The sequence below is a fragment of the Mercenaria mercenaria genome, chromosome 2 (assembly GCF_021730395.1).
Source record: "Mercenaria mercenaria strain notata chromosome 2, MADL_Memer_1, whole genome shotgun sequence".
NCBI lineage: Eukaryota > Metazoa > Mollusca > Bivalvia > Venerida > Veneridae > Mercenaria > Mercenaria mercenaria.
The window spans coordinates 108,274,980-108,518,772 of record NC_069362.1 but is presented as its reverse complement, the minus strand read 5'-3'; the positions used below and the strand labels follow the sequence as shown (position 1 = coordinate 108,518,772).

General features: G+C 35.2%; 9 protein-coding genes across 19 annotated transcripts; 5 read left to right on the top strand and 4 right to left on the bottom strand.

The window, feature by feature from the left end:
• Positions 1-3,911: 3,911 nt before the first annotated feature.
• LOC123562446 (general vesicular transport factor p115-like) lies at positions 3,912-42,681 on the top strand. Of its 2 annotated transcripts, XM_053537495.1 has the most exons (22): positions 3,915-4,007; positions 9,157-9,243; positions 9,572-9,710; positions 10,011-10,114; positions 11,053-11,211; positions 11,683-11,803; positions 13,171-13,361; positions 13,760-13,900; positions 14,303-14,391; positions 15,540-15,554; positions 17,931-18,085; positions 18,820-19,025; positions 20,953-21,063; positions 21,534-21,655; positions 22,291-22,472; positions 22,928-23,043; positions 23,309-23,447; positions 24,278-24,387; positions 27,554-27,772; positions 28,156-28,305; positions 32,832-32,993; positions 41,033-42,681. In XM_053537495.1, the coding sequence occupies exons 1-22, from the start codon at positions 3,924-3,926 to the stop codon at positions 41,090-41,092; spliced, it is 2,862 nt and encodes a 953-aa protein (XP_053393470.1). In that variant the 5' UTR covers positions 3,915-3,923; the 3' UTR covers positions 41,093-42,681. The 2 variants fall into 2 exon arrangements, with proteins under 2 accessions (XP_053393471.1, XP_053393470.1); XM_053537496.1 differs by lacking the exon at positions 15,540-15,554 and having other exon boundaries at positions 3,912-4,007.
• A 3,773-nt stretch (positions 42,682-46,454) lies between these two features.
• Positions 46,455-80,258, bottom strand: LOC123562444 (DNA-directed primase/polymerase protein-like). Of its 3 annotated transcripts, none has more exons than XM_053537493.1 (16): positions 80,190-80,258; positions 64,891-65,145; positions 64,099-64,182; positions 63,644-63,722; positions 62,533-62,633; positions 60,442-60,488; positions 59,955-60,046; positions 59,650-59,723; positions 59,251-59,324; positions 57,950-58,237; positions 56,966-57,128; positions 55,805-55,902; positions 54,825-55,026; positions 51,577-51,659; positions 50,675-50,812; positions 46,455-50,317 (listed from the first exon to the last, which is right to left on the bottom strand). In XM_053537493.1, the coding sequence occupies exons 2-16, from the start codon at positions 64,947-64,949 to the stop codon at positions 50,223-50,225; spliced, it is 1,677 nt and encodes a 558-aa protein (XP_053393468.1). In that variant the 5' UTR covers positions 64,950-65,145; positions 80,190-80,258; the 3' UTR covers positions 46,455-50,222. The 3 variants fall into 3 exon arrangements, with proteins under 3 accessions (XP_053393468.1, XP_053393467.1, XP_053393469.1); XM_053537492.1 differs by lacking the exon at positions 80,190-80,258 and adding an exon at positions 70,864-71,221; XM_053537494.1 differs by lacking the exon at positions 80,190-80,258 and adding an exon at positions 70,864-71,227 and having other exon boundaries at positions 50,311-50,439.
• Positions 80,259-89,192: 8,934 nt separating this feature from the next.
• LOC123564862 (outer mitochondrial transmembrane helix translocase-like) lies at positions 89,193-107,495 on the top strand. Its single transcript, XM_053537491.1, has 10 exons — positions 89,193-89,692; positions 91,347-91,388; positions 92,923-93,100; positions 95,267-95,335; positions 95,781-95,869; positions 96,577-96,619; positions 97,514-97,710; positions 103,358-103,408; positions 103,808-103,956; positions 104,856-107,495. Exons 1-10 carry the CDS (start codon positions 89,387-89,389, stop codon positions 104,974-104,976), a joined length of 1,245 nt encoding a protein of 414 aa, XP_053393466.1. The 5' UTR covers positions 89,193-89,386; the 3' UTR covers positions 104,977-107,495.
• Positions 107,496-118,281: 10,786 nt separating this feature from the next.
• Positions 118,282-129,171, bottom strand: LOC128549921 (FK506-binding protein 5-like). Its single transcript, XM_053527706.1, has 3 exons — positions 128,785-129,171; positions 125,734-125,885; positions 118,282-121,645 (listed from the first exon to the last, which is right to left on the bottom strand). The coding sequence occupies exons 1-3, from the start codon at positions 129,169-129,171 to the stop codon at positions 119,065-119,067; spliced, it is 3,120 nt and encodes a 1,039-aa protein (XP_053383681.1). The 3' UTR covers positions 118,282-119,064.
• Positions 129,172-139,216: 10,045 nt separating this feature from the next.
• LOC123564861 (glucose-induced degradation protein 4 homolog) lies at positions 139,217-150,084 on the bottom strand. The gene is made up of 5 exons (XM_045358750.2): positions 149,869-150,084; positions 147,373-147,540; positions 146,871-146,969; positions 146,079-146,209; positions 139,217-143,324 (listed from the first exon to the last, which is right to left on the bottom strand). Exons 1-5 carry the CDS (start codon positions 150,007-150,009, stop codon positions 143,261-143,263), a joined length of 603 nt encoding a protein of 200 aa, XP_045214685.1. The 5' UTR covers positions 150,010-150,084; the 3' UTR covers positions 139,217-143,260.
• Positions 150,085-150,118: 34 nt separating this feature from the next.
• On the top strand, positions 150,119-166,247 carry LOC123564860 (ATP synthase mitochondrial F1 complex assembly factor 2-like). Its single transcript, XM_045358749.2, has 8 exons — positions 150,119-150,273; positions 158,147-158,191; positions 158,466-158,611; positions 159,540-159,637; positions 160,198-160,278; positions 161,189-161,304; positions 163,367-163,482; positions 166,080-166,247. The coding sequence occupies exons 1-8, from the start codon at positions 150,135-150,137 to the stop codon at positions 166,227-166,229; spliced, it is 891 nt and encodes a 296-aa protein (XP_045214684.2). The 5' UTR covers positions 150,119-150,134; the 3' UTR covers positions 166,230-166,247.
• Positions 166,248-167,627: 1,380 nt separating this feature from the next.
• On the bottom strand, positions 167,628-180,991 carry LOC123564859 (dynein regulatory complex subunit 3-like). The gene is made up of 11 exons (XM_053537490.1): positions 180,855-180,991; positions 178,476-178,648; positions 177,930-178,046; positions 177,419-177,585; positions 176,960-177,106; positions 175,988-176,107; positions 174,476-174,586; positions 173,787-173,963; positions 172,735-172,866; positions 171,997-172,191; positions 167,628-169,412 (listed from the first exon to the last, which is right to left on the bottom strand). Exons 2-11 carry the CDS (start codon positions 178,633-178,635, stop codon positions 169,161-169,163), a joined length of 1,578 nt encoding a protein of 525 aa, XP_053393465.1. The 5' UTR covers positions 178,636-178,648; positions 180,855-180,991; the 3' UTR covers positions 167,628-169,160.
• Positions 180,992-181,066: 75 nt separating this feature from the next.
• LOC123564858 (target of Myb1 membrane trafficking protein-like) lies at positions 181,067-223,979 on the top strand. 7 transcript variants are annotated; one of them, XM_045358744.2, is made up of 16 exons: positions 181,067-181,215; positions 196,805-196,889; positions 197,862-197,946; positions 198,911-199,057; positions 201,683-201,817; positions 203,094-203,156; positions 207,733-207,945; positions 208,343-208,421; positions 210,378-210,526; positions 211,783-211,903; positions 212,255-212,333; positions 212,884-212,968; positions 213,660-213,683; positions 215,551-215,571; positions 217,228-217,330; positions 218,378-218,400. In XM_045358744.2, the coding sequence occupies exons 1-16, from the start codon at positions 181,158-181,160 to the stop codon at positions 218,383-218,385; spliced, it is 1,455 nt and encodes a 484-aa protein (XP_045214679.2). In that variant the 5' UTR covers positions 181,067-181,157; the 3' UTR covers positions 218,386-218,400. The 7 variants fall into 7 exon arrangements, with proteins under 7 accessions (XP_045214679.2, XP_045214681.2, XP_045214675.2 ...); XM_045358740.2 differs by lacking the exon at positions 218,378-218,400 and adding an exon at positions 222,664-223,979 and having other exon boundaries at positions 181,068-181,215; XM_045358742.2 differs by lacking the exons at positions 213,660-213,683; positions 218,378-218,400 and adding an exon at positions 222,664-223,979 and having other exon boundaries at positions 181,068-181,215.
• A 7,780-nt stretch (positions 223,980-231,759) lies between these two features.
• Positions 231,760-237,729, top strand: LOC123564857 (brain protein I3-like). 2 transcript variants are annotated; one of them, XM_045358739.2, is made up of 4 exons: positions 231,760-231,877; positions 233,032-233,071; positions 234,687-234,835; positions 236,671-237,729. In XM_045358739.2, the coding sequence occupies exons 2-4, from the start codon at positions 233,041-233,043 to the stop codon at positions 236,797-236,799; spliced, it is 309 nt and encodes a 102-aa protein (XP_045214674.1). In that variant the 5' UTR covers positions 231,760-231,877; positions 233,032-233,040; the 3' UTR covers positions 236,800-237,729. The 2 variants fall into 2 exon arrangements, with proteins under 2 accessions (XP_045214674.1, XP_045214673.1); XM_045358738.2 differs by having other exon boundaries at positions 231,802-231,955.
• Positions 237,730-243,793: the final 6,064 nt, after the last annotated feature.

Here is a 243,793-nt window from a genome sequence, read left to right as displayed (position 1 = left end):
AAAAGAAATTCAATAAAAGTATACTTTGAGGAAAAAGTGGCGGTGGACCAAAGTTTAAGGACTTCTGGCATACAGTCAAACCTTTCCTGTCAAAGAAATCTATAGATAAAAACAGCTGTGATAAAATTATAAAGGAAAATGACACACTTATATCAGATCAATCAAAAGTATGTGAATCATTTAATGATTTCTGTGTAAACATCGCAAAAATATTGGTATACTGTCGAACTCAGATATAGACCAAAACCATAGAAGCATTCAAGAAATACATGAAAACATCCCCAACCCTGTCAACTTTAATTTCAACGAAGTGAAAACCAGAGAAAATCGAAAAACATTTAAAATCTATCGACCCAAAAAAAGCTATTGGGTATGACACAATACCACGTAAAATATTTAAGTGCTCAGCAAATGTAATTTCAAAACCGGCCATCAGTATTGTAACATAATAAACTCAATGATAATAACAAATAATTTCCCATTTTTTTTTTAAAGATGACCCGTTTACTCTAAAACTACTGCCCTGTTAGTATACATCCCACAATGTCAAAAGTTTTTGAAAAGGTTATAAATGAACAGTTAAGTGAACATTTCGAACAAATTTTTCATGATTTTCTTAACGCTTTTCGAAGAAATTATGGTTGCCAGACAACACTTTTACGTCTTGTGGAGGTCTGGAAGGAGGCTTTTGATAGAAATGAGTATGCAGCAGCCCTGATGGATCTGTCCAAGGCCTTCGACTGTCTCCCACATGACCTCATAATAACAAAACTAGAAGCATATGGCCTTTCACAAGATGCATGCTCTCTAATAAACAGCTACCTTAAAAATAGGAAACAAAGGGTAAAAATTGGTCAAAATTATAGCGGAGGTAGGTTACCTTCATATTTGTATGTGCGCATGTCCAACTGGAAGCTAACGTGACGATTTACGACGGCGTTTACGACAAACTAAATGTGTCTGTATATTCATTCTTCTGAAAATTAATCATGAACCTGTCTTCGATCTGATGCTTTATGGTTTGATAATGCAGAAATTATGAATAAATTGCCGCAGAAACGCTTCAAAACAATGTTGCCTTAAAATGACGTCATGGACGTCATGACGTTACGTGTCAGTTACCGCGCAAAATTAATAGCTTTTATCTTGAAAGTACGTAATTCTGTGCATTTTCTTTACTTTAACTATTTTCAAATAACCATTATTTGCTGAAATATTTTTTATGAGTCTTTTGCTCTGAATAATAATCAATATTTTGCTTCTTTTATGTAGATATGTTGAAATGTTATGCGGAATGTAAGAAAATGGATGATGATAAGCAATGTTATTTGGAATATAGTTAGGTGAAAGGTTACTTGTTACGGCCATTTTCAAATAAAAAATCTAGCGGTTTGATTTCTAATACCTATTTTTCAGGTTCCGTTGATAAATTGTACTTATGTACTAAAACTAAGATCTAAAATTGTTGCAATTTCAGTAGAAAATTGTGGTATCTTGAATTAAATTGATGTTACCATGGAAACGAAGCCCGTGACCTATGTATCTAAATGTAAAATTTATAAGCGTTGACACTGGTCTATTTAAGAAACACAGCTTCGGCTTTTTATTTTCATTTCAACAATATCCATGAGAATAAACGCAGCATGCTGAACGATTTTTCCATGAAAAATTCCAGACGAGGGGTACTGCTGTAAGTATTCTAAGCTGTGAAATTTGTTTGAATAAATGCAAATAACACTAAAATATAACTTACGTTAGAAATAATATGTTTTAAAGCTACATCAAGTAGAAAGATAATCTTATTCAATACTTTTTATAAAAAATTAGGACAAAAAGCAAGATATAAGCTATTTGAACATCTCTGTTGCCATGGTTACTTTAAACTTTAAGAAAAATAGGGTACCATGTAAAGTGCTTAGTATTTTGCTAATAATATTACCCAAATATTCCATGTTGGTCATTAACAGAATGGCACTGAGGCCGTCGAAAACCCCTATTTTTATACATAGTTGTTTAAAAATGAGAGAAAATGCGTTGCCACGGAAACACGAGCCCCGCGACATATACATTTTAAGCATATATTAGAAAGCTAACGTGCATATTAGTAAAATTATCAATTATGCAGACTTCTACGGATATCGATGAAACTAAAATACACTGAAAAGTGTTAAATATCCGTATTTTCCTTCTTCTTTCAATATGAAATACCTTTGGAGGGTCATGTTCTTCAAACCTGGATAAACATTTAACTTGAAGGGACAGAGACAAACGAAATTGAGATTGTAGCAGTTAAAACTTCATATTACACGAAATACAAAAGAATGCTGCGGTTCAACTAACTTGAATTTACCCTTGTAACAAGGTAACCTACCTCCTTAAGAAAAAACAACCCAAAATAAAGATTCTTGTTTCTTGCATACCAGACGGGGATTTCCGGTATTTTTACCGGTGCTGGAAAAGTCCATCTTACACCCCAGGGTGTAAGATGGCTCTCGTGCTTTAAATGACGTATTACGAACTACATATATGTAGAAGATTTATGTAGTTATTTATACTTTATTTCGAAAAACGGAATAAAAACCCAATACCTTGACAGTTCCTCTTTTTCCTGATAGTATATTTCTCAATTCAAAACACGTTATTTTATCAAAAATTCATAACGTTACGCTGCAATTGATAAAACAAAACCGGAACTAAACATTGTTATATGTCTTTGAAACGTCATGACGTATTTCCTGTTTACGGACGTTGGTTTCCCGCGCTTTGTTTAAATACGCTGCTATAAGAAATAGTTCTAAAAAGAAAGCCGTTTGACTGACTTTATTTTTATTATTATATCTTGATATCGGTATGCAAGAAAAAGATTCTGTCACTGGTTATAGGTGCATATGGAAATATCCGGCTCTCTGGTAACTGTTTAGGCGGTAACTCGGTAGGAACCTCGTTACCGCCTAAACAGTTACCCTCGAGGCCGGAAATTCCCATATGCACCTATAACCAGTGAAAGAATCTTATAATCTTGTATCACAGGCGCTTGAAGCTCTATCAATAAATGGCTGTGACTAAATACAGAGTTGGTGCACCTGTGATATATTACAGACTCCGGTATATACCGGATTAACTAAATTTGAAAGAAAATATCTTAAATGTATATATTTTGTAACCATGGTGATACTAACCCTAACCTCTAGTCAGTATATTATGCATTTGATACTCTAAATGCGTGCGGACATGCAAAAAAATGAGTAATTTTGCCGTGTGCTCCAATGGATAATAATTCCGCGCAGGCGCAGAACGGCTGCACCAACTCTGCAATGAGAAACATTCTCAATTAAATATATGCATTACCATATCCCACCCACCTAATATACTATGATAGAGCTTCAAGCACCTGGGGCTCTACGAGGACTCGAAATCATTATAGACAATCCTCAAGGCTCTGTTGTAGTTTCACTGAATTATCTGTATTAGTTTTACAAAAGATTTTTATATATTAGTAATTTGCATGCAAAGTTTAAAAATTTGCTTAAAGTCCGAGTATTACATTTAGTTGATTAGCGGCTTTCTGGTACATTTTTTTTATCTGGTGGTCGAAATTTAGGCTGTAATCTAAATCAATTCCTAGTAGCTTTACTGATTCTTCACAGATAGGCCTAATATTATTACTTCCATTGCTGATAGTTGATAATTTAGCATGTACAAAAGATTTAAAGTTTTATAGTACTACTTTGTCGCCACTGTTCAATAGAGCTCTGTGAAAATTTGACAGCATTTGGATTTAAATAATAGTACTCTTTTAAATATTTTCTTCTTTAACTGTATTTAAAGTGATTACACTAACACAAGACAGGGGTATATTGGTGTTTTTGGGAAGTCTTTGGGTAAAAAAAAAGACCTTCCGGCATATTGCCACGTCGCTGCGCATGCGTTACAGATCCAAAATGGATTACTTCCGTAAATATTTGGGCACACAGCCTGGAGAAGGGCAGCCCACTGGCGCGGAGACGGTAGGTTTTGTGACAATAAAAGGACGAAAACAATATTCATTCACGATATTCCATATTTGAATAAATTTTGAAGTCATATGCGATGATACTTAGGTCAAAATCCGAAGCCGGTTGCAAGTGAGATGTTTACGTGTACGTAAACGGTGGGTGGGGTAGGGAATATTGTTATTTTTAGCTCGACTATCGAAGAATAAGTAGAGCTATCCTACTCACCACGGCGTCGGCGTCGGCGTCACACCTTGGTTAAGTTTTTCGTACCAGTCCACATTTTGACAAAGTCTTTTGAGATAAAGCTTTGAAACTTTCAACACTTGTTTACCATCATCATGGCCAGTTATAGGCAAGAGCACATAACTCCATCAAGGATTTTGGCTGAATTATGGCCCCTTTTGACTTAGAAATCATGGTTAAATTTTTCGTACCAGTTCATATTTTGACAAAGTCTTTTAAGATAAAGCTTTGAAACTTTCAACACTTGTTTACCATCACCATAGCCAGTTATAGGCAAGGGTACATAACTCCATCAGGAATTTTGGCTGAATTATGGCCCCTTTCAACTTAGAAATCTTGGTTAAGTTTTTCGTACCAGTTCATATTTAGACAAAGTCTTTTGAGATAAAGCTTTGAAACTTTCAACACTTGTTTACCATCACCATGGCCAGTTATAGGCAAGAGTACGTAACTCCATCAGGGATTTTGGCTGAATTATGGCCCCTTTCGACTTAGAAATCTTGGTTAAGTTTTTCGTACCAGTTCATATTTAGACAAAGTCTTTTGAGATAAAGCTTTGAAACTTTCAACACTTGTTTACCATCACCATGTCCAGTTATACGCAAGAGCACATAACTCCATCAAGGATTTTGGCTGAATTATGGCCCTTTTTGACTTAGAAATCTGGGTTAATATTTCGTACCAGTTCATATTTTGACAAAGTCTTTTGAGAAAAAGCTTTGAAACTTTCAACACCTGTTTACCATCACCATGTCCAGTTATACGCAAGAGCACATAACTCCATCAAAGATTTTGGCTGAATTATGGCCCCTTTTGACTTAGAAATCTTGGTTAATTTTTACGTACCAGTTCATATTTTTTGTGAAGTGTTTGACATATGGCTTTTAAACTTTTATCACTTGTTTAGTATAATAGTTTCTATCTGTAGGAAAGAGAACATAACTCTGTAATCTATTTTGGCTGAGTTATGGCCCTTTTTGGACTTTGAAATTGGTTCTGTTTACATACAAGTCCATGTTTTGTCAAAACTATTTGACATATGGCTTTTAAACTTTGAACACTTGTTTATCATTATGATTTCCATCTGTAGGCAAGAGTACATAACTATTTTGGCTGAATTATGGCCCTTTTTGGACTTTGAAATTGGCTCATATATTGCCATTTAGTGCAAGACTTATCGAAATCAAAGTAATACAGGAACATTGTTTGTCTAATCTATTTATTTCTTTTGTCTGAATATCCGTGGAAATATTTTGACCCCATTCTTCAATCAGTTCTTCGAATAGTCGAGCGCGCTGTCATCAGACAGCTCTTGTTGTGATTTCTTGAAAGTCTTATCGTCAATAACAGTACTGGCATGTAAAATTTCCGCCTACAAGCCCGTAGTTTATTATTCTGTCACTCAACACAATCATGAATATTATCAGTGAACTTGGTAAAATGGCAAACAAATGTTTTAACTGTGTCTAGATGGGAAGTGTCTATCGGCACGACCGTCGTGCCAGTTATTTTTCTTATCCGCTTGACGGTCGTGCCGATTAGTATTCCTATCCGCACGACTGGTGTTTCGGTAGCATTTCTAATTTTGGCGTAAGGTATATCTCAGTTAAAAATACTAGCTGCAATAGCATCACATTCATTGTTTTAGATATCATATTCATATCAATAGACTTTGACTGGATATTAAAACAACCATTATTAGTAAAAATAATTAAATAAATCATCCATTGCAAATAAATCAAAAGAATGCGAAGAACACATATTCTTGCATAATTGATCATAGTTAGCATGCCTTTATTTTACTTGTCATATTATGTTTTTAATTCAGTAAATTGTGCGTAAGTGATTCAACATAATGCGGGTAGGTGCATGCTAAAATTATACTTTATGGAGATCTGAAAAGGCTTTTAAAAATTGTTTCCGGTAACATGCTTAAAAAATTAGGGTAGGTAAATCTAGATTGGATATTTTTAAGTGAGACTTTTCGGAAATTATTTTTGTGTCAAAAATGAATACAAATAAGGGGGTTATATCTTTAGAGTGTCAGTACATGGATTTCTAACATCACTGACCATGTTTAAAGCATAAAAATGGTAGCTTTGCAACTTTTTGTTAGAAAGTTGAAAAAAAAATCTCCAAGGAAAAAAGGGAAAACCTCAAAAAAGATTAATTAAATTTCACATATGTATACATTATGTTTAGTTGTATCAGTAACAAAAATAATCGATATGACTTTCCAGTTATGTCAACAGATCGTTGTGCGAATAACGAAAATAATTGGCATGACCGTTGTGCAAATAACGAACATAATCAACACGACGGTCGTGTGGATAAGGAAAATTATCGGCACGACCGTCATGCGGATAGCCTCAGCTGTCTAGATGAACAGCATTTGGAAATCTACCAAGCATTCTACACTTAAGGTAACCAGATGCAAGCCTGTCCCCAATGCTATGAAAACTGTAACATGTGTAATGAATTGATTTGCATTATCATATTTTTCACCAGAGTCATGAAACCATAAAGAGTAGGTGGGCTCGGTTGTGTTCACTGCTTTTGCCCAGTACACCTAGCTAAAAAAATTCAGCTCAGAGATGTTTATATGTTGTTGTGAATCTCTGAGCTGGAATGAATCCCATACTGAAACCTAACCAGGAATCGTGCCAGAAGTCTGTCCCGCTGTATTTTCATCAAATGAAATACAATGGACTCACCTTTCAATTTAAAATATTTCGAATCCATTTTTCTTTTGATCTGGCATAAAATAACCCATGCAACATAATTTTAACACAAGTTATACACATAAGTTTCAAATTGGTACCCCTGTCTGCAATATTTTGTCCGCCATTGCAGTTGTCACCTGATAGAGTACTCTTCATTTTGAAAACCAATAGGCAGTATAGAATCGTTATTTAATGACCTTTTCTGAGAACTTAAACATGTTAAACATTCTAAAGTATGTTTTTAATAATTTTATCGAAAATGGTTATGTTTATGATTAAATTCAATTATAAAATAGGTATAATTTTGATCTTGATTTTCAAAAATAACCATGTGCTCTGAACTGTTGTATGACTTCATCAGCTTCTCATGGGAGACTGTGCGAGATGCTGCGGTTTGATACTGGTTAGTTAACCAAATGGGGTTTCGCCATCACTTTATTGATGCGACCATCAGAAAATAAAAATATGGTAGCCAGAACTACAGTACACCAATTTCTCCCAATGTGTTGTTGTTTCAGTTGTGCTAGTTGCATGCAAATCAATTTCATTCACAAGTGGGACATGCCAAATAGCCTAATCAAATGTTATGTGACATGGGTCGTGCTGTCAGTTGCCAATGGCGCCAAAATCTAACGTTAATTAATACGTTGGTTCAGTTGGCAAAAGACATTTTTTTCAATGACATCAAGGATCATCCTACATCGTCACTGTAAAGTCGGCCACTTTGCCTAATATTATCGCCACCGGGCGAAATCTGAATCCCATAGTTTTTCACACTGTTGTTATCTGTTTACTTAAATGTAAACAGCATAATACAATAGATGTAGATTATCAATAATCCATGGTTAACTCTGTCTACTCGCCTGTGAAACTTCAACCAATCATAGCGTTAATAGTGTTTCCAGCAGACTCTAAAAGGGGCATGGTGCTTCCCTTGAAAAAGGGCACTTTTAACGTGCGGTTTGGCATTGAAAGAGCATTCGTCCAAGTATGCTTGAAGGCATCATTTTACATACTAATTTCACATTGCATTTGAGAATCTTTCATATCTCATGGTAGATATTTTCTATTATTCTTTAGATAATGCTTACCATGTTGTGAAAGAACTCTCGTTTCTTTTGTTCAAAGATGACACTGATGATTCATACTTTCAAACATTCTTATTCTGTTACTCTCATGAAGTGTTGGCTTGCATTTTCTGAGACAAGTAACAGCTGATAATTAATAAGCAAGAAGTTTTATTGAACAACTGTCAATGAGCAAGTTTATTTTGTCAATCATCACCTTCACAATTGATTTACGTTAAGAGCATAGGCAGTTCGTCAAATCTACATGTAATCAATGACTTTTGACATATATCGCTGATTAAATCCATTGTTCTTCGTTGTTAGTAAGATTTAAGATGACAAATCCACATGGAAAGTTTTATTTTTCTAGTGTTTTGGGCATGCGAAAAAACGAAAGTAGAATGCGACGTAAAAAGTACATGCTGTGAAATTTGCTAGATTAGATCATCTGCCTAGTCCTGTGATTTGGCAAAGGGTGTCAAAAACCTGACAGAAATTCAACCTTTGGAGAAAACAGCATGATTCGAAAGAAATTTATTGTCTGAGACCAAAATAGGCCTGTAAACGGCCTATTTCTGAAGCTACAGGCTTCAAATTTGGACCGCACACATATTTTTGTGTTCTGAATTGAAATTTGACATTATTTTTTACCTATTACCTACTTTCACATTTCTCAAGCTACAGCCTTCAAATTTGAAGCACATGCATAGTTCTGTTACCAAAATGAACTTTGACCTTGAAATTGATCTAGTGACCTACTTTCACATTTCTCAAGCCACAGCTTTCAAAATTGGACCACATACACATTGTTTTGTACCGAAATGAAATTTGACCTTGATTTTGACCTTGAGGTAGTCTTGAAATTTGGAACATTAAAAAATGGCTCAGTGGATGGCATCAAGATCACTCTGTAATCTCTTGTTAGGTTAATAAGTTTAAGGTCAAGGTCAGATTAAACCAGAATGGTAGAAATTTTGTTTACAGTGAGCATATAATTTCTGTTCCTTGTGCAATTACTGAATGCATCAAGGGGGGCATTTCGTGTTCGACGAGCTCTTGTCTCATTCTGTGACTTTGATGTATGTTATAAAGACATATGAGCTTAGAGTAGTTGTATTTTAAATCCAGGTTGAGAGACTTGTTGATAGGGCATCTTCATCCACACTCCTTGAAGATCGTAGAGATGCTGTCAGGGCCATCAAGGCATTGTCACGGGTAAGGGTTGATCATAATCTTCTCATTTTAAATGTTTTTGAATTGTCATTTTGTTTTGTAATAAGCTTGTATGCTGTGAAATCTTAAAGAAGTATTCATTCAGACAACCTTACTTGATGTTTGCTAGTGAGAAAATGGGAGATACTGAACTAGCCTCATTTATAAGACCATATTTTTTTCCCAGGAAAATGAAGAGAATACTTTTTCGAAGTTCCCTTTTTGTCTGTCAGTCTAAATCGGTTTTCAGCTGTTAATTTAACAAGCAGCAGAAATATTGCCCAGTTTCAAGTAAGAAGCAGCTGGTAAGAAGTACTTTCCTTTTTGACAGAAATTCAGGCTTGAAGTTGGAACACAGGCGATGGAGACACTCCTTCATGTGTTGGAAACAGACAGGTCAGACTCTGAGATAACAGGATATGCATTGGATGCACTTTGTAATGTCATGTCTAATGAACCTACAGATGATGGTAAGATAATATGCTCTGCTTCTTGTACACATAGCCTGTTTCAGAATGTCTAGGAATTTTTTGTGTTTAAACTTTTCAAGCATTAATGAGTGAAATGCATGTATGGATGATCAATTAAAGACAATTTCTGACAGTAATATAAAGAGGATCAATTTGCTATATGCAGAATATGTCCTTTTCAGAACAGTGATATATGTCACAGGGCTTGACAGCAGATTACATACTTATTTCACATGTACGAAGATACTACAAAAGCTTGTTGCAGATTTATATTTTGATAAGTATTTTGTTGACTTACAGAGGAGGAAGTACATGACTATGGACCAGATGATCTTGGTGCACAGTTCACAGAAATCTTTATAAAGAAACCTGATAATGTTGGACTTCTACTCTCTTTGTTAGAGGTGATATATAATTTTTTTGTAAAAAAAAAAAAGATCTGATTCATGTAGTGTTTCTTTGTTGAAGAACTTGATGGTCTCCATTTGCAGTGAACATATTTTTATGCCCCCGCCATCTACTGTTGCGGGAGGCATATAGTGATTATCCTGTCCGTTTGTTCGTCCATCCATCCGTCCATTTGAGGTTAACCAAATGGGACTGTTTCGTCTAGCATCAATACCCCTTACTAGAATGACTTGGTACTAATGCAGATGTAACCTGTGACCATTCCTCATCTTCAGACATCACCTGACCTCAGTTTGACCTTGAACTTGACCTCGTTTTGGACTTGGGTTGCTTTGTATCGATAAGGATGCCACCGGGGGCATCAAGCGTTTATTGAACGCAGCTTCTTGTTTGATGTTGATTTTTGAATATTGACTAAAAGGATGGTTTGCGATTGAAGAATAGATGTAAAAAATCCGCGATATGAACTGATGTTTTTTTTGTAACTGTCATTTTAAAATAAAAATGTCATCTCTAAGTCTAACAAGATCTTTATTACAGTCAGACTTTGTTTGCTTGAACTTGGGTATTTCGAACATCACCCTTCACTCAAACTCATCATAAGGTCCAGGCAAAATTCCTAAATAATGTACGTTGCTCAATGGCCTGAACTGCTGATAACTCTAACAAATATTTTCTGGTCCCATTGTGTGCAAGTGAACAAAGTGCCAAAGTATATTCAAATAATTTCTAATACAAGTTTACAACATCCTGAAACTTGACAAAATAATTTAACAAATTGATTGAAATCATGAAGAGAAGAAAAAACCTATAAAGAAACTGATGTTAGATCTTCATGGCAATTATTGATAGCATGCTCTTTTATATAATGGAAAGGGTTTGTTTGATTCATCGTTCAAATTTAAGATTTTATAACCCTTTGTTTCTTTATTAGGAATATGATTTCCATGTGAGATGGCCTACTGTGAAGTTGATCACTGTATTATTGACAAACAAATGTAAAGATCTGCAAGAGTGTATACTGGTACATCCTATGGGCGTTTCAAAGTTGATGGACCTGCTCTCTGATAGTAGAGAAATTGTTAGGAATGATGTAAGTGTTGTATACAGTTTGCTGGGTAGAGAAATATACTTGTGGTTTAACACACAATCTTTGGCTGTTTCTCAAAGATTACTGACAAAATAAGAGAAAAAGGTAATAGTTTCATTTAAATTATCTTTACTGGGTGTGTTTGCCATATTAATTTAAATATTTAATATAAGAATGCTTTCTTATGTTTTTTGCAGTGATAAGAGCCCAGTGCAAAATGTCAAGGTAATGCACAATGATATGCAATATGCACATTTTAAGACAAAATTTTGTGCAGTCTTGAAAAAAAACCGTAAGGTTTACTGCTTTGTAGAAATAATTTAAACCTTCAAAACTTTTGTTATTTATGATGCTATTTGAATGAAATTATTTGACATCTTTTAGAACTGCTTAGATGTCTTTCGGAATTTCATTTGTGACACATACACCTTGATTAAAAAGATGAATTGATATTAATGCCTTGTTTGATTTTAGGCTCTGTTACTGTTAAACCAGTTGACAAAGAGTAATGCCAATATACAGAAGATTGTGGCATTTGAAAACGCCTTTGAAAGACTTCTTGACATTATTCATGAAGAAGGTGGAATAGATGGAGGTAAGATATTTTATTTTAAAAGTAATGCTATTTCTCAGTATCTTGATGGGGCCTCCGTGGCCGAGGAGTTAAGGTCGCAGACATTGAATCACTTGCCCCTCACCAATGTGAGCCTTACTTGGGGCATTGAATTCTTCATGTGAAGAAACCATCTAGCTGGCTTACAGAAGGTCAGTGGTTCTACCCAGGTGTCCGTCCATGATGAAATAAGGCACGGAGGGCACCTTGGATCTTCCTCCACTGTCAAAGCTGCAAAGTCGCCATATGACTTATACTTGTGTTTGTGTGACGTTAAACCCAACAAAACAAACAAACATCTTGATAGTGAATGTTAGACTTTAAAAATACTTTGTTATCAGCATCACTGATGTTGTTGTACCACCTGACAACAAAGTTCTAAGGGGGGTATATTGGTTTCAGGTTGTCTGTCTGTCCATCTGTCCGTCTGTCTGTCTGTAGACACAGTCTTGTGAGCACCAACTCTCCTCATCCCCTTGACACAATTTAATGAAACTTCACAAAAGTGATCAATAACAACAGTAGTTGTGCATGATGCATGTTAGGTTTTTTTAGAAAATTTTTTGCAGAGTTATGGGAATTTTGTTACTATACTATATACATAGACACAATTTTGTGCGCACCAGCTCTCCTCATCCCCTTGACACAATTTAATGAAACTTCACACAAGTGTTCAGTAACAACAGTAGTTGTGCATGGTGCATGTTAGGTTCTTTCAGAAAAAAAATGCAGAGTTACGGGACTTTGATTTTTGTTACTATACTATATACATACAGTCTGCATATGCAACTTGTGCGCGCATAATCTTCTGAACCCATGCATACAATTTAATGAAACTTCACACAAGTGAACAGTAGTAACCCTAGTTGTGCATGGTGCATGTTAGGTTCTTTCAGAAAAAAACTCTGCACAGTTATGGGACTTTGTTTTTTGTTAATATACTATATACATACAGTCTGCATATGCAATCTTGTGCGCACCTAATCTCCCGAACCCTTGCACACAATTTATGTAACTTCACACAAGTGATCAGTACCAACCCTACTTGTGCATGGTGCATGTTACGTTCTTTTAAATAAATATTCTGCAGAGTTATGGGACTTTGTTTTTTGTTACTATACTATATACATGGAGTCTTTATACTTACAGTCCACATAATTATGCAGTCTTATGTGTGTCAAATTGCAATGGACTGTCAGTGCATGTGGTGGGGTGGGGGGGGGGGGTGTACATTCATCACCTTCAGTGATAGCTTTGGTTTAAAATGATAAAACTAGAGTTTGTTTGAACCTTCACAGCACTGATTTTAACACTTGTTATTGATACAGAGGTTTCTACTTCCTTTCCAGGAATAGTCGTTGAAGACTGTTTACTCCTGTTGTTAAACCTACTGAAGAATAATTCCTCAAATCAAAACTTCTTCCGAGAGGGCAGTCATGTTAAATATTTGACACCATTCTTTGACCTTGATCAAGATCAACAAAGGTCACAGGTTGGCTGGTCTGCGCAGAAAGTTACAAACATACATCTTGTATTACAGGTACAGTACTGTTTCTAGTCTCTATATTTCTATTGCAGTTTTTGTTGATATGACCTTTAATGCGAAAACATCTATACTTACGTATGCTTCACAAAACAAATTTAGGACCGAAAACTGTGACAGGGAATATGCTAAGATATCTTCAGCACACTTGCAGCTCCTAAGTACATGTATAGAGAAATTATTCAGTAGTTTTTTAGTAGTCCTTAAATCATTTAAAAGGCTTTAGTTGAATGATGACCTTAACTTAAGAAATTGTGCATGATGTATTCACAGAATGCTCTATGCAAGTGCACACGTTATGTCAGCTTTTAAATATCTTGACAGATTTAATACACAAATGACATATACTTAGAAAAGAAGGACACCGAAAATAGAAACTTGTTTAAAATTTGCAGCTTGTGAGATCACTGGTATCTCCTAGTAACCCACAACAGTTAACCAGTAACTGTCAGAAGACGATGTATACATGTGGTTTGGTGCAGCAGTTATGTACAATATTGATGGCCAGTGGTGTACCTGCAGATGTTCTTACAGAGGTAAGTCAATATAATCAACACATACTCCATACTGTTTTATCACTCAAGTCACAAAAGTTCATAAACACATTGCATATAATTATGACTGTGACATACAACATGTTTTATTACATTTCCTTAGTAACTTTCCATACAAGGTAAAAATCCCACTTTTCTAAGAATCTTGTACAACCACTGACACTTAAGGCAGTATCACATTCCAACTTGGTGGTTGTTATAAGAACTACTGACATGAATTATCAAAATTCAAATTTACAAAATATTTCAAAAAATATTCTATCTCAGTGAACAAGTAGAGTCCAGTATAAGCGTAAATTATTATCTGGAACTGTGCTGTTCAGAGTGTCTGGCTATTTCAGATATTGCTAGTTTCAATTCTTGAATTAGTATTTATGATTTTAGACCATTAACACAGTGGCTGAAGTTATTCGAGGAAATCTTCAGAACCAGGAGTACTTTGCCTCGGTTATGGCTCCATCAAACCCACCCAGGTATGTTTTGAATTCCTTATAGTTCTGTTTTATTTTAGAATGTGCAAAGTAGATACTTGAAATTTAATTTCATATTCTTAGTCACAGAATAATATTGTCAAACATTTAGTGTGGTTCTAGAGCCACTTCATTGATGTTTCAGTGAATCCTTTTATTGAATGTAAAAGAAAAAGGTTTATCTTGGGGGAAGAAATGAAGAATTCTTGCTTATAGAATGTTAGAGGTTCTACCCAGATGCCTGAAACAATGTACCTGGGGTCTTTCTCCATCATCAAAAGCTATAAAAGTCACCATATGACCTAATTGTTAGCTCTAGCTATTCTAATTGTGGCGTCGATGTCATCTTTGGTTAAAGTTTTGCATGCAAGTACATATAATGACTGTCATTTAAAGGCATATAGCTTTGAAACTTATTTCTTCTTTTTCTAGGTCAATTACCAGCCTCACTGGGTAAAATCCTGGTTAAAGTTTTGTATGCAAGAACATATAGCTAACACTTAAAGGCATATAGCTCTGTTACTTATTTTTTCTTTTCTAGGTCAATTACCAACCTCACTGGGTCAAGTCCTATAACTTTGACATGTATTTTGGGCAAATAATGCCTCCTTTTGGACTTAGAAAATCCTGGTTAAAGTTTTACATGCAAATTACTATCTCCAAATCAAATGCAGATATTGAACTGAAACTTTACTTTATCTTCATGGTTATAAAACTAGGTTATAGCATCAAGAGCCATAACTCTGACATGCGTTTTGGCCGAATTATGTCCCCTGTGAACTTAAAGCTTCTGGTTAAAGTTTTGCATGCAAGTTACTATCTCCAAACCTAATGCAGATACTGGATTGAAACTCTATAGATATTCTAACATTAAGGGTAATATTCCTGCTTCTGGGACAACAATTCGAATAGTCGAGCATTTTTGCTGTCTTACAGACAGCTCTTGTTGTTGTTGTGATCCTAAACCCAACAAAAACAGAGAGGATTCAGTTTCATTTGAATTTGCATTGATACTTGCTTATGTGAACCAACTGATGAAAATACGTTATACAATGTATGTTTTTCTGCAGTAGAGTTGATTTGTAGAAAACTAAGTGTTGTAGAATTTTTCTCTAGAAATTTATATAATTATGTTAGAAATTATTTTAAAGCTACCCAAGTCTGATGTATGTATGCTTATTTCATTGGAGTGGGAATCGTGTTATTAGTCATAAATTGTTGAATTAATTTGTATATTTATCATTGGGTTGTCTGCTTGTTTGTTCAATTTGAGTTGAATTACTTTTGATTCTGTTCCGTTACAAAGCTCAGTTTCTTTGACATAGACATTTTTGTTTAGATATCACTCAAATAATTATAGTTATCCTCTGTTACTACACATATTACAAATATATAGATTTCTTTGTTCAGTTAAGTTATACGTCTAGCATAAGAGAAAATGAAAATAATGTATAGTTTTGGTAAAATTGTGCAAGTTCACTGCTTTCAAATTTGTTTGAGACATTGATGATAAGGTAACATTATTTACCTCTGTACCTACATAACCTGACTGAGAGATATTTATTTTTCATTGGTTATATTTGATACATGATATAAGAAATATGTACACAGGTTGATGTTGTATTAAAAGTTTTATATTAGTTAAAACTATTGTATCATGGGTGGGTGTTTATTACAAGGCAGTTTTGGAACTAATATGTATTGAAATAACACCATCATGGGAATGTACATGTTACATAATTGTACCCCCCGACAACAAAGTTGTAAGGGGGGGTATACTGGTTTCAGGTTGTCTGTCTGTCTGTCTGTCCGTCTGTCTGTCTGTCCGTCTGTCCGTAGACGCAATCTTGTGCGCACCATCTCTCCTTATCCCCTTGACAGAATTTAATGAAACTTCACACAAGTGATCAGTACCAACAGTAGTTGTGCATGGGGCATGTTAGGTTCTTTTAGAAAAAAAATTTGCAGAGTTATGGGACTTTGTTTTTTTGTTACTATACTATATACATAGGCACAATCTTGTGCGCACCATCTCTCCTCATCCCCTTGACACAATTTAATGAAACTTCACACAAGTGATCAGTATCAACAGTAGTTGTGCATGGGGCATGTTAGGTTCTTTTAGAAAAAGAATTTGCAGAGTTATGGGACTTTGTTTTTTTGTTACTATACTATATACATAGACACAATCTTGTGACGCAATCTTGTGCGCACCATCTCTCCTGATCCCCTTGACAGAATTTAATGAAACTTCACACAAGTGATCAATACCAACAGTAGTTGTGCATGGGGCATGTTAGGTTCTTTTAGAAAATAAATTTGCACAGTTATGGGACTTCGTTTTTTTGTTACTATACTATATACATAGACACAATCTTGTGCGCACCATCTCTCCTCATCCCCTTGACACAATTTAGTGAAACTTCACACAAGTGATCAGTATCAACAGTAGTTGTGCATGGGGCATGTTAGGTTCTTTCAGAAAAAGAAAAATTGCAGAGTTATGGGACTTTGTTTTTTTGTTACTATACTATATACATAGACACAATCTTGTGCGCACCATCTCTCCTCATCCCCTTGACACAATTTAATGAAACTTCACACAAGTGATCAGTAACAACAGTAGTTATGCATGGGGCATGTTAGGTTCTTTCAGCGACAAAAATTGCAGAGTTATGGGACTCTGTTTCTTGTTAACATACTATGTACATACAGTCTGCATATGCAATCTTGTGCGTGCCTAATCTACCAAACCCTTACACACAATTTTATGAAACTTCACACAAGTGATCAGTACCAACCCTAGTTGTGCATGGTGCATGTTACATTCTTTTAGATAAATATTCTGCATAGTTATGGGACTTTGTATGTATACAGTTTAGTAACAAAAAACAGTCTATATACATACAGTCCACATAATTATGCAATCTTGTGTGCGTCAAATTGCAATGTACTGTGTCAGTGCATGCGGGGGGTACATTCATCACCTTTAGTGATAGCTCTAGTTTTAATTGTTTCATTAAATTGAGTAGTTTATGCATCAACTGATTTAAATTCTTGTGACTGGACAGAAAAATACCTTATCAAGCTAACAAATAATGATGAATTCAAGTATGATAGAATAAGTGAAAACATATTGAGGAATTTATGTAACGTTTGAATTTGTTAGAAAATACAAACTAATGTAGATTAACACCAGATTGATCCTGTGACGATTTGAGTTCACATGTCTTCTGTTCTTAGATTCTGTTCATGAACTGACAAGAATTATAGGATAGTATATGTCAGCTATGTCTTTTGGTGCATTAATGTTAATTTGGAATACTTTGACATCACTTAATGAAATTCAGCCAATCTGTTTCAGACCATGATGTCACTTAATGAAATTCAGCCTGATATTTGTTTCAGACCATGATGTCTTTTAATGAAATTCAGCCTGATACCTTTGTCTGAGACCATGATATCACTTACTGAAATTCAGCCTGATATCTATTTCAGACCATGGTATCACTTACTGAAATTCAGACATTTATCTGTTTCAGACCAGCTATTGTTGTGCTTCTTATGTCCATGGTGAATGAGAAACAACCTTTTACACTCCGATGTGCAGTCCTTTACTGTTTCCAGTCATTTCTGTATAAAAATGAAGTTGGCCAGTCACAGATTGTTCAGACTTTATTACCTACTTCTGCTGATGGTATGTAAAACTTTCTTGTTATTTATAAGTGACACAAGAATAGAATTAGTTGCAGCTTACAGGCTCTGAAAAATATTCTTTTTTATTTTTTTTTTCAGAAATAGTAGTTTAAGTATGTAAATTAGGCCTGTTTTTGTCTAAATTACCATGTTTGAAAGTCCTGGCAGTTTTAAGAATCCTCCCATTTGGCAAATGCCAAAGAAAGTTCTGAGATTTACTTCCACAGAATATAATGTTTATTTTCTAGCACTTGTACATAAAAAGCAATGTAGGTGCTTTCTTACAGTGAACTTTCCAAATTGACTCCTATCAGATGCTCAACTTCCCTTGTCACTTGTCTCTAACTTAATTAGTAACTTTAGTTCTCTTTATTTTGAATATGATGATCAGTTGATTATTCTGTATTAAATGCATTGAGGTTTACACTGTTTATGAAAAAAAAAACCTATGTAAGTATAGACACAGGAGGATTACACTGAATATGGAAAAAACATTGTGTACTGTTGCCATTTGATAGCAAGCTTTACAGATTTTTTTTTGGTATTTGGTATAATTGATTAAACTCACGGCATGTATTGAAAATTTTAACAGTTACTCTAAAAAGTACATGAATGTTATTACAGATTGTGCCACAAAAAAGGTAACTTCATAATTCATATCAAGTTTTATAAAGAAAAAGCACATGGTTTCATTAACTGGTTTTTTTGTTCATATCTATTCTTGTCTGTTTACAGTGAACACAATATCAGCAGGACAGCTATTGTGTGGGGGATTATTCAGTACAGACTCCCTGTCAAACTGGTTTGCTGCAGTTGCCATGTTAAATGCCATATCGGACAATGCAACACAGAAAGAACAGTTATTACGTGTACAACTAGCCACTAGTCTCGGCAATCCACCTGTCTCACTGTTACAACAGTGTTGTAATATAGTTGCTCAGGTACTCATTACAAAGTTGTTTGAATCTGTATAGCCTATTTTCCACAAATTATTAGATATTTTCAAACTTTCCAATAAAATGACTGAAAAATTGTTGAAAAAGACCTTAAACCTGAACACACACACACAATAAAATGAAGTGATTCTTGACTCCGAAAATTTCCTGTTTTCATCTTTGTGTTCGAAAGTACACTAATGCTTGTAATTCATTTAATAAATGATGACAAAATGTAAAAATATATACACGTGTACATGTAAGATGTGGATTTAAATAAATGATTTTTAGCTCACCTGTCACATAGTGACAAGGTGAGCTTTTGTGATCACGCAGCGTCCGTCGTCCGTGCGTCCGTCCGTAAACTTTTGCTTGTGACCACTCTAGAGGTCACATTTTTTGTGGGATCTTTATGAAAGTTGGTCAGAATGTTCACCTTGATGATATCTAGGTCAAGTTCGAAACTGGGTCACGTGCCATCAAAAACTAGGTCAGTAGGTCTAAAATTAGAAAAACCTTGTGACCTCTCTAGAGGCCATATATTTCACACGATCTTCATGAAAATTGGTCAGAATGTTCACCTTGATGATATCTAGGTCCAGTTCGAAACTGGGTCAGGTGCCTTCAAAAACTAGGTCAGTAGGTCTAAAAATAGAAAAACCTTGTGACCTCTCTAGAGGCCATATATTTCTCAAGATCTTCATGAAAACTGGTCAGAACGTTCATCTTGATGATATCTAGGTCAAGTTCGAAACTGGGTCACGTGCCTTCAAAAACTAGGTCAGTAGGTCAAATAATAGAAAAACCTTGTGACCTCTCTAGAGGCCATATATGTCATGAGATCTTCATGAAAATTGGTCAGAATGTTCACCTTGATGATATCTAGGTCAAGTTCGAAAGTGAGTCACGTGCCATCAAAAACTAGGTCAGTAGGTCAAATAATAGAAAAACCTTGTGACCTCTCTAGAGGCCATATTTTTCATGGGATGTGTATGAAAGTTGGTCTGAATGTTCATCTTGATGATATCTAGGTCAAGTTCGAAAGTGGGTCACGTGCCTTCAAAAACTAGGTCAGTAGTTCAAATAATAGAAAAACCTTGTGACCTCTCTAAAGGCCATATTTCTCATGGGATCTGTATGGAAGTTGGTCTGAATGTTCATCTTGATGATATCTAGGTCAAGTTCGAAACAGGGTCATATGCGGTCAAAAACTAGGTCAGTAGGTCAAATAATAGAAAAACCTTGTGACCTCTCTAGAGGCCATACTTGTGAATGCATCTCCATAAAAATTGGTCAGAATGTTCATCTTGATGATATCTAGGTCAAGTTCAAAAGTGGGTCACATGCCGTCAAAAAGTAGGTCAGTAGGTCAAATAATGAAAAAACGTTGTGACCTCTCTAGAGACCATATTTTTCAATGGATCTTCATGAAAATTTATCTGAATGTTCACCTTGATGATATCTAGGTCAGTTTCGAAACTGGGTCACGTGCGGTCAAAAACTAGGCCAGTAGGTATAAAAATAGAAAAACCTTGTGACCTCTCTAGAGGCCATACTTTTCATGAGATCTTCATGAAAATTAGTGAGAATGTTCACCTTGATGATATCTAGGTAAAGTTCAAAACAGGGTCACGACCTTCGAAAACTAGGTCAATAGGTCAAATAATAGAAAAACCTTGTGACCTCTAGAGACCATATTTTTCAATGGATCTTCATGAAAATTGGTCAGAATTTTTATCTTGATAAATCTAGGTCAAGTTCAAAACTGGGTCACATGAGCTCAAAAACTAGGTCACTATGTCAAATAATAGAAAAAACGACGTCATACTCAAAACTGGGTCATGTGGGAAGAGGTGAGCGATTCAGGACCATCATGGTGCTCTTGTTTCAGTAAGTAAGGAGAAAATGTAAAGTATTATGTCTATTTGAACAGGGTGGTCGTGTACAGACTCGGCTAGGTATCCTGATGTTGCTGGCAACCTGGATGGCAGATTGTACAACGGCTGTCGCACATTTTCTCTTCAACACTGCAAATGTTCCTTATGTATCCTTTACACACTTCACTTTCATATATATATATATATATGTGTACCTGGCTTTACTAACATTCTTAAAGTAGCTCAGTATGTAGAGTAAAGCTGTTAAGTTAGATCCTAGGAAGAGGTCTGTTTTTGTTGTAAAATGCAAAGACTGTTAACATTTAAGATAGTTGTATTTTGTTTAAATATGTCAAGACATTCCATTTAATTATTACTTTAAGCAGTGTAACCTGAAAAGCTGAGTAAAAATGGCGGAATCTTTAGTGAAAGTGTGGCAAGATTCATTCTTTACGCCACTGAAGTGTTAACATGATGTGTGTTATTGTGTAATTGTTGCAATTTACATAGAATTATGTCCTTTTTCAATATATATAGATTTGGTCAGTTGGAGAACTAAATAAAACTTTTGCTGAAACAAACAGAATAATACTGATGTTAGACGTTACCATGGAAACAGTCCTTAACAATATTGTAGCTGATCTCGCAGGTGTCTTCATCAGATGGAGATGAAAATGAACAGAATGTTCAGGGTTTATGTGCCTTCCTTCTCGGTATATGTTTACTGTGTAATGATGACCAGAATGAAACATTCACAACGTAAGTCAGATGTTAAAACCTCTTATATTTCAGAAATAATTCACAGTATTATAGCATAGTTTCAGGGGAGGAGAACTTAAAGGAAATTTAAAGGTTCTTTATTCTGAGTCTATAGTTGTGTAAAACATTGGCTGTGTAATTATGCTTGATGTGTAATGGCTTGTGTTGAAGTTGACTGATTGTGACACTCTTCAACGAATAATTTAGAGACTAAGATAATGGACTTTTGTTTTACTAATCTATATTCGTGTCACATATTTCTTTGTAAATTTGATTCATAAGATAAAAATTTCATCAACTGTAAGTCGGATGAAATAAATATCCAGCCTACTTGAATAAACGGATAAAAGGTATAAACTGAAATGAAAAGTCTTTCAGTCTGTTTTGTGATGATGTTCTTAGTTGATTATAACAAAGTCATTCATACAATATCTTTAATTTGAAAATTAAAACATTTGCAGGAAAGTGAGTTTGTTCCTAAATGAAATCCTACTTTTAGTTATAGCTGAGTTTGGAAACCAGTGTTTAAATGTCAGCATGTGATTTAGTTTGATTTAGACTGAACTCAGAAATGTTGTAACTCAGAAAAAAATATTGTGCCCAGTCCAAGCAGAGAAACATTGTTATATTTTCAGTACATCATTGTGGCAGATCATTGAGAAGAGGATTGGTCTGGAGGCATTTACAGACAAACTCACACAGGTCACCAAGTCTGAGAGTTACACACGAGCCATGAAGAAACCTCACATAAACTATAAACAAGCCAATGAAGTTGTCTTTGACTATGAGTTTTGTAGATTGTTTAAAAGTGTAGAACGTAAGTTTTCATTGTTTTGTTTTGTTTGAACTTGTTTTAAATTTCCTGATTTTTTTAAAAAATGTTTGAAGAGTATTTATTCATTTGCATTAAAACATTCAGTTTGATCAATTTGTACTTTATACTACCTGTCATTAGAACATAAAACAATTTGTTTCATGAACAATGAAGAAGTCATTTAGATATTAAATTTTGAGATCAAGGTATCTCTGATAAATACATGCACAAGACTTTGATAATACAGGTCCTTTAAAATGATGGCTGCAGGGGCTTTATCTCAAATTTATGGTTTTGCATCTTATGTTTATTCACGTAGGCTTCATTACACAAAGTTGTTGTTCATATCTTATGTCTTTGTCTTATCTATGTGCTAATCTGTAATACTGAACTGGAGGAAAAAGCATTACTGTTGTTTTCTGCTGTTGTTATAAAGTTTTCTTTATGAATATTTTCAGATGATATTTTGAAAGCTTTATCATCAAATAACAGAGAAGAAAGCAAAAAGCAGCTAGCCAATTTAAAAGAACATGAAAGTATTGTAACACAGTATAAAGATTTAATCCAAGAACAGGTTGGTTTATATCTTATATTTAACTGTACATGAAGAAATATGCACTCGTTCTTTTGCTTAATGATATTGTGTTCCTATAGTCTGCAGTATGTCTACTGTAGAACTCTGGCATATTTTTTATACAAATCTTAGCATAAAACTGTTGCAACTGGGTATCAATATTATGAAGACGCAATGTAATAGCCTGTAAATATGAGTCCGCTTCATGTCCAAATCATTTTTGTTGTGTTTCTGTATTGCTTAGTAACTGTTTCTACAACTTCAGGATGGAAGGTTACGAGAAGCACAGGGTCAGTTAGAGAATATTCAAAGTGAATATAACAAAGCTAGAAAACAGATAGAAGATTATGCTCAACAAATACAACAGCTTAAAGACCAGAATGCTCTATTAAAAGCTACTAAAGGTACAGTCTCATAGACTTTTGTGTTGATACTCTGTAATTTTAGTATTTTGAAATATAAAAATATTTATTATGTGGCACAAGGGGCCCGAATGACGGAACAGGTGAGGTCTCAGGTTACTTGCAACATTTCCTTGTGGTTTTCAGCCCTGCTAGGGTCAGTTAATGAGGAAGCACTCCAACTGGCTGGCAGAACGTTGGCCCTAGAGGGGCAGCTGGGGTTTTCACCCATTGTTTTCAAAAAAATGTTGGGACAGTTGCCACTGTAACAGTGTGGCTTAATTATAATAGTAAAACAAAACAAACAAGTATATATTTTTTCACAACCAACCTAGCTAGTTAAGAACAAGGGACTGTAAATTGAGAGCTCGCAAGTTTGATCCCAAGGTGAGGTGAATGTTTTCTGTGACACTTTTATTACTGAAGACAATAATTTTGTCTGAAAACATTTGTCCTGTACCTCTGTTTCATGTAGAGAAGTGATGAAATGACAATCATTATGTTACCCCACTTCTTTCGAAAAACATTTGTGTTGTACTTGGCATGTTGCCAGCAAGTTGTTCCCTGACCCTTAAAGTTTCACATTATGTGGTCAAGAACATCGATGAAAATGTCCCCATATTGTCATTAAGTTACAGAGGTAGTCATTTTCAATCATTACCAGATTCATCATTTTAGGTAACTTATTTATACATTGTATGTTATATAGTAATAAAAAAAAGAAAAGGTCATCTTTTATATTAAGAACCCTTAAAAAAAAAAGACATGAGTGGGGAAATTATTAACGCTGTTTTTAGCGGACATGTGGTAAAAGTAGATTTTTCTGTTTTCAGGTTCTAAATCCTCCGATAGTGATAAAGAAGAGGAAGTTAGGAGTTTAAATGATAGATTACAAAGTCTTAGTTTACAGTTAACAGAAAAACAATCACATATAGATAAATTAGTAAGTATCCTCCAAAACTAGATTGTAACATGATTTAGACAAGAGAGATTTCTTTGCAAGACGTAGTCTGGAAAATTGATTCAAGATATGTCTTACATCAATTAAATGCATTCGCAAACAAATCTTATTTAAATCCTGTCATAGTACAGTCAGATCTATGTCAGTTTTCCCGGCAGAGGTAATTACCATTGTTGTAAACGATTGAAGTCAGTACAACAGATATTTAATTTTGATCAATAAAAATCGATCATACTTAAATTTAGATCAGAAATTATATTGGCTTTCTGAGAGAATTTTTAAACGAAAATTGGTTGCCAGAATGTCTGCTTGTGATGTCAAACTGCCATTTTTCATGAACATTTATCCTAATTTATTAGCTCACCTGTCACAAAGTGACAAGGTGAGCTTTTGTGACCGCGCGGTGTCCGTCGTCCGTGCGTGCGTGCGTCCGTAAACTTTTGCTTGTGACCACTCTAGAGGTCACATTTTTCATGGGATCTTTATGAAAGTTGGTCAGATTGTTCATCTTGATAATAATTAGGTCAGATTCGAAACTGGGTCACGTGCCGTCAAAAACTAGGTCAGTAGGTCTAAAAATAGAAAAACCTTGTGACCTCTCTAGAGGCCATATATTTCACCAGATCTTCATGAAAATTGGTCAGAATGTTCACCTTGATGATATCTAGGCCAAGTTCGAAACTGGGTCACGTGCCGTCAAAAACTAGGTCAGTAGGTCTAAAAATAGAAAAACCTTGTGACCTCTCTAGAGGCCATATATTTCACAAGATCTTCATGAAAATTGGTCTGAATGTTCACCTTGATAATATCTAGGTCAAGTTCGAAACTGGGTCACGTGCCATCAAAAACTAGTTCAGTAGGTCAAATAATAGAAAAACGTTGTGACCTCTCTAGAGGCCATATTTTTCATGGGATCTGTATGAAAGTTGGTCAGAATGTTCATCTTGATGATATCTAGGTCAAGTTCGAAACAGGGTCATGTGCGGTCAAAAACTAGGTCAGTAGGTCTTAAAATAGAAAAACCTTGTGACCTCTCTAGAGACCATACTTGTGAATGGATCTCCATAAAAATTGGTCAGAATGTTCACCTTGATATCTAGGTCAAGTTTGAAACTGGGCCACGTGCCTTAAAAAACTAGGTCAGTAGGTCAAATGATAAAAAAACCTTGTGACCTCTCTAGAGGCCATACTTTTCATGGGATCTGTATGAAAGTTGGTCTGAATGTTCATCTTGATGATATCTAGGTCAGTTTTGAAACTGGGTCAACTGCGGTCAAAAACTAGGTCAGTAGGTCTAAAAATAGAAAAACCTTGTGACCTCTCTAGAGGCCATATATTTCACAAGATCTTCATGAAAATTGGTCTGAATGTTCACCTTGATAATATCTAGGTCAAGTTCGAAACTGGGTCACATGCCATCAAAAACTAGGTCAGTAAGTCAAATAATAGAAAAACGTTGTGACCTCTCTAGAGGCCATATTTTTCATGGGATCTGTATGAAAGTTGGTCAGAATGTTCATCTTGATGATATCTAGGTCAAGTTCGAAACAGGGTCATGTGCGGTCAAAAACTAGGTCAGTAGGTCTTAAAATAGAAAAACCTTGTGACCTCTCTAGAGGCCATATATTTCATGAGATCTTCATGAAAATTGGTCAGAATGTTCACCTTGATGATATCTAGGTCAAGTTCGAAAGTGGGTCACGTGCGTACAAAAACTAGGTCATTAGGTCAAATAATAGAAAAACCTTGTGACCTGTCTAGAGGCCATATTTTTGATGGGATCTGTATGAAAATTGGTCTGAATGTTCATCTTGATGATATCTAGGTCAGATTTGAAAGTGGGTCACGTGCCATCAAAAACTAGGTCAGTAGGTCAAATAATAGAAAAACCTTGTGATTTCTCTAAAGGCCATATTTTTCATGGGATCTGTATGAAAATTGGTCTAAATGTTCACCTTGATGATATCTAGGTCAAGTTCGAAAGTGGGTCGCGTGCGGTCAAAAACTAGGTCAGTAGGTCAAATAATAGAAAGACCTTGTGACCTCTCTAGAGGCCATATTTTTCATGGGATCTGTATGAAAATTGGTCTGAATGTTCATCTTGATGATATCTAGGTCAAATTTGAAAGTGGGTCACGTGCCGTCAAAAACTAGGTCAGTAGGTCAAATAATAGAAAAACCTTGTGACCTCTCTAAAGGCCATATTTTTCATGGGATCTGTATGAAAATTGGTCTGAATGTTCATCTTGATGATATCTAGGTCAAATTCGAAACAGGGTCATGTGCGGTCAAAAACTAGGTCATTAGGTCTAAAAATAGAAAAACCTTGTGACCTCTCTAGAGACCATACTTGTGAATGGATCTCCATAAAAATTGGTCAGAATGTTCACCTTGATGATATCTAGGTCAAGTTTGAAACTGGGCCACGTGCCTTAAAAAACTAGGTCAGTAGGTCAAATGATAAAAAAACCTTGTGACCTCTCTAGAGGCCATACTTTTCATGGGATCTGTATGAAAGTTGGTCTGAATGTTCATCTTGATGATATCTAGGTCAGTTTTGAAACTGGGTCAACTGCGGTCAAAAACTAGGTCAGTAGGTCTAAAGTTATTAAAATCTTTTGACATCTCTAGAGACCATATTTTTCAATGGATCTTCATGAAAATTGGTCAGAATTTTTATCTTGATAATATCTAGGTCAAGTTCGAAACTGGGTCACATGAGCTCAAAAACTAGGTCACTATGTCAAATAATAGAAAAAACGACGTCATACTCAAAACTGGGTCATGTGGAAAGAGGTGAGCGATTCAGGACCATCATGGTCCTCTTGTTTTAATAGGTAAAGCTTCATATCTGATACTGTCAAATGATGTCAAACTGTCCTTGCATCATCACAATTTGTCAATCATATTCTTTAAACTGGAGATTTAGGCGATTTCGTGAAAGTGTTGCAGTATCAAAATAAATTTTGGATAACTGGAATATGTTCTATTATTTTTGACTAATAAAAAATTGGGGGCTGTGGTTTTAGACAGGTGGCTGGGATGAGAATCGGAACACTTACTTTTCTGTTGCCTAAGTGATAGTTTTAACTATGTAAGTGTTGTTTTATTGACAGAATGGTTAACTTCTTTTTCTTGTTTATCACAGAAAACAGATTTATCTGTAGCGGAGGCGAGGGTTGTTGCCCAGGACCTGGGAGAGGAGGATAAAGAAAATAATCCTAGTGAAACGGCAGTGTTACAACAAACTGTGAATAGATTAAATACTGATTTACATGAACTGCGTGTTGAAGTGTCTAGTAAAGACGCAGAAATTCATAGACTTAATTCAGAGTGTAGTCAGTTACAAACTCAATTACAACAAGTGGTAAGTAAACATTGAACTATCTTTTGGCAGGTTTAATGACCATGATTAACTTCTTTCCCAGAAAATAGAATTATAAATACATCGAGGCCATGTTTAAAGGTGATTTTTACAGGCTAAATTTATATACACTTTTATTGAAAGTTACTTTGTATAGAAATACTTCCAGAGCCTCAAAGCATGGTCAATAGTAACATCAAGCAAATTTTGTTTTCACCAGAATCCTTATGAAAAATAATAAGACTGTTTCTGAATGAAATGTACTTATTCCTTATAAAGAAAATTAACTGAAATGAGTTAAATGTTACTGTAAAATTATTCTTAAAAACCTGAAGAAATGTATAACTGGCACATATCTGAAGTGATCTGTTCTGTATTTTTCACAGCAATCAATACCAAATACCAGTCAAGAATCAGATGCCAAAGCAGCCTCACTCTCCGAGGAAGTTACAAAACTTATGGACGAGAGAAATACATTACAAGACAGGGTTAAAAAGGCAAATGAAGAAAATTTAAACCTTATTGACAAAGTTCATGTAAGTTAGCTGGTTTCTATATTGTAACTAAGTATTTTTTTATGTTAACCAAATTTAGAAATCTTTATCTTTTGTTATATTGTTGTGACAACTTGTTATGTTTCTTGAGTGTGGAGGCTGCAAGATCCTGGCAGGTAGACCATTCTTCTGGGTGATGTTACAAAAACACCAACTGACACTGAATACTTCAAGGTTAAATAAGTGCCTTATTAAATTGTGCAAAAAATTTGTTTCATATTCAGCAAAGTGAACAACCCACTTAACTCATTCTGCCCTAAAGCGTTATCTCCACTTCTGCCCTGCTGATATTTATCTTTCAGCCACCTAGCAGGCTGATAAGCCAATCTACCCTGAATACCGAGAGATGTTTAGAGAGATAACATTGATTTCGTAGTTTTTTGCTTCGGATATTGTTGTTAATTAGTGACATATGACATCAAATATGTGCTAATAAGTATGGAATTTGCACTCTGTAAGTAAATTGAAGTAGCTACGCAACAAAGTTAATTTCATGCAGCTTTGTAGTACAGTCATTTCAACAGACTGTTGAATTAAAGACACAAAATAAATGACCGTATTCTCTCATCAGATATTGTTTTGGCTAAACAACATTTATAAAATGCTAAATTTTATCATGCACATATTTAAACAACAAATATGAACAATTCTTAAAAATAATTTTATAAATACATATTATTGTCATTTTCTAACACTGGTTTTACTCATTTATACGCATACAGGCAATCAAAACGCATAAAAAAAGTTATTTCTCATAAAAAATAGCGTATGTGTTTAGTATGAAGATGTAATAAAATGAATATCTAAGCTATTTTAGACAGAAACTATTGTGCTGAAAATGAGATTATTTTGGGCTAATTTTCAGAAAACATGTACATGTACTTTATGAAAATTTGAATTTTGAAACAATTTTGTGGAGTTTCTAAAGTATCACAAACTAGCTGTCGAAATAATTGAGTTATTATTAACACTTTATTCTATAGATCAAGAGACAGTCTCGAAGTTTAACAACACAATAAATAGATGAATAAATAAATAAATAAATAAATAAACAAATAGACAGATACCAACGAAGATGTTTTTACTTTTTTATACGCACATGAGCATTGTTATATCGCATACGTAAGAATCAAAGATCTGGTGTGCATGAGTTGAAGATAGTTTAAGCTTACATGTAAAAGAAAATATTTTAGTTCTTTTCTTTTCAATGATATAATCCACAATTCTACCAGTTTTGTTCAGGCAGTGTTGTGTGCGTTCACGGTCACGACGCAAAGATGTGACAATATTCACGCGGTATGAAAGTGTAAAATAATTCTAATGAATTTTTTGTTTTGCGTTTCGGTATGATACTTACACGTAATTTTTGTGCGGTAATTAGGTACGTCTGTCTTTACTGAAGTGTATTTTTATAGCAGTACCCGATCATTTATAATTCAATTTTTTTCCGCACTCAAATGTTTAGAACCGTACTTATAAAGAATATACTCAACGCCCTTTATAGCTCCATAGCTATGTTTTTAGCTCACCTGTCACAAAGTGACAAGGTGAGCTTTTGTGATCGCGCGGTGTCCGTCGTCCGTCCGTGTGTGCGTCCGTAAACTTTTGCTTGTGACCACTCTAGAGGTCACATTTTTCATGGGATCTTTATGAAAGTTGTTCAGAATGTTCATCTTGATGATATCTAGGTCAAGTTCGAAACTGGGTCACGTGCCTTCAAAAACTAGGTCAGTAGGTTTAAAAATAGAAAAACCTTGTGACCTCGCTAGAGGCCATATATTTCACAAGATCTTCATGAAAATTGGTCAGAATAATCACCTTGATGATATCTAGGTCAAGTTTGAAACTGGGTCACGTGCCGTCAAAAACTAGGTCAGTAGGTCTAAAAATAGAAAAACCTTCTGACCTCTATAGAGGTCATATATTTCACAATATCTTCATGAAAATTGGTCAGAACATTTACCTTGATGTTATCTAGGTCAGGTTCGAAACTGGGTCACGTGCCATCAAAAACTAGGTGAGTAGGTCAAATAATAGAAAAACCTTGTGACTTCTCTAAAGGCCATATTTTTCATGGGATCTGTATGAAAGTTGGTCTGAATGTTCATCTTGATGATATCTAGGTCAAGTTTGAAACTGGGTCACATGTGGTCAAAAACTAGGTCAGTAGGTCTAAAAATAGAAAAACCTTGTGACCTCTCTAGAGGCCATATATTTCCTGAGATCTTCATGAAAATTGGTCAGAATGTTCAACCTGATGATATCTAGATCAGGTTCAAAAGTGGGTCACATGCCTTCAAAAACTAGGTCAGTAGGTCAAATAATAGAAAAACCTTGTGACCTCTCTAGAGGCCATATTTTTCATGGGATCTGTATGAAAGTTGGTCTGAGTGTCCATCTTGATGATATCTAGATCAAGTTCGAAAGTGGGTCACGTGCCATCAAAAACTAGGTCAGTAGGTCAAATAATAGAAAAACCTTGTGACCTTTCTAAAGGCCATATTTTTCATGGGATCTGTATGAAAATTGGTCTGAATGTTCATCTTGATGATATCTAGTTCAGGTTTAACAGGGTCATGTGCAGTCAAAAACTAGGTCAGTAGGTCTAAAAATAGAAAAACCTTGTGACCTCTCTAGAGGCCATACTTGTGAATGGATCTCCATAAAAATTGGTCAGAATGTTCACCTTGCTGATATCTAGATCAGGTTTGAAACTGGGTCACATGCCTTAAAAAACTAGGTCAGTAGGTCAAATAATAAAAAAACCTTGTGACCTCTCTAGAGGCCATACTTTTCATGGGATCTGTATGAAAGTTGGTCTGAATGTTCATCTTGATGATATCTAGGTCAGATTAGAAACTGGGTCAACTGCGGTCAAAAACTAGGTCAGTAGGTCTAAAATTATTAAAATCTTTTGACCTCTCTAGAGGCCATATTTTTCAATGGATCTTCATGAAAATTGATCTGAATGTTCACCTTGATGATAGCTAGGTCAGTTTTGAAACTGGGTCACGTGCGGTAAAAACTAGGCCAGTAGGTATAAAAATAGAAAAACCTTGTGACCTCTCTAGAGGCCATATTTTTCATGAGATCTTCATGAAAATTAGTGAGAATGTTGACCTTGATGATATCTAAGTAAAGTTTAAAACAGGGTCACGTACCTTTGAAAACTAGGTCAATAGGTCAAATAATAGAAAAACCTTGTGACCTCTCTAGAGACCATATTTTTCAATGCATCTTCATGAAAATTGGTCAGAATTTTTATCTTGATAATATCTAGGTCAAGTTCAAAACTGGGTCACATGAGCTCAAAAACTAGGTCACTTTGTCAAATAATAGAAAAAACGATGTCATACTCAAAACTGGGTCATATGAGAAGAGGTGAACGATTCAGGACCATCATGGTCCTCTTGTTATATTTATCTCTGTTAAATTTTGACAGATTTAAATGAAATTCTGGCACAATGTTTTATGATAATTTTATTGTTATAAAACGTAAGAATGATAATAATGAGAATAAACTCAATTAGTCGTAAAAATGTTTGATCCCGCAGATGGCATTATTTGCCGCATAGCGACGAGCGAAAAAGTATATACTTTTGGGTTGCATTATTTCAACTGTCATTTCTCAATGAATATTTGTTGGTATCTATTTATTTATTTATTCATTTTTTTAATGTTTCGATCATATAAAGAATCATCCGTAATTTTCAGGCTTCGAGAAATCAAAAATTATAACTCGAACGACGCTCGCTTTTACAGCTTTTTTCAACGAAAGCATTTATTTTTTTCACAACATCCGGTTTTATTTATGTTTTAAAAATGTTACGCAACAAAAAAATTGATTGGTCCAACTTGTTAGAAAGAACTAAAAGATTTTATTTAAGACCATTGAAATGTGACGACTGAATGCGTCATGCGGAATTCAGGGCTGTTACTGTAAAGACGCATGTACGCGGCGTGCGGTTTCCAGATGTAGATAACAACACCGCCTAGAAGCGGCACGCGGTATTCAGATAACAATTGGTCGACGCATTAATGCGTCGCGCGGGCAGAATGAGTTAATAGACTGAAATTAAATCTTTTTAAGAATATTAAAGAAAATATGAATGTGCATTGCTATCAAATATATGTACATGTTCTTTGAGTATATGATGGGGGCCCGGTGAGGTTAAGATGGCTGACTTTGAATTACTTGCCCCTAACTGATTTGGGTTCAAGCCTCACTTGGGGTTTTGAATACTTCTTGTGAGGAAGGCATCCAGCTTGGTTATGGAAAGTCAGTGGTATTCTACCCCAGGTGCCTGCCAGTGATGATATAATGCAGTTTTACTCAGGTGCGCACCCTTGATGAAATAATGCATGAAGGCGCACCTTGGGCCTTCCTCTACCATCAAAGCTGGAAAGTTAATATATGACCTATAATTGTGACAGTGTGATGTTAAATTAAACAAGAACAAAAGAAAACAGTAGATTAAATGTAACTAAAGATATTCTAATTTTCTCAGAAAATGGAAGAAGAATTGTCTAGAAAAGATGGAGAGAAAGATTCAGTAAAGGAAGAATTGGAAACACTGAAGAAAGAACAAGAAGATTTATTGGTGTTGTTGGCAGACCAAGATACAAAAATTGATAAATATAAACAGAAATTGAAGGAGCTTGGTCAGGAGGTATGTATCACATTGGAGGGAATTAATGGGTAAAGGGTACATAAACTGCATAATACATACATATACATCTACAAGTGGTTATGGCTTATATAAGAAAAAGTGTTAAGGTCTTTAATGAATTTGATCATTCTTCTGTAAATTTAGGTATAATTATGTGTCAAATAACTATATCTATTGTATAATACCTGTATATACTATAATTATAATATATATTAAAGCAAAATGTTAACTTGGTTCTGCTTAGTTTCTGCCATTCACATATGAATAACTCCAGTAATATTCATGTATTTCTTGTATATTTATCATAGGTTGAAGAGGTAAAAATTAATTTATATCTCTAGTTCTCCATTTGTTTTGTTTTTAGCTCACCTGTCACGAAGTGACAAGGTGAGCTATTGTGACCGCTTGATGTCCGTCGTGCGTCAACAATTTGTAAAAAAATCTTCTTCTTGAAAACCACTGGGCAGAATTACACCAAACTTCACAGGAATGATCCTTGATGGCCCCCTTTCAAAATTGTTCAAAGAATTGAATTCCATCGAGAACTCTGGTTGCCATGGCAACCGAAAGGAAAAACTTGAAAAATCTTCTTCTCAAAAACCAGAAGCCCTACAGCTTAGATATTTGGTGTGAAGCATTGCCTAGTGGACCTCTACAAAATTGTTCAAATCATGACCCCGGGGTCAAAATTGACCCCACCCAGGGGTCACTTGATTTTACATAGGAAAATCTTAAAAAATCTTTCTCAAAAAGCAGAAGCCCTAGAGCTTAGAAAATTTGACATGTAGCATTGCCTAGGGACCTCTACTAAAGTTGTTTAAAATCATGACCTCCGGTCAAAATTGACCCCCCCCAGGGGTCACTTGATTTACATATGAAAATCTTCAAAAAATTTCTAAAAATAAACCAGAAGGCCTAGAGCTTAGATATTTGACATGTAGCATTGCCTAGTGGACCTCTACATAATTTGTTTGAACCATGACCCCCAGGGTCAAAATTGACCCCACCCAAGGGGTCACTTGATTTTACATAGGAAAATCTTAAAAAATCTTCTTCTCAAAAACCAGAAGCCCTAGAGCTTAGATATTTGGTGTGAAGCATTGTCTAGTGGACCTCTACCAAGTTTTTTCAAATCATGAACCCGGGATCAAAATTGACCCCACCCCAGGGGTTACTTGATTGTACATAGGAAAATCTTCTTCTCAAAAAACATAAGCCCTGGAGCTTAGATATTTGACATGCAGCATTGCCTAGTGGACCTCTACTAAATTTGTTCAAATCATGACCCCGGGTCAAAATTGACCCCGCCCCCAGGGTCTCTTGATTTTACATATGAAAATCTTCAAAAAAATTCTAAAAATAAACCAGAAGGCTTAGAGCTTAGATATTTCACATGTAGCATGGCCTAGTTGACCTCTACAACATTTGTTTAAATCATGACCCTCAGGGTCAAAATTGACCCCGCCTCAGGGGTCACTTGATTTTACATATGAAAATCTTCAAAAAAAATTTTAAAAATAAACCAGAAGGCCTTGATCTTAGATATTTGACATGTAGCATTTCCTAGTAGACTTCTACAAAATTTATTCAAATCATGACCCCTGGGGTCAAATTGGCTTCGCCCCATGGGGCTACTTGATTGTACATAGAAAAATCTTCAAAAATTTCCAAAAAAAAACCCCAGAAGGCCTAGAGCTTAGATATTTGACATGTAGCATTGCCTAGTGGACCTCTACAAAATTTGTCCAAATCTTGACCCAACCCCAGGGTTACTTGATTGTGCATAGGGAAATCTTCATAAATTTGCTAAAAATAAACCAGAAGGCCTAGATCTTAAAGCTTTAGCTAAGAAATTTGTTCAAGCAAGCAACTCTACTCAGGTGAGCAATATTCTAGTTCCATTTTCCCCCAGAAACCTGCTTTATTGTAATATTCAATACTATATTTATTTGGGATTGAGATATTTGCAACCTTTTTTACTGCCTTCAGAGAAGAGGGAAGTTCTTCTTTTGCTCATGTCTGTCAGTAGACTGTTTGATATTTAGTCAATAACTAGAGAACGTTTGGTCCCATAATAGTCAAACTTCAAAAGACTAAGGTCACTGAACTTGAAGCTGAAAAGTTAACAGCCAGTAACTGCAGAACATTTGCATCTACAGTTGCCAAAATCAATAGGATGATTGTCTGTGGTCAGCAGATGACTTCTTGTTTTGGGGATAATTAGGTCAATAGTCAGGGTCACAACGACCTTTGAGTTGAAAACTGTTTCTGAACATTTAGTGCCTAAAGCTGACTAAACTTGATTGCCTGTAGTAATTAGATGATAAATATCTGTAGGTTACAAACTGAAAATGGTTTATCATCAATGAGAGCTATGGCTGTCAAACTTTAAAGGATGGTTGCCAGAAGTTAATAGATGGCCTCTATTGTTTAGACGTCAAAGTCACAGTTTTTGGTTCCTGGATATCAATAACTGGATAATGCTTGGAAACTTAGATCAGAGGATGATTGCCTGTGGTCAGTTAACAGTCTTTTCTGATTTCTGGGTCATTGGGTCAAGTTCGCACCATACATAAATACCCAGTAACATTCCACAGGCTGTCATCAGGGCATGTGTTTTACAGACAGCTCTTGTTTGCTTTGTGTTCTTGAAGTTAAATAGACAAGTTTATAAGTTTTTCTTAAGTATGCTATTTTTATAGCTTGACTATTCAAAGAACAAGGAGGACTACTGTACTCTTCCCTGCATCAGTATTGCTTTCAGGTTGAAGTTTTATGACACTCCCCTCCCACCCACCCCCACACTACACTCAACCTCTAGATATTTTATATCCTGCCCTCTTAGATTTTTTTCTATCTCATATCCCCTTCCCCTACCTCAACACATACATGTACACACATTCATGTGTACTACCATCTCCATTATTATTTTACATTTCAATGACTTAGATATATCTTATATAAGTTCCTCAGTTTCCCTCAAAAATATACCCCAACACTCCAACCCCTTTCAAAATTTCTTTAAAAAAATTCTAACATATTTCTTATGCTGTTTTTAGCTCACCTGAGCCAAAGGTTCATGGTGAGCTTTTGTGACCGCTCAATGTCCGTTGTGCGGTGAGCGTCGTCAGTCGTCCGTCCGTCAACAATTTCTAACAAAATCTTCTTCTTCAATACCACTGGGCAGAATTACACCAAACTTTATAGGAATGATCCTTGGGTGGCCCCCTTTCAAAATTGTTCAAAGAATTGAATTCCATTTAGAACTCTGGTTGCCATGGCAACCGAAAGGAAAAACTTAAAAACTCTTCTTATCTAAAACCACAGGTCATAGGGCTTTGATATTTGGTATGTAGCATCATCTAGTGGTCCTCTACCAAGATTGTTCAAAATATCCCCTAGGGTCAAATATGGCCTCGCCCTTGGGGTCACATGGTTTACATAGACTTATATAGGGAAACGTTTGAAAATCTTCTTGTCCAAATCCTCAAGGCATAGAGCCTTGATATTTGGCATGTGACATCATCTAATGGTCCTCTATATAGTTTGTTCAAATTATGCCCCTGGGGTGAAAAGAGGTCCTGCCCTGGGGGGTCCCAAGTTTTACATAGACTTATACAGGAAAAAAACTTTTAAAATCTTATTGTCTGAAAGTTCAAGGCCTAGGCCTTTGACATTTGGTATGTAGCATTGCCTAGTGGTCCTCTACCATGGTTATTCAAATTATGCCCCTGGGGTGAAAAGAGGCCCCGCCGGGGTCACTTGTTGTACCCCCCAACAACAAAGTTGTAAGGGGGGGTATACTGGTTTCAGGTTGTCTGTCTGTCCGTCTGTCCGTAGACGCAATCTTGTGCGCTCCATCTCTCCTTATCCCCTTGACAGAATTTAATGAAACTTCACACAAGTGATCAGTACCAACAGTAGTTGTGCATGGGGCATGTTAGGTTCTTTTAGAAAAAAAATTTGCAGAGTTATGGGACTTTGTTTTTTTGTTACTATACTATATACATAGACACAATCTTGTACGCACCATCTCTCCTCATCCCTGTAACACAATTTAATGAAACTTCACACAAGTGATCAGTACCAACAGTAGTTGTGCATGGGGCATGTTAGGTTCTTTTAGAAAAAAAATTTGCAGAGTTATGGGACTTTGTTTTTTTGTTACTATACTATATACATAGACACAATCTTGTGCGCACCATCTCTCCTGATCCCCTTGACACAATTAATGAAACTTCACACAAGTGATCAGTAACAACAGTAGTTGTGCATGGGGCATGTTAGGTTCTTTCAGAAAAAAAATTTGCAGAGTTATGGGACTTTGTTTTTTTGTTACTATACTATATACATAGACACAATCTTGTGCGCACCATCTCTCCTCATCCCCTTGACACAATTTAATGAAACTTCACACAAGTGATTAGTATTAACAGTAGTTGTGCATGGGGCATGTTAGGTTCTTTCAGCGACAAAAATTGCAGAGTTATTGGACTTTGTTTCTTGTTAACATACTATGTACATACAGTCTACATATGCAATCTTGTGCATGCCTAATCTACCAAACCCTTACACACAATTTAATGAAACTTCACACAAGTGATCAGTACCAACCCTAGTTGTGCATGGTGCATGTTACATTCTTTTAGATAAATATTCTGCATAGTTATGGGACTTTGTTTTTTGTTACTTTACTGTATACATACAGTCTATATACATACAGTCCACATAATTATGCAATCTTGTGTGCGTCAAATTGCAATGTACTATGTCAGTGCATGCGGGGGGTACATTCATCACCTTTAGTGATAGCTCTAGTTATGTGAGTTATATAGGAAAAAATACTTCAAAAATTATCTGATCATATTTCCTAGACTGTTTAATTATAATTACCTGATGGCCCAAAGTAGGGATTATTTGACTGTGACCTTGACCTACTGACCTACTTTCTTGTTTTTAGCTCACCTGTCACAAAGTGACAAGGTGAGCTTTTGTGATCGCGCAGCGTCCGTCGTCCGTCCGTCCGTGCGTGCGTCCGTGCGTAAACTCTTGCTTGTGACCACTCTAGAGGTCACATTTTTCATGGGGTCTTTATGAAAATTGGTCAGAATGTTTATCTTGATGATATCTAGGTCAAGTTCGAAACTGGGTCACGTGCGGTCAAAAACTAGGTCAGTAGGTCTAAAAATAGAAAAACCTTGTGACCTCTCTAGAGGCCATATATTTCACAAGATCTTCATGAAAATTGGTCAGAATGTTTATCTTGATGATATCTAGGTCAAGTTCGAAACTTGGTTACGTGCCTTCAAAAACTTGGTCAGTAGGTCAAATAATAGAAAAACCTTGTGACCACTTTAGAGGTCACATTTTTCATGGGGTCTTTATGAAAATTGGTCAGAATGTTCACCTTGATGATATCTAGGTCAAGTTCGAAACTGGGTCACGTGCGGTCAAAAACTAGGTCAGTAGGTCTAAAAATAGAAAAACCTTGTGACCTCTCTAGAGGCCATATATTTCACAAGATCTTCATGAAAATTAGTCAGAATGTTCACCTTGATGATATCTAGGTCAAGTTTGAAACTGGGTTATGTGCCATCAAAAACTAGGTCAGTAGGTCAAATAATAGAAAAACCTTGTGACCACTTTAGAGGTCACATTTTCATGGGGTCTTTATGAAAATTGGTCAGAATGTTCACCTTGATGATATCTAGGTCAAGTTCGAAACTGGGTTACGTGCGGTCAAAAACTGGTCAGTAGGTCTAAAAGTAGAAAAACCTTGTGACCTCTCTAGAGGCCATATATTTCACAAGATCTTCATGAAAATTGGTCAGAATGTTCACCTTGATGATATCTAGGTCAAGTTAGAAACTGGGTCATGTGCCATCAAAAACAAGGCCAGTAAGTCAAATAATAGAAAAACCTTGTGACCTCTCTAAAGGCCATATTTTTCATGGGATCTGTATGAAAGTTGGTCTGAATGTTCATCTTGGTGATATCTAGGTCAAGTTCGAAACTGGGTCACATGCGGTCAAAAACTAGGTCAGTAGGTCTAAAAATAGAAAAACCTTGTGACCTCTTTAGAGGCCATACTTTCAAATGGATCTTCATGAAAATTGGTCAGAATGTTCATCATGATGATATCTAGGTCAAGCTCAAAACTGGGTCACGTGCCATCAAAATGTAGGTCAGTAGGTCAAATAATGAAAAAACCTTGTGACCTCTCTAGAGGCCATATTTTTCATGGGATGTGTATGAAAGTTGGTCTGACTGTTCATCTTGATGATGTATAGGTCAAGTTTGAAACTGGGTCAACTGCGGTCAAAAACTAGGTCAGAAGGTCTAAAATTAGAAAAATCCTTTGACCTCTTTAGAGGCCATATTTTTCAATAGATCTTCATGAAAATTGGTCTGAATGTTCACCTTGATGGTATCTAGGTCTTTTTCAAAACTGGGTCACATGCGGTCAAAAACTAGGCCAGTAGGTATAAAAATAGAAAAACCTTGTGACCTCTCTAGAGGCCATATTTTTCATGAGATCTTCATGAAAATTGGTCAGAATGTTCACCTTGATGATATCTAGGTCAAGTTCAAAACAGGGTCACGTACCTTTGAAAACTAGGTCAATAGGTCAAATAATAGAAAAACCTTGTGATCTCTCTAGAGGCCATATTTTTCAATGGATCTTCATGAAAATTGGTCAGAATTTTTATCTTGATGATATCTAGATCAAATTCAAAACTGGTCCACATGAGCTTAAAAACTAGGTCACTATGTGAAATAATAGAAAAAACGACTTCATACTGAAAACTGGGTCATGTGGGAACAGGTGAGCGATTCAGGACCATCATGGTCCTCTTGTTTAAGATACAGCCTTGAAATTTGGATGACATACACAGTTTTGCACACCAATCTTAGAACTGACTTTCAGTGACTGTGAATATGACCTACTGACCTACTTTCTTAATGTTTTAACATCAGTTTGACATTTGAAATATGTAGCTCATATTACTCAGGTGAGCGATCCAGGGTCATCATGACCCTCTTGTTTACTGCAGTATCTCCCCCTCCCCCCTCCTCCCACAACACACATACAAATACACATCTTTTTCAGTGGTTTGTGTTTCATCATACTGTTTCATAGTATTACACATCACCCAAACACACACTAAATGAAAAAAAACTGTACAATTTTTCAATTGTATTGACAGTTATCTGTTACTTTCACTTTACTCTTCATAAATATTTTCAAATAGTTGAGCGTGTTGTCCATCCATCAGCTCTTGTACTTTGTGCATGCTTTCCTTCATCACTTATAAAGATTTATATTTTGTACTTGGACTTTGTATGAAAGTACATATTTTTCTGTCGAAACTGTTTTTTGCATCTGTTTATTGGGGAATACTGGTTAAAATGTTGTTGCCAATGTATGTGTATTACCCCAGCTTTTCCAGTTCCAGTGTAAATAAAACTCCCACCAGGGTCTCTGTGTAACCAGGATTCAAAATGACATACCATGTTTCAAGACAGTGAAACTGAAAATAATGTTGAAATTTAAAGAAATAAAATCATTTATTTACAAACTGCGTCTTTCAATAGGGGAAGGTTAAAGTAAAAGTTATAAATAAGAATGCAATAAAATATACGACAGGAACTTTACAATTTTACAATTTATGACAGGAACTTAACAGTATGTTGGAAGCAATGCTGGTAATTAAATAAATCTCAAACAGAATATTCAAAACCTACAAAATATGCCAAAACTACAAAATGTGATAAAATGTTTTTTTTCCCCCTTAGGATATCATCAGCTTTGAAATTTCAGTGCATATTTTAATGCATGTTAATATTGTATTTGTTCATCATGGATAGAAAATACTGGTATATATCTTACGCTGTTTCACAATAATGCTAGGAAGTGCTTGCTTATGGCTTATATCATCACAAATGTATTTTATAAAAATTCATTTAGTACTGGTACTGAATTATGTTGCTGTTCTTATTTTCTGTTCAATTTGTTATGTAAAAATATCTGATTTCAGGTTGAGGACGATGATGATGACGATGATTTTGATGATGAAGATGTTGATGACGAAAGTTGAGAATATGATATCCTAGTTGTCATGAAGATTTCCCCTATATTTGAACTGAAGATAACCGAGTCAAAACTGTGATTTATTTTGAATAAACAATGGGTCAAACTGGTGCATAGGATCTGAATCAGAGCTTATTTATTGGACATGGTCCATTGTTGAAATTACACCTTGATTTTTCTAAAACTAGCAATTTTATAATAATTGGTATTACTTCAGAAATTAAAGGTTTTTTCTTTCTAATTTATATATTTCTTAAGTTGCTGAATCAATTGCATTATCATAGTGATTTTATTGATTTGAAATAAATGGGAATTTTATATTATGATACATTTTTGTACACCAAAAATATGGTTAAAGATTGAAATAGTAAAACCAAAGTTGTTTACCATTTGGTTTATTTCGCTACAATTTTCAAAACCACGCAGGATGATCAATGGCAGCTATTAAATCTGATTGTTGTAGTCTAACCATTCCATGTGGTTTCTGTCTTGGCCTCCTCCCCTGTCTTTTAAACCACTGTAAAAACTTAAAATATTGCTTTTAATTGTGTCAGTGTACAATACTGTTAAATGTATGATATGTTATATTAACTTATTTCACCTGGTAGATTAATTATTAGGAAAATGTGAAGCTGTATGAATACTTCAGCTAATTCCTATGACACCGGTGCCAGGTGAACTGGTGTCATAGAGGATGTGATTGTGATAGTGGGATTTGAAATTTTAGGTAACCCAAACCAATTGCAGAAACATCCCCTCCCCTGCTACATTACTGTTGATATAATCACAGTATGATTAGATTCTTATTACAAATGATTACATGATCTGTTAAAGAAATAATCATGATCTGCTAAAAAATAATTTTTATGAATTTTTCCAAATTATGATATACAGTTGAATTTCGGTATCTTGAATTCAAAAGAATCGAGCGTTTCATTTGTCATAGCCGAAATTCAACTCAAAACCTTATTTTGGGCAATCAGTTTTCTTGTTCGAACTTGAAAATGTCTTCGAGATGGTTGAATTTTGAGATTAAAAGTTCAACATACTGAGTTTCAACTGTAATTTATAATATGAAATATAAATATGTATTCCTCTGTTGCAAAATGCTACGGTCGAATTATGAGGTACTCTAATTGCAACATACATTTAAGGTCGTGGATTGATATTAACCCTCGGCAAATGTAGCTCAACCCCCGCACGACTACATTAAAGCCGAAAAATTGAGAAGTCATAAACAAAGAATACCAAATCTGCTGATAATTACATTAAATCATCATTTTGGGAATGCAGTTTTGAAAGATATTCTTGATAATCTTTATTGAGTGAAGCAATTTTAAATGGAATATGTTAATTCAGTTGACTGAATGAATCATGCATGAGCTTTATTTTAGTTGGGAACACTGGTGCCTATTGTCTGCTGAAACAGCCAAACGCTTCATTTTTTGTACCCAGCATTTTGTCTGTATATTGACTGGAATAAAGTTGTATTTATTTTCGTTACCATATTGTAAATTGTATATACAAGTGTCTTGTTGCTGACAAGATTGTTATTATGTATAAACAAATTAAAGATGATAAAAATGAAACGTGGAACCAAAATTCTTCTGTTTTTCTTTTTAATCCATTAATGTGCTCTCAGTTGACAATGGATTTGAATGTGATGGAAGTTTAAATACAGGCAGTTTTCATATTCCCACATAACAGGACATTGTTGGTGGCCCAGTAAATAGTTTGATTGTTCATGCTCCCCCTCCCCTCCCCTCCCCTCCCCACTTTTTGAAGAAGCAGGTGGAATATTTGCACCGGTCTCGGTCCAATAACTGGAGAACCTCTTGACCCAGTACCTGATGGCAAAATTGAACTTCTGAAGTGTCCTAGTGTTCAGTAGGTCAAAGGTCAGGGTAATAGGGGCATGAACCTTGAAAACGGTTTCTGCCCAGTAACTTGAGAAACGTTTGACACAGAATTTTTAAACTTGATAGCATGATTCGGCTTAAAGAGGTAGGTTACCTTGTTACCAGGGTAAATTCAAATTAGTTGAACCGCAGCAATTTTTAGCTCGACTGTTCGAAGAAAAGGGGAGCTATCCTACTCGCCCCGGCGTCTGCGTGAGCGTCACACAAATGTTAAAAGTATGCGTACCACCCCAAATATTTTCAAAGTCCATTGAGATATTGCTTTCATATTTTGCATACTTGTTTACCATCATGACCCCAGTCTGAAAAGGAGAAGGCAACTCTATCAAGCATTTTGACTGAATTATGGCCCCTTTCCAACTTAGAATAAATGTTAAAGTTTGCGTACCACCCCAAATATTTTCAAAGTCCATTGAGATATTGCTTTCATATTTTGCATACTTGTTTACCATCATGACCCCAGTCTGTGAAAAGGAGGAGGCAACTCTATCAAGCATTTTGACTGAATTATGCCCCCTTTTCGACTTAAAATAAGCTGATTGTAATGTTAAAGTTTTACTCATTGCTTATATTATACTATCAAGCACTGAGAATAGTTGAGCGCGCTGTCCACTGACAGCTCTTGTTTGTATTTCGTGTAATATGATGTTTTAACTGCTATAATCTCAATTTCGTTTATCTCTGTCCCTTCAAGTACAATTTTTATCCAGGTTTGAAGAACATGACCCTCCAAAAGTATTTTATATTGAAAGAAGAAGGAAAATACAGATATTTAACACTTTTTAGTGTATTTTAGTTTCATTGATATCCGTAGAAGACTGCATAATTGATAATTTTACTAGGATGCACGTTAGCTTTCTAATATAAACTTAAATGTATATGTCGCGGGGCTCGTGTTTCCATGGTAACGCATTTTCTCTCTCTTTTTTTTTTTTTAAACTACTATGTATAAAAACGGTGTTTTTGACGGCTTCAGTGCCATTTTGTTAATGACCAACAGGGAATATTTGGGTAATACTAAATACCAGGCACTTTACATGGTACCCTGTTTTTCTTAAAGTTTAAAGTAACCATGGCAACAGAGATGCTTAAAATAGCTGATATCTTGCTTTTTGTCGTAATTTCTTATAAAAAAAAAATATTGAATAATATTATCTTTCTCGTTAATAGAGCTTTAAAACATATTATTTCTAACGTAAGTTATATTTTTGTGTTATTTGCATTTATTCAAACAAATTTCACAGCTTAAAATACTTACAGCAGTACCCTTCGTCTGGCATTTTTCGTGGTAAAATCGTTCAGCATGCTGCTATTAATCTCATGGATATTGTTGAAATGAAAATAAAAAGCCGAAGCTGTGTTCCTTAAATAGACCAGTGTCAACGCTTTTGAATTTTACATTTAGATATATAGGTCACGGGCTTCGTTTCCATGGTAACATCAATTCAGTTCAAGAAACCACAATTTTCTACTGAAATTTGAACAATTTTAGAGCTTAGTTTTAGTATATAAGTAACAAATTATCAATGGAAACTGAAAATAGGTATTACAAATCAAACTGCCAGCCTTTGTTTTGAAAATGGCGGTAACAAGTAACCTTTCACCCAACTATATTCCAAATAACATTGGTTACCATCATCCATTTTCTTACATTCCGCAGAACATTTCAATATAACTACATAAAAGAAGCAAAATACTCATAAAAAATTATTTCAGCAAATAATGGCTGTTGTTCAAATAAAGAAAATGCACAGAGTTACATACTTTCAAAATAAAAGCTATTAATTTTGTGCGGTATCCGACAGGTAATGTCATGACGTCATTTTAAAGCAACATTGTTTTTATAATAAGTGTTTCTGCAGCAATTTATTCATTATTTTTGCATTATTAAACCATAGAGCATCAGAGCGGAGAGAGGTTCATGATTTGTTTTCAGAAGAATGGATATACAAACATTTAGTTTGTCGTAAACGTCGTCGTAAATCGTCACGTCAGCTTCCGGTTGGACATGCGCACATTAAGGTAACCTACCTCCTTAAGTGGATGACACAACTCTTGTTTTAGTGTCAATAGGTCAGTCATGGAAACATGAACATTGAAAACGGTTCACCCGCAATAACTTGAGAACCCACTTCACCAAGAACCTTCAGACTTCATAGCATGATTAGGCTTAGAAAGTAGATTACCCCTTTTGATTTTTGGGGGTCAAGGTCACAGGGACTTTAACTTTGTAAAATGTTTCCATTCAATAACTTTAGAAGTCGCCATATGACCTAAAATTGTGTCGGTGCGACGTTAAACCCAACAAAATAAATAAATCAATAACTTTAGACCAACTTTACTCAGTATCTTCAAACTGGATAGCATGATTGGGCTTATGAATTGATGACCTCTATTGTTTTTGGGGGTAAGTAGGTCAAAGGGCAAGGTCACAGTGATCACAGTACTGAAAATAGGATAAACAATTGCTGAAAACTGTGTTCCACCTTATGTGAAATTTCACCACTCGCAAGCTATTGCAAATGCATCAAAACGAACATGTGTAACAGTTCTTTGAAAATGTCCTCGGAGTTTGCACATGTATGTTAGTTTAGTAAATGTAGTCTTAAATCTTTTTGATTTTAACATATCTGCGCAAAATTGGCAGTTAAGGGTTGGACAGTCTTCTACAAAGTTTAAATGCGTATGTCCTGTGGTGGATGGCAATCTGTTTGTGAATGTTGCACATACTAGATTGTGGCTGATTTGGCAGCCTATGCAGTGTGCAAATACAGATTTGTCGCTGAAGATGTTAGGGAGTGTCTGGCTCAGGATTGGCCAGTAGCGTAGAATCGTTCGTTTTATAAAGCTATTGTCTTTGTCAAAATCTAGTACTACAGGGATTTTCTGTACCCTTTGTCTGGTGTTTTTAGGTTGTAGTAGGTCTTTTCTGTTCTTGGGGAGTACTTTGTTCATGCATTCATTTAGTAGCTGTTCTGGGTATCCCTGTTTTGCAAAGAAAGCTATAATGCTTTTTGTGTGTTTCTGAAAATCTGCGTTAAGCGTGCATATTCTTTTGATTCTCGGCATTTGGCTGTAGGGGCTGGATTTTTTAATGCAGGCTGGGTGATTTGAGCTGTATTCTAAATAACAGTGTTTGTCAGTTGGTTTACAGTAGAGGTCAAATATAATCTTGCCGTCTGTGCTGCGTTTTGTTATGGTATCCAGGAAAGTGATGCTTTTGTCTGAAAATTCCATCGTGAATTTGATGGTTTTGTGAAAGTTGTTGCAGTGCTCGAAGAATCAATGTAGCATACCTTATTATTGTAGACAATCTACTGATACCATCCTAATATTTACATAAATGTTGTCAAATATATGATGGTATTATTTCTCACAATTCCTTCAAATTTACACTGTAGAGGACACATTTTCTGAAATTTGGGCTGTGTGGAGAAAGAACAAAGATGGTAGCAACAAAAAATTTATTACAAAACTTAACAGTAACTTGTTACAATTTCATTATCAATTAAAAGACAAAATAACAACCGACACACTACCAAATTTACAAAGTATGATAAAATTATGAATTTACATTTGTATAAGCTCATTTTCTGTCTATGAAAGAATAACTGAATGAAATATCATGGAAATTCTTATATAATGAAGTCTATAACTCTTAAAAATCAACATACTTACCATCACAGTCAACAACTTAAAAACATGAAATGTGTACCACTGTTATCACATGCCTTAAATAAGGCCACATCATATTCTTGTAATTAAACTAAGGCAGCAACATTTTACCAGTGTCTCCATTTCAACAAGACATTGGTCAACTTGACTTTGTCTTTAATAAGCAAGGAAGAAAGAAATTTCCATGTTTCAGCAGGAAAGTTAACATGCGATAAAAAAAAGAGAATCTTATGTTAGTGTCTTTCCACATTTATGATTGACAAATGCTCGGCAGAGCCTCATTTTGTTTTATAAAACTTGACACTGATGTAAGATCATCTATTCATTACAAGCTTTCAGTGAATTATTAAATAAAACAATGAAATGTAGTTTACAATTTCACAGCAAAAATATCAAATATACTTTTATCCAGTACAAAATTAGTTCAATTACACTTGAACACGGAAGAATATGAAAAATAAATAGTCTAGAATTCCTTTTAAAAAAGAGACCCATAAGTCAAAAGGTATAAATTATTGTACCCTCCTCTGACAACGAAGTTGTAAAGGGAGGAGGGGGGTATACTGGTTTCAGGTTGTCTGTCTGTCCGTCCGTAGACGCAATCTTGTGCACACCATCTCTCCTCATCCCCTTGACACAATTTAATGAAACTTCACACAAGTGATCAGTACCAACAGTAGTTGTGCATGGGACATGTTAGGTTCTTTTAGAAAAAAAATTGCAGAGTTATGGGACTTTGTTTTTTTGTTACTATACTATATACATAGACACAATCTTGTGCGCACCATCTCTCCTCATCCCCTTGACACAATTTAATGAAACTTCACACAAGTGATCAGTACCAACAGTAGTTGTGCATGGGGCATGTTAGGTTCTTTTAGGAAAAAAATTTGCAGAGTTATGGGACTTTGTTTTTTTGTTACTATACTATATACATAGACACAATCTTGTGCGCACCATCTCTCCTCATCCCCTTGACACAATTTAATGAAACTTCACACAAGTGATCAGTACCAACAGTAGTTGTGCATGGGGCATGTTAGGTTCTTTTAGAAAAAAAATTTGCAGAGTTATGGGACTTTGTTTTTTCGTTACTATACTATATACATAGACACAATCTTGTGCGCACCATCTCTCCTCATCCCCTTGACACAATTTAATGAAACTTCACACAAGTGATCAGTAACAACAGTAGTTGTGCATGGGGCATGTTAGGTTCTTTCAGAAAAAAAATTTGCAGAGTTAAGGGACTTTGTTTTTTTGTTACTATACTATAAACATAGACACAATCTTGTGCGCACCATCTCTCCTCATCCCCTTGACACAATTTAATGAAACTTCACACAAGTGATCAGTAACAACAGTAGTTGTGCATGGGGCATGTTAGGTTCTTTCAGCAACAAAAATTGCAGAGTTATGGGACTTTGTTTCTTGTTAACATACTATGTACATACAGTCTGCATATGCAATCTTGTGCATGCCTAATCTACCAAACCCTTGCACACAATTTAATGAAACTTCACACAAGTGATCAGTACTAACCCTAGTTGTGCATGGTGCATGTTACATTCTTTTAGATAAATATTCTGCATAGTTATGGGACTTTGTTTTTTGTTATTATACTGTATACATACAGTCTATATACATACAGTCCACATAATTATGCAATCTTGTGTGCGTCAAATTGCAATGTACTGTGTCAGTGCATGCGGGGGGTACATTCATCACCTTAAGTGATAGCTCTAGTTCCTAATATGAACATAAAAATTTTAATTCCATATCCATGTCCAAATTTCCCTGACTTTTCCCGAATTTCCAAATTTCCCTGACCAACTACAAAATTCCCTGACCTTGAAAAAAATATGTTTTTCCCTGACCGTGGGAACCCTGAAAATGTATGCACATCAATACTAAAATATAACGGAAATCTATAAATGTCCTATAAATATCTCCAACATTAACACAGTAATGGTTACACAATGATGTTCAGGATGTCACACGACACTGTGCATTAACTTTGTTAAAAGCTTTGAGAAAACACATTTGTTTCATATACAAGATCAAAGATACTTTCACAAATGAGCCGCACCATGAGAAAACCAACATAGTGCATTTGCGACCTGCATGGATCCAGACCAGCCTGCGCATCCGTGCAGTCTGGTCAGGATCCATGCTGTTCGCCGACGGTTTCTCTAATTGCTATAGGCTTTGAAAGCGAACAGCATGGATCCTGACTGGACTGCCTAGATGCGCAGGCTGGTCTGGATCCATGCTGGTAGCAAATGCATTATGTTGGTTTTCTCATGGTGTGGCTCAAATGAACACCTGATTTTACTTTTTCATCAGCTTACACTTCAAACTCGCTCTGTAAACTTTTATCCATTTTCTTAATAAAGACGTTTGTTTTCCCATGTATAACTGTCATGCAATGTGATATTTTGAAAGAAGCTGACAAATGACCACCATAAGACAATGTATTACATGAGAAAATCATGCACCAGATCAAAGGTCAAGGTCATGACTGAGCACTTAACTTGGTCCATTTTCTTAACTACATAAACTATACTGATAACAGTTTTTAATGTCTAGCTATGAATTTTGTGCAGCATCTCAGAATTATGAAATAACTATACAACTGATTATCATAACAAAACATTAGAATTGTGTTGCATACAGAAACCATTTCAAATGTTAAGGTGCTAGACTGAACTTATAAATCCAATCATTTAAGTCCCATTATTCACAGGACAAACACTTCTATGTCTTTACATTACATCATAGAAACTTTTCTGTTCTATGGACACATCTGGTCTATTTTTACAGCTGATTTTGTTTTCTATAGTAGTTGCTCAAACACTTTCTGCGGCAAATTATCCGACATTTCCAACAGCAGTATTGCTTTTTGGTATTTAAATTTATGGTACTTTTTGTTGTTCATCAGCCGGTTTGTTCGTGTATCTAAAATCATTTATAGCAACCAAATAATTAGCAACCCAAGGTTAGTCATACAGGTGACTCTTGAAGAAGAGATTATGTTCTTTATCATTTCTTTGAAAAGTTCAAGATAAGTAAATGCATTCTGAAACAGTCTGAAAGAATATCCATAATTCTAGGTGGAGGAGCAACCCTTGAACTCCAGACCAGTCATTGAATTCAGTTCGGGTGTCCTACTATTACAACAGAATCATGAGATGACTGGTTCCATAGTCTGGTGTCTAGATCCTCAAGACCGCTAGTTCCATGGCCTGATTACTACTAGTCAAACAGCTTCACTAATTCCATTTACACTAACAGAGATGGCTGTTTTCAACAATACACTTTGGAATTATTTTTCTTTTTAAATGCCAGGATTTGGTTGATAAGCAGCAAGTTTCTGTACGTGCAGCCATTTTGCAACTGCTGTTTTTGTTGTTAATCAGCAAAAGTTTTGTTAGTGCTTGTCTTTCAGTCGTTTTTCTGCATACTTTAGGCCATTTGTCAGCCCTTTTTCTCTACTAAGGGTTTTTTTATCAGCTATTTTTTTCCGAATCCATAAGCTGTTTATCAGCCGTTTTCAACATTACCAAAAGTGTTGCTATCTAAATTTGTTACAGCAGCAATAAGTTCATCGTCGGCACCATCATCAAGTTCTGACACACCTGAAATACAGAATGCACTAACTGATACCAGTACACTTCTCTCTTTAGTCCCTTTATTGAATTTGAATATACTTGTCTTTTGTTTTCTTTAAATATCTTCCATTTGCACTGCTACAAATCACCTACAATATCAGATTAAACAATAAGATGGTCAGTTATTTTCACCAATTTGCTGTTAACAATGAATAACTGGCTAGTAACAATTTCAGGTTCCTGACATGACAAGGTTGATTTTAAATGAGAGTAAGTAATAGGTTTGTTAGTGGATAAAAACTGTAAAGTCATCATGTGACCTAAGATACTTTAAACAAAACAAATCCATGTCATGACTCTCGGAAGGTTAGCGAAAATTGAAACCTGAGCAGTCTGCCTGTTGCTCCATGTACTGTTTCTCTAATTCTGCTGTTGTATTCAACAATTCATCATCATCCATTTCAAGGTCAAGGTCATCCTCAAAGTAACTAGCTGGTAATAGATTCCTTGGTAATGGCCATTCTGTGTAAAAAAAAATCGAACTTAAAATTTATGACCACTTCCTATAACCATACAGCATGAGCTACTTAAACTGTTACAGAAGCTTTGAATAGCATGTTTCTAAAAAAGAAGTCAGTGCATGTTGTGAATCATTTTTAAAATCATGGGTATAAAATTTCATGGTTTTGGCAAAAATGCCTATATTGTTGGGACATGGATTTTAAATGTTAAAATAAATAGGATTTTTTATTTATCGCGATTAATTTTTATGGATGCAATCAAATATGTGAAAAGTAGTCCCCCACTAGTATTAACGATTTCACAGTAAGTTTCCATATTTGAAGTGTTATATTACATCTGATTCATCAAATCTGCAATATTTGCAAAATAAAATTCAACATGACACATCATTAAAAGTGAAGTACAACATCGATGCATAAATTTGAAGTTTCAAATTATTTCTGCAATATTTTCATTAAGATACAGTCAAGCCTGTGTATAAAGTCTATATTTACAGGTTGAAATGTACTTAAAATGATTAATTTGGAAATTACACGTGTTCTTTGGAGCCAGGTGGTCTCTGCTTACAGGTGGTCAATCACATACTGACTGTAAATTTATTCATACATTTATTTGTACTTCAACATTGAAATACATCTTCACATTCTTCAAAACACTAACACATTCAGATACTTTTCTCTGCATTTTTTTTTTATACTAATATAGCACTCTGGCAGTGATTTGGCAGTGAAACAATTCCTCAAGCTGAAATATGAATGAATTACCTGGAGACTTGTAGTTCTGCATATGACAATCTGGATCATGACATTTCTGGTACCATACACCTTTGTGTAAATCCACAACTAACCTGACAAGTAGTAAAAATTATGCATTTCAGTTAATAAGGCAAGAAATTACTAAAATAGCTGTAAGTATTGTTGCAACAGTTGTCTAGGACTGATTATACAATATTTTTACATTGATAAGAGGTCTATGTCATTCAGAGGCAGGAATACCAAAAACAATATTGCAGATGAAGTAGGTTACAGAAAACAAGAAATCAACAGATTTTATACAATAACTGAGTCACTACATTCTTTTTAACTAGACCAGGTTGCTTCTCAGTAAAATTCTTCAGTCTCCACAAAACTTCATTGTATCTTAAAAAGACAAATGAAGCAATCTACATGACAATAAAGAAAGACCATTTGAACTTGAGTGTATGACTATGACCTTGAACCAGAATAGCAGCCCATTTGACCTTTGAGTTTATGACCATACCATGACCTTGAATCGAAACATCAGAAAGATGCACTGGGCATATTTCCTCATTGTGGCAAATGGTAGTATGTGTGCAATGAAAAAAGCCCTACAAATGGTTAAAAGCATGTTGAGCAGGCGTAGCTTCATATCTTCATGACCTTTGGCCTAACTACAACCTTGACCTTGAATCAATTCGGCAAAAAGTTTTGTCCTATACACCTTGTTATCTCAGGCCTCGATCTTGGCGGTAGCCCGAGGCTACCAGTTTTTCAGACGGACTACCGAATTTCCCAAGCTGGGTAGTCTGTCGGGCTACTAAGTTTTCAAACTTGTTAATAATAAAAGCGTGAAATTTCACCGATTTATTTGATGTTTCCTTTTAAATGACAACGATATTTTCGGTCCGCATAACACGAAAATTACCTGGATTGACTGGAATTTATCCGCGAATCGTAAAGATATCAAAACGTCATGCTAGTAATTTTCCATTCCACGAGCACGTGCGACCTGTCGTATCGCTGTTACTTAAATGTTATCGACACGTACACACAAAACGCTTATAGTGCATTCATTTTTTAATATAATCGCTTCAAACTTTCAGCCCCACTTTACCTGTCAGTTTATACGGGATATTGCACATTCCCTTTAAAAAAACTAGAGCTATCACTAAAGGTGATGAATGTACCCCCCGCATGCACTGACACAGTACATTGCAATTTGACGCACACAAGATTGCATAATTATGTGGACTGTATGTATATAGACTGTATGTATACAGTATAGTAACAAACAACAAAGTCCCATAACTATGCAGAATATTTATCTAAAAGAATGTAACATGCATCATGCACAACTACTGTTGGTACTGATCACTTGTGTGAAGTTTCATTAAATTGCGTGCAAGGGTTTGGTAGATTAGGCATGCACAAGATTGCATATGCAGACTGTATGTACATAGTATGTTAACAAAAAACAAAGTCCAATAACTCTGCAATTTTTTTTTTCTAAAAGAACCTAACATGCCCCATGCACAACTACTGTTGGTACTGATCACTTGTATGAAGTTTCATTAAATTGTGTCAAGGGGATGAGGAGAGATGGTGTGCACAAGATTGTGTCTATGTATATAGTATAGTAACAAAAAAACAAAGTCCTATAACTCTGCAAATTTTTTTTCTAAAAGAACTTAACATGTCCTATGCACAACTACTGTTGTTACTGATCACTTGTGTGAAGTTTCATTAAATTGTGTCAAGGGGATGAGGAGAGATGGTGCGCACAAGATTGTGTCTATGTATATTTAGTATAGTAACAAAAAAACAAAGTCCCATAACTCTGCAAATTTTTTTTCTAAAAGAACCTTACATGCCCCATGCACAACTACTGTTGGTACTGATCACTTGTGTGAAGTTTCATTAAATTGTGTCAAGGGGATGAGGAGAGATGGTGTGCACAAGATTGTGTCTATGTATATAGTATAGTAACAAAAAAAAACAAAGTCCCATAACTCTGCAATTTTTTTTCCTAAAGGAACCTAACATGCCCCATGCACAACTACTGTTGGTACTGATCAATTGTGTGAAGTTTCATTAAATTGTGTCAAGGGGATAAGGAGAGATGGTGCGCACAAGATTGCGTCTACGGACAGACGGACAGACAGACAGACAGACAGACAGTCAGACAACCTGAAACCAGTATACCCCCCCCTTACAACTTTGTTGTCGGGGGTACAATAAAGAAGAAACCTTTTTTACTGATTTCTTCTCAGCAATTTAAAGAACCGAGGCCGTACGATCAGACAGTGATGTGTCACATGGCGCGAAAGCATGACGTAATGCCATGACAATCTCAGGCAATTATACCACTTTGATCTCCACTTCAGATGCCATGATACCGACACACTTCTTTTAGCTCTTTGAGAGGGTTTTAATTGAAAATGAAAACAAGGCCAGTTACTAGTTTAACAACAGAATTATTACCGAAAATTGTTAATGTTGTTTTTTTTTTTCGCTTTAAACGGGTTGACGATGATTATTGACATATTATTGTGTCCACGTCGCCCCGGGCTGTAGTAATAGGCTACATTTACTTGATAATAGTGCTTAAAAAAAGAAAATACTGACCTACCGACCCTACTTTTTTTGGGCCATGCCACCAGAAACACAACATTTTTTTTTGGGGGGGGGGGGGGGGGGAGGCATTATTGCAGTTAAATTTGAACAGCTACACTATATTTTAAAGGCCCTGGCTAAAAAAGTAAGTTTTAGAAGGGTAGTGCAAATTTGAACCCCATGCCTGGCATATAACTAGATACTGGTATAGGTCTTACTTTTTTTCTACAGTTTTCTCCCATAATTTCTGTCTGCTAGTTACTTGAATATTGCAACATGTTATCTACTTTTTTTTGCTTAGCCTGCCCATGGATGGTGTGGGTAGGTTAGTTGCCTACCATTTAAATAAATGAATGTTGAATCAAGCATAAACTAAAATACATCATATTTATAAACAAAATGATTTCGGGCAATTAAAAATGTTTTCGGGCAAGTGGTTTTCTTAACTTACTTGCCCGAAAGGACAAGTGCTGAAAAAAAATAAGGCGAAGACTGCAATATATTTTTCTCTTTTCCAAAACAGGACTACCAGAAACCTGGTCGGGCTACTTGATTTCACAAGTTGGTAGTCCTGCTGGCTACCAGCAAAAGTAGATTAAGATCGAGGCCTGTATCTATTAGACTTTTTGGAGAGATGCCCTTGTATAAAAGTGTCTTACATTATATTATTGCTGCGGTGATGTCTGCCAATATTATGACAATATCTGTATTTTGCTATCTCATAAACAAGTAGTTCTCCCTGGTGAAAGTAGGTCCAATGCCTAATCACACCTTTCCCAGAATCCTTAGTTATAATGTTACTAATGTATTCATCTACTTCTGGATAGGGTGACTTGCTGTAACCATCAATACATTCAGCTTCTGTAAAAAATTTAAAGAAAGTTTTAATCCCTTGCTGACAGGTGACTATGATGAATGGTTCATAGGTATTTTAAAAAGTTGCACTAAATAATGCTGCAATACTCCCTACAACTAACATAAAATTTGAAGAAAAAAAACTTTTTAATTTGTTTCAGTTTTAAACAAATCAGGAGTAAAAATGGAGACAAAACTTACGGTATGGAAAAGTTTCAACAGACTGGCAGTAAAAAGTGACAAACTCCAGGTAGGAACCATTTAAACATTCAGCAAACTGGTAAAGACCCACCAAATGAACAGTTTATAACTGATGACACTTGATGGACAGTTGTGTATTGTTGCAAACTGTGTTTACAATGTTTTTTATCAATCATCTGTTGAAGCTGTACCAACCAACTTGACCAGGATCAAAGCAAACCCTGAATGTCTGCTGTCCAAAGATGCCTGAAGGCTCTACAATGATTATAGGACATGCTGTTTAATACAGTTAAATTAAAACTGCTGTGAGCTTCTTTTTGATTCAAAAAAATATTTCAATTTGTATACTTTGGGTTAAGTGCTGTCTTTTTTTTCAACAGTTATTTCAGTTATGTACAGGTGGGCATTAGATAAACCAGCATTCCTGGATTCTGTACCAATATTAACCTGTTCTCCATATTAAGTAGTTGTCAACTTCTCAGGAATCCTGAAACTCAGACCCCACCATTCATAGGCATTTGCTCTCCCTTTTGAGCTAAATGGGTTAAAAGAATGACTTCATGAAGATATCAATTATAAATACCTTTTGAAGTTTTTTCTCTTTTCCTTCCAGGCAAGCCAATCATATGCCCAGACAAGTTTTCACCATCAAATGAGAGAATTCTCATACTATCACAGTATCTGTAAAACAAATGAAAAAAATGTGATTACCTTAAGAGAGTACTCTTAACTCTTTCCTTATCCCATTTTTTGTACTACATTTATTTGATTGGGTTTTTGGTAAGGAATTTCCATATATTGTGATATAATTTATGGAAGAGAATCATGATGTATTTTTGCGAATTTTCAAAGAATTAATTCCAGTAAATTGTTGCAGTTCTTCTAAAACCTTATATGTCAGTTTTGGTCCTCTTCAGCAGATGAAAATAACAAAACAACAACTGATTTCTTTTTATGTGCATATAACAAAAAAATTCCAAATATTTCCACAGGATCATTTAGCAATTGTCTGTTTGGGTTACCAATTCTGGCCCAAATTTCACGAAAAAACTTAAGTAATTACTAAGTTAAGTCTGTTATTTTAAAATCATGCTATTGCTTAGGCTATTGTTATCTAATGTTTTTCTATATCAATGTATTTATAGCCAAATCAAACTATGGTTAGTGGTATTTGTCTGCAGTATTTATTTCAGTCACCAAAATATGATATTTCTATTTAAGCACGATATAACAAACTTAAGTATTTCTTATTTTCATACTTCATTTTCTGTAAAATTCAGAACTGTTGTGCTTTGATCTGTGAAATAGTCATGTACGGGTCTGATATAGATGAAAAATCAATACTGAACACACATAAAGGGCAAAAACAAGCATTTGATATAACAGACTTAGCTAAGCAATAACTTAAGTTTTTTCGTGAAATTGGGGCCTGGTATTTTTTCAGACTGATATTGGAATGAGGTATAGGCACTGAAATTAGAGTATGAAACTCTATAAATCTCTCTAAACATACAAGCTTTTCAAAGACTATGAACAAGAAATCAAAAAACACACCAATTTATGTGGACATTAAGAATTTTTTCTGGCAGAACCTTCCGAGCATGCATACAAACTACCTGTGAGATAGTTAACACACTTTATTTTCTAAGTTTAACAATTCTATGGAATAAAAACTGATGTGCTTTTTGTTCTAAAACCTTGTTTCGAGTTCTTAATTCGGAGAAAAAAGTACTTGTTTACTTACTCTACATTCGCAACAAGTGAATCATAGAATATGTTCTCAAGTTTTGACTGCTGTGAATCTCCTTTACTGTAGAACTCATTCTGTGCTGCTACAACCAGTGGATTCTTCTTCCCAAGTTTCGATGCCAGGAATAATCGGAAGTTACGGTTCTTTGTGTAAACACCTGCAGGAAATATACAATTTATCCGTGTAATATCAAATTTGTTCTATCGTGAAATCTAACAGTAGTTGTGTTCCTAAAAGTAATATTTCTAAATACATGTATATATGTTGTTTATAAAAACTTGTGAATTATCTGGGAAAAAAACAGTCCTTTTTATTACAGTTTTAGAATTCTGTTTTGTGCTCATCAAATGGTGACTTTCTGGCCTTACTGACTTGGTTGTCCAAACCTTGCTTCAATTACTAGGTTATAATACCCTAAATACTATTCCCTATATATTCCACATTAAATATACCATATTCACAGTGTTGTCACATATAGACAGGCCAATATCAGGTTGCGATTTCTTATTTTGAAGAATTATCTTAAAATTGACAAAAGTAGTAGTCACATATATCTTTTAACAGACTTTTCCTGTCACATCTGCTTACTGCGAAGTTACATGAAAATCACACTGCTGTGATCTGGTAATACTACTCATACAAATATAACATTTCTATCCCAGCTCATATTTTCTACCAAAATGTCACAAATGCATCCACAATGAAACTTAAGCAAACACTTGTCTTAATTTTTACATCTATGGCCATCTTATGTGAAAAATTTGTCATTTATAACTTGCACACCATTATATGACTAGAGCAGAAGGCTACAGCTTAGGTTCCTTTACTATTATTAGGCATTTAGTTTACACTGAAATACATTAAAAGTGGTTTCAAAGTACTAATAAACTCTTCAAAGCAAAACTTACACTGACTTGTAAACGACACAAGTGCAGTTATAATTTACTGAATACAAGTTTTCAATGAAAACATTAATACCTGTGTCGCAAAAGGGAATATCCTCTCCATTCTTGTTCTTAACCATCAGACTGTGCAAGTCTTCCATTGCAAATGATTCTATGACTTCTTTCAGTTTATCTACTTTTTCTTCTAACCTGCATTTGTCTTCATCAATTGTCTGGTCATGAATGTCTTTTTCTACCCTAACATACTCTCTCTCCTTAGTTACTTGTGCTGTATGATGGACTGACCTACTGTCTGTCCCTGTATTATATGCTGTATAAATTTTCTCCACAAGTCTGGACATAATACTGCAGACAAACCTCCCTGTAAGGAATGAACAAAATGTAATACCAGTAATGCTTCTGAAGGACTAAACATTTCCAGAAACCAAAGATAAGGACTTCCATAGAAGATTCATCTATTCTTAAAAGTACATTTTCAAATTTCATGTATTTCTTTTAAATATGCTTGAAATCAAAGAACTTTTTAAACTCCAGACAATTTTCCATTTCATTTCCTGTTAAAATCCACAAACCTGTGCCAACAAGACAACAGCTTTAGCTCAAACCATCAAATTTTATAATTTCACAACAATATTACATCCTGTTTTTATGATCAGTTTCATTTAAACAGGGTTCCCACAAAAGCAGAAAAAACAAAATTCCCTGACTTTTCACTGACCAAACTCCAATTTTCCCTGACTAAAACTTTCGCATTCTGGGACGCTTACCTGGTCATCTATTAGTAAATGTGGCCTCCATTCCCCCCCATCAGCCAACCCTTACCATGTTTCTTGACATATTGATAACTAAAGTGTGTAAAGATAGTTTGTTCTAGTTTAACAGATTGCTATATTATTTTAGTGTGATGTAAGAGACAACAAGAAAGGTCCATACTATTCACTAAAAGACTACTTATGAACAAGTTTTGGATTTTTCTACTGTGTTCAGACAAATGTACAACATTCTATGAAAATTTGCCTTTATTCATAATTATATTTTTGTAGAAAATGGCATTTTTTACATAATTAATAAATGTAGTCTATTTGAGACTTAATTCTGTACCACTACTAACCTATACTACCTAAGTATCTGCCAATTTCTCCATATGAATACTGGTAAGTGATGGAGGATGAAATGATTTCAGACACAATGTCATTTATCAAACTGTCATAGTAGAGAACATACACCTCACACAGGAATCAAACTTACAACCAGTGTCAGATCTTTAGATCTGCACTCTCCCCAATGAGCTAAGTAGGTAGGACTGAAGTCAGTGACCTTAACCACTCTATAATGGAAGCTGTTTCATTACATTGTGCATGTAGCAATACCTACCTGCATGTATGTTATCTTTAAAGACAGCTTTCTTCATCTGGAATATCAGATGTCTGCTGAATTTTCTCTCGGTGCTGAAAAAATAAAATTACTAAGCATTTACTCCCATACCCTGTATCTTACCTTCCAGTCATCTACCTGTGTGCATTATCTTACACGCAATACAGTAGTATACAAAATGCTAAAATGTGCCAAAAAACAACAAAATGTTTGAGTCCTAATTTTGATTATCTCTTACAAGTAATACAGTTGGTTTCAAACAACAAATCTATACATAATATCAATGTAAATTTGTGTGTAATGAGTAAAATTATGATGATTTTCAAACTGCTCATTAATCAAATGAAACAATGATGTATTGAAGGGGGAATTCTGGGTAAAACTGTTGTGAATATTTACCTAGCTTGTAAGTCAAGAACATCTTTTCTAGTACATGTCACTCTGAATGTTGCTTGCAAAGCCTTGCATACATACTGAAAATTTAGCAGTCATTGTCAATACATATCATAAAGCGAGAATTCTCGCTTCTTTAAAGGTGTATTTCGACTCACTGACTACCAGGATTGAAACTGCAACCACACCCCTTGTAAATAACTCTTAATAATTTACACTTCAGTCAAACCATGTGTGCTATTATTTCTTCTATAGACTTTACATTTGAACACCATGATCAAGCAACAGAATATTAAGACAAGGATTCTGACCTGAATAAATATATCCACCATGTGATTGCCATCACAACCTGGGTTCACAGTTTTGTCATACTCCAGATCAAAATATAACTTGCATACTGCACCTACAAAATAAAACCATTTTCAAGTGTACACGTGACAGACTTTATACATTAACAATACACTATAAGCAAGCGTCTGACTCAATTATAAAGTAATGCTTAATGTTTTACGATATTGTATTTTTGTTTCATGTTTTGATCTGCCTACCTTTAATTTAAAATGCTTGGTATCTTATTACCGTAATGTAATTTTAAGTTCTTCATTTACATTTTTTATTGAACATTATATAAATGTTTTTATGTAAAGCACTTTTGAACGTATTTTTATATGAAAAGAGTGCTATATAAATGTGGTATATAATAATAATAAAATAATAATGCAAAAAAAAATATTTGAAAGGTTGAACTTTAGTCATCATACAAATATTACACAGAATACATGTGTATTTAGAGTTTACCTTCAGGTATAACTTCATAATGTAGCCTTTTGTCATCATCAAGTTGACTGCAACAGAAAACATATCATTTATAGTGACATGTTTAAATATTTAGTGAAACTGAAGTCCTCATAAGACTTTTATACTTAAAAGTGACCATTTGACGTTTGTCTGAGATGTTATTACAATACTTTACAATATCAACATTCTGCTGGGGCATCACTTTGTCATTTCTTCATGTAACATGCACATTTCATACCAAACTTTGTGAAAAAGAATTAAACTAAATGTGTGTCCATAGGACACAGGTGCCCCCAACTCCTGCCACTGTGACATGGTTTAATGACTCCAGTAAAACAATTTTTAAGATGTTTGCAACACAAACTTTTAAGAACTTTATGTGTATTTTTCACTTAGTTAGCCATAACTCTGGCCTAGCTCAGTAAAATCCTAAAAAGAACACTTCATAGGCTATAAAACAATCCTCTTAATGTTTTATGATTCTAGGTCAAATACATTTTAACATACATGTTTCACAAACTCTTTTTTTTTTTGAGTAAATCTGGACAAGAAGTCTGGTCTTGTGTAGTGAAATAATGACTGTAGGTAAAATATTTTCAGAGCTACGCGAGACACATTAAAATGACAATTTTTTCCTCTGTGTGTGTGTGTGTGTTCGGGTTTAACGTCTTTTTCAACAATTTTTCAGTCATATAAACGACGGTGTCTACTTGTAGCAGTGAGCACAATGCCTATCTTTATAGTGCTGCCTCACTAGAATATCACGCCGTAGACACGTGGCATGATACCCCACCCAGTCACATTATACTGACACTGGGTTGACCAGTTCTAGCACTATCACCTTAATGCTGAGCGCCAAGCGAGGAAGCTGCTAGTATTTTTTTTTACGTCTTCGGTATGATGTGGCCGGGGATTGAACCCGCGACCTCCCGCACTCGAAGTGGACGCTCTACCATTAGGCTATCGAGACGGTAGGTCAGGGGCCATAACTCCTATAATACTGAATGAATCCGGACGCGAAAACCCAGGTGCACAATTGCACATGTTGACCAACATTCCTGTAAACTTTGGTGACTCTAGGTCAAATATTTTTGGAGCTACGCGCAACACAACATTAAAATGACCAATTATTTACTAAGTCAGGGGCCATAACACCTACAATACTGAATGAATCCGGACAAGAAACCTCAGGTGCACAATTACACATGCTGACCAACATTCCTGTAAAGTTTTGTGACTCTACGTCAAATACTTTTGGAGCTAGGCGCGACACAACACTAAAATGACAAATTTTTACAAAGTCAGGGGCCATAACTCCTACTCGACTGAATGGATCCGGACGCGAAACCCCAGGTGCACAACTACACATGCTGACCAGCATTCCTGTAAAGTTTTGTAACTCTACGTCAAATACTTTTGGAGCTGCGCGTGACACAACACTAAAATGACAAATTTTTACAGTCAGGGGCCATAACTCCTACACGACTGAATGAATCCGGACGGGAAACCCCAGGTGCACAACAACACATGCTGAACAACATTCCTGTAAAGTTTTGTGACTACGTCAAATACTTTTGGAGCTAGACGCGACACAACATTCTCGGAAGGATGGACGGACAAGAGCAAATCTATATGTCCCCACCACTCTAAGCTTAATTTTGGAAAATGTTTATATAGGGATTATTTCTGTTATATGTCATCAATGAAACCATCTATAAACAATCACAACTAAAAAGATTTATCCAAGATCCATTATTACTATTATAAGTCTGCACATCACTCGCTAAAACTTGTCAGAATAATCTAAATAATCTTTCATTTCACAGCAAAAAGAAATCCACAAGATCAAATGCACTACAAAAGAAAAGAACACTAGAAACCTACCGGTATTTACCTATACCAGTATGAAACCCATGTAAGGGATAAATGACTTTACACTACAATACATATGTACACAAATAGCTATGCAATGAATATGCCTTGCAAGCCCTGGACTGGTCATCCAAAGTTCTCTCGGAGGAGCTAGGTAAGTGCATTAAATAGTACACTGTTAAAAGAAATGATGAAACACAAGTTTTCCCTGTAGCTTACCTGTAGTAGTGCCAGAAGACAGGATAGCTTGCAGAAAGATACAATCTCTGTCCTGTGTTTCCCTCAAAGCTTTCACTCTCAAATGCAAACACATGCAAGTCCTGCAGAATGTGAATAAATAGTATTCTGTGAAATCAGTAAATTTGAGGGTATTAGATTTCATGGTTTTGACCCTGAACCAATATTTCATGGGGATATGAATTCAACTTTTGAAGATAAAATACCTTGGAATTCTATTTGTTCAAAGATATTTAATTTCTGAAATGGAGGCAACCATGAAAATTACTCCTCCATGAAATCACACCCTAGCTGTTCTTTTGAAAAAATCATGCTATACTTTCTCTTAAGTCATAGTTTAGCACAAAACTTTCATCCAATAGCTTTACTGTTAGTGAAATTATACCTAACCTGTACTTTTAGTTAACTCCTACCTTAGTTGTACTTCCAGTGAACACCTACCTTAGCTGTACTTTTAGTCAACTCCTATCTCAGCTGTACTTTGTCAACTCCTACTTTAGCTGTAGTTTTAGCAAACTCCTACCTTAGCTGTACTTATAGTGACCTCTTAGCTGTACTTTTAGTCAACTCCTACTTTAGCTGTAGTTTTAGCAAACTCCTACCTTAGCTGTACTTATAGTGACCTCTTAGCTGTACTTTTAGTCAACTCCTACTTTAGCTGTAGTTTTAGCAAACTCCTACCTTAGCTGTACTTATAGTGACCTCTTAGCTGTACTTTTAGTCAACTCCTACTTTAGCTGTAGTTTTAGCAAACTCCTACCTTAGCTGTACTTATAGTGACCTCTTAGCTGTACTTTTAGTCAACTCCTACTTTAGCTGTAGTTTTAGCAAACTCCTACCTTAGCTGTACTTATAGTGACCTCTTAGCTTACTTTTAGTCAACTCCTACTTTGCTGTAGTTTAGCAAACTCCTACCTAGCTGTACTATAGTGACCTCTTAGCTGTACTTTAGTCAACTCCTACTTTAGCTGTAGTTTTAGGAAACTCCTACCTTAGCTGTACTTATAGTGAACTCTTAGCTGTACTTTTAGTGAACTATTTTAGCTGTACTTTCAGTGAACTCCTCTCAGCTGTACTTTTAGTGAACTCCTACCTTAGCTGTACTTTTAGTGAACTGGAATGCTTCCTGCTGTCTATAAAATATCTGCCATGTGGAGTTAGGTCCAAGAATCCTATCAAATGAATCACACATAGAGCTGTTGTATTTCAGATGTTTATGCACAAATATGGATATGACCTGCTGGTGTACAGTGCATACTATTTTAAACCTAATGCATAGTACTGTTAATACATGTAAACTACATACAATATAATTATAAACTAATTGTTCATGTTTTTAAATATAAAATTTAGATCTAATATACCTTTGCATCTTACTTTTTCTACATTTTCTGTCAAATAAAACAAATATCAGATCGTTTTTCTTCAAACTTATACGGTCAAAATTCAGAGCACTACTGTCAGTATTGGTGCCATTTCGGTTAACAACCTTCTACTTGCACTGACAATATTTACTGTCCCATTCAAACGCTTTATTCATTTATATACCTAGATGGAAAAGACTTTGGTATTTTCTCCTTTTGGTGCTTCTTCACAACACTGTTTATAGAGTTTTCCAAACCTATCCACTTCCTGCAAAAAACAACAACACAAAATCGGTCTAATCTAAATTATTTGAAATGGGAAATATGTTTTAAACTGCTTTGTATACAAATAATGCATTATACATAACCATCTCTAAAATCTCTTTGAATAATACTAACCCTTACCCTGCTAAATTTCTATAATGAACATGTTCTTCTTTCAATTTGGACAGTACCATTAACTCTTGAAAGGGGTGCTTAACAAAAAAATATGCTGACTGAATAGCGAACAGTGCAGATCATGATCAGACTGCACAGATGTGCAGCTGCTCATGATCTGCACTGGTCGCAAAGGCAGAATCAGTCATGTCCAGCATGATAACGGCTAATCATCTAATACCCTGAAAGATAAATACAAAACACAACAGTGTAACAACAGATTTATCTCGACTGCTGAATTCAAACAGAATTTTTCCAGGTCTGGTGCAATCCACAGTAGCAAATTACATCACAGATCAAGCAAAGGATTTAATGACCCATTAATTATATACTGGTACCTCCACCTATTTTGCATTCTTTTTTTAAAGTGACTATTAAACTTCTCAAAAACAATTAAGTATTTATTTACGGACTCATGAATATTAATGAATGATAAGTCAAGGCAAATGCAAGGCATGGATTCTGATTTCTGTCAGTCAGTTTGTATTTATTTGTGAAATACAAACCATATATTTTCATACTATTAATAAGTACTTACCTCTTATTTTTCTTGCCATAAAATCCACCAGTGCTAAGGCATCCCTCTGATTTTGACATTTTTTTTTCTCTCTCTGACACTACAGTTCTTCAAATACTTTATAGCCAATGCTGCTATGCTACTGCGAAGCTATCTGTTACAAGAAAATTCTTGTTGCATGAGAGTTTATTTTCAAAAAGATACTAGTCCAGTGGAAAACCTTGTTCTTGTGTGTCTCTGTTCTTCATCATGCCTACAGTATATATATGTGTCTACCTACAATACAAAAATAAATGTTGGCCACTCATTTATCAGTTCAACAATAAAATGATAGTACACAAGTGGACGGGTAAGGGATTTTAAAAACTGAAAAATGATGTTAAATTTCTTCTATGTGGATGCATTGGTCGGGAGGGCTAAGACACTTTCCTACGGAAGTGAAGGCCTCAGGTTCTATTCCTGGCTCCTCCTGTTGCGGTGTATCCTTGGGCAAAGCACTTTATCACAATTGCCTCAGTCGACCCCGCTGTAAATGGGTACCCGCAAATTGCTGGGGGTAAGGTTCAACTGGTTTTAACTGTTATTTAAATAGGCTACACAGCTTATGTTCATTGTTTCACAGTAAAATTTACCTTTACCTCTAATTTTCTACTTCATCTAGTGTAACAAGTATTGGTAGCAATTCAGTTTATAGGATCATAGATCAATCCAAGCTGGACCAAGCATACTTTAAATGTTTTGGGTAAAATGATTCACCCAGAATTTCATTCTGCTCTTTGGTCCTTGTTAACTACATATTTGTGTCTGCAAAATAACAAGCCAAAACATTTTCCTTGTGCTGATAACTTATATTTATTAAACCTTATCTTTTTCTTTTTTTCCTTTTAATTAAGTATTTAGTCTAAATGTATTTTGTCAAGTATACTTTTCTTAGCCCTGTAATATTCTTACATATATTATAAAGCTGAAAACCTTAGTAATTAAAAGATAATTAAGCAGGTTGTTATTACTAATTAAGAATGGAGGAGAATCAAGTAAATAGTGTGAGATAAATGTTGTCCTCACATGCAATTGATGAACTGATTTTTCTTGAAAAGATAAGGAAACTGTAAAACTTGAAAGAACAAGAGCTGTCACAGGAGACAGCGTGCTCGACTATTTCGATGCTGGATAGTGAAACTGGGCACATCTGAGGAAACTGGAGCTGTCACTGGAGTGTTTATTAACTCCTATGGTGAATGAAGATATTGCACAATTGCCTGAGTCTATGTTAAAAATATTAAGTAATAAGAGAGGTACAGATAAAGTGTATCAAAACATTATATAAGTATAGCTTAAGCAAAAAGGGGGCATAATTAATAAAATATTGGTGCAAGAGTTATGCATCTTGTGTCATATGATGTTGGTGATAATGTGGAACAACTACTTCAAGTCTGAATCAAACGCATTTCATAATAACCGAGATATAGTGAAAATACATCAAGATTAACCTTTAATTCTAAGTAAAAGGGGGCATAATTCATGAACAAGAGCACCGCCTTGCGGGTGCTGACGCTCATCTGATTTTTTTTGTATAATAGAAATATTGTCATACCCATGATTTTCTAAGTCTAAAAAGGGCCATCATTCTTGCAAAAAGCAGGATAGAGTTATGTTTCTTGATGTACAGTGTCCATTTATGATGGTGAAAAACTGTTGCAAGTTTTAAAGCAATAGCTTTGATAGTTTATGAGAAAAGTTGACTTAAACATAATACTCAACCAAGAAAATGATTTTCTAAGTCCAAAAGGGGCAATAATTATTGCAAAAAGCAGGATGGAGTTATGTTGCTTGCTGTACAGGGTCAGCTTATGATGGTGAACAAGTGTTGCAAGTTACAAAGCAATAGCTTTGATAGTTTAAGAGAAAAAGTTGACCTAAACATAAAACTTAACCAAGAAATCTGATATTTTCTAAGTCCAAAAGGGGCCATAAACCTTGCTAAAAGCAGGATGGAGTTATGTTTCTTGCTGTACAGGGTCAGCTTATGATGGTGAACAAGTGTTGCAAGTTTTAAAGCAATAGCTTTGATAGTATAGGATAAAAATTGACCTAACATAAAACTTAACCAAGAAAACTGATTTTCTAAGTCCAAAAGGGGCAATAATTCTTGCAAAAAGCAAGATGGAGTTATGTTTCTTGATGTACAGGGTCTGCTTATGATGGTGAACAAGTATTCCAAGTTTCAAAGCAATAGCTCTGATAGTTTAGGAGAAAAGCTGACCTAAACATAAAACTTAACCAAGAAATCTGATATTTTCTAAGTACAAAAGGGGCCATAAATCTTGCAAAAAGCATGATGGAGAACAAGTATTTTAAGTTTCAAAGCAATAGCTTTGATAGTTTAGGAGAAAAGCTGACCTAAACATAAAACTTAACCAGGCAACGCCGACGCAGACGCCGACAACCGCTCAAGTGATGACAATAACTCATCATTTTTTTTTTTCAAAAAATCAGATGAGCTAAAAATTGGTGCCAGAGTTATGCACCTTGTGTTAAATGGTGTGGGTGATGATGCTGAACAACTATTTTAAAGTTGAATCAAATCCATTCTGTAATAACAGTGACAGAGTGAAAGTGCATCAAAACTTTAACCTGAAATTCTAAGTAAAAAGGGGGCAAAAATTCATGAAAAATTGGTGCCAGAGTTATGCATCTTGTGTCAAATGATGTGGGTGATGTTGTTGAACAACTATTTTAAGCCTGAATCAAATCCATTCAGTAATAACAGTGATAGAGCGAAAGTGCATCAAAACTTTAACCTGAAATTCTAAGTAAAAAGGGGGAATAATTCATGAAAAATTGGTGCCAGAGTTATGCACCTTGTGTCATATGGCATCGGTGATGATGCTGAACAACTATTTTAGTTTGAATCGAATCCATTCAGTAAAAACAGAGATCGAGTGAAAGTGCATCAAAACTTTAACCTGAAATTCTAAGTAAAAAGGGGGAATAATTCATGAAAAATTTGTGCCAGAGTTATGCATCTTGTGTCATATGATGTGGGTGATGATGTTGAACGATTATTTTAAGTTTGAATCAAATCCATTCAGTAATAACAGAGATAGAGTGAAAGTGCATCAAAACTTTAACCTTAAAAACTAAGTGGAAAGGGAAGATAAATCTTGAAATATTGGTGCCAGAGTTATGGCCCTTATGCCAGATGATGTGGGTGATGATGAGGAATAACTATTTCAAGTTTGAATCAAATCCATCAAGTAATTACAGAGATAAGTTGAAAAAAAGCGAAAGTGTAAGAAAACTTTAACCAAGGTGGGGACGTGGGAAGACGCCGACGCCGGGTCGAGTAGGATAGCTCTCCTTATACTTTGTATAGTTGAGCTAAAAATGGTTGAGAAATGCATGCTTTATAAAGGCTAAGACAATTCATAAACTAGATGTGTGTCCATATAGGGAACAGCAGCCCATCACTCCTGTCAGTGTATGCGGTTTCATGACTCTAGATAAAATATTTTCTAATTTGTTTGCAACTCAAACTTTTAAGAGATTAATGTGTATTTTTCACTAATATGTGAAGGACCATAACTCTGAGTCTAGCTGAGTGAAATGATTTATGACTCTAGGTGAAGTGCATTTTGATATACATGGGACACAAATTTTCCACTAATTATGTAAGTCAAGGGCCATAACTCTGTTCTTGCAAAGAGAAACAAGAGCTGTTTGTACGACAGTCAAACTCGACTATTCGAAATATTGTCCCAGAGGCAGGAAAATATTACCCAAAATGTATTAAATATCAAAAGAAATTTAAGTTCAAAAGGGGACATAATTTGACCAAAATACATATCAGAGTTATGGGACTTGATGCTATCAGCTAGTTTTATAACTCTTAAGGCACATGTGAAGTTTCAATTCAATATCTACATTAGTTTTGGAGATAGTAACTTGCATGTAAAACTTTAACTAGAATTTTCCAAGTCCAAAAGGGGCCATAATTTGCCCAAAATACATGTCAGAGTTATGGAATTTGACCCAGTGAGGTTGGTAATTGATCTAGAAAAAGAAAAAATAAGTTTCAAATCTATATGCCTTTTGGTAATAGCTGTATGTACATGCACGCAAAACTTTAACCAGGATTTTCTAAGTCCAAAGGGGGCATAATTTGGCTAAAATGCAGGTCAGAGTTATGGGACTTGATGCTATCAACTAGTTTTTTACCCCAAAGACACATGTGAAGTTTCAATTCATTATCTGCATTAGTTTTGGAGATAGTAACTTGCATGTAAAACTTTAACCAGAATTTTCCAAGTCCAAAAGGGGGCTTTATTTGCCCAAAATACATGTCAGAGTTATGGGACTTGACCCAGTAAGGTTGGTAGTTGATCTAGAAAAAGAAAAAATAAGTTTCAAATCTATATGTCTTTTGGTAATAGCTGTATTTACTTGCACGCAAAACTTTAACATGGATTTTCTAAGTCCAAAACGGGGCAGAATTTGCCCAAAATACATGTCAGAGTTATGGGACTTGACCCAGTGAGGTTGCTTATTGATCTAGAAAAAGAAAAAATAAGTTTCAAATCTATACGCCTTTTGGTAATAGCTGTATTTACTTGCACGCAAAACTTTAACCAGGATTTTCTAAGTCCAAAAGGGGGCATAATTTGGTCAAAATGAAGGTCAGAGTTATGGGACTTGGAGCTATCAACTAGTTTTATAAACCCGAAGACACATGTGAAGTTTCAATTCAGTAACTGCATTAGTTTTGGAGATAGTAACTTGTATGTAAAACTTAACCAGAATTTTCTAAGTCAAAAAGGGGGCATAATTTGCTCAAAATACATGTCAGAGTTATGGAACTTGACCCAGTGACGTTGGTAATTGACCTAGAAAAAGAAAAAATAAGTTTCAAAGCAATATGCCTTTAAATAGTATCTGTATATACTTGCATGCAAAAACTTAACCTATGTGTGATGCCAACGCCAGGGTGAGTAGAATAGCTAGACTATTCTTTGAATAGTCGAGCTACAAACAATTGTTATAAAAACTAAGGTGCAAAAATTCACATACTGGATAATATTCCTACATGGTCTCATGACTTTAGGTGAAATTTTTTTTTAAATAAATGCAATACAAACTTTTAAGTCCTTCATTTGTATTTTTCACTAAGTCAATGACCATAACTCTGGTCTGGTTGTGTAAAATCCCAAAGAGAACACCAGGTGCCCAACTTCACATGCTACATAACAATCCTCTAATGTGTTATGACTCTTCATCTACATCTAATGCCAAACAATCAATTCTGATTACAACTTGGAGGCGCTTGTCTGGGACAGCTCATTAGGTGCACACCTGGGGTTTTGTTATAGAGGTAAGACCAAAAAGGCATAAAAGTTGTCGCACATAATATTATCTCAAAAATTATTTGACCTAGGATCATGAAATATCTTAAGTCAAATACTTTTTTAAATACATAAGACACAAACTTGTATCCCATTTATACATATTTTTGACAACCAAGGGCCATAACTCTGGTTAGCCTTGTAATGGTCAAACTTATACGTCACTGGGGATTTCCTAACAGAAATATGCAGAATATGTTTGGACTTGAAGGGACAGCGACAGTCAAAAGTTATCACGCTGTCCTGAAACGTCCTATTATTTGGACTAAACTCTGGTCTGACAGAAGAAATCTGGAACAATTCCCAGGTGCACAACTTCACATGCTGAACAATATTCCTATGTTTCGTGATCCTAGATCATATTTTTTGAGACATGTGCGACACAACTTTTATGCCTTTTTGGTATGTGTTAGCTCTATTAACAAAACCCAAGGTGTACAACTTCACATGCTGAAAAACATTCCTATGTTTCACAATACTGGATCAAATTCTTTCAGAAATACATGCAACACAAACTTAAGCCCTTTTTATGCATACTTTTGACTGTCAAGGGCCAGAACTCTTGTCTGGCTATGCAATATTTATTAATCAAAACCTGTGCTGAATAACAATCCTGTGAAGCTAGTCCAAATAACAGGACGTTTCGGGACTGCGTGCTAACTTTTGACTGTCGTTGTCTCCATCACATCACGGTCTAAACTTATTCTGCATATTTCTGTCAGGAAATCCCCACTGAAATCCGTTTGGAATGTTTTCTTGTACATGTACAAAGTATCTGTAATGATTACATCTCTGATAATGAATTTATGTTGACATTAAAGCATAAAGTTGCCTCGCTGACATTTTATGAATGTATATTTTGTGTTTTGTTTCTGTAATTTAGTGTCATCGGCAGTCTGCAGTTTATTGAAACCGGTGTCAGGGTAGATATCTCCTCGCACCTGTCGTATCATATTTTTGAAGATTTAAGTCTCTTATTTAAAATAATGAATTAAATTCAACCCATTTGAAGTTTCTACATGAATATTAACCCTTTGCCTGCTGGCGGCAGTAATTCTGCCTTTGCGACCAGTGCAGACCAAGATCAGCCTGCACATCCGTGCAGTCTGATCATGGTCTGCACTGTTCGCTATTCAGTCAGTAAATTTTCAGTAAACACCCCTTCGAATAATAAATGCTATTGCCCAAATTGAATGATGGACCAGTCCATTATAGAAATTTAGCAGGCTAAGGGTTAATGTTTAATAAGTGTGACCAGTATATTATGACCTTTTGTTGGATTTTTTAATATATGTCTTCATTTTTCCTAAAACAGTAAAATGCAGATTCATGTAAGGTTTAGCAGGATGACATACAGATGGACCGACAAGGGCGAGTCCACAAAAAACATTTCATACAGATGTGTCTATATATATCCGATTCCTTATGCAGTTAGGAGTAGCGAACTATGACAGGCTCGCATTGTCATTGTTCTTTTAAAGAAAGGAAGTGTCTAGCCGTCCGGTAACCGGACGCTTAGCCTGTGTCTTAGCCGTCTGGTTACCGGACGGCTAGCAAATCCTCAGGGGATTTTCTAGCCTTCCGGTAATGGATTTCCTAATGAATAAGTATTTACTGATGATATCGTTACTTCTCTGCAAACAAAAACTTGTGATTACAAACTAAAGATTTACTTTTAAATAATCGTCTTGAATAAGTCAATGCATTATTCAGCTGAAATAAAAGAAAATCTGCCGAAATCAATAATGGCGATATCGCCGTGACGTCACTCATTAAAATCTGTTGCAAAACAATGTCTTTACTGGATCGGAATTATTTTTATTTTTAACTTCTTTTTTCACTGGATTTTCAAAGTTTAAACAGTTTTGAAATACTTACAATTTTCATATTTTAGTATTCAATCTTTTTTAATGAATAACTGTTTTAAATGAAATTTAATTTCACAAAATAACATGCATACCTGTCAAGACACACGCACTGCGCGTGTGTCACACACAATTCGGCCCTAGATCACGCTCACATACCTACTTTTCCAAGTCACACGCATTTTAAAGAATAAAACAAGCAAACGTTGTTTCGTAGAAAATCATTGAATCAAACATCAGCACCTGGCGATGTTAATAGGGTGTTTTCATACCGTTTCATACCGTGTAGTACAGCTTTTACATTCACCGGTGCAACGTGTATTCTCTACCGCATAAATAAACATCACAAAAAGTAAATATGGAGGGAGACGATTCAAAACCAAGTCTATTTTGTGTTGAAAAAGCTAAATTGTCTATGTGAGGTTGTCTCAGGCTTCTAGGGGGCTTCGGCTCCCAGACCCCCCAAACCCTCCCCCCACCCACCCCATGACGGTCAACTGACCCTTTAAAACCTGATTACACTCGTGGCCTTTGTAGAGCCTTGACAGCTATGTAACATGGATGGTTTGCGATCAGTGTTTCATCATCTTTCTAAAAATACAGTACGTCCAAAATGAAAAGTTCCAATGGACACCCATTACCGTGATACCAGACTATCGTGTTCAAAGAAATTTGATCACCCAGCTTGGTGATTTCACTGCAAATCGCAGTAAACAGCGTGTCCGGACACGGTGCTCGCCGAACACGCTGTTTTGCGGTGAAATCGCGGCGAATCGCGGTGTTCATGATATTGTTTTAAAATATGCTATTTTTCATCTTATTTTAACCAAAAATTAAAAGATATATTTATGTGTATGTTAACACAAAATATCATCGTAATTTTTCAGTTTCAATGTTCGTCTGCAAGGTAATTTTGGAAACTTTTCGTATTTTGCAGGTACAGCGCTTGACACGAAGCATATACGACGAGACAGTGCTTAATAAACAATAAAACTTGTAAATTCAGTTGTTTTATTTAGAGTTCACTTTTGCAGTTGTTGCAAACTTCTGTTGTTATACTAACAATTACATTAATACGATTACGTTATTTAAAACCCTAACGATTAATCTTCGTTCACAGTTTGGCATGGAGTTTGATAATTATTTAAGAGGTAAGTTACCAGTTAAAATTAATAGTTTTTGAATAACTTGTTAAATTGTAACGATTTTATTTGCTTTTGTAAATATCAAAAAAGAATTTGAAATTTAATTTTAATACAATATAGAATATCGGCATTAAAGTTTTCGCTCGGGAAAGAAAACAGTGGTATTCACTTAAAGTGAACAAAGTAATTATCCGTTTAAACATTTAGATGCATGTCTACATGTCTGAAACAACAAATTAATCGAATTATATCACATGATATTTCAAATTTCAGGAAACTATTAATGTGTAACATACAGCTGTTAAAAATTATGTTTTATCTGCTTTTTTTTTCTGGCCAAGATTACGAAAAATAGTGCTGAGTAAGAGCCTTGGAAGCAACAACTTACAATTTAATATTTTTTTATTTTTCTTTGTAAACATAATTTTATTAGCATTAAATGTCATATATGTTTATAGCCTCATATAAAACAAAAACCTGTGTATCGATAATGCTTACAAAAAATATTTTGTGTTTATTATATAATTCATATTATGTATTCACTACTGACAAAAATTGTTTATTCTCCATTCTGTATTATTTTCGGCAAGATTAAGATACTTTCATATTCATAATATTTGCATATTCGTAATAACGTATATGATCTTTTTCATAAAATTTTGTCTGTGTAATAGACTAAAGGGAACAGAAACAAATAGAATTATACTGTTTAGTTTTAACAACTGCACGTGTATTTGTCACGTTATGTGTGTGATCATTACATGATGATTTATAGAATATGTCTGTCTGTCTGTCTGTATTTTGTGTAAATAATCTTCGATTGTTGGTATCGTTTGTATCTATGTACATGTTATGAATAAGAAATAAAATCAAATGGAAGCATTGTATGAGAACGCAATATAGCAAAATATTTTTTTCTATCTAGTGTAAATCATTCTTGGCTTTATCTGTTTGAATTGTTTGTGCTTCCTAATAAAAATTATATTCCGTTAAATTTCGTATTGAAAAAAAAAGGGAATTAATAAAAGATATAGAAGCCCGATTTTCGTTTTCTGCTTCTTCCCTCCTCTGGTGTTGTGCTGTAATTTTCACTCTTGTTGAAAGTTTCTACCAGTACCCGTAAGTATAGATAACAACTACTTTACGCTTTCATTATTTATTATAAACCATATGGAAATGATACATATTTATTAGTGGCTTTAAAACATCCTGTAGTGAACAGTCCTGCACGACGGCCAAAAATCTAGTCGTATGTGATTATCACTACTCTTGTAGTCCAAGCAAGACTGTCTAGCTGAACGTGCCTCACGTATGACTAGCTTTAGGACCACGCGGGACCGTATTACAAGCCACAACCACGTCTTGCTTCATTGTAAATTTTACGATAATAAATCATTGCAAATTGAAAATAAACGAGACTACATGTACAAGTGAAAATGATATTGATTTAAACATCGAACAATTTTCATGACTTAAAGTTAAAATTAACTGTTTGAAACTGCATTTTATAGAAAGAAGTTTTACTCGAAAACTATAAAATTTAAATACTCTTTATTGATGTCGACAATTATCTACCCAGTAAACACCTGACGTCGTACCGACTTTGGTCAGTCGTTGGATTTTGGTCGCGACATCGGTGACCTGAATCCAACGTCTAACCACGACGTCTAATAGACGTCAGACTTAGGCGTGTAGGAGATGTTGGAATCAAGTTGGATAGAAAGTCTGTTTAAATGTTTTCATTTATGAAATTAACAGGTGTAATTTTGCTATTATAGTTTAAAGATAGTTATGCCTGAACATGCGCTTATAAATAACAGTTCATTAGCACATCAAACATCATCATGAATTATGTTACAAAATCGCATGATATTGTCTATTTTTGGAAACGGATTTCTTTTTTACCAATTTAAAACTGTTCAGGAAAAAAATGCATTCTATACACATGTATAAATTATTCTAAATTCACCTAAGGATCTTCTTCTACACACGTTGTTTATTAGTCATGCCTTCGCAAGATAAGCCTGCATTGGTTTACACAAGTCTTCCGGTAATTTGATATTTGTGTGATAAGATAGAGGAAGTTTATAAATACTTTACACAAAGGGATCCGCAACTGAGTAGCAGATTTTTTAAAGTTGTACTTAGTTTAATAGTTATTCTTTTTAATGTTACCTATTCTTTCAAAAATTGATGCATTATGTTTATTACTTTAAAAATCAATTGCGTTTAACATAAAACTTCATTACATTTTATGAGGTAATAGAGATTTCTTTTAGAATTTAAAATATAACATGTCCCTTACAGAAGCAAGCCTCTGTGGCGTACATGCTGCGTATTTGCTGTGTATATGCCGCGAACACAGTAGTATGCCAGAGGAGTACATTTTACATACACCGCATGCCGCGTACTATTTCGACGAGTACACAGCATGTACGCAGGAGGTCACTAGTACACTTCAAGTACGCAGCACAGACTCTGAAAATTTAAGGAGTACACTGCATGTACACCGCAGATACTTTGAAATTTGTGCAGTACACTTCATATACGCGGGAAAGACTTGTATAATTTCTTTTGGCATTTATACTTAGTTTTTTTTTTATAAGTTAAAGTCTGAAGTAAACTTCATATACGCGGGAGGGACTTCATGCAGGAAGGATTTGTACATTTTTTTTTTTTTTTTGGAAGCAAGAACTTGATTTCCGAGTAACTTTTATCTTAATAGCATAGAATAGTTCAGATTACCGGTATTCTGAACAATAAAAATTTGCCAAACTATTTGCAATGTTCATTTGTGAAGCTTACATCTTAGTGATTTCTGAGCTGCACCTTGCATGCAGTGTAAAAATATATTCTTTTTCATTTTGAATTAATCCTGGAGCTTTCTAACTTGGATAATTGAAAAGCCTTATTTGAACTTCGTTGCATTACATTTTGTAATACATGAAATAATTACAAAGATAATGCCTCAACAGCGCCCAAATGAGAAGAATTAATAGCTCTCACTGTTATTTGAATACTCTTAAGCAAAACACCACTCTATCATGTTTTATAAAGGCTTTAATGCTCATTATGTTAACTCATTAAGGCCTCACCAAATTAAAAAGTTGTTAATCGGATTTGCCGCTCGTATATTTTCAGAACGTTTTTGGCTAATTGCGCTCGCCCCATTGGAAAAAATCAATCCAAAATTTTTTGGTGCACTACTTTTTACGGACGTAAAAGTGTATAAATGCTTATATAATTCCAGTCCTAGATTGTTCTCAGATGGATTTTAATCAAAATAAATACATACTACGCACACATCGTCTGAACTAAATCATAACACTTATATTTAGTTGCATTAAAGTTGTTTCCCCTTGATGCAGTTACGCCATTTTCTCAAATGTTTACCAAATTACATGCTACAAAAATTGATTTATTTCATTGAAAAGTGGATGGAGAAAAGCATACTAATATATTTGATAACATCAATCTACATTATTTTGGTAAGGGTAAATACTTATTGATGCATGTCACTTATCTTTTTTCTGTTTTTTTCTGTCCAAATGATCAGCATTTGCATACGAAAGTTGGTGGGGTAAGGAATTTACATTATCACAGCAGTTTCGCCACAAGAGTACACAGCATGTATGCAGCAGGAGTACACAGCATGTACGCCGCAGGACTCGGGCCAGGAGTACACAGCATGTACGCCGCAGGAGTACACAGCATGTACGCCGCAGGAGTACACAGCATGTACGCCGCAGGGGTAGTACACCGCAGGCTCATTTGAATGTGAAAAGTGTATGTGCCGCGTACATGCTGCGTACTATTTCTCGCATACTAAATTCCTCCAGCGTACATCCTGTGTACTATGTAGTCCACAGCATGTACGCAGCAAGTAGTACGCGGCAGAGCTCATTTGCATGTCAAAAGTGTACTACAAACGTACTATCGGTGTATGTGCAGTGTATATCCTGCGTACTATTGATTTCAGTACACATCATGTACGCATCATATACGCTGTATGTACACAGCAAGAGTACGCAGCAGGCCTTTTTCTTCTGTAAGGGGTTTGTTTTGCACGTAGTAATTATGTTCTTTAGTAATAGCTCTAGCATACTTGTATAAGTTTTCAAATGTTATGAAATGATGAAACTGTCAAATTTTATACATTTCAGATGGGAATTTTAGCGGAGTTGAAGAATCATGCAGACATGACTCAACTTGAAAGTTTCAATTACTGGATTACCTTTTTTGGATTTATGATATTAGACTTACGTCGCTATCATGTGAAATAAAGATGATAAAATACATGTGTTGATTACTTGTTTGATTGCAAATTCTGTTGAAAATTTGGTCAGATTTTGGTTGGAAAGTGGTTAGATTCTGGTTGGAAAATGGTCGGATTACGATGTCTAGCCAACGTCAGGATCCAACGTCTTAACGGTTTGCAAATCCAACCAAATTCCAACGTTAATCCGACGTCGGGGTCTGATGTCTATACGACGTCTAACCGACGTCAAATGTCTACTGGGTAATTAGCACTTGTTATACCAACATGAACTTATTAACCATAAGTAACTTACCAAATAATTTCGCAACATGTGAAAACGGGACACCACAAAAGGACACAGTCAATCGTACCGTGCCAACGCTCTACCAACTGAGCTACCGAAGCTACCCGATACAAGAACCACTACACATCTTCCCTCTTATTGTGAGACATTGGCACTCCTGGCCAATGTCTGCCGCAGACTGTTAACGGAATTCAGATGCACACCCCAGCCAAACTGCTTCGCCCGCATGGGCTCCAAGGGTGAGCATCCCGGACGAGCCCCCAAATGTAACAGTCTCAGGAAAAATGTGCAGCCTCGACCGGGATTCGAACCTCGGACCTTCGGCTTACCGTGCCAACCCTCTACCAATTGAGCTACAGAGGCTATACGAGAACCCCTACAATACTTTGGTATGTATTCATACAATATTTTGTTTACAGAAAAGTACAGTGCTTTAGGGTATAGCGGATTTTAGGGTATAGAGGATAGATTGATAAATTTTATATTTATACTTGAATTATTGTATAAATTTTCATATCATTCTTTTACTGGCACGCAAACAGATATTCTGACATACATTTTAAATATTTGCTTGTTGTGTTATTTTTCATATGTCATCAAATGTAAAATAAAGCTATCCCCTATAGACTAAATTGGTGTATATGTAAAAAACGTCAGTGAATGAAAAGTATTTGACAGATATTTAAAAAGCTGCATGTTTTGGAAAAGAAAATACATTATTATTCTGATTTATTTTAAAGAAAGCTTGGTAAGTTTGTTAAGATGTGGATTTTAAACTAATAATGTAAAAAATGACCAAAGCTATCCTGTACACCCTAAATCAGCTCATATGTGAACAATGGCGTGGAGAGAAAAAACATATGAATTTCTATGAAAAGCTGACTGTTTTAAGAAGAATAGATGTTTTCTGTCTAATATACTGAATAAAAACTACTATTTTCATTTCTTTGAATTGGAATGCAGGAAAAATTAGTTAGCTATCCGCTATACCCTACGGCGGCATGAAATACCCAAATCTACCCAAATCTTACCCAAATCTACCCAAATCTTACCCAAATCTACCCAAATCTTGATAGGAATGATCAAATCTTCATAGATTATGGATATTTATAATATATTTCAACATAAATATATCATTTTGATGTAATATAACGATAATTAACTAGAAAAATCGGCGTTGAATTGAAATCGCTCAATATTTGTAAATATCACAGTCAAGTATTATTACATAGGTGCTGTACGTAAGAATAATTAATTGACTGTGATATTTACAAATTTCCCCATTTGGAAATATCACAGTCAAGTATTATTACATAGGTGCTGTACGTAAGAATAATTGACTGTGATATTTACAAATTTCCCCATTTGGAGATCTGTGAATCTCTTAATTTCATTTACTTCAAAACTATGGAAAAAAATTAAAAGAAAATCTTTATCATTATTTTACTATCATTGTTTTGGATGATAAGCCCGAAGAGAGGCAACATTCATTTTCTGGAGTTCAGGATTTAAATTTTCTGTATTTCAAGTCGTGAAACGTGATATTCTAAGCTATTTTATTACAAAACATACCATATATTGATGAACTTTGTGCGGTTACGTCAAATAAAAATGGCGGCATCCATCATGTTTTCGGTTGCAGCGCCTACGAATTTAATTGGAAGAGATGTTTTTGAATGAATAACAATATTATTCTCAGGATCAGAAAGGGACAGGAAATATTAGTTCCCGCTTTTGATCTATTTTTGGACCCCAAAAGAGACTGGAGTAGCCCTTCCGCAGACACAATATCCGTCATGGAATGCACGTGATTCTTTCCCGCCAAAATGCTAATAACGTGTCCACAACGTAATTGTTTTCACAAGCGTGCACAATAAGCGACGTTACTAACGTCATGTTTTTGTATGCTATACCAGAGTAATGGCTGATTAAACTTGTAACTATGAACTTTGTTATTTAATCATTAGACATAACAACGGAGTTATTCTTTGCCCATGCGCATTAGTTGCACGTGAAATCCCCCATGTGCGGAATGTAAACAAAACAATTATGGAATGAACAATTCGAGTTTTCTTGGAAAGTTTTTACCCTTTGTTGCTGAAATTTGACAGAGCTCTGGATTGCAGGGTAGCGTTATGGAAACAATCTCGACTTCATTGTGAAGAACGTCATGAAACGTAAAATAACGCGTTGACGGATACTACTAGCCGACGGGAACTGCTTCGAAACCAGTACGCCTACTTATTCATTAAGAAATCAATAACCGGACGGCAAGAAAAATTATCTCCCGAGGATTTGCTAGCCGTCCGGTAGAACGCAGTAACATTTAATTAATATACATGTGATTACCTGCTTTGTTTTTAGATTGGAAAATTAGAAAATTGAGCGAAAATTATTCCGCTATTGTCGATGTGTTTGATTTTCGTTTTGGCCTAAATTTATTTTAATCGAGCTTCGAGTTTGTCCAAAGAAATAGAGGTACTTGGTTTGACTGATGTGTAGATTATTGACGTACATAATATCATTTCACACATTTTGAGAAGTCTTGATATCTTTAAATGATTTATTAATGCCATAGAATGTATTTTTAGATATCGAATATCAATAAATGAACTAGAAGATGATTTTGTAGAAAAGTGCATGTCTCCGCGAATGCATAGTAATTATAATAGGCTCTCCAATTATTGATCAAAAATGAAGTGTGACAGATGGATGACCCCTGCGACCTTGACCTATAAAGGAGTGACCCAAAAGTTACTGATCGGAAATGGATTTCAATGTTCTGGCCCCTGCATCCCTTACTTTTAAAGAGTGATCCCAAAATCAATAGGGGTCATTCACTCTGCATGTTCAATCATCCTATGAAGTTTCAACATTCTGGGTCAAGTGGTTCTCAAGTTATTTTTCGGAAATGGTTTTCCATGTTCAGGCCCCTGTGACCTTGACCTTTAATGGAGTAACTCCAAAAACAATAGTCGTCTACTCAGTCCTGCCACTCTATGAAGTTTAAAGGTTTTAGGTCTAATGGTTCCAGTTATTGACCGGAAATGAAGTGTGACGGACGGACTGGCTGACGGATGGACGGACAAGGCAAAAACAATGTCTCCTCCATAACATTAATTAAATAAAATTCAAAAATAATTTAAAATAATTGCATTTAAACATCCATTATAACTTAATGAATTTATTGATTTCATAAAGGTATCATGAAATTATTCCAATAGCCTCAAAGTGGAAAAGGCCACAGGCCTAAATAAGACAAAGGCCCTTTAGCCTGGTTCCTGGCGTGTAGAAATAGTACCACTGCGTAGCAGTTAAGGGGCAGGTGATCCAGACTAAAGGCGCTTGTCCTAAAAGAGCTCTGCATTAGATCCTATACCTAGTATCATTGATATAATTTAGGTCAACTCCCATCCGACTAAATGAAGGTAAAAAGTATTGTTTTCCTACAATAAAAAAAAAAGATGATACTAGTAAGTGACCTAGAAAATTATAGGTTCATACCCAGTAGCATGTATTCTGTGCGAAGTCCTAACACATTACTGCATCTAGCCATATTCACGCATTTGTCAGAACATAACATATCCAAGGATTCCTTGAAGACGGTCCTGTGAGACCTGACTCATCGAATTAGTAGATGAATATTCAAATGAAAATTTAAACAGATAAGCAAACCGACCTCGTCATTCTTAATTTAAGTAAAGCCTTAGTAAAACTCAGCCAAAAAGACTATTATACCAGCTTCAAAAACATGTTACTTCTGGCCAAACTGTATTTTGGAAGCACCAATGCATAATGGGTAGATCCCAGTTGGTAGAAATTGATGGAATAGCATCTGATAAAGTTCCTATAGCATCCAGTGTCCCAAGGAATCTGTTCTGGGGTCCATCCTCTTCCTTCTTTATATAACCATCCTCCTTGACTTGGTCACTTCCCAGGTGCGGTGCATGTCATGATAATTTAACTCGCTGAAACGTCCTGCATGGGCTGCACAAGGCTATACAATGTTTTCCTCAAGTTAGGAAAATGGGGAAAATATGTTGGATATGGAATTTGATCAAAGTAAATGTCAGGTCTTTCACATAACCCGCACGTAATTGATGTCTACACCAGTCGTTACCTTATCTTGAACAAACATACATCAAGAATTACAACAACTTCAAACAGAACATAATTTCATCTCAAAGACAACACCAAAACGTCACAGGAAAAGGTAAAATCACGTATAACAAAACATCAGTTACACATCAACTAGAATATGCCTTATCTGTACGGTCTGACATAGTCCAACAGCATACAATCATATGGGCCAAAATAACTATTGACGTTAAACTTGATTAACGTAATTGCATAACACTCTCGATTAGTGTACCATTGAGAACAGGCGTTTACATTCAAATATTTCATGTTCTACAAGATACACCATCATGTTGTAGCAACCTCCCTTCCAGTATATCTAGAAGCTCCACCAGGTTAATCAGATATATGCATCCCCTTAATCTCCGTCAAGTCATGTCAGTTCAAATTATTTCAAGTATTGTTTTTCCCGACACAACATTCTTTTTGACAATACAAAATGCATATACAAAGGAACATCTACATGTTACGCCCAAGCAATCGTTCATTATTATAATTGGGAGGCGCTAGTCTAGAAAATAGTGTTTCAGTTTCAGTTTACAATGGCTATAAGCAAGGTTAAGACACTTATGTTTAAAAGAAATAGAACAGCATACAGTATACTAAAATCATGAGTAGACTAAGACTGCCGCCAGCCTAACTATATGCGAGAAGAGCATTCTACATTCTGATGGTATGGATCTGTGGAAGAAAGAATTTTAGTAATACTTGATGCATGACAGGGGTATGAAAAAAAATCTTTGTTGATATTTTGTGACTATGGTCAACAAAGACAAATTCATAACATTTTAGTTGCATTATCAATAAAATCGCAGTTTTACAAACCATATCTAGCAGCAACATGTTGGACACTCAATTTTACTTGTTGGATATTTCTGTCAGTTTTGCCAGACAATGGAGTAGTATTCTATCTGGGGTCTTAAATAGGTGTTAAAAGACGTTTGTTTCAACTGTTAAAGTCCATGCCTCAGTCTTTTTCCAAGATTCCACAGCCCGTTTTGTAATTGTTCAGCGTCTGTCCGAGAGTAAATGGAAGACGTTAAACACGAACACACACACACACACACACACACACACACACACACACACACACACATTATCATCATCTTCATAATTATCATCGTCATCATCTTCAGTAATCGCCTCACTCTAGAAGAATATACTCGTCATTTGATTAAAATATTGTACATGTGAAACAGTAACATCTATATTAGACTTAAATTCTCTCCTCGTTTTGGAAAACTGATAAAATAAAGTTTGGCGTTCAGAATGTGTTAATGTATCCTAAAATAGCCTTCAAGGCCTCATTCGTAGACTGATTTACGGCATGCTGAAGCAGGCGGTACCACAGGACTGCAGTGGCCTGAAAAAAGCCGTGCTGCCCCCTAAATATATTGCTATACAGCCTGACCTTGAGTCCTATAGGAAGGGAGTGCTACAGCTCAGCTGCTTATTAATGGCAATTGTTTTTATCCTGCTTTCGCTCTTTCTTATCATTGACATTTTAACAATCCTGTCAGGTCTCAGGCTCTGCCTTTCAGTTTCTATAATTTTGCCTTTGCTAACAGCTGACAAGATACAAGAAGCTTTACTTTACGTTGGATAGAATATAACAAATTAGCTCATGAGCTATTTTCTGATAAACCATATAAAACAGAGATTAACCATGATCAAGCAGCTAAAAAGGAAGACATAATAACATGTTTAAGCATATTTAAAACATATATGTTAAGTTAAATATTAAGAAATTTATATTAAGCTACTAGCATGTATGACAAGGTTTAAAATAAACATAAGAGAAGCTTAAAACTCATAAAGCATAAAAATAATAGTAACTATTAATACTTATAATAAATAGTTGGAATAGCATGGTGCTTATAAAATAGAGACACTGACTAACCTATTGCTAAAGCAAACATATTTACAGTGTACATGCTAAGAAATTTCCTTATAGAAATAGAAGAGAAGCAACAGCATCATGAACACAAACAAACACAGTGAACAAATACTCCAAAGTAATCAAAACTCCTGTCTCTTACTGACGTTTGAATGTCTTATCTGTCCAGCCAGTCTACTTGTCCGGTTGAGTGTCTTTGTAAAAGGGTGGTAGTGAGGGGAAAGCGAAAGGAAACGCAAACAACAAACAAGACAACCTACCAAACACAAGGTACGAGACGGACAGAAAACAAGTTGAAAATAGGGGCACCGCCTTGGAACGGTCAGTAACCTATAGAGGAAACTAGGGGTTTAAACGCGTTTAAGGCATACCAACCTCGCACTTACCCTATTTTCAACAAGTTAGACCAGGCAGTGTAAATAAAATCACTCCCCGCAGAGAAAGGCTCTAACAATAGTGACAAAATACCAGATCATATTAGGTAAAACATAAAAATAGGGTCAATCTAAGGTATAGATACACCAATGTATTCAACAATTTGTCCGAAATCAGAGCACCAAGAGCCTAACTTTTAATGGCACGATTAAACAAGCTGCAAGACAAAATTCCACTCCCTCCCTCCGTTTTTATAGGATTTAGGAGAGGAGCATCAAAGAGTCTTACACTTAATTAGTCACCGCACCATCAAACAGGAAAGCGTAGCGATTATAACTGCAGAGGGGTCAATCACCAAACACGCACTGTGCTTAACGATTTTCTAGCAAGAATGTTAAACGATCAAAAAAGTAGTAGTAAAAAGCAAGACGGAGAATGGTTAAAAACAGGTTAAAAACAGGGCAGGTGTATTTAAGGTGAGATGTGCTCAATCTGCCTTACAGCCTGACTGAACACTGGCCCAGACGAGTTGACAACATCTGAAGGCAAGGCATTCCAATGATATACTGTACGAGGGAAGAATGAAAATTTATGATAGTTGGATGAGGGTGAAACTTGAACGAATGCCTGGGAATGAGTGGTTCTGGTTCTGGAAGATCTAGTGTTTGGTGTTAGTTGGTCCGGTAGTGGGATGTCGACCTGGTTATGCAAGATGTTATAAAACATAACCAGGCGCTTGTCAATGCGATGGAGTGCAAGGCGTCGCCAATTTAGGGAAGTCAGCATGTTGTCCACACTGGATGTACGGCCGTAATCACGCTTGGCCCAGCGTGCAGCCCTGCGCTGCACAGACTCAAGCTGATCAATCAGAGTATCAGAGTGGGGGACCACACAGTGGAACGTACTGTACTCCAGCTGGGGCCGTACAAGTGTTTTGTATGCTTGTGATTTTAACCCTTCTGAGTGCACTTTGATGTTACGTCTTATGAAACCCAATGTTTGATTTGCTTTTTTGGTGATGTTGTTAATGTGGTCATTCCATGTAAGGTTGTGTGATATAGTTATGCCAAGGTATTTTGCAGATGGTACTGTTTGTAAGATAGTTTTGTGTAAAAGGTACTGTGTTGGTATAGGTGTTTTACGCTTAGTGATCTGTAATACTTGTCAGTTAGACGGATTGAATTTCATGTCCCATTTTGTTTCCCAGAGTTCCAGTTGCTGTAAGTCTTGTTGTAGTAGGCTTGAATGGGAAGAGACAGTCAGAGAAAGGTAGATGGCCGTGTCATCGACAAAGAGTCGAACTTTAGAGTGTTTAATAAAGTCAGGTAGATGGTTGATATAGATAAGAAATAAAAGAGGTCCGAGGACCGAACCCTGGGGAACACCTGAGGAGACTGGTATGATGCCTGATGTGGACCCGTTAACTTCCACTGACTGTGACCTGTTATCAAAGAAAGCTTTAATCCATTTAAGAGTTTGACCCCTTACACCATAGAAATGCAGCTGTAGAGTAGATTTTCATGGTTGACCATATCGAATGCCTTTGAAAAGTCAAGGAGTATGAGGTCAACTTGACTTTTCAGGTTCAAGAATTGAAGGATATCTTCTACTAACATTAGTAACTGAGTTTGACAAGACCTCTTTTCTCGGAAACCATGCTGCAATTCATAGAACATATTGTTCTTTGTGAAGTGTTTTGTTATGCTAGAGGATACAACGTGTTCCAGGGTTTTACACAAGATACAGGTAAGAGATATTGGGCGATAGTTGGCTGGGTGTGACCTAGAGCCTTTCTTAAAGATGGGAGCGACATTTGCCATTTTCCATATATCTGACAGAGAACTGGACTGCATGGATTTTTGGAAGAGTTTTGTAAGGATAGGGGAGATCACTTGGCTAATATTCTTAAGTACGGCCGGTCTAATTTGGTCGGGCCCTGCAGCTTTATGGGGATTAAGGTTGCTAAGAAGTTTTTCGATACCTTGTGTTGAAATTTCAATATCAGGCATATGTTTGTGTGGGCTGTACGTTTCTTTTCCTGGGATCTCTTTACCTGTATCTGCGATATCCTGGACCTTCATATCAGCCAAAGATTTCAGAGAGAGAGAGGAGATTTTGAAGTAAAAACTGACTGAAATTGCTTATTGAGTACTGTGGCTTTGTCAGGGTCCTATGTGTGAAGTTTGTTGTCATGTTTGAGTGTGTCAATGCCAGTGGAATCTTGTTTTAAGTGCTTGAGAAGGCTGTATAATTTCTTGGTATTTGGTCTGTTATGTTGTGTTTGCATTTGATCAGTTTCGACGTTCACATTAAGGATGTCTTCAAGGTACTCTCCATATGCTAATTTAGGTTTCTTTCCTACATTGATGTTTGAGACTAAGGAAAGTTTCCTTGGGAATTTTGTTTGTCTTATATTTCCTAAAGGCTTTATCCCGTCTTCTGTAGAGTCGTTTTAGGTTAACCTTGATCCAAGGGAATTTATCTTTGGTTGATGACATTTTAGACGGGATAAATTTCTTAATTCCTTCTTCAATAGAGCTGGCGATGGTCTTCCAAAGAGATTCTACTGATAAATTTTCATGGGAGTTTGACATTGTAAGGGAGTTGTGGAGTTCTGATACATGTGACCTAAGACCATCCCAGTCAGCCTTTTTATAGAGGTGGATTTGTCTAGGTTTTTATACGCCCGAAGGGACGTATCATGTTATGGTCCCGGTGTCCGTCTGTCCGTCCGTCCGTCCGTCCGTTAGCAATTTCGTGTCCGCTCTGTAACTCTTGAACCTCTTGAAGGATTTCAAAGAAACTTGACACAAATGTTCACTACACCAAGACGACGTGCAGAGCGCATGTTTTGGATGTGTCATTTCAAGGTCAAGGTCACACTTAGGGGTCAAAGGTCATATGAGTGTGTTTTGTGTCCGCTCTGTAACTCTTGAACTACCACAAGGCAACTGAGCTGACTAACTGCTTGAATTATTTCAAAGAAACTTGGCACAAATGTTCACCACACTGAGGCGACGTGTAGAGTGCATGTTTTGGATGACTTGCTTCAAGGTCAAGGTCACACTTAGGGGTCAAAGGTCATATATGACTTTGCTTTGTGTATATTGCTCTGCATAGCAGTGCTCTTGTTTTTATTATGCAGATCCTTTTTTGTTCGCTTACAATAATTTTTGTTTTTGAATTCCTTCCCATTTTTGTTACTATAAATAGCTTATTTTGAAACTTCTTTATTATTGGCCATACGGAAAAACCGAGACCACTTTTCTGTGGTACAATATGGATGGTACATCCAATTTTTAGATGTATTTTGACATGACTTTACCTGGTAAGAATTTTTTTATGGACTTAGAATTTTTTTTTTCTGAAATTTCTTCTTTTTTGTTGTTCCTATCCTTTGGGTTTCAACAATCAAGTTCTTTAAATTTTGCTCCCATCCTCTGATGCAACCCTTCGGGCGTATATTGCCCCGCTTGGCGGTGCTCTTGTTGGGGCTTTCTTTGGGCAGATGCGTTTGACTGTACCAGGACAGCATCATGATCACTGATACCTGGAATTACACTGGTTCGTTTGACAATTGACGGGTTACTCGTCATGAATAGATCTAGGATGTGACTTTCACGAGTTATTGATAACATCTCCAGAATTCTTGATGGACTAAAACATATTACCTTCTAGTTCTCATAAAGATCTACCTTGGAGCAATACTTCTGCACGTAGTCTTTAATTGCAGTTAGACAAGTCAAATATAGAGATTTGTTTATGGTGTTTTCTTTCACAAGAATCTCATGAAAACCACAGCTTTCTGATAAGGACTAAATCAGTGTGTATATAATTAATGGCAAGCACTGTCCAAAAGCTTTCTAAAGATAGAAATCTTAAAAGCTGAATGAGATGGAAAAAGGCTTATATTATTTATTTAAAGTAAAAACACCGCCGATGTAATTTATGTTGTAGTTTTCGTCACAAATAATCAAAAAGGACCAAAACTATTCGTTAAAGACTGAATCAGTGTGTATGTAAACAATGACTGGCATTGAAAAGGGATTAATTTTGAAACACAAGCTGAATATTTTGCAAAAAAAGTTCTTCTGGTTTATATTAGAATTGCTCAGATGTCACTTTCTTTCCAATACATTGATTAGCAGCCACCATCAGCGCGTTGAGCGCTTTGATTCTTTTATGAGATTATGTGGTAAATTGGTATAAAGAGTTGAAAAATCATAAGTACTTAAAGTCGAACATTTGTAGTGTTTGTTTATTACCTTATTGATACCATCTCCAGAATTCTTGATGGACCAAAACATATTACCTTCTAGTTCTCATATAGATCTACCTTGGAGCAATACTTCTGCACGTGGTCTTTAATTGCAGTTTAGACAAGTAAAAAAATAGAGATTTTTTTTTGTATAGAGTCAGGAAGGTCTAATACGCATATATGGAGACATATCTACTAATAGGTTAAAGGTCAGTAATTCAAATCCTTCTTTGTTTCATATTAAAAACGACAACTTCATGTCGTCTTTACGTATCTTTAGAGAACATCACCTTTTCCTACACCAATTTTTCATGAAAGTTCTATCACAAATTAACGAAAAAATGAAAAGAAAATAGGGGGTTGAATAGTTCCTAGTGAAATGCCAGTCAGTTGTGGTCTGCTACCCTAAAAATGGCGCATATTTGCTCTCCTCCGCGCAATAAACACCGACTTCCGGTTTCGATCTGCAAAACTTGCCATGTGGGTTGTATGAACATGAAAACCATCTCATTTCATGCAGAATGTATTCTAGTAGCGAAAAAGTGTGATTAAAGCACTCGTTCTACACGAATTTGCGCAGAAAATGGGAAAATTAGGATCTATTTATTATGGACTTCTTTCGACTACACCACGGAAGCACATTTTCGACCGAATTACTGACCTTATTCCTAATACGTATCAGTTGTTCCAGACAGAGTTGAACTTGCAATGAATCGAGCTTTATACGGAGTTTTGTGTAGACTCTTCCACGCGTTTATACTACATATCAACATCTGTACAGTATTGCTAGATAGATCAGTGGAACAAAGTTTTGTGTAATTTAGCGATCCAATACAGTAGAGTAATTACAATCAAGCTGACATTCAATAAACAATAAATATGGCTGCGCCCATCGAAAGTGTCAAAGCTAAATTTGTTGAACTAATTGAATTTGTAAAAGAAACTTTAAAAGAAACAACCGCAAAAACCGTGGAATCGGTTCCACAAGATGACTATGTAAAAATCTTGACCACCCAGCCAGCACAAGAAACAGCTGAGGCGGTAGCAAGGCGCGAAATGATTGCCAAATTGATTTCATCAGCTCTCGGTCTGGCAGCTTCGATAGGACTGACATATTTTGCAGTGAATTATATGACAAATGCGATGGATCCTACAAGAAAAGAGAAACAGAAAGCCAGAGAAAGGGTTCGTTATCTCAATTTCACAAGATACTTTTTCTGCATCACATTATGATTATAATTTATACCTGCAAGTGCTACATTCAAGGTCAAAAACTGGGGTTAAGCATGAACTGATCCTACAGTGTCATCATCATCTTGAGTAATTGCCTTACTGTAGAAGAGAATATGTATAGCTATGCAGTTAGCTGAAATAATAGAATGTTAACTTAATAAGTAACAGTGTGATAACTTTTGACCAAACATGTCCCATCCCTATAAAATATCAAATCTTAGGTACTTTTAAAGTCTTGAAACCTCTCCTCGTGTGAATTTTTTGTTTTTGTTTTTTACGCCACAAAAGTAGGCCTTAGTTTACCAGAAAGAATACACCAAACTGTTCATAAAAGGTAGAATAAACTTTTCATACAGTTTATTCACTTTTGAACAACACATTTTGTACAATATCACATGTACGTTGGATATTCACATTCTATTTTGTAGAAGATATCAAGTTTCTTTTTCAAAAGTATTTTGTCATAACTTTTATGATTATTGTGTGTCTAATATATTGCTCCAGGTACTCCAGGAGTTGAAATTGTTACAAACCATATGCATTTTAAAAAAATACAAAAATTGCAAAATGAAAGTGAAAGTAGATCTTTCAAAATTTACAGATAAAATATGTTTGAAAAAGAAGTTTGATATTTTCTACAAAATGCAATGTGGACAGTTTTCTACTTCGTCTGAACACATATATATAGATGTTATGAATATTATGGGTCTGTTAGGTTTCATTTCCAAAATGAAAATTTACCAAGAACCGCAAAATCTCGGACAGCACATCAAAATGGTGTCACTGACATATTATACCAGGGGCAGAACTGGGAAAGAAATGTAAATTAATGCCCGACAATCGTAGTGAAAAAGAAATACGGTATGTACGAAAATAAGAGGGTTGACTTGACATTTAACGAGAAATGGACTAAAAATTGCACCTAGCTCATATATAATGAAAAAAAAAACAACATAATTATGCAGTGCACAGACATTTTTTTCGGTCAGGCATATTGTTTTTTCGGTGTTGCAGATTTTTAAGCATTGCTGGACCGAATGTCCAGCCATTTTTTCCAACAGTCCTGAAGTCTGTAGGCATTTAATTACCATTGATCATTTAGAATGTGTTATTATTTCCTAGAACAGCCTCAGTATATGTTGCATATAATTGTGTTTTTAAGAAGAAAAAAATACAGACCTGAATAAGTCATGAGCTCTACCATAAATTTGTAATACACTCAAGTTTTCTTCAGTCTAGTAGCTACTTCACTATTGAAAAGTAAGGGAGTGGAGTGGGGGATAGGGGAGAGTATGTTCTATGACAAGGTAGGGTGAATTTTGGCCTCAAAAGCATGAAATGAGGGCACTTTACACAATGTAACTAACAAAAAAACTGTCAGAAGAAGAGATGGAAAGATTACTGGGTATGAGAAACACCTGACATGCATTCTCCAAAATTTGAATAATTGTAAATTTGATGTTTCTGCTGTTTCTGAAACTGAAGAAAATATCACAAATCTGACGTCTTTCAGGTATTAATAGGTAATGCAAAATTACATCATGACTGAAACTACTGGTACGACCCAACAAACAAAACAAATAAAGTTATTTGCTTTTCTTTTCAGGCTGAAGCAATGCTAAAGAAGTTGGGTGTGGGGAATGTGAAGGTTTGTGCACCATTAAACTTGTTTATTAAATATTAAATTGAAATATAATGGACAAAAGTCATAAAGACTTAATTAAAGTCAGTGTTTCAAAATCTAATAGCATTTTTTGGAGTTCTACTTTCCTTTAAAGACTTGTATATTATAATATTGTACTTAAACTAGCCATTTATTCAAGCAGTATGATCATTGAATGTTATACCATATACAGGACATGTTGCTGGCTTACTCAGATGGGGTATTATATAATTGTACATTGTAAATCATGTCAGTGGGTGTTGTTAACAACATTATATAACTTGGGGCCAGCTCTACAGCTTCAATTTCCATCTACCCAACAAGCATTTTAATTTCGGTGTAACAGAAATTTCAGATGTTGATTTTTCCTTTATGTAAAAAAAACGCAATTTTAGATTTATACTTAGTTAAGACTAAAGGTAGTGTACCTCTAATGACAATGGCAATTTCCATTCTATATAATGTGCATGTTACATATTCTACACTTGCAATTTCAGCATTACCTGTGTGGCCTAATAATGCAGAAGTAGCATACAAGAAAAAAATGTTTTTGCTCAGAAATTGCCAAGAATTTTTATCTTTTTATGTACAAGTTTTCAAGCTAATACATAGCTCTGTCTAAAATGTACGTGAAAATGAAATTATCTTTTTGAAAGCACAAGACTTGCAACATCCAATCGGGTGATTGTATGTTTGAATGCCACTGGAATGTTGTTCTCATATTTATCTAAGACAATATGTCTATAATCATTTTTTGTGGGTGAGTTCTCAATTACCCTTGAAAACTCAAGGCAGAATGATAAAAACAACAACAAAAAAAACCCCAACAATATACATGTATATCCAGTCTCACTCATGAAATTGTTTGAAAAATTAACATTCTGAATGCAGTTACAACATGTACCCATAGCAGGCTCAAGAACTTGTTGAATAAGCTTTGTTTCGAAATACTAGTAGTCAAGCATTGAAGTCATTTGGAAATAGTCAAGCACTGCAGTCATTCTGTGTACATTTTTACTGAATGGATCAACTATCATTTCAGTCAGCTCAGTTGCCTAGTGGTAGAGCATCCGCTTTGAGTGCGGGAGGTCGTGGGTTCAATCCCCGGCCGCGTCATACCAAAGACGTAAAAAAATGGTACTAGTAGCTTCCTCGCTTGGCATAAAGTTGGGCATTGTGCTCACTGCTACAAGTAGACACCGTCGTTTATATGACTGAAAAATTGTTGAAAAAGACGTTAAACCCGAACACACACACACACACACACAGTTAAGAGAAAACAAAATTTCCAATCAAGTTGTCTTTGGTTCTACCCATATTTTAGGTATGTATTCTTTGTGATAATTACTGGAACTCCCCTTCATGAATATCAGATACTGCTTTGTGAAAAATTTTCCCCCAGGAATATCATGATTTAACAGTTTTTTGAAAGATTGGGATAAACACAGTTAACAAATAAAGCATTAAGATCCCATTGCTTTTTATGTTATCAGAATTAGAAATACAATATCTGTTCCAGCTTACAGATTATGAGTTGTGTATAGCAGCAAATCTTGTGGATCCCCTATCAATGACTGTATCATGGGAGGACATCGGTGGTCTCGAGGATACTATTGAACAAATACAAGACATGGTTATCTTCCCATTCAGAAGAAGAGATTTGTTTCCAAGGTCACAACTAGTCCAACCACCTAAAGGTAGGCTTTTACAGTACTTCTGTTGCACCTGTCACTTATACCATTGCTCCCATAGTTCTCAGGAAACGAGAGGGGCTTTGAGCTTTATTTTATAGTTATGAAGGCTTCATCCTTTTTGGGGAATGGTTGATAAAGGAATGAAAGGAATTTAAGTCACAGCCATTACACGTTTGACATTTTACCGTTATATCAAAAGAAGCAAGTCACAATAATTTTGCCAACACTCTTGATAGAAAATAGGGAGATGTCATGTCTAGTCCAACCACTTTTGTGGCACATTAAGTCCAACCATCTTTATGCTGCATCTAATCTAATCACCTTCATATCAGATCTATCCCAAATTACCTTGATGTCACATCTAGTCCAATGAACTTCATGTCACATCTAGTCTAGTCACCTTTATGCCACATCTAGTCCAACCACCTCTATGTCATGTCCAGTCCAACCACCTTAATGGAACATCCAGACTTCTATAAAATATATCATCCTTGGCACCTGTCATTTATTCACCATCTACCTTGATGTAAGGAAAGAATGTACATTTATTCTTATATCACAGTAAAGATAGAAAATGTTGTACCTTGCTGTGAGAGTTTCTTACTTGCCAGCTGTTATAATATGATATTATTGTATCTTTACATAATGTTCAGTCTAAGTATCTACTAAATTGTTTACAGTGAACTTTTTATTAGGCATATGGGCATTTCTGACAAAATTTGATTTTTCACTAAACGATGTATTTGATCCGGACTATATTCTCAAATATATATGGAGGTGGAACCAGTACTGGGTGTATTCAAGTGATTTGTTTGGCACATTTCCATAATATCTGTTTATCTTTTTTTAAGTAATCAAATTATTCGTTTTACAATAAGTTTGCATAACACTTAATTTTACAGTAGGAAGAGTTATCATTAACTTTATGTGAGTTTTACACTTCATATGGCTTCAGCTTATCTCTTTTACAAAAAATAAAAAATAAAAAAAAAAAAATGTAGATTGTGTTTGACAATCCATCTTATACATTTAGTATGCTAAGCACAGGTTCTCTTTCTGCCAGTATGCAACAGATAATTATGTGTGTTCCAAAAAAGACTGCTTGCTGAAAAAATGTTGTTTTATCTTGTACCAGTGCTGAGATATATGAAAACTGGTTTTAGATAAAAGTATCAAAAGAAAATTCTTTTTATGCTTAGTTTTATTGTAGAGAATCATTCATCATTCAAAATACATCAAGCACTGGTTCATTGCCGTAGCTCTATAAACATATTGATAAATCTTATCATTTGTTGACCGAGACTGGCAGAAGGAAAGACACTAACATGATTGAGCCGCACCATGAGAAAACCAACATAGTGCATTTGCGACCAGCATGGATCCAGACCAGCCTGCACATCTGCGCAGTCTGGTCAGGATCCATACTGTTCCTTTTCATTGCATGGTCTGGATCCATGCTGGTCGTAAATGCACTATGTTGGTTTTCTTATGGTGCGGCTCATATATCTTTTTGGGAAATAGGTTATTAGTTGATGTAATGCATGTGTTTTACATTCTATCAATAATGAGCATAATCTTTACCAAAAATTCAAAATATTATCATTCTTATGGAATTTGTTGCTTATAACTCAAGTCTAGATCAGAAAACAAAGTAAATATACAATCATTATTATATATCCTTCCTGTTAAATTTCACATCTGGTATGCTTTCCCATATGATAATCAGATTATTTAACCTGTTATATTTTGCTGATATAACATAAAAATACTGTAATATTATGCTGATATTACATCCAAAACACCGCTTTTGCAGTTATACTTCGACAGTTATAAAATATCAGATGAGATGGACTGATAATATTGCAGATATTTTGGCATCATTTTGACATGCAGACACAATGATAAGACTTAGAGCATTCAGCATTCAAAAGTTTATGTTCTTTTTGTTAAGAAACATTTGTCATCATTAGTTTACATATTGCAGCCTCTACTCCAACATTTTCCTATATTTTTGTAGAGATTGTGTATAGCTCTAGGGCCTGATAAAATGTCTGTATTTTAAGATAACCAAGCCTTCAAGGTTGTTTAATAGAAAAACAGTTAAATTTATAAACATTTACTCCATTTGAAATCAGAATATTATAACAAGAATTGTATGATTTTTTGCAGGTGTATTATTGTATGGGCCACCAGGATGTGGGAAAACCATGATCGCTAAAGCTACAGCAAAAGCTGCAGGTCAGTATTTACATAATATTTAGCACATAAACCATATACATTGGAAACTGCCTTAGAGCCTGTCTGTGTTAAACAGCCACTTTCCTTTGCTACCAGTCAGCTAACTTCCTAAACTGACTTTTTTTCCTAATTTCATCTTTACCTAAGCAGCTATCTGTCTTAAGCAGTCGGATTGTGTCTCTCCATCGGCTGACTGCTTAATATATATATTGACTGTACTCTCATGTTATAAGTGGGTCATAGCATGGTGCATATCTCTTGGAAAAAAGCAGAGATTTGTTAGTATTCTCTTTCAGCTGTCTATGTTTTATTAACAGGGTCATTAACATTGGATAATTGTTAGGTCATGAATGAATATCATAATGTAGAAATTGGTTTGGTTTGTAGGTGCTTATTCATTAAGAAAGATTTCGGATGATTGAAACATTTCTATTAATTATTATAGGAGCAAGATTCATCAACCTGCAGGTGTCCTCCCTAGTTGACAAATGGTACGGTGAATCACAGAAAAGAGCTGAGGCTGTCTTCTCATTGGTAAGTTACGCTTGAGGTATCCAGGGTTTAATGCGATCCAAACATAAAGAATATATGGAGCGTAGTGGGTTAGCCAAGCTGTTGCTCTGTTTCATTGTTTGGGACAAATGAGCCGCGCCATGAGAAAATCAACATAGTGGTTTTGTGACCAGCATGGATCCAGACCAGCCTGCGCATCCGCGCAGTCTGGTCAGGATCCATGCTGTTCGCTTTCAAAGCCTATTGTAATGAGAGAAGCCAATAGCGAACAGCATGGATCCTGACCAGACTGCGCGGATGCGCAGTCTGGTCTGGATCCATGCTGGTCGCAAAGCCACTGTGTTGGTTTTCTCATGGCACGGCTCAAATAGTATCTGTCTGAAAATACAGTTGAAACTCGGTGTGGTTCAATGTTTTACTTTGAGATAACTGAAACTCTACTTAAAATGATGTATTGTGCATGTGTTTTCGGGACGGGACTTGAAAATGTCTTCTATATAGCCGAAATGTTGAGAGAAGCGAGTTCGAGATATCGAGTTTTGACTGTGGTTTCTTTCTTCTCACATATTTAAATACATCTCCAAAGTGAAAATTACAGTTTTCAAACCCATACATGAAAATAGTTCATCTTACATGTAATTAAAGGTGATTTGTTGAAAATGTTGAATGTTATTTATGCTCTCGGTATATTTAGGAGTATTATAGAAATTGTTCTTTCCATTTTGCAGGCATTGAAACTTCAGCCATCCATTATATTCATTGATGAGATTGGTAAGTAGTAATTTTATTTCACTGAAAATTACTGTAACTGCTGTATGCATGTAGCATCATTTGCTCTGGATGGTAATGAACTGTCTTATATATATGAGCCGCGCCATGAGAAAACCAACATAGTGGCTTTGTGACCAGCATGGATCCAGACCTGGTCAGGATCCATGCTGTTCACTAACGGTTTCTCTAATTGTAATAGGCTTTGAAAGCGAACAGCATGGATCCTGACCAGACTGCGCAAATGCGCAGGCTGGTCTTGATCCATGCTGGTTGCAAAGCCACTGTGTTGGTTTTCTCATGGCACGGCTCATATAAGAAATCTATATTTGAGTCACTTCTTGGGTGGGGGCTTCCAAAGCCAAGTGGTTAAGATCTCCATTTTCAAGTCTCTTACTCCACAATGCTTTAGGTTTAAAATTGGCTAACCAGTGGACGGTTTTCCCAGGTACCCACAGGTGCCTGAAATATTGCCCAGAGGGGCACTTTAGCTATTTCTCCACCATCTAAAGCTGGGAAATTGCTGTATGACCTAAAATTATGTTGTTTAGACTTTTAATAAAAATACATACAAACATTTTTGAGCCATTTGAAATGGGTTAGCAAACTTTTAATGACTTTTTTAAACACACCTTTCCAGTGTTATGAAAGAGTTAATTTTAAGTATAGAAATATATTCTCTTTAAAAGTTGCAAGAATTGGTTTTTTTTATCCAGGTTAACTTATAAAACAACACCCAACATTTTTTAGTATCATGGTGGCTAGTGCAAGCCTAAAAAATCCAAATTTGATGTTCTTCTGTCTGCCCTTCATTAGTAATATTTATATGACTGTAAACATTCATCAGGAGATCCTTTACTCTTTGTCAGAAGTTGACAACATTTTAATGTGTTGCAGATTCATTTCTGAGGTCTAGATCTACAAATGATCATGAAGCCACCTTGATGATCAAAACACAGTTCATGAGTTTCTGGGACGGTCTAATAACTGACCCATCCTGCCAGGTTATCATCATGGGAGCTACAAACAGACCACAGGATGTAGATGCTGCTATACTGAGAAGGATGCCATGTACTTTCAAGATTGGAATGCCTGTAAGACATTGCGAAATTTTGTTATCTGTAACATAGCTTTGTATCAATTCTGTTAATAAAAAGAATCCTATCTGGACTCCTGTATGATAATCAACGAAGGAGGTCTTTCATAGCCTAGTGGTTAAGGTTGCTAATTTTAAATCACTTGACCCTCACTGCTATAGGTTTGAAACCTTGCTTGGAATCTAGAACTTCTTTATGTGAGGAAGTCGTCCAGCTGGCTTATAGAAGGTTGATCGTTCTACCCAGGTGCCCATATGAACGTGAAATACCGGTAATACACCTGGGGGCACCTGTGGTCTTTCACTACTATCAAAATCTGGAGTCGCCATAGGACCTAAAATTGTGTTTGTGTGACTTGAAACCAAGCAAAAACTAAAATGAAGAAGGATGACATGAAGAGTAACTGTTACTTAATCTTGAGCTTTGAAATAGTTTGAGTGTCAACAAAAAAGCTTGATTAACTGTTTTGTTGATGGTAAATGTATATTATTCAGTTTTGATTACTGGGATTATTAAGATTAGCATATGATGGCTGTTCAGTAACACTTTGCATTATCAATTTACAAAGTCAGGGTTGGGGGAGAGGGGGGTGGGAATTTTGGGGTGGGATGGGGAAATTTTGTATCGGAGCATACCAGGCAGACTGCGATACAGGAAACCTTGTGTGATATCAACTTCTAAATTACATAAACATCACATACCAAAGCATTTTGCAACATGAAAATTAACTCAGACTTCCATAACTGAACAACTTGGTCAATTTATTATCATTTATCAGTGTCGTAAGTTTATCTGACTTTCGATATTTCTTACTGGCTGTCAAATTTCTGTATACATTTGTATTCAGATAAAACTAGCCTGAATTCAAGTTTCATGGGTAGCAGTCACACTTCAAATTAAGCAGAAAAGTTGCTATTGATACCTACGTTTATTGTACAAGGATGATAATTTTACAAATTAAGAAAATTCTGGAACATGTCTTCTTGATGTTGAATTTGTAAATTTCTCAAGTGTAGTTTTATTAATCCCCCGCTGTGGCGGAGGGATTATAGGAATGGTCTGCGTCCGTCCTTCCGTCCGTCACAAAATCGTGTCCGGTCCATATCTCCTAAACCCCTTGAAGGGTTTTCATGAAACTTGGGTCAAATGATCACCTCATCAAGACGATGTGCAGAACCCATGAGTCAGTCTTGTCGGTTCAAGGTCAAGGTCACAACTCAAGGTCAAAGGTTTGAGCCTGCCATTTTGTGTCCGCTCTATATCTCCTAAACCCTTGAAGGAATTTTATAAAACTTGGGTCAAATGATCACCTCATCAAGACGATGTGCAGAACCCATGAGTCAGCAATGCCAGCTCAAGGTCAAGGTCACAACTCAAGGTCAAAGGTTTGAGCCTTCCATTTTGTGTCCGCTCCATATCTCTTAAACCCCTTGAAGGAATTTTATAAAACTTGGGTCAAATGATCACCTCATCAAGACAATGTGCAGAACCCATGAGTCAGTCATGCCGGCTCAAGGTCAAGGTCACAACTTAGAGTCAAAGGTTTAAGCCTTCTATTTTGTGTCCGCTCTATATTTCCTAAACCCCTTGAAGGATTTTCATCAAACTTGGGTCAAACGATCACCTCATCAAGGCGATATGCAGAACTTATGAGTCAGTCATGTCGGCTCAAGGTCAAGGTCACAACTGAAGGTCAAAGGTTTGAGCCTTCCATTTCGTGTCCGCTCTATATCTCCTAAACCCCTTGAAGGAATTTTATAAAACTTGGGTCAAATGATTACCTCATCAGAACGATATGCAGAAATTATGAGTCAACCATGCCAGCTCAAGGTCAAGGTCACAACTAAGGTTCGAAGGTTTTAGCCTTCCATTTGGTGTCCACTCTGTATCTCCTAAACCCCTTGAAGGATTTTCATCAAACTTGGGTCAAATGATCACCTCATCAAGAACTGATGAGTAAGCCATGTCAACTCAAGGTCAAGGTCACAACTGAAGGTGTCAAAGGTTTCAGCTCTTTATCTCCTAAATCCCTTGAAGGATTTTCATGAAACTTGGGTCAGATGATCACCTCATCAAGACGTTGTGCAGAATTCATGAGTCAGCCATGTCAGTTCAAGGTCAAGGTCACAGCTTAAATCAAAGGTTTAACCTTTCACTATCCATAGCAGTGGCGGGGGATTTAGCTGTCTTTCAGACTACCTTGTTTCATTTGTTTGAGTATTCAGCATAACTGTTTTTCATTTATCTCTGTGCTTTTTTAGTGACAAGGTGAGCTTTTGTGATCACCCTTCGTTCGTCGTCTGTGTGTCCCGTCCGTGCGAGCTCACATTCGCATACTTAGGTGGCTATAGGAACAATAGGTAACTGTACTTTTTCTTTGATGTCATTCATTCCGTAAGGCTTTTATGTGGCTATTTTTCTCTTACGTGGCTAAAAGAACAATAGAGAGAACAAAAGAGTAGCCACATAAGTATCCATATGTAGGAATGACGGTGCGTCCGTCCGTCAACAATTTTTTGTCTGCACGATAGAGGTTTCATTTATGATTTTATTTTAACCAAACTTGCACACAACTTGTATCACCATAAGATCTTGGTTCCTTTCTTGAACTGGCCAGATCCCTTTATGGGTTCCAGACTTATGGCCCCTGAAAGGGCCAAAATAAGCTATTTTGACCTTGTCTGCACAATAGCAGCTTTATTTATGATTTGATTTTTAGCTCACCTGTCACATAGTGACAAGGTGAGCTTTTGTGATCACCCTTCGTCCGTCGTCCGTCGTCAGTCCATGCGTGCGTCAACAATTTCTTGTCTGCACGATAGTGGTTTCATTTATGATTTTATTTTAACTAAACTTGCACACAACTTGTATCACCATAAGATCTCGATTCCTTTCTTGAACTGGCCAGATCCCATTATTCCCGAGTTATGGCCCCTGAAAGGGCCAAAATTAGCTATTTTGACCTTGTCTGCACAATAGCAGCTTCATTTATGATTTTATTTTAACCAAACTTGCACACAACTTGTATCACCATAAGATCTTGGTTCCTTTCTTCAGCTTGCGAAATTCCTTAATGGGTTCCAGAGTTATGGCCCCTGAAAGGGCCAAAATTAGCTATTTTGACCTTGTCTGCACAAAAGCAGCTTCATTTATGATTTGATTTTAACCAAACTTGCACACAACTTGTATTACCACAAGATCTTGGTTCCTTTGAACTCGCCAGATTCCATCATGGGTTCCAGAGTTATGGCCCCTTAAAGGTCCAAAATTGGCTATTTTGGCTTTTGCAGCCATATAGATACCTCATTTATGGTTTTATTTGATACAAACTTCCAAAATATCTTCAACAACAATAAATCTTGGATTCAATGACAAATCAGATCCAATCGTAGGTTCCAGAGTTATTTTATATCTGATTACCTCCCCTGATTGTAATCAAAATGGATTTATATCAGTAAGTAATTATAGGACTTATTTGAAATTTCATTATTGTCATTAGTTGGACTGAGCCAATCAGGGTAGATAACTATGGACTGATTTTATGTCAAATTACCTCCCTTTATTTCAAATTAAAATGGGTATATCTCCATAACTAATGAAGATACTGATCTGAAATTTCATTTATGTCAACAGATTTATTTGGCAGATCCTTCTTTTGTTCACTTACAATAATTTTTTTTTAATTACTTCCCTTTTACGTTACTATAAATAGCTTATTTTTAGTAACTTTTTTATTATTGGCCGTAGGGAAATACCGAGACCACTTTTCTGTGGTACAACATGGATGGTACCTCCAATTTTTAGGTGTATTTTGACATATCTGTACCTTGTAAGAATTTTTTTTTCTTTTTGGTTAAATTTCTTCCCTTTGTTGTTCCCGTCCTTTAGACTTAGATATTTTTTCTGAGGACCTTCTTGTCCTAAAGTGCAATGATAACAGGTGAGCGATATAGGGCCATCATGGCCCTCTTGTTACCAAACTTGCACACAACTTGTATCACCATAAGATCTTGGTTCCTTTCTTGAACTGGCCAGATTCCATTATGGGTTCCAGAGTGATGGCCCACGAAAGGGCCAGAATTAGCTATTTTGACCTTGTCTGCACAATAGCAGCTTCATTTATGATTTGAATTTAATCAGACTTGCACAAAACTTGTGTGACTATAAGATCTCAGTTCCTTTCTTGAACTGGCCAGATCCCATTATGGGTTCCAGAGTTATGGCCCCTGAAAGGGCCAAAATTAGCTATTTTGACCTTGTCTGCACAATAGCAGCTTCATTTATGATTTGATTTTAACCAAACTTGCACATAACTTGTATCACCAGAAGGTCTTGGTTTCTTTCTTGAAATGGCCAGATTCCATCATTGGTTCCAGAGTTATGGCCCCTTAAAGGTCCAAAATTGGCTATTTTTTGCTTTTGCAGCCATATAGAGACTTCATATATGGTTTGATTTGATACAAACTCCAAAAATATCTTCAACAACAATAAATCTTGGATTCCATGACGAATCTGTCAGATCCAGTTATAGGTTCCAGAGTTATTTAATATCTGATTACCACTCCTGATTGTAATCAAAATGGATTTATATCAGTAAGTTCTTCTAGGACTTATATGAAATTTCATTATTGTCATTAGTTGGACTGAGACAATCAGGGTAGATAACTATGGACAGATTTTATGTCAAATTACCTCCCTTTATTTCAAATTAAAATGGGTATATCTCTGAAAATAATGAAGATACTGATCTGAAATTTCATTTATGTCAACAGATGGACTTGGACAATCAGTGAAGATACATATTGACTGAATTTATGATAAATTACCTCCCTTTATTTTTTATCTAAATGAATACACCTTAGCAGCTTCTGATGAGATTAGTTTGAAACGTTATTTATGTCTTCCATGGTAAGAAATAGTCATATTAGATAACTCTTGATTGAACATTTATCGATATGAATACTTTACTAATATATTGTTGTATAGGCTTGTACTTTGTATCTTCTACATGCATATACCAATGCATGATTACCTCCCCTGATTTTAATAAAAATGGATTTATCTCGGTAAATATTTATAGAACTCATTTGAAATTTCATTATTGTCTTTAGTTGGACTGAGGCAATCAGGGTAGTTAGCTATGGACTGATTTCATGTCAAATTACCTCCCTTTGTTTAAAATTAAAATGGGTTTATCTCAGTAACCAATGAAGATACTGATTTGAAATGTCATTTGTGCCATCAGATTGACTCGGACAATCAGGGAAGATAACTTTTGACTGAATTTATGACAGATTACGTCCCTTTATTTTATGTAAACGAATATATATCAGCAGCATCTAATGAGATTGGTTTTAAATGTTATTTAAGTCTTCCAAGGTAAGGAATAGTCATGTTAGTACAAAAATGCAGCATTTCACACTAGGACCCTCAAACTTGTTATGAAAATTGGCCCTGACTAGGTCAAAAGGGACTGTTACAAGAAAATGTTTATCCTGATGATATTTAATGTGTATGCCTATGTGCTCTATGTCAAAACTTGATCATATCATTTTGAGCAATGGTACTCAGTGTTTTACAGGGTATGTTGCAGTGGTGTGGTATTCTTTCATTCCAATATTTAATTCAATTTTGTATTTTACAGGGTAGATTACAGAGATGTGGAATTCTTTCCCTCCTCATGGAAGATGAAGAGGTTTGTTCTGTTTTTAGAGTATGTTTCAGTAAAAGCTTGAACCAATCAGAAATTCTGAATTTCCAAAATTCATATATGAGGAATTTCTTGGTTACGAAAAGCAGGAATTGAGAAATCGGTTATCTCAACAAGCCAGCAATTGACTCTTAACTGAAATTTGTTCTGTTTTAAAACATCATCTTTATATAAACAGTAAAGAAATCAAACAGAGAGTTTATATTTCATATTAAATTTTCATTTAATTTTCTGTAAACACATGTTATTCAAGGACATTTATGTTCAACATCAGATCACTGATACAGTTTCAAAACTGTTATTCTTAAACCTAGATTTTTTCTGGAAATACAACTGCTAGATTTTGGTAACAACTTTAACAAATTATATACCTCTGCATTGTAGATTGATGAAGATATAGATTATGGAAGACTAGGGGACATAACTGAGGGATTTTCTGGCAGCGATCTGAAGGAGGCATGTAGAATAGCGGCCCTTAATAGAGTTCATAGTTACGTGAGTGCAGCCAGGAGAGAGTACGGAGAAGATTACTGGTAGGTTAAACTTCCTTGTGTTTTTGTTCAAATTTATTTACCAGTACTGGTATTTCACATTTACAGGTATTAGCTCGGCTGTCCCAAAAGTAGGTAGATCTATTGCATTTGCCCATTTATCAGTGTTTGCATCTGTGTCTGCATCCTGATCTGATAAGTGTTTTGTATGTAAGCTGATCGTTTTTTGTATGTAAGCTGGTATCTCAGCAACTTCTAGTGGGAATAGATTGAAACTTCACACACTTGCTTCCTGTAAAATCTGACAAGTGTTTGTTTCCCATCAGGTATGCAATATACAGAGTCATAATACATTGACCAATTTGACCTATCTCCATGGAATGTGCACATCAAAAAGTTGTGTTAACAGTACATGCCCTCCTTGTTAAAACACCTTTACTCTTCGGTTTAAAAAAAAAACCCTTGAAAATGACAATAACAGCAGTTTTATGCTAGAATGTCATATAAAGTGCAATAAAACATTTATGTGAACTAAAACATGTTGAACTGAGTGCTACTGTGCAAACACTAATGTTAGGGGCTGTTAGGGGCTTTGTGACCATCAGCCTGCACATCCTTGCAGTCTGACCTGGATCCATACTGTTGGCTTATCAGTTGTATACAAGTGTCGTAATTGATAAACAAACAGTATTGTTATGGGAATAAAGGAACGGTACAGATGTGCACAGATTTGGATCCGCCATTGGTTTTCTTACAGTGGTGCTCAAATGAACATGTAATATATTTTAAAAACTAGAATTTATGATGGTTGTGTTTTAGTTCTAGGCAATATTCACCCCTTTAATGTGATGTTTGTCTTCAACCTGACCATCTGTGTACTAAAGATAATAATTATATCCTGATTTTCTTACATAGCACCATTCTGTTTTCCTCTGTTACAGTGATAGAGTACAAGGACACATGAGAACGATAAATCTACAGGATCTAGAGACTGGGATCAACAAGATACGTGTATCGAAACAGACAATGACAGACTCTATATCTAACATACAGCTAGATTAACACTCGACTAAATAGTGTGTGAGAAAACTTGGAAGCTTGACTGGTTTTCAGCATTAGAGACATATTTGTGCCAGTCAGAAATGGAATAAAATTTAAGGTGGACATCATTTTTATATGCTTGCTATTGTTATTTAATGCAATAGTGTACAATTAAAGATCAGTCTGTTTTTAGCTCAACTATTCAAAGAAGAGTGCGAGCTATTCTACTCACCCAAACAGAGTTGTTTATGACTCACATTGTTTAAAGTTTTGCGTACAAGTCATATCTCAGAAACCAATGCATGTATTGGCTCGAGTCTTTTACACATCAGACCTACTGAAATAACCAAGTTACATAACTCTTAGTTGGATTTTATATGAATTATGGCCCATTTTACTAAGAAAACTTTGTTTAAGTTTTGGGTGTGACTATAAAATTTTATCTCCGTAACAAGTCTATGTATTGTATTGAAACTACACACATTGCTAACCAAGTTAAATACTTCTTGGGTGAATTTGAATAAAATTTTGGCCATATATTGGACTGAAATTTCACACAAGACATCCTTCTCATCAATCTTCAGTTGGTAACCAAGTTATAGAACTTATATGGTTGAAGAGAGTTCAGATTATGATCCTTATTTGACTTAGGAAGTTTTGTTGGAGTTTACATGCAAGTTGCTTTCATTGCCATGATAAAATTATAATTTGTAATGAATTGTAATTATATAACTCAGTACATAAGTCTTATAAAGATATGACTCTTGTTTGACTTAGAAGTTTTTGGATAGTCAAGTGTGTTATCTTATGGACAACTCTTATTGGTACATGTTCTGACTTAATGATAATAGGAATTTTGAAAACCTGGGTGGCATATAGTGTTTGAAGTGTCTTTCGGTACGTCCGAGAAACTTTCTTGTGTACTCGACTCCTCCCACAGCTTCCATACAATTGAAATAAAACTTGTTGTACAACATCAACATGAAGTTGATATGCACATATTCTTGGAACACTTATCTGTCGACTAGAATAGTCTGCAAGAATATATATGTCAATACGTGTTGTATATGTATTTCTGATGGATGTATTAAAAAGGTAGCAAAGCTACAGAATTGAATGGGCAAAAGGTTAGACTCTCAATTTTTGTATGTGTGTAGTTCCTTGAAATATGTTGGAAGATAAATAGTAGAAAAAAATATATTGTTAAGTTTAATTGACTGTTTGACAGTATTATTTGAATTTACAGTTGTTTTAATATGAAATGATTTGATACGAGTATGAAATATGATTTTTGCAAACGCAATGCCTGTATAGATGCAATTTCAATTTTTCCCGTAATTTGGCTGTTAATGTTTGTTGCTGTTGTTTCTGGGGTATAAAACCAACTTTTTGGCCTCTGTAAAATCAGCCACAGATCTTCTCACCATGGCAACAGTTGCTGTCAAAATTGAGCATCAACATAACTTCCTTTATTTTCATATTGATATGTAAAAGTTGTGCTTTTAACCTTTAGCCTGCTGGTGGCAAATGATTCTGCCTCTGCGACCAGTGCAGACCAAGTGCAGGCTGATCATGGTCTGCACTGTTCGCTGTTCAGTCAATAAATTTTCAGTGAACACCCCTTTGAATAATAAATGGTAATGTCCAAATTGAATGATGAACCAGTCCATTTTAGAAATTTAGCAGGCTTAAGGTTAATGGTGTTCAGCACATAATTTTGCAACATTCCATTTATAATACCAGTAATGAAGGGTGAGCACTTTCCTTATACTAACTATGTGTTCTCCTTTAAATATGTATTGTGCCATAACTCTTAAAAATTTTTCAGTTGAATATTAAACAGATATGTGTACTTTAATAGCTCTTGGTTAGAGTTTCCTAACATTTTATATAGATGCTCATTAAATAAATTGTAGCGGATGGTTTTGTCAACAAACTATCAATTTCATTTTAGCCTCATTTTTGGAAATTTGTAAATCAGATGTAAGATGTGGAGATTTTGTAGATTTTAAGATTTTAGATATGTTAATATGGAAGTAGTCTGATTGATATATCACATCCATTTTTTATATGTTTGCATTATTTGTATGTTGCAAGTTGAATTATAAACAAACTTGTTTTTATTGCTTTATTTATTATGTCTCCCACCACACAGTGGTGTGGGAGACATATTGATTTACTCTTATCTGTGTGTCCGTCTGTGTGTCTGTCTGTCACAAAGCTTGTCTGAACTCGTAAGTTGAACATTTCTCATCTGATCTTCACCAAACTTAAACACAATGTGTTTGCCGATAAGTCCTCAGCCAAGTTCGATAACTAGTCAAATCGGCCCAGGCACCGGAATTATGGCCCTTGAAACTTGTTTTTGATAATCAAAGCATTCAAAGTCTGATAAGGCAGTTGAGGTCTTGGTGCATAATTGACTCATATACTACTATTCAGATGATCAGGCAGTTGTGGGAGACATGTGCTTTTCTCAGAAGCAGCTCTATTTTATAGATGAAGATAATTTGTTGTAAATTAAATTTGATTCAAACTTGTATGTATTTATTTTCTTCTGCACATCTATATACATGTAATTATGTGTCCTTTTTGGGAGATGTATTGTTTTTGGTCCTGTCATCAGTCTGTCTTTCTATCCATCTGTTTGGGCATATGTCTGTCAATCTGTTGCAAAAATTGTGTTCCGTGCACATCTTTCTAACCATGAAAAGATTTTTAAATGACTATGCACACATGATCATAATGAGACAAGGTACAGAACACGTACAACTTTCAGCCACGTCAGTTCACGGTTTGTATCATATTGTGAGGTCAAATTGGCAGATTTTTAATATGTTCTGAATCTTTTTGCCCATTTGAAAGATTTTCAAGTAACTTTGCCTAAATTCATTAGGAGACAACATGCAGAATGCAACTTTAAATCATGTCAGTTCATGGTCAGCACCTCTTTGTGCTATGGTCAGATATATCCATTCAACCATCCATTTAAATGATCTGGTTTGGAGGGACGTGGTGGGTTTTGAGCTTGACAGTATGAAATATATTGAGAGCTATCCTACTCGCACCAGTGTCAGTGTCTGTGTTCACACCTTGGTTAAAGTTTTGATGCTCTTTTCACTTTTTCGCTGTTATTTTGTGATGGATTTGCTTAAAACTCAAAGTTGTTATTTCTCATCATTACTCATATCATATAACACAAGAGCTATAACTCTCTTATAAATATTTCATGAATTATCCCCCTTTTTACTTAGAATTTCAGGTTGAAATTCCACTATATATCTGTTACTACTAAATGGATTTTGTTCAAATTTAAGATAATTGTTGCATATCATCACTCACATCATTTTACAAAAGATCCATACACCAATCTTTCAAGAATTATACCCCCTTTTATTTAGAATCTTATGTTAATTTTGATGTACTTCCTATGTCTCTGTGATAACAGAAGGGATTTGATTCAAAGTTAAAATAGTTCTTCATCATTATAACCCACTTCATATGGTATAAGGGCCATAACTCATACATTAACATATGCTTCTCTGAAACTACTTGTCAGAATTACACTAAATATGGTCTGTAGCATCCTGACAACGTTCTCTCTCAATTTTATTAAAATGAGGTCATTTGACCCATTTTAGGGGCTGCAAGAGCCAGAATTAGAAAAACATTTAAAGAACTTCTTCATGTGAACCACATTATGGATCTTCATCAAACTTTGTCTATAGCAACACTTTTTCAATGCTAGAATGCATAACGAGCATGAAGTGAGATAGCTTCCATGTTTGAGTTTCCATGTTTGTATTTCAAAGAAGACAAGTATTGCAGATGCAGATCAAAATCGAAATTAGGGATGAGGGTTGTGTGGACAAGAACAAGGATGCATTATTTTAACCATTACCCTGCTACATTTCTATAATGAACATGTCCATCTTTCAATTTGGACAGTACCATTCACTGTTAAAAGGGGTGCTTACTAAAAATATACTGACTGAATGGCGAACAGTGCAGATCTTGAACAGACTGCATGGATGATGTGCAGGCTGATCATGATCTATGCTGGTCGCTAAAGCAGAATCAGTGGTGTCCAGCATGATAAGGGTTAAAGGTAGCAGGTAACCACTGAGTGGCATTTTGCCAGGAGCTGTTCAACCCCAACTTTCCTTCCCATTTACTTCTTCGGTTTTGATAGAACTTTCATGAAAGAAAGTTGTAGGAAAAAGTTAAGTTCTATAAAGATAATGTAAAATTAGGTCTGAAGTGGTTGTTTGTTATATAATACCATGAAAGATTTAATTTATTGATCTTTAACCTTGACTGATTACTTATAGTAAACAGATGCCCATTTAATGGACAGGCTATCATAGGGGCATACCATTTCTTGCTTTTTTAAACAACTCTGTTTTTGAACAAACAAACGCTGTTGTGGAAAGATTAACTGAGAATGATGGTCTTCCCCATAGATAAGAGCTTTTTTTATATGCCCGTTTGAAAAACGGGACGTATTATGGGAACGCCCCTGGTGTGCGGGCGGCGTCCACAGACTTTGTCCGGAGCATATCTTCTTTCATGGAGGGATTTTGATCAAACTTGGCACAATTGTTCACCTTCATGAGATGGAGTGTCATGCTGCGCAAGAACCAGGTCCCTAGGTCAAGGTCATACATAGAGGTCAAAGGTCAAATTCAAGAATGACTTTGTCCAGAGCATATCTTCTTCATCCATGGAGGGATTTTGATGTTACTTTGCACAATTGTTCACCATCATGAGACGGAGTGTCAAGCACAAGAACCAGGTCCCTAGGTCTAAGGTCAAGGTCACACTTAGAGGTCAAAGGATACAAGAATGAAAACTTTGTCCGGAGCATTTCTTCTTCATGCATGGAGGGATTTTGATATAACTTGGCACAAATGTTCACCACCACAAGACGGAGTGTCTTGCCAAGAACCAGGTCCCTAGGTCTAAGGTCAAGGTCACACTTAGAGGCCAAAGGTCAGATACAAGAATGACTGTCCAGAGCATTTCTTCTTCATGCATGGAGGGATTTTGATGTAACTTGGCACAATTGTACACCATCATGAGACGGAGTGTCATGCGCAGGTCCCTTCTTTAGAATTACTTCCCTTTGTTGTTACTATATATAGCTTATATTGTAACTTTTTTATTTCTAGTCATAGGGAAAAATCGAGATCACCTTTCTGTAGTACAACATGCACGTTACATCCAATTTTGAGGTGTATTTTGACCTATCTCTACCTGGTAAGGATTTTTGTGTGGATTTACAATTTTTTTTTTTTTTTTATTTTTTTTTTTTTTTTTTTTTTAAGATTAACTTCCCTTAGTTGTTACTATAAATAACTTCTTTTGTAACTTTTTTATAATTGACCGTAGGGAAAAACCAAGACCACTTTTCTGTGGTACAGCATAGATGTTACTTTCAAATTTTAGGTGTATTTTAAGGTATCTCTACCTGGGTAGGAGTTTTTTTGTGGACTTAGAAAAACAAAAGAATTACAATAATTACTAAACAACCACAAAATTAAAATTCCATTTGCAAATACAGGTGCTATTTGCTAATTTGCTGTGACAGGCGTATATTGTGACATTCTGGCACTCTTGTTTCAGGTTGAAAGTATATGAGCCGCAACATGAGAAAACCAACATAGTGCGTTTGCGACCAGCATGGATCCAGACCAGCCTGCGCATCCGCGCAGTCTGGTCAGGATCCATGCTGTTCGCTTTCAAAGCCTATTGCAATTAGAGAAACTACTAGCGAACAGCATGTATCCTGACAAGACTGTGCGGATGTGCAGGCTGGTCTGGATCCATGCTGGTCACAAACGCACTGTTGGTTTTCTCATGGCATGGCTCAATTATCTTTAAAGTTTAGCATTTGCATCAGTTTCTTTCATTTAAATGCATTGTATATATTTCACATGTCCTCAAAAATTAACAGCAGTGTGTAACTTTATAGTGTGTTTCTATTTGATGAGGATTATTTTCTGTTTTAAATTTAAAATAACATAAATGTAGTTATTAGATACATATAAATTACCTTTAAAGATATCCATTAGCCTGTAATTTACATCTGTCAGGGTGTCCAAGTTTTGTAGTGTCAAAATACACTACTGTCATTTAAATGGGAAGAAAAGACATGGGGAAATATCTATTTGTTGTTCAAACTGTCCGTTTTAACAATAATCTGGCCATCTAGCTCAGTAGGGAGGGCTTTTACATGCTAACATATGACTATGACAAATAGCATAGTGTCGAAGTTCTTCACATATGGCGGTTTGTTGGTACTTTAAACCACTTAGAATAATGTTGTTGAAAATGAGCATGACTATGGGAAACAAAATTAAATCAAATTTATGGAAATTAGCTAAAGACTTGGTGGGTGGAAAATGCTCAAGAGCATTAGATTTAAATGGGTGGAAAATGTTGGCATAAGCTTTGGTGTGTAGAAAATGCTTAAGGATATAATGCTTGGTCTTTAGAAAATGCTAAAGGGCATGAGATTTGGGGGGTGGAAAATGTTTAAGTGTACAAGGCTTGGTGGATGGAAAATGCTAGAGGGTGCAAGATTTGGTGGGTGGAAAATGTTTGGCTTGGTGGGTTGAAAATGTTCACAGATACAAGGCTTGGTGGGTGTGAAATGTTCGCAGATACATGACTTGGTGGGTGGAAAATGTTCGCAGATACAAGACTTGGTGGGTGGAAAATGTTAAAGGGTGCAAGGTATGGTGGATGGAAAATGTTTGGCTTGGTGGGTGGAAAATGTTCGCAGATACAAGACTTGGTGGGTGGAAAATGCTAAAGGGTGCAAGGTATGGTGGGTGGAAAATGTTTGGCTTGGCGGGTGGAAAATGTTTGAGAGTACAGGATTTAGTGAGTATAAAATGCTAAAGGGCATGAGACTTGGTGGTTGGAAAATGTTTAAGAGCATAAGACTCTGTTTGTGAAAGACAAGTTAAGGAGATAGGAAATGTTTAACATTGAAGGGCTTGAGATTTGGTCGGTGGAAAATATCCAAGGGCATATGACATTGTTATGGGGAACGCTAAAGAACACAGTATTGGAGGTCTATGCTGAAAATACTTTCAGATAAACTATTTGGTTGGTTGAAAATGACACAAAACTTGGACAGTAGAAAATGTTGCTCAAGGGCACTAGACTTGGCATACAAAAATGATTAAGGGCACAAATCTTAGAAAGTAAAGTATTACTAAAGTATTCATTCATATAATGCAAATTGTTAAATGCAATACAAAATATATTACTAATAAGCTTTGATAATGTGGCAGTTGAGTCCAATAAGTCCAGGGGTTTTCAAAGATAATCCATCACAGATCTATCATAAAGCAACTATTGGATTTACCTGTATTGGAAAATAAACAGTGTCGATTGTATTGAGTTCAACTGCCACATTATCAAAGTTTATTAGTACATTGTAAAATATGGACACAATCGCGTTGATATTTTCATTATTTTATTTGAGTCACATCAAAATACAGTATTGAAACAATACATGGTAGCAAACTCATGGAACTTTCCATTTCTATATCAACAAAACGGTCATAACTCTGATATATATATTAGAAGGAAAGTTACGTCTAACAGAATCTCACACAGCATTTGGCAGAGACAAGTTCTTTAATGTAGTTACTGGTAAGCAAGAAAACAATTAGTAAAATAATGTACTCGGTTTTATCTGTACAATAACTGCTAGTTCAATTAATGATCAATCAATAGAAGCAGAAGTTTTTGGTGGTTGGACTCTGCTTTTGGGTCCATTTTGTCATGAATATACCAATTGTTTCTGCATTTTCACTCCATCAAAAGAACATGTCCCCAGCCCTATGGTTGTACAAGAACTTAAGACCCATGGAAACCTACTTATGAAATAAATGTAACAAAGAATAATACACAAAATTTACATCTTAAAAAAAAAAAACAAATCTCTATACATTGTACTGTATAAATTGATAGATTAACAAAAATCAATTAGCTGTCATAGAACCAAATAAAAACCAATTAAATTATGAGATAAATAAACAAAAGCTACTTTTAACACAGTCAAACCAGCACTACATGTGAAGCAGCCATTTATATTCAACTGTTCTATCCTCATCTGGTAATATTCATTTTATTACCATCAGTAACAATATAATATTGTTTTTAGGCCAGAATTTTTATCATTTGTTTCTTAGGCTGTATTAGGTTAACAACTTAAACTAAAGTGTGTTACAGGTACATTAAGTCATAAAAATATACTAAAGAGAAATGTGTAAAAAAGACTTGTTTGTTTATTAAGATCATTTTTTAAAGATTTAACATATTTTTCGAGACATTCTAATAGACTCTCATAAGAAGAAATATATTTTATCCCAATATCTAGCACTAGAGCATTTTGCACAATGAGTCCTTAGAAACAAATGATATAAAAACTAGGCCTAATGTCGTAATATATGAGTGATTATGTGTACGACGACATATAAACATACATCTAACAGTACCTTGGTAACATTGCTACTGCATGAGATTTTGTTAATTGGTAACAATGTTTTTCATTACGTCTGTAATCACTTTATGGCCAGCAAAACATTATGAACTCTGTTCAATGTATACCCATGTACCAGTAACTATCCCCACCTCAGATTTCCCCTTTTTTTGTTTTCAGTGTAAATAACATTCTAAAAAATATTTGTTTTTTTAAGCTGTCTGACAAAAAGAGGATATTACAAATTAATACTGACATGGCTTCCTATATCAGGCACATGTCTACATTTTTTTTCTTGGGTAGCTGAGGTAAGCAGCCAAAAGTTTTCAGGGGTAGGGATGGATTAGAACATGTTCCGTCCTGATATATAACAGCCCTCGTAATGCAAAGTTTATGTAATATCTCACAATGATGTCTGTGTAAAATGAACATCCTGGTTTGTATAAAAAAATGTTTAATTACTGAAATTCTTGGCAAATAGTTTACATTTTGTGCCAATTTTGTAAAAAGGCAATTCATTTGTGATAATACAATTTGTTTAACCTAAAAGTTAGCCTGCTGTTGGCAAGTGGTTCTGCCTATGTGACAGGTAAAGACCAAGATCGGCCTGCACATCCATGTCAGTAAATTTTCATTGAATATCCCTTCAGATAATAAGTGGTACTGCCCCAATTGAATTATAGACCAGTCCATTTTAGAAATTTAGCAGGGTCAGGGGTAATTATGAAGCCCTTTGTACCTACTCTGACCATGTACAGCAGAATGTATGTCATCTAAATTCAGAGAACTTGTTATAGAAAAAGAAAAGTTTCATGAAAATACTCTAATGAACAGTTTTACTTAATTACTAATAATTAGTTATATTGAAGTGGCAGACAGTCATTGAGAAATGTACCAATTAACAAAACAACATACCATAGCAAGTTAATTACATTTCATATATAATATAGAACAAGTATAACAACATGTGGTAGCTATCTATCTATCTCTCTGTGGAATAACAGTTCTCAGGAATGGATTGTGATTATGACATATATACAAAAGCATCATCATATAGTATACCAGCGTCAATCCATATGCACATAATAGACATAACATAAAACAACCTTTAATATTTTGTTACAAAACAGCTTTTAAACATTACAATGTACATAATATATTTTCAGTATGTGTGTTTTATTATGTATTAAAAATAATTCTGCAACAATTTATACTTCTTTTCACATGAAAATTTTGCTATGTAGAATTTGGAGAACTGAGTATGTTACGTTAACTAAATAATTTTAGTGCCTTTATGTATCAAAATTTGAGGTACTACTTGCAAAAATATCAAATAATTTTGTATTGAACCATCCAATTATATTTAAAAGCATGTATATTCTTACACCATTTTTACATGCAGACATCATAGGCAATAAGCTAAATTTTATAAAAGAAATGACTTTCTGCGTTGACTGAGGAATAAACTAAACCGTACAAAAAAATTATATATATATATACCCTATATTTAACAAATACATACATATAATACTGGCCTTTTTATGTACAGCTAAATTTAAGTTACCAGCTCTGTGTTTTATAAATTACCAGCCATATAATGACTTTATTGATGTATTGTACTACAGCCAAATTGTTGACTGAAATGTCATCATCTTTTAAACCATATATTTATCTGGTTTGTGCAAAATGTCAGTAATATATATGTAAACTGCTGAAAACTAGAAAGGATATTATAATATATACTTAAGTGAAATAAGAAGCTGCCTGAGTTATTAGCAGGGTCAGGGGTAACAGTCTAAATGATCTTAAAGAAATACTTTCATCAAATAATTACAAACATTGACTTGTTGCATGTTGATTAAAGATATTAGAACACAAATGGTAAACTAGAATTTTGAATTTTAAAGGGGCATGCCACCAGAATGATGAACATCAAAATTTCTGTTTTAAACAAATATTGATCTGTATAAAGTATAAAAAACTCAATCCTTGAGATAACTAAATGAGTATAATAAATAAATACTATTAAATTTCTTCATAACTGTTGCTTGACTAAATATTAAAAGAGAGGTTTTTGACATTGTAATATATACTGTACAATTGTACTTCTTTGACCCCACTAAACTATATTATCTTTTACCTTTAATTTACGATTACAATGCAAATAAATGAATGTACCTTTGAACTTTCAAAAAAAAATAATGCATAAACTGATAGGCTTGCCCCTTTAAATGTATTACATGTACAATTGGATTCATTGAGAAAAAAATTGCTATGTGCTTTTATAAATGGCTCTTTAAATAATTAAGTAACTATCTATTTCTCACATTATTGAAAACATATTTTCATCACAGCAGAACTCTCATCAATAATACTGAAATTCAAAACTGCATAATTATGAATTTTCAGTAACAGAATATTTAATGCATGTTCTTCAATTTTCATGCCAACATAACAAACATATGTTATAATACAAAATATTACAGAGGCTGCAATTTCATACTTGTACATGTAGTAAATCTCTTTAGGCCTCATAATTTGTGTCTGATGAATTTATTAGAATTGTTTGTTTCATGTAAATCTACACGTTTTGACCTTCAGTTTTAAGTTTTACAAGTCAATTTTGAATGTGTATGTCAAAAATAAGTGAAAATTGTAATGTTCTTAATTTTGTCACCCGAGGTTTGTATTGGTATATAGAATGAAATCCTACACTTACACAACATAACCCTGCAAGTATGAAACTGAAACCTCTCTAACAACTACAGAATTTAAATCTTTAATGAATATTTCATACAATTTTCTTCTTTTTTTTCAAAAATAATTTGCACAGTCTATTCTTGACTTTAGAGAAATGATTATATGATACTGAACATAATTTTGTAGCCTTGCTCCATAATCAAAAGGAAAATAAAACTAAAAAGTAAAGTCTAGGAGCCAGTCTAGGAACAAAATGTTACAGACTGGTATACCACTGAGATAATTATGATTATCCCCATTATCTGTTACTTGTTCCATACAGCTCTTTGCTGGCAAGATTTACACTAAGATTTGTCAGCCTGCCAGTCCTGTATGCTCACATCTTATGTAGATAATTAATATGTTGGTACAACCTTCACCTTGATGCCAACCAACTTACAGAAACATTTTTTACTGATATTCATGATTTCGTTGGTATTCATAATATTTGCAACATTCTATAGTTATTTTTGAGTATTTTCTTTTCTCTGAACATTAAATTGTATTATTTTCATAAACAATATAGTTTAAAGTTCAGCTATAATACATTTGCATACTTGTACTATCATAATGTATATCATAAAATGAGATTTAATACAAGATTACACCATTAAAAACTCTTGTTGGATATAACATCAAATTAAATGAATTAGTCATGCTAATATGGTAATTAAAAAAAAATATACTCCAAAAAGTTCATTATTTTTTTAGAAAAATGAAACAGTCAGACGGTTACAGAGTTTTACTATGTTTTCAAGGTGAAAAATAAAGAAGAAGTTTCACATACAAGATAAGAAAAGAACTTAAACATTATAAAAAAAGATGCATATACAATGTTATTATGAATATTGTCTCTTAAATACAAACTTCCATTGTTACATTTAGATTACGACACAACAACCACAGTTTTATGATGAGATGACAATATTTATTCTTGAACAAACAACTGCTGGGTGCAATTTTCAGTAAGTCTTAAAGATAGTAATTTACAGATAGCTATAACGTTTTGCTGATCATGCAGTTCCATTCTGCAGTGATTTCATTGTAATTTTTCCAACAGCACAATCTTTTACCATATCTTGATAGTCAAAACAGAAAGACGAAATAGCTTAACACAACTCGAAAAATACTTTAAGCATTTCTGAAAAGGTAAATATGATAAACCTTTTCTGTGTGAGAAATATTGCTCTTGCATACTTCATACAGAAGTTTTGCCTGCAGATAATATTTACCATAAATAATAAATAAACGTAACACACTAAATTAAAAAATTGTATGGTAATGCCATGTATTTTACAGACACACAGAACAATACTTTCACGTTGGATTCGATAAACACACATTTTTTTTATAACACAAACGATGTAATATATGACCTTAACATTTATCAATATCTAGATATATCTGGTTAAAATATTAGTAGTTGGGTTTTAGGAACAGATATTTGCACAAAACATTCAAACAAACAAAAAAGTGGACACACATAAGAAAATATAAATCATCAAATAAATTAATGCACATTAAACTCAAAGAAAACTCACACCAGCAAACAAAAAATTGCACATTAGAGAAGTTGCTGGTTAATATTTCACACACCCCATACAGCCTGATGTATACAATAAAATTTTGATTCATACTGTACTTGTATCACTAAAAACTGTTAAAAATCAAGCCTGTCTAATTCAGTGCATTTACCTCTTACTTAGGGTTTCTTTTTGTTCAACTTTCAGTGTAATTTCGGTTAATTCAATATAGAGGTAACCAAAATTGATTTTTTCACTCTCTAATCAACATCATCACAGATAGCTTTTGAAACAGGAACAACCCAATCTCCCTGGTGTACATCTAAAGACAAACGAAAACAGACATATACAGAACAATACCAGTGGACATACTCTCAGTTTGGTTAAAGCAGGGATACAGACAAAGCCACAGCTTTATCGTCCAACCTGTAAAGGTGTACCAATATCATGTCATTGTCACACACTTTTCAGCCAAAAACAAACTGGCCGTCAACGTTTCCCCTCCAAAACTGTTGTTGCAATAATGTGTAAAACACCCAGCCTTTTCATTCAGTTACCTGTTAGAAAAACAAAAGCAAACAAGTTCAATCTTCACTCATTTTCATTTAAAGACAGCATCATTCATTTGTTTTAAATGCACACAAAATCAAAAGTAATAAAATTTCATGTTCACTTCTAAAACAACATGCAAAACCAATTTAAGAATAAGGATTGATTCAGTAACAAAAGTGGGGTAAATTATCTATAGAAATAATTAAAATAGCTCTCAAAATTGAGAAAATTCAATACTTATATAAGCCAGGAATAAAATTAACTAAAATTAATTAATGCAAAATGGTATGATAAAATGCCTGTATATATGAAATGATTTCAAACAGGAACTATCTGTGCATTAAAATCACCAATAATATCGTAACTGAGGTGAGGAGGAAGTGCAAGGAGCATTGTGTCAGGTTCAGAACAAATTCTTGAAATAGCATTCCCACTTCAATCCAAGGCATGTTAGATATAAGACACATGAGCGTACGTCAACAAATTCACTGATCCATATTGAGCCACATTTATCTGTACAAACGAGTATACTTCTCTCATTGTCTTGTTTTGCTGGCGCATTCTCTTCATCAGCTTTGTTACTGATCATGTTCTCCTAAACCATAGCAGTAATTTCAACAGTTTTCTTCATTCCAATGTGAAAGTCCACTGCGAGGATAGCTATGAATGTATTAATGACATGATAATGTGTATAATATTGATCAGACACTGATATGATGTCAAGTATATGCTAATCAGAATTGAGTCTGTGGTCGCATTTACCTTAAGAGGTAAATTAATACATGTACAGATTGCTTATTTTTGTTTAAATCTCGCCAGTCTAGCAGCCACTCCACCTTGGCTGTCCACGAATTTGGCTCTCGTAGGCTTTGAATTATTTTGTCCATTTTGTTTTGGTTCAGGTTCCTTTACGGGTTTACTTACCTCAGTGGTATCGTTTTCCACTTCTTCTGTTACAGATATCGTAAACTCTGTACTGTCGGATTCTTTAGCAGCTGGTTCAAGTGAAAGTGTAACAGCAGCATCGGATTCTGCATTTGCATCAGTGATTACATCGGTACTTACAGTTGTGACGTTGATGTCACTTGAAACATCCATGCTTACATCAGCATCAGTTGATATCTCGAATGCTACACTACTCTCTGAAACCATTTCATTTGTATCTACTGTCAAGTCCACAGTTTCAGATGTTTCTTCAGTTTGATCTACTGAAATGGTGAAAGACTGTTCTTCGGCCTGCGCATCTGTGGCTATGTTTATTGTTTGATCATTACTTTGCACAACATTTTGATCGGATGAAATCACTGTCTCTATCTGCGTGGTCTGTTCAACTTCCGCACTTTTACTCTCTGTTTCAACACTTTCTTCTTTTCCTTCTTCAACTGTAACCGATACTTGTTCATCTGTGTTATGTAATGATACATTGATTTCAGTGTCTGTTTCAGGTACTTGAAGTGATGGACGTCTCTCTCTTTCTGATATAGGTGTTAATGGTTCTTCAATTACTTCTTTTTCCTCTTTCAGTTCCTCTACAACAGCAATTGGAATGGTTTCTGATGGTTTGTCATGTCCAGATTTACTTCCTTCTATATCAACAGTAGACTCATGCGTTACTACACTATCTTCTGTTCCAACTGGTAGTTTACCCAATTCTTCCTCAGCAGGTTTTGATTCTACTTCCGTCACCTCCTTCTGTTGTACTTGTTCTGAAACAGGCTGTGACTCTTGTTCAGTATGTACATCAACTTTTTCTTCAACTGACTGGGCAGGTGATTCTTTAGATACCATACATCCATCTACGTTGGTAGATGTGTTTTTCTCAGTTTCTAATGTTGTCTGAAGTGATTGTTGCGCAGATGCTACAACAGAAGCACTAAATTGTTCAGCAAATTTATTTACAGTTTCGTCTGTTTGTGCTTCAACTGTCTCTATTTGTTTGTTAGTTTCAGGTGTTTCAGACTGTACTTCAGCAGTCTGTATCGGATTTTCGTGCATGACCTTACCTGTATCTTCTGGTGGTTTAATAATTTGTTTTTCAGGTTTGACTATTTCCTCTGCTGACACAACGGTTTGCACTGTCTGTGTGACATCTTGTTCCACCGGTTTATCAATTTGTTCTTCTGGCTTAGCAACTTGTTCTGCCGGTTTAACAGTTGGTTCTACAGGCTTAGCAACTTCTTCTTTCGGTTTAATAGTTTGTTCCTCTGGCTTAGCTACTTGCTGTGCCGGTTTAACAATTGGTTCTGTTGGCTGAGCAACTTGTTCTGCTACTTTGATAGTTGGTTCAACTGGCTTAGCTACTTGCTGTGCCGGTTTAGTAACTTGTGCTGTCGGTTTTGTAGTCTGTTCTGCCAGCCTAACTGTCTGCACAACTTGTTTGACGACTTGTCTTTCTGCTGGCCTCGAAACCTGTTTTACCTCGATAGTTTGTTGAGGCGCGACACCTGGTGCGACAATTTTCAGATCTAAATCAGCTGCTACCGAAGATACTGTCTCAGTGGCGGGAATGAAATCATTAGACTTCTGTGGTGAAACAACAGCTTTCTGTCTGTTTGTCTGTACAATCTGAGTGTGCTGCTGTGTTTGAACAGAACTGGGTTCCCTCCTTAAATGAGAATACTGCTCGTCAAATTGATAATTGACCAGTTTCAAAGGTTTCTCTTGTGGCTTTTGTTGATGAACAACAGCATGCTGAGCTGGTCTTGTTTGGTGTTGCGGTCGAGATTCTAATTTGGTTTGATAGTGCTCCTGTGCTTGATGGAGATACTGTTGTTGGCCTGCAGCAGGAGAAAGAACAGACGATTGCGCTATATTTACTGTTGGTCGAGATTCTAGTTTGGTTTGATAATGCTCATGTGCTTGCTGGAGATACTGTTGTTGGCCAGCAGCAGGAGAAAGAACAGATGATTGCGCTATATTAACTGTTGGTCGTTTCCTTTGCCGTGGTTCGGAACCATCGTATACTTTTGCCGCTACAACTGTGACAGTGGGGTCATACTCCCCACTTTGTTTAGGCTCACTGATTACACTTTCGTCTCTGGTGTTGTAATGCTCAGACACCCTGTATGGAGACTGACCTTCCTCTGTAAAATTTCTAGGGTTTATTTCAGACAGTTCCTCCAACCTCCTCCTCCCCTCAGAATATGCCTTACGGACTATACCCTCCCCCGGGGTGTTGCCCGTGGGGAGTACTATACCTTCTTCATTGGCCTCGGAGTAACTGAGAGATTCCTGCAGGATTTTGAAAGACCTTGACTGTACATTTGGATTGGTATAGCCTCTGTACTCTGTCGGTTCTTCCACAAGTTCTGTCCTCTGAGGCTGCGACCTATAGGCCTGTCGGCTATCTGGTTGGTCAATAACCGCTGACGCACTCCTGAAAAAAATACACATGCTGGATACATACACGGATATACTTTCAATAACAATGGAGATAACAATAATAAATGTAAATTAGCTCCTGCCTGAGGTGAACAAGTTATCTTAGATAAAATGAAACTGTTTAAGTCTCGTCATATATACATAATTTTTTACCATTACAATTTCATTTACTTGCGACACTGTTTCAATATTGGATTGTATAAAAAAAAATCTTTTTTTTTTCCAGTTTGTTATTTTTGACAAGTTGTATAGATACATTGAATATAGTCATCAATATTCTACGATGTATGGTGGCTGATTTCTGCCATTTCGTGTGTTCGTGTCGGCAAGGCGAAATGCCGAAGTAACGAAAACACGAAAGGTCGAAATAATGCATATTATATCCTTTTGAAACCTTTAGATCTAAATTCGAGTTTGAAAATAGATAATATAAATACAAACATCATATGTATACATACGTCATAGGTAGAAAGGTACTGTACAAGAGTATGTAAAAAAAATAGTATTACATTATGTTAACATCTCTAAATTCAAAATTATAAACGTTAGTACGTATACACTTCCAAACAAGGCACAGACAGACCAAAAAATATTTTTTTTTTTGTAAAGGAATAGTACGTATGCACATCATAAACAGGGCATAGACAGACATAAAAAAAATCAATCGTTACCTAAATATACTCGTGCATAACACTCGTATAGAAATGTTATGCATAATCTTACGCTGCACAAAATTAGCTGACTTTATGGCAATGGCGGGCAAATTCTCTGTAATGTTTTCAAATAATCGGCTGGGGAATCCCTACAATGTTGTTAAATAATCAGCTAATTTGAGATACTGAAATGTTATTAGGATAACATTTTCCGTAATTGGCCTTATTTAGTTTTGAGAAATTTCACTTTTGCTATGATATTATCTGGTATGGATAGTTTTCGCAGACAGCTTTACTTTATGGTACAAGTTTTGTATTCTGCAGGAGTAACGTTCAGAATAATTGTTTGTTTCTTTGTTTGTTTTGGGTTTAACGCCGTTTTTCAACAGTATTTCAGTCATGTAACGGCGGGCAGTTAACCTAACCAGTGTTCCTTGATTCTGTACCAGTACAAACCTGTTGTCCGCAAGTAACTGCCAACTTCCCCACATGAATTATCAGAGGTGGAGGACGAATGATTTCAGACACAATGACTTTTATCAAATCGTCACAGAGAACATACACCCCCGCCCGGGGATCGAACTCGCGACCCCGTGTTCCGTAGACCAACGCTCTCCCTACTGACCTAAGCGGGCGCGCTCTGAACTATAGTAGTTATCGCAATGCATTCCAGCTGAACGCATACAGTATATTTTAGACGGCAAACACGCGCAAAATAGAGAACAGATTACTACGCGGAGGAAACTACTTGTTTTCTTGCAAATGTATCTGAAATTTGACATTTCCACGATTCGATATCTGCTCCGCGATCTTGTCGAGTTTCTGCAAGAACAAAGTGGGGTACTCAGCTATGATAATCATAATTAATCAAAACTCGTGCTTACAAAAACCTATCAGTCTAACTTCTTGGCACGATTCCGCCAGCGATCATGTATAAAACATCAATGAACAGCTCACTGACTGACTATTATTTTTTCTTAGTTGTTCCTATAATAACGTGATGGAAGAATCAAACGTGCCATTTACTTAATGACACATGGGTGGAACATGTTCAAATATGGGTGGATTGAGGGTAATGACTTATTTTTATGTCTTAGAACCAAAACTATTATGAAAACACACATTTTATACTACGACTACTCCCTGGACTCGGACAGCATCCACATTTAGACAAAATCCACCCATGTGCCTGACATTACAACTATATAGCTGTTCAGGCTTCAGTTTCGTTTTCGATCCTTGAATGGCAGAAATGTTTAAACCAAGTATGTTTAAACATTCCTTAAAAAAATAACATAAAACGTGTTTTCGTAAACACCATATATGATTTTTCATAAAGGTGCATATGCACAGATTAAAATTGTATATTGCAACTATAAAAGTAATAGCTGGCCGATACGGTAATACATACGGTCACTGGTTTTCATAAGCACTAATATGATACTTACAAAATGTTGATAATTGTGCAGTTTCCGTGTGACTTTCAGTCGTTCGTGTAACAACTATTACTAAATATACAGTACTAATACCTCTCTGCTATTTTGGCAATATTTTTATACATGTATTACGATGTTTATATTACTACACTTATGAAATTAATCGCACGTTAATAAAGACATGTGATGATAACATACACATTTCAAAGAAATTCAGTCAAGTTATGATATCATGATTTTTCTCATTTGAAATCCAACCAATTTCAGGAAGTCAAAACATTATACATGAATGCCTAGAATATAAACAAGCCAATCTTTAAGACGGGAAAATTATGTCAAAAACAAAATTGCTTCTTGGTCTTGCCATAACTCAGAAACAAATATAAATTTGATTTGAAATGTGACTGTATGTCAGTAAAAGTTCATTATTATCTACATACATGCGTACTCTGTGTGCTTATATATGGTACTTACACATTTAATATATATTTAAAGGTCCAATACTAAGGAAAGTGAACATTTTAATTTCTTTTAAAAAGCACAGAAACTATTTCATTTTATTGGAAAATGAAAGTTGGTATGTAGAAATTCGAAATAAATCGCAGTATATGTACAATTATTTTTCTATGAAGTATGAAGAAAGTTAAAAAGACCTGGGGGGGTCATTCTGTCGATTCATTGAAATTTCAACATAATACACATACATTTCTTTGAGTTCCAAAGACCTTCTGTAAATTTTGACCTGCCAATCTTCATTATTTAGTGTCTTGCAGAAGTCTATGCACTGGCTATGAAAAAAATTGCCAACTCACTTCCCCTTAGTAATGGACCTTTAATTTATATAGTAGTTACACAATAAAGCAGCACAGTAATACACCAGACCACAATAAATCCACCAACTCATAAAGTTGGTTACAATCCTGCTTTAGATATGCGACACATCCATTTAGTGACTTTTTAAAATGAATAAAAGTAATAAATGAATTTAATGACATCATTTCATTACTTGAATGTGTTGAAATTTAAATAAGTTTTAAGAAACATGTTTTGCTTAAATTTTTTAGAAGTTTAGCATTTGAAATGTGAAAGATACTGCCAAAATATAGTGAGAGCATTAGAAATTTCGTTCGGTGTCTTACTGGATAAAGCTGACATTCTTTATACAATCACTGTTCAATGGCAGATTATATATATATATCCAGCTCACAAACTGCATTACGCATAACAGCCGATGTGATTGCTACTATTTTTTCAACAGCAACACTTATACAGTTGAAATCTACGATGATTAACACCTTATGCAGGATTTTTTTCTACTACGTTGGATGAATGACACCACTACGAAAAGCGGAAGTATTTTTAAGTCAGTCATTTCTGACAACTCAAGGTTATTAGCAATTGTGCTCGACGTCAGTTCCAGACAATTTACAAATTTCAAGGGGAGAAAGTCCTAGTTGGCACTAACCCAATAGTTTGTCAAAACAAAACAGCAGCAGCAAGCTACATTTTCATAACAATTTCAAGTAGATGGTAGGAAATATGTCAGAGGTTCCAATTAGCGGGAAATCAGCGTTTAACCAAAAAGATTCGATTATTGTTTGATATAACTTTTTTCTCTCGAAACAATACAGCTTCCAAGTCTTTTTGACGAGGATGGTTATGATCGCTGAATGGATTCGGGTCTCAAAAAAATGCTAGAATCCGTTTATATGCTATAATGTTACGACAATTTACTATGTTTAGTTGGTTAAATGTCAAATATACACAAATCAAGCTGAAATAGTTATTGTAATTCATCTCTTACTCTCGGATAACAAAAAGTGAATAATATCTATAATATTATCTACATAAAACATTGTAATATAATCATAATTTACCTGACAGAATTCTGCTATACTGCATGATTAAAAAAACACTCGCAGATACAATGCAGAGACAGGGAGATTCGAGATTCATACGTAAATGGTCCATGACCATTACAAATTTGCACATACCTTTGGACGATGAGATCTAATTCATTTCCAGCTCGGATAATTTCCATTTTGGCCTGCTCATGGCTCATATTATGGGCCTGAACTGAGCCGATGGCGAGAAGCCGGTCTCCAACCCGCAACCCGAGCCGGTGTGACAGACTCTTTGGATTTACCTGGAAAAAAAATATAAAAAATAATCTCCAAATATCCTTTCTCATTACATCTTGCTAACCATTGTCGAACCTCTGATGTATGAAAATGGCCAAATATCCGATATTACATCAGAATATTGTTGACCCAAGGAATATCAATGACATTTACTTATTTGTTGGGAAAGCTTTATTATCCAAGTAATGTAATATCTAAATGTTGTCAAAATGAATCTTGGTTAGTAATAACTAATAGGTTTTCTGTCAAATCCAGGGAAATAATGGAACAAAATATGGAAAACATATATGGGTTATTATTTTAACAACACTATGATTTATTGCTAACTTCAAACAGATGCGCGCACCCAGGCATAAAAGCAGCACCTCACCCACGCAAGTTTTACAGTAGCAAGTGGAGTTCTCAAGTATTATTTTATTATCAGAAAAGAAGATCATAACTTATATACTCAGGTACAACAGAATTCGTTATCTATAAAGCTTCCGTTTTCACAGTTGGAAGTTGCCGGCAACATTTGTTTTTATTAACGTTAATAATTACTGCAAGAACCTGTATACCATTTTGCTGAGCCTCAAAGATTACTAAATGTGTGCCCGTGTTAAAACAAATATACCGTAATATAACGTCTAGGGAGAACTTTAAGTGAGATTATTTGTAGGTTCTTATTCAAAGTTTTAATATACAGTAAGATCTTTAGAGCCATTTCGTCTCAGTAATCTTAAAATATCAATATACTGTCCCTTAAAGATGTTTTATAGGAACAGATGTCTTCGCACAATGACACCAAAACGTTTAATATATATACGACTCCCTCAATCTACATGATATCATTTTCGTAACTATTTTTTCTTTCTTCATATTTTGCATGACTTGTAGGAGATTCTACCAACGTTTGTACTATGACGCTGTTAGAAACCAAACATATTTTGCAATTTGTGTTGACACTATTATTACTCTAGCAGTCTATAATAACCATAGTCTAGACAGATACGACAACTTACAACAGGTTACGATCGGCTACGACTGGAAATAGTTAGGAATCGCAGGAATGTCCTGCCACAAGTCCTGGCTAGTCACGACCGAATGCGGTCGTGGGAAGGCCATCGATCATGTTCAAAAACTTGTCTGCGACCAAATGAGTTTAAGGTAGGTATTATTCAACTGTGATTGTTGTGCTACATGTCTACGTGGATGTACATTGTCATGGCTGATAGTAGGACTCTCCAGAAGTACATCGATCGCATGACAATGTACGCCTGACTATTCGCACGACATAGTCTGAAAAATCGTATGACAGTCGTGCAATTAGTCATAACTGAGAGATACACAAATTAGGATATAAAGTTTGAAAACGAAGCTAGAATTTATTACAAACCCTGCTTGACTAGCTAGCCGCATTACCATTGGTAACCAGTCACGAATAGACGTGACTAGTACTAGTAAATCACTCAAGGGTTTGCGACTACTCATGCTGATAGGCTGTTGAAAGTCGCAGTCTAGTCGGAGACAGGTCTAACTGTGTGACTGCTAGGATGCCATCGCAGAAAAATAACGACCAGACCAAGACTGCCCGAGGAGGTCGCACGACTAACATGGTCGTGCACAAGATGAAAATATTAGAAGTATACCATAGTTCAATTATAGATTACTAAAACGGAATATGACAATGTACTAAAAGGAAGAGCATTACATTGAAACTAGCATATTCTGTATGCATTCATTTTTTTACCACAACGTTTTATAAGAAACAGGTTCAGGAGATCAAGGCTTTGTGAGAAAAGAATGGCTGAGACTTAGGCTTATCAATGAATGACCTGATACTAATTTGTCAAAAAAAAATTTGCTTCTCTGTTAAACGATTAATTTCAATAGTTGTTTTAATATTAAATATGTTTGTTGGTCCATTTTTATTAAACAATATTAAAATTATTCCACCAAAGTGGTCACAGGCGCACCATGGCAGTCAAACATTTGCGTACATGATGATCCAGGATTAATGTCATATCGTATGACACTGGCGTTAATTGGCAGCAGCTAGAAGTTTGATATTGAAACGTGAAATTATAATAGCCTTAGATATAAAGCAGTCAAATTACCCCAGTTGAAGTGGGCTATAACGAGAAATCATCGTTTATTTAATCGATGTCACCCAATCGTTCAATAATACATGAAGATACATGTATACAATTCATACTGGTTCAGTTGTGAAGAAAGGGAGTCACTAGCTACAGAGCAATCCGGGTTATATACGACCACTCCTGTTGAGAAAACTTCAAAAATAAAATGTAGCTAGCACTCATTAATATATGCTGGTTCGATTTAAAAGTCATTTTTAGATTTTTGAAATACTGAGCTTGATTACTTAATCAACCAAACTGTTTTAGTGTCATAAAAGGATGCAGCCGTGCCTTCAGCTGGATTCGAACCTCCCGGCGGCCGTTCACAGCTCACCTTTTAAACGTTAATATCTTTAACGATATGCTGTGGAATGTTCACCATTTAACAGGGAACATCCGAAAAAAATATGATTATACTGTTTACTGTCTATGAATATGTAGTAGCCCCAAAATCGTTTTAAACATGAATTACTCTAGATTGTACTTTATTCAAATATTTAAATTAGCTCTAATTTCAGACTCTGTTGATACGAGATTATAGATAATGTTTTATTTTTTTGTTAGAGAATTTCCATGTCGATTTGTAAGAACATAGATCTACAAACTGTTTAGTAAAGATATAACTCAAGCTATTCCAGACCACCCGTAGATAGGTTCCTGGAGTGTGACAGAGATTTTAGTGCCTAACAGCAAGTAAACATAATGTCCAGAAGTGGATAAGCCAGAGTCCAAAGTTATCAGACCAATATGAAACGCCATACTGCTTACTGGCTCATTCTTAGCATACTCTGGAAATTCCTATAATCAGGCACCACGGAGTGCAAGTGGACTCTCTAGTCAGTAAACCCACATCTAGCCACCAATGACCGGATTTCGTGGTGGACTCTCCAGCCAGTAAACCCACATCTAGCCACCTATGACCGGATATCGTGGTGGACTTTCTAGCCAGTAAACCCACATCTAGCCACCAATGACCGGATTTCGTGATGAACTCTCTAGCCAGTAAACCCACACCTAGCCACCAATGACCGGATTTCATGGTGGACTCTCTTGCCAGTAAACCCACATCTAGCCACCAATGACCGGATTTCGTGGTGGACGCTCTAGCTAGTAAACCCACATCTAGCCACCAATGATCGGATTTCGTGGTGGACTCTAGCCAGTAAACCCACATCTAGCCACCAATGACCAGATTCCGTGGTTGACTCTCTAGCCAGTAAACCCACATCTAGCCACCAATGACCGGATTTCGTGGTGGACTCTCTAGCCAGTAAACCCACATCTAGCCACCAACGGCCGGATATCATTTGTGTATCGCACAGATATCGTTTTGCCCACCAGACTTTTCTTTTACTTCATACGAATGTTAACATGGGCTGATTTTTAGCTGATATGTATTTAGATATATTTGTGAATTAATGTTAAGGCGGGTGTTTAGACAAACTAATGGAATAAGTGTGTTGTAAATACGCTTGTGATAAAAACACAGGTGAACATCAAGGTTACCTCTGATATACATCTTGTTTCTATTTCTTAGACTTAATAATATTTGATGTAATAGAAGCAGTCTGCGCCAAACTATTCATGAAATTGCTAACTTGTTAAGCTGTATGGAAAGAACAAGGACAAGTACTGGTTCTTTTAGAAGATATGCTTTCATTTTTTTCCCACAAATAGAATACATAATAACTATTATAGTGAGTTCACTTGTAGTAAACTTTAAATACGACGAAATTCCATAAATTCCTTGAAGTACATGTATATATTTAATGATTATAATAAATACTCGCCGTGTGTAAAATATATAGTGAAACGCATTCTACTGCGTTAGATGCGCATTAAGATGGGACAGTAATTAAATTTGTATCATAATTAATTACTCAGAAAATAATGACATAAACCTATTTGACTTATGATTGTTAAAATTATATTATTTTTTATACATTGAAGTGTTGATGTAAATCTGGAGGTAAATCCCTTTAAAAGGGGGTTTAGAAATGCACATAATTACAGCTTCTATTTGTACATGTAACTTTAATTGTGTCAGTGAAACTGTATCTCAAATAATCACAAGCTGCAAGCTATACATACTACTACTTAATGTTTTTCTCCGGGTGCGTCCGTTCCGTGAGGGCAAATACTAGAATATGAATTAATTAGACTGTAAGGTGAGATGTCATGAGATGGCTGAAAAATACATTAGTGAAGAATAGGCCATCTAAAAAGCTCTATTTATTGCACAAAGTACACCAAATAAATCAAACTTTTGACATAACCTTGGTATTTTGTAAATGAAAAGGACCAACTTGATGTTTTTCTTTTGACTTGCATAGAAAATGGAAAAAAATGACGAAAGTTTTTTAAACAAATATATATCAATTTTCTTTGACATTTCCAGTTCATCTATTAAGGTGCATTATATCCGATGTGAGCAAACTGGCGGCTTGAGTTACGCAAAAACATGCAATACTGAAAGTCATACATTTTTAATTTTGAATATATATTTACTGCGATATCGTACATTTGAAATTATATAACATGAAAACGAAGTGCAAAGTGTATGTTTTGAAACAGTGACATATTTTGAAAGAAACAAACCTGTTGTATATAAAGTGGTGATCCATACTCGTGGCCCCCTTGCATTCGAAATCCCCAAGGGGTGCTTGTAGTGTTTCTCCTTAAACGTACGGAAACCACTTGATCCTGCGACATTTTTGCACTTAAAATATCAAATAAATCCTTGAAAAATTATATTTTAATTCCGCACAATCTATTGCACTACACTAGATCCAATTGTATGTCCGTCTGACCGTACGTCCAAACTGAGGCGCACTCAATGTTGTATTTTTATACGAAAAATGCTACCTGCGCGTACGTTAAAACGCAAGTTACTGGTAGGACAAGAAAGTCTGCGAGAGATATCAATACATCTACATATCACACAGACCGGTGTAGGTGTACAAACTATTGGATATATACAAAAACCTGGCAAAATACTCTATGTATATACGATACACGGTGTGCTACCTATAACGTTAGATATGTTGTTTGTTATTGTACGAGTCAAAACTTCCTACTTAATCTTATACGTGGACCTACTTATTAATCTCATACGAAGTAGTAATTTAAGTGTGACGTTGAAACTGTTAGTAGAAGTAAGTGTTTCAAGTACGTATAATTTAAGAAACAAAGAATTCGTCATCTTCTAAGTTATAGGGATTACCACGATGTACTTTAAACCCGCTCCATGAACTAAAAATGTCACAAAAATGTGTCTAAATCATCTGCCTGGTATGCATGCACGCAGTTTTTGAGAATGAATTCTTAAAGACAATCTAACATTACAAAATATACCATTTATCATTTTCTTTTTTAGAGGTTACGCCTTTTCTTCATAAAAAGATCCTTCAGAAAATATTGCAGCTATTTGAACAAGAGTGAGCATGTAATCATGCTGAAAACGATTCCTGTATCACAGTCATTTAAAAAGACAACAACATTCAATTTAGCATTTCCAATTCCTAACTGAAACATGGATTACTGCCATAGCATTATTCACAAGCATAGACTGGACTATGTCCGACATCGGAACATTTTTTACGTTGTGTAATTATGCCTCACCGCCCTATCAACCGCAAAAAGTTTTTAGAACGGTATTCCGTTAGGACCATCGTTGCTTCGCCCCTTGCATACTAGACCATTATAAGCTCTTGGGCCAATACTTCTTGTATTTCAGTATCGCCAGTGGCTCTGTAAAATAACCTCAAACCAAGTGGCTCTGTAAAATAACTTCAAGGTTTTCACGTCTCAGTTCATTCGGCCTGCGTGCGGAGGTGCGAAAACATGTTGTGATGATCGTGGCACGATGAGAAATACAAAAGCGTAATATAAATATCATACTTATCGTTATATCATCGAAGCGGCGATGGAACGATAACCCAATGCTAATGTCGAATGCACTAAAGGAATCGCATAATATCGCCCTAATGTCGAATGAGCGAAGCAGCATAACAAGACCCTTTTGTGTACATTCGCGTCGTGTTCTGTTATGATGCCATCAGCCCTTCGATGTTAGATATAAACATATCTCGCCTTCGCTTCGTAGTATAGTCATTTGGTCGAAAGTGTTAAGACTCTGGGATACTTCCTATAAAACACAATTAACCCAGCCCCTAAGCCAGGGGTCGTGAGTTCGCTCTTCCAACCAAAACCCAAAAAGTACTAACATAGGGATAAGAGTCTTTACACCTGGCTCGCTAAATAACCAGGGAAGCTTCTGGAATTGGAGCGTCTTCTGTATCTTGCACTATCCGCCCGCTGACATCACTATAACAGTCCGGAGGAGTCGTCTAAATGGGTTACCTATGGCGACTATAGATAGCATACAACCCCCCCCCCCCCCACACTCACACCCTCAGATTTTAGCGAATGGGCTTTCATCGGACGCAATTCCATTGATACCTTCTCGAGTGTTAGGGCAGAAGTTTAAGCCAGTATTGCCCACGTGTATCACAGGTAGTTGGCTTATCAGCAGATTAAATGAAACAAGGCAGATAATCATTAGTGCTAATGGCTTTAATCTCCCGGAGGCTCCCGTGTAAATAGACCATAGTAAACGATTTTATTTTAATGAGATATTATTGGCGCGCATGATTGGGTTGCTAATATATTTGTTTGATCTATTATTAGTGATATTGATATGGGCATTACGTCTAAATGTCCTAAGGTTGCAACCGTCCATTAAAAACTAATTAATCTAAAATGAATCCCCAAAAATGCTCATAAAAATCAGGTACACACGAAATACAGTTTAATCTGCTTGTCGCGAGAACTTTAATTATTCTTGTTGTTGAAGAATTGTTAATATCAAAAATCTTAAAATATATGTAAGATTGGCAATAAAGAGTGTGCAAGTATATTATACAGTAGACATATATTCATGATTTATGAAATATGTGTTGTTAGAAAATGTCTTAGTTCATTGAAGAATTCAAATAAAATGCTAACAAACTTATTCATCAAAGTTTGAATTGAAAGACGAAGAATATGTAAGTAATATTTCAGTTGATAGCATATGGCAAGTTTACTTGTTAAACTTTTTTGACTCATTATTTTTTTCCAAGCAAACTTTGTATGGTACTTGAGAATATAGTGTTAAAGTGGTCCAGGAGAACGTTTAAGAGGTCTAAGCGTTTCAATTTACAAATCTGTAGCGGTTCAATGGATTCACTGCAGACTTATCACGTACATATACTTACCGGGCACAGACTGTAAGTATTCTTAATACTGTAGACTTACTGTACTCATTACAGACTTACCGGATTTACTGAGATTTACTACAGACTTACTGGATTTACTGCAGACTAACCGACTTTTCTACATACTTATCGGACTTACTGCAGACTAACCGAATTTACTACAGACTTATCTGATTTACTGCATACTAACCGAATTTACTAGAGTTGTCGAATTTATCTCAGACTAACAGGATTTACTGCAGACTTACCGAATTTACTACAGACTTACCCGATTTACTTCAGACTTACTGGATTTACTTCATACTTACTGTATGTACTACAGACTTACTGGATTCACTGCAGACATTATTGCAGACTAATAGGATTTACTACAGATTAACCGGGTTCTCTACAGACTTATGCAATTAGCTGCAGACTTACTTATGTACTGCAGACGTACAGGATTCACTACAGACTTTATTGCAGACTAACAGGATTTACTGCAGACTAACCGAATTCAATACTGACTTACCGGGTTTACTTCAGACTTACTGGATTTACTTCATACTTACTGTATGTACTACAGACTTACTGAATTCACTACAGACTGTATTGCAGACTTATAGGATTTACTACAGATTTACTGGATTCACTGCAGACTTATGCAATTTACTGCAGACATACCGCAGACTAACAGAATTTTACTACAGACTTACCGAAAGTTTACTTCAGACTCAAGGCAGACTAGCAAAATTTACTACAGACTTACGCAACTTACTGCAGACTAACAGGACTTACTCCAGACTTACTGGATTTACTACAGACTTACTAGATTTACTGCAGAGAAACAGGATTTCCTACAGACTTACCAGAATTACAACAGACTTACAAGATTTACTGCAGAGTAACAAGATCTCCTACAGACTTACCATATTTACTGCAGACTTACTGCGCAGACTGGCTGCAGAGTAACAGGATTTCATACAAAGTTACTGAATGACTACAGATTTACCGACGAACTGCAGAGCAACAGGACTTACTACATACTTACAGGATTTACTTCAGACTTACAAGATTACTGCAGACTTACCAGATTTGCTGCAGACTTAGATTATTTACTAAAGACTTGCCAGATTTACTGCTGAGTAACAGGATTTACGACAGACATATTGCAGTCTTACTGCCAATAGGATTTACTACAGACTTATTCCATTTACTACAGACTTACAGGATTAACTATGCACTTAGTGGATTTACAACTGAATTCTACAGACTTACCTGATTTACTACAGACTTACTGCTTACTTATTTTTAAATATACTAACAGGATTTACTGCAAACTATACTTACCGGATTTAATATAGACTTACCGGATAAAAAATACAGACTTACTGGATTTACTACAGACTTACCATATTTACTGCAGACTTACAACAAATTTACAAGATACACGTTTTATTTTACAACTTTGCGCATATGGGCATCAGCATTATACATTACATGTATAATAACATTTACATAACAAAGTATCATAGCAATTCACACGAACTTAACACATGAGCATGAATGTATAACATCCGTAATTAGACACACATATCCAAATATTGCATGCATCTCAATTCAATGATCGTGCCAGCACCCAAAAACCTCTTAATAGTCTGTGCTCAAAGAGAACAGATTCCAGTGCAGGTACCAAAGGCATGACTTACTGCAATGATTTACTGCAGTTTTACTCGATTTATTTCAGATGTACTGCAAAGTAACATCAGATTAATCAGATTTACTCCATACTTATAGTTTCTATTACAGACTTACTGCAGAGTTACCAGACACTGGACTAACTGCCAAGTTATGGGTTAAGCAACAGAGTTACAGAAGACAAGACTTGTCGGATGTACCACAGACTTATCGGATTTTCTGCAGGCTTTCGAACATTTGAGTGGACTAATAGGAGACTTATCAGACCATACTGAGGATTTTCTGGTTTTACAGACTCAAACCAGGCACTATTCACCATGCTGTAGACTTCCTCGATGAGTTGCTGACTTAATTTCGACTCTCGGCAAACTTCCCGCTTACCTGGTAGCCTGGGTTGCCTGTCCATATCACTTTTACTAATATAGAACGCCTAAAAAAACGGACTTGTTGCAAAACGTGATGTCTACAGTTCTGGCTAACCAAGGTTATCATTCACGTACAGTGTTCGGTTATAGTTCAGTTTCAGTTTCATCACGGTGTTATTGAGTGTTTTTACTAAAGTTTGGTGTTGCAGTCTCTGCAAGGTGCCAAAATGGTGTATGTTATCACCTAACTATCAAGTTAAATTCCAATTCTTTGTTTCTTTTGTTTTATTTTCATGTTTTAATTTTGTTTCTTTCATCCGTCTCTTCTTCAGATATTTCGACCAGCTGATAACACGTTGACTTTTTTTAAAAGTTGAGCATTTTTCAATAACGAAATTCTTTATTAATTAGCAGGTCACTGATTCTTAAAACTTTGCAGGAAAGTTGGTCTTGACGGTCTTGGTGATTACATCGAACATTTTGAAAGTTTATTATTTGTTGCCGTTCCAGGCCCATTGGCCGGGTTTTGAAAAGGGGTATGATATCGATCCTCGAAGAGGCAAAGTTGGTAGGTGTAGGAAGGGTGTCCCCAGTCAGTCAGGGGTAGGGTCTCTCCAAGAAATTTATACATCAGATCGTATAATCTGACGAGTTCTACAGGTGGTCTTGTATCATTTTTCTTGGTTTCTTTTCCAAATGACACTTCTAATACAAGAGGGTCATGATGACCTTATATCGCTCATCTGTTAAACTTGGCCTTGGAATCATCAAAATACACATTCTGATCCAGTTTCATGAAGACAGGGTCATAAATGTCGCTTCTACAGTGTTAACAAGCTGTTCCTTTGCTTTGAGTGGTGACCTAGTTTTTGACCCCACATGACCCAGTTTCGGATTTGGCAAAGGAATCATCAATATAAACATTCTTACCAAGCTTCATGAAGATAGGGTCAAAGATATGTCCCCTAGGATTAACAAGCATTTCCTTTGATTTAAGCGGGTGACCTAGATTTTAACCTCCACATGACCCAGTTTCGAACTTGGCCTAGAAATCATCAAGATGAACATTCTGACCAAGTTTCGTGGCCTCAAGAGTGTTAAAAAGCTTTTCCTTTCATTTGACTGGGTGACCTAGTTTTTGACCTCATATGACCCAGTTTTAAACCTGGCATAGGAATCATCAAGATAAACACTCTGACCAAGTTTCATGAAGATAGGGTCATAAATATGGCCTCTAGAGAGTTAACAAGCACTTCATTCGATTTGAGAGGGTGACCTAGTTTTTTAACCCACATGACCCAGTTTCGAACTTGGCCTAGGAATCATCAAGATGAACATTCTGACCAAGTTTCATGAAGATATGGTCATAAATGTGGCCTCTAGGATGTTAACAAGCTTCTCCTTCGATTTGACCTTGTGACCTAGTTTTTGACCCCACATGACCCAGTTTCGAACTTGGCCAAGAGATCATCAAGATAAACATTTTGTGCAAGTTTGTATCAAAGCATAGCATAAATCAAACCTCTATATGGCTGAAAGGGCCAATATAAATTTTTTTGCCCCTTTCAGGAGCAGTAACTCGAGAACCCATGAAGGAATTTCGCCAGTTTTCGCAAGGGACCGGAAAAACATTGTGACTTAAGTTGTATGTAAGTCTGGTTAAAATCGAATGTAAAATGTCACTTCTATCATATTCACAAGGTAAAATTAACAAATTTTGGCTCTTTCAAGGGTCAATCAGGGGCCGCAACTCCAGAACCTATGATTGGATCTGCTGGATTCATCATGGAATCCAAGTTTTATTGTTGTTAAAGATATTATGCAAGTTTGTATCAAATCAAACCATAAATGAAGTCTCTATATGGCTGCAAAAGCCAAAATAGCAATTTTTGGCTCTTCAAGGGGCCATAACTCTGGAACCCATGATGGGATCTGGCCAGTTTTCAAAAGGAACCGGGATATTATGCCAATACAAGTTGTGTGCAAGTTTTATTAAAATCAATTGCATAATGTGGTCTCTATTTTGTTCACAAGCCAAAAATAGCAAATTTTGGCCCTTTAAAGGGCCATAAATCTAAAACCCACGATGGGATTTGGCCACCGAGATATTATGCCAATACAAATTGTGTGCAAGTTTGATTAAAATCGGTTGCAAAATGTGGTCTCTATCGTGTTCATAAGAAATTGTGAATGAATGGATGACAGACAAAGGACGATCACAAAAGCTCACCCTGTCACTATCTTACAGGTAAGCTCATAAATAGTAAAATACGGAAGTCAATAAAATGTCTTTGAATAAAGCAAAGGAATTGGTACAGGAGAGGTGGAAGTAGAGGATGTCCCAAAGGAAATGGTGAGTATGACTTCAAATCCTTCAATCTGGCAAATTCTGTGTACGATTGTTAGCGGACACAAAGTACTAGCAGTCTGACCTTTATATGCCCAAATGAAGTCTATGGGGTGGAATGATGTAGTTCCCATTTCACCTTTATTTCCATTGTATATAACCTTTAACTGACACGGGTAAAATACCACTGCAGTTACTTCGAAATTCTTTGGGATAAAGTGAACCTAGATAAACCAGTTTCAAACTTGAACTAGATTCCACAGACCTTCTGATCAGGTTTCATGTAGTCTTTTTGTTAACCAAGTTTGTGTATAATTTGACCAAATGACTTAGTTTTTGACTGACTCAAGATTACTTAGTTTCAAACATCTTAGAATTCATAATGATCCATGCAATCAAGAAGAAAGATTTGTCCTAAGGCGTGTAAATTAGTTTTGTTTATGAGTCAGCCTAGTGACAAATATTTTGACTCACCTAGGTTCAGTCTCGACCTAGATTTTATAAAACAAACATTCTGACCTAGTCTTCTGTAGATCGAGTAGAAAATGTGGTCTCTAAACTTGGTGTCAACAGTTTTTTCTCCATTATTACACTAGTGGACTATATATAAGTCAAGATAATCAGTTCTGAACTTGACCGAGATTTCATAGACAAATGTGGTCCTTAGCTAATTCTTGACCACAGATAACCAAGTATCGAACTTGCCAATATGTAACCGAGGCAAACATTCTGGCCAAGTTTCATCAAAACTGTAACCTGGTAACAGATTTTTGTATGCCCTCAACTGACATATGGCAATGAAAATTGTTCATCTGAGCACTTCTGCTCTAGTGAATTAATAACACTGGTCATTGTGACAAGCCTCTAATTTAGTACCAGGGTCCTGGCTTGAACTAATTTGACAGGTGACCAAAGCAAATGCTCCTTGTAAAATACCACAGGTTTTTTCATATTAACTCTATGTATAAACACCAATCCCTGTGAGAAGTTTGTTTTAAGCACACATTCATTTGAACAAACTTTGGAGAGGTTGGAAGGTAATTTCTAGTTTCAGCTTGAGATAGGTCCTGCAAGGATACTTCTTGCCAAATTTGGTAGAAATCATGAGAAGGTTTTTGTTGTGTTTAGAGCAACACCAAAGCAGAGAATAGGTCATAATTCACGGGATAATGCGAAAAGGTACAATTAACCTTTTTTCTAATTACTAGCACTTGGTACATTTTTGCCTTAACCCTGTGATTTATGGTCACTTTCCATCTTTTGCTGTTGAAATATGACCCTAGGTCCCCCGCCGAGCATTATTTCAAACATGTGCGGACACCTTGGTAGAACCGCCTACTGGCTGCAAGCATGGAAGAATGTATGATCAGTATGGACAAAAGACAATGGAAGTCAGAGGATCCACATACCTTTAACCTCTGGAAAATATCTCTGAGGGTAATAATGGAATTTGGCCATTTCAAGAAAATCTGACAATGCATGAAAAAGCTAGTGTCTACACCTTTAAGACTATTGTTTACAGATATTACTGAGTATTGGCTTAGGTGAGCTAAAAATACAAAAACACAGTAGTTGGTCATTATTTTCATTTTTAAATTATCAGTCAATAACAAAACACATAACTGTGAATATTCCTCACAAAGGAAAATTATGCTTACAGTGTATGAATCTTTCTTAATGATCTTAATGGAATGAAAACTCATGGTGACACAGATGTTTATGATGCCAAGCATAAATAAGAGTAAAACGGCATTACATACACATGTATACATATGACCCTGTATAATGAAATATAATGAAACATAAGAGGGATGGCCCAAATTTTCCAGGAATTATTCTCTGTAAGTTGTCATATAGAAACAAATCTAATGATTTTTATTTTACAAAGAAATAATACCCAAAGATAATAAAGAATGCTAGGTACATATTAACATCAATGAAGTCTAGCTACAATGAAAGGTAAAAAATATTTTACGAATACAACATATTTGTACTTGGGCAAATTGAAAAATTGAAATTGTGCAGGGTTCACTTACATAATAATTAATATCACTATAGTTACCAGCACTCAAAATTCCATTTCTTTTTACCATTCAAAGCCTTTGTGTAATTTCTTATCGAGTTCTGTTCAATACATATTATACAAGATTTAATGTTTCTTAATTATAAAGAACTTTTCCTGGAACTTCTTCACCACCCCTCACATATGTGTCTATAAGGTATCAGTTTTAACAGATGAAAAACATGTTCATGCACATACATTAGCCTGCATATCAAAATACTATGTAACATGTATGATGCGAATGTTGGATAATAACCTAGATATACAGCTATAAATCTACAACAAGCTATTAATACAAATCAATCTGACTAAATTATGTAATCTTAGTAAGGTAATGCGTAGCATTTTCATGACATGATATTAATCAAACTTAATTATAAATAAAGAGCTGTTTGTAGAACACATATGCCTCCACCCCACCCTTATGGTGGTCAGTCTTATTTCCATTGTCAAGTTCACTATGACCTTGTCCTTTGACCAACTGATTCCCAAAACAATACAGGTCATCTACTGACCACAGGCAATAATCCAATGAAGTTTGAGAATTGTAGACCAAAATTTTCTTTAATAATTGAAAAGAACCCGTTTTCAGTCTCAATGTCAATGTGACCTTGACCTTTGACCTACTGGCCCCAGAAGTAATAAGGGTCATCTACTGACCTTAGGCAATCATGGTATTTAGTTTCATGACTGCTGGCCAGTGCACCTCTATTCATTGACTTTTCAGTCACAAAATCACTGTCACCTTGACCTTTAAACTACCAACCCCCAAATAGGGGTAATCTTAAGAAATTTGATCATTGTGAGACCCAGCTTTGTCTAGTTATTGCTCTGAAACCAAAAGGTTTACCTACATACAATAAGCAAAACAATATTACCCCTTTTCTTCAAGTGGGTAGTGTGGGGTGCATAAGTTATTTTTTCAGCTGTCTTCTAGTCCTAAGCACAGCATACTGTTTCACAACTATTCCCATAGGACTCTGAATAAGGACAACTTATCAAAGTGATTTTGATACAATTATTTGGAAATGCTTTCAAATGTCCTGTTTAAACTAGAACTGTCACAAGAGTGACTTATACCCCCACCATACAGTCTTGTCACAGAGGAATGGCAACCATAAGAAATTTTAAAAATACTTAGAATAATATAAAACGTAAAAAAAAAACCTTAATACTAAAAAAAATAAATAGTTACTCGTCTTTGGAGTACTTCATCCTGGGTTTCTGTGGCACATATAAGGAATACTAGTATATGTGCCCAGGATGAGGGATGAGGTAAACAGAAAAATCTTTAATATTAGAGATACACTAAATATGAATACAAAAATATGTCTTACCGACACATGTTACCACAAGAAAATGTCTTTACTTTTTACATAGGACTAATAATAAAAAAATTAGAAAAATACCTAAAATTTTGAAAATCTAAAAATAGAATTTCTAAAAATAGACTTATTCTTGGAATTTAAGGGGACGCAACTCAGTGCAAAACTTAAAAAAAGGTTACTTCCCTTTGGCTCTAAGCCAATCAGAATGATATAAAGTGAAAATGCATCAAAATTAACCTGAAATTCTAAGTAAAAGGGGGCATTATTAATGAAAAGTTGGTGTCAGAGTTATGCACCTTGTGTCACATGATGTGGGTGATAAGGTGGAACACCTATTTAAAGTTTGAATCAAATCCATTTAGTAATAACTGAGATATAGTGAAAATGTATCAAAATTAACCTAAAATTCTAAGTAAAAGGGGGCATAATTCATGAAAAGTTGGTGTCAGAGTTATGCACCTTGAGTAACAGGATGTGGGTGATAAAGTGAAACATCTATTTTAAGTTTGAATCAAATCCATTTAGTATTAACTGAGATAATAATTTCGTGACGGGACGGGACGCGACAAAACTGACTCCTATATAGCACACCCCCCCCCCCAACATGTTTGGTGGGGGTATAATTAACAGCAAGTAGTCTCAATGGAGTTCAGTTGAGTCATATTTTATTCCAAAGAGACTACAAACAAACTCTGATTCTGTTCCATCCATGGTAGAAAATGTTGCCTATGAATTGTAAACATTGAAGGTTTTTCTATGATTTGACATTGTGTCCTAGTTTTGACCAAACATGACCAAGACTTAATTTCTTAAATACAAACATCCGAAAGTGTGTGGTCATATACAGTCTGACTAAAACTGGTCATGATTTGCAAAAGAAACAAGTCATAGATAGTAACTGTGAACAGATGGACAAAAAGACAGACAAATGATAATCACAATAGCTCAGCTCCAGCCTGTGGCTCCAGTAAGCTTAATATATAAAGTTTTATGAAAGTAGTATTTGTTTGGTTCAAGCTTGCTGAAATCTAACCCTGAGTAGTTTTAAAGGTCTATAAAACATCAAAATGTGAGATTAATGATCAAAATCAACTTTATACGTTGATATTTAGTATTTACAAAAAATGTACATATACATGTATGTGACAATTCTGTTTTTGTTATGTTGCTATAACAATCTAACTTTGTGTTAAACTGATTACATAAGGTAACACTGTAATATTAAGATTTCAGACGCATTATCTTTTATCAAATTTTCACAGAGAACATACGCCCTGCCTGGGGATTGAACTCAAGACCCTGAGTTCCGTAAATCAGTGATCTCCCTATTGAGCTAAAAAGGCGGACTTATTTAGAAGAGATATCTCCTTTATACCAGTCACACATACGATGCGGATAGCTACGTTTAGCTACGGATAGAAACGTAGTAATCCGTATCGATCCGTACCTGAGTCGTACAGACTGGTATGGATTGATACGGGTTACTACTTTAAAGTACGGCTCAGTTACGGATCGATACGGATTACTACGTTTCTATCCGTGGCTAGACGTAGTTATCCGCGCCGTATGTGTGACTGGGGTATAACATAGAGGTAGCAGCTCCTTTGAGGCGACTTTATAAGAGTTGCTGTACAATCATAAATTTTAGCAAGGGATTTTTTCCCATTTTTACTACCTATATTCATTAAGTGATTGTATTCATGAAAATAAATACTTGTGAAAGTGTTATTACTATTACAAATAACCTGTATCTCTAACAAGTTGGCTATAAATCATATTATACAATGACAACCAATTCCAGTTTTAAGTATACTTTAAGCATCTCAAAAATTACTGATTTAACAGCATAGTGTAGTGTAAAACAATTCAAATGTACAATGAAATATGACAAGTGTAAACTTGACATATTTTGTTGTGAAGAGCATTAGGATTTCATAAAACAAATTGTACATATTGATTAAAACATGTGTGAAATTCAAACCCATTTTTTGGTGTTTCTCTTTCAAAAATGATAACTTTCGAAACAAAACGTGTAAAGAAATGAAACTGACTTTGCCTCTTACAAGCCTTTTACCTGTTTGCCATTTGACATTTCAAAACGATTCACAAATGCGAATAAGTTCATGGATAAAATTGTCTGGAAGAGTGCGTTCTAGTGAACTGTAGCACATATAAATAAAAGTAATACACATAATATTATCACAGCCTGGAGAATAAGACATAACATCATCTGAACTGGTACACAGATATACTTCTTTCTGGAACATGGGTAAGATTTAAAGACTGGTACCTGAAATGGAAAAAAAAGTACCTATATGTAAGAAATAACTCATACCGTCATGTTTGACATTGTGGGAGTATAATAAAGCCATGTACTATTTTTGGTATTACACTGATGAAATAACAATTTGATGTTTATGTCATTTCAAGTATAGAAGATGTTGGTCTATAACTCATAGTGAAAAAAGGAATTTCAATGTTTTGTGTTTTTCCACATTGAATTTATTACACTGATAAAATGTGAGGATACACTATTTTATTGAACTTTTTTATTAATATAATACATTCAGTACGAAAAGACAGGCGTGTAATATCCTCTATGTACTAGTCAAGACTACAAAATGATTTTACAATAACATAAAGAGACAAAAATTCTACTTTTAGATCTAGTCAGGAATTTCTTAAGTGATATACAAGGGAATTACATGTGAAGACAGTGGATCACATGACAAAGTCTCTATCAAAACTATAAGATATAAACAAGCCCATATACTTAAAAGATATTTTCTCTTCTCTTTTAAAAATAACAGTAACTCAGTCTGTTCTATATTCAATCTCATTTTTATTTCATTGTTGTGCTTATCCAGCAAGATCAGGTTCAAAACAGATAAACAGTGACAATTTCTAAATCATAAAATAGGTCCTAAAAACTTATTTTCACAGTTTGTGAAAAAAACACCATTAATCTAGACTGTGCCTTTCACAACTTAAACAAGAGGGCCATGATGGCCCTATATCGCTCACCTCTTATCATTGCACTTGAGGACAAGAAGGTCCTCAGAAAAATGATCTAAGTCCAAAGGACAGTAACAACAAAGGGAAGAAATTTAACCAAAAAGAAAAAAAAATTCTTACAAGGTACAGATATGTCAAAACACACCTACAAATTGGGGGAACCATCCATGTTGTACCACAGAAAAGTGGTCTCGGTTTTTCCCTACGGCCAATAATAAAAAAGTTACTAAATATAAGCTATTTATAGTAACGTAAAAGGGAAGTAATTAAGAAAAAAAAATTATTGTAAGTGAAGAAAAGAAGGCTCTGCCAAATAAATCTGTTGACATAAATGAAATTTCAGATCAGTATCTTCATTAGTTACGGAGATATACCCATTTTAATTTGAAATAAAGGGAGGTAATTTGACATAAAATCAGTTCATAGTTATCTACCCTGACTGTCTCAGTCCAACTAATAACAATAATAAAATTTCAAATAAGTCCTATAAGTACTTACTGATATAAATCCATTTTGATTACAATCAGGGGAGGGTATCAGATATAAAATAACTCTGAACCTATGCTTGGATCTGATTTGTCATGGAATCCAAGAATTATTGTTGTTGAAGTTATTTTGGAAGTTTGTATCAAATAAAACCATAAATGAAGTCTCTATATGGCTGCAAAAGCAAAAATAGCCAATTTTGGACCTTTAAGGGGCCATAACTCTGGAACCCATGAAGAAATCTGGCCAGTTCAAGAAAGGAACCAAGGTCTTGTGGTGATACAAGTTGTGTGCAAGTTTGGTTAAAATCGAATCATAAATGAAGCTGCCATTGTGCAGACAAGGTCAAAATAGCTAATTTTGGCCTTTTCAGGGGCCATAACTCTGGAACCCATAATGGGATCTGGCCAGTTCAAGAAAGGAACCGGGATCTTATGGTGATACAAGTTGTGTGCAAGTTTGGTAAAAATCAAATCATAAATAAAGCTGCTACTGTGCAGACAAGGTCAAAATAGCTAATTTTGGCCCTTTCAGGGGCCATAACTCTAGAACCCATAGTGGAATCTCGCCAGTTCCAAAAAGGAACCAAGATCTTATGGTGATACAAGTTGTATGCCAGTTTGGTTAAAATCAAATCATAAATGAAGCTGCTATTGTGCAGACAAGGTCAAAATAGCTAATTTTGGCCTTTTCAGGGGCCATAACTCTGGAACCCATAATGGAATCTCACCAGTTCAAGAAAGGAACCAAGATCTTATGGTGATACAAGTTGTGTGCCAGTTTGGTAAAAATCAAATCATAAATAAAGCTGCTACTGTGCAGACAAGGTCAAAATAGCTAATTTTGGCCTTTTCAGGGGCCATAACTCTGGAACCCATAATGGAGTCTGGCCAGTTCAAGAAAGGAACCGAGATCTTATGGTGATACAAGTTGTATGCAAGTTTGGTAAAAATCAAATCATAAATAAAGTTGCTATTGTGCAGACAAGGTCAAAATAGCTAATTTTGGCCCTTTCAGGGGCCATAACTCTGGAACCCATAATGGGATCTGGCCAGTTCAAGAAAGGAACCGAGATCTTATGGTGATACAAGTTGTGTGCAAGTTTGGTTAAAATAAAATCATAAATGAAACCTCTATCGTGCAGACAAGAAATTGTGGAGGGACGACGGACTGACGACGGACAGACGACGGACGAAGGGCGATCACAAAAGCTCACCCTGTCACTATGTGACAGGTGAGCTAAAAATGCAAAATGAATATTTTCATGAAATTCTTAATATCATGAAAAGGGAACACAAATGCTCAGTTGTATATTTGAGTTCAAGGTCTTTTTAACAATTTTTCATTCATAGAACGGCAGTGTCTACTTGTAGCAATGAGCACAATGCCCAACTGTATAGTGCTGCCTACTGATATATAGGTAATTTTTCTATTAATTCATTTCAAATAATGTAAACCATTAGCCCAAAGCGTTTATTTTCTCTTGTCTATACATATCCATGATTCCTACTTATAACATGAATTGAACAGCAGTAAAAATTACCATTCAGAGCTCCTATGGTAGTAGAACCCTTCTATAGTTGCTGTAGATTTTTGGAAACAAATATAGTAAAACCCGGCAAACGATGCACCATTTATATCCTTAATTGTGTGATCAGGCACCAGAAAATGTTCCTGAAAAAAAAACAACAACAACATTTTTATGTCTTTATCTAGCAAAATTATCTAAATATTTTCAGAACCTTGAATTTTAAACATGGATGCAAAAAGCTGACTGTTGTCAAAATTGAATTTAGCTAGATGCACAGTATTAGGCCAATCAGGTTTTTAGAGGTTACATGCTGACAGGGTAGATCTAAACTTAACCCTTATCATACTGAACACGATTGATTCTGCCTTTGCGACCAGTGCAGAACATGATCAGCCTGCACATCCGTGAGGTCTAATCATGATCTGCACTGTTTGCCATTCTGTCAGTAACTTTTTTGGTGTGCACCCCTTTTAACAGTTAATGGCACTGTCCAAATTGAAAGATGGACAAGTTCATTATAAGAAATTTAGCAGGGTAAGGGTTAATATGTATGCAGCATTCTTTATTATACCATAAATAAAACCCAAAATGATCCAAACTAACAATCTGAAAACACCTGCAGGACCATAATCTTGATTCTTATACTATCTCAGATAATTTGACAGTAATCTTTTTTTTAATCACTAACGGAAAAATGTAATCTTAATTCGGACAGAAACCAATACTGTATATTTCTAATATTTTCAGTGCCTTCATCAAATTTACTCACTTCTTGTAAAATAATTTTACAACAAATTAACCTACCTTCCATCTCATAAATACAAAGTCTGTAGTTTTTAAATCTTCATAATCAAATTTATCGGAATTAAAATTTTTAAACTGGTAAAATGACAGAAACTTCCCCTGAAACAGAAACAAAATGTTTACTTATTTTATAAACATGTCGAAAAAAACATTTTAGCATTAAAATAAAACTGTTGTTTTTAGGGTTGTTTTAACAACAGAGTAAATGTGTGATAACCAGAACATATGATTGTTAAAACAACTCTTTATATAACTATGCAAGCGACATGGCGAAATGTAAGCAGATGACTGAAACATTTGGAAATTTGTACAATCACATTTGTATCTGACACATCAATCTTTTGTAATTTTTAAGGCTGTGACACATTACAATGTAATTTATTCATTCATGTATGAACAGCTTTAATAAACAGTGATAAAAACTGTTTGATATGCAGGGCATAGTTAGTCTACGTAAAAAGTATTAAAGTGGTTAATAGCATGGGAAGTAACTAAATTTTACCCAATGTTTTCTATCCACTTCTTCATCCGCATCCCATTTACGAGTTAAAAACGGATGTTTTTCACTAATTATTTCTCCATCAAAAAATGTTGTTAGGGTAGGATACTCCTCAGTGAGACCTTTTATCTTTAAATAACCACACAGGTAGGATGTGTTCATATCAACATTCTGAAAAATGAAAAAAATAATGTATAATGTTTTAAAATTCTTACACAGTAACCATGTCATCAGTTAATAGCCTAGTTAGAATAGCAGGAACTATTTTGTAGGAAGTGGCTAGAGACCTCTAGACCCAGTGTTTAAAGGATACTCAGATTTTATTGCTTTTAACCTATGTACATATTTGCGCCACATTTTAACCTAAATTGTACGACGATGCCCCAGAGGGGATTTTGTACTGTATTGGAAGAAGAAGAAGGAGGTCAGACAATCAATATATCAACTCTGCATTATATGGAACTGGAGGGAGAATGTTATAATTGACTAGTTATCATAAACTTCTGTTTCAAACTCTTAACACTTTCAATCATTTTGTATAAATATTTATGACATTATATAAAACTACAATAACTAAAAAATAAGGATTTTTGTTAGTCACTGTTAGTGTTATTTACTATAACAGTAAAACAAATCAAGAATTTATAAGAAAAATTTACAAGTGCAAAACATACTACCCCGGTAAATAAAATTTATATAAATTAGAGCTTTGTTTGGTGTAATGGATACTTAAACTTATGCAATATTGTGTTTTTTTCTGGGGATTGAAGGATTATAATAACTTTCGGTTTCTATCATGTGCGAGATACTAACATACTATAAACAATGAAAGAACCGACGGTCTGGATAATGTTTTTAAAAAAAACTTTATAAACATTAATTTCATTTTGGAAATAATAAAATTAAACTGTTTTGATAGCTAATACCCTAGGCAGTGGCTAGGGTTACGGTACCGTAATCCTAGCCTCCGATTCTAGGATTACGGAAGTTCCATATTTCTAGACAACCCTACGAGAATAGGCTAGGATTACGGAAGTATTTAAGAGGAATCAAATATATATGTTAGGACATGCATAAATGATGTTGTTAACTTACTTGTTTCACTTAAAATAGCGATTTTTTCATGTCTGCCATATTATTTCGTGTTATCGATCCGCCATTTTGGGTTAGTAAAATATAGATGGACAATTATTTATGCACTGTTGATGAATGATTATGAATGATAAAAGTTAAAATCTTCTTAATGAAAATAGTAATGTTTCAATGTTTACATAATTGTCCAACTATATCTGGGTTACATCACGAGGAGGTGCTCAGTTCATGGCCCATTTCTTTTCCTTTTCAATTTCCATAATAAATAATCGTTGTTTTTTTTTTGTTATTGTTTTTTTTTTAAATATTGTTGTAATTTTGTTTTTGTTTTCGAGTACGTTATTATTTCATAGTCGTGATTTTGCATTTTTTTCTTTCATTTTTAATTGTTCTTCTCTATTTTTTTTTCTTTTCTCTTTCTTCTTTTACTAACCCAAAATGGCGGATCGATAACACGAAATAATACGACAGGCATAAAAAGTCGCTATTAAGTTTAAAACATCATTTATGCATGTCCTAATATATATATTTGACTCCTCTTAAATACTTCCGTAATCCTAGCCTATTCTCACAGGGTTGTCTAGAAATACGGAACTTCCGTAATCCTAGAATCGGAGGCTAGGATTACGGTACCGTAACCCTAGCCACTGCCATGTTCATATCCCCTCTGTAAGTGCCATCTGCAGTAACCATATTGATTACCAGACCCCTAGAAAACACAAATATTGGTTGGGTATAAATCAGGTAACCAGACCTCAAGCCCGATGTCTACAGATCCTTTAGCAGACCCCTTGCCACTGCCTACTTCATAAGACTCTTAAGTATTAAGACCCTTCAAATTTGAACTCAAAGGGCACTACTGTACTGAATGTACAACATGTTTTTCAGAAGTGAATAAGTTTTTTTGCTATCTTGGCAAAAATGTTTATGAAATATTATAAGCATATGTTAAGCAAAAATAACCAATCTGCGTCATGATTTACCAAACGCGCTGTGCATATAACAAATCTAAGTCCGTTGGTTATCTGCGCGCAGATTTACAAATTGTTACACAGGACAGATCCGCCCTGTGCGATTTACCAAATGTGCAGCACAAATAACAGATGTAACTATAAATATCTGCGTGCAGATAGTGAACTGAGAAGTGTCAATGTTATAGGGAGATATATCGTCCATATACAGGGCTTGCCAAATCCACCCGTCCACTCGTAAATACATTATTCCTGGATCTATCAAAGGCTTCGGGTTTACCAAGTTTAGATTGGTTGCATGTAGCACATAACACTTACTGTGTTATGCTATAAAAGCATATGCCCCATTCCAAAGGATTTTAATTAATCGAAATTTTTAACACTTTAAAACGGGTAAGTTAAAACTGGCAAGCACCAATTGGGTGGGGTATCTTACCTGTAAAATAACTTCAACGTCGTAACAATTCCCTTTGCTTTTCTGATGTCCTTGAAACCTTGAACCGTTGTATAACAATGAGGTTGCAATGCCTGGTTGTTCTGCATTCAATGGTTGCGGTGGGTCAATTCTTACCGGCATTTTGGCATAAAAATACGCAAACTTTCTAGCTGTCAAGCTATCTGTTGATGCGGATATATAACGACTCCGTCCATTGGTCTAGAATTGGGACTGTCTAATTTAAGCCAATCAGAATACTCCAGACAATGTCAATTTCCAATATGGCTGCGCCCATTAGGCAGTGTTTTTTGACTTTCTGTAGAGGTTCAACAAATAAGATTTTAAGGCATTCATTGCAAAATAAACACAATGATTTCTGCCTCAGAAGACTTCTCAGTACTAGGGGTTTGTCTTTTAAAATTTCTTTTGTTTCTAATCAAAGTCGCTGCTGTGTAGCTGTTTTATGTTTGACTTTGACATTGACAATAAATTTGGAAATTGTTGGGGCTGAGTGATTGGCACACTTACAGTTCAAAGATACTTAGATGAACAAAGAAGTAGGGAGGTCAGATAGGCATAATGACACTCAAGTTTTATTCTATTTCGCATTACTACGCTTTTCAGAATTGGTAAGAGTTTGGGAAGTTTCATGCATGCAGTTGCAATCGAGATAATGTGATCTAAAAATAGTTTACCTGTAACGTCCAAAGTACAATGACAGCGACTGAAAGTAATATCTCAACAATTTCTTGTCTGCACGATAGTGGTTTCATTTATGATTTTATTTTAACCAAACCTGCACACAACTTGTATCACCATAAGATCTCGGTTCCTTTCTTGAACTGGCCAGATCCCATTATAGTTTTCAGAGTTATGGTCCCTGAAAGGGCCAAATTAGCTATTTTGACCTTGTCTGCACAATAGCAGCTTTATTTATGATTTGATTTTTACCAAACTGGCACACAACTTGTATCACCATAAGATCTTGGTTCCTTTCTACTGGCCAGATTCCGTTATGGGTTCCAGAGTTATGGCCCCTGAAAGGGCCAGAATTAGATATTTTGACCTTGTCTGCACAATAGCAGCTTCATTTATGATTTTGTTTTAACCAAACTTGCACACAGCTTGTATCACCATAAGATCTTGGTTCCTCTCTTGAACTGGCGAGATTCCTTTATGGGTTCTAAAGTTATGGCCCCTGAAATGGCCAAAATTAGCTATTTTAACCTTGTCTGCACAATAGCAGCTTCATTTATGATTTGATTTTAACCAATTTTGCACACAACTTGTATCACCACAAGGTCTTGGTTCCTTTCTTGAACTGGTCAAATTCCTTAATGGGTTCCAGAGTTATGGCCCCTTAAAGGTCCAAAATTGGCTATTTTGGCTTTTGCAGCCATATAGAGACTTCATTTATGGTTTTTCATTTATGGTTTTATTTGATAAAAACTTTCAAAATATCTTCAACAACAATAAATCTTAGATTCCATGACAAATCAGATCCAATCGTAGGTTCCAGAGTTTTATATGTGATTACCTCCCCTGATTGTAATCAAAATGGATTTATATCAGTAAGTACTTATAGGACTTATTTGAAATTTCATAATTGTCATTAGTTGGACTGAGACAATCAGGGTAGATAACTAATGACTGATTTTATGTCAAATTACCTCCCTTTATTTCAAATTAAAATGGGTATATCTCCGTAACTAATGAAGATACTGATCTGAAATTTCATTTATGTCAACAGATTTATTTGGCAGAGCCTTCTTTTGTTCACTCACAATATTTTTTTTTAATTACTTCCCTTTTGCATTACTATAAATAGTTTAATTTTAGTAACTTTTTTATTATTGGCCGTAGGGAAAAACCGAGACCACTTTTCTGTGGTACAACATGGATGGTACCTTCATAGCGAGTAAGATATGGAACAAAAAATGGCAAAGATGTTCCCCTTTGTGAAGAAAGCACCAAAGTTTGCATGAAATTACTTTAAGGTATCCCAAATCCTACAAGAGGAGGAGACACGGTATATCTGCACTTGAACCTCCTTTTAAATCAGTTTAAAAAAGGGAGGTAAAAATGTCTTGAAAATAATAATATTTTTTCCTTTAAATTGAAATTTATCTATAAAGTAATGTTTCATATGATCTAAACATGGATAACATATCACTAGCATAGCCAAACAACCATTTGGTATTGACAATATACAAAGTTTACTACAAAATACTTTTATTTCTCAAGATACATACTAAAAAGGGAGGCAATCAGATTTTACTGTATGTTTAATTTCATAACTGCGTGTGAAAAGATGTTTCTTATGAAGAAAGAATGAAAGTTTTATTATAAAGTGTTACTGGATCGGAAATGGACTACATATACGATTTGTTGACTTGAATAGACCGAAACATGAGGCCCCAAAGGGGAACTACCTTTTATTTATTTCAATTAAATATATCTACAACAATTTCAAAAATGTTAATTCATTACCTTTAACCAATTATAAACCTTGACACAATTTATTCAATTACATTTTATACACACTCAATATACATGACTCAGGAAAAATAGCATGAGGTCCTTAAAGGGGAAATTGTTAAAAATCACATTTTAAGGGCAAATTAATTTATTTCAATCGTTTAAATATCATATTTCTGAACTTAACATAAGTAAAAAACAGAATCCATGGATCAAATGTATAACATATCAAAAAAAAAGTAAAAAATATTCACATGTTTAGGTCCATGAGTTAACCTATATATCTGTATTTTTATTAGGGCAATGGATTTATATAAAAAGAGAGGCCCTTCAATTGATCATTTTTGTATGTTACATAACAGTATAATATGACATAATCAAGTTTTCAAATCAAACGACTCATCCAAAGACCCATACAATAAAAGAAACTGATATTTACACCCATTCATTAGATATCTAAGAATTGTAACAGGTTTCCCAGTACTTCTCTAATACATTTGTTTGACAAATTTATATTTCTTATACATGAATGTGTTATTGCACTGGCATTTAATTGGTTCAATGAAGTGTACATAGTGATGAAAGTCAAGTGTCATTACTGGTCAATCCAGATTCAACAGAATTAAGCAATGCAAGGGTCACAATTAAGGTATACAGACACAAAAGAGAAAACTGGCACGGAAAAAATCATGGTAGTTGCAAAATGGCGCATTCAAAGAGTCCTCCTTCTTTGCTCTGTAGAGCTTTTTTCCATCCTTTTTTACATTTTGTTTGCTGAAATCACATAACAGATCTATCCTTGACATGTAGGAAGCATTTTTGCAATAATATGATAGCATGACAGATTTATTATGGAAATGTAGGTCATACAATTTGGGGTATCATTTTTAGTTGATATTGTAGTTGGTTTGTTTGACTGAAGTACATGACTCCCATTCAGGGTTGTAGTAATGCTAATGCTAATGGTAATGCATTAGTAATGCATTATTTTTTTCAAATAATGCCAAGTAATGATTAATGCCACAATTTTAGCATTGAAAATAATGCTAATTTAATGCCAAAGTAAGTAATGCTAATGCTAATGCTTAGCATTACTTAGGCATTATTTTTTGTATCACTGGAAAAAAAATAATACACATGTATGCTGTTATTTATACAGGTTATAGCAGTTCTCTAATAGATTTTTGTTTGATTTTAATAAACTGTCTGATGATATAATTACCTTTGTCAATGTACACCTGAAAGATTTTGAAAAATACATTTAAAACCTTGGTCAACTCCAAGGTGCATATTTATAATAGCCATAGAAGTGTGACATAATTAGATTTGTCACCCAAAATATCAAACAGAATCTATTATCTTTTACACCTTTTTATCAATTAACACTATGCCACTGATAGTGATGTTTAAGACCTGTTTAAGGCAGCTAGCTTTTACATGTCATGTTAAATTAGGCTGTTAGGGAGCCATTAAACAGGTACTTGACTTTCTCTAACAATTTAAATGCTCATGCATGTTGTACTTCCAACATTAGGTATTTTTTTTTTTTATAAAGTAATGGTAAAAGAAAAAAATCAGATATAATACAAGGAAGTCATACACGTATTTAACTACTCATGTAGACGACCTAGACCTAGGTAAACTAAAATGATTTAATGAAAAACAGTGTATGTGATAATAACATGCAATGATTCTCAAAAAGTAATGGTAATGCTAATGCTAATGCACCCTATGTAATGCTAATTTAATGCATTATTTTGATAAAAATGAGTAATGCTGATGCTAATTTAATGCCATCTTTTTCCAAGTAATGCTAATTTAATGCATTACTATTGCAAGTAATTATTAACAACCCTGCTCCCATTTGATGTTTTTTCAGCACTGACAATATTCTTTAAGAAAATGTAAAAATGTAAGCTACAGACATTTAAAACGGGTCCTGCTCTGTGCTGTAGCCATTTGAAATTTGTCAACTTTATCTAGAATAAAGAAGGCCAGCTATTTAGTATGTCCATACCTTAATGTCTCTCCACAAACATGGCTTTATATATAAATATTAGAAATGTGAACATCAGGTAATTTAGATGTTTTCATGCTGTCTATTTCCTTTAGGAACTTGAATTTTATCTGGCACCATTTACTGACTTACAGCTTGCTACCTTTGTCCATAACACGACCATGTATTGTTCCAAAAGTTTGAAGTCACAACATGTGGTGCAGTAACTGGTATGCGAAATGGTACACATTTGTTTATCGTAAATGCATAAAAACAAAACCACAAAGGCATATGTTACGAGCAACCAACACTGATACACACTGCTACTTTCTATAGTAAAACAGTTTGCTAGTTGTTAGCTGTAGCTTCATTTGGCCGTTTCAAACAGTTCTGGTACATGCTGACTAATTCCGTAGTAAGCCGTCTTTTTGGCATAAAAACAAGGACAAAAATCCAACAGGAAAAGACACATGAAAGAACGTAGACTTAAAGCTAACATTCTTTATAATGCATTATCTGGTTGTGATACAGTCTTAATACGTTTGCAGAAATATCAAAATGAAGCCAGAGAATATATTTTCTTAAGCAATTAGACGTACTGAAAGCACCCCCTGAGAGATGTTCACGTATGTAGCAAACATCATTGTATCAAGCAGGTTGTAGACAGGCATTTATAGCATACATTGACATTGCTAATCCTGTCAACTAGAAATGGTCAAGAGAACTGGTACTTTGCTTTAATTATGTAATACACTTCATAATTAGCTGCTATAAGTTAAAGGAAACTGATCAATGCAACTACAAGAATACATACAAAGGCAGATATAAATGTATCAAGCCAATCCTGTGTACTTAGACATTTTGAAGACATATGTGCTTGAGAGTGAAATACTGGCAAACCTATTACAGTTTTAGTTAAATATTGAAAGGGTTGTTTAGGGTAACCTGATTTCAACTTTTGTAAGTTCACAAAAAATGTTTGGGACATTACCTTAAACAAGCAATTATTCTAGGACTTATAACTGCACTACTGAGAGGTATTCCTAACACTGTACTGGACAAAGAGCACATATCAGCTATGATTATAACTAGGACGGCTAGTATATTTTAAGGAGACATTGTTTATAAACTAATCAATTAATCTTTACCTTAAAAAAATTACGTCTAACTCTATTTGGTATGACCCTCTTTATTTCTGTATCATATTTTCATCTTAAACTATTTTTATATGTAACTATTTGCGTTCTTGGGGTGTCTGCAGTAAATCACTGCACTTTAGAAATGTTTATAGTTATAAGCTCTGTAGAGGGGTTCAGTGAGAGAGACCGTCTAGTGGTAAAGGTGTTGTCAGATTAATAGGAAGGTCATTGGTTCAAACCGTACAAAGGTTAATCTATCCTACAATACCAGTGCTATTTTCAAGAAATCGGAATTTAGACTGATTCTACAACTTGAAATCTTTATCTAATTCAAATAAATTAGTATTGAATATAGTATAAATTACTAATAAATACAACAATACATTTAGTTCACATTCCATTTTCTTTTGTTGTAAAGAAAGCATTAGGATGATCGTATGCTTTAGCTTGAAGTCATTAATTGTCTTGAAAAACATATAAATTATGTTTTGTATAATACGTTTTACATGAATTTAAATTAGGTATTGAATTACAAGAAAAACACAAAATAACCCCTTCTATAGCTGCTCTTTTGAATGCTTAATAATATGCATAGGGAAATCAAACTATCGGTACCCTATGTAAGTATAAGTACTGTAAAATCGATTATATGAATTACAGTATATAGTACTACGTATATGTGAACTTGTTTTATAAAATACCCTTAATGAACCTCAAAATGTAAAGAATGTTTGAATAATATTTTGATATAATTAAATACTAAAATTAGTTTTGTTTACCTGAGTGATATAATATTCACACTTAAAAATAAAGTCATCCTGTAAATGAAATTTTTAAACAATTTTCCCCCTTTTAGGGCCTCACCTATGTCATTTTTTAGTGTCCTATATATCAAATGTGTATAAAATGTAACTAAATAAATATTATGTTAATAATAGTTACTTATTTTGGTTTTAAATTAACCTTTTGGACATTGCTTTCAAAAATATATGATTAAAATAAATAAAATATAGGTCCTTTTTTGGGGCCTCATTTTAAGCTAATTGAGGTTAGCGAACTGTGTGTCTCCTCCTTTTTTTGAATTCAGCATACTTCAGAATAGTTACATACAAAGTTTGGTGCTTTCTTCACAAAAGGAAACATTTTTTTCCTATAACCTACTCACTATCAAGTTTAAGGTGCATTTTGACATACCTGTACCTTGTAAGAATTGTTTTTTCTTTTTAATTAAATTTCTTCCCTTTGTTGTTCCTGTCCTTTGGACTTAAATATTTTTACTGAGGACCTTCTTGTCCTCAAGTGCAATGATAATAGGTGAGCGATATAGGGCCATCATGGCCCTCTTGTTTGTATTTGTAATATTTTGCTACATTGGCAAATGGCAGAGGAAGCCCTGCAACATTTTCAGTTAGTAAATGACAGAAGTACAAAATCATGTATGTACAATATATGCAAGTATTTCACCAATTCACATTAAAAAAAGGATGGAGCCAGGCTAGGCATTGATGACTAAAAATAATTAAAAAAGCTATCATTTTGGTCGAATTGCTCTTTTAATATTTACATTTATCAGATGACATTGTGTCAAATATTCATGCTAGAACTATGTCAGATATATATATCAGATTGCACTACTGAAGTATACTTCCCACACACCCTCTAAAAATTTTGGGTTTCCCCAAATGTAAAATTTTGGCTCTGCCCTGGTAAGATAGTTTCTTTCACTATAAAAGCACACAGTCACAGTAATTAAAAAAAATCTTTGAAGTAAAAATTTTTTTGTTCAAACCAAAGATCTATAAAAATAAGTATACTTAATTCTTTGTTCAAACTGTATGTATGATTTCATCAGAAAGTACTTGTAATAAATGTATAAAGGTTTTATGTCCATATCTTTGTCGTACCAAGGACATTAAAATGGCACTTGGCACCCAGTATTTAAAAGTTGTATCAGAGGTAAACATTTGTTGCTAGATACCTAGTTGGCAGCACATTAGAGTAAAAGAAGCAAATATCTCTGATTGCTGCTACCTATATATTGACCATCTGTTTCAGTAAGTTTATTAGGGTTGAAAGATTGATTGTATCATTTCATCTTTTCATTGTCTTAAAATTCTGTTAAGTTGAATAGTCATTTTTAGCTCGACTATTCGAAGAATAGGGGAGCTATCCTACTCGCGTCAGCCTGAGCTTAAGCGTTAGCGTGAGCGTCACACAAATGTTAAAGTTTGCGTACCACCCCAAATATTTTCAAAGTCCATTGAGATATTGCTTTCATATTTTGCATACTTGTTTACCATCATGACCCCAGTCTGTAAAAAGAAGGAGGCAAATCTATCAAGCATTTTGACTGAATTATGGCCCCTTTTGACTTAGAATATGCTTATTGTAATGTTAAAATTTGCGTACCACCCCAAATATTTTCAAAGTCCATTGAGATATTGCTTTCGTATTTTGCATACTTGTTTACAATCATGACCCCAGTCTGTAAAAAGGAGGAGGCAACTCTATCAAGCAATTTAACTGAATTATGGCCCCTTTTCGACTTAGAATATGCTTATTGTAATGTTAAAGTTTTGCTCATAGCTTATATTATTCTATCAAGCACTGAGAATAGTCGAGCGCGCTGTCAACTGACAGCTCTTGTATTTTTATATTTTTACAGAACTGAAAAAGTTTTACAAGAACGCAACAGTATCTCAGTACGAAGGTATGTTTAATTTATAAACAACAATAATATATACCAAAGTGTACGTGAATAATTTTCTACACTTGATTGATGCATAATTTCAGTGCATATGCATGCATGAATGTCTGTTTTTGTAAACATAAACAGACTGTACAATATGATATCACTCATAATATTTCTAGATGTAAAAGAAGTTCAAATTTCATATACAATTAAATGTTACACTGCCTCGGATGCATTCCGGTTAAATTGTACATAATTAAGAACTGTTTTGAAATTATGTTGATTGTGACAGGATGGTTTGAAATCAACTTGGATCAGAGAAAATTACGCACACCAGGAGGGAATCTTTTCCGAGTACCGAATGAAGAGCTTGCTTTAGCTGTTGCCACAGAATGGAATGGACAAAAGAAAGTTGTACAGAGACATAGCATGCATTTGGTACAACTGCTTTGAACTATCCTTTTTTTCTTCTCTGAATTATGTTATTGTAAAAGGTCTAGCAACCCAGGTTTTGAAAAAATACATGAATACAACATCTCCAACCCCACTACACTGCTCAGTTTGACTTATGAAACAAAGTCCTCCCTTTGATTTTTTTTAAAACATATTCTCTCAAATGGATAATTATCTCCTCAAAAATTATCAATTTATATGCCATTGGTGAAGACCCCAGTGGTCGCGTAGTGTTTGAATTGTCCATCTGTCTGTCCCTGTCAGTTTGTCTTCTTTCGTACTCAGCTCCTCCTACAGTTTCCATCCAATTGGAATGAAACTTAGTATACATCATTACCGGTAACTGATTCCATCCAGTTGAAATGAAACTTGGTGTACATCATCAACATGAAGTAGACATGTGTATATTTTTGGAACTGTCAAATCCAGTTACTTTTTCTGTAGTTATGGTCCTTTCATTGACTTTATCATATGCCTTTTTTGGAAATACAGATGTATCATGTGATTGTGCATGTGTCCATCCATCTGTCTGTAAATCCATCATATTTCTTGTCTGGAGCATAACTTAATAACAATTCAAGGTATTAACTGGTATTGACTTCAAACTTGGCATATTGGTAGGTGGCAATGAGACGATGTGGAGAGCGCATTTACTTGGTCAATAGGTCAATAGTCTGGGTCAAAAATGAGTTTAAAAGTCGAATTTGTCCTTTTTTGTGTCCCAAGCACAATTTCTAAACAATTTAAGAGTACAATGTTAGTGTAGAAATACAGACATTTAGTATTATTGAATACAATGAGAATGGAAAAGACAGAATTCACACATTCACTGTAATATGTAATTTTGAAAAGAAAAATAAAAAACAAAAAAAAATTTGTAGAACTTTTATATAAGAATTTGTGTGACTTTCAGACATCGCTATGCAACACAGCTCTAGACAACCCGATGCATAAATCTCGTGATGATCTGATCAGAGGTATCATTCACTTCTTGGAAACAGACACAGTCAGGTATTCTCTTTCAATCATTTATTGGCCCTTGGTTTAAGGTAATGACACAAAGTTTGTAGACCAGTCTCAAAATGGGATCCTGCAATTGGTGCTGATTGGTAGATTTTATGACTGAGCTCAGAATCAACCAATCATATGCTAGAATATCAAGACTGGTCCCTTAATTTGGTTTATAATTTCCTAATTTGGATAAATTTTAGAATTTAAATTTTTGTTTTAAACTTTGAACTTGGAGTATAAAACAGTTCAAGCTAATTCTTGGGAATGGAATTACAACTTCTGGGCATGAAAACAAATTTAGGAAAGTCAAATTTATGATTTTCTATGCATTGCATTATCAGTTCAATGGTTTATGAAGAACCTGAATTTGATACAAAGATCAAATTCACAGTTTAATATCATTTAAAGGTATTCTGGTACTTAATACAGATCTAGTTTACTATTTAAATTTTTGAGAATTTTGTTATTTATCTTGGGTCAGCCCCTTTAAAATTTGATTTACAGGTAATGTACAGGAAAGCAATAACTATGTTAACTGTTTTGTTATGTTCATGTTGCAGTTACAGAGTGACAGAACCTGAGGCATTGTATGCTTTACAGAATAAAGAATGGGATCCAGTTATACAATGGGTAGAAAATAGGTATGTAAGTATAGAATAGACTATATGTGTGAACATGTCTAATTGATGTATACCCAAGCACAGCCAGGATATATGATATCAAACAGATCCAGCCACAAGTTTGTCTATCCAGCTTAGCTCATGTGACATAAAAACTAATATAAAAATATCACTCAAAACTGTTTCGTGCATTCTACAGAAATTAAGGTTTTATTGTTATCTGCTATTTTTGTAAGAGAAATATTTCATTTTTGTACTGTTAGCATTTATTTGCCAGTAGCTGATATGAAAGTATGCATGTTTGTATGATTTGCCAAAATTTGCTGGTAATATTGGATTTACTAATGTATACATAACATCTGCAGAGTTTTTTTTTCTCTGTTCTTTTAAATGCAACCTTTTAATTTTAACATATTACAAAGATAAGAAATTTTATCAGTATATATAAAAGTGACTCATTCACACATTTAGCTGAAATTTTCTTTCATAAATTGACAAAATATGGGTATGGTAAAGCTGGTCAGTGGTAGAAACTGCTTGACAATAGATATTTGCAAGGTATTTGAGTGAATAACCAAACACTTTGTGCAAAAGAAGCCATTGTAACATTATTAGAATAATGGAGAAAATCAACATTCCTCTTGTCATTTTACCAAAATCTTAAAACTAATTTTCACTAACTTTATCATTTTCAGTGTCATACATACATTCTATGCCAAACTTGACGGAAATTAGCATGTTGAAATTCACCCCAAATGTGTATGAGAAGCTTTAAAATGTACTGATAACAATATATTTTGAATATGCCAGTACTGATGTATTTGTAACTTTAATAACTTTATAAAATGTTATTTTATGCTGTATATTTGATGAGACTTGAATAAATTCCACATTTGACATGTATATTTATTATAAACCTGATGTACTGCAGGTATGAGATAGAGGTACCAGTAGCCGAAAGTATTATGTCCAGTCCAGACCTTGCTCCTGACACAGTACACAAGTTGACACGACATATGCAGTCACAGAATGACTGGGCTCTTTTCGGTAATCTTTTGGATCTGATTTGTTAATACTGGTACCTGTATAAAGTGGTTGAACAAAATTTATTATACCCTCAGCTACAAAGTATATGGGGCTATAGTGGAGTCATGCATGTTTGTTGGTTCGTCAGTAATTCCTGCCCGCTCAGTATTTTCTAAACAGCAGGAAAGTTTTTCATAAAACTTGCATCAAATATTTACCTCATCAAGAATACATGCAGAGCCCATAACCCAGGTCATTAGGTCACACCTGGAGGTCAAAGATCAAATGATAGTTTTAAATCATGTCTACTCTATATCTCATAAATTGATTGGAAGATTTTTCTTAAAACTAGAATCAATTCATTCCCTCATCAAGATGACATGCAGAGTGCACAACCCATGTCAGTCAGTCCAAGCTCAAGGTCACACTTGGCGATCAAAGCTTAACTTCGTGTCAGCTCCTTATATTCTTAACTGCTAAGAAGATTGTCATAAAACTAGCATCAAGTATTTACCTCATCCAGACGATTTGCAAATTGCACAACCAAGATCACTAAGTCCAAGGTCAAGGTCATACTTGGAGGTCGTGATCCAGGTCACTTTAGACCTAGTTCACTGTCACACATAGTGGCCAAAGATTAAATAGCTTAAATTTGTGTCTATTCCATATTTTCTAAACCACAAGAATGAATTTCATAAACTCAGTTGCTTACTTCAAGATGAAACGCAGAGTGCATAAGCCAGGTAAGTTGGTTCAAGATCAAGGTCACATTTGAAGGTCAAAGGCCATGGTAACAAGATTTTACTTTTCTTGTATCAAAGCAGCCTTTTGGGGTATCAATCACCTTAGTGACAGCTCTAGTTATCATCAGAATTACAATATGACTGGATTTTAATTTTTGAAGATACACTGAATGGGAATTTTATTTGTTAAGTAAAATTTGATTTTGTGGATTGATGCAACCATAACATCTACAAACATAGTTCCCTACAGATATTAATGTATTCAAAATATTAAGTGGATGTTTGTTTTTTATGCTCGAGTCTCTTCATCAGCCAATAAATATGTGGACTCTATTAGATTATTCTTTTCATCCTAACATTTTAGCTCACCTGAATCTTAGGGTGCATAGGGTGGACCACTTACTGTCTGTTCATGGAAATTTTAAAAATCTTCTTGCTGAAAGTGCTTGCCCAGTTTAAAAACAATTCTGCACAAATACAGCTTTGGTGCCAGGATTGTCCATATTATTGGATTTGTCCTAAAATATGGTCATTTGTGCTAAAAATAGATAAATCTTCAAACAACGTCTCCTGAGCCATTGGTCTGATTTTAAAATGATTTCACAGAAATGTTCCTTGGGTGACCCTCGTCCAAGATTGCTCAAATTATTTTGATTCATAAAAAGACATGGCCGCTAAGGAACATGGTAAGTTTTTCTTATATGTATAATAGAATTATGGATAAAACTTCAAAAATCTTCACATAAGAAACTGCTGGCTGATTTTGAAATAATTTCACAGGGATATTCTTTGGATGACCATCTGTCAAGGGACAAGGGTTTCTCAATTTAAACTTAAAACAAATGATCTTGGTAGAACTTTACCAAGATTGTTCAAATTATTCCAATTTATTGAACAAAAATGGCAGCTAGAGCATGTAACAGAAAATCAAAACAACATCTACCCCTTAACTGTTTGGATTTTGAAATGAATTGTTACAGCCATTGATCTTTAAAAAAAACTTGGCTTCCTGGGTGGGTCTCATTTTCCCTATATGGCTCTATAGAAAACTTTGTCAATCTAGTCCTCTGAATCAATAGTCAGTTTTCAAATTAATTTTGCAAAAATGTTCCATTGATGACATGTGAAATGCAGGTGAGCTGAGCAAATAAGAGTCATCATGCCCCTCTTGTTCTTTCTATGTACAAATGTACATGTATTTCTAAAATATTTCAACTGTAAGGGATTTTAGAATTTGTAATATCTGAATATTTCCAAAATGAGATCTTACAGTTTTCCCGATTATCATAATTTGGTGCAACTTGAACATGATCTTTTAAAATCATCAACATAATTTTCAGGTTACAGTTATGCTACAGAAGCAATTAAGTCTTTAGTGTTAGTGCTTGCCCTGATGGACAAATGTATATCAGTAGAACGGTGTGTTGAATTGTCCAGGCTGGAACAAGATTTTCAGGTAAATTTTGCAGCAATCTGAATAATGTTTACAGTACCGACATACTTAAGCTCTATTTTCATTGAATACTGTAAAATCATTTAATTTCATGGGCATGAAATTTCGTGGTTCTGGTCAAAATGGTAATTTCGTGAGGATATGAATTCGTGGATTTCAACATTAAAACATAAAATGAATGGGAATTTTACTTGTTCATTGGGATTAAATTTTATGGATTGACTCAACCATAAAATCCACGAAAATTAGTCCCCCACGAATATTAATGATTTCACAGTAATCTGAATTAAAGACAGTGGTTTGAATCAAATATGACTATGTTCATTGGATTAAACTTGTATCTACCAGTATTTTGTTTTTAGCACATAGTGTTCAAGGATGAGTACATCTGTCCTCATCCTGTCAACAATTCCAGTATTCTAACACAGTCAACAGCAGTTGCTATATAAACATACAGCAAACAACTTATGTGTCATTCTATGATAAAATGCTAAGCACTTATGATTTAATTATTATGCATCCAAACTTCTGTCAATATATTAATAACTGATAAATCTTTAGAGCGTAGTTCTTATTTCTCAGTAAAGATATTTGTGTTCAAACCTTATGAGGAATATTCATGAAACTTTGTATATGGCTGCAATGCCTCCATCGAGATTGATTATAGGCAAGAAGGCTAAGGTTACACCAGGGTTAGAGTCATTGAATTAGTTATATAAAGATCAAGATTGATTTTATGCAAGAAGGTTAAGGTTACACCAGAGTTAGGGTCCTTGAATTAGTTATATAAAGATCAAGATTGATTTTATGCAAGAAGGCTAAGGTTACACCAGAGTTAGGGTCCTTGAATTAGTTATATAAAGATCAAGATTGATTTTATGCAAGAAGGCTAAGGTTACACCAGAGTTAGGGTCCTTGAATTAGTTATATAAAGATCAAGATTGATTTTATGCAAGAAGGTTAAGGTTACACCAGAGTTAGGGTCCTTGAATTAGTTATATAAAGATCAAGATTGATTTTATGCAAGAAGGCTAAGGTTACACCAGAGTTAGGGTCCTTGAATTAGTTATATAAAGATCAAGATTGATTTTATGCAAGAAGGTTAAGGTTACACCAGAGTTAGGGTCCTTGAATTAGTTAATAAAGATCAAGATTGATTTTATGCAAGAAGGCTAAGGTTACACCAGAGTTAGGGTCCTTGAATTAGTTATATAAAGATCAAGATTGATTTTATGCAAGAAGGTTAAGGTTACACCAGAGTTAGGGTCCTTGAATTAGTTATATAAAGATCAAGATTGATTTTATGTAAGAAGGCTAAGGTTACACCAGAGTTAGGGTCCTTGAATTAGTTATATAAAGATCAAGATTGATTTTATGCAAGAAGGCTAAGGTTACACCAGAGTTAGGGTCCTTGAATTAGTTATATAAAGATCAAGATTGATTTTATGCAAAAGGGTAAGGTTACACTACAGTTTGGGCCCTTGAATTAGTTATAAAGATCAATGTTGATTTTAGGTAAGAAGTTTAAGGTTACACTACAATCAGGGCCCTTTAATTAGTGACAAAGTTTGTCATTTTTAGCTCCACTGTTCTAAATTTTTCAGATAGTAGAGCTATTGTAATCACCTTTTTATCACTGTTGGCGTCAGCTTCACAAAGTTTTGCATGTAAGCAGGTTTCTCAGAAATAACTAGGCCAAACGCTTTCAAACTTCACATGTCTTTGGCATCATGACCGCCCAGGACAGGTTACATAGCTCTAGCTTTTATTTTATCTAAATTATGTCCCTTTTTAACTTAGAATTTCAGGTTTAAGTTTTGCATGTAAGCAGGTTTATAATATCCAGTCACAATATCTTTGACAAGTAGTAAAGCTATTGTCCTTGAAATTGTCATAATTGCCAGATTTCACATTTTTAACACTTTAGTAGCCATATTTCTTGAGTAGTGTTCATAGTCGCTAAATCTCAGATTTAAAAATGGGCAAGATTCCTGAAGTAAAAGTTACTATCTTATTTCATATTGTAAACCTATGAGAGGCCATATTTCTAGAGCAATTTTTATGAAACTTGCATAGAATATATATGGACACAAGATCTCTGACAGCTGAGAAAACTGGGAAGATTGCTTGGAAGCAATAGAATTGTATCCCTTGAATTTGTGAATATTGCTATTTCAACACCTTAAACACATTTCTTGACGAGTTATCACAAAACATTATGTATATGCCCAAAAGATCTCTGATGAAAATTTAAATGGGCCATATTACTTCAGTTACAGTAGAGTTATGACACTTAGTCAAAATTACCATATTTTTATATCGTTTTCACATAAGAGACCACTTATGTATGCAACTCATATTGAACTGTCACAATTGGATTAAAGAAATTAGTATTAAGGTGAGCAATAGCGGGCATCTTTACCTTCTTGTTCTATTGTGTTTCTTAGAATTTAAATTCAGCATTCTTAACATATTACTACTAACATGTTACATACAGTTAAGGTAAAAACCTTTTCTGAAAGAATCAGTAGCAGAATATTTTAATGAGGAAGAGAAAATTCCTATGCTTATTTATTTATCTATATAAATGTTCATTTCAGATTGAGAAATGGGGTAATGTAGAATGGTACCATGATATCGATATTCTAGAACTGAGAGGCAGACTGGCAGCATCGGCATTGTTCGTCCACTGGTCAAATGAAACTGCATCTAAAAGAAGCCATGCAAAATTAACTTCTAAATTGTTCTGAATAAATATTTATATGTCCTGTGAGGCTTTGCTTTTCCTTTGAAAATGATATGCCTAGGATAATATACACAGAATAGTCTTAAATGAGCAACTTTATCCTTGAACTCAAATATAGCAAGCCTTGCTAAGCACATGTTGCATAGGTGGAGAATGAATGTCTGGTTTGAGAATTAAAATAGTAACCACTTGATGACAGTTTAGAGCTTTCTCTGCTAATGAAGTAAGTCTGTTTTGTTCAGTAATAAGTTTTTATCAGTCTGTTAATTACCTTGATGCATGGAAAGGGGCATGACCAGCCTTCATGTTATTAAAAGGTCATTCTTGTAGTTAAAAGGGGGTAGAAATACCAGCTTTAAAAAAAAAAAAAAGACAAGGAGACAATCTCAAAGAATTTACACACTGATGAGATTTTTACTGACTGCAAGAGGTCAGAAGTCCATAACCTAAACCATTTCGTTAAGGAGGGGTTTCAGTTTATTTATTTGGGTTTTACGGCGCACCAACACAGTATAGGTTATATGGCGCCAAACAGGACTACAAATTTTGGTTCCACATCTCATTTACATCGAAATAAAAACATGAGGTATGGAATCAAAATTTGCATACCTGCTGGAATCACACAGTTTCTGCAAAAGCAAGTGTTAAGACCCTATTAGTCGCCTCTTACGATCACAAAGGGTAAGGCAGTGGTTCCACTTCTTTTCATACACAGATCGTCCCAGAACCACATGGGGCAGGAGGGGTTTCAGCATCCAAGTAGTTGCTACCAAGTAGCAAGGCTAAATTCAGGGACCAGTTTCCAGTCTCAAACATCTGACTGTTTGTATAGGAACAATCTTGAATATTGACTAATGGCAAGGTTGCCATCTTTTTATATGACCATTTTGATAAAAAAAATCGGACATATTATGTGATTGCGCGTGTGTGTCTGTCGGTCTGTCTGCCATAATTCGTGTCCGTAGCATAACCATTAAAGGTATTGGCAATGTGCAGACTGCAACAGTCTACTTAACACCTCCCTCCTCAAAAAAAAAGTCCATTTTCTTGCCCTTTAGTATCCTGTCACCACCACACCCATTTCACCTCCCTCCCCCACAAAAAAACAAAAACCAGATGTCCCTCTGTGCATCATTTCACCTGGGTAAAATCACCAATCTTCGTAGCTGGATAGCTTCCTCAGTGCCCTGAGTGAGGCTTGAATCCACAACATCGGTTAGAGCTGCAATCTAAGACTGACTTCCAAACCCGTTTATATCCTTGGAACATGTTCTTTACAATCTGGCCAAGTCTCAAGAAATAAGCCAGGCTTGTATTTCCAGTACAGGCATTGGGTAAAGTTATATTCTTCTATTCATGTAGTGGATTTAAAATTAGAAAAGGCAGTAACAACCATTCAATATAACTTAAATTACGTTTAATCTGTTCAGAAATAAACATAAATCAATTTCATTTGTAAATAAAAACAATACTTTACTTTCTGTACAAAAATAAATAGCATTGGTGAAGTACTTTCAGTGTAAATGCAGAACTCACAAAAAGCATTTGATTTGACATATTTTATTAAAGTAACATTTTAAGAAACCGTACCTTAGCAAACAAGCACAATTTCATATTTTATCTAGCATTCAGTATATGATCACAGACGGGCAACATCTTTCACATTATTATATATATATATCTGGTTAAGATCATGTGCTGGGCATCACAAAATATCTGGGAAACCATACCTATGGTGCATAACTTTACCAAACTGGAAGGCATTTTACAAAATGATACAGACAAGCACTGAAATAAAGAAATTTTGATAACTGACAAGAATTTATGAAATTTTATACCATTTTACCCTCATTCTATGAAGTGACATACATGTGGATAGGCAGCTTTTATAGCGCTTATTTTCTGACCTGGCGGAGATATTTATAGAAAGGTCATAAATGGGTCATTCTATCATTGAGTTTAGGGTAATCGGCTATATCATTAGATTTCGTTTTATTACGTCGGATAAATCCGACATGCACAAAGTTACCTATTGATTTTAGTGCTAAAGCCTGTACTAAAAATATCTCGGCCAGGTCAGAAAATACGCACTATACTTCTTTAACCCTTACCCTTCTAAATTTCTATAATGAACTTGTCCATCTTTTAACTTGGAGAGTACCATTAACTGTTAAAGGGGAGCTTTCAAAAAAGATACTGAATGGGGAACAGTGCAGACCATGATCAGACTTCACGGATGTGCAGGCTGATCTTGGTCTGCACTGGTCGCAAAGGCAGAATCACTTGCCACCAGCAGGCTAAGGGTTAATATTAGATACCAAAACTGTGATGGCAGTGTATATATATCTAATTTTCAGTTTGCCCTGTCTTATGAACAGTTTTGACAGGCACATAAATTTCCTCACATACTGGGATAACCAGGAACCTCATTTGCCTTTTTTCATGTAGATTGGTCAGCATTGTTTTTGTTTTTAGAATGCCCTGTGGTATCTATCAAAGTGCAAATATTTACTGTGAAATATGGATGGACAGTGAATGTCAGCATATGATAGTAGTTACAGACACTCAATTGAGTATGTCACTCTTCAACAGTAAAAATTGATGACTAAAACTTTTTTACCAAAAAATCAACACACAAAATGAACTTTTCAAGTGCTTTTTCCATTTAATCTTGTGAATTTCCGTCTTGTTTAGGACTGATCATACACAATGAAACCTCAGTTTAACAGCTGTAACACACTGCAGTTTGAAATATGAAGAATTTTAGAAATTTAAAAGAAACTGAAAATCAAATTTTATATAAAAAATGATGAAAAACTGGAAACTGCAGTTATTAATGCCAAGTGCTGCTAAAACCAACAGCATAATTATGATCTATCCTCATATTCCAGTTTGTTCTGCTCAACTGTTAAGAACTTTGTACATTTACACATGCTCAATATCCAGCACCCTGAAGCACTTCCAAGCTGTCTATTTCATCACGTAAATGGTCAATTGTATTGTTAATTTCAGAGACTCGTTCCCGATTGCGTTTCACTTCCTGTTCGTAATGAATTTTTTCAATGGAATTTTTCATCCAGCCATTGATACGAGTAACTATATCATCCTCTTTGTTGTCTATTTTTAGCAAGTGGACATCGTGTGAAGACGTCACTGCATTGATGATTGTGTCTTTGTCCACAAACAACTGTGTAAAGAAAATAGACTTCCGTTAGTGTAAAACAAGAGCACCGCCTTGCGGGTGCTGACGCTCATCTGATTTTTTTTGTATAATAGAAATATTGTCCTACCCATGATTTTCTAAGTCTAAAAAGGGCCATCATTCTTGCAAAAAGCAGGATAGAGATATGTTTCTTGATGTACAGTGTCCACTTATGATGGTGAAAAACTGTTGCAAGTTTTAAAGCAATAGCTTTGATAGTTTATGAGAAAAGTTGACTTAAACATAATACTCAACCAAGAAAATGATTTTCTAAGTCCAAAAGGGGCAATAATTATTGCAAAAAGCAGGATGGAGTTATGTTGCTTGCTGTACAGGGTCAGCTTATGATGGTGAACAAGTGTTGCAAGTTTCAAAGCAATAGCTTTGATAGTTTAAGAGAAAAAGTTGACCTAAACATAAAACTTAACCAAGAAATCTGATATTTTCTAAGTCCAAAAGGGGCCATAAATCTTGCAAAAAGCAGGATGGAGTTACGTTTCTTGCTGTACAGGGTCAGCTTCTGATGGTGAACAAGTGTTGCAAGTTTTAAAGCCATAGCTTTGATAGTTTAGGATAAAAGCTGACCTAAACATAAAACTTAACCAAGAAAACTGATTTTCTAAGTCCAAAAGGGGCAATAATTCTTGCAAAAAGAAAGATGGAGTTATGTTTCTTGATGTACAGGGTCTGCTTATGATGGTGAACTAGTATTCCAAGTTTCAAAGCAATAGCTTTGATAGTTTAGGAGAAAAGTTGACCTAAACATAAAACTTAACCAAGAAATCTGATATTTTCTAAGTACAAAGGGGGCCATAAATCTTGCAAAAAGCAAGATGGAGTTATGTTTCTTGCTATACAGGGTCAGCTTATGATGGTGAACAAGTATTCCAAGTTTCAAAGCAATAGCTTTGATAGTTTAGGAGAAAAGCTGACCTAAACATAAAACTTAACCAGGCAACGCCGACGCCGACGCCGACAACCGCTCAAGTGATGACAATAACTCATCATTTTTTTTCAAAAATTAGATGAGCTAAAAATCATGTAAACATAAACAGACATAACTGCTGGCCCCAATTTCACGAAAAAACTTAAGTAAATACTTAGTTAAGTCTGCTATTTTAAAATCGTGCTACTGCTTAAGCTATTGTTATTTAATGTTGATTTTTTTCTATACCAATGTATTTATAGCTAAATTAAACTATAGTTAGAAGTATTTATCTGCAGTCCTTATTTAAGTTACCCAAATATGATATTTCTACTTAAGCACGATATAACGAACTTAAGTATTTGCTTAAGTATATTTCTTATTTTTATACTTCATTTTCTGTAAAATTCAGAACTGTTGTGCTTTGATCTATAAAATAGTCATGTACGGGTCTGATATAGATGAAAAAGTCAACACTCAAGACGCATAAAGGGCAAAAACAAGCATTTGAAATAACAGACTTAGCTAAGCAATTACTTAAGTTTTTTTCGTGAAATTGGGGCCTGAATTTTAAGATGGTAGATAACATCAGTAACATATGAGCCGTGCCATGAGAAAACCAACATAATGGGTTTGCGACCAGCATGGATCCAGACCAGCCTGCGCATACGCGCAGTCTGGTCAGGATCCATGCTGTTCGCTTTTATAGCATATTGGAATTGGAGAAACTGTAAGCGAACAGCATGGATCCTGACCAGACTGCGCGGATGCGCAGGCTGGTCTGGATCCATGCTGGTCGCAAACCCACTATGTTGGTTTTCTCATGACACGGCTCATATTATTATCCAATGCTCCTTAGGCAACAACGCCCTTATAAACACTAAACATCGCTCAACTGGTCAAAGAAGAAGCAATGTTGAAAAAATATGTATTAAATAAAAAGGATTTATAAAACTCAAGAACCAAAGTGCACAATAATTTTAAACAATCCAAAATACAGTTCAGCTTTGTTTGCCTGAACTCTGATAATTTCAACACCACCATCCTTTGAACTCATAGTCAGGTCTTTGCTCAATCCTTGTATAATATTTATTGCCTGATGCCTCTAACAATGATAAATTGAACAAATTTTCCCAGTCCTGTGAGTTAAGAGTTCAAGCGTACGAGGTCCAACAATACTTAACAATTTACTGTAATATCTTAATGTCCTAAAATATTGTTTTACATAATATTTAGGTTCCAAAATGTCTTCAAGTTCATTTTTCTTCATTTCAAAGCAATTTTACTGTATTCATTCTCAACATTAATGAAGAGTGTGGAGGGCAGTGACTATTCAAAAACCATCACTAAGCTGCATGTCGGATTATCATGGAGAACAAATGTGTGAAGTTTAAATCAATTCTCACAAGTATTTACTGAGATACCAGTTAAATATTCGAAAAAGGTGCATAATTTAGTAAAAATGAAAAACATTTATTGATCTGATCATGCCAGTTCAGAGTGATAAATTTTCAATCCATTCCTACAAGTGGCTACTGGCTTAATACAAAAACTTGACCAAATTGGGATGCTGCCATGGATGCAGATGCGTGTAATTATTTATTATAGCTCTACCCATCTATATCTGAGCTAAAGAAAACTTACGTTTCTCAGGTCCTCAGAAATTTCATCATCAAGTTCATTTTTCACAAACTTCTCTAACGTAATGATGGCAATCTCAAGCATGCGTTCATGATGAGCGTTCTCAAGGTCACGACACTGGGACAGGTAGCCTTGTACATTTTCAATGAAAGTGGATCCCATGTCCTGCAGATTCCTCTCAAAGTCTTTGATAATTTCCTTTAAACAAGGCAGAAAACAATTTAAACACACTTGAAAGAAATTTTTTTAATAATTATCATAATGAATTATAGAATATTTTGGTTAGAATTCATAAATTTGAATTCAAAATTATTTAATCAGTATCTATGCATGGTAATTTTGGATCTTTGCAATTCTGATTAAAGTGTAAGTAAAAGGAAAAAAAATCATGATCAACACAACACAAACTGTATATTTAATTATTTATATGTCTTGACTTCAAGTTCAGACATCCTAATTTTAGTGAAAGTGCAAGGATAAGTAGATAAGCTACTACATAATGCTACTAGTCCTGTGAAATCACTTAAATCTGTAAAATTTTTGGTTTTGTCCAAAATGACTATTTCATTTGGATATCCATTTACCAAGATAAAAGAATAGGTACTTTGTTCATTCACTGGGATTGAATTTTGTGAACTGACCTATCCATGAAATCAACAAAAACTAGTCCGCCATGAATATTAATGATTTCACAGTATTTTAAAGTCTTCTTTGGAAAAAAGTTAACACTTGAAATTTTACCTCAAACTGGTCGACAAGTTGGAGTTCCAGTGCCATGAGTTTATCCCAGAGTTCCGTGACCTCCTTGTTGTATTCTTTAACTTTCTGGTCCAACAGATTGTTGTCTGTGATATGGTTCATCTCGGCAAATATCTGAAAAAAGTTCTTTTTATTTATCCGCTATCAATAGACACCTGAAATCTCTGCTATGTTATATTATACCACATTTATATAGCACTCTTTTCATACAAAATATGTGCGTTCAAGTGTATGTTATATCCTAATTTTTATTCTGTGTTACTAAATGCTGATCTTTGTTATTCATTAATATGTAAAACAATAGTCAATACATGAAAGATCAATTAACTCAGTCAGGTAAGACATAATTAAACAATTATTCAAGAAAGAGATATAGCTTCTTTGCTAGATGTACTCTGTTTCATTGCCATCTATTATATCATGTTACATTACATTCCTTTCGGTGGTTCTGAAGTGATAACCCAGACAAAATTAATGGGAGAAAACTCAAAAAATTATTTATCTATTTTGCTCTGCACTGTCTCATTGCCATCTATTGTAAAATGATGTTTCACTGCATTAACTTCAGCAGTTTTAAAGTTATAGCAAGGACAAAAAATAAAGTATAAAAAGGAACATAATTTGAAAATTATTCAGGATAGAGTTATGGTCCTTTTGCTATGCACTTTCTCTTACTGCTGTCTATCAATATATACAGCTTCATTTTATTTCCTTTGGTGGTATTTCCAGACAACAAAACTTTATCTTATTTCTATGACAGGGGAAAATAAGAAAGATATTTTGAGCAAACATTACTGAATAACAACAACAGTAAAATGAAAGTTCACAAAGTTGTTTTGATATGTTGAAAACCATAGTTTGTAAAAATGTATTTTATTGTAAGCCCCCTTGATCTGTTTCATTTAAATTCTAAATGTTAATTACTCATCTGTTTGTTTATAAAAGTAAAATCTGAATGTAAAAGTGCATTTATCAAAGTTCAACTTCTTGCCTTTACTACTCCTCCTCCATTTCACATTTTACACACTACATACCTTTTTCTTCATGTTCATGAAGTTTTCAATATGTGTCATGCCAGTCTCTTTATTTTCTGTTTTGGCTTCTTCTACACACTCCCAGAACTGGTTAACCTCCTCTTCTCTTTTCTCGTGTTCTTGAAGGCCATAGTCAAATATCTGTTTGCAAATATTTACAAACTTCTCACGGAATGTACAAAGGGGTTAAGGAAGAACGTAGTTATAGTCAGTGACATGATTAACTCAATTCACTTTCTTTAGCAAGTTTTATTACATTGGGGGGAAATAAAATATCTTTATTATGAGGGATATGTTAGTAGCTATAAATAACCTCTCTTTTACCATCCTTTCTCAGAGAAATTAATACATACTTGAACTATGCAGTCTTCAAACACAATGTGGCTGTTAAAGACAAGATAGAATTGGATCAATATTTTATTTGGGAAGTTAACTGATTGTCTGCTTCAGGCAAGTGCTAGGGTAATTTAAACTGTAACTTGCTACTGTCTAAAATAAAATTAGCTATTCAATGGGTACTTAACATTCTATATTTCAATAATCTGTAAGTTAAAAAGACAATTTTGTTGATTACATTTTGTTCCCAAGGATTAACACAGTCACAAATCTATGCAAAATATGTCCCCTATAATCATGTCACAGTACACAGTGCAGCAAGAGAATATTATTTTCCACTGTAAAGGATATGTCATGACAAGTTCATCGACTCCTGGCATCTCCTTCAGTTTCTTGCCCTCAGTATCATCAGCATACATGCCCTCAAACAAGTCTGGTCCATTCAAACCATCTACATATGCTTCCTGTTATGGTTATAAACTCTTTATTATTTCTAAAATTTACATCATACAGTAACATATTAATTCATTCAATACAGGCAACGCAAAGTCGAAAGAGTTGTTATGATTTATGACAGGGAAAAACATTTTTTTTTTGTAATTTTGATCAAAATATATTAATACAAGTGTAACAGGTGTATACAAAGCTTGGGTGTGTCTCCTTGCCATTATGGCACACCTAGTGTCATAACTGCCTGAGGGTTTTAGCCAGAAGGCCATTATAAAACTGGGGGCGCCATTATGGCTAGAAGGCACAACCAGCTGTTAACTGACCTTTTTATTATATGATGTTGCTACATGACATCGCGGTTACCCAGGGCCATCATGGATATGGCGCATGAGGCACACTGTGTTATTATAGATCTGTCATCAGCAGCCAGAATGACTGTTTTAACAACTTTTTTGCTACTAATTACATTACGGGTATATAATCAACTAAGATTCAACTATAAAGTCAGACTTCCTAAAGGTAACTGCAGTTCTTTTTTCTTTATTTTTTATGTTGAGTATAATGCCATATACTTTCAAAAACAAATTTCAGTTACAGTAACTGTGAAATTGTTTAATTTTGTGGGGCACAAAATCTTGTAGCTTTGGTAAAAAAAATACTGTTTTGTAGGGATATAAAGTTGTAGATTGTGACCTTCAAATGAGCCGTGCCATGGGAAAACCAACATACTGGCTTTGCGACCAGCATGGATCCAGACCAGCCTGCGCATCCGCGCAGTCTGGTCAGGATCCATGCTGTTCGCTTTTAAAGCCTACTGCAATTAGAGAAACCATTAGCGAACAGCATGGATCCTGACCAGACTGCGCGGATGCGCAGGCTGGTCTGGATCCATGCTGGTTGCAAACCCACTATGTTGATTTTCTCATGGCACGGCTCAAATATAAAATGAATAGGAATTTCATTGCTCTGTTGGCATAAAATTTTGTGGATTGAAAGTATCCATGAAAATTAGTACGCCATAAAAATTGAAGATTTCACAGTAAATGCTGTCAGCTCAACTTCAAGTGATCTTGACCTTCGCATTTGGTCCAGTACTTGGGTTTCTCTCCACAAACAGCTTTCAACTCTCACACCGCTGTGAAACAGAGATGGAGAATGAATGGCTTTTTGAAAACTATATGGACAGCAATTGCTTTACTGGAAAGGATTGGAATGGTAAGTTCCCTAAATATGTCAAATTGTCCGAGTCTTGTAACATTTTAATGGTCGGTTAAAAAAAAGGAGCTTTTTTCCTAGTCTGCTAACAGCTAGAATAGGTGTGCAACTCAAGACTGCAAAGTGTGTACTTGTATCTGGAAGTGACTCATACTGAGCAAGTGAATACAGTTTATATGCTAAAAACAATGGAATGTTACCCTGTGTGTGCCTTCTTCTGTTTCTCTCTGTTTTTCTTCAGCCTGTCTAAGCTCAGCTTGCCTCTCATTATGTAACATCTCCTCAATGGACAGGTGATACTTCTCTGTGGCGGCTGCTCTCTGAAAACATATACCATAAATACCCTCTCATAGCTGCAAGACAAGGATTTGCTACTGGCATCTGAACCTAGAAAATTTGTTTCTTTGATAAACTTCCCATGTTTTACTGCTATAATGAAGCATCATTGCTATGTACAGTTTTAAGGTTTTAACATTCCTCTGAAGGTAAACAGGTGCTGATTTATGAAGCATATTGAAGCCTGAAGCCTAATCTTTCAATATTATGTACTTCACTTATAACAAATCATAATATTCCAACATTTCAGTATAGGTGGATAAAAGAATTAAAACAGTAAACTTGTAAGAATGATTATACAATGCTTATCTTAGAATACTTCTTGAATGTCTTTACTCAAATTTTCATACCACTTGAAAAGTTTTATGTTAATTGTTTTCATTGAGTACATTCAGTTTTACTATAACAGAATTCTGCAGTGCTATGGGGGCAGGAGGGGTGTTGCATACTTCATTACCTCTCATGGACAGACTTAATAAAACCAAGTCTGCTATTATTTTGCTTGGTTGTATTCTTTGCTTCCAGAGGGTCTTCTTATAGATTTTATTGAAATAATATTCTAGCCAAGTCAAACAAAGCAAATCACACGTATTTTCTACTTACCTGAATGATTGATCACCTTTTTTAATTAATGTAGCTTGGTAAAGTAGTATCTTAACCTTTAACCTGCTGGCAGCAAGTGATTTTGCCTTTAATGCAACCAGTGCAAACCAAGATCAGCATGCAGTAAATTTTCAGTGAACACCCCTTTGAATAATAAGTGGTACTGCCCACAGTGAATGATGGACTAGTCCATTTTAGAAATTTAGCAGGGTAAAGGTTAAAATCATACTTACAGATTGTTCATCAATGAGTCTGTAATCGAGGAAATCAATGGAGGAGATGTAAGCTATCACATATTGTTTGTAGTCTGCCTGCTCACAGAATGGGTTACCATTTAAGTTTAACGTTCTCAACTTCTTAAATCTTCGCAAATATACTACCTGAAAATACAATTGAAGTTTTTTTCTTCTACTGGTTTGATTAAAAAAACAGCTACCAGCTAGTAGATGTCTCACACAAAGTAATATGATTTAAGAGATTTAAGTATTAAATTTCCAGTCAAGCTTTACTTAGAAAAGTCATCTTCCAGTATTTCACTGAGTTTACCATCATATTTCAATATTATTACAATTAATGGAAGCAAAAAATGTTGATGTTGACAAAAGGGGCAATTACAAAAGCTGTTTTACTTTGAAAATTTAAAACAATCCTGCTAAAATATGGTTGGTACCACAAAATAACTTTGCACTTACATTTTCCAGATCTGTGAGGTTATTATTTCCAATAGAGAATACATGTAGGTCAGTTAGTTTCTCCATGTTTTCTATCCGTGAAATGCGATTGTTGTATAAAGTTAAATCTTGAAGTTTTGTTAGTTTGTCCAAACCTTCTATCATCTCAATGTTGTTGAAAGACAGGTCTGAATAAATCATGTGGACAATGTATATATATTATTACATATAATATTCATAATTATGTATAATAATTGTTTTGAATTAAATCTAGTTTTTAAGTATTATAGTTATAGTTGCAAGACATAATAAATGAACACCCTAGCTTAGTTTTACTCTTACATTGTTCTTTGTATTTTTAGTTCCTGTTTATTAGATCAAATTTTCAGTGATGATAAAACACGATTTGTTGACATTTTGAAGAATATTTTTTTGTGTGTACCACATTAACTTAAATGTATCTCTATCTGCAACGCTTCTTTATATAGATCTGATAATACAATGATTTGACTGTACATTGAATATATATTACCTAGCCATATAAGGTTGACCAGCTCGTCCAAGCCTTTGATTTTTTCAATGATGTTGTTATCTAGCTGTAATTTGGTTAGACAAGAAAAACTCCACAAATTGTCAATTTCCAAGATATCTGCAAAGGAAACACATATAACATATAGAGCATACATATTATCTTTAAACCAAGCCGAACCTATTTTAAGTGCTAAGAGCTTATAAATTATAGTTTGGACAGAATTTTTTATTTCATGAGCATGTTAGAAAACGACATGCAATAAATATCACAAAAAGAATTTCTATAAAATATCTGGAAACAAAACCAAATGATCACAGAAAGCTTAATTTTCTGCTTTTGGAGGTGAACCTTTATAATACAAAATTTCTAAAAATTCTAACTACCGTATCACATTTAGACCTATATATAAGTGATTTTCTAGTTGTTATTTTTAAAAGACCATCTATGACTTATAACATATTGTAAGCCTGTTAGTTATGACATGACAATTGTCTATTTTTGAGGCCATAAGCAGTTTTTTTTATAAAGGTACAATAAATGTCATACTTTTGAACTCCAGTCTGAGTGATGAAACATCTCCAAAGTCAATACCCTCAGCTTTGGCAATTTTTCCTGCTTCATCCTTTGGTCCTTGCTCTTCTACTGCTTTCTGGAGCATGTCCTCATCAATGACAGAGGGCTCCACAGTGTCGTATAGACGACTCATGACTGCAGATTACCTGTTCATGATTGAAATTAAAAAACAATATTACAATAAATGTGCAAGATTCAAGGCAAATATATAGCATAACTTAAGGCGGGGACTTTACTTATATCAAAAGCTAGATAAGTAAAAATTTTTCAATTATAAATACGGATTAAGCTACTATTAACATCTATAGTTAACATAGTTATGGTTAATCACTATTTTATAAGTGATGCATTATGTAAGATACTACATAGGCCATTGTATACAAAATTTCAAATGCAAAAAAAAAAAAATCATAGAAAAGCTTGCGTAATTTTCATTTGTTTTTGTTAAGAGAGATTGAATTAAAATTCTCCGTTCAAACTAAATTACCCAGATGAGGATCTGCACTTAAGTTTGTATGTGTTGTTGTTTTTCTATAAGTATAATGTTGTTTCTATAAAGGCTGAGGCTATATATACAGGTGAATGTCAGCCATGTCTCAAAAAATTATTAATGGTGTAGGCTAGAATTCAGGGCGAAATTTTTCCCAATAATAGAATTACTTTAAACTTTGTATATTGAAGAGAAATAATCTAAGAAACAAAAATATGCAATAAAAATCATAGGTCACTGCTACTGGAAAAGAGTTACCTGCTCCTGAAAACTTCATTTCCCCCAAAAAATGCTGTTTTCAAGGGCAGAAAACTCTTTTTTTCAATACCGGTGACCTGTGATTTTTACTGCATATTTTTGTTTCTTAGATGATTGTCCTCTTCAATATCAAAAGTTTGAAGAAATTCTATTATTGGGGAAAATTTCACCTATCTCATATACAGGGAATTCTAGAGTATGTCCTTTGCCATATGTCCTTAACATGGCAGTCTTGTCTTAAAGAAATAATTCACAGGACAGAAAGGCCTTCTTTTAGTATTGTATGTCTATGCAGATTCCCAGTACTTTTGCTGTTGTAGAAACGTCTACAGAATATTTAACATTTATGTTATTAATGCCCACAAGTTACCAAAAAAAAAAAAAAAAAAAATATAATTAGGTAAGGCAAGATATTGTTAACTTAATCTATTAATAATTTGCAAACTTAATTATACAGACTTGTTATAAACCTTAAATACTATAAATATAAACAAAACTGCATAGGACAAAATTCTATAACCCTGGCAATTAACAAGAAACAGGCACAAATGATTGGCAATCTAACTGTAAAAACTTCAAAGGACCAAAATAATGGAGGATCAATCACATATATAAATCAGATATTTGAATTTATCACATATATTCGCAACAAAATCAGCATTTAAACCCACTTTGGCAGCAATGAAAATTTCATCGGAAATTTCCTCCACTAATTTGGTCTTATGAGTGTTTGACATGAGTGGAGATATTGCCAATAAATAAGAAAAAGAACTCAATATTTCCTAGGATCGCATCAAATTAGTTGGACTTATGTATAAACTATACTGAATGTCCAACTAGTCAAAATAATTCGACGTTCAGATTGTTTTATATTTGTGACGGGCAATCTAAATGTCAAAACTTTAAAGGACCAAAATAATGGAGGATAAATCACAATACACAGTCATGATTGTAAAGTTATTAGTTTTATCGCTTGCGCATATTTGCGTATATAGACATGGTAAACGTTAATTGTGTACAGTACAAACATAGGTTTAAATCACAAGAAAATTCGTAAGTTTAGATATTATTTGATAATTTTTACATAAATCAATGAGGAATTGAATCCCCTTTCAATAGATGTAAGTTTTATTTGAATTTTTGGCCAATTCGTGAAATAATTGGTATTTAAACCTATAGCATGTAAAGCGTTGGCAGCGATTAAAATTTCATCGGAAATTGCTTCAACTATTTTGGTCTTTCGAGTGTTTGACACCAGTGGGGATACTGGATATGAAAAAATTATCTCGATATTTCCTAGGATCGCCTCAAATTAGTTGGACTAAATTTCCAACATGTAATACTTTATTTCATTGGTTAAAATAATGCAGACTATGGTTTGATAAAATACATCAACAATGTGGATTTAAATTAAAGTCCCTCAACACTTTCCCTATGAAGGCAGCCAAAAAAAAACAACAGGTGCGTGGATTGTCAACGAATTCTCCGACGAAGAGACCAGTAAGTCGAGTAACTTGTAAGAAATTTCGAATCAGAATACACGCAATGTCTTCCTTAAGTTTGGTGGAAGAAAGTAGACAAAAAATGTCTAAACTCATAAATACCTTTTTCAAAAAACTGCAGTCGAGTGTTGTTGCTTGGGCAATGTAAACTTCCGGATTAGAATAACTTCCATTCCAAACGGTACAAAATCCGTATAGGTTAGACGGAATTTATCATCGAAAAATATGTTCTAAACATTTTTATATTTTTAAAAATTAAGATATCAATACTGTGTTGATGAAAGATTTGTTTTACAAAAGATACAAAATCAACATAAACTAATCATTTTAAAAATAAAAACAAAAGGGGAATGACCTTGTTTTCTAAATTTAGATGACAGATGCGTATGACGTCATGATTTAAAAATGGCTGCTCTCTTCGGACACGGGAACCCTCTTGCAACTCCGGTTGGACAATTAATCGGTAATTATAGTCAAAATAAGATATATAGAAGGTATAAGACAACAGTGATATACAAAACAGTCCAGCTGTCATCTCAAAATTATAGTTGAGTCGTTGTGTTTTCATGAAATGGGTGTTGCCTGTCATTTTTACCTGACAAAACGTAAACAAAAAAACAAAAAATGGCAAATACAGTCAGAATCATATGATGTAGATTCACAGGCGTAGCCAGGATAAATGAAAGGCATAGAAAAAACGGTATTGAACCACAAATCTGCAAGTTGCACATGTGTTGAAGTGGGGTGCATGTCTTATTGACGCTCATTAGGAATGTTTGAAAATCTGATTGTTTCTGTTAATGAAAGGCTTCAAAGGGACATCTTCATCATGTCATGATCAGCTGTTATTTCTAATGGTTTAAGTAAAGCATGATTTCAGTTGCTTTTGTATAACTCTCATTTATAAAATTAGGACTAATGTCAAATTTTACAAAAATAAACATGATAAACAGTTCATAATTTTAACATGCTAGAAACATTGCGAAATGGTGTTAGTTTCACTTTGGTAGTGGTTACATAAATTTGGTACAGATCATATCCAAACGAGGTCGCAATGATTATAGACATAACATACTGGACAAAATTGATTATCTGGTAGATAAACCAAGTCAATCTTAAGTTATAGCCCTTGAATTTCTCTCCGTTTTAGGGCCTCTTCTATTTCTTCTCTACATAAACGACCTCCCTGCCAGTGTTCGTTCGGATGTGAGACTGTTTGCTGATGACTGTATCATCTATAGAGTAATACGCTCAGCTGTGGACTCACATACCCTTCAAGCAGATCTGGACAGACTGGCAGGGTGGGAGAGGAAGTGGAGGATGGCCTTCAACGTAGACAAATGCCACATCATGCACATTACCCCACCTAGATCTAAACCAGTCATGACTGACTACTTTCTACACAGCCAACCCTTGTCTGAGGTCAAACAAGCTACCTATCTCGGTGTGGAACTTTCATCTAATCTCTCTTGGTCTCCACACATTAGCAAAATAACAAATAAGGCCAGTCAAAATCTTGGGTTCTTAAAACGAAATCTACATTCTGCCAAACCTGAAACTAAAGCAGCAGCCTACAAATCAATAGTCAGACCTTCCTTGGAATACTGTGCTTCTGTTTGGGACCCTTATCAATTAAATGACAAGCAGAAATTAGAAAATGTACAAAAGAGGGCCGCTAGGTTTGTTACCAACAACTATTCAAAGTCGCCGGGTACTGTAACACAATTACTACAGCAATTACAATGGGAGTCCTTAGAGCGCAGAAGACAGAACATCCGTCTTAGCCTCTTCCATAAAATACATTATGGGCTTGTTGACATAATACCTTTACAATATATGGATCCACTATTAAGAACATCCAGACATCACCATCAACTAGCATATCATATACCACACTCATCAGTTGACTACATAAAGTACTCATTTTTCCCTAGGACAATAGTTGAATGGAACTCACTGCCGGTGCACTTAGTCAGTGCTGACTCAAACGCTGTGTTTAAGTCGGGACTGACTGTGTTACCACACATCCCCTAGACAGTACATATATGCTTTTATCTTTTAACAGTACTAACTCTCTTGTTTCTTCACCATGTACATAGTAGATTATGCAATGTATAGGCTTTAAGGGCTTGAGTAGGTTTTTGCACTATTTTTTATCACATTGTCAATGTCCTCCTGGGTGGATTGAGTAGCTTGGGAGGCTTGATAATCTTTCACTTTACTAACCCCCACGCATGGCCATTATAGTCCAACAGGACTGCTTGCCATTATCAAAGATGATGATGATGAAATTATAAAAATTAACAGTTCCTGTCTAGAATGTTCAGCAAAGGTAATTTTTTTCATTTACCTTCACTTTGTGAAACAATGAACATAAGCAACAAAAGAGACAGAGGTACTGAGTAAGCAGTTCTTGTCAGTGTTTACAAATGAGGGAGACGCACCACTACCAGACCTCGGAGAATCCCCCTACAGTCTAAGGAATCTTGGTCAGATACAGAAAATATCTGTGGTTTGCTGCCCAGCATGTTGTCCCATTATCACTGACAAGCTAACTGACCACAGTGAATTATGACCCAACACTGGAGGCTGATATAATGTTGAACATCTTGGTAAATTGTAATCTAAAAATCTGTAACACATTAACTTTCTATTTTTTTCTGGATCAAAACTTGAAACTCTTTGCCTGAAGAAAAATTAAAATGGTGATGTGTACCACTTTAGTCCAGATGCACATTTTACAATATCAGTGAGCTTTCAAGCATGTCTAAAAAGCACAAAAACACAGCATTCATGAGAGCACCGCACAAAAAGGTCTCAGACGGAAGCAACCTCTGAATTAACCCCTAAGTCAATCAAATATAATGTAAATTGATTATGGAAGTGCAGGTTACACTGACACTACAATTTATGTGCAAATATAGTAAATGTATCATTTATTGGACATACTAGACAGAGGAAAGGGAGTAGGGCATCAGACCAGGGCTTGGGAGAGTGTGTAGTTTGCCCCCACCTCCAACAAGTTTAGTGTTGATATGATGTAAGCTCAGGATCTAAACTGTTTATACTAATTTCATCTGTGGATATATTTAATTTTATTATAAGTTCGAACCCAAACTTCCAGACTCATATTTATGTCCTCCCTGATCCCCATGATAATAGGACCCCGCCCTCCTTGTTGAAATGGCTTCTACATGGGTATGTATGTAATTAACATATTACATATTTATACATGTAGAAATTGTATACATGTAATTGTTAGGTTTTATTAATGTATTTTAGCTCGATTGGGAAGAAAGCTTGTAACTAAATTATTGTTCAAGCAAGGTCAAAAGTTCAAAACTATGTACTTTTAATAATTTTTAACTCTAAATATTATGCTAGCGGCAATTGCAGTGGCAATAGTATTTGCCTCTGGGACCATTGCAGATCAAGATCATAATCTACACTGTTGCAATTCAGTTAGTAAGTTTTCAATAATACCCCTATAAACTTTAAAAGGTACTGTCAAAATTGAAAGATGGGCAAGTTTATATTGCAGAAACTCAACACAAGGTACATAGTAGGAGTTAAAGCTTCAAAAGATTCGAATAAAAAATTTAAGAAATCATGATCATTAATATTCTACAGTTGAATATAGAAAACAAGAGCTGTCTCCATAGGATGACACATGCCCCCGATGGCACTTTGAATGAATAGTTATGGCCGATGTTAGAGTTTAGGACCTTTGACCTACGGAGCTGGGACTTGCGCGCGACACATCGTCTTACTGTGTCACACGTTCATGCGTAGTTATTTTAAAATCCATGCATGAATGTCAAAGATATGGACCGGACACGCCCATCAGTGCACTATCATGAAAAATGACCTTTAACGTCTAAGTGTGCCCTTGACCTTTGAGCTACGGACCTGGGTCTTGCGCGCGACACGTCGTCTTACTGTGGTACACATTCATGCCAAGTTATTTGAAAATCCATCCATCGATGACAAAGATATGGACCGGACACGCCCATCAATGCACTATCGTTTAATGTCTAAGTGTGACCTTGACCTTTGAGCTACGGACCTGGATCTTGCGCGCGACACGTCGTCTTACTGTGGTACACATTCATGCCAAGTTATTTGAAAATCCATCCATCGATGACAAAGATATGGACCGGACACGCCCATCAATGCACTATCGTTTATGTCTAAGTGTGACCTTGACCTTTGAGCTACGGACCTGGGTCTTGCGCGCGACACGTCGTCTTACTGTGGTACACATTCATGCCAAGTTATTTGAAAATCCATCCATCGATGACAAAGATATGGACCGGACACGCCCATCAATGCACTATCCTTTAATGTCTAAGTGTGACCTTGACCTTTGAGCTACGGACCTGGGTCTTGCACGTGACACGTCGTCTTACTGTGGTACACATTCATGCCAAGTTATTTGAAAATCCATCCATCGATGACAAAGATATGGACCGGACACGAAAATTGCGGACAGACTGACAGACCGACAGACGGACAGACGGTTCAAAAACTATATGCCTCCCTTCGGGGGCATAAAAATGTATTTTTTGTTGGCTAAATTTAAAACATACTTTTAATTATCATTGTTACTTATTTTTACTTTTTTGTTTTAAAAACATGAAAAAAGTTTTTTTGTTGTAAAAGCATAAAATGTTTGAGGTCAGGATGTTTAAATTAATGTCCACCAGAAGACTCAAGAACACCAAATTCATTTCTTTCCCGTCTGACGTTATACATGTAGTAAGACATTATAAGACATGTACATCCTTCTTATCAAATGTCAGACTGGTCTGGATCCATGCTGATCGCAAAGCCACTATGTTGGTTTTTTCATGGCGCGGCTCATATTTTGTTTCCTTTTCATAAAATGTTACTAATTATTATCAATATATATTTTGTTACAGCCTGACTCTGCATATTATAATTTAAAACTATAACTATTTAGGGCCTTTGATTGTTAGCAATGTTTTACCTATATCTGACATTGAAAAAAAAACTGAAATTAAAATATAACAGAATTTAGAATGATAATTTAAAATTATACTTTAATTTTGACACCCTATTTTTAAGCAGCAAAATCATTTATTAGCAATAACTGTATATACAAAAGCAATCTTCAAATAAAGAAACCATGAGATAATTATTGCTAAACTGATGTATAAATTATGCCCATAGGTCTTCTTTAATATTGTTTAGCTTCTGCTGTGTGCTTGTAATTTTTATCAGCCCCACTCTATCCCTTTGATTGCTGACCACCAGCTGACTGTCACGGTATATTAGATCAAAGGGTCTGTAGAGTAATTATAACTGTATTCCTGCTGAGGTGTTACTGCTCAGAGCTGAGCAGTTTCTTGTCAAGATTCCTTAGACTGCCTACCCAGATCAGCGATTTTTTTCCTTATATAAATAGTACCGAATATTGGACCTGTTCACAATTGCAGACGGTCTTTCACAACTTTCAAATTGGGTCTGCTGGACCCATTCACAATGGCTGTGAAAAACCTTTAGAAATAGTAGATAAACATTAGAAGAACATTCAGTGGACCTGAGGTTCCGGTTCCGACCCGCGAAAACTGAGAAAAACGCATATTTGACCTGTATATAATATGCCCTGTGCCTCTGCTTGACTCGAGGTAATTCTTTTTGATGCGTCACAAGTTTGAAAGTTCTGCCCCCTGTCAATCGAAATCCAAGTGAACTTCAATATTGTTTGTCGACACACGCGGAAGTCTGGCAGTAGGCGGAGCATCGTATATTAATTAGCTACTGACAGATGTCAATCATGCCACGCGCCGACTGACACATGGTCATCATCAATGTGTAATAGTTGATTGATAAACAATGTGGCATTAGATTATTGTGTTATAAATATGTGTTACCAATGAAAAATAATTATTTTGTGTGCTTGATTTGATTAAATAAGCCGGTTGGTCGTTACGCAAATTTATTATCTTTGCCGAGGTATTTTGCTAGGGCAAAATAAAATATAAATGTTTTAAATAAGCAGATATTAGAAGTATTGAACAGGTCTGGTGAAAAGATGAAATTTAAAACAAGTATTTATCAAGAATTTTGAATGTTTGCTTTCGTTTTTTATGCCCCCGAAGGGAGGCATATTAGTTTTCAACTCTCCGTTCGTTTGTTAGTTCGTTCATCACAACGTTAACTTTTTGCATGCAGGCACTTTACTCACAAACCACTGCACCCAGGACCTTCAAACTTCACCTGCTGATAGTACTTATTGAGTACACCACCCCTACTGACTTTGGGGTCACCAGATCAAAGTCCAAGGTCACAGGGGCCAACGTTAACTTATTGCATGAAGGCACTTTACTCGCAAACCACTGCACCCAGCACCTTCAAACTTCACATGCTGATAGTACTTATTGAGTACACCACCCCTACTGACTTTGGGGACACCAGGTCAAAGGTCAAGGTCACAGGGGCCAACGTTAACTTTTTGCATGAAGGCACTTTACTTGTGGACCACTGCGTCCAGGACCTTCAAACATTACATGCTGATAGTACTTATTGAGTACACGACCCCTACTGACTTTGGGGTCACCAGGTCAAGGTCACAGGGGCCAACGTTAACTTTTTGCATGAAGGCACTTTACTCGTGAACCACTGCACCCAGGACCTTCAAACTTTACATGCTGATAGTACTTATTGAGTACACCACCCCTACTGACTTTGGGGTCACCAGGTCAAAGGTAACAAGGTCAAAGGTCAAGGTGCTGCGGGGGCATTTGTCACCATTAGTGACAGCTCTTGTTCATATTTGTCACCCGTTTTTCGCGACCGTGATTTTCGGACATTTTTATCATTTCTTACAAGTTTTTATGCCCCCGAAGGGAGGCATATAGTTTTTGAACCGTCTGTCTGTCTGTCAGTCTGTCGGTCTGTCGGTCTGTCCGCAATTTTCGTGTCCGGTCCATATCTTTGTCATCGATGGATGGATTTTCAAATAACTTGGCATGAATGTGTACCACAGTAAGATGACGTGCAGTGCGCAAGACCCAGGTCCGTAGCTCAAAGGTCAAGGTCACACTTGGACGTTAAAGGATAGTGCATTGATGGGCGTGTCCGGTCCATATCTTTGTCATCGATGGATGGATTTTCAAATAACTATGCATGAATGTGTACTACAGTAAGACGACGTGCAGTGCTCAAGACCCAGGTTCGTAGCTCAAAGGTCAAGGTCACACTTAGACATTAAAGGATAGTGCATTGATGGGCGTGTCCGGTCCATATCTTTGTCATCGATGGATGGATTTTCAAATAACTTGGCATGAATGTGTACCACAGTAAGACGACGTGCAGTGCGCAAGACCCAGGTCCGTAGCTCAAAGGTCAAGGTCACACTTAGACGTTAAAGGATAGTGCATTGATGGGCGTGTCCGGTCCATATCTTTGTCATCGATGGATGGATTTTCAAATAACTTGGCATGAATGTGTACCACAATAAGACGACATGTCACACGCAAGACCCAGGTCCGTAGCTCAAAGGTCAAGGTCACACTTAGACGTTAAAGATCATTTTTCATGATAGTGCATTGATGGGCATGTCCGGACCATATCTTTGTCATTCATGCATGGATTTTAAAATAACTATGCATGAATGTGTGACACAGTAAGACGATGTGTCGCACGCAAGACCCAGCTCCGTAGGTCAAAGGTCCTAAACTCTAACATCGGCCATAACTATTCATTCAAAGTGCCATCGGGGGCATGTGTCATCCTACGGAGACAGCTCTTGTTTTTAATACAAGCGAAATAAAAAGCCAATAAAAATCTGCATTTAGTAATAATATGATTACTCCTGCCAAAGCAACTTTTATTTTGAAGCATTTTTTGGGAATAAAAACATGCAAATGTACCAAACCCCACCCACTTTCAGGCTATGTACAAAATAAGACCGCTAAAATATGAATGGCTTAAAAAATTCTGTTATGATTAATATGGACTTGTTTTAGATAAAGTCTGTGGAAGTTACATTTATAGCAGTATATCATTATCACTTTGTTGATTTTGGACATAAAATGGTTGAAGCAGAAGTATAGCTTGATCCCCTGAAAAGCTGATCTTGACTCTTGAAAATCTGATTTTGACCCTTGAAAATTTATTTTGTTTTGGAATAAAAATATGAATGTAAGTTTTAAATACCCATATTTTTACACCCATATATTCATATCCAATCATTGAACATTTTGATTCACCAAGTATTAATAAATTCACAAGTTGGCAAAAATTCACAATTTTGAGAAAAACAACGCTAATTTTCACAATTTTTCTGGTACCGGACCCATTCACAATATTGAGAAAAAAATCACTGCAGATGCTCCACCAATCCATGTTACCATCAATGGTGTCCTGAAACTACTTCAGGGACTTAACCCGCACAAAGCTACTGGGCCTGACTTGATATTGTCTCGCTTCCTAAGAGAAATGGCACACCCTCTTGCACCAGCCCATTCGGAGTTTCCCTTATCTTCCAGGCCTCTCCAGACCAAGGCAAAGTTCCAAACGACTGGAAAACAGCTAATGTTTCACCTATCTTTAAAAAAGTGGACAAGAGCAAACCTTCAAACTACAGACCAGTCTCTCTTACTCAATCACCTACAAGTTCCTCGAGCACATCATCCATAGCAACTTGATGCAGTTTTTCAATTCAATGCTACAACACCATAAGCCAGTACCAACAAGGCTTCCAGAAAAGGCATTCATGTGAGCCACAGCTGATCACAACCATCAACAAAGTAGCAACAAGTTTTGACAATGTGGAACAGGTTGACGCCATTCTATTGGATTTCTCCAAAGTGTTTGACAAAGTTCCTCATAAGCGCTTTACTCTTAAGCTGAACCACTACGGTGTATGAGGGAGTCTGCTCGACTAGATCCAAATCTTGAGCCAGCGGGTAACACTTGAGGGTTAATCTTCTCAGTCTGCACCAGTAACATCGGGTGACCCCCAGGGTACAGTTCTTTGGCCCCCTCCTGTTCTTGGTTAATATCAATGACATGCCCCAGTGTGTCCAGTCTACTGCTAGGCTCTTCGCAGATGACTCCCTGATGTATCTGATCATCAAGTCCACTGAGGATGCACAGGTCCTACAAGAAGACCTCAACAAACTACAGGAATAGGAAAAGAAATGGCTAATGGAATTCATCTTTGACAAGTGCGAAGTACACTGAATCTCAAACAAGTGAAAGAACATCAATGCTGACTGCATGATCCATGGCAAACAGCTACACCAAACCAAACAGTCAAAATATGTAGGGGCCGTTCTAACTGACATTCTATCCTGGAATGCTCACATCAACATGATCACCAAAAAGGCCAACAACACCACAGCTTTTCTCAGTCGCAACCTCTCATTTTGTCAAGTTGAAATATGCTGCTACTGTATAGACCACACAGGCCAACATCACAAAAGTTGAAGTGGTGCAACCCAGAGCTGCCAGATTCGTTCTAGGGGATTGCTCGTGTAAAAGCATCATCACCGCAATGCTCAACACTCTTGGCTGGGTGAGTCTCCAGCAGCAAAGAAAAGAGGCCAGAGCAGTGATGTTTTATAAAATAATTCACAACCTCATCGCCATACCAAGTAGCATGCTTCAACCACAGGTAGTGTCAATGAGAGGCCACTCAATGAGATATAGGACACCATACTGCAGGATATCAGTACTGAAGGAGTAGTTTTTTTCTACCACCCTTGTCCTATGGAACCAGCTCCCACAGAACCTCATCGCAGTACCCACCTTGGAAGCCTTCAAGGACTGGATTGCGGATACCATGTAACTTCACCACTAATTGTTTTTATCCTGCTTTTAATTTGGCACTTGGGACCCTCCCGCACTTTTGTATATAGTCACCACAATGCGACAATGTCAGCCATTTGGCCCTGCATCGATACCGGAAGAAGAAGAAGCTCTGTAGAGTTTTTGAGCGACCCTATTTTAAGAACAGTTAAAACAAATTTATACCATCCCCCCAGTAATTTGCTGGTACCCATTTACAGCTGGGTCGACTAAGGCAATCATGAATGATAAAGTGCCTTGCCCAATGACACCCCGCAATGGGAGTAGCCTGAGGTATCAAACTATGGGTCTTCACCTCTGTAGGAAAGCATCGTAGCCCTCTTGACCAATGCATCCACCTAACCAAATTTAGTGAGATTTTTTATGGCCATAACCAGACAGTGTTTGTCACTGTGGAGTTATGGCCCTTGAATTAGATGAAATTACAAAGCAAGACTAGCTTGAAATTAGCTTGTGATCATAAGTTTTATGTTGAAAAGATTATGTTTTTTTCTCCTACATGTCAGATACTATTGCCTGTGACATATCATTACGTATTTTGATTGCTGAATGCTGTACAGTAATGGTTTGATGTGTTATTTGATGTTTAATTAAACTTTACTTTTTAGCTTGACTTTTCGAAGAAAATGTAGAGCTATTGCACTCGCCCCGGCGTCGGCGTCGCCGTTGGTTAAAGTTTTTGATGAAGTCAAATATCTCTGTTACTATCAAAGCTATTGACTTGAAACTTAAAATAGATATTTACTATCAAAGTCTACCCCAGGAGAAACAATCCCCATAAATCTGATTGAATTTTGACAGAATTATGCCCCTTTATAACTTAGAATTTTTGGTTAAAGTTTTTGATAAAGTCAAATATCTCTGTTACTGTCAAAGCTATTGACTTGAAACTTAAAATACTTATTTACCATCAAAATCTACACCAGAAGAAACAATCCCCATAACTCTGATTGAATTTTGACAGAATTACCGGTATGCCCCTTTTTAACTTAGAATTTTTGGTTAAAATTTTTGATAAAGTCAAATATCTCTGTTACTATCAAAGCTTTCGACTTGAAACTTAAAATACTTATTAACCATCAGAGTCTACACCAGGAGACACAATTCCCATAACTCTGATTTAAATTTTGACAGAATTATGCCCCTTTTTAACTTAGAATTTTTTAAAAAAAAATTGATAAAGTCAAATATCTCTGTTACTATTAAAGCTTTTGACTTGAAACTCAAAACAGTTATTTTCTATCAAAGTCTACACCAGGAGACACAGTTCCCATAACTCTGATTTTAATTTTGACAGAATTATGTCCCTTTTTAACTTGGATTTTTTTTACTGACAAGGCTCTAATACAGTCATGCACTGAGAAAAGTTAAGCGCGCTGTCTTACGGACAGCTCTTGTTTATTAAGCCTCCCCCTTGTTGGGGTGCCGCATAGTAAATGCAGTGTCCGCAGTGTCCATCTTGTTTGTTTGTTAATCCCCCGCCACAAGTGGTGGGGTTTATAGGAATGGTCTCCGTCTGTTTGTGCTTCCGTCCATAACAGTTGTGTCCGCTCCATCTAACTTAAACCCCTTGAAGTATTTTCATCAAACTTGGGTCAAATGATCATCTCATGAAGACGATGTGCAGAACTCATGAGTCAGCCATGTTGGAACAAGGTCAAGGTCACAACTCAAGGTCAAAGGTTTGAGGACTATAAAATATACTTAAAAACGTCAATGCTTCCAGCCAATACCATCAACCCTTTCACTATCAATAGCAGCAGTGGGAGATGTAGCTGTCTTTCAGACTGCCTTGTTTGTCCCTATTTCTTATTGGGTCTGAAACTTTCTCATCCATTAAGGGATTTTGATATTACTTGGCACAAATATTCCCTATAATCAAAGGATGTGTCATGAGCATGACCCTAGCCCCTGGCTCAAAGGTCAAGGTCACCCTTGAAGGTCGTCAAGCCATTTTTTCTATCCAGTCCATAACTCCCTCATGGTTGAAGTGATTTTAATATTACTAGGTACAAATGTATCCCATAATGAGAAGATGATATGTCCTGTGCAACACACAGTCTAGTAGCTCAAAAGTCAAGTTCCTACCTGGAGGTCAAATTTCAGTAGTGATTTTTCCTGTCTGGTCCATAACAAAGTGATTTTAATATTTTAAGGCACAGTGCTTCCTAGAATAAGACACCACCCAGATCCCTAGCTCTAAGATCAAGGTCACAATTTGTGGTCAAAGGTGAATATTAGGGCTTTTTCCCTTTCTGGGCCATAACAGTCATATACATGTAGGTTAAAAATTTGACCAAAAATTTATTCAGATATTACATATCAGTTACCACTTCCATTCAAATGAAGCTGTAAATTGCATTTTAATTTAATACTATGTAAAACCCAAATTTAATTTATTCTAGATTTCAATGTTTCTTGGTCAATGTATGTTTCCAGATTATTATATATATTGTAACTATTTATTTCATGATCATAAGTGTAATTTTTATACGCCCGTTTGAAAAACGGGACGTATTATGGGAACGCCCCTGGTGGGCGGGCGGCGTCCACAGACCTTGTCCGGAGCATATCTTCTACATGCATGGAGGGATTTTGATGAAACTTGGCACAGTTGTTCACCATCATGAGACGGAGTGTCATACGTAAGAACCAGGTCCCTAGGTCAAAGGTCAAGGTCACACTTAGAGGTCAAAGGTCAAATTCAAGTATGACTTTGTCCGGAGCATATCTTCTTCATGCATAGAGGGATTTTGATGAAAGTTGGCACAATTGTTTATCATCATGAGACGGAGTGTCATGCGCAAGAACCAGGTCCCTAGGTCTAAGGTCAAGGTCACACTTAGAGGTCAAAGGATACAAGAATGAAAACTTTGTCCGGAGCATTATCTTCTTCATGCATAGAGGGATTTTGATGAAAGTTTGCACAATTGTTCATCATCATGAGACGGAGTGTCATGCACAAGAACCAGGTCCCTAGGTCTAAGGTCAAGGTCACACTTAGAGGTCAAAGGATACAAGAATGAAAACTTTGTCCGGAGCATTTCTTCTTCATGCATAGAGGGATTTTGATATAACTTGGCACAAATGTTCACCACTACAAGACGGAGTGTCATGCGCAAGAACCAGGTCCCTAGGTCTAAGGTCAAGGTCACACTTAGAGGCAAAGGTCAGATACAAGAATGACTGTCCGAAGCATTTCTTCTTCATGCGTAGAGGGATTTTGATGTAACTTGGCACAATTATACACCATCATGAGATGAAGTGTCATGCGCAGTTCCCTTCTTTAGAATTACTTCCCTTTGTTGTTACTATAAATAGCTTATATTGTAACTTTTTCATTACTAGACGTAGGGAAAAATCGAGACCACTTTTCTGTAGTACAACATGCATGTTACATCCAATTTTGAGGTGATTTTTGACCAATCTCTACCTGGTAAGGATTTTTGTGTGGACTTAAAAAAAATTTTTTTTGTATTTTTTTTTTTTTTTTTTTTTATAAGATTAACTTCCCTTAGTTGTTACTATAAATAACTTATATTGTAACTTTTTTATAATTGACCGTAGGGAAAAACCAAGACCACTTTTCTGTGGTACAACATAGTTGTTACTTTCTAATTTTAGGTGTATTTTAAGGTATCTCTACCTGGTAAGGAGGTTTTTTTTTGTGGACTTAGAAAAACAATAGAAATACAATGATTACTAAACAACCACAAAATTAAAATTACATCTGCAAATACAGGTGCTAGAGTAAATAAATTTGCTGTGACGGGCGTATATTGTGACATTCTGGCACTCTTGTTTCAGATAAATTGAAATGATTTTCTATCAGAAATATGCTGCTTAAGGCCATACCAAATTGATATGTCGTTCGTCGGAACTACCGCATCAATAATTTCATTCCCGAGAAAAAAAAATAAAAATCACCCGCCCGCACGTACATAAAAATCTCCGAAAAAAAATTTTTTCCCGATTACGCGGTCCGGAATAATAACGGCAAAGCAGGTTTTATCGCTGTTTTAATGCGTCAAAGTGATATTGATCGGATTTCATGCATCCGTAATACATGTTACTGATGACCAAAACACAAAAAGTCAGGAATTATGGTGTTGTTCATCATTTGTTTTAAATCTGGAGTGTCTGTGCTAGTGCCACACATGACTTTCGATGTGTCGGTAGGTAATGAAGTAGGCACGTTCTACTTTTGTTCAATACAGTGAAAGGAACGAAGCACGACTTGTAAGACGTGCACGGGGATGCAGTTAAAAATATTTGGCAATATTGTTCAGATATAGTTTTCAAACCATTTGTTATCAGTTGTTTAGTTCAGTATGTTATATCTAGAGCCCAAAGCTGAGGCCGACTACTATCTTAAAAAAATGTTTGTTCACAGATCCTGACCGACCTATCACATTGTCTAGGCCAAATCTTTTTGAACGTAACTTCTTTAGTACAGCAGTCAGATATTCTATCGAAACGCATTTAGTCAATTTAAAAATTGTTTAGCTTTTCAAATAAGTAGTGTAGATATAAAATCTGTCCTTTTGTAACCCCAATTTTGCCTGTTTGTCTATAACTTGGCTGTGAATTGATAGAACGAAAAAAAAACTGGAAAAAACAGACCTCCCCAACTCTAAATTTCTAGTTCAGTCAAAGCAAAACAAACAACACTTTAAGGGTGGCCATATAACACTTTAAGGGTGGCCATATTGGGATCATTCTTTGTCAGTCTTGTTATCATTTTTGCCTGAAATGAATCTCCACCACAAAAACATAAGCTAGCCTGATCTGTTAAGAAATTATTCCAAAGGGATTCGAGCAATGTCGAAGCATCTGTATGACCAACTCTGTTTGGTCTCACTGGTCAAGTGGTTTGTTACTTCCCTTCACCTCTATGGGTTGGAGTTCCACTAGGGGCACAAAGTTGTTCATGTGCCGAAGCCATCTAACTGTGCTTCAGAAGAAATGTTATTCCACACATGTGCCTGTATTGTCTTAAATATTCCTCATGCTGTGCCGTTAAATAGGCAGGCCTTCAGATTAATGTAGAAAAATCAAAATTAAAAATAAGACACTCATCCCTTAGAAATTATAACTAAAAAAAAAAAAAGTGTTTCAGTGAGGTTTGGCAAGAATTTATTTGCAAAATCATTCATGTAGTCTTTAAAACATAATAGAAAAGCTATATACTGTGTTACCCACACTGTAAATGTTTGATTTCTGTGTTATTTCTAAAGAAATGTTAACTTCATGTATAATCATAACCGCCTCCTCAAGGGTCCAAGCTGGGAAAAAAAATAAAAAAAGCCCGCTCGTTCCATGTAAAATCTACCCGCCTCTGAAAAAATCAAAATTGAGAAAAAAAAAATAAAATAAAAATTTCGCTCGCCCGCTCCAATTTTTTTTTTAAATTTTCCGAAGAACTATTAATCAATTTGGTATGGCCTAAACATAAAAGACTAAGCAAGGGATATGCCTTACTTTACTATACCGGTAGTTCCATTGCAGCATTCTACAATAAGAGAGTTTTTTGCTAATGATTAGTTTATACATGAACAAATAGGCAACCTCTAAAATAAAAGAAGCATTTGAAGGCAAGTCATTTTAAAACAAATGTAAAATTTATGGTTCTAAAGGAAAACGAAATTATTGGGAACAGTACTGCTGAAGTTTGAGGTGGCAAAGATATAAACTTTACAAATACACAATGTCATGTTCATGTATTGGACAAACTTGATTATTTATGATGGTCATTTATAGAAATAAGGTTTTGATTACATGATAAAGACATCATCGGGTGTTTCTGACTTTGTCATGTAGTATAATAGTGTCTAATTCTCAATATCAGACTGCCGTCGTTAACCAATAATTACCTGTAGACATTTATGTTTTATATTGTTAATATCTTTCCCCTAATAGTTTAAGTGAAAAATTATGCCTTTCAGCACATTTCAGAAAATTTGAATTGTCTTTGAACACTAATCTAAAGATGAGTGCTTGAAATTTGTTTATGTTCCGTTTAACTTGCAGGAAGCTTATTTTAAGGAATAGAAAATGCTTTTGTGTTAAGGTCAAAGGGATTTTAACTGAATAATCGGTCAACTGACCGAAATGTACTCTGATGAAAAGTAAGATTTTTTGTTTTTCGATGTTTTAAACAAAAATCCAAATGGTCAAATCAGTAAGAGGATTTTTATTTTCAATTCTTATAGAAAAAGCTACAGATGGAACCCAGCCTTCAGAGAACTGGGCTCTGTACATGGAAGTATGTGACAGAATTAATGAAACAGATGAAGGGTGAGTAAAACTAGAGGCTTTCTGTGTAACAGGACCAACCTTTTGTTCTCAGTGTATTAACCTTTAGCCTGCTAAATTTCTAAATTGGACTGGTCCGTCATTCAATTTGAGCAATACCATAATTTATTATTCAAAGGGGTGTTCACTGAAAATTTACTGAATGAACAGTGCAGACCATGATGTGCAGGTTGATCTTAGTCTGCACTGGTCGCAAAGGCAAAATCACTTGCCGCCAGCAGGCTAAAGGTTAAGTAAATTCCCAGTATTTTTTTTTTGTAAATTATTCCTAATTAAGCCAATTTGAGTAAGATTGTGTTTCTAATTTAAGCATTCAGCTATGTCGAAAAGTTTGCCTATTTTATCAACAAAGCAGAATGATGGAAGGGGTAATGTTATAAAGATATATGGATAGGCTAGAGGCACTTTTAATAGGGCTAAAAAAATTCTTTGTTTTCGGTAACATGCTCAAAAAAATTAGGGTTGGTAGGTCGGAAAATTTTTTTTTTTGGAATTTTTTTTATTGAGACTTTTCAGAAATTATTTTTGTGTCAAAAAATGAATACAAATAAGGGGGTTATGCCTTTAGAGCATCAGTAAGTTGATTTCTAACATCACTCATTCACTGACCAATTTTTGTTTAAAGTGTAAGAAGTGCAATTTTGCACCTTTTTGTTAAAAAGTTGAAAAAAATATTCTCCAAGGCATGAAAACATGTAGGGTCGGGCCAAAAATTTAGGGTAGGTCGCGATACCAGAATCAAACAATTTTTTTATGCCTAGTTTCAAAAGAACACTGTTAAAAGAAGAACAGATGTAAGGTGAACATTTTGTTTAAAATAAAGTACATGAGGTTCAGGATTATGACAAAATTTGAGTAAGATGTTAAAAAGTTGAAATGTTAAAGATGCTGAAGTAAAAGACTTTCAGGATTTTATATTGCACTAAACTATAGTGACTCGTTATTTTGTTTCAGACCAAAAGATGCAGGCAAGGCATTTAGGAAAAGACTATCACAGAATATGGGCAAAAACCATACTGCTGTTCTCTACACATTAACTGTACGTATAAGGACATTCTGTAGCTGTTGTAATACCAGTTTGTTGATGATGTTAGGCAAAAGCCACTATACACTCACATATTGTTATGAGCATATCTTAAGGGGAAAAAAAGTTTGTTGTAAATATATGGTTAATGCTAATCAATTCTACCTAATGTATTTTAATGCTGACCATTTGTACACTAACATGCATATAAAGCCCTTTTATAAGTAATTATTTAGTATTCATTTTATCAGCATTTAAGTCCTGCTGAGAATTTAATTAAATGCGAGTAAAAGGCTGTTGCATGTAGAAGAATGAACACATTATGAGGAAAAGATGGCAGAACAATGAAAAAGAATTTTTACTAATTTAGCCAATTATACACAGTTTTTACCACACACTGTATATGCGTATTCAGATACATATGTATTAGCAATATAGAGCTAGTTATAGAAAGCCTCAACTTTGTCTGTAGTGTTAAATTACTGTTAAGTGTGTCTGAGAAGTTTAGTGTTTTATGCCAGCAGACGGAAACAGCCAATTCTGTATAGCATTTTGATCATTCAGTGCTTTAAGTTGTTCTCAGTCACTTTCCACTTGCTTATTTTTGTCCTTCTGTCTTTATCTGTTATAGATGATCAATGATAGTTCAATGCACTTGAATCTTTTCCTATACAATATCATGCTCAAGAATTACTGTGAAATCATTTTATTTCGTGGGCATGTAATTTCATGGTTTTGTCATTCGTGATTTTTCTTGGGGATATGAATCATGGATTTCAACTTTTGAAAAAAAAAAGTAATTGGAATTCGATTTGTTTGTTGGGATTAAATTTCATGGATTGACTAAATCATGAAATCCACAAAAATTATTCCCCACGAATGTCTGACTCAGTGATTTCACAGTACATGTATTATTAAAGGTCAAAACTTACTGGCTAAAAATAATTTCTGTAATGTCTGCTGTTCTTTTTATTCACAGTGTTTAGAGACATGTGTAAAGAACTGTGGGCGTAGATTTCATATCCAAATAGCTAATAAAGATTTCCTTAATGATATGGTTAAAGTGATAGGACCGAAGTATGACCCACCACAAGCCCTGCAGGAGAAGGTTCTCAGTATGATACAGGTAATATAATGTTGGCAGTTTATCTAATTATTGTTAAAAACTTTCAGCAGTTTTAAATTATAAACTTACCAATGTATTTTCAGATATTTTCATGCAACCAAAAAATTTGTGAATTTTAGAAACAGCTTGGTTAGTAAATTTCAATCTTATTATCTGATCGCTCGATGTCCGGCGTCCGTCGTCTGTCGTCTGTCGTCAACATTTAGCTTGTGTATGCGATAGAGGCTGTATTTTTCGACTGATCTTCATGAAATTTTGTCAGAATGATTACCTTGAAGAAATCTAGGCCGAGTTCGAAAATGGGTCATCTGGGGTCAAAAACTAGGTCACTAGGTCAAATCAAGGAAAAACCTTGTGTATGCAATAGAGGCTGTATTTTTCAATTGATCTTCATGAATATTGGTCAGAATGATTACCTTGATGAAATCTAGGTCGAGTTCGAAAATGGGTCATCCGGGGTCAAAAACTATGTCACTAGGTCAAATCAAGGAAAAACCTTGTGTATGCGATAGAGGCTGTATTTTTCAATTGATCTTCATGAATATTGGTCAGAATGTTTACCTTGATGAAATCTAGGCCGTGTTCGAAAATGGGTCATCTGGGGTCAAAAACTAGGTCACTAGGTCAAATCAAAGAAAAACCTTGTGTATGCGATAGAGGCTGTAGTTTTCAATTGATCTTCATGAATATTGGTCAGAATGATTATTTTGATGAAATCTAGGCCGAGTTCGAAAATGGGTCATCTGGGGTCAAAAACTAGGTCACTAGGTCAAATCAAGTAAAAACCTTGTGTATGCGATAGAGGCTGTATTTTTCAATTGATCCTCATGAATATTGGTCAGAATGATTACCTTGATGAAATCTAGGCCATGTTCGAAAATCAAAGAAAAACCTTGTGTATGCGATAGAGGCTGTATTCTTTAATTGATCTTCATGAATATTGGTCAGAATGATTTCTTTAATGAAATCTAGGCCGAGTTCGAAAATGGGTCATCTGGGGTCAAAAACTAGGTCACTAGGTCATATCTAAGAAAATACTTGTTTAAACTCAAGAGAACACATTTTTAGTCCAATCTTAATGAAAACTGACCAAAATACACTGTTATAGTGTGTTTCTCAGGTGAGCAGCCTAGGGCCATCTTGGCCCTCTTGTTTTGTAAATTGTCTCAAATATAAAATTATAAATAGTTTTAGCGGTAACTTATTTACATGAAATAATTCTAAAAGGCTAAATTTTCAGAATCAATATCTCACTATTTATTGTGATTTTATGATACTATATGTTAGGTGTTTTAGTGGTGCTTTTATTTTGCTATTCAATGATCTGCAGACTTGACTTGCTGTGTTAAGAACTAGGGACTTGCAGCTTATATTATTTGACTTGGTGCTGGTGTTATATTAGATACTTGTTCTATGTTATAATATGCACACTAAGCAAAAACGACTGCAAATGAAACCATCACCAAGTGTGTTACCTGATGTACAGTATTACTCTGCAAGAGGAAATTAAACCTGAAATATGATAGTGTGGATCTGTTTAGTTACTTGTATAAAGCAGAAACAAATTAGCTTCTGTTAGAAGTAAAAGCACACTTACCACAATCCATCATTTGATTTGTTATTACTAAATGTGTGTCATTATGCATAATGACTCGCGTTCTTTCAAAATCATTTTCTTTATACATTAAAATCTTTTTCTTTATGCTTTTTTAATGTGAAAAAGTTGTTACTACACCCACAGATAAAAAGTTTTTGGGGGCTTTATTAGAGTCCCACATGTCCATCTATTGGTCCGTCCATTGTGTCAGCTTCATATCTTTTTAACTGCCAGAAAGATTGTCATATAACTAGCCGATATGAAGAGCTCACAATCAAGGTCAGTAGGGTCAAGGTCACACTTTGAGGTCAAGGGCTACTGTTTGAACTACTTGGAAAATTTTCATAAAACTTACATATATTGTTAACCTCACCAAGACGATGTACAGAGCACACTGCCCAACTCACTTGGTCCAAGGTCAATGTCACATTTGGAGGTAACAAATCAAAAAGCTTAACATTGTGTTTGGTCCCATATACTTAACTGCTGGGAAGTTTTCATAAAACTAACATCAATTGTTAGCCTCGTCTAGATTACATGCAGTTTCATAAGGTCCTAGGTCAAGGCCACACTTAGAAGTCAAAATATCAAAGAGCTATATTCTTTGTTTCTGCTCCATATCTTCATAACCACTGGAAGGATTTACGTAGAACTTATATCAGTTGTTAACCTCATCAAGACAACTTGCATAGTGTACAACCAAGGTCACCAGGTCCAAGGTCAAGGTGTCACTTGATTATCAAAGGTCAAGATCACAATATTTTACTTTCTCCATGTCAGAGTGGCACCTGAGGGTATTAATCACCTTTTTTGTTAGGTTTATTTATTTTATTATTTTTTTTTACTGGATACTAGTTAAAACTTTTTAGGAAACTGGTAAAGCAAATGAAGATTATTGTCACAATTACATATTTGCAACATTATGTTTGATATGTTGATAATGTAGCAACAGGTAACATATTTTGAATTACTTAGTTGTTGATATTGATCTGTTTATCAATGTTTCTGTTTAAATTTGTTACATGCAGACATGGGCAGATGCATTTAGAGGATCTCCAGACATGAAAGATGTAGAGAAAGTCTATCAAGATTTGAAGGCAAAAGGAATAGAGTTCCCAATGACTGATCTAGATAACTTAGCACCAATACACACTCCAGCCAGGGTAGGTACACAGTGTCAAACTTGTATTTAGGAAGGATAATTGTCATGAGAGGAACTGTTTCATTTAGCTTCTGTAATCTCTTTGTAAGACAAAACTTGAGGAAAATATGTCTTCTATTAAACATTGAACCTATAGGAATAGAAGGAAGTTTATAAAATTACACAGATTTATAACTGAATAGATTTTACATGACTGTACTACTACTAAGTATAGTGCTATTAAGGTCATGTGCAAAGTACGAATGAGTTGCGACTTTGCACTCGTTTAAATGTTTAGAAACATTTCTAACTTACATTAGATTATTACAGACTTACATAAGATTATTACAGACATGATAGTTAACATGAGAAACCTGTTCTGAAGGTTATAATGATGGTTCTGTGCTGGTTTGTTGAATATTTTACTTTATTGCATGTACATGTATATGTATGTTTGTACATAGATAATTTTACCTTCACATTTTGTGAGTGCCCTTACACCTTAAAAGTCTGGATGTTTTTGTGAAAAACTTTTGTTTGATATAATTATATAGTAGTCAGTTTAGAGATTTTGTCAGTTTTAATCTTATATTTACTATAATTTAGCTGGATTTACAATATTACAAATCATTTAAACTTCTTTTGCAAAGTAATGGGTAATTCATCAGGAGATGGTGTATTAGAATGCTTTGAAACCATTAAATTATGTGAGCATAAAATTTTGTTGGTTCAGCTGACAGCTATGTCATTGGGACATGAATCTGAATTTCATTGTTTTAGTTATCAGCTACATCATGGGGACATGACTCTGAATTTCTGTTTTGAAATTAAGGTAGATGAGAATTTCATCGGTTTGTTCATGTTTAATTTTGTTGAATGATGCATTTATGAAATTCTTAACAAAAAATAATGCTACAGTACAGTAGTATATTGTAAAAACATTAATTTTTGGGAGGTACAGAATTTTGTGGTTTTGAACAAAATGCCTATTTCATGGGAATATCATTTGTGGATTTCAAATTTTGAAGATGAAATGAATGGATATTGGGAATCCATGAAAATTACTCCCCTTGGAATGTTAGTGATTTTTATGGTGTACAAACTAGATATTTTACAAAGGTGTGCTCTTAAGCAAGATGCATTTTCACAAAAATATCCAGTATTCTGTAATTGTTCCAAAATTCAGTTTATATTTTGTTTACTCAGTGAAATATTTACTTGTCCTCATTTGATAGAAGTTAGATTGTTTGTATTTTTGTTTTAATAGTTATCACTTTATGATTGATTATTGATTATAGACACAGGGTGGTGTGGACCCAGAACCACTTAGTAGGAGTAGAGGCAGTACCACAAATAGAGCAGTTAGTATCTTTTTATTTTGTTCACTTTTTTTATTCTTTACAAACACAGAAAATTGGTACATCACACTATGCTTTGATTATATTTCTTTAATCTTTGATTTATGCACTGTGAATTTGTAATATTTCAGACATTCTGAGTTGTAAGATATTTTATGGGGAAAGTAGACAAATGAAGTAAGCAGATGTTAAGATAACTCTTGGTGGCAGCTTTTAGAATCATGACATTGTCATACTTGGAAGTATGAGGGTGACTAATTGAACGTTATTAATCGTTAACTGCTGGTCACTACTGGACCATAATGTAAAATCAATTAATTTTGTTTGCTTGAAATTCATGGTTTTTGACCAAGACTACATATATTCATTGGAATTTTATTCTAAAGATAAAATAGATGGGAATTTAATTGTTTGCTTGGTTTCAATTTTGTGGATTTGGCGGTTTCCCCAAAAAATAGAATAGTCCTTCATTAGTTAATGATTTCATAGTATTTTAATGTAAGAAAAGATTTACATTACTTTAGGTACTTGTTTCAGTTTTTCCAGAATGGAGTTGATACTTAATAGATGGAATTTTTATTTTAAAGATTTTACTTTTTATTGCACATGCACATAGCATTTTATAATTCAACTTCCTTGTTTTATACATTGTATGATAATGTTTTTGTCACCAGTCAGCATATGTTGTTGAAGACGAGGAGGAAGTGATGGAGGTGCTGTAGTTTATATTGTTGTATTATCATTGTGAGGCCCAGATAGGGTTCTGTGATATAATATTTTATGTTGTATAATACGTTTCTCATGTGTCAACTTTTTTTGCTAAAGACAATATAATTAAGGTGATATGTTATACTGAAGGAAATTTTTTCTACTTTCTTAAAAAAGATCTTTGAAAAAAACCCCGAACAAAATCTAAAATGTATTGCAAAAAATGTGAAGAAATATTAACAGATGGTGATCTCAAGATAGTGTACATGGTTTTGAATTTCTGCCATGTATTAAACTCATTTTAATGTCTTTTTTTTTTCAAAAATGAAATTGGGATGAAACCAAAATAAACCCTTACATGTATAATAAATCATTGTACTTCCCATTCATTTTACATTTGTCTCTAAATTTTGATAGAAGAATGTTAACGTTGAGCTTGAGAAAACTGTCAAAAAAATTATGATCAAAAAGGTAATTTGCCATGTGCAGGTGTTGGATATATTTTTGTAAATTTTGTGTGTAAATTCATAGTGTATAAGTGTATTATTGTTGTTATTTTTATGCAAACAGTTGTGTCATAATAATTGTTTCATACATTTATTTATTAGTCCCCTACTGGTTGAAAATCAGTTTCGGGGACTATAGGAATGCACTATTCTGCCCAACATTCCGTCCTTCCGCCCGTCTGTCTGCAATTTCTTGTCCGGTCCATAACTCTGTCATCCATAAAGGGATTTTAATATTACTTGACAAAATGTTCCCCATAATGAGACAACGTGTCATACGCAAAACCCAGACCCCTAGCTTAAAGATCAAGGTCACAGTTGGTGGTTAAAGGTCAACAGGGCTTTTTTCCTGTCCGGTCCATAACTATGCCATCCATCAAGGAATTTTAATATTACTTGGCACAAATGTACTTCCAAATAGGACGATGTGTCGTGCACAACTTTCAGACCCCTAGCTCAAAGGTCATGGTCACACTTGGCAGTCAAATGTTAACATAGCATGAACAGGGTCTGTTTCATGTCCAGTCCATAACTCATTCATTAAGGGATTTTAATATCACTTGCCACAAATGTTCCCTATGATGAGACGACATGTTCTGCACAAATCCCGGACCCCTGGCTCAAAGGTCAGGGTCACAATTGGAGGTCAAAGGTCAACAGGGCTTTTCTCCTGTCCAGTCCAAAACTCTGCCATCCATGAAGGGATTTTAATATTACTTGGCACAAATGTTCCCCTTGATGAGACGACATGTCATGCGCAAAATCCGTACCCCTAACTCAAAAGTCAAGGTCACAATTGGAGGTCAAAGGTTAATAAGGTTTTTTTCCGGTCCGGTCCAGAACACTGTCATCCATCAAGGGATTTTAATATTACTTGGCATAAATGTTCCCCATGATGAGACAACGTGTCATGCGCAACACTCAGAATCCTAGACTAAAGGTCAAGGTCACACTTTGAGATCAAAGGTCAATGGGACTTTTTCCCCTCCGGTCTATAACTTTGTCATGCAAAACAGGATTTAAATATCAGTTTGCACAAATATTCCCCTGTATGAGACAATGTGTTGTACGCAATACCATTTTGACCTATCTCTACCTGGTAAAGAGTTTCTTGTGGACTTATTTTATATAGAATTTTTTTTTCTTTTTTTTTTTAAAGGATTAATTTCCCTTTCTTGTTACTATAAATAACTTATGACACCTTTTTAGCTCACCTGCTCAGGTGAGTTTTTCTGATCGCTCGATGTCCGGCATCCGTCGTCCGTCGTCTGTCGTCTGGCATCTGTCGTCTGTCAACATTTAGCTTGTGTATGCGATAGAGGCTGTATTTTTCAATTAATCTTCATGAATATTGGTCAGAATGATAACCTTGATAAAATCTAGGCCGAGTTCGAAAATGGGTCATCTCGGGTCAAAAACTAGGTCACTAGGTCAAATCAAAGGAAAACCTTGTGTATGCGATAGAGGCTGTATTTTTCAGTCAATCTTCATGAATATTGGTCAGAATGATAACCTTGATGAAATCTAGGCCGAGTTCGAAAATGGGTCATCTCGGGTCAAAAACTAGGTCACTAGGTGAAATCAAAGAAAAACTTTGTGTATGCGATTGAGGCTGTATTTTTCAATTGATCTTCATGAATATTGGTCAGAATGATTGCCTTGATGAAATCTAGGCCGAGTTCGAAAATGGGTCATCTCGGGTCAAAAACTAGGTCACTAGGTCAAATCAAAGAAAAACCTTATGTATGTGATAGAGGCTGTATTTTTCAATTATTCTTCATGAATATTGGTCAGAATGATAATCTTGATGAAATCTAGGCCGAGTTCGAAAATGGGTCATCTGGGGTCAAAAACTAGGTCACTAGGTCAAATCAAAGAAAAACCTTGTGTATGCGATAGAGGCTGTATTTTTCAATTGATCTTCATGAATATTGGTCAGAATGATTGCCTTGATGAAATCTAGGCCGAGTTCGAAAATGGGTCATCTGGGGTCAAAAACTAGGTCACTAGGTGAAATCAAAGAAAAACCTTGTGTATGCGATAGAGGCTGTATTTTTCAATTGATCTTCATGAATTTTGGTCAGAATGATTACCTTGATGAAATCTAGGCCGTGTTTGAAAATGGGTCATCTCGGGTCAAAAACTAGGTCACTAGGTCAAATCAAGGAAAAACCTTGTGTATGCGTTAGAGGCTGTATTTTTCAACTGATCTTCATGAAATTTAGCCAGAATGATTACCTTGATAAAATCTAGGCTGAGTTCAAAAATGGGTCATCTCGGGTCAAAAACTAGGTCACTAGGTCAAATCGAAGAAAAACATTGTGTATGCAATAGAGGATGGAGTTTTCAATTGATCTTCATGAAATTTGGTCTGAGTGATTGCCTTGATGAAATCTAGGTTGAGTTTGAATATGGGTTATCTGAGGTCAAAAACTAGGTCACTAGGTCAAATTAAAGAAAAATCTTGTGTATGCGATAGAGACTGTTTTTTTCAATTGATTTTTATGAAATTTGGTCAGGATGATTGCCTTAATGAAATCTAGATCGAATTTGAATATGGGTCATCTGAGTTCAAAAACTAGGTCACTTGGTCAAATCAAAGAAAAAACTTGTGTATGTGATAGAGGCTGTATTTTTTAATTGATCTTCATGAATTTTGTACAGAATGATTGCCTTGATAAAATCTAGGTCGAGTTTGAACATGGGTCATCTAGGGTCAAAAACTATGTCATATCTAAGAAAATGCTTGTTTTATCGCAAGAGACCAATTTTTTGGTCCAATCTTAATGAAAATTGGTCAGAATATTTGTTTCCATGAAATCACTAGGTCAAACATGTTTTACACTGTTATGGTGTGTTTCTTAGGTGAGGGACCTAGGGCCATCTTGGCCCTCTTGTTTGATAATCGGCCAAAAAATGCCATATGAAAACAACTGTAGGTTTTATATATACAATGGATAAATTTTAATCCAAGTGTTTTGTTATAACATATTGTATATATAGTACAATATTGTTTATACAGCATTGGCAGATATCAGTTCATTATGTTATACTGCAGTAGAGAAAATTAGGTGCCTTCCAGTAGGGGACTTTGTATTGCATGGCAATACTTCATTCACTTGTTTTATTCTATGTTTACAATGAGTTTTATGTTCCAAGTTTAACCAATTGCATTTAAGTTATTACTGGTATCACAGTATTCATCATTAATTTTTGTATGTTTAATATTAGAAGTAATTTGGTTAATATATGCAGTTTTTTATGTTTATATTTCGTTCCTGTAGTACCATTACCTCGTAATTAGCAAGAATAAATTCCTCTGAAATTAATAAGAGATAATGTCATACTGGATAATTTCTTTGCAGACTTCAGTTCGTAACACTGGCCAGGTTTTGTCTCCTGCTCCGGTACCTGTTGTTCCACAGCCGTCCGGTGGACCGGTCATACCGTCCCAGGAACAGCTGGCAAAACTCCGCAGTGAACTGGACGTGGTACAGGGCAACGTAAGAGTGATGAGTGAAATGTTAACAGAATTATCACCTAGCAACGTAGATTCCTCAGATTTAGAATTATTACAGGTAAATAGTGGTATTCAAATTGTTACCTCTGTCATTCATTGAGCTGGGATGATCATATTTTTCTGTGCCATCTCAAAATGTAGTTCACCGTTCCTTATTACTACACATTATTTAAACACTTCACAAATAGAGTTAAAAATGATAATTTTCTATATCCTGGTCAAAGAAATTGAAATGTTAATATAAATAGATCTGATAGCAGTTATTTTAAAATATAGGGATTTATGGCTTATTCAAATAGTAAAAGCTCTATTGCTTACCAAGAATTTGTAATGATTTTCATGATAAAAGGGCTTTGCATATGCTTTCAATTGAACATCATAAATTTTTGTTTTGGAATGTGGACATGTTGTATGTAGATGGTACAAGTTTTTTGAACTGATTTGAATGATTACAGGAATTAAACAGAACAAACAGACAAATGCAACAAAGAATTGTAGAACTTTTAGATGGAATTCCAAATGAAGAAGTTACAAGTAAGTAGTCATGGATTTTTTTAATTTTAAAAGAGTAATGGTTAACAAGATAAAGTTCTGGTACTTTTTGTCATAAGCTGTATATTGCAGAAATATATATGAGCCGTGCCATGAGAAAACCAACATAGTGGGTTTGCGACCAGCATGGATCCAGACCAGACTGCGCGTATGCGTGGGCTGGTCTGGATACGCAAACGCGTAGTCTGGTCAGGATCCATGCTGTTCGCTTTCAAAGTCTATTGCAATTAGAGGAACTGTTTGCGAACGGCATGGATCCTGACCAGACTGGGCGGATGCGCAGGCTGGTCTGGATCCATGCTGGTTGCAAACCTACTATGTTGGTTTTCCCATGGCACAGCTCATATTCCTGTATATAGAGAAATGATAAATGAGGTCATTTTACATTTTATTACACAGTGAAATATTGCTTGCTCTTGCATTAGTGGCTTCTTGAGCAATTTATTTAGTTCCAGCCATTTTCCTTTTATTTGACTATGTTAAAATAGCTTGAAAGCCTTGAAAATTTGAGCATTTTTCTCATACCCTAGTTACACTGAGCGATCATTGTTTTATGGCAAATAGAAAAAGACTCAGTAAATATACTTATTTCAAAGTGCTTACATTTTTCTAGTTGCCTGATAAAGTTGATAAGCAGTTACATTAATATCTGATGTCCTTCTGGTGAAAATTAACCCAAAGTGGATTATGTATTCGAAATTTCTGTAGTTATTATGCCCCCCTTGGAAGAATGAGGGGTATATTGTTTTGCAGATGTTGGTTGGTCGGTTGGTCAGTCTATATGTAGACCAATCCGTTTCCGGATGATAACTCAAGAACGCTTGGGCCTAGGATCATGAAAGTTGATAAGAAGGTTGGTCATCACCTGCAGATGACCCCTATTGATTTTGAGATCTTTATGTCAAAGGTCAAGGTCACAGTGACCCTGAACGGTTAAACAGTTTCTGGATGATAACTCAAGAACGCTTGGGCTTAGGATCATGAAAGTTGATAGGGAGGTTAGTCATGACCTGCGGATGACCCCTATTTATTTTGAGGTCAGTATGTCAAAGATCAAGGTCACAGTGACCCGGAACAGTTAAAACGGTTTCCAGATGATAACTCAAGATTGCTTGGGCCTAATATCGTGAAAGGTGATAATGAGGTTGGTCATGACAGCAGATGGCACATATTAATTTGAGATCAGTAGGTCAAAGGTCACAGTGACCAGGAACAGTAAAACAGTTTCCGGGCGTTACTCAAGAATGCTTGGGCCTAGGATCAAGAAAGTTGATAGGGAGATTGATCATGACCAGCAGATGACTCCTATTGATTTTGAGGTCATTAGGTCCAAGTTCAAGGTCACATTGGCCAGGAACAGTTGAACGGTTTCTGGACGATAACTTGAGAACGTTTGGGCCAAGGGTTATGAAAGATGATAGAGGATTCATCATGACCAGCAGATGACCCCTATTGATTTTGAGGTCAGTAGGTCAAAGGTCAAGGTTACAGTGACCCGGAACATTTAAACCATTTCCAGACAATAACTTGAGAAGGCTAGGGCCTAGGATCATGAAACTTGATAGGGAGGTTGGTCATGACCTGTAGATGACCCCTATAGATTTTGAGGTCAGTAGGCTAAAGATCAAGGTCACATTGACCCGGAACAGTTAAACCCTTTCCGGAAGATACCTTGAGAATGCTTGGGCCTAGGATCACTAAACTTAAAAGGGAGGTTGATCATGGCCAGCAGATGACCCCTGTTGATTTTGAAGTCAATAGGTCAAAGGTCAATGTCACATTAAACCAGAACAGTAGAACGTTTGTTTTCAGTGAGCAAATAATTTCTGTTCCTTGTGCAATTACTGAATGCATCAAGGGGGGCATTTAGTGTTTGACAAGCTCTCTCTTGTTGTAGTTATTCTGATGGAGAATGATTGATGAATATACATGTTTCAGATGAATTATTACGAGTCAATGATGATCTGAACAATGTGTTCTTACGTTATGAAAGATTCGAGCGATACAGAACTGGTCAGACAGGACAGACACAGGATGTGGAACCAGCCTCTGCTGACTCTGTCCACCCACCCTCTTATAATGATATTGTAAGTTAATCACTTCCTTACAAATGCATGAAATATGTCCCAGCAAAAGGGGCATTAAAGCATTTTTAGAATATTTTTTATTAATACATGTATATGAATTAACAGTGAATTTATGAATATGCTGTGCCTCATTTCTTTCATATTTTAATGATAGAAGTTCGTAAGACTCTTTTACTGGTAGAAGTTGCAAGTTGGAGCATCCGACTTGAAGATAACTATTCTTATGGTAATGAGGCTCAACCAAGTCATTAATGAAACAGTTACCAGGGAGCCAGATAATCCTGTTCACACCTACAGCTGGCAATGGACGGTAGACTCTTTTTCTTGCGTCCTGTATTCTACAGATTTAAAATAAAACTTAATAGTACTATTTTCTTGCAGTAGTATATATTTAAACAAAGCTTGGAAACTTGAAGCACAGAACAAGTTGAAATTTGGTTTAAGCATGGATCTACTACAGTTGAACCTACCTTTATTAAGCAGTCATTTACCTTAAGCATCGAGTGAGATAACTTCACTTGAGCCGTGCCATGAGAAAACCAACATAGTGGCTTTGTGACCAGCATGGATCCAGACCAGCCTGCGCATCAGCGCAGTCTGGTCAGAATCCATGCTGTTCACTTTCAAAGCCTATTGCAAGTAGAGAAACCATTAGCGAACAGGGGATGCACAGGCTGGTCTGGATTCATGCTGGTCGCAAAGCCACTATATTGGTTTTCTCATGCCACGGCTCACTTGTCTTAAGCAGCCAGATATTGTTGCTGCTTTTGCTGCCTGCTTAATACAGGTTTTATTGTATATAACTGTAGTCTGGAATAATTATTTGACATCATTCAGAGCACAATAATCATAGAGCTTTCCAGCAGTAGTGATAACATCTAGAATTAATTTTATATGCATGAAATAAGTGTTGGCCTTAGAACCCTGAGGTTACAGTTTAAACTCCCCAGTGGTCGTAACTTCATTAAGCTGTTAATTTATTTTATAGTTTTCAATGATACTTCAACAGAAATCCAGTTATTACAGTGTAGGATCATTTTCAGGTCAAAATTCATGACTGTAGTGATTCTTTCATATTATTTATGGTCATCTTATTTATTAATTCTTGTTCAACAGACACAACTCTTTCAAATGATATCCAAAAAACATGGGGTCACCAGGCATCAAAATGTTATCTATTTATGGATTATATACCTTAAAGAAACACCTAACAGTAATGTTTAACCCAGGACTAACATATTGCTCTGAACACACAGGTACAACCTGAAAATAATGTACAGGTACCACCTGAAAATGCCAGTGTTGGTAACTTGATAGATTTGGGAGATGATACCACAACAACTACCACACAAGTCGCTGATCAAATGGCTAAAATGAGTAAGTTCTTTGTCTTACAGTGTCGATTATAGTGAGTGACACTGACAAACTTCTGATGACATTGAGCTATAGCCTGATTCATATACCATAACTGAAATATGTGAAATGAAACTTTCCGATGTCTTTTTTCACAGGTTTGAAACCTAATGTGATAATTATGCTGCAATTTTATAAAAATATTTTATGTGCGTGCAGGATACCTCCCAAAAAGTATTCTCTGTGGCAGTAGAATTCTGATCAGTTACATTAATATGAATCAAGAAAGAATATAAAATCTTTGAAAAATCATTGAGAATATATCGGGTATTTTTTAAGTTATTTTGTAGTAAAGTATTTTGTGTATTTTTACAGATGTAAATGGGGCCCACGATGATTTTGACATGTTTGCTCAATCGAGGAAGTCATTTGACCAGAATAAAGAAAACATGGGGTATGTTATCAACATTCCTGGTTTACTTGTCAGTGAGAAAGAAAACAGAATTGAAGTTACTGGTATTGCTAAAGTTGATCCGTAGCTTTTATCTGTTGCCAGTACTATTTAATATATCTTACATCTGCATATAATGTTCACCTTTTGGAGTTAAGCTTGATAAATTCAGACAACTTTACTGTCACTGCCATGGGTTCAGAATCCCACTTGGGATAGAGAACTGTTCCTTGTGAGGGAGGAATCTATCTGTTTGGATTTCTGAAGACCAATTATTTTATTCAGGTGGTCCATCTGTGCCTGAAGTAATTTTTTTGAATCACCTGGGGTCTGCCTCCACAATTGAATTGGGAAGTAGCCAAAAGATCGTAATTGTATCAGCATGAACTAAGACAGACAAACACATTTTGCCTGTTCTAGTTATAATTTCTAAAATATTATTTTCATTGTCAAATTGACACGAGGTTGTTGCTTTTGACAAAAGCATATAATTCTTTTTACTTGATATTGTTGATATATATATATATATATATATATATATTGTATCCCACAGATCTGGTACCAATTATGTAAATGAGGACCAGTTTGGTCAGGGTACAGGTGTTGGTCAGGCTGTAAACATGAAGGCACAAACACAGGTAAGTTGAATTTAGGTTTTTCAAACAAACAAAAATTAATGAATGAAGAAACAGTGAAGTTTCTGTCTGAGATGAAAATAAAGACAAAGGTGCTAAATATCTTCTTCAATAAAAGTGTACTACAAACATCCCTTGGGCAATTGAGAGGTTGGCTATGCTATTTACATGTATGAGTGATGATGAATAAAAGGTTTATTATTGCTTCAAGCAATATCAATGACATCATTTCTCTTTGCATATTTCTTACTGTTACATGTTTCATTTTATGTGAAAGTCTGCAAGGGGTCCTCCATGATTGAGAGGTTAAGGTGGCATACTTGGAACCACTTGCTTGTCACCTAAGTTTGTTTAAGCCATTACTTTTCAAGTGAGGAAGATATCAAAATTGGCTTCCTCACCTCATGGGTCAAGCCCTTAATTGCCACAAGAAGAAGACATCAGATTGGCATACAGAAAGTTGATGGTTCTACCAGTTTGCTGACTAGTGCCAGAAAGAATGCCCAGATGAGCATGTGGCCTTGTCACCCTCCTTGAGACCTGAAATGTCGCCATAACACCTGAACTGCATTAGTTTGACTTAAAACTTAACAAAGCAAAAACAAAATCTGCATGATTATTACGTAGATATATACTTTTAATGAGAGCCTGGTTGGAATATCAAGATTTTAATGAATGTATTGCCACTTTTTAGCCAAGTGAGGAGGAAATCCTACAGGTAATTGTGTTTTGGTGTAAAATTAGTGTTTTGTGCACGTGCATCTTGTGCAGTGAAATCTTTAGCTGATATCTTCTTGCTTGTATTTTATTCACAATGCAGTTACTTGGTTTCTTCTAATAATTATATAATATTGTCTGCACATGCATGTCTCGGTGAATTTGATATAGTGCTATAGAAAGATGATTTTATAAAGTGATGTTGGTGGGGTGGTGGTAGGTGAGGGAGTGATGTCAAGGAAAGACTATTTTATAGTTTTACAAGGGAAAAATGATTTTAAACAGTGATGTCAGAGAAAGATGATTTTATGTACTGATATCATAGAAAAGTGATTTTATACAGTGATATCAGGGAAAGATGAATATATACAGTGATATAGGGAGAGACATGGACATATATAGTTCATTCTGGGTTAAGGTAGCTGGTTAGTGTTTCCCAAGAAGCTAGTTATGTCTCCCACCATACAGTGGTGTGGGAGACATATTGATTTACTCCTGTTTATCTGTCACAAAGCTTGTCCGCACTCTAAGTCGAACATTTCTCATCCGATCTTCACCAAACTTGAACAAAATGTGTTTGCCAATAAGTCCTCAGCCAAGTTCGATAACTAGCCAAATCGGCCCAGGCACTTTGAAATTATGGCCCTTGAATTACCGAAAAACGCTCAGGTCTAGGGCTCATAAATCACTCCAAAAGGACTACTAATCATTAGTAGTATAGCAGTCCTTTTGAGGTCCTTTATGTGCATGCGCTCTAATTCCAGTCTTCACCAAACTTGAACAAAATGTGTTTGACCATAAGTCCTCGGCCAAATTCAATAACTAGCCAAATCAGCCTAGGCCTTTCAGAATTATGGCCCTTGAATTACCGAAAATCGGTCTTTTTACTCTTGTCCGCACTCTAAGTCGTACATTTCTCATTTGATCTTCACCAAACTTGAACAAAATGTGTTTGTCTATAAGTCCACAGCCAAGTTCGATAACTAGCCAAATCGGAAAGTTTCATTACCCATAAATTTTGCTAAATTCCAGCAAGAAGAAGTAAATAAACACAGAGATCTTTAAGACTGTACTAAACAATCACCAGTAATTAGAATATACTAAATGGTTTGAAATGCTGTTATTGAAGTTGTGAGCAATTTGTTGACGTAAACATTTTTAGAAAAGTATGGAACCTGTTGATAAATTAGTGTTAAAAGCTCTTGAGAATTCTATACAGAAATAGAGATGACTTTTTTGTAATGCTAAAATGCTTATTTCTGTAAAAGTGCCTTTCCTTTTGTGCTTTATAATTTGTAAATTTTGTAGCACTACGTCATTCTTTCTGGTTTTACTATAGAAAAAATAGTTTTAAATGCTTCTTAACTGTTTAGAACTGGAAATAATCTCTTTACTTATGCTTTGTCTGCGAACGCTTATATTATTAACAAGTCACCAGTTTGAATTAAAAACAATCTCTTGTGATGAAATACACTAAAAAACTTGCAGCATTTCATGCAATTTTATTGTGATGGCCATCATTCCGTACATCATGAGAATTTATCAATGTTTGTTATATTGTTAGCACAGCAGGGCTCACTTAAAAGCTATAATATGCTGCTTAAGTATGAAATTGTACTGCTTTAATAATAGTAGGTGCTGTTGAAATCATCAATCATGGTTCTGACCTAAAATGTCCAAAATTCTTAACAGGATAAAAATGCTGTTATACTTAGCAGAAATATTGATTTTCTTAACAATTAATTTTTTATGACTTGAAATATGCTTGCATTAATTTCATAATTTATCAGGGACTGAAGGTCTAACCATGTGCTGTCTTAAGTTATTTTTGCCTCATGTTTTTTTGTTTTGTTTTATTTTAAACATAGTCGGGATTACAAACGAGAAAGGTTTGTTTATGTTACAACCTTTTTGTGCACAACATCTTATTTTTCTTGTTCCTGTTGCTTGCATATGTACTGTTTTCTGCTTACTTGCATAAACGAAGCTTACCCATTTTGTACATGATAAACCTGCTTACATGTACTGCCAGTATGAAAGTATTATCTGCTTGTTTTAAGTATGGTCTACATCATACTTTTACACATGGATAATCCTATATTATGTACATATTTTTATATCTAGGTTATCCTTTCTGATGAGAGAAATATAACAATTTGCCCTGCTGCTTTTAGTATGCCTCTACCATCTATTAAATATGTGCATATACATTATATTTCAAAAGTTTGTGAAAAATGAAAATTAAAGGTCAAGAAGGCATTGCTGATATATATTTATGCATGTAGATCTTTCCCAGAAATTACAGTTAACATCCATGATTTTTTTTACCACTTAAAAAAATTGATAGTTTAAATGGAAACCAAAACTTTTATAAGTTCATAAAGTAAATTACATTAACTAAACCAGAAACCTTACATTACAAAGAAGATTTTTTCTAAAAACATATTATTGGGATGCTTTTCAGATTTAATATGGTATTTAACCTATCCCTTCCTTGTAGAAGTAATTCAGTGAGTATTTGTCACCTTGTTCCCCATTACTGTTGTGAAATTGTATGGAACTTTCATATTATTAAACTGCATTACCTTAACCCGCCCGCTTAGCTCAGTAGGTAGAGTGTCGGTCTACGGATCGCGGGGTCGCGAGTTCGATCCTCGGGCGGGGCGTATGTTCTCCATGACTATTTGATAAACGACATTGTGTCTGAAATAATTAGTCCTCCACCTCTGATTCATGTGGGGAAGTTGGCAGTTACTTGCGGAGAACAGGTTTGTACTGGTACAGAATCCAGGAACACTGGTTAGGTTAACTGCCCGCCGTTACATGACTGAAATACTGTTGAAAAACGGTGTTAAGCCCAAAACAAACAAACAAAACCTTGAACATGAGAACTCCATGCTAGACACGGTTTTAATATTTGTTAGAATGTCAAGGTATTTCAGTTTCCATTGCAAGACATGTGCCATTATAAGACACTTTGATGAACAAAAATAGGTGTTCTCAATACTGTCTTTAACCTTTAACCATGCTGGCAGCAAGTGATTTTGCCTTTGTGACCAGTGCAGACCAAGATCAGCCTGCATGTCCATGGATGCTGATCATGGTCTGCATTGTTTGCTGTTCAGTCAATAAATTTTCAGTATACACCCCTTTGAATAATAAGTGGTGCTGCCCAAGTTGGATGATGGACCAATCCATTTAGAAAATTTAGCAGGGTAAAGGTTAAGACATGTAGTGTATTGTAGAACTCCTGTTCATCTTATAGAGGATACTATCATACACCAATGAACAAGTTCCATTTTATTTAACATATAAATTTTCTACTCTGTGATAATGTTATAGACACAGTATTTATGTCGAGCTTGTGAAAATTTAACATATGCAAAGGAGAAACATCTAGTAAACTTTAGGTAATTTGATGATACCCTTGTTACCTTCAAGTACAGTTGATTGAATATTTAACTTAATGTTATCTCTAACTATTGCTAGTAACATGTCTGTTTGTATAAAGTTATAATGAGAGTCATTGTTTTTGTTTGAATCAGTTACAAGACAAGGAGACAGATTATGATGAAATGGAACAATGGTTAAAGCAGCACGAGGAGGCCACAGGAGCAGGCAAACCCGAGGAACCCATCTCTAGTTCAGGTCAGTAAATTATCTCCCTTGCTTATCTCTTTGAGCAGACACAGCTGGATTGTATAAAGGAGATAGAGTGTTTTAAGTTTAGTTAACTTGATAAAATATATTTCATGTGTATAGTTGCAAATGTTGCTGTCAAACTTGAAATTATACAATTTGCAGTGTCTGGTATGGTAGTCTAAATAAGCCACACTAAACAATATGTGTGTTGTACCATATTTGGCAGTCCACATGAGCCATATGTGTTGTACCATATTTGGTAGTCCACAAGGGCAGCAGTAAACACTCCATTTATGTTGTCCAGAAGGACCACATTAAACCCTCCTTTTTGTGTGATGTTCCATCTTTGGTAGTCCTTATGCACCACACTAAACACTGCATTTACATGTTGTACCATTTTAATTAGCCCACATCAGCCACACTAAACACTCCATTTGTATGTTGCAGTGTTTGGTTGTCCACATGAGCCACACTAAACGCTCCATTTTTATGTTGTACCATATTTGTTAGTCCACATGATCCACACTAAACACTCTGTTTATATGCTGTACCATATCTGGTAGTCCAAGACCAGTTGAACCACACTAAACACTCCATTTATATTCTGTGCCATGTTTATTTTAAAACATGCTTCTGCTACTGATCACTTTCAGCATTTTTTTAAAATTAGATAAAAACATTAAACTTTGAGACTCAGTAATTTTTCCAGCTACATTCATCAGTTTGAGAAACTGTACAGTGTTGTTCAGTTCAATTGTGAGAGCTCATCTAGTTTGCAGTTTCATTTTCTTGGTACTGTAAACTTTCTTGTTAAGATTTTAAATCCAAATCCAGTCCATCACGTGGAGAAGTTATCAGTTACTTGTGGGGAACAACTCAGTACCTATATAAGACACAGGAAGACATAAATCTGACCTACCGCACTGTTGAAAAACAGTGTAGACTATTAAAACAGAGCAAAACAAAATAACTAAAAATGTGGTAAAGAAATTTCTGTTGATATGTACATAATTGTTAAGGTGGTCAGTAATGTAGATTATTGTTTGGTTTTAGATAAATAATTCTGCTTGTGGACAAAGGTATGTTGCTATAACTGCATGAAGTGTTTGCTCCGCCCCCTGTGTATTGATTTGTCATCTCAGTTATGCTTATTTTGTGAAAAGGCTGATGGGTGAGAGCTTATGCATGAGACCTTTTTGACAAGATTTTTTGCCCTTGCCTTCGGGAGTCCTGTTGTAAAAGATGTTGTTGTGATATGTCATAATATGTGGTAAACTTTTGTCCACAAGACGGAATGTTCAAACTTTGACTCACATGTATGTTTTTTTGTAAAACTGTTGTGTTTTTTTTTATTGGGAGTAATTAAAAAAGTCAAGTTTTAGCCGATTGAAAATTCTCTGCTGCTTGTAGATTTAAAAAAATCAAAACATTTTTGAGTTTTTAGATTTTTAATTCTATATGAAACTATTTATAGATCTTTACACAAGTGAAATAGAAAGATACTTATCATAAAAACATACAGTTGAGTTGAAGTTGTAAGTTTTTGTTTGTACAGTATTAATTATTACAAGTGTAATGCTGGCTCAGTCAGAGACGAGTTGTCATTTTACATTAATACATTGTTTTGATTACATTCAGTTTAGCTTGTGGTGCCAGTCTTTAGTTTAAGCATAAATTTGGTGAAAAACATGCTTTTGGTTTAAAACAGTGTAAATGTTCATTACATTGGTCTGCTTATGAAGCTAGCAACAAACTGCAGTCTCTGGTCCACTCCAGTCATTTTGTTTTACAGTACTGGTATCCTCTTACTCAAATTACTGATGTTCTGTTGTCTTATTCATAGCCACAATGCCAGTCTTATTGTTTTGTTCAAAGTCCTTGCATCCTATTTGTTGTACTAGTGTTGTGTTGTCTTACTCAAAGTACTGGTGTCTTATTCACAGTACTCGATTAGGATGTCTTATTCTCACAGTACTGGTATCCTGTTCGGGGGTCAACGCAGTCTTTCATCAGTTGAGCCAATTTGCGAATGGGTGATAAAAGTTGAAAATAAATTTCGCAAATGGCGAAAATGGAAAATTCTGCATATTTGTTTGTTCGATATCATATGCTTCCAAATTTGCCTATGATTTGGATGATAAAACATCACTGTACTGATCAATATGCAGTCTACATTTATATATTGCATGTTTACTGTATTAGCATCCTTTTTAGAGTACTTGTGCCCCATTCACATCACCGGTGTCCTATCACTGTATAAGTATGTTAAAAGTACTGGTGCCTTAGTCAAATTTTTAGCTCGACTATTCGAAGAATAGTCTAGCTATTCTACTCACCCTGGCGTCGGCGTCGGCGTCGGCGTCACACCTTGGTTAAGTTTTTGCATGCAAGTACATACAGCTATCATTTAAAGGCATATAGCTTTGAAACTTATTTATTCTTTTTCTAGGTCAATTACCAACCTCACTGGGTCAAGTTCCATAACTCTAACATGTATTTTGAGCAAATTATGCCCCCTTTTGGACTTAGAAAATTCTGGTTAAGTTTTACATGCAAGTTACTATCTCCAAAACTAATGCAGATATTGAATTGAAACTTCACATGTGTCTTTGGGGTTATAAAACTAGTTGATAGCAGCAAGTCCCATAACTCTGACCTTCATTTTGGCCAAATTATGCCCCCTTTTGGACTTAGAAAATTCTGGTTAAGTTTTACATGCAAGTTACTATCTCCAAAACTAATGTAGATATTGAATTGAAACTTCACATGTGTCTTTGGGGTTATAAAACTAGTTGATAGCAGCAAGTCCCATAACTCTGACCTTCATTTTGGCCAAATTATGCCCCCTTTTGGACTTAGAAAATTCTGGTTAAAGTTTTGCGTGCAAGTACATATAGCTATTACCAAAAGGCATATAGATTTGAAAGTTATTTTTTTTTTTCTAGATCAATTACCTACATCACTAGGTCAAGTCCAATAACTCTGACATGTATTTTGGCCAAATTATGCCCCCTTTTGGACTTAGAAAATTCTGGTTAAAGTTTTGCGTGCAAGTACATACAGCTATTACTAAAAGGCATATGGATTTAAAACTTATTTTTTCTTTTTCTAGATCAATTACCTACCTCACTGGGTCAAGTCCCATAACTCCGACATGTATTTTGGGCAAATTATGCCCCCTTTTGGATTTAGAAAATTCTGGTTAAAGTTTTACATGCAAGTTACTATCTCCAAAACTAATGCTGATATTGAATTGAAACTTCACATGTGTCTTCGGTGTTATAAAACTAGTTGACAGAATCAAGTCCCATAACTCTGACATGTATTTTGGGCAAATAATGCCCCCTTTTGGACTTGGAAAATTCTGGTTAAAGTTTTACATGCAAGTTACTATCTCCAAAACTAATGCAGATATTGAATTGAAACTTCACATGTGTCTTCGGGGTTATAAAACTAGTTGACAGAATCAAGTCCCATAACTCTGACCTGTATTTTGGGCAAATTATGCCCCCTTTTGGACTTAGAAAATTCTGGTTAAAGTTTTACATGCAAGTTACTATCTCCAAAACTAATGCAGATATGGAATTGAAACTTAACATGTTTGTTCGGGGTTATAAAACTAGTTGATAGCATCAAGTCCCATAACTCTGATATGCATTTTGGTCAAATTATGTCCCCTTTCAAACTTAAAACTCTTTTGATATTTAACATTTTGGGTAATAATTTCCTGCTTTTGTGACAATATTTCGAATAGTCAAGCTTGGCTGTCTTACGGACAGCTCTTGTTTATGTTCTACTGACGACTATAGTCCCACACACAATACAGGGAACCTTTTCTAAGTACTAGTGTTGTGCTCATAGTATCCAGTGTCCAGATCAAAGAATTGTGCCTTTTTCACAGTGTGTCCTTTTCATAGTGCTGTTGTCCTATTTACAGTACAGTGTTATGTTCAAAGTATGGTGTCCTTTTGACAGAACTGGTGTCCTATTAAAATAGTGTTGTTCCTATTCACTGTACTTGTGTCATACATAGTACTGTGGAGTACTGTTGTCCTTTTCACAGTATTATTGTCCTATTTATAGTACTGTTGACCTGTTCAAGTTACAAATGTCCTATGTACTGTACTGGTATCCCTTTCACACTTCTTATGTCTAGTTCAAAGTATATGTGTTGTATTCACAGAACAAGTGTCCTGTTGACAGTACTGGTGTCCATATAGTACTGGTATCTTGTTGACAGTACTGGTGTCCTGTTGACAGTATTGGTGTCCGTATAGTACTGATATCTTGTTGACAGTACTGGTGTCCATATAGTGCTGGTGTCCTGTTGACAGTACTGGTGTCGGCAAGTACTGGTATCCTGTTGATAGTACTGGTGTCTGTATAGTACTGATATCTTGTTGACAGTACTGGTGTCCATATATAGTGCTGGTGTACTGTTGAAGTACCAGTGTCCATATAGTGCTGGTGTACTGTTGACAGTAATGGTGTCTGTATAGTACTGGTGTCCTGTCGACACTTCTTGTATTCTTTGAAGAGATGCAGTTATTATCCAAACTAGGTCAATGTGGCTTTGTTATAATGGCTTGCAGTAAAATGCATTTACTGAGATGCGTATGATATGTTCAAAGTAAAAAAAAATTCATTTGCTCTAAAACTATATAGGGTACATGAAAGTTTCCAGTGTGACAATGTGATTTTGTTAGTTTAAGCATATTGTAGATTTATATTTCTGCTTTTATAATTTCCAAAATGTGGCATTGAAAATTCTCTTATTTATATGTAGTTGTTGCTGTATAAATAAATTGACTTGTTTAAAGAAAACTTCCATCAAGTGTTTCAAAATGTATTATTGGTGATAATTTTTTTAACCTTTAGCATGCTAGATAAATTGTCGTCTGCTGGAAATGTCGTCTGCTAAAATTGTAAAATTCATTCAATTTGCTCCAAAATTGGAAGAAATATTGTCAGAGTAGCAAACAGCTTGGAACCTGATCAGACGCCGATTTAATCGGCGTCTGATCTGGTTCCAAGCTGTTTGCAAAGGCTTTTAAATTCGCCTGCAGCAGGCTAAGGGTTAAAGCTTATGAAGCTTGAAACATGATTTTCAGTGAGAAAATATTGCTTCCATGTGAATGTCCTTGTTTGTACAGGTCATTAGAATGCAAAATGCATGCATATAATTTTTCATTGTTTCAGTTGTCATTTATTGCATTATTTTCAGTTAGATTTTTTTCTGCAGGGGAGGTTGAAGTCTGAAACAACAGTAGAAATATAATGTCATTTTCAAGCTTTTGCTGTCATGTTGTATATATCTATATGATTATGTTTGTTTGCAGAATTTGACAAGTTTTTATCAGACCGAGCCTCTGCAGCAAGCACTCTACCCTCTATATCAGCACAGACAGGGGCACAGCAAAACAGACGGCAATTACAGAAAGATGATGATGATAATCCAATGTTTGCCTTGTAGTGATTGCTTTATACTATACCTGGACTTTATCTATCTTCATTTTTTGAAGAGTAGCTGGCTGGTTCCAATGTTATGTATTGTATAAGACATAGTAAGGTAACCAGCATTGTGTAACAGACTGTCATGTGGAAAAAAAGCAACAGGTGAACAACTTCTTGCAGTTATTAGTTCTATTGAGGGCAACACTGGTCACTTGTCAACTACTAGTATTGTTCATCACACATGTACATGTATCCTTGTTTCTTGTTTTGCCACAGGAATCATTCTTGAGTCTCAAAGACTATGGTAGAGAACCAAGAAATATACAATGTATGCCAGAAAATAGGTTGTGCATAAAAGCTCATTCATAAATGATTCTGTTATTAAGTTTAAAATGGTGGGAAATTATCATTGAAGTGATGAAACACTTGAAAAATTTTTTAAAGCCTTTCTAGAACACCATTTCATATGAATGTTTACAATACATGTTAAATGTTTTAACTTTCTTATATTTATATTAGTTATAAAGCTTTAGTTGATTTTATCAAAATCAAGAAATAGAGTTGAGAGAGCCTTATTCAGTATATTGATGGTCTCTGTTCAAAATAAGGAACCTTCAGGAGAAGTAAAAATGTTTTTTTTTCGAAATTATGCAAACAGCTAAAGGTACAAAAAAGTAGGAATTGCAGTCCAGGCCCTGACTTTACATATTCCAGGTTAGATGCAAGGTGCTGAGGTTGGAATTTTTAGCAGGTGTGCCATTTTGACATTTTCTTCACAAATTATGGTTTGGCATTTCATGAAATGATCAAATTAAGCTTTTCTGATTACTTTAGCAATTTGTCATGTTCCAGAGATATGCTAAATGAATTTTCCGTTTTAATGATGCAAAAAAGTACAAAAGTGCCAGAAATGAATGGTCATCATTTTGAATTGAGACCATCGATATTATGTTCCATTGCCAGAAAAAAAGTCCTTGAAAATGTACCGTAGATACCCATGTATAATGCGCAGTTTTTTGACCCTCGGGACCACCCCCGAATCGTGGGTGCGCATAATACACAGGTATAGACAATTTTCCAACTTCAAAACAAGTTTGTTACCGATGTTCGCCATTTTGGTAAAGGGAAACTACTCCCCGCGCTTACTGTCTCCGCTAAAATCTAAGATTGCCGTTACGTTCCGTAAAAGATCGAATTGTTTATTTTTCTTTCAAACAAAATTAATTTCATATAAATTTAAAATTATTTTGACGAAAGAAATGTTTACAAATCACAAAAATTATAATACTAATTAAAGATCGAGAATTATCTTTAACCGAGATCAAACTGTGAACAACATAATTGACACGAGGTGACACGTTAATTGCCGGTAAGTACTGGCTTTATGATCGTGACAAAAAGACTATCACACCTTTTGTTATCAGTTTGAATTGAGAAGCTCATGTCATTTTGAAAGATACCATTCCGAAATATTGAATCAGCTGCTATTTATTTATTCAAAATAGTGAATTAAAAAGGTAAAACAACAAATATAACAATAATTTACTGGTTTTATTTTCGAGAAAACAAAAATCGATAGTACCGTGAACCCGATGCTGCTCTCCGCCGCGGAGATAAAATTTATTACCGGTGTCGATGTAAACCCTACTTTCGTTTTCCATTCACCTCAAAATTGACCAAATTTTTTTTTTTTTTTTTTTTTTTTTTTTCCCCCCAGGATTTTGGACTAAGATCGGGGGTGCGCATTATACACGGGTGCGCATTATACACGGGTATCTACGGTAACCAGAATGTCATGAATGTGCCATTATCATGGTTAACGGGGAATTATATCATCTTTGCTTTTTCATCTTTCATTGTTACATTTATTTATAAATTGTATTTCATACTTTAAAACTGATGTATAAATACTTAAAAACATTTCTTGCTTGGGTATTTAAATAAAGTTTTATTGTTAATGTCTTTAAACTTCTATTTTTATATTGATAAATGCAGGGAAAATGCTTTTTGCAATAATGATATAAATTCTGATATAAGGTAACACTTTTTTGACAGACAAAATAGAAAATATTGAGGGGATTGTTCTCAATTATGTGTCCAATTTTGCATATATTTGACTATTTGGCATAAGACAAGAACAATAAGTCTGTCTAAAATAGTATTTGAATTGTATTCCTCTTACTTAAAATTTCTGCAGATAGAACCTTTCCAATTAATGAGTGGATTAAAATGTTGTATCAAAGATAGTAGTAACTGGATGTGCAAAACCACAACTTCTGTTTTCTTAATTACTGATTTAACCCCCGTTCCATTATGAAACACAGCATCAGGGATATGGTTGCCTCTCAAGCTGGCTGTTGTTGTATGGACTTTAGCATTAAAGGGGCCAGCCTTTTTTGGTATATAGTTTATGAAGTGTGTATCTTTGGAATTAAAGGTCTGAAAGATGTCAAGTATATCAAGAATTAATACAACTTTTCAGTAAATGTGGAGTTTCCAAGCATGCAAATATCTTGCTTTTCTGTCCTGGATTTTAATACAAGCTGTATACAATGATTGAATTATTTGATTTATGTATGACATTACTAACTGAAGCAACAGTGAATACCAGTATCTGTTTTGTTTTTGTTTTTGTTGAATTTAACATTGCACCAACAAAATTATAGGTCATATGATGACTTCTAGCTTTGATGGTGGAGGAAGACCCCAGTGCCCCTCCTTGCATTATTTCATCATGGATGGGCACCTTGGTAGAAACGCCAACCTTTCATAAGCCAGCTGGATGACTTCCTTGCACAAAGAATTCAGTGCCCCCAAATGAGGCTCAAACCCACATCGGTCATAGGCCTCGCAACAGTGAATATGTTCCTTACCTACTAGGGCTTTATATTTTGAGCAATTATTGTCAGAATCTGGCAACAAGCAGGTACTTCCTTCTAACTGTAAACATACACGTTATGTAATCAAAACTGATTTATTTTTTAATGTGTACTGAATTAATGAGAAGCTTGAGTATTGTTTTGATTTAAGAAATGCTTGACTTTTCAACCCAACTAGAATGGTCATTTATTTTCATTTTAAATTTTCTTGTGTTTTGACATTGTGGTTATATATTGGATATTACCTAATGGTGCAGTATAGTTATTAATGATTATTTTATTGTTGTAGTCTTCGTTGCAATATTTTGTTGTCAAGTCATTTTTGAAAAATTCAAATTAATTATTGTGTGTTATAGCTTCTTCGTTTGCTGAAAGGAATTGCTTAATTTTCCCACATAAACTGTGCTTACTTTTAGTTTATATTTTGCTTCTTTAGTCAAGGGAATATGAAAAATATGTTTATAATGATGTCTGTTGTTGAAAAAGGCCATGGAAAGATAAAAAAGTCAGACGGTTAGATTTTGTTTAACATGGAAACCATAATATTTATATTCTAGAAATTTTCTAGAAAATATTTACTTTTACCAGTACAGAGGCTTTGTGATGAGTCAGATTGTTGAAGAAAAATATGAAAAATACTTTGATGACTGAAAAATATATTGAATAGGTTTTGAGAAACTTGAAAATATATGCTGATAAGGAATTCTACAGATTGTAATCTGCCAGTTTTTTTAATGATTATACGATCTCCCAGGTTGTGAAATAAGACCCATTGATTTTTACATTTAAATGATTTTGTAACAAATACTTTCCTGGTGTCATTGTAAATGGCTTTTTGTCTCCAAGGGGTTAAAAAATTATGAAAATATATCAGCTAGTTTTGAGGGCATTGTGGAAAATAGTTTATCTTCTATTTGACGAAAATTATGCAGATATTACTATGTTGGGTCAGCTTGATGGTCAAGGAAACAATATACTGGTACACATTACTGTCATCGTTTTCTTATTAGGTGATACTATCATAATTTTGATTGATCCAATAAGTGTGTTTTTATGCAGTTAAAAGGATATCCCAAACCAGTTATTGAACAACAAAGTTTGGTTTTTGATTTTTTGTTGTTAATTATATGTTGCTTACAGCTTATTGGGGAGTATAGATCGAATTTGAATTTGTTGGAAACCTCTGTTTAGATATTTTATTGCTTAAAAGTATTAATGCTTGATTAAATCATGTTTTAACTATTCATTATTTCATTGTATTTATAAATGTCTTTTTGATATAAAAATTGTACAGTAAAAGAAGAGAATCTATAATTATTTATGGGTGTTTATATTTTGACATCATTGTGCAAAAGTCACATTTTATAATTGAAGGTAATTCAGAAATAGCAGATTTGTTGTTTTATATGTTTTTTAACTAGCAGCTTAACTTTATAAGCATTGCATTTCAAAAAAAAATCTTGCCAGTTTGGATGCATGAAAACATTAGTCTGACACAAATTTTAATCAATGGATAACAACAGTTTTTCATACACCAAAAAAAGTTCATATCTGGTTTTCTTTCATATAAAATTTAAATAAGATCATGCTGTTTTGTGGAAGAAACAGAAATTCACAACCATGAATTATGGGTTGATTGGATTGGATATATATATGTATATGTAAAGGCAAGAAATTAGTTATGCCAGCAACACTTGAAGTATATTTCTTAAGTTTTTTTGCTAAATTTATTATATTTCATGATATTTTCCTATCCATAGTCAGATTTGTATATTGTTCTCTATAAAACAAGAGTAAATCCTTGCAAAGAGGAAGAATCCAGAAAGAAACATACCTGGTTTCTGGATTTATTTACTAGCTTTGTTGTAGTATTTGAGATGTTTTTGTTTGTATTACAGCTGCAACCAGAGGTGCTGTATTAGTTAACCCATACCCTGCTAAATTTCTATAATGGACTCATCCGTCTTTCAATTTGGACAGTACCATTAAGTGTTAAAAGGGGTGCTTACCAAAAAGATACTGAATGGCGACCAATGCAGACCATGATCAGTCTGCAAGGATGTGCAGGCTGATTTTGGTCTGCACTTGCTCCAGCAGGCTAAGGGTTAAGGGGTCTTGTTAGAACACTTTCCACTTTTCTCACTGTTAATGTCACTTTGTGATAGTGTTCAAAACTTTTGTGATAAATACCTGTATCGTAGTGACTTTTGTATCACATTATTCTATGTGTCCTTCGATATATTGCATGAAATAAATATGAACAACCAATTACGCAATTTGTATTTCTCGTTTATTATGCTCCCCTTGGGTGGGTGTATCCCTCATGTCTGGACTCTTAAGGAAACTGGACAGAGACTGCCCAGAGGAGCTGAAAAGTATCTCTGTTATGTATACTTCTAAGTTGTTTCAGGATAAATATTTACTGTGTCTTGCTTAGGAGTTACGCTTTTCTGAAAAATTACAACAGCCGGCTAAGAAAGAAAGCTTGTCCAGATTATATCTTCTAAGGAAATTAATAAATTTGAAGATATATGTACCATTCCAGATCTTGAAGGCATGACCCTTCAAAAGAATACATAATGCTTTTTATACGCCCGAAGGGACCTATTATATTATGATGCTGGTGTTTGTCCGTTAGCAATTTAGTGTCCGCTCTGTAATTCTTGAACCCCTTGAAGGATTTCGAAAAAGCTTGACCACATCGAGACGACATGCAGAGCGTATGTTTGGGATGGCTTGCTTCAAGGTCAAGGTCACGCTTGGGGGTAATCCCAAGTAAGGAAACTTGGCACAAACGTTCACCCCATCAAGACGACATGCATAGCACATGTTTTGGATGGCTCGCTTCAAGGTCGAGGTCACACTGGGGTCAAATGTCATACCTGAACCCCTTGAAGGATTTCAAAGAAACTTGACAAACGTCACCTTATCGAGAAAACGTGCAGAGCGCATGTTCTGGATGGTTCTCGTCAAGGTCACACTTAGGGGTCAAAGGTCATATGACTATGTTTCGTGTCCGCTCTGTAATTCTTGAACTGCTTGAAGAATTTTAAAGAAACTTAGCACAAACGTTCACAATATCGAGGCGACATGCAGAGCGCATGTTTTGGATGGCTCGCTTCAAGGTCATGGTCACACTTAAGGGTCAAATGTCATACCTTCGGGTGTATATTGATCCGCATTGTGGTGCTCTTGTTAAATATCATGCACAATGAACATGGACTTGTCAGAATAACTCTACAAAGCTTTCAATTGTGGACCAAAGTGAGGGACATGCAAAACCATAAAGACCACATATTGTCTGGACATTCATGTGCAAATCAATAATTACCTCTAAATGAATTTGATGTGATAGTGTGATCTTCACTTTTAAGCTTGGGATGAAGATCTTATTTCCGACATTTTTAGCTCACCTGAACTTTGTTCAGCGTGAGCTATTAGTACAGGTGGATGGTCTGGCATCCTTTGTCTTGTCCTGCGTCAACATTTTTACTTAATCTCCTCTGAAACTACTGGTCAGATTTACGCCAAACTTGGACCAGTAGCATCTTAACATGGACCTCTATCAGGTTTGTTCAAATGGTTCACTTTGGCCCCTTTTAGGGACCGCCTGAGCTAAAAATAGAAAAAAACCTTGAATGACTTCTCATGAACTGCTTGGTAAATCTTCATCAAACTTGGTCTGTAGCATCATTATAAGATCTTCTCCAAAGTTCATTCAAGTGGGGGCAGTCGGCCCCTATACTAAGGGCGGCTAGGTCTAAAAATGAAAATACCTTTGACTTTTTATTCTGAACCGCCTGATGGAACTTCATCAAACTTGGTCTGTAGCATTATTATAAGGTCCTCTCATTAATTTATTCCAATGGGGACAATTGGCCCCTTTTAGGGACCTCTAGAGCTAAAAAGTAGAAATTCCTTTAAACAACTTCTTCTCATGAATCAAATGGATGGATCTTCAACAAATTTCGTCTGTCACGAGCATCATTGTAAGATCTTCTCCCATATTTTTTTTCAGATGGGGGCAGTCAGTCCCTTTTAGGGGCCGCTATGGCTAAAAATAAAAATACCTTTAATCCACATCTCCCATTCTCATTCATCAGATGTTCGACATGGTACCCGAGACGAACCGGGGAACCATGGTAGACATCTGGTTTGCGAGAATGACATCTCCTGACCCACCCGTTGGATCTTCATCAAACTTTTTCTGTAGCATTAATATAAGGTCATTAATTTATTCCAATTTGGGCAGTTGTCCCCTTTTAGGGACCACTAGGCTAAAAAGTAGAAATTCCTTTAAACAACTTCTTCTCATGAACCAAGTGAATGGATCTTCATCAAACTTCGTCTGTAAGGTCCTCTCCTATTAGTTTTTTTTAGAAATAGAGACTCTAGTCCCTTTTAGTGGCTACGAGAGCTAAAAATAGAAATACCTTTTAATGACTTTTTTTCATGAAAAGCTTGATAGATCTTCATCTAACTTAATTTGTAGTATATTATAAGATCCTGTACCAAATTTCTTAAGTTGGGGACAGTTAGCCCCTCTTAGGGGCTGCTAGAGCTAAAATAGAAAAACAATGACTTTCAACGAACAGCTTGATGGAACTTCAGCAAACTTGGTCTTTGGCCTCTTTATAAGGTCTTCTCCCAATTTTGTTTAGATGGAGGCGTTTGGCCTCTTTTAGGGGCTGCTAGAGCTAAAAATAGTAATGCCTTTAAACGTTTTCTCATGAACCGTTGATGTCCAGATCTTCAAATGGAAAAACGATTCGCAAATGGCCCAGAATTGCTTAAAGATGCCGGGAGAAAACCAAACAAATCCGAATCAACGTTAATGTCAATGTATGAAGCCTTGGATAAACACAAAGTACTCACGAAGTGCACCCGATCAGAGATGCTTGGCATATTAAAGTGTTCGTACTTCTTTTTTCAGTATTCTAACCACTCAACGTATTGTTCATCAAAACTGACAAAAGAAATTTATAAATATAAATTAATGTAAACTAAATGAAAGCATTTCGATGAAGGCACGATGTCAATATAATGACGTTGAAATATGATCACAGTGCGCTGGGTTCGAGTAAGCGACGTTTTTAAGGAGGCATATAACTCCTGACTGTATGATCATAATCACGTCAAATTTGCAGCGCAGGTAGTACAAAGATCGCGAATCATGATGGCGTATTTCTTGTTTTGCTTTATTAAAGTATACAAAAACTAGAGACAAAGTCTACGTTATATTTGAACAGCCCTCATAATTGCATATAAATGTGCTGCGCTTCGTATGTATTTAGCATGACTGCATGAAAGTGCTCTAACATTCATTTTTCCATAAACTACGTTGTACCAAAGTTCATTGGATAATATCGAATATGACCCTATTTTTTTACATCATGTACCTTACCATAATGACAAATGTTACTCAAATACAAGAAATAATACGTGACATATATATCCATATAGAATATCATAACAATGTGGTATATTTAGCGTGACTTATCTTTGCTTCTACAATATGCCTTTCTTTTCAAAACTATACCACAGAATTTCAAAATGAGAAGAAAAAGTCAAGATTTCTTGCTTGAATATTGAAAACTAAACGAAGAAACATTATTTCCAACGTTTAACAAATGACAAACAGGAAACCATGATACAAGTGAAAGGCTATTTAAAATACCTCTGTCACAGCGCCAATCAAGCATCAGCTACTTTGGGCTTTGGTTTATTTTTAAGATGGCACATACATTACTTTTTTTTCTTTCGAAATATTTTAACATTCTCAATTGCTGTAAATATGACATATTTATCGAAGAATATACAATAAAAATATCACTTTCAGTAAATATGTAATAAATTAAAAAAGGTTCACAAAAATCAGGAAGGACATCAGATATTAATTTTCACAGTGACCTAGAACGGACATTATTTGATTAAAGTAAACATAGATGAGAAAATAAAAAATGTGAGAATAAGCTGGTACTACTTGAAATATACCGGCATGACATTAACCCCACATACAACGAACTAATTTGTTTAAACTATATACGACTTGATCCTGACCTCAGATCGTAAAACCATTGGGCTAAATCCTTATAGTATATATAATATAGATCAAATCAATACTTCCATTCGTCGTCTATTCATTTTTTTCATTGTGCATGACATGTGATTAAGTTCACGTTTGATTTTTTAAGGAACATTTTATAGAACAATATATAAGGTAACTTTTAACTTAAAACTGTGTAATTTTGTTCTTCTGTTCCTGTGATTTTATAATCGTCATGTAACATTTGTACGGGTACGTATTGTAATCCATTATTTTTCTTTTAATAATAATAATATTATTATTAATAATAATAATAAAAATAATCATTATCATAATTATTATTATTACTATTATTTATTAGTATCCTCAGATGATTAACTTGATCCAGAAAATTGCATTTTTCACAAAATATATTAGCCAAAGGCAAGTTCTTGTCGATGTTTGCTAATAAAATGTTGTTGCAGTTCTTGCCCTAGTTTTAAACGTTTAGATTTGCGCGAATAAATTTGTTTGGCACATCTACAGTATATAAATCTCGCACGGTAACACAAACGATAACATGTTTGATAATTAAGATTTTTCTTTATAAAAACGTTTCAATACAGAAAATATTTTGTATAACATTACGGTATGCACTTAACTTCTATCATTGACAACCTTTTTGAGTTCAGTGATGCATGACAACCATAACAATCAAATAATAACATAAACATGCTGTCGTTTGGGAGAAGTACTCGTTTATGTAAACGCATATATAGTTATATTGTCTGAAGAGCAACAGAGCCAAAGGCAACCTAGTTATTTCAAATTTAAATTCTGATGAAAATGGTTCTTTTAAATTTTTTGTTTACGTTCAACAATTTATTCTATTTAACCGAGTTTAAAAAATGGCCAATTCAGCATACAATGTTGGTATTTTCTTTACATCAAGAAGATGCACACGAGTCTGCTTGAATGCCCATCTTTCACTCAAATAGTTTATTTTTTTGCTATACAAATGAGTTGTGTTGTAGAGCTGAATTCATGTTGAATTGTCATGCAGTAACAGTTGTTTATTGAAACATCTTCTAGTTATTTAGCAGTACTACACATTTATATTGTGTTTAGTTATTCATGTTCAGGTGTATACTAGTTTAAACCTGACGCAAAATAATGTTTATATACATAAACTTGAAATTGTGTGACAATATACAGTGAAAGCTCAAATTTTCAAATGTGAAATTTGGGTCTAGAACACCTTTAAATATCGAGTATAGTCCAACTTTTGCATAAAAATACACAACCTACTGTATATGAAAAACATTATAAACCTGTTTCGTGTTTAACAGGACATAAAGATGGCAGCATATCCTCCGGCACCGAATCAACGTAAGTTACTCAAAAGCGTTATTTTTTGCTGTTTTTTATCTTTATTTTTTGTTTTTGTAGGGTTTAACGTCGCACTGACACAAGTATAGGTCATATGGCGACCGTAGTTTCCAGCTTTGATGGTGGAGAAAGGCCCCAGGTGCCCCTCCGTGCATTATTTCATCATGGGCGGGCAACAGGGTAGAACCACCAACCTTCAGTTAACCAGCAGTATGGCTTCCTCACATCAGAATTCAACTCCCCGAGTGAGGTTCGAACCCACACCGGTGATGGGCAAGTGATTCAACGTCAGCGCCCTTAACCACTCCGTGGCTGAGGCACCTCAACAGCGTTTTAGTCAATAGTTTAGCTTATACTAATTTATCAAAACTCCAGTCAAAAATTATATATATTTTGCTTTTGAAAACCTGAGACCAAGGACATTTAAATAGCACCTTTTATGAACTAATATTTGTATACTTAAATGTAGGCCTGTAAGCGCTCGACTTCAAACAGAATTGTGTACATTTCGACACTGAAATCCCCTTCAATAATTTTAATTTGAAATGGACTAAGGTATAGACATTTTTCATTTGAAACTTTAAGTTTTGAAAGTATTATAAATGACCGCTATTGAAACAGATAATTAGTTTAGGAATTTTGGAACACTATCATATCTGCAAAAACCGTATCGCTGTTTTTCAAGAATTTACGGTTTGGTTAGAAGTTACAAACTGCATTTTTATGCCAAATAATAACCATACACGATTCACATGTACCCTGGCTGAAAACCAGTAGACATTACTAGGAATCCGCTCGATTCAGGTAAAATTTTTGCCTATAATCTCCTTAGAGATAATATGAGCCGCGTCATGAGAAAACCAACTTATGCGTTTGCGACCAACATGGATCAAGAACAGCCTGCGCATCCGCGCAGTCTGGTCAGGATCCACGCTGTTCGCTTTCAAAGCCTATTGAAATTGGAGAAACTGTTAGCGAACAGCATGGATCCTGACCAGATTGCGCGGATGCGCAGGCTGGTCTGGATCCATGCTGGTCGCAAACGCACTACTTTGGTTTTCTCATGGCGCGGCTCATATGAAAAGCGTCGAAGACAGGATAACGAGTTCTTTCCTCGACATAAAATGTCTGATAGACAATCTCAATACTTTTCCCAATCACTTCGCGCATATGCCTTTTTACGGACTAAACGTATATATATAACTTGGGCGAAGTGTTTGAAGAAAGTAATTGGGAATGTGTGGCAGGCGCTTTTTGCCGAGGAAAACCTGTCGTTAGCGTTTTTTATCTAATAAAAATCCATCATATAATACAAGCATGTTACTTGAATAGAGTTATTTTACCGAAAAACTTCGTGTATTGGCCACCATGAATACTTGTTAAACTTTGAATAGCTATCAAAGGAATTTAGTGAAGTGTTTAGAAGTGTCATTGTACTTGTTTAAGTTCACAATTCACTGTCATCCCCTTACCACCAGATATGTTATCTGTTTTGACAGCTTACCACGTTTTATTTCAAAACTGCTCAAGATAATTGAAGGCAGTTTCGCGCCAAACATACTTAATATTATTATATAGTCCTCTTTTTAAAACGCCTGAAACCTTACTATTCCAGAGGCGCCTCCACCCCCTGCTCCATATGCACCAGGCCAGCCACATCCGGGATATGCGCCTTACGGACAACCTTACGGCCAACCTAGCAATGTGGTAGTCATCTCTCAACCAGGAGTTCCTAGGGGTGCCGGGAATTGCGCATATTGTGGCGTAAGTGAAAAGTAAAATAATGTCGCATCAACGTAGATTTTTGAAAGTTTTCACACTCTACAACCCGCCCGATTCTTTTATGTTGTGAAAATATTACTAGTATGAGGTACAAACGAAACAGCAAGGGTTTTATACTGAGGTTATTCTGTTTCGAAACTTTGGCTGTCAATCGCTTATTTTATGGAGAAGATCAATTGATTACGTGTATCATTTTAACAGGTTTTCATTATTATGTTAGAAATACTTCGTTAGGTTCCTCTAGATGTGAACATGTTACAAAATATGTATATGTGACATACAAACAATATTTTCAATATTAAGTGAGAGTACATCTGTCCAAATAAGCAGTACTAGATTTCAGAAAAGTTACATTTTCAGTTTTTAGTTATCTCACTACTTTTATAAGTATACTTGACACACAGTAATAACAATCATCTAGAAAAAAATGAAGGAGACATTTGATGTTCTCTACGAAATAGTGAACGGAAGTCGACCTGTATGTAATAACAAACGAAAGGCATAATTACGTCTTAATTAAGTAGCCTCTCATTCTTGTCCTGAGTTATTTTCACATTAACCTGTCTCTAAAGACCACCATTGGGAGAGACAAAATGTTCTTATTTGCGGGTGGCCTGTGTTCAAAGGGTTAAAAATACTACTGTTCAAATGAGAATAAATTAATAAGGTATTTTGTATTAAAAGACAAAACTTATTAATGGTCTCTTTTCAAATTTGGTCTTTATTACAGGTTTGACTGCATTCATATTCTGAGTTTTGTTGGGTTTAACGTCGCACCGACACAATTATAGCTCATATGGCGACTTTCAAGCTTGACCCCAGGTGCCCTTCCGTGTATTATTTCATTACGGGCGGGCACCCGGGTAGAACCACCGACCTTTCTTAAGCAAGCTGGATGGCTTCCTCACATGAAGAATTCAACGTCCCGAGTGAGGCCCGAACCCACATCTGTGAGGAGCAAGTGATTCAACGTATGCGACCTTAACCACTCGGCCATGGAGGCCCCTCGTATTCTGAAGAGCAATAGTCTATGAAGAATAAAATTCTAAAATGAAAATTGTCTGGGTTGGAAGTAGTCAAAACACCTCACTCAAATATTAAAACCGAATGATATCCACTAAGTGAAGGTTACTTTATATTACATGTAAGATCCAATATCCTTCACTTGCGAACACTTTACCTTAGTTTCTCTCGTGAAAATCTCGCATCTGGTGTTCACCCAATCTGACTAAAGTACATATCCTATTACGCTACGCATAGGATGAGACAACGAGCTATTGATAGCCTCGTTCTGACGACCCTTCCGCTAGCCAATCAAAAGCTAACTTACAACATTCTGCAAGCTTTAAAAAGCCTTGGTTTTTGATATCTACAATTTTTATGTCAAAAGATGTCAGATAGCCGGTTAGCTCAGTCGGTAGGGTACTTGCTCTGTAAGCCAGAGGCCCCGGGTTCGAGCCCTGGATTAACTGCAAATTTTTCTTACTCTTTGACATTCGAACAAGTTGTCTGATTGGTTCAAATAAAAATAGATTTGCGAAAATGAAAATAGCAATATTGGAAATCCAAAATATACAGAAGACGACGTTCTCAGATCTTCGTTTAGAAGATCAAGTACTTTAGTCAGATTGGTGTTCACCTGGTGAAAACATTGAAACAAACAAATATCGCTATGATTACTCAGTAACTTGCACGGTGTCACAAGCTAATTGAAATTTGCATTTTAGAAACTGTATTGAAATAATTGCATGCATTTTTCAAAATATAACATGTATTAACATTTTCATAATACATATGTTTTTTCTCATCTATTACAGATTGGCTTCGTGAGGACTCAGTACACACTGCCAGGGCTCCTTCTGTTTGTGATATTTTTCCCTATCGGTATTGTGTGCTGTCTTATGATGACGGAGAGACGATGTAGCCATTGTGGAACAAAGTGTTAGACCTGACCATTACACATCCATCCATACCCGTAGATTACTGTCTAACACGCATAGAGTCAGTTAGAAGTCATCAATGTCTTATCATATTGTTCATTTTCAATAAAAGATCAGAGGAAATCCGAGGAATCTCAAGCAGTCTAATTTAACGACGACAACGACGACGACGACAACAACAGCAGCAGCAGCAACAAAATAAACGTTAATATGATAGCTCTATTGGTGTCAGTGTCTCTCATGAATGCGAAGTCATTAGATCACTCACCCAACATACTTTCTATGGAAGAACGATTTTCACAAGTGGATTTTTTCCAAGATACATACTACTTGTGTGAACTATTTTAATTTCTGTTCATTTTAAAGAATCATTGCCGTATGTTGTGCCATGGTTAATCTTTCTCAGAAACTGATACTGGAATAAGTTGCAATATGGATTTGTTAGATAAAGACTGATACTAAAAATATCAATACCAACACGTTATTAACAATAATATTAATTTGACTTTTTTGGGAGTGAAATAAAATCATTACTTAATTTAAGCATAAGAGACGATGGTCGTTTTGATCCGGTTAAAGAAGAAAATTCGATGTTTCAGTAGGAAAAACTAACATAATTATGATAAAAAAAAGCCATTACATTTGCGTCTTTCACAATTGTATTCATTAATAACACGTTCGATAAAATTGATAAAATGCTGGAATATGCAAAGACACTGTAATATCCTCTATATGTTTAATATTGACGTTTCGGCGCTATGCCTTTTTTTTCAAGATAAACAAGTAAATGGTCAAAAAGACGTGATAAACAATATTGCATAAACAAAATATCGAAAGAAATATTTTAATAAGGATTGACATTTGTGAACTGTGGATATTGTTACATATCATTCATATTTTTAAAATATATAAAAAACGTTTCAAACGTTAACAAAAGTTTTTCTTTGATTTTAACTGTTATATCTATACACTTACTCTGAACTATTGAATAGTCTATTGCACATTGATCGGTGTAAATTAGAAAGAAAAAAAAACGGCTTTCGTTACTATTTTACTACTGCTACAGTTTACATAAAAAAAATGAATAAAAGTCAGCGCCGCACATGTAACGATCGGGCCACCAGCGAAGAATTTTTATTTTTATTAGCACTTCCTCAAGAATATAGTTTCTGTAATTATCCCACATTTTGATGTTGGAAAACATTAACAGTTATATTCTTCAACACGTACATTTACTTTATGTTTCGAAAAGTGCAGTTGGCTGCTGTTTTCATAACCCGTTGAATTCCGAAGTGTTGAACGTAACTCATTTAATCAGATACATTTCTTATATTATCTGAGAGATATATAAGCCGCGCCATTAGAAAACCAACAAAGTGCATTTGCGACCAGCATGGATCCAGACCATCCTGCGCATCCGCGCAGCCTGGTCAGGATCCATGCTGTTCGCTAACGGTTTCTCTAATTGCAATAGGCTTTGAAAGCGAAGAGCATGAATCCTGACCAGACTGCGCGAATGCGCAGGCTGGTCTTGATCCAAGATGGTCGCAAACGCATTATGTTGGTTTTCTCATGGCGTGGCTTTGTAATTGAAAGCATCTATTCCGCTGATCTGAAGCTCCCAGAACAATTCCAGGACGAAGCAGCGCGAGTCGTTACGGTGCTGTCCCGATCAATCCCAGTTTACAATAAGCTGAGTCTCATTAAAGCAACCGTAGGAAAATTGTCACATTATTTAGCAGATCTATTTCCAAAAAAGTGCTTAATCAAACTCTTCACCACCACGTAATAGAACAGAACAGAACAGAACAGAACATACGTTTTATTTTGACTTGTCAAGGTACATCAAGTTCAAAATACAACTCTATATATACATAAATATTAACTAAGTCACACAGTCAGTTGAAAAGTACATTGTGATATAACATTCTCATTTCTTAATATTGTAATAGGTACGATTACGTAACATTAGCTCGCCGAACTTAGATATATATGCAATCCATAGTTATGTAGAAATTGTGATTCACTAAATATATTTCAAACTAAAATTAAAGGTAAAAAATGACTGTGTACAATGACCTACTTTGGTTTCTTAATTCGGATCGTCTGTTTGGTTTTTACTCAAAAGATAAATAATTTACCATTTGGCTTCAAAGAAGAAGAAGAATGTTTTCTAAGACTATAATTAGACCCTAAACTTTACAGCTGCTAGCAGTCATATATACAAATATAAATTAAGGTCAATATTTGATTCATTATCTATATACATGAGGTGGATCAACATCTGGTTAGAATCTATCCTTATCTTTAAACACGTTCTCCTACACATACAGTAACTAAACACAAGACATGATGATATGAGGAATAAACTATATAATACTAATGTTCTTTTATGATATTGTCCGACCAGATTTACACTGCACGAACGTTCAACAATGTACGTACTTATTCCGATGTCTTACAGTATTGATATATTGCTTATAAACCTTTTATAGTGTTTTCGTGTTGTCGTGTTGGCAAGATGATTTACGAAAAGACGACACATTCTAGGCGAAAACTCGATGTTTAGAGGGCGCCGACACGACAAAATTATTGTCGAGTTTTTCGTGTTGGCGGGAATGAATTTGTCGTGCTGTTGCGTTGTCGTGACTTCGCCCCGCCGACACGAAAACACGACAAATGTCTAATTAGTCGTGTATTCGTGTCTTCCGTTAGACATGCCATGAATATACTACCACTTTAGATTCCCTACAATTTGTTAACTCAGCGCCAGTACAGCCTGTCTACCTACCCTCTGACCCGTGACATTCCGTGCAAAAGTATAATTGTAAATACATGTACACTACTGACTAGTACACAAAACGAGCTAATGCGGCTTAATATATTATGTTATTATCAAGTTATTAAGCATATATCTATTTCGTGAATTTTAACAAAAACATTTGATAATTTTAGGTTTTTATTATTTATTAATTCTTTAAACGATGTTTCATCAAATAACTTTTTATTTACACTACAGTAAGTTGTTTGATTTTTATGCCTTATGCCCCCGAAGATGGGCATATTAAAATCGCACTGTCAGTCCGTCCGTCCGTCCGTCCGACCGTAACTTTGTAAATTATTGTCCGGGCTGTAACTCTGCCATCCATGAAGGAATTTTGAAATAGGTTGGCATGAATATTTACCTTAATGAGACGATGTTTCACGTGTAAGTCCCAGACCCCTAGCTACAAGGTCAAGGTCACACTTAGAAGTCAAACGTTAATAGGGTCTGTTTCGTGTCCGGTTCGTAACTTTGCCATTCATCAAGGGATTTTGAAATTACTTAGCATAAATGTTTATCATAATGAGACGACGTGTCATGCGCAAGACCCAGACCCCTAGCTCCAAGGTCAAGGTCACACGTAGAGTTCAAATGTTAAACGTGTCTGTTTTTGTGTCCGGTCCATAACTCTGCCATCCATAAAGGAATTTTGAAATATCTTGGCACAAATGTTAACCATAATCAGACAATGTTTCAAGCGCAAGACCCAGATCCTATCTCCAAGGTCAAGGTCATTCTTAGAAGTCAAAGGTTAATAGGATCTTTTTCGTGTCCGGTATATAACTCTGTCATCCATGAAGGGATTTTAAAACAACTTGGCATAAATGTTTACCATAATGAGACAATGTGCCACGCGCAACACCCAGACCCCTTGCTCCAAGATCAAGGTGGTCACACTTAGAAGTCAAGTCAAAGGTTAATAGGGTCTGTTTCATGTCCGGTTCGTAACTCTGCCATTCATCAAGGGATTTCGAAATTACTTGGCATAAATATTCCACATAACGAGAAAACGTGTCAAGCACAACAACCAGACCCCTAACTCTAAGGTCAACATTTAGAGGTTAAAGGTTAACATGGTCTGTTTCTTATCCGTTCCATAACGCTTCCATCTATGAAAAGATTTTAAAATTACTTGGCAACGTTCCCTATATTGAGATGACGTGTCAGACGCAAGGCCAAGACCATTAGCTTCAAGGTCAAGGTCACACAAAGGTTAACATTGTATGTTACTTGTCCGGTCAATAACTCCGCTATTCACCAAAGGGTGTTAAAATTACTTGTCACAATTCTTCCCTATAATTAGTTGGTGTGTCATGCTCAAGACCCAGACCTTGGGCACACTTCGGGGGCGTTTGTCACTAACAGTGACAGCTCTTGTTTGAGGTTCAATTTTAAATAGTTAGTATATATTGAGAGTTATATCTACTTGTACTTTTTCCCTTTAAAATGTCTAGGTCAGTAGTGGCAGTTTGTCAAGTTACCTTAAAGACGCGCCACAAAATAACTGTAATCTTATGTATTTCCATGATGGTATTTATACATTTTTGCATGGAGAAAATGAGAAATAACAAGTGTCTAAAGGCTAAGACAATATATTTAATGTCTAAATATATTATTAAATTAATGTAGAAGTATGCACGGTACTTCGTGTATTAAGGTGAGTTTAGACCACACTTTGTTTCTACAGTGTAAGATAGTTATTATTCTATGTTTATAAAACTATACTGAGAAGAGAATGACTGAATATGTTTGCAGATGAAGTTGTGAAAACAGAGCCTAAATTGTCCAACTGTCATCTTGTAGAATATCTGTAGTATACCAGTATTACCAGAATTGTTTGCACCAAGTTCATGTGGGAGGAAAAAGTAGGTCACTATATTGTGGTGGGTCTTTAAAGCTGCCCACCCTCAGTTTGGTCGAAAAAAAAAATTTCTCAAAAGCAACATTTTTGTAACAAGACTATAAAATGAAAAGGTATAATCAACAAAATAAGCGAAAATCTACGTAGCGTTTTGAGAAAATGGATAATGAAAACAAGTTTATGGATTCACAGCACTATATGGCTATATTGAAAAATAATAAACCGTTTGCAACACTTAACTTTTTCCTACATAACCATGTAGTGCGGTAAATCCATAAACCTTTGTGCGGGCGAGCAGCTTTAACATTTTTAGTCATTTCTTGAATACCGATGGTTAAAAATGATTACTGTAGCATATTTATTAACGGTTAATGCGAATACGATAATGTTACACACTGATAGCCACACAAGAACTACATGCAGATATAGACTTATCCACTGGCACCACACCAGAAAGAAAATGTCTCTGTACATGTTATACCCTACCCCTAGGTATCATATAAGAACCATGGTCATGAACGGGAAAATGCACTAACCCATTTCAAGCGCACATTTCTCACATAAAACGCGCAGTTCGATGGATGCATGGTACCAAGCATATTGAACAAGCGGTAATTTATCTTCCATTGTGCACCAGCCACACTGTCTCACTGCAGAGATACTTCGCATATTTTATGCTTTCGTCAAATGTTACAAAACTTGCGTGAACTTCCCTAATGAACATCCGATCTAGAGGTCACAGTGATGTGCACATGTTAGGCGGAATGTAAACAAACAAAACACAATGCAAAATATTCACAGTTATACAATAAAACTCATAATGATGAATGGAATTCATCTCAGAAATGATTTTGGATTTGAAGAAATACATTGGTACACATCTGTTTTGTTTATTTTATTCACATTGCACGTTTATGCTGCATATACACATATTAGCAAACACGCGTAGTAAAATGACGACTGACCTAAATTTTCACATCAACCAATCAGACACGTTTTGTAATCTAGAACGGAACTTCAACAGGGAAGTTCGTCAACGTTTTTTTTCTGTAACGGTGATGAAACTATAAACTATGCATTCTTTCTCTAAGATATGAAATACTGAAGAAGTGTGACCGGTACACAATGGAAGATAAATTATCACTTGTTCAATATCCACAGTACACATTTATCGAACTGCACGTTTTAACTGAGAAATGCGCGATTGAAATTGGTTAGTGTATTTTCCCGTTCATGACCATGGTTCTTATATGATACCTAGGGGTAGGGTATAACATGTACAGAGGCATTTTCTTTCTGGTCTGGTTCCAGTAGACTTGTCATAGTACGCTACTGCGGTAGTATTGGACTGGGAATTCATGGCATGACATGCGCACAACAATTGCTTAACTGAACACAACATAACTGCATACAAAAATATGCCAAAACAACTAAAGTATAAGTTTAAGAATAAGGATTGTCCAATATTATTTGTATATTTCGGCCGAATACCATTTTATTATGTAATAGAGTTATCATAATTAGAAGCTCGATCTGTGATGCTGTATTCGGCTCGAGTGGATTTATGCCAGATCCCACGAGGCGCGCAAGCCGACCTAGCAAAATCCACGAGAGCCGAATACAAAATCCCAGATCAAGCTACTGTTATAATGGCCCTTTTATTATATACCTCCATCCTTTTGTTTGTTGTTTTGTTATTTAATGAAATCGTCAATGTTTATCGATGTTAAAATGGAACTTAGTGAAGTTTTTATGTGCGCTATTTATAGAACTGTGTCAGGTCGTGCATATTAATGAAAGTAGTCCGGCAACATACAATACGAAAGGAACAATACGGAATTGTTTTCTGCCTGCTTATATTTACTTGTGAATTACAAGCCGAATTTTTCAGGATTTATATAGGTATATAATAAAACAAAATACTAGTATGTTCTCCGTGACTATTTGATAAACGACATTGTGTCTGAAATCATTAGTCCTCCACCTCTGATTCATGTGGGGAAGTTGGCAGTTACTTGCGGAGAACAGGTTTGTACTGGTACAGAATCCAGGAACACTGGTTAGGTTAACTGCCCGCCGTTACATGACTGAAATACTGTTGAAAAACGGCGTTAAACCCAAAACAAACAAACAAACAAACAAAAGACGAATGTCGAGTATCAAACTAATTACTTCTATCTTTTTAATCACCGATGACGACAATATAGAATTACAATCGTACCCAGCAAAGAAAAATATTGTGCTCTGCCACACGTTTAGTGTGTTTAAGAACAATATCATAATAATAAAATCAAAGCACTTATTTAACGGGGGAC

Coding starts and splice junctions, on each gene's coding strand:
- LOC123562446 (XM_053537495.1), top strand. CDS start 3,924: ATGCGTTACAGATCCAAAATGGATTACTTCCGTAAATATTTGGGCACA. Junction 24,388..27,553: donor AATCACATATAGATAAATTA/GTAAGTATCCTC, acceptor TGTTTATCACAG/AAAACAGATTTATCTGTAGC. Junction 27,773..28,155: donor AAACTCAATTACAACAAGTG/GTAAGTAAACAT, acceptor TATTTTTCACAG/CAATCAATACCAAATACCAG.
- LOC123562444 (XM_053537493.1), bottom strand. CDS start 64,949: ATGTCAAAATCAGAGGGATGCCTTAGCACTGGTGGATTTTATGGCAAG. Junction 62,634..63,643: donor TCACTAAAAGTACAGCTAAG/GTAGGAGTTCAC, acceptor CACATTCTGCAG/GACTTGCATGTGTTTGCATT. Junction 58,238..59,250: donor TAAAGATAACATACATGCAG/GTAGGTATTGCT, acceptor CATTCCTTACAG/GGAGGTTTGTCTGCAGTATT.
- LOC123564862 (XM_053537491.1), top strand. CDS start 89,387: ATGGCTGCGCCCATCGAAAGTGTCAAAGCTAAATTTGTTGAACTAATT. Junction 93,101..95,266: donor ACTAGTCCAACCACCTAAAG/GTAGGCTTTTAC, acceptor GATTTTTTGCAG/GTGTATTATTGTATGGGCCA. Junction 95,870..96,576: donor CTGAGGCTGTCTTCTCATTG/GTAAGTTACGCT, acceptor TCCATTTTGCAG/GCATTGAAACTTCAGCCATC.
- LOC128549921 (XM_053527706.1), bottom strand. CDS start 129,171: ATGTGGGTTTACTGGCTAGAGTCCACCACGAAATCCGATCATTGGTGG. Junction 125,886..128,784: donor TGATTATAGGAATTTCCAGA/GTATGCTAAGAA, acceptor TTTTTTTTCCAG/GTAAATCCAAAGAGTCTGTC. Junction 121,646..125,733: donor TTAGATCTCATCGTCCAAAG/GTATGTGCAAAT, acceptor TATTTTTTTCAG/GAGTGCGTCAGCGGTTATTG.
- LOC123564861 (XM_045358750.2), bottom strand. CDS start 150,009: ATGCCGGTAAGAATTGACCCACCGCAACCATTGAATGCAGAACAACCA. Junction 147,541..149,868: donor ACGTTGAAGTTATTTTACAG/GTAAGATACCCC, acceptor TTCATTTTTCAG/AATGTTGATATGAACACATC. Junction 146,210..146,870: donor TTGTATTTATGAGATGGAAG/GTAGGTTAATTT, acceptor TTTTTTTTTCAG/GAACATTTTCTGGTGCCTGA.
- LOC123564860 (XM_045358749.2), top strand. CDS start 150,135: ATGTCAATTTCCAATATGGCTGCGCCCATTAGGCAGTGTTTTTTGACT. Junction 159,638..160,197: donor TTGGAAACAGACACAGTCAG/GTATTCTCTTTC, acceptor TTCATGTTGCAG/TTACAGAGTGACAGAACCTG. Junction 160,279..161,188: donor ATACAATGGGTAGAAAATAG/GTATGTAAGTAT, acceptor GATGTACTGCAG/GTATGAGATAGAGGTACCAG.
- LOC123564859 (XM_053537490.1), bottom strand. CDS start 178,635: ATGAGTCGTCTATACGACACTGTGGAGCCCTCTGTCATTGATGAGGAC. Junction 177,107..177,418: donor ACCTCACAGATCTGGAAAAT/GTAAGTGCAAAG, acceptor TTGTATTTTCAG/GTAGTATATTTGCGAAGATT. Junction 172,867..173,786: donor TCATGAACATGAAGAAAAAG/GTATGTAGTGTG, acceptor AACTTTTTTCAG/ATATTTGCCGAGATGAACCA.
- LOC123564858 (XM_045358740.2), top strand. CDS start 181,158: ATGGCTGCTCTCTTCGGACACGGGAACCCTCTTGCAACTCCGGTTGGA. Junction 201,818..203,093: donor CAATACACACTCCAGCCAGG/GTAGGTACACAG, acceptor TATTGATTATAG/ACACAGGGTGGTGTGGACCC. Junction 211,904..212,254: donor TGATCAAATGGCTAAAATGA/GTAAGTTCTTTG, acceptor GTATTTTTACAG/ATGTAAATGGGGCCCACGAT.
- LOC123564857 (XM_045358739.2), top strand. CDS start 233,041: ATGGCAGCATATCCTCCGGCACCGAATCAAC. Junction 233,072..234,686: donor TCCTCCGGCACCGAATCAAC/GTAAGTTACTCA, acceptor TTACTATTCCAG/AGGCGCCTCCACCCCCTGCT. Junction 234,836..236,670: donor GGAATTGCGCATATTGTGGC/GTAAGTGAAAAG, acceptor CATCTATTACAG/ATTGGCTTCGTGAGGACTCA.